This window comes from Vulpes lagopus, chromosome 8 (assembly GCF_018345385.1).
Source record: "Vulpes lagopus strain Blue_001 chromosome 8, ASM1834538v1, whole genome shotgun sequence".
NCBI classification, from domain to species: domain Eukaryota; kingdom Metazoa; phylum Chordata; class Mammalia; order Carnivora; family Canidae; genus Vulpes; species Vulpes lagopus.
In genome coordinates, this window is record NC_054831.1 from 39,066,154 (window position 1) to 39,354,511 (window position 288,358).

General features: G+C 41.1%; 2 protein-coding genes and 2 pseudogenes across 7 annotated transcripts; 2 read left to right on the top strand and 2 right to left on the bottom strand.

Moving 5' to 3' along the window:
- Positions 1-57,641: 57,641 nt before the first annotated feature.
- LOC121497696 lies at positions 57,642-60,710 on the bottom strand (annotated as a pseudogene).
- Positions 60,711-71,453: 10,743 nt separating this feature from the next.
- Positions 71,454-72,989, top strand: LOC121497697 (annotated as a pseudogene).
- Positions 72,990-81,266: 8,277 nt separating this feature from the next.
- Positions 81,267-160,517, bottom strand: LNX2 (ligand of numb-protein X 2). Of its 5 annotated transcripts, XM_041768330.1 has the most exons (12): positions 159,946-160,135; positions 127,528-127,605; positions 125,374-125,582; positions 117,960-118,473; positions 105,672-105,919; positions 103,786-103,985; positions 98,346-98,714; positions 94,675-94,815; positions 92,065-92,242; positions 89,000-89,231; positions 85,407-85,565; positions 81,267-83,591 (listed from the first exon to the last, which is right to left on the bottom strand). In XM_041768330.1, exons 4-12 carry the CDS (start codon positions 118,364-118,366, stop codon positions 83,456-83,458), a joined length of 2,070 nt encoding a protein of 689 aa, XP_041624264.1. In that variant the 5' UTR covers positions 118,367-118,473; positions 125,374-125,582; positions 127,528-127,605; positions 159,946-160,135; the 3' UTR covers positions 81,267-83,455. The 5 variants fall into 5 exon arrangements, with proteins under 5 accessions (XP_041624264.1, XP_041624266.1, XP_041624263.1 ...); XM_041768332.1 differs by lacking the exons at positions 125,374-125,582; positions 159,946-160,135 and adding an exon at positions 160,418-160,517; XM_041768329.1 differs by lacking the exon at positions 125,374-125,582.
- A 930-nt stretch (positions 160,518-161,447) lies between these two features.
- POLR1D (RNA polymerase I and III subunit D) lies at positions 161,448-206,693 on the top strand. 2 transcript variants are annotated; one of them, XM_041768334.1, is made up of 3 exons: positions 161,448-161,610; positions 189,652-189,726; positions 206,146-206,693. In XM_041768334.1, the coding sequence occupies exons 1-3, from the start codon at positions 161,585-161,587 to the stop codon at positions 206,411-206,413; spliced, it is 369 nt and encodes a 122-aa protein (XP_041624268.1). In that variant the 5' UTR covers positions 161,448-161,584; the 3' UTR covers positions 206,414-206,693. The 2 variants fall into 2 exon arrangements, with proteins under 2 accessions (XP_041624268.1, XP_041624269.1); XM_041768335.1 differs by lacking the exon at positions 161,448-161,610 and adding an exon at positions 188,199-188,309.
- Positions 206,694-288,358: the final 81,665 nt, after the last annotated feature.

Consider the following 288,358-nt stretch of genomic DNA (forward strand, 5'->3'; position numbering starts at 1 on the left):
CCTGCCGGGCACCCTTCTAAGTACTTTATTTTTATCAAGTCATTTAATCCTCAGGACAGGCTTCTTACCCTATTTCACAGAGGAGAGAACTGAAGCCTAAAGTTCAGTAATTTGCCCAAGGTCAGGCAACTAACAGCAGAATCCAGAATAAAGAAATGCAGGCAGCATGGAGCCAGAGTGGGTGTTCTTGATGCTAAATCTTCCTTAGGCTGCTAGACTAAATAAAGTAACTAGGGAAGCAGTAGAGTTTCAAGTCTGTGAGGATATTCAGTGAAATGTGTGAAGTTGAAGAGGTTTATTTATTTTTAAAGATTTTATTTATTTATCCATGAAAGAGAGGCAGAGACAGGCAGAGGGAGAAGCAGGCTCCCTGCAGGACTCGATCCCAGGACCCCCGGATCACGACCTGAGCCGAAGGTAGATGTTCAACCACTGAGCCACCCAGGTGTCCCAAAGGGGTTTAATACCCAAACTAAAGACCTGAAATTTGCTAAGATTGTAATTTGAATGAATTAACTTCCAAGTGATTGTTGGTAACTGGAGCTACTGTCAGCACCCCTTTGGTGGCCCCTCCTGGGGCATATGTGTCCTGGCTAGGTGATTTGGGAAGTTTTCTAGATTGCCATCATCAGGTATCTCAGGAAGGAGATGAGCAGAGAAACATGCACGTTGCAGATGTGCCCTCAGAGAGAAGCCTTTTTTTTTGAATCTCTTATCTTGAACTCTGCTCTGACCTCCAGCTGAAATGGGACATGGCAGTTTTTAAAAGAGTCATTGAGAGTCTTAGATTCAGCTCCGTTGTGATGGACTTTGAATACCCTTGAATAAAGATAGTAAAGCAGGCAACTGGCTCTTCCAGGTTCTCTTCCTGTATTTATGGCCAACTTCTTAGTTTTGGGGAAATATTATTACTATGCCACAAATCCTCTGTAAACTGATTGAATATGGGTATAGAGTAGGACTCTTGGAAATTTACACAGCTTTCCCAACTGTTGTTATTTCTATTCATAATTTACAAAAACAAAAACCTAAAATAAAAAAGTGTGATTCAATAAGACTCAAATCCAGGTGACTAAAACCTCTACATTTTCCTCCACAGAGGAAATTCCATGTTAATTTCTGTGGTTGCCCCCCCCCCCGAGTCACGTGGTTCCTCACATAATGCATATACTGGTGTTTTGCTCTGCTGAAGGATTAAAGGAAATATTCTGTCCTCTGCCTTGCCTTTTCGCTTCCAAAGTCCCCTCTCCCCACAGCATGGAGGAAACCTTTGCAACAGGAAGGCCCCTAAGACTGTGTTTCAGCCTGAGGTCAGCAAGGTGCAATGTATCTGTTCCACAAAGTAAGTGTTCCATGGGTGCTTTCTTTATACAGTTATTAGCACTAGGCTGTGTCTTCATGATGCCACAGTCACTACAACAATTACTTTAAGAGGCTAATCTTAAACTCATCAAACCCTGTGTTCATTTTGAGGTTACATAGATGAGTCAAAGCCTGTGTGGCTTCACATATTCAGCATATTCTTCAACAACTGGTTGTTAACAGCTTATAGCTAGTTTATATATGCTCTCCAACATGAGATTGTAAGCTCTTATCAGGACAGTTTTGCTAAAATAGGGGAATTGAAATCTGTTATATGTGAGATCCTGTGTGGTACCAACTAAATCTAGCCCACAGCAGTTGTCTTAAATGACAGCAACTTGCTCATTTCAGTGCCTTAACGGCTGAGAGGGTCCACGTTCTCCTTAGTCTATGTTTACAAGCTTGTCAGGGACAGGAAAGCAAGGTGTGTGAGGGGCTACGGCAGAGTGTGAGATAACTCGTCCAAAACATCCTGAAGATACCCTCAGCCGAATACCGAGTGTCCATTATGACAGGGGAAAGCTGGAAGCCTTGTGGAATCTCTTCTGTTTGCCCTCAGGCAGAAGTGTGATTAATCTATTCCAAACACATAAACATCCACACACTTAAGAAAGAAAAAACTCTCGGCAGGGAGATTTAGCATTTCCTGAATAGTCTATTTCGATGTTTTGAAAGACTGAGGGAATCTCTTTCATTAACCTAAATCCATCATGTGGCTGCTTGCACCAATTCCCAAGAAGAGCTGGAAGACATCTGGTGACCACATCTGTGTTAAAACCCTCCATGTCCTCTCAAACTATTATTAGATTCAGGATAATTTGCCATGTGCAGAATTTCCCATAATATTGGACTCCAGACTAATCATTCCTCTTGGCAAAAAATGATGGCACCAATTTTTAGAACATGACGGTTGTGAATGAGCAAAATAAATTCATCTAAAATTAATGACATATTGTAATACATTTTTTGGAAAGTTTTCATGTGTGCTAAATAAAAGAGTAGTTACATATGGAAGGTCCATTTATCTTCTGTAAAAAGTCTCATGGAACCGAACAAAGCAGAAAATAGGTCCTAAGTCTCCATTGGAAAAACAACAGAGCCATGTGTTTCCATTCTAAAGGGTATTAAATTTGGGGGTGATTCAGTTAACTTTGGTCATTTTGAAACACTTGATGAAAATCATTTCCATCACCGTCGCCGGACACCCTGCAGAAATACAAAGAGCTAGTAAAGGAAACCTTAAAATATGTACAATGTGTACTGTGTAAGTCAGAGCAAAACAGGATTAAGTTATTAGCATTTCACATTGTACATAAAACCCAATGACATTTTTAACCATGTGAGATCTAGTTATAAGACCCTTTGTGGAAGGCAGGACTGAATAAATAGAATGTTAGCCATAAAACAAATGTGTGATCTCAGCATTGAGAAGCTCCTCAAGTGTGGAGTTGTACATGTTTACTGTATCAGGAAGACTTTCCACTGTATGGCTCTGTCATTGTTTGGCTTCTTCCGCCCCCTCCCCGAAAGTTGCTTGGTTCTGCTGCAAAGATTTTCAAGGCTGTTTTGTTGGCAGCTTAGGACACATCCATGACCTTACCAAAGTGTAAGCAAAAGCTCTCAGTTTTACTTCTTTCTCACTTTCTTTTTCTTTTTCTTTCTTTCTTTCTTTTTTTTTTTTTTTTGCAACAGTAAATCTATTAATTTTACAGTCAGTTGAACAGCAATAGATTAATTTGTTTAAAGTCTTGTGTTCACAAAACCTGAACTGCAGTGGCTTGAATGCATGAAACTGCAGTGTGGTGGCTGAAGGGTAGACACTCTTACAACTTGCTTGGGAAGGGTGGCGGGCCGTCCACTGTCACCTGCTTCTCTGCACAGGTGCTGACCCCTCGGTCGATCTGGGGCCTCCTGGCAGGGTAGCAGGAAGGCTGGGCCTTTTGTGTGCTACAGAGAACGCTTTTCCAAGGACCGGGCCCGTTTTCTCCAGCAGCCACAGGAAGCAGAAGAAAGAAGAGGTTAAGGGCCGCCACGAGGGTCAGGATGGGTTAAATTTAGTTAACATCAGAGGTTATAGCTTTTAACAAGAGCTTCAAGAAAACTTATTCGAAGATGCAATTTGTTTCTTCTTTGTCAACTGTTATTTTTCTCTTTTTGGTCCTATTGATAGTGACAGCTTAACAAAGTTTTTACATGCTGGAGGTTTTCATCCTTTAGAGAATAAGGGATTGTGTTCCTAAAAAAGAGATGCAGGTGGAGGACTTTATAAAGCTTCCATGATTTTCAATTTGGGAGCTTTAAAATAGGCTCCCTGCTTGGCTAAGTCAAAAATAATCTGTGAGGGATGTTGAAAAAAAAAAAAATCCCCAATAGAAATGGAGGAATGCTTCAGCCGTCAGATGCAAGAGCTCAAATTTCTAGAAGCTTCTTTGTACTTTACTTTTAACCATCCTAGCATAGCTTTCTCAGTTGTTTTTCAAAATTACCAGAGGCCCCCTCTTAAGTTCCCATACACATGTTTCTTTAAATTTAGAGCCTCATACAGACCATAACTAGTGTAGTGTTTCTCTGTGCAAGCAAAGAAACATGGCTATAGGTTTCTGCCTATGTCCTTCACCCTCTTACCATTCTAGTATCCACATTTTCTGTTCAAGGACCCAACTCTTGGTGTTTGGAAAGAGGGTCATGTGAAGAGGGTCATGTGAACTCTAGCCTTTCAGTTGGAAACTCAAACCTTTCAGTAGGTATGAATTACCTAGAACTGATGTTAAGTGTCTTGCTGATCACATGAAGGCCTCAGGTATTAATGAGCTGCATTTCTATGATGAATAAGAGGCTTGACTTTTTGAATGAGTTTCATACATTCATGTGGTTGAGGCTGTAGAATGCTGAACTTGGGTCTCCAGAGCCATGGTTTCTATCTTCCGGTCGGAAGGGTAAGTGTAATCTACACATCTAAGAGCTGTGCGATAGCGTGCATTTTACAACACGGTTGCCTCAGATACAGTGAGGACTCATTTAATTATTATTTGGGAAATAAAATGTTTTGTATAAGAGTCTCTTCCAGATACCTAAGGATACCTCTCAAATGAACACAAAACTCTTACCATTTTGAATAAAAGTATCTTATATAATGTGTTACAAAGTGTTGCATTCTGAAACATGGTATAATGAATTTTTTTAAGAACAAGGGTATTATTATGACTACACGTTATTATATGGTGCTATATGATACAGTCACACCTGTATCAAATGCCACTCCACGTTCTGAACGGCAGTTGTTTTTGAATTTGCGATTTCTACCTGTCATAGGTTTTCTTACTCTTCTCTTGCCATTATACTGCCAACTCCCCCTTGTTGCTATAATTGCTTACCTGGCTTTACAGTTCTCCCCCACTTTATAACATTCTGCCCAAAGTTCAGTCTCACCTGGCCTAATGCAGGGGTTGCTTAGGGGACTTCTGCTCTCCATCTGTCCTTACTCCAAATCAGCCCTCACAGTGCAGTCCGACTAACCTTGTTTTATTTATTTATTTTTTCTTTAAAGATTCCATTCATTTATGTGTGAGAGAGAGAGAGACAGGCAGAACCAGGCTCCATGTAGGGAGCCCCACATGGGACTCGATCCCGGGACTCCAGGATCATACCCTGGGCCGAAGGCAGGCACCAAACCGCTGAGCCACCCAGGGATCCCCAGACTAACCTTATTTTAGTAAAACTCCACCCACATGATTTCCTTCTGGCGGTTTTCCTTGTCCCACTTGCTGAGTTGGATCCTGAGCTGCTGCTTTAGCACTTAACTTAATCCTCTGCAATGGATCCATAACCTGTTGGTGTTGACAATTAGTTTGCCTGCTCGGCCCAGCCCCTTCCTCAGCCCCCGAGAGGGGAGCCTTACAGAGCAAAAGTCCTGTCATTCCTTCATCCTGCTCACAGCTGTTGGACCAGAGGAGAAGCCTGTCCTACAGGAATCCAGTCCACAGACTGTGACAACCTGCACATTCCAACTGGGAGATTTGCTGGATGTCAGAGGGCACTTGTGGCAGAGCTATTAATTGGATATTTATCCTGCTCTTTTCCAGGTTTTAGATGGGCACGTAGCTGAACAGAGTAAGGATGGTATGTGCAGCCTCTGTGACAGGTCACGGCCTGATAGAGTTCTGGCTGGTGGAATATATGGAGATATAGTAGGTATATGAAATATACCTACTCCCATGTGACTTATCTTCTAGGTCCTGGGGAGTCCTCATTTACACCTATTATCCCAGTGTAATTACTAATAGCATCCTCATTCACTCTTACATGGTATATCACATGGTCACACTAAGTAAGCAGCTGTGGTATGTGCAATTTCCAGAAAGTTCTCTTAGAAGGAGTGTGTACTCTTGTCCCCTTCCTCTTTTCTGCCGGCTAAAAGGTGGACATGATGGCTGGAGCTTGGATGGCATCCTGGAGCATGAGGGGCTCATGGAATGGAAACCGTGCATGGCAGAGTGATGAGATAGGAGGAATCTGGGCCCTGACACACCAGCACAATGTGCTGCTGGATTTATTGTCTCTGCGAGAAAAGTCTTTATATTGCAGCTGAACCTACCCCTGACAACATGTCACTCAGACAAAAAGTCTGATAAAGTTTATTTCATGAGTCGGGCTAACGCCATGTGCCATGTGCGCCATGAGTTCCTCATGCAGATGAGTTGGTCTGCAGAGAGGAGCGGGAGAATAGAACAGACATGAGGAAGGGACCTTGCAGAAAAATAGGAGATCATGAGGGCACCGTGAGAAAGGGGATAGAAGCCTTCATGTCTAACTTTCTAATTCCAGTCTCCACGGAGTCCACTGGTTGACCTTTCCAACCTGTAGATATCTCTCAGGTGGATTTTTCTCACAATAACTTTGTGTTCAGTGCAACCAGACATCATTATATCTTTAACTCTCTCTTCACCCACCACTACCGGGCAGCTAATTGACTACTTGCTGTTCCATAACCATAGTTGGTGCTGTTCTGCCCTTGTACCTCTTCGTTCCCTGCCTTCTGCTTGGAACACAGAGCCATCTTTCCAGCCCTAGCCCAAAAGCCACCTCTTCCATGAAGGTTTCCCTTAACCTAACTGGGTGGATTTTTCCTTCTTTGGACCCCTGTCATTTTATGTATGCTTATTCTGTGGTATTTATTTTTCTCCACCTCTCAATATAGTTGCTTCAATATTTGGCATTTCCTGCCTTCAACATAGCGAGTTCCTTAGAGGCAGGGACTGCACCCTTGCCAAGTTGGCTCGAGCACCAGCCTAACACCTACATACCTTTAATGTATATTAAGTATTTGCTGAAATGTTGTGGGCTGTAAAACACACAACTAAACCTTTTCTAATGGTCTCTGATATAAGAGAAAGCAGACTCTCTTGGATAAAGTGTATAAGCTTTGGTGTAGGACTTTGTGTCTTGTAGAGGCTTCCCTTCCCATTTTTTTTTTCCTGGCTTTGAGTTGAGAGCATATAATAAGAGACCATTAGGTATTTTATTACGGTTTTAGGAGGAATCTTTCTAAATTACTACGGGAGGCTCTGCTGAGGTCAGCATCTTTTATTGAAACAAATGTCCTTGGCTAAGTAGTATGCTTACTACTCTAGAGATTTACATTCTGAATTAGAAGCACAGAAAGTCTAAACAATTTATGAAAACTATCACAGAGAAAGTCTGTCTCATAAAGGAGTAACAATGTGGTCTTTGGGTTTCCTTGTATTAGTTACTACACTATGGACTCTACAATTGTAACCTACATCCCATATTATCATCATCATCATTTTCAAAAAGATTATCAGATGATCACGCATGTGTAACATTGGGTTCAGCTTGCTACCTCTAAGGCAGAAAGTTCACAGCACAGTAAAAAAATCCAGTCTAACCATTTCTTTAATTTTCCATGCATAATTGTTGGATTTTATGACTGATTTGGTCAAAGGTTTTGGTATTAACACTCACAGTAAAAAAAAAAAACCTGACATCATAAAATGGATCCATGGTAGTTATAACTGCAATTTTATATAGTCTGGAAGGATGCATCATAAATATGAGACGTGCAACAGAATAATGTGGGATAATGAAGAAAAACGTATTTGTGCCTCACATTTATGATGCATCACTTATAGACTATAATTGATAGCCTTTGACATTCATAATACCCCTTTCACATTCAACCATCATGTCATGACACACCAGTATACATAAGTTTATATTAATAATAGCATAAGTCAGAGAAGTCGGCACTGATTCCACTCATTTAATATTATTTTTTACCAATTAGAATAGATTTGAAATAATTCTTTTTATAACTGGCCCCTACCTCATTTGCTTTCTTGAATGGGGGAGAGAGCTGATGAGTGATAGTTGGTATACTGGCAGCTTCATCTTAGCCCAAGCCTGGGTAAGCCAGGCCCCCCAGGCTTCCTGGACACCTGAATGTGGCCAGAGGGCTTGTACACGAGCTTTGGGCAAAAGTGATGACAGGATGAAAGGATAAAATGGATTGAGAAATACATTCATGCTGTTCATGCAACAAAGCAACAGAGAATTAATTCTACATGTGTAAGGATTTTTGGAGAGCCACTGGCCAACTGCTGGTTGCCCATAAGGCTCAGCAGCAGGAGCGCAAACTGGAGCCAGTGACTTAGGTCCCGCTGGTTTGGCCACTGTGTGTCTCTGCTCAGGTTATTTACCTTATAAAGCTGTTTTATCATCGGTTACGTGGGGATAGAAAAAGTATTTTCCATGTGGACTCGTTAACATTTTAAAAATACACACAAGTGTGAAAACACGTTCAATTCCTGGCACTTAGAAGTGCCTGATGAATAGTAGCCATTAAAGTAACTTATAGGATACAGACCTATGAAAAATAAATGTGTCATTCACAAAAAAAGACAAGCCTTCTGGGAATAGCAGTAGATTAGATGGCATTGGCTGAATTTTTCCTTCACCACAAACCAATCTTTCTCTATCACCTTTTTATTTTTTTAATCCTATAATATGATTTAAAACTGGGTTATAAAAGTAATCTTCCTCACTTTCTTTCATTTGAATCCATTTTTCTTAATACCTTGAGCCTGTTGTAGCATGGCTTTGCTTTCCTAGGCTTCTCTGATTGACTGAATCTTGATTACAAGTAGCCTCAGGCTTTTTACAGTTTTTAGTTATCACCATTTCAAGGTGACAGAGTCATTGACTTCAAAATGGAAGTGTGATCACAAAAAAGCATTAATAAAAAGTTTTCACTGTTGACAATGGATGAATTTAAAGATTTTAAAAATTGAAAGAGAAATACAAATCAAAACCACAAGGAGATCCCACTTCTCACCCACTGGAATGGCTGGAATTAAAAAGAAAATAATACCAAGTATCGACAAGGATATGGAGAAATTGGTACCCTTATAAATTGCTGGTGGTGCGACTATTTTGGAAAAGAGTTTAGGAGTTTTTTAAAAAGTTAAACATAGACTTACCATTAAATCCCAAAATTTCATTAGTTAGATATCTAAGCAAATTAAAATACATGTCCACACAAAGACTTGTACGTGAATGTTCATAGCAGCATTATTCAAAATAGCCCAAGTGTGGAAACAACCTAAATACCCATCAATTACAGAATGGTTAAACAGAATGTGGCATACCATATGTGGAATACCATTGGACCATTCAAAGGAAGAGAGTACTGATCCATGCTACAACACGGGTGAACCTCAAAAACATTACAGTCAGTGCAAGAAGCCAGACACAACAGTTAACATTTGTCCACTTACATGAATTATCCTAAAAGAGCATATATAGAGACCAAAAGTCGATTAATGGTTGCTTAGGGCAGGGGATGAGAATGGAGAATAATTATCAATAGAAAAGGGTTTTTTTTTTTTTAGGGTAATAGAAATGGTCTAAAATTAAATTGCGGTGGTGGTCGCACAACTCTGTCTTTTTACTAAAACTCATTGAATTATACACTTAAAATAGACTGATTTTGTGGTATGTAAGTATTATGGCATGCATCAATAGTATGTATCAATAAGGTTATTTAAAAAAAAAAAAAGCAAAGAAGGGTGCCTGGGTGGCTCAGTTGATTAAATGTCTGACTCTTTTTTTTTTTTTTAAGATTTTATTTATTTATTCATGAGAGACATACAGAGAGAAGAGAGGCAGAGAGAGAAGCAGGCTCCATGCAGGGAGCCTGATACAGGACTCGATTCTGGGACTCCAGGATCACACCCTGGGCTGAAGGCAGGCGCTAAACGGCTAAGCCATCCAGGCATCCCTAAATGTTTGACTCTTGATCCCAGCTCAGGTCTTGGTTTTAGGGCCAGGAATTTAAGCCCTGCATTGGGCTCTACACTGGGTGTGGAGCTACTTAAAATGAAAAAAAAAAATATATATATATATATATATATACTATTTTAATAATAAAGTAATAAAAACACTTTTAGGAAAATCTTATATAATAAGATTCTCACCTTACCAAATTTCTATTGCATTTATTTTGTCTCAGTGAATACTTATTGGGATATTAAATATGAACAACATTTCTACTTTCTAAAATTATTATTGTGCAAAATGCCATTTGTATTTATCTCAATTATGTGGTAGTAGGTAGAAATGTATTTTTCCCAGTGTGTCAGTATCTCATGGGATTGAGGGCACTCAGATTTCATACTTTGCCTTAGTAATTAAAAAATGCAGGGGCACCTGTATGGCTCAGGTAAATGTCTGCCTTTGGTCAGGGAGTGATCCCAAGGTCCTGGGATCAAGTCCTCCATCGAGATCCCTGCAGGGAGTCTGCTTCTCTCTGCCTATGTCTCTGCCTCTCTCTCTGTGTCTCTCATGAATAAGTAAATAAAATCCTAAAAAAATTTTTTAAAAATACAATTACAACAGGATTTTTATGAAGCTTATGTTTAAAAGTTGTCATAACTTTAAGGTATGATTTTGGTTACTGCTTATAGAATATTATGTAAAAGGAAAACCAAAACACAGCTACATTTTGCATTAGAGTGTATATAAATCACTTTCAGTGACAGATAGGATTTAAATTCAGCCTGTGTACAAATGGAATTTCTTTTATAAATTAACTTATACGAACAGTAAAGCTTATTATCCCAGTAAAACTGATTATTCCATTATTCCAATAAGAATAGAGATTTCTTACTTTTTTTTACCAACTGCCTAAAATATTCTCATGAGAGGAGGCCAAGTTAGAGCTGACTCTTTATAGTCAAAGTGCCTGAGTATCTAAGGTGTTCCGTAGAAGCTGTATCTGGAACACAGTCCTAGAGATTCCAGAATTTCAATCCTGTCATCAGACACTCTCAAGAAAGTCTTGCCTTGTTTACAAAATAATGTTGCTATGGAATAATTTTTCTGCCCTGAAAATACTGGGCATAAATACAGGAGTCGGGCTCCTGAGGAAAGGACCCCAATGGTGCGGTGAATTCTGTCCTTAATTCCATGACCAATGGCCCCTGGGTTTCCTGAGGGGGGCAGCACACACAACTGCTGGAAAAGCTGCAAAGGAGAAATGCATGCGGGAGCTGCGTGGACATGGACGTGGACGAGGACCAGGAAGGATTTGCAGGCGCACCACTAACAGTGAGGGAAAGGCCCTGGGGCTACGTGAGTCCAGGAGGGCTTGAAGGGACCCTGGGAAGCACGTCTCTGAGCCAGGCACCTGGGCTCCTGCTGCACCTGTCTCCCACCTGTCCCGTAGACCAGCGGCAGGCCTACGGTGGCAGCACTGCACACTCAGCTGCGTCCCCGGCTGCCTCATTGTCGGCCTTGCTGCCTTCTTGCAAATGACACCGTAGGAGCCACAAACCCGGATGACCCAGCCCAGGGTACACATTGAGGCAGGGGGTGAGGATGAGGAGATGGGGCACTCAGCCAGCAAGACTGCTGGGCATTTCCCATCCTGCTCCTCTGGCTGTCCCCGACTGCTTCCTCCCCATTGCTGGCACCTTGGGGCTCTTCCTGCCTCCCAGACAGACGCCTGGGTCCCAGGTGCTCTGCAAATTCTTCCTTAACAACGCTTTTCAAGAATGCCTGTCTCTAGTCTTGTGGATGGAGGGATTCTATCTCGTTTTGGAGAAAGAGAATTCTGAGTCAGAAAACTGAGCCTTGTCACTGGGAGTCCTAACCTGAATGATGACTCCGCAGCCCCCACTTGGCCTCCGCCCAAAGGCTAAATGCCCTCAGTGCACGTCAGTGATAATGACATGTGATAACATGCACACACATGTGCACATATATATAACTTACCATGTGCACCAAGCACTCGACATATGTTGACTCATATAGCTCTCATAAAAAGTCCTATGGTTAAGAACTGCTATTGTTCTTCTTATATACCTTTCATATATGGGAGACTGAGGCAAGAGAAGTCAACTAACCTATCCAAGGTCACACAGCAGTGGATGGCAGAGCTGAGATTAGAACATAGGAGGTCTGTCTCCAGAATTCATACTCTTAGCTACTGTTCCATAAACTATGGCTAAAATAATAATATTGCAATGTTTTATGTAATAATAATTTAATAGTAATTTCTTAAAAGATTTTATTTATTTATTCATGAGAGACACACAGAGAGGCAGAGACATAGGCAGGGAGCCTGATGCAGGACTCCATCCCCAGACCCCAGGATCACAACCTGAGCCGAAGGCAGATGGATGCTCAACCGCTGAGCCACCCAGGTGCCCCAGTAATAATAATAATAATAATAATATTATTATTACAATATTATTACAATATTATTATTATTATTATTAAACTGAATATATGACTAGGTCTTTCTTAAAGTGAATAATAATCTCAAAACTTTCTTTCCTTTTCAAAAACAGTGTAGCTAGGAACGCTACACTGGGAATCACTTAAACCATGAGATAATCTTTATATTACTATTTACTTTATGCTAAAAATTCTCTGTGTTCAGTGTGGAGAAGAGAGCTTCATAGCAAGAATCAGGGGACCTGGAGATATTTCCTAACTCACTATTTTACCTGCTGTGGTTCCTAGAGCAATTAATTTTGATTCTCGGGACACTTGCTTCTTCTTCTGTAGAATGGGGTAACAGTGTCACAGACAGCCTTACAAGGATCAAATAAGACACATTAAAATATTTTGAAAGCATCAAGCAATCTACAAATGTATGATATTATTCATCCCCTGATCCAAGTTCCTTTGAAATACTATCTCTGTGTATTTTCTGACTTCTGGGCATAAACTGGAGAGGTCTACTATGTAGACCAGTGCTACTCAGAGTATGACCCATGGACCAGCAGCAGAGCAGTATCTGGAAGGTTGTGAGCAATGGGATTTCAGGGCCCTTTCTCAGATCTACTGATTCAGAAACCGTGGGCCTGGGGACTGACAACCTGGTTTTGAAAAAACAAGTTCTCCAGGTGATTTTGATGTGTAATAAAGTTTGAGAAGCACCAATACAGACAGTTTTATCATTCATCCATCCATTCATTCACTGGCTTATTCGTTTGTTCATTCAATACTTAGGGAATATCTCTAGAAAGAGCCAGTCACTGTGTTGGGAGGATAAGACACAATTACTATTTTTAAAGAATATTTTTCTCAATGAACTCCTTTTCATTCTTCAAGATTCTGTTCAATGCCTCTTCACGGGCCCAATAGGGGCGCCAAATAGGGGCTGTTACCGCCCAGCCCTCCTGTGAAGAGAAACACAAGTAAATGGTGAAGCGCCCCTCGATGGGCATTTCCTGTATACAGTTCTGTTTGAGCAGACCACATGGTAATGGGTAGAACATCTCAATCCGTAGTGCAGACTGAATCATGCTCACCGACACTTTCTGATCCTGGGAAGAGCAAGGTCTAGGGACCCTTGCTGAATGCTGATAAGAGTCTGGACCTAAAACTGATGATCTGACTCTGGTGATTGCTGCCAGAATCTAGGGCACAGAGTCAAAAAAAATGAGGTAAACAGTATTCTTTCTAAAATACTGCTTCAAGAGAGCTCAGTTTTGGGGCACCTGGGTGGCTCAGTGGCTGAGCATCTGCCTTTGGCTCAGGTTGTGATCCTGGGGTCCTGGGATTGAGGCCCACATCAGGCTCCCTGCAGGGAGCCTGCTTCTCCCTCTGCCTACATCTCTGCCACTATCTGTGTCTCATTAATAAATAAATAGAATCTTAAAAAAAAAGAGAGAGAGTTCAGTTTTGACAGTGGGCTCGTGTGACACTTACTTTGCATTGACTACTAATGTCTGCTACTGTCCCCTGGGAACATGGACAAACTCAAATGGTGGGATACGATCAGGGCTTTCTTAGAAGGGGGAACCCCAAGCCATTCTCCTGGATTGGCACGTTTCCCAAACAGAGGCCACTTGGCAAAGTGAAAAAGAGCCTGGGTGTTGCTGGTGGGTTAAACTGGGCTTAGACCCTGGGAGATAGGGCGCTGTTATATCTGGCAGTGCTGAACTTCTGTGTCTTTGCTTAACTCCTCCGCCAAATGGGGATAAATAATTTTAATATGTAGCTAGAATGTCACATATATATTTGATACAACAGTTTTATTGATATTACAGTTTTATGATAGAATACTACATGAAGTGCTGGAGGATGGGCAGGTCCAGGGTGTGTCACATGCTGGTGATGTTGGAACCACTATGACAGAACCCTTCACATTGGGTCCCACCAAGAAGAAAGCCTTCAGCAGGATGGCAGCCAAGGTGACTGAGGCTGGGGTTGGGGGCGGGGCGCAGCCCTGTGTGCTGTGATGGTCCCTGACGTGGCCTTGCCACATGGGCCTTGGATCCTCACCCAATCTTACTGCTGTCTTCTCACCCATAATTTTTTTCCACCTTCTCTCTGCCCTTCTACCCCGTAGGGAGAATTTCAGGTCAGCGTGGGGGTGAGATGATTTTTTTAATTGGTTAATCATGGGAACTCTTCCCATGGCATTCTTAAACCACTGCTGACTTTCTAAATGTAGGGCTAATGTCAGAGCCCTCTGCTAAGTCCCACATTTCTTTCAGAAGTTCTCATCTGAGAGCCATGACATGGCGTGCCGCTGGAGACCTTCTGCAATTATATTTGAGCTTTTCCTAGTACTGCTTCTTTGTTTGGAGGAGGTGGGAAGTGGGAGGACGCTGGTGAAGAGGAGATGTGGAATGTGGAGGGACCAGAGCAGTGGAGGGTGGGGATGGGGCCCAGCCAATAAGACAGAATTGTTTCCAGAAGCACCGAGACTCATTCGAAATATTGATTCCTCCCTGGAGGTCACAGCCCAGCTTTTGTGGTGCTTTCAGAGGGGCTATTTATACATTTTGGTCTCCATGCCTCCTATATTGGTGACACTCCAGCTCTGCCCAAGTAGTGTTTAAAAAAGAAAGTAGTAATTATTAGCTGCACACCCAGAAGTGGGGATCAGAATGACTTCAGAACAAAAGCTTTCACATAGTCTTCTACTCCCACTGCTTCAGGGTGAAGCTGGAATCCTCTTTGCTTCTAGCTGAAGCAAGGTTATTGGAATAGATTCAATACGGACTTCTGTGCCCCTGAAGTTCATCCATATCTTGGGGTTTGGGTCCCCTCTCTGGCTTGCACTGTCATGCTTTATCCCTCATCCCTCACACATGACTGGGGTAGGGGGTGAAGGAGAAGATGCAGGTTGAAATGTTTGATCTTAAAAGCAATCTTTCCTTCTCACACTTAATTCCCAGCCTTCCTCCGCATGCCTAGCTCATCAGGTGATTTGCCAGAAACCTGGAGATTTCACACCAAAATATCAGGACATGCCTGGGTGCTCACCGATTGTGTGACTGAAGGAGAGACCCCAAGTGAGAACAGCAGAAGAACCGTCCAACTGAGCCCTGGTCAACCCTCAAAAGCACAAGAAATATTGAAATGCTGGTCATTTTAAGCCACTAAGTTATTGGGGTTAGAGTCATATCAAGGAAGTGGAAACATTCCTCCTTTGGAAAGCAGAAAGGTAATACTTAACCAAAATCTGGAAAGGCATTTTGAAGCAGAAATCCTATTCTAATAGTATCATTAAAAAATTGTTCCATAAGCAAAAAATGGTATGCCTGAAAAGTATTCATTGTTGAATGATTTGAAAAAATTACAAATAATAAAGTGGAGCATTAATAACAGCAAAAATCAATGATGTCCTAAATTATGATATTAACTTGCTTTTGGAAGTGATACAAGGGGATCCCTTCTGTGCAACTCAGTTGGAACCAGTGATTTTGAAAAAGCATATATTTCAAATACAGTATTTACTTTTACCTTAAAAATACACAGTTACATTTCTTTTCCAGCCTTTTTCTGTGGAGCTAAGTCTTCTGAATGTGAGTCCACTGCCTCGAATGCTGTGTAGTCTTGTGCAAATCACACCCATTCTACACTGTGCTCTCAGGAATTAAAGACATCTGAGGGAGCAATAGGAATACAGAATCATCTAGATCCCCTCCGCCCCAGGTTTTTATAGTAATCTCCTATATTGATTTCAAGAGTCTTTATTTTTAGTGACTCACTCTTACTGAGAATTTCAATTTGGTTTTTTGTTGCCTTTCTTGCAGTCATAGTTCAATGGTTTATGTGATCTCTAATTTGATTGTGTGATTATAATATCAGGTATGACTGGCAAGGACAGGTATGGGGACAAACCAGCTGCCTCTTGCCATGGTCTCTGCAAGACAGTGGAGGTAGCTCCAGGGTCCTTTGCTCTGTCTGGATTATCCAGACTCGCCTGGGATTCTCGAGGAAGAGGTGGTCTCCCCAGATGAGGTCTCTGGGTCCAGAGGCATTGACACGCCCCAGGAGCTTGTTGGAAATGGAGGCCTCAGGCTCTGCCCCAGATCTGCAGAATCAGAATCTGCATCGAAGTGAGAAAGTCTGCTGAGGACTCACCTGGGTGGTCCTGGGAGGTCCTGGGAGGAAGGTCCAGGCCTGCCCCAATTTCCTGGGGAGCAAAGCACAGCCCTTTGGGTGTAGGTGGCAGTAACATCCTTCCATGGTAGTCACCTGACCTTCCAGAGTGGCTGTCTCTGTGGGGCTGGATGACCATATGGGTGTCCCTGTAGGAACCCCAGTCCCTAGGAACAGCCACACCATGGGGTGGGGAGGCCCCAGATGTGAATGAACCCTGCCTTGTTTATTGGAAACAATACACTCCTTCTGAAGTGGCCGCTCTTGGGCTTACATGGGAAGCCTGGCTTTGTGGGCATAGAACCCAGGAAATGAAACAATCTTCTTACAAGAGAAGAGACTAAGATTACCAGGTGGAAGGAGCTATCGATCTTCTGTGAAGAAGGATTATCTATGTAAAATCGCTACTACTGGTGATATCTGCTCCCTTAGATTGTTCCCTGCACCCTATTTTTGCAACTCAGAGCTCTGTAGTGCATTGTGATTTATGACTATAGTCCTCAAAACCCAGTTGAAAACAAGAAGCCCTTCTTAACATGTACCATATTGCTAAAATCCCTCCCCCAACAATTGCCAATAATAATAATAATTCTTATTTAGTCCTTGCTAATGATCTCCAGCCGGAAGTGATGGAAGGGGATTTAAATCCAAGTCTGACTGACCCTGTGGGTTGAGTTCTTAGCCATTATGCTCTGAGGCTACTGTGTGTGTGTGTCTGCACTGCGCTGGGTGCTTTCCATGTTCTTTCTCATCCTTATGAGGGCCTGAGACATATTCCTTTTTTTAGATATTTTATTTATTTATTTATTCATGAGAGACGCACAGAGAGAGAGAGACAGAGACACAGGCAGAAGGAGAAGCAGACTCCACACAGGGAGCCCGATGTGGGACTCGATCTCAGATCTCCAGTATCACACCTTGGGCCAAAGGCGGCGCTAAACCGCTGAGCCACCAGGGCTGCCCAAGACATATTCTTTTATCTCCATTTTCCAGGTGAGGAACTGGGGCTCAGATGTCACAAAGCTGAAAGTGGCTGGCTCAGAATTCTAAGCCCACCTCTGTCCAATTCCCAGCCAGGTCTTTCCCACCACCCCAACACTCTCCTGGCAAAGTCAGCATCCATGTGGAAACACAAATTCGTCTGGCACATGGAAGTGAAGTCCTTTTGGAGATGGACTCAGGATGTCACTGCTGGGAGAAATGATTCAGTTGAGGGTTTTCCAATGTCAGGGTCTATGGACAACTGGCTGGCTTGGAATGGGTGGTACAGGATCCCTGGCCAGAGATGAAAAACCAAGTCCCCCAATGTGACTTGACTTACCCATGGTCACAGAACTAGTTGGTGAGGGACTCAAGCCCTCAGACTCCTGTCTCTCCTCAGCAACATCAATCACTAACCCCCATGGGAGCCCAGGAAACTGCCTCTGATGGCTCACTTTTCAGCAAAATCTGGTGATTAAGCCCTGCATTCTTCATGACCTTGGCCTTTGATACACAAATGCTCTGGTTTCTGAAATGGAGAGGCAGGCACAGACTCAATCTGAGCTTTTCTGCTGGTTCATCCATCTCGGAAACAAAGAGAGCCTTGTGGTTTTATTTGGATGGGGAGGGGCGCAGTTCCGAAGGGAATTAGCAAGACCCAGAAGCGCACTTGTGTGAGTCAGAACATTATTCTTCTATAAGAACGGACCTCCTAGATGTATTCATCCCCCTTACATAACTGCCTCACTGCCAGGGGGCCAGCCTTGGACGCTCCTCAGTGAAAATGTTGCAGGAGAAGGCAAGCCTCAAGACACACCTCATGCCTTCCTCTACTGAACTCAGGGGGAAGGAAAAGACATGTTGCCCTGAGGGCATCTTGATCCTGGAAGGAAACCAAGGAAGACTGGGTGAAGGGGGTGGGTGGCGAGCCAAATCTCCCACATGCCCACTCTGTGCTGGGTCCTGCCCACAAGTAGCATCATTTGGCCATTTTTATATCTACCTAGCCAAAGCTTGAAAACTGTAGAAAGGACCTGCCCCAGGTGATCCACTGGGGATGGTGGCCACAGTCCTGCATTCATCCTCAATAGTCTACAAGTGAAATTCCATGTCTGTGGGCTTCACACCACAGGCAGCCCCCTGGTGGATCTGTATAGGAGCCCACCACTGTCCTCATCAAGACAAACACCGGCCAGACATTCCAGAAAACGAAGAATACTCCCCTGGTGAGTTATTTAGGTGGAGATGTTTCCATCTAGGGGGATTAATGACATAGCACCTCTTGCCTGCACTACTGAAAAGCTTCATATCTCTTCTATGGCCTGTCTTGTCCTTCTGATCTGCTCTCCACTGGGCAGCTGGTATGTTCTTGTGTGTGTGTGTGTGTGTGTGTGTGTGTGTGTGTGTGTGTGTGTGTTAAAATAAACATAACTAAAACCTACCATTTTAACCCCATTAAGTGCAAAGACGCATTCACACTGCTGTGTGACCAAGGCCACCACCCATCTCCAGAGTTTGTTCATCTGAAACCCTGTCCGCATTAAACGAGGGCTCTCTTTTCTCCCCAGTGCCCCCCCCCCCCCAGCCACTACTCTACTTTCTGTCTCTGGATGTTCCTCTCTAGGTACCTCATACCATTATTTCTCCGTCTGTAATGGGTTTATAGCATCATATCCTCAAAATTCACTCACGTGGCATGTGGCAGATTTGCCTTCCTTTGTCAGGCTGAAAAACATTCCATTGGATGGATAGACCACATTTTGCTTATCCATTTATCCATCAGTGGGCATTTGGGTTGTGTTAGAATGTTTTTTTTTAAAAAAATGCTAATCTGCTTATATTTCTGCAGGTGGGATAAGCCGCCAACTCTTTCACAAGCTGGCAAGGCTGTGCTCCCTTTCCAGAACTGTCTTGCTACCCTGTGTCCAGAGACACCACCCCTGGGGTGCACTACTGAACTCATGTCCCTCCAGGTGCTGGCTGGGTCTCAGCCTGGGGGGCTGTTCCCACCCTCATGGCCTGGGTCATTCATCCTGCAGTGCCTGCCTCAGCGCTGCCTTCGGGGTCCCATCCAAACTGGGAGGGCAGCTCTCCTGTCTCTGGGCACCTTCGGGTTCCCTCCTGGCACCGTTCACACCTGTCACCATACGTCTGGCTCTGTGTGTGAGACTGGTTTCCACTGTCTGACTTCGAAGTAGGGATTTGCTCACCTCTGTATTCCTAGCACTTGGGGGAAAGCCTGACAGGTGGGAGGTGCTCAACAGATGTTAACTTCATAAAGGAATGCCGGTGGGAAGGGGCACGGAGGAGCAGGCTGACGCAGACCTGGATTGCAGCTTGACTGACCTTGAGCTTTCCTGACTTTTAGCTCCCATACCTGCAGGTGTGTTGCAAAAATGAAGGAAACTGAGCACCAGCAACCTGCCCAGCACACAGCAGGCACTCAGCAGCGGCACTGCCCTTCCTTTCTCTTACCACGAACCCAGTCTGAGGGTCAGGATGCATTTGCTTTTTAAGCATCCCAAGTTATCCTGGTTCCCATGAAACATGAGGTTTCCCGCAAAGAGAGGGTGGTGGCAAGGTTCTGAGGCTCTGGGCACCTGCTGTGGTCCAGAGATCCTCTTTTTTTGAGTCCCCACCCCCCTGCCTGGTCTCCACCAGCAATTCCATGGCTGGACACTCTTCTTAGCCGGGATGGCAGCTGGGATGGCAGTGCGGACGTAGAGGGTGGGAGGGCGGCTGGAAGGCCTCCCTGGAGTTTGGTAACTTGGCTTTGAACTACTCCCACCACGAAGAAGGCTCCACATGACTGTAGACTAGCCAGCCAGCCAGCCATTGGCGACACCCTTCTCAGTTATGCCCTGCGCTGTCCTCGGCCGGCTGTGCCCCACGGAGAACAGGGCCCTGGAGGGGCTCCCTGGCATCGCTAGAGCAAATATTTGCACAAACACACAGACAATCGCAGCCCACTTGCTCCCACTGCAAACGCTGCTGTGGAGCCTTGTGAGCATTGGCTGGCTGGGAGAAACTGCGAAGTTGTTTTTCTAGATTTAGACACTTTTCCCCCCAATTCAGGGCTGACAAAGGAAGGCCCATTATGTGGGGCATCTCCCCTGGGACATCCTCTTCAAATATCAGCAGGTTGAGTTCCTCCTATGCAAATCATTTTGAGCATTTATCCTGCTTTTCATTAACATAATATCTCCCAGGTCATCACCCTGGCCTCTCTCTGAAACATTTCCCAGGCAAGAAAAGCTCTCAAGGGGGGAGGGGAATCCCTGCATCTTTGTAAAGGAGGTGGAATTTTTATTCGTGTCTCTTCCAGCTGCTGTACATCACTATTTGCAATATCCACATGTAAGAGGCTTTGTTTTTTCAATTAAAAAAACAAAACAAAATAAAGCTGAGATTAACTACTCCTGGATTAAGAAGCCTCAGACTCCCAAAGGAGTTCTGAATTCTATCTGTAGAGCACTCTACACAAAGCTGCGCTTGCTATCCAGGAGATGGGCCAGATGCTAGATAGAACACACAACTAAATTGTGCAGACAGTGTGCTCATTGCAAAAGACACTTAGTGCCGAGGACGTGTCTCCTCCAGATGGAGAACTTATTCTGTGTAGGAGAGGCTGGAGGCATGGTTTCCACCAGTGCCTTCTCTTCTGGGAGAGCATGTTGCACTTCTCTGCCAGCTAAGAATGAGGCAGATGGGGTGGTGGGCACCTTCATAGCCCTATTCTGCTGCTGCCCACTTACTTCCCCAAATGCCATGGTTGCAGCTTGTCACTTGATTTGCATGGACCATTCCTTTGGATTCTCCATGTGGTGCCTGTCAGCCAGGCTCCAAACCCATTCTTTCGTTGTACCCACACAGTCCCAGCACTTAGTAGGGAGATGTAGGAGAGCACTTAATCAGTGTTAAATTGAGTGCATTTCATGCATTGGGGTGGGAAGTAGGGATTCTCTGGCTTTGAAGAGCCTTTGTTTCTCAAGTCATAAAAGCGAGGGCGCAGAACCATATACAAGCTGTAATCACGGCTACAAATACATGCGCACACTTGTGTGCAGATACGATTTAAAAAAAAAGGCTGCATGCTATCACCATAGTAGTAAAAGAAGTTACCTCTGAAGAGTTGAAATTATAATTGGTTTTTAGTTTCCTTTTTACATTCTTTCGAAAGGTCTATAGGAGACTCTGTTACTCATCAGGAAAAAAAAAACCATTTAATTCCTCTATAATAGTCCCTAGAAACTGGCTAATTCTTAAGTAATCATCAGGCAACATTTTCAGAGCAATCAAGGAACAGCCAGCTCAGAGCAAGGACTCAGAGAAACAGAACATGACACCCGTATTTGAGGTTGGGGGAGAGGCAGTGGTGACAGGGAGGACATGTCACATCTTTGCTTCTGATGTTTTTCTGGGTCTGTCAGCCACAGCTGTCTGCCACACCCTGAGGCAGATCAGAGAGTTCTGGGCCCCTGGAATACCTCCCCTCTTGGGCTTTAAGGTGACAATTTAACTTTCTTATCTGTCAAGGTTCCAAACAGGAAAATGGAAACATCTCCTAGTCTTGAAAACAGAAGGAAATAAATATAAGAGATTGGTTTCACCAGCGAGGGACCAACTGGGGACTGTGAAGGCCCTGAGTGATTAGCACTAGCAGGAAGCCATCAGCAGGGACAAAGGAAGTGCAAGGGCGGGTGACCCTGGGGGAGCTGGGCCTTTTTGCTAGGCTCAGAGCTCTGGAGGGGCATGGAGGGCAAGGGAAGAGAGTCCTGGCTTCTGTCTTTCTTTTCCTAGTCTCCTACCTGTACTTCCTGAGCCAACCCCACTGGAAGCAGCCAAACCAGAGGCAGGTGGTTTCAGCCCCAGGGACCCTGGTGGGGGAGCAGGGTGAGCACATTGTCCTTGGACCAGAAGGACTGTGCTGCCATCCGCGCCTCCCCCCCCCCAACTTCCCCGGCTATTAGCAAGATGCATGTGAGCCATGCCAGGTAAATATTTTCTGCTCTTTTTTTCTTTGTTTTTTAAAAGATTTATTTATTTATTCATGAGAGACACACACAGAGAGGCAGAGACATAGGCAGAGGGAGAAGCAGGCTCCATGCAGGGAGTCCAATGTGGAACTCGATCCCAGGCCCCGGGATCATGACAGTTTTATATTCTGCTTTTTAAAGTTAACATATCAAAAATATTTTTAATATTTAAGTATTTTAAAACATTACAGTAATAGGTTTACAGCAGTCCATCTAATAGTTGTTCAGAAATGTAGATATAGATTTTGACTTATTCTCTGCAGAATAGAAATATGGTCATGTCTCTTTCATATTCTTTTTAAAATTAATTGCTAGAGCACCATAGGTCCTTGAAGCAGAAAGTCCGTTGCATCCCTCTCCATATTCCCTGCCTGCCCACCTCCCACCCATGTTCTGCAAGAACACTTGATCCTTCCTCATCCTAAGACAAGGAAGGACTCTCGAGATCCAGCCAACAAAACTGGGGACCCAGCGCGCCCACCCTGCGGTTCCTAGAGACTGCCACCAGGTGTCACTGTTGAAGGGTAGTCCTGTAGACGCCAGCAGGCGGACAGCGCCCTCACCTAGGACATCTTGGTCCAGCCCCTCGGAGTTTACATTCCCATTCCCAAACACCGTTCTCTGAGACACAGGCACTGAGAAAGACCTGTGGGTCTTGAGACGCTCCCAAGGTCAGCCACGTACTGTTCTGAAATCAATTCCTCTACCAGTGCTTTGGCTCCTGCTATGAACTTGGAACATGAGCTATGACTCTCTTCCATCAGGATTACTTTATCTCAGGGTCTTGTTCAGTTCCCTGCCACTAGATTTCAGCCCTCCCTTCTGTACCTGACAGACCTTGCTCATTTCACATTATGGGGACCAGTGGTTGAATTGTTGACTCACCCAGAGAACCCTGGGCTAAGAAGGCAATTAGCTTCTTCCCCAGCCAGTAGTTCTGCAGATCAAGGAATATGCCAGATTTTACGAAGTCATTAGGAAAAACAAAATGTTTTGTATCTTCCTTTCTTTGGGAAAAGAGATACCTTCTTGCTCTATGTTTATAGGACACCATGGCATTGACACAGGTTTTTGCAGTTTAAAGATCTGCTTCAGGACATACCCCTTCTATTCTTTGTAGCAGCATCACACAGCCAACTGATGATGCTTTTGAGCAGGAATTTTACAATGATCACATGTGGAAGCTATCTATTTGAAAAGGGCACACATGGGGCACCTGGGTGGCTCAGTCGGTTAAGTGTCTGCCTTTGGCTCAGGTCATGATCCCAGGGTCTTGGGATTGAGTCCCGCATCGGGCTCCCTACTCAGTTGGGAGCCTGCTTCTCCCTCTCCCTCTGCCTGCTGCTCCCTCTACTTGTGTTTTCTCTCTCTCTGTGTCAAATAACTAAATGAAATCTCTCAAAAGATTAAAAAAAAAAAAGCACACATAAACCTCAGGATATGTTAGTTATTTTTTGTTAGTTTCATCTTTACTGCAAAAGAAAGTTACTATTTTGATGATGAGTAGAGGGATTCCAGGCTTGTAAATAGGAACTTTCCAAGCATATTAAGAATAAAGCTCAGGGCAAAAGCTGCTCTCTGCCACCTGCAGCTGCACATGATATGAGTTGTTGGGGAGTGGGCATCCCAATGGGGAAATCAGACACAGTTGCTGAGGGTCCTCTTGATACCTGCTTATCATGGTATGTGATATCCATATGGTATGGTATCCACAGAAACTAACAAAAAAAAAGTCATTGGTTATTCGTGGACAATCAGTGCCTTGAAGAGAGGGAAGCATTCCAAGCACTCAAAATAAATGCCTGCGTCCATATCTAATGGAGTTAATTCAGGAAGCAAGAGGTAAAAAAAAAATTTTTTTTTAAGATTTTATTTATTTATTCACAAGAGACACAGAGAGAGGCAGAGACACAGGCAGAGGGAGAAACAGGCTCTACGCAGGGAGCCCGACGTGGGACTCAATCCTGGGACTCCAGGATCACGCCCTGGGCCAAAGGCAGGCTCTAAACCACTGAGCCACCCAGGGATCCCAGAGGTAAAAAATTTTAAACTATGATTATATTCTCTGAATATTCAAGTAGATTTCCCTTCAATAAAGCAAGAGCAAGCATCTTGAAAGGGGGCAATTAGATAATAAGACAGATTTTGGAAATTAAAAAACTGAAATGGAAACAATGTGTGGTATATCTACTCAATGGAATACTATTAAGCAATAAAAGGGGAAAAACTATTGTAGGATTGCAGCATGAGTGAGTTGAGCTGAAGAAGCCAGACCCAAAGAGTACATATAGTATGGTTTCATGTACATGAAACTCTAAAAAAGGCACCGCTAAGCTATGGTCTTAGAAATCATTCATGCCTTCTGGCAAGGGGTTGTGAACTGACTGGGAAGAGGTGTGAGGAACTTGCTGGGATGTTAGAAATGCTTTATATTTTGATTGAGCGGTTATATGGTCTACATGTATGCATTTGCTGCAGTTTAAATATAGACTTAAAAAGTGTATAAGGGTGCTTAGGTGGCTCAGTGGGTTATGCTTTGACTCTTGATTTCAGCTCAGGTCATGATCTCAGGGTTGTGAAATCAAGCCCTGGGATAGGCTCTGTATTCAGTGAGCCTAAGATTCAGCTTAAGATTCCCTTCCTCTGCCCCAATTTTGTACACATTCTCTTTCTCTCTCTCTCTCTCTCTCAAAAAAAAGACTATTTTTAAAAAGTGTGTATTTTGTCTATGAATATTACACAGCAATTTTTAAAAGGATGTCAAAAACAACATGGACACTGTCTCAAAAAGAAAAAAACCCTACTGAATGGGCACACTGACTTGTAACTCAACTGAAAATTAAATCAGTGAATTAGAGGAGAAGTGATAGAAATTATAAGAAGAGATAAAAAAAATGAATCCAGAGTAACTAATACCTGAGTAATAGGAATTCTATTAGGAGAGAATAGAATGAATAGGAGAAAAAGCACCAGTGACAATATATAACACATTTTTTTCTGAGTAGAGAGAAAGGGGTCATTGAGCTCCAAGTAGGAAAAAATAAAACAAAACACTGAGACATTTGTCTAATGAAATTTCTCAATTCCAAGGTCAAAGAGAACATTTTTAAAAAAGATTTTATTTACGTATTCATGAGAGACACAGAGACACAGGCAGAGACACAGGCAGAGGGAGAAGTAGGCTCTCTGTGGGGAGCCTGATGTGGGACTTGATCCCAGAATCCTGGGATCATGACCTGAGCCAAAGGCAGACACCCAACCTCTGAGCCATCCAGGCGTCCCCAAAGAGAAAAATTTATAAGCTTCAAGGCAGAAAAATAACACAAAACCCCAGAACAATTAAGAAGAGAACCAAAGAGGGGTACCTGGGTGGCTCAGTCGGTTAGGGGTCTTACTCTTGATTTCAGCCTCATGAAACTCTGCTCTGGGTGTGGAGCCTTCTTAAAAAAAAAAGAGAAGAGATGGGATGAGCCCTAGGCGTTATACTATATGTTGGCAAATTGAACAAATGAAAAGAAAAAGAGAGAGAAGTGAAGCGAACATCTTCCCCATGACATCAAATGCTGGAAGATAGTGGGACAACCTTCCCAGGGCCCCTTGAGGAGAAGAACGAACTGTGAGCTGGTGTTCCACGTCCCTCCAACTCCTCCCTGGTGTGTGAGGGTAAAAGGAGGCGTGCCCACAATGTTACCAGCTCTTGGTTTAAAACCTGGAAACTACTGAGCCTCCAGGCAGTAAGTGAAAATGCACCAAAGTAAATACCACAAAAAAGATGAAGAGAAGAAACAGTGATAAACAATGAAAGTTGTGGTTGAGTTTGAATCATTACTGGTAACAAGATTGTTAAGTCCCATAGATTTTTTAAAAATATTCTTAAAATAGAAGAGGCATAAGTAGTTAATATTGGCATAAACTCCAACCTTTAGATGATTTTGACTACAACTGAAATACTGGGGAAGGGAGGCAGAAAAGTAAGAGTATGCTAAATATTACACTAAATATTGCATCTTTTTTGAAATTGAGGGAGCTACACATATTTTTTAATTCTTGATATTGATGAAAATGTATATTCATTTATGTTTGTTAGAATAGAAATAGGGCATAAAAAAACCCCTTTCAACAATTAGGGGAGGGAAGGAAGGCTGCATTACACATTTTTTCTATATTTAAATAATTATTTACAATGAACCTGCATTATTTCTGCAAAAATTGTTTTGTTTTCTCTTAAAATTCTTTTAAAGACTTTCAATGGTTGTTAATTGTAAAAGTAACACATGCCCACCAGAAAGATACACATTTCTTTTGTCTCAGTGAAGAAGTCTAAAGATATTTTCCACTTTAAAAATTGCAAAAATTTTTGTTTTTAGACGTATTCATCAATTTTTGAATGTATCTCTGATTAGTTCATCAGGAGAGTTTTCTTGAAGTGTTATCAATGAGGCCAAAAGGCAGGAGCAGTTTTAAGGGTCTTGGAAAATATTGCCAAATTATCTTTCAGAGAGGTTGTGCCAATGTATGTTTTCATCAGCACGTGTATAATAGCCATTTCATTGTGACTTCACCAATACTGCGTGTTTTAATTTAAACACATAACCAACTTTCAGAAAAGTATTGAGGGCAGCATTTCATTGATGATAAAGTCAAATGTTTTTCCTATGTGCTTATTTTTTGTTATTGATTCCATTTATTTAAAACAGCAAAACATATATAGAGTGGGGTGGGGGTTTTTTTGCCTATTTACTGATTTTTCTAATAGAGATTTAGTATTTTTCTTTTTGATTTTATGAGCTTTTTGTGTGTTAAAGACAGTAATTCCTTATCCTACTTAATTCAAGTGTTTCCCCAGTTTTCAGCTTACTTTTCAATTGTGATTTTTGATATGTATTCAAAACCATTTTTAAAATATCTTACTTTATGCTGAAAAAAGTTTTTCCCTTAGCTTTATTGGTATACTATTGACATAAAACATATATAAGTTTAAGATGTACAAAGGGATGATTTGACACACATATGTGTTGTGAAATGATAACTACAATAAGGTTAGTTAACGACTGTCCCCTCACATAATTCTCATTTGAAATTTTATGTTGATAACATTTAAGATCTACTCTCTTGGGGTGCCTGGGGAGCTCAGCTGGTTAAGCGTCTGACTCTTTTTTTTTTTTTTTAAGATTTTATTTATTCATGAGAGACAGAGAGAGAGAGAGAGAGAGAGAGAGGTGGGCAGAGACACAGGCAGAGGGAGAAGCAGGCTCCATGCAGGGAGCCTGATGTGGGACTCGATCCCAGGTCTCCAGGATCACAACTTAGGCCGAAGGCAATGCTAACTCCTGAGCCACATGGGCTGCCCCAAGCGTCTGACTCTTGGTTTCAGCTGGAGTCATGATCTTGGGCTCCTGGGATGGAGCCCCATGTGGGGGCTCCATGCTCAGTGGGGAGCCTGCTTAAGGATTCTCTCTCCTTCCCCCTCTGCCCCTCCTTCACTCTCTCCCTCTTTCTGTCCCTCAAAAATTAAAAAAGAAGATCTACACTCTTAACTTCAAGTATATAATACCATATTGTTAATTACAGTCCCCTTTGAATAAATTCTCATCCATTTAGAGATCAGGTATGTATGTTTTCTCATGTTTATTTTACTGTGTGTTCCATGCGGAATTTCAGTCAATGTTATGAGATAAGAATTTAACTTTAACAAGTAATAACTTGTAAAAACACTGAAACAAATAGTCCTGAGCTAAAATCCTGGCCCAGAATAAATTTCTGTGTGACCTTGAACAAGTTACTTAATCTCTCCAAACACTGGCTTTATCACCTGTAAAATGGAGATAATAGCACCCACTTTACTGAATCATAATGATAAAATGATATAACACATGCAAAACTCCATACAAGCGGCCTGTTGTCAAGAACTGTGAAGAGCCTGAGATCTTAACCCTGATTTCCAGCTAACAAGTTACCTACCACGCTTCCAATGATGCTGATAGAAGACATGAGACTCTCATGTCAGCGACAAAGGATTTTGTTACTCAAGGCTCAGCAGCAACAGAAACATCACATATTTGCCTCAATCTCCTGGCCCTAAGTCCAATGGCAATGAATGGGTAGGCACAGAGGGTTGCCTGTATATGCAATGGGTTGCATTCCAGAGAGGCAACCCTGAGCTTAGGGATCCCAAAGCTTCTGTAGTGCTTAGTAAACATAACTGCCCTTTACTCTAAGGGATCCCTCTGTGTTACAAGGCTCTTGGCTATATGACCATCCTTAAAACGATAGTCTGGAACAAAAGACAGTTCCTCTCCTGCAAGACATGCAGAAAAGTGAGAGACCCATGGAGAATTGTCTCCCAGCAGCTGAATATATAGAAAATGTTCAAGAAAGAGAATCAGGTTGTCATCACCTATTAATAGATATCATATTTATTGTATATACTTGGGTCTGTCTCTGGGCTCTTTTGCTCTTTTACTCTTCTATCAGTACCATTTTGATGTAGCTAATCTTATATTCTATGAGAAAAATCAATGTCAATTTGAAAAATTACTTTGATATAAAGGCTGAACAAGTGGCCAACTTAAATAAAGTTGTGTATTGCATAGCTGTTTTAGTACCTGTGAAGGTGGAAAAATCGGTTCACATAGAAGCCACCCTCCACTTCCTTCTGTGCTCCAAACACATGCCAATGATAGACAAAAACATCTTTCAGAAAATTTTGAGGGTATCCCTGGGTGGCTCAGCGGTTTGGCACCTGCCTTCAGCCCAGGGCATGATCCTGGAGGCCTGGGATTGAGTCCCACGTCGGGCTCCCTGCATGGAGCCTGCTTCTCCCTCTGCCTGTATCTCTGCCTCTCTCTCTCTCTCTCTCGAATAAATAAATATTTTTTAAAAAAGAAATTTTTGAGAAATCTTAAAATTTTTTTGAATAATCGTCCCCAAAACAAGATAAAGACATCTTTGAATCAGAACCAGGAGATAAACTTGAAAAGCCATGGGTCTACTTGGCTTGGGGTCCAGAAACAGTACTGCCCTGTGATAGCACTAGGGGGCAGCATTTGCGCTGGTGTGTATGCAAATGTCTTACTGGGGTACAGCTCCCTGGGCCAGAGGGCCTAGAGGGCTCCAGAGGAGGCGGGATCTGGAAGCAGAATTGTTAGTAAAATGAGCTATAAAACAGTGTGAAGAGGTTGACTTTATTTATTCGTGAGAGACACACAGAGACAGGCAGAGACACAGGAAGAGGGAGAAGCAGGCCCCGTGCAGGGACCCTGATGTGAGACTGGATCCCGAGACTCCAGGATCACACCCTGAGCAGAAGGCAGGCACTCAACTGCTGAGCCACCTAGGCGTCCCTGTGAAGAAGAGGTTTAGAACACTACTCGGGACTGGGACTGGTACTGAGCTGCATGTCTGCTGGAGTCAACACTTGTCATGTGCGGCTGCTTGCTATTTTGACCAAGCTCTCCCTACTGAATTCCCGCATATTGAGTCTTGCCTTTCCAAAGTGGAAGCCAGAAAATCTACATTCCAGGAATTCCTTGAAACCAGGCTCCAGGTGTAGGGCCTGGTCTCCACCAATCAGGCAAGTCCCTATGAGGCCTGGACTCTGTAGTAAGCAAGATGCTGTGGACTGGATTGTATGCCCCCAAAATTCATAGATCAAAGATCGAAGCCCTCACCCCCAGTATGACTTGTCTGGAGATAGGGCCTCTGGGAGATAATTAAGGTCAAATAAGGTCATGAGGGTGGGACCCTGATCCAATAGGATAGGTATCCTATTGGAAGAGGAAGAGGAAGAGACACCAGGGCCTGGTGACTGGAGAAGAAGCCAAGTGAGGACACAGCGAGAAGGCAGTCATCTACAATCCAAGGGGAGAGATCTCAGGAGAATCCAATGTTAACACCTCCATCATGGATGTCCAACCTCTGGAACTGTGAGAAATATCTTTCTGTTGTTTAAGCCTCCCAGTCTGGGGATCCCTGGGTGGCGCAGCGGTTTAGCGCCTGCCTTTGGCCCAGGGCGCGATCCTGGAGACCCGGGATCGAATCCCACGTCAGGCTCCCGGTGCATGGAGCCTGCTCCTCCCTCTGCCTCTCTCTTTCTCTGTGACTATCATAAATAAATAAAAATTAAAAAAAAAAAAGCCTCCCAGTCTGTGGTGGGATTTTGTATGACCACCCAAGCTGACTAAGAGGCAAGATGAGGCCACCCTGCATGCTGGCAGAAGCATCTGTTTCTTCGGGAGATGGCTGCGGTGAAGATTCTGATACCTAGCTCCGAATACATCAAGGAACAAATGGCAGGAGAGTTGTTGCTAGAATAGCACCTGTGATGTCACTGGGCTTTGTTCCTAATCGTGTGTTCCTAATCGGATTTTGGAGTTCTAGCCTTACCAGAGACTTTTGAACTATCTTATAATGCTTTAATAAATCCCTTTTCTCTTTATTTATTTATTTTTTCCTTTTCTCTTTAAACGCCAGTTATTTGCATCTTTGAACCCCAGCCAATATAGTGATTTTCCATAGGGAACAGTATCAGAGAAAACCAAACTATAGTGACTTAAACATGAAAAGGTTGTGCCAGGGATGCCTGGGTGGCTCAGTGGCTGAGCATCTGGCTTCGGCTCAAGGCATGACCCTGGGGTCCTGGGATCCAGTTCTGCATCGGGCTCCCTGTGAGGAGCCTTATTTCTCTCTCTGTCTCTGCCTTTCTGTCATGAATAAATAAATAAAATCCTTAAAAAAAAGTTTTTGTCAGGCACCAGGTAGACTTGAGGTGGGGAGTCCAGGATGGGTACGGTGGCTTATGAAGGACTCCCCTACTCTGTTGTCCTTGTGGGTGGTCTTTGTCCTCATAGTTATAAGTGCCCTCTGCATCCTCTACATTGAGGGTCAGGAAATTTCTTGTGAAGGGGCCAGAGAGTGGCTAGCAGGCCACAGGTTTCTGTCCCAGCTACCCAACTCTGCCAGCGTCACACAAAAGCAGCCATGGACACATGCAAACAAACGGGCATAGCTGTGTTGCAATAAAACCCGATTTACAAGAATAGATGCCAGGTGGAATTTGGCTGGCAGGCCGCAGTTTGCCTGAACCCTGTTCTACATCTACGTTCTAGGAGGAAGGAGGAAGAACAAGAGTCAGCACTCAGTGACGTCAACTAGACATCGGCTAGAGCTGTGTCAGGTGATTACCTCTTGCTGCAAAGGCAGTTGGAAGCCTGAGCATCTATTCGCACGTTCAGCCTTCAGAGCAGTGCTTCCCAAGCATCTCCTACTGTGTTATGCATGGAAAGCAACACTTGTGTTGTGTATAGGAATACTTGGTCAATGCTACTTATGGCCAGAGCACACAGACCAGGGTCCACAGGGGACCCAGGTCCCATCTGGCCACCTCAAAGGCTGGCAGGATCAATTTTTCAGTCACATGTGGAGCTCATTTGCAGATATTGGTTGGAATGCTCTGCTCTGGAGAGATACAGAGTAATCTGGGCAAGGAGGAAGGTTGTAAGATTGAGCAGGTTCCCCGATGTGTGCATGGGTTCAGGGGCTGTATGTTTAATAACCTTGCAAAATGGAACCCCTCAGCCATGGTGGGAAACTTGGCTTTAGTGAAATACCTATTTTAATTTTGATCATAAGTATTTTCATAAGCAGAACCATCTGTAAGTGTTTTGTAATATGGTGTGATGCGCTTCCTGTGGTGCCTACCAGAAGGCAGGAGGTGACACTTCAAGCTATAGTTGATTCTCCAGAAACAAGGACATCTTTGTGCACCCTGTGAGTGACAAGACACTCTGGTACTGCTCTCAAACCACAGAGCTCCGTATTTTTGGATGAGTGTGGATACTTTAGAAATAATTCCAAGCCAAACCACAAAGCTCCTTATTTTTGGGTCAGTGTGGATCTTTTAAAAACAATTCTAGGGCAGCCCAGGTGGCGCAGCGGTTTAGCACCGCCTGCAGCCCGAGATGTGATCCTGGAGACACGCATTGGGCCCCCTGCGTGGAGCCTGCTTCTCTCTCTGCCTGTGCCTCACCCTCTCTCTCTCTCTCTCTCTCTCTGAATAAATAAATAAAAATATTTTTAAAAAATTCCAGGGCACCTGGGTGGCTCAGTGGTTAAGCATCTGCCTTTGGCTCAGGTCGTGATCCCGTGGTCCTGGGGTTGAGTCCCACATCGGGCTCCCTGCATAGAACCTGCTTCTCCCTCTGCCTATGTCTCTGCCTCTCTCTCAATGTCTCTCATGAATAAATAAATAAAATCTTAAAAAAATAATAATAATTCCAAACGTTAAAAGTCTTCCCTTTGCCCAGGTCCACCTCCTTGGTAGGTCCTCTTCGCTGTTTGGTACTCAAGTCCCTTGTTCTATTTCCACTTTGGGCTTCCTCCTTGTACTGAGACACAGCACAGTGTGGGAGCAGGTGCTTCCAGAGCCGCCTGTGCCATAGCTCAAAGTCTGTTTCCTGATACACCCGTGAGGCATTCTGCGTGCCTCGCCCGTGTTTGCATTTGGCTGCAAATATTAGAAGTCTTTGTCTGATTGTACTAAAGCCAGAAGAATTTATATTTTGTTTATTTACCAAGAAGCCGGGCAGTGAGCCGCATAAGGACGAGGATGACACCTTCACAATGTCATCAAAGATCATATTCTTTTCTGTCATCCTTGGTACATTGGGGGGGCTTTTTCTCTGTGGACACAAGCATGGACTTTGCATGACAATGTCCAAAGCATGAAGGAAGAGGATGGGGCTCCTCTTTTTTAGAGACGCCCCACAGTATCTCTCCATATGCCTCCTTGCCAGCTTCGGGCCACATGCCTAACCTTAGAGTGGTAGGAGGCCAATCACAAGTCAACCCCCGTGACTGGGCAAAATTGGGTTCTGTGAACAAGAAAAAGGACAAATGGCTCCTAGGGCAGTGACCAGCAGCACCTGTCCTTATCCCTTTGGTCCTGAAGACCAAGCATCCTGCACGCAGCAGGGGTCTTGTGTTTTGGGTCTTTCCTGTCTCCTCTTATAGCCCACTAGAGTGATCTATTCGAAGGGAGACCAAATAGAGGTCTTTTAGAAAACTATGTGTATTCTTGTGGAATACTACTCAGCCATAAAAGAGACAAATTCCTGACCTATGGAATGACATGGCTGGATGTCAGATGCTGTTGAGTCAAAGAAGCCAGACACAAAGACTCATACATCATGATTCCACTTATATGAAGATCTATGATTAGCAAAAATATATTAAGGTCGAGAAAACTCGATCAGTGGTTACCTCTGAGGATATGGGGATTACCCACAAAGGGATAGGAGGGAGCTTTCAGTGAGAAGGGAGATGTTCTATCTTGCGATAAGGTGTGGATTACAAGGTGTCTCATTTGCCCAATTTGTCCCAAAACTGCCCTTCTGAGCTGTGTGCAGTCCAACATGTACAATGAGTAGGGGAGAGAGGGTGGACACATAGAGATGAAACCAGAACAGCAGGATGTTACTCTTTGTTGGGGCTGGTTGACAGGAACATGAGGTTCACTGTTTTCATTCTGTTTATTTTATAATTTGAGTTTTAAAATTTTTTTCTTATCTTGAAATCTCCTATCTCCTTCATTCCAGCTGGGTCTTTAGTTTGCATCTCCTCATTCTGAGGCTTTTCCCCAGAAAGGGCCTAGTTGGCTGCCCTTTGCAGCATTCTGGCATGAGAGGCAGGGCCTGGTGTTCTAACTGGAAGCACCCGGCTCGCTGGACAGAGGCCCAGGTGCAGACCGCCCCCATCACTCCATGAACTCTGTCATAGTAACGTATAATCTTTGGACTCCTTGAAAGTAGAGATGGACACTCTCCCTGTGTGCCCAGCACCTAGCACAGAGCCCTGCTTAGAGTGGGTGCTCCCCCAATGTCTGGCGAATGAACAAATGAAAAAATTCACAGAACAGTTAAACCAACAGATTAAGCCAATCATTGTAATAGCCTGTAACCATTTCTTTTTTTTTTTTTAAGGTTTTATTTATTTATTTATTCTTGAGACACAGAGAGAGGCAGACTTAGGCAGAGGGAGAAGCAGGCTCCCTATGGGAGGCCTGATATGGGACTCAGTCCCAGGATCCCAGGATCACAACCTGAGCCTAAGGCAGATGCTTAATCACTGAGCCACCCAAGTGCCCCTAGGCTGTAACCTTTCCAAAAAAACAAATATATTGTCAACAGAACCCAGTTTATAAATGGACAGTGCCAAAGATTCATTTGTCAACTGCTTGCTTTTCTTGATGAATTTCTCTTGAGTGAAGTTTCCAGATCTGCTACAGAAGATGGTGGCTTCCTTCTAATCAAAGTATGTAATATTGTCTCCATGCACAAGTGAAAAAAATACATCCTGAGACCAACCTGGAAAGTTCGTCTTTAGTGGAAAGCTGCAAATGCGCGAATATTAAATAGTCTGTATTTACTGAGAGGAGCGAGAGAGTGAACGAGGCAGACAAAGAGCTTCCTGGAAGCTTCTCCTCCCCCAGCCTGCGAAGACTTCTGCTGTGCGCTCCCTCCATGCGCTGCACTTCCCATCACTAAGGGTGGCTTCAGAATTTTTATCCAGAAAGATGCTTGGAGGTCTCGTCTAGAAGCAGTATTTGCTTTAACTTAGATTGCAGTATATTTGGAATTTCATGCAGTTGGGGTTGCAAAGGTCTCTCCCCCGCGCCCATGCCTTGGTGCTGTCACTACAGATAGGCAAGCAGTCATTATTGCTTTAACTAATACTTATCTTCCTCAGAAAAATGCTTGCCTGGTGGGAACAAGCATTGTGCCTGGTGTTTTTGTTTGTTTGTTTTGGGTTTTGTTTGTCATTAACCCTCCAGCAGCTGGCCAGGGCTCAGCTATTGCGGGATGTCGGATGAATGCGCTGAAGCCTGAGAACCAGGCCGCCGGTGTGGTTTGCACGAGAAGCCTACAGATGTTTCTAGATTCCCGGAAGAACATCCCTAACCTCTGCTGGCCAGGGCTGGGCCAGACTTCGAGCAGGGGGGCCACAGAGACGTCTCCCTCGAGGATGCCGAAGGAAAGCTCTCTTGGAGATGGTAGGACCCATTCCCTACTGGATGTCTACCCTGTGCTATGCGCTTGAGGTTTGATGTACACGATCTTGTTTTACTCTCATGAATTACATAAATATCCCCGCTGCACCGATGGGGAGACAGAGGCTTGGAGCCGGTTCTGCATGGAAATAATACAGGCACGAATTCACTCAACGCACCTAATACCCACCCAATGCCTCGGGGTCAAAGCCCTCGGCAGCGTCCAGGGAACTGCGTCACTCCGGCCCAGTACAGCCGTGGATGCCCAAAGCCCATCCCGTATCTGCCAGCCTGTGTGACTCGAGGAGGTCTGAGCACATCATCAGGCCCACATACATGCCCACAGGCGAGACATGTACCTCAGGCACCCACCTGAGGACACCCATGTCTTTGTTTCCTGTGGCTGTGGTAACAAATCCCCGCAAACCAAGTGGCTGACAACAACACAGATTTACTCAGTTACAATTCTAGGGGCCAGAATTTTGAAATCAGTGGAGAAATCCTGGAGGTGTTGGCAGGGCTGGTTCCTTCTGGAGGCTCTGGAGGAGAATCTGTTCCTTGCCTTTTCTGGGTCCTGGAGGCTGCCTGCCCTCCTTGGCTCTGCCCATCACGCCAGCCTCTGTTTCGTTGTACCATCCCCTCCCCAACCCCATGACTTTGACCTTCCTCCCTTCCCCTTCCAGGATACTTGTTTGCGATTATATTTCAAATAGACCAGAATAAGCTCCCCATCTCAAGATCTCCAAGGAGGTCACAACTGCAAGGTCCCTTTTGCCGCGGAGGTGACCTTTGCATGTTCCTGGTTTTAGGCCATGAACATCTGGAGGACCATTATTCATCTCCACTAGGATCTCCTGCGAATAGGTCTAACGCTCGTAGGGCCAACATGGCAAGCAAACGGTTCACTCGAAAATGTGAACTTCAAAATATTACTTGTAAAAGCGTAGAAGGGAAAAATCATCCCGCTACCCTTTGAACAAATCGACAACTATTCTTTCTTCTTTTCTCACTCCTGTCTGTCCTTGGCTAAATGCAGACATACCATCACGTCATTGCTGGCATACTTAATATAATTTCTGTTCTGCCCTTTTCACTTAACATGTATTTTAAAGTATGTGTAACTATAACCGAGAACTTATTTTAGCTTATTCTTCCATGCAAAAGAGGGTGTGGTAACAGACTTCTGTAAAATACCAGGGAACTGCTGAGATTAACAGGTGCTCCTGCAGGGGGGGGAGGAGGCTGCATCACACTTCTTCCCCCAACGTCAAGATCAGGGCCCTGGGTCCCTGGTGCCCTGATGCCTCACCGCCAGAACAGTTTAAGATGTTTTCAATTGACCTTAGAAATAGGTCTCCCCTCCCCCAATTTTTTTTTTTTTAGTCATCTACAAGCCCTTTGCTTTCTACTGGATGGGAAGGACCCATGGGAGCCCCATGGATGGTGGGGAAGAGGAAAAGAGAAATTGAATGCCTGAGAGGACCCATTGGACAGACACCGACTTGTGTATCATTCCAAATTTATTCCCTCGCTCACCCCCGCCCAGCAGCTGGGCTCTTAGAAGACGACAGTGTTGGCTAGACAGTCAGGCCTCTCTTATTCTGGAAGGATTTCTTGCTGAAATAGCAGCTGCGGATGCCTCCCACAGAGAAGGGAAAGGCAGCCAGCAGGAAAGTTTATTCAATTCCCTGGGTCCAAAGGTTATTCTGATGCTGCCGTCTTTTCCCTTTAAATCCTACAAAGGTAAGGCAGGAACAAATTTTACTGTAATAGGAAAAATAATTTAAAAACCCAACCCAACCCTTGGGCCCATGGTTTCAGTAATTAGCTCAATGTGCTAATGAGAGTCTTCAGGGAGAACAGCATTAATTAATGGGTGAATTTCACTTTAATAAATGTATAGGCAATTTTCTAAATGCAGATGGCAGAGTGCGCTCTGATGGCTCTACCTAGAGCCACTCAATATGGTAAGTGTCTGAGGAAAGTGGTTAATTTGTAAAATGCTTCATGATCCTGATTAGAAGAGAAATAATGCTTATGTTTGCTTTCCAATGTATTATTCATCTCTCCCAGGCTGAGAACCCATCTTTCCCCACCTCCATGGTGTCCTTTTAGTTGCTCCTATTGTCCTGAGTGAGAAGACAACTCCCTCCCACCCTCCCTCCCAGATGCCCCCCTCCTGAAGGCTTTCTCTCTCAAAACCAGCCCACCGTGTCTTTATCTTTCCTACCTCTAGTACCAGAAAGGGCCAGAATGTGGTCAAGCCAAGATCAACACACTGTCTCAGAGAAATCATCTTCTGGGAAATGTGACGTACCAAAGCCACCATTTCTTTAAGAAATAATTAGCTAATTAGTATCTGGTTAATGACATTGGCAAACACCAGCCCTGATAGGGAGCTAAGAAAAATGAGTTTCTCTTTTCCTGTAACTAACCCTCTGGGTTGGGTTCATCCTCCAACCTCAAGATCATGTGAACCTGGGTTACAATTCAAAAACAAATTTCCAGACTTTCGGAACCAGCTCTCTCCTCAAGATTTCTCAGAAACTTTTGTGTGCACTCCTATGGGGAAGTCAGAGCACGATAAAATGTAACTGTTCTGGATCAATAAACTTGAAAAATTATAAGTAGTCAAAATTCATCACAACCATTATCTTGACGGTAAAATCTCAGTTTAACAAATTCTCTATTAGCTAGAATCAAACTAATTGGAAAGCCCAGTTAAATGGAAACGACTTGGCCTGTGATTCCACGTATTAAGAATCAAAATGAGATGCTGGGTGGTGCAGTCAGTTAAATGTCCAGCTCTTGGTTTCGGGTCAGGTCACGGTCTCAGTGGTAATGAAATCGAGCCCTGTGTCAGGGTCTGCCCTCAGCAGGGAGTGTGCTTGAAGATTCTCTCCCTTTGCCACTTCCCCAACTTGTACATGTATGCTTTGTCTCTCTCTGTCTCTAAAATAAATAATTATTTTTAAAAAATAGAATCAAAGTGGGAAACTGCTCCTGGATCACTGCTACTGCTTAGGAAAAAGAGATATATGACAATATCATTTATCTGCACAGGATCAAACTCCTCCCTCACTGGGCATTTTCCACTGGAGACTCTATCACTGTCACGGACCCCATAAAGCTATGCTGATATTTGAGAGGTGACTCTAAGGGACAGCAGGAGCCTCAGAATAGAGCCTGCCCACCTTTGGATGGCATCCCCCGAGGGTGAAGTAAACCACCACACTCCAGAGACACTAGGTTCATGAGTAGAATTGCTTCCCCACTCAACCCATGATGAGTAATAAACTAAATTAATCGGACATTATGTTCTCATAAATAGATTCTGAATCCAGCATGAAAATCCAATACAATCACAGAATCTGTATGGCCCTGAAATCACAGGAGATTTTTAGGAACTGAGATAGAATTTGGGATTATTGAGTGTTTACAGCCCAGATGAGAAGAGCAAGTCCTGGAAGGGTACGGTACGTGCTCAGAGCCAGCTACATGGAGCAGAATGAAGCACGGACCCAGTTCCCACCCTACAGCTGAAAGCATCGCCTCGAAAGAAGGGGAAGCCAGGATCTGCCTGCTTGCTCTTTTCTTGGCAACCCTTCAGTATGCACACTTTGACCCGGCCATTAATACACTGGCATCGTTGCTCTAGGCTTGGCTGGATTCTAGTCTTTGGAGTAAATAGGCTGCTAAATTTAGACAAGTGGAGCAGATTTAGCTAAGTCAAGAAACCATCATTGCCATGTCCAGATATACAGCAGCCCAACCAGATGTAATTGGTATCTGCAGGAGATGCCCACCTAATTCATGGGCCTAATTTATGGACCCTTGGAAGGAAGGAAAAATCTCCTTTAAAAAAAATTTTTTTTAAAATGTATCTACTTATTTTAGCAGGGACAGTGGGAGAGGAAGAGAAAGTCTCTAGCAGACTCCATGCTGAGCGCAGAGCCTGATACGGGGTTCAATCTTACAACCCTGAAGTCATTACCTGAACCAAAATAAAAAGTTGGACACTTAACCAACTGAGCCACCCAGACATCCTCAACAGTCCGAATTTGTAAGCAAACTGGGAAGAGAAATGCAGAAATGCATGTATGACTCCCTTTCGTGATATTGGCTATTGAGACGTGGACAATTTTTTAAAATGTGCTTAGAAAATTCTTGCTAAGAGTTAGAAGAAAGAGCATGGGGCAGCCTGGGTGGCTCAGCGGTTTAGCGCCTGCCTTCGGCCCAGGGCATGATCCTGGAGAACCGGGATCGAGTCCCACATCGGGCTCCCTGCATGGAGTCTGCTTCTCCCTCTGCCTGTGTCTCTGCCTCTCTCCCCCTCTCTCTGTCTCTCAAGAATAAATAAATAAAATCTTAAAACAAAAAAGAAGAAGAAGAAGAAGAAGAAGAAGAAGAAGAAGAAGAAGAAGAAGGAGAAGAAAGAGTGTGTGAAGGGCTAGAGACTTCCTCACTCCAGCTGGACCCTGTTCAGAGGCTCCAAGTGACACTAGGCATGTCCCTTTGTCTCTGCTATGAGAAAGCAAGGACCACTGACAGTTGGCCTCCATTGCTGGGTCTGTGTCATTGCTTAATGGTCTATTTTTAAAAGCCCACTGGCCCACAGGAGCACTGAGAGGGAGACCATTTACTAATCCACTCTGAGGGCAGAGTTTGAAAATGCCAGAAGAGGGGTTCCCCAGGTGGGTCAGTCGGTTGGGTGTCTGGGTTTCAGCTGTGGTCATGACCTCAGGGTTATGGGATCCAGCCCTGTGTCAAGCTCACACTCAGTGGAGAATCTGTTTGGGATTCTCCCTCTCCCTCTGCCCTTCCCCTCACTTACTCTAAGTAAATTAATTAGTTAAATATTTTTAAAAAGAGGGACACTTGGGTGGCTCAGTGGCTGAGTGTCTACCTTCCGCTCAGGGCGTGATCATCAGGTCCGAGGATGGAGTCCTGCATCAGGCTTCTTGCAGGAGCCTGCTTCTCCCTTTGCCTGTGTCTCTGCCTCTCTCTCTCTCTCTCTCTCTCTCTCTCTCTCTCTGTATCTAATAAATAAATAAATAAATAAATAAATAAATAAATAAATAAATAAAATCTTTAAAAAAATATTTTTAAAAAGAAAAGAAAGGGCTCCTGGGTGGCTCAGTCAGGTAAGTGTCTGCCTTTGGCTCAGGTCATGATCCCAGAGTCCTGGGATCAAGTCCCACATCCGGCTCCCTGTTCAGCGGGGAGCCTGCCTCTCCCTCACTCACTCCCCCTGCTTGTGTTCTTTCCCCCTCTCTCTTTTTATCTCTCTCTCTGTATCAAATAAATAAATAAAATCTTTAAAAAAAGATAAGACAAGAGGAATTGCAGAGACCTTATACGTGACCCTAGTGATGTGCCCAGCTGGTGTGCCCATCTTTTTAAAAGATGTGCCCATCTTTTAAGCAACTCATTCATTCCAGAAACCTTTAACTGACCACCTCTCCCCGCCAGGCACTGCATACACCAGGGCAGTCTAGCGACAGAGAGCAAGTAAAATAATAATCTCCACCGTAGATCAATTACATAACTAATGTCCCCTTTGACTTGTCTAGTCAATACCCCACCACTTTGTTATGGTGGCTCTTGGGTGCTAAAGAGATATGTCAGTCTGACTGAGGCCAGGACCAGGAGTCTGGCTCGTCCGCAGCCTCCAGGGGGCGGAGACACCAAGAGTGTGGCTTCTGATGTCTGACTGCCTGGGCTCCTGTCCTGTCCCTGCCACTTACCAGTTGTGTGACCTTAGGCCAGTAAGCCAAGCATGTCTGAACCTGTTGCCTCAGATGTGAAGCTGGGTTTATTGTCTGCGGGGTAGGGCCACCATAGGCCTCCAGTGGAAGGATGCGCAGACAGGTGTACAGTGCCCACACATAGCACTTGGTTCATGCAAATGTTAGCTGTGGGCTGGCCAAGAGTTCTTGGCCAGAAACTCAGGTTATTGAGAGCAATTTTGTTTATGTGATTAACAATAATACCCATGTAAGCCGTGTAGAGGGTCTGGGAGTCTATCGGAGAAATAGAAATATGGCAGCAAAGTTCAAAAAGTGAGGCTGATCTCAGGCAGAAAGGTCATGCAGGTCACTAGATCTGTGGCCGTTGTGACCCTCAGGCTCACCCTAAGGCTCCGTCTTACATTCCCTATGGAAGGGAAGTAGGGATAGTGGGAGGATAAAGGGTGTGTGGGGGATCCAGGGAGAACTTTTAAGAGTTCTGAAATAAGAAAGTTTTCCTAGATTTTCCATCTCACTCACCTTTATGCAGTACAAGCTCAATCGAGGTCACGTTCACTCCTGCTTGTGAGCCCAGCTATTCAGAGGGAGACAGGACCCATGCTGTTCTCTGCCTGGATTTTCACTGGAAGCATGAGAAGTGAGAGGACACCTGTCCTGTGCATGTCTGCAGGAGAGTTTAAGTTCATAGTTTAGGTTTTAAAACTGCAATTTGAGCCCATTAGAGAGATTGGGCTGTACTGACATATACGGGAAACAGTGCATTAGCCTATTTCCTTCCTGTAAAGACCTGTAAAAGCCAGCGTGATTTTTGCAGAATGAGGTTGTTGCAGCCAGTAATCGGCTCTGACAGCACCAGAAGCCCTGAAATCAGCCAAACACGGGGTCACAGGGGGCTGGGCTGGGCCAGAGTGGCAGCGAGGCTCTGTGCCTGGTATTGAAGGTGAGCGAGCTTATCTTAATATTTGCAGAAATCGGATGGGGTCACAATCAGCCCAATGTCACAGATAAGGGGGCTGAGGCTGTTCAAGGTCAAAGGGGAAGGAAGTTGGGGAGCCAGGATGCTGCTAACTCCCGTGAGTAGCAAAGGAGCCTCAGAGAGGGAAAGCCGCCCAGGGGAGCACAGAGTGTCTCAGGCAGGACAGACGGACCCTGGCTGCAATCCTGCCTCTGTGTCCACTAGCCACACGGTCTTGGGCATGGTTCTTGACTTGTGTGCCCTCGGTTTTTCAAATTTAAGTCCGACTTCCTTCATAGAGCAGTGGGAAAACACACAATGCACAGCATGCTTAACCCAGTGCCCATGTCTTGGCCGGTTGAAGGGAAAAAGATCAAGTGGGGATCCGTGGGTGGCACAAAGGTTTAGCGCCTGCCTTTGGCCCAGGGCGCAATCCTGGAGACCCGGGATCGAATCCCACGTCGGGCTCCCGGTGCATGGAGCCTGCTTCTCCCTCTGCCTATGTCTCTGCCTCTCTCTCTCTCTCTGTGTGACTATCATAAATAAATAAAAATTAAAAAAAAAAGAAAAAGAAAAAGAAAAAGATCAAGTGTAGTGTCTTGGAGCCTTCTCCCTGCCCCCAATGAGTTTGATGAGAAGCTTCAGGCTGCTGGCTCAGCCCAAGTCCAGGCAGCACCAATGCCCAGGGAGGCAGCACTCAAGGCAGAGGTACCACTGCCACGACTCATTGCCAGGCCCTCCAGTGACTCAGCATGGTCCCAAGCACCCTCGCCTCTACAGCCAGACAGCCGAGGGAGCAGAAGCTTCCAGCCTGTTCCCTAGATTTTTGCCTTTTGGATCACACAGCTTCCTCACCTAGAGGTCATAAAGTAGCCCATCCTTTGGGGAAACTTTGAGAAAAAGCAATATGATGATTGAGAGTGCTTTGAGCTCTTGAGGATTAAGTTTTGTCACCATGATGATCATCACTGGGTTAGTGGATGTAATTAATTCACCATATAGTTTCCCTAAGAACCATGTCTTTGAAAAGCAGTATTTGTAATTTTACAAATCGGATGGCTCCATCCTGCTCAGCAGCCAGCCAGGTGACTGGAAGTAAGCCCAGGAGGGTCCTGGATTGGCATCCTGGGCCTCCCAAGGGCAGAATGGGGACAGGGTACCTCCTTGAGGGTCCTTCACTCCTGAGTCAGCAAATGCCACAGCAAACACAGACCTCAGAATGGAAGAAGGATCCTGCAAAAAGTAGCCCTTCCTAAGCTGTCAATGCCAGATGGCACAGCATTCAGAGGCAGCCCACTTGTCTCCTCCTCCCAGGTCCATGGCTTGCCTGCATTTCCCCTCATGTCACTGCAGCCGGAAAACCCTCCTCGATGCTCTTTGAAACAGCATTTATTTTTGGAGTGCTGACCTCTGTTCTAGGTTCTGTAAAAGATAAGGAAATTAGACCTTCTCTCTGCCTCTCATAGCACTGATTATGGCTGTGGATGCAGGGGGCGGGGGGGGGGTGGGGAAGAAAAGACCATTTGACGTGGAAGACGGGACCAGGGGCAAGGAGAGAAGGGAGGGGAACTATGGTGACTGCAATGTAGATCTTGTCTTTCTCTTAGGGTCTCCGTGGCCCCCTAAGGCAAGAGTAACTCCTTTTCTTAAAGGATTCCTGATTTCACAGCCCCAATGCTGAGTAAGTCTACCAATGACTAAGGTTTGCAATTAGTGAATGTAATAGGCCAAGGGTTGCTCACAGGGAGCGGGAACCAGGACCACACACACACACACACACACACACACACACACACGTGCCCACACAGCCCCTGTGCATATCTGCACTGATGTGGAGGAGCAAAGAGGTCCTATATGAAGGATATGGGTGAGAGAATTGAAGTACCAGGGATGGGCCCTCACCTCTGCATCTCAGCTGGCCATTGGAAGAGCTCATGTCTGAGTTCCCTTCTGGCTGATTCTGTATTTTACCCACCTTGGCAGACATCACGTTATGAGGCTGATACAAATCAAAGCTCTTGTGTAAAGAGGTCTCTGAGATGCCTCTATCATTGCTTTCCACACTGCACCTGTTCCCTGCAGGCCCTCCTTTTTGACTTTCCTTAGTAGTTCTTTTGTTGCCTGAACTCCTTATGTGCTCCAGGTTCTTTGGAGATCCAACATATGTTCATGTGTCTCCTATCTCCTGAGAACCTGCAGGCTTCTAGAAGCAGTACTGAATATTAGCACCCTTGTCTCCGCTGGAAGAGGGGAAGGACAGCTGGGACTGGCCAACGGGCCATTTTGGAGTGGTATCCACAGAACAGTCTGCTCGCACTCCCCTAACAGGGAGCAACACGGCCCTGGGAGCCCCGAGCGTTACTCCGAGAAGGCTCATAAATCCCCCCACCTCCTTATTAACCAAGCATCCACAGCTCCCGGCCAGGCTGTGGACAGATGCAGAGTCTACCCCACAATGAGGAGCTCACGAGAGCAGGATTATGTGATTATTTCTTCCTAAGTCACTCACTGCATTGTCAGGAATAATGCTCTCCCACTGGTGTCAGACCTCCACTGTGGACAGTCTCAGAGTATTTGGCCCTAAACCATTAACCATGGGGGCCACCAGTGGTACAACCCCAGCAGGGAACTGGGGCCTTCTGTGGTGTGGCTTTGAACAACTCAGAAATCACGGACCCAAGCCCTGGAAGAACTCCCAGGGTCAGCCCGACAAGGTAGTCCGAACACCTCCAGGTGGTCCAAAGACACAGCCCTGGAAGTCTGCCTGGCAAGGCATATACTTGGGAGGGACCGGGGCCCATGCCAGTGCTGTCCAGTCGGTGACTGTCCAGCTCGTCCGAGGGTGTCCTCTGCAGAGCTTTTCACCTGTGTGCCTGTGTGGCTTATTATCTTGTTTGGAGCGCCTTTAAATTAAGACAATCCATGCCAGCATGGTACTGTCATTGTTGCCTCTGGTCTGTTTACTCCTAGCTCTCTTCAGGGAGGAAAAGGCTGGAAACTGCACCCTAATGGCCCAATTAGTCCTAATGCTGCATAGTGTTGACTGTTTAGTTAACACCATATTGTGTACAGAACTAATTGTGGTGAAAGCAAATGAATGGTCAGGAAACAAACAGGCTACTAGAAAATAATTACTTGGAGTGTTTCTGTTTAGTACCTGCGCAGCGGATTTCATTATAGTCAACAGCCTCTAAGCTGCTCGAAATAGTGGTATTTGTCATTTTCATAGAAACTTGATAATGACATTAATTTATCTTAATGGCCTGTTCTATTGTTATAAATAGTAAAATTAGCTTAAATTGTCTTGCTTTTGCTGGTTTTGGATGGCTGCAGAGGGCCCCGCAGCAGCCGACGAGTAGATAATTTGGTGTGCTTGACAGATTTCCAATAATTTGTTATGTGGAGCATGAGTAATGCTAGTACCATTAATGTTCATTTTCCTCTAAATTCATTACTGCCCTTTTCCCTTTTATCTTTTTTAATGTCTGGGCCATTTTTCTATATTTCAAGTGGAGCCACAGAGCCTATTCATATTCAGCCAGCTATTAACATTCTGCACATAGCGAACATCCTGTAGAAAACAACTCTTTATGAAATGATGAGCCTGGTCGCTATTTATGACAGAAAAACAGACAAAATGGGAGGCTTACTGGTATCAGGGCCTGGGTATAATTAAGTCAAATGTAATTTTAAAGAAATTTAAATGTTTTCATTTTATGGCAAAGGTAAAACATACTCCAGGGAGACTCTAAGAAGGTGTAAATGCATTAATCACGCTCCCAACCTCCCCTTCGTGTCACTCATATTTCAACCTCACGTGGCATTTTATCAAAGGTTTGTGTGCCACATTCCCTATCAATTCGATTCTAATTAATCCCTAAGAATTGTCACGATTAATTTCATCTGTGCGAGTGGGTATATCGCCGTAACACCTGGAACCGACATAAAGGCTACTTTTCATCAGAAAAACTGCTAGAATTTAGTTTATTTACTTTCAGGTCCAGATCCTTGTCCGTATGGCCCAAGGGATTGGGAAAGCCACCAAGTCAGCCGCTTCTGCCTCTCCGCCTTTCCTAAGTACAGCTCCCCTTCTTTCATGTGATAGGAAGCCTACCAAGTAGCGAAGAGACTGATTAGAGCCTTTTATAATTTTAACAATGTACACGCTTTGGTTTACAAGCATGAAAGAGTGTGCAATGTTTACCCTGGATGAGGGAAAGCACACAGAAACTCAAAGCCGCTTGCTTTTGATAATCTTGGGCAGAACCCTGGTGAACGCTCAACGCTCAGAGACGTGCGTTCTGTGCCAGCAACACCAGCCCAGGTTATAAGGCCCATGTGGTGCGTGGTGAAAACGTAAGTAAGTATGGAGAAAAATAGGCTTTTTAGATAAAAATTGGTCTTCAAATTCCAGTTAGTTAACATATATGCTGGAATATTCCTTTTGGGTGTTCAAGATGGTGATGCAACGCTTCCTTACATCACTCAGTGCTCATCAGGACAAGTGCCCTTCCTAATCCCCATCACTTATTTCCCCCAGCCTCCCCGCCCACCTCCCCTCTGGTCACCATCTGTTTGTTCTCTATAGGTAAAGAGTCAGTCTCTTGGTTTGCCGCTCTCCCTCTTTTATCTCCCCTCCCCCTTTGTTTTGTTTCTTAGATTCCACATGCAAAAGAGTCTTTTACATTAAAAACTGGATCTTTTTTTAGAAAAATGAACTTAACCATAAAGAAAAATGGACTTTCTTATGATGTTTCGTTCTCAAGGTAAGGGAGATGCTCCTTTCTGTAGCCGTGCAAGACTTATCCCAGTGCTGATGGTTGTACTGGGAGTGCCAAGGAAAGAAGATGCACTGCATTTTTTTGTGTGTGTGACACCCTGAACACTTCTGTCAAACCCAAAGTCCTCAAATGGTGACTTTCACACTGAAATAGCAAATCAACATTTAAAGAACTTTTCCTGCTCATGAAACAAAAGTATTTCTTTTTTCCACTGATACAAACAGATTTTAAAAGCAGCCTGTTCAATAAAATCACCCAAATGTACTCCTGAGTGTATGCCCAGGCCCTTCAAACCTTGGGGAGGGATGAAGGATAATGTACTAATAATGTGATATAGCAGAGGGGCAATTCATAAAATATTTATCCTAAAGCAGAAAATGTGTCTGTCTGCCTTGTTCATTTATAAAATAATAGTTTAGGGGAATTAGGTACCAGCTAAATCCCTTAGTCAATGTGGTTGGTTTCACCCAGAGTCCATTAGACTAGGTTATGTATCTGCTAAGGAAGACGCAGCCTGTCAGTGGTGCATAATGGATCATGAAAGATAAATGGAATTAGGCAATTGAATAATTAGAGTAGTGCCCACCGGAGAGGCTCTAAGTAAAGGGCTGCAAGGATTTCCATTAGAAACCTCCATTTCAATGGTTAGAAATCCATCTGGGAAAATTTGGCTGGTGCTGAAATTTAGTGCCTGGTGGGGAGCTAAGGGGAAAGAATCTACCCAGGGGCATCCTGGTACCCAAAAGCTAGTGTTGGGTGATTTACAAGGGACTTGAGCCCTGCTCCCTCCCCCAACTAAGTCTCCTAAGCACTAGATTTGATGGAATCAAACATTTCCCTGGACTGGTGGAGGTCTGACCTGCTCCTCTGTCCTCAAGCCTGGAGCACTTAGCAATCCATTAGGGAAAGGCTGTCTATGAATGGTGCATCCTCAGATTGTGCAGTATACAACCTACCCAACTGCTCAAGCCACCTTTCAAGGGCCACATCTCCAACACAGCACAGTACCTGACAATTAGTGGCTGCCTAGAAATACCTGATTAGTGAGCAAACAAATTGCTATGACCTTTATTGAATCCAATGAGCAACAAGAGAAGATAACTTGCAAACAAAGGTGGCCCCCAGCTTGACAGACGAGGTTAGAAGAATAGCTACGGCTTTCTGGAGATGCATTATGAGGAGAGGATAAAGTTTCTGGGCCACCGTTAACAAAAGCAGGATGCATTTCTCCACTCAGCAAGTGTGTATTGAACAGCTACCATGTGCCAGGCTGTGCTAAGTGATAGGAATGCGAGGATGGAACACTGACTCCTATCCCGAGGAACTTTGTGTGTATTGTGGAGACATGATGCTGGACGAGAAGATTGTTCCCAGTGTGGGGAGCATGCTGAAGGAGGACCCAAGGAGTCTAAGCACATCTGTATGTAATAAAACCTGCACAAACATTCGAGATCCTGTTTTAATTCAACAGGATCTAGCTGTGTCCTGAACACTATGGCTGGAAGGAAAAAAGGTTTTTGTTAAAGGTGTCACTACATATAGAGGGAAAAGCTAAGTCACCTGGCCCCTAGCTCGGCATCTTATTAGCCAGGTAATCTTGGGCATGACTAAACATTTAGAAACCCGTGTTATCAGCAATAATGGTGTTAATAACAGCCAACTCCCAGGGCCCTGGGCATGACGTATATTGTGAGGCAATATGCTGAGTGTGCTGTGAACTACAAGTGTGCCCAGCTCAGTTAGGGTCATCACCCCTGCCTGGAAAGTCAGAAAAGTCCTGCAGCTTTCATTCATGAAACACATATGCATCTTGTCATACACCGCACACATTTGAATTTTGTCATGTTGGCCCTGTTTTATTTCTTTTTAATTTGTATATTTTTTAAAGGTAAGATTTCTCTCTTTTTAAAAGTTTTTATTTATTCATGAGAGATACAGAGAGAGGCAGAGACACAGGCAGAGGGAGAAGCAGGCTCCATGCAGGGAGCCTGACATTGGACTTGATCCCGGTACCCCGGGATCACTACCTGAGCCAACGAGCGTCCGTTGGCCCTGTTTTATAGGGAAGGAAAGTGTGACTTCAGAGGGTTGAGGAATTTGCTCTAATTCAATGGCTGGTGACTGAAGACACAGGCAGGACTCAAACTCAGGTCTGCCTGCCCAGAACACAGGCTTGACTCAGCCAGGCCAACAGGAAAGTTCTGGCCGCCTGCATCCAGACAGGCTTTCCCCTGCAAATCCCTGCCCTTTGAGGTATCCCGAGGGACACAGGCTGTGGAGGGACGCAGCTGGGACCGGTGTGCGACAAGGCATGGCTTCAGAGAGCAAGCCCTGCCCGCTGGCTGCTCTCCGGGGGAATGCACGGCCTCTCTGCTGTCCCGGTATTGGCTTTACAGATACCTTTGCCCGAGTCTCCCATGAATGACTCCGGACGTCTGCGGGTCCTGTTCCACGGAGACAGGCTCATGGTCCAAGCTGCCTCCGTCCTCCGTCCTCCTGCCCACCCACCCCTGACCCCGCGGGCTCCCGCCCACCCGTGGGTCCCTGCTCCCGCAGGCTCCTGCGTGGCAGCTGGAACGCGCCCCAGGTCCGGCCAGTCCTAAAAATGTCCCACCTGAAATGTCCCACAGTCCGTCAGCCGTCCTATTCCGTGGGTCCCTCAGCTACTGCCTTAAATGCTTGATCTCCGCAGACTGCTACTTTCCCGAGAGAATCCGGTGTCGTTGCGCCCCCACCCCTTCCCTTTCTGTCCCCTTCCACCCCATGTAAGCCCAGTACTTGCAGGATCCCGTCTTGCTGGGTGGCTGATGACCTGCCCTCCAGATCCCGGGCCCTCAACCCCCCTGCGCCCCGTGGTTCTCCATCTGCAGTGATCCCCCTTCCTCCTCCTCCAGCCCCTGAAAACATGGTCTCCTCAGGACTTTGTCCTGTGACCTCAGTGCCCCGAGCTCCCCACCCGCAACCTTGTCCTCTTCAAGTGCCACCTGCCTGCTGACGACTTCCAGGTCTGTGACCAGACCCCGTTGCCCTGAGGCTCTCCCTTCCAGCCCTTTCTTGCCTCCTCCTCTCTTTCCTCTCCCAACATTTATTCAGCACCTGCCATGTGTCTGGTCCTGCTCTTGGCTCTGGCTACAAAGGACTGAAGGAGGGTCCCCTCTAGTTCCAGGCCTGTGTGTTCCTTCTGTGTGCCGCCACCTGGTCCAGGACACATGGGATGAACGTCTGGAAGCCTCCTCACCTTCCACCTGTCTCGCACGCTCCACATCAAATCCACCGCCAAGGCCTTCAGCCTTACTTGGGAAATGTGCATCCCTCCCTCTGCCACTGCACCCTTGCATCCTTCCCGAATTCCCCAAACCTGGATGGCTGCAAAGTCTACTGAATGGTCTGTGTCCTCCAGCTTCAGCTTTTGTTCTGTTTTCTAAAATGCCAAATACATGATTTGCTCTGTCAAACCTATGTTTGTGCGCCTGCTGTGTGCCAATTATTGTGCTGGAGACATGGTGGTAGAGGAGCAGGTGGAGAGCCTGCCCTTGGGGAGCTTACCATCTGCAGGGGCGGGCGGGGGTGGGGTGGGGAGGGACAGGCGTAGTTAATGGCCGTGGATTTCACAAGGTAGAAGTGCTTTGCGCCACAGTCTCCTCTGGGAGCTCTCGATGGTTCTGATCAGTTCAAGCCCAAACTGCTTACATGATGGTCCAGGCCCTTCATGATCTAGTCTTAACTGCGTTACATGGGATCACCTGCCACCATCCATCACTTGTGTCCTTGGGACACATTCAACATGTCACCGTTCCTTGAAGACACCAGGCTCTTTCAAGTTTTTAAACTTACGTGTGCCCTTTTCTGCCAAGAAATTATCCATTTTTTTTTCAATGTAGTGAAATACACATAATGTAGAGTTTACCATCTTGAAGACTTCTAAATGCACAGTTCAAGAGTGCGAAGTACATTCCCGGGGGCGCCTGGGTGGCTCAGGCAGTTAAGGGTCTGCCTTCCGCTCAGGTCATGATCTCTAGGTCCTGGAATCAAGCCCAGCATCAGGCTTCCTGCTCAGCTGGAGTCTGCATCCCTCTCTCTCTCTCTCTCTGCTCCTCCCCACTGCTCATTCTCTCTCTCAAATAAGTAAAATCTTTTTTTTTTAAAGCGTTAAGTATATTCCTGTTGTTGTGTAGCCAATCTCCAGAACTCTTCATCCTGCGAACCTGAAATTCCATGTCTCTTAAAAACAACTCCTCCTCTCTCCCCCCACAGCCCCTGTTAACCACCCTCCTGCCTTCTGTCTCTGTGCCAGTGACTACTCGAGGCACCTCAGATAGGTACAAATCATACAATATTTGTCATTTCACCAAGTGTGATGTCCTCAAGGCTTATTCACGTTGTAGCTTGTGTCGGAATTTCCTTCCTTTTTACGATCGAATAATTTTGCATTGCATGGATGTACTGCCATTGGTTGGGCTGTTCATCTGTGAACACTTGAGTTGCTTCCACCTCGGTTGTGGTGAATCATGTTGCTATGAATGTCGCTGTACAAATACCTCTTCAAGACCCTGCTTTCAATTCTTTTGGTTATATACCCAAAAGGAGAATTGCTGGATTGTATTGTATTTCTATTTTCAATTTTTTGAGGAACCTCCCCATGGCTTTCCATAGGGCTGCACCATTTTACGTTCCCACCAAGAGTACACAAGGATTCCGGTCTTTTCACATCCTCACCAATACTTTTTATTTTCTAGTGTTTATTTGTTTGCTTTTACAGCAGCCATCCTAATGGGTATAAGGTTATATCCCACTGTGGTTCTAGTCATCTTTTTTTTTTTTTTTTAAGATTTTATTTACTTGTTTGTTGGAGAGAGAATGCATGAGGGGAGGAGGAGATGAGAAGGGAGAAGAAGAGGGAAAGAATCCCAAGCAGACTGCACTGAGTATGGAGCCCAATGCGGGGCTCAATGCCACGACCCTGAGATCATAACCTGACCCGAAACCAAAGAGTCTTTTGCTCAATCCAACTGAGCCACTCATGTACCCAGTGGTTTTACTTGTCTATTAAGACTTAGCATAAACCTCTTCTCTCCTGCCAAAATTCCCCCAATTTCCCCAAACCAGCTTAGCATCCTATGCATACTATGTGCACCATGACACCTGTTCCCAACTCAATCATGCTTTATGAGGTTCTGTATTTATTTGCTTGTCTGTGTCCCCTGCAGGATTCAAGCTCCTAGATGGTGGTCCTATTCAGTCAGTGAGGTGTCTTCAGCAGCCAGTACACAAGAGGTACATTGCAAACGTTTGTTGAATGAATTAAAAAAAAATTCTGTCCCTCACATTCAGCTTAACATTTTTGTTGGTTTACTGGCTTTACTTTATATAGAGCTGTAACTTACATAAATGGCACAGGTCTTAAGTGTGTGGTTCAGCGAACTGTGAGGTAAACTTGTGTAACCATAATCCAGATCAAGACAGAACATTTCCAGTACCCTAAAAAGTTCCTTTGGGTGTCCTACCAAATACCCACTCCTTGGGACACCTGGGTGGCTCAGCTGTTGAGCGTCTGCCTTTGGCTTAGGGCGTGATCCCGGAGTCCCTGGATGGAGTCCCACATCGGGCTCCCTTCAGGGAGCCTGCTTCTCCCTCTGTCTATGTCTCTGCCTCTCTCTCTCTCTCTATGTCTCTCATGAATAAATAAATAAAATCTTTAAAACTACAACAACAAAAAATACTCCCCAGAGTAACTGCTTAGATTATTTTTATTTTTTTTAATCTGTGATTTTTCTGAATATCTGTCAGCTTTTTCATTTTTTTTTTAAGATTTTATTTATTTATTCATGAGAGACACAGAGAGAGAGGCGGAGACATAAGCAGAGAGAGAAGCAGGCTCCATGCAGGGAGCCCAACGCGGGACTTGATCCCAGGTCTCCAGGATCACACCCTGGGTGGAAGGCGGTGCTAAACCGCGGAGCCACCCGGGCTGCCCCTTAGATTTATTTTTAGACTCTGATTTGCTTTGCCTCTTCTTGCATGTCATATAAAGGCAATCACCCTGTACTTACTCTTCAGAGTCTTACTTCTTGTACTCAACTAAATATCTAGAGCGTCATCCATGCTGCTGCATGTTAGTGATTCCTTCCTTTTTCTCCCTGAGTACTACCCTATCCTATGAATATATCATGGTTCACTGAGCACTCCTCTGTTGATGGACATTTGGATCATTCTAGTTTTTTGACTATTGTAACTAAAGCTATTGAAAATATTCTTGGCCACTGCAAATAAAGATGCTGTGTCTTGGACACATTTTAGGAGGGATTTATGTGCTCATTCTGTGCTGGATCATATTCCACATGCATGAATAGATTTACACTCTCCCTGAACAATGTGTGGGGGTTCCAGTTATTCCCTACCCTCATCTACACTTGCTACTGTCAGTCATCTGATTTCAGTTATCCTGGTGATGGAGCATAGCTTTTTCATGATCTCTTATCCAATTTCAATTTTTTTCTTTGTAGCAAAATTTTATTTCTATATTGATATTTAAAAATTCATTCGTCACATTTCTTTTTTTTTTAACTGACAACGTATTTACTTCCTTCTGCTTTTGAGGTAGATATTTAAGTATTTTTTAAAGTTTTCTTTTTTTTTTTTTTTAAGCTGGGCTTTTAAAGCATAAGTATTTGAGCAATTAGGTGAAAGCTCTGGCTTTGTAATCTGAGAGGAGCAACAGCAGGGGATCGGGAGGACTGACCTGAGACTGTTTGACCTGGTTCTGCCATTTAAGCTGCTCTGTGGCTTTGGGCAGGTGTATAGAGGCTCTTTGTTAACTCAGTTTCTTCATCCATGCAATTGGGACAATAATAGAACCTGCTTCATGAAGTTGTTAAGTTCTCCCACTTAGAATAACCCCTAGCACAGAGTTAATACTCATTACATATTAGATACTATTGTCACCAGTTTCTTCAATGATATTTATCAAAGTTACTTTCTTCCTTTCTTCTCCATTTTTTTCTTATTCCAGGTTAATCCTGGGAGTAGCTCTCATGAAGTTAAGGCATATACTTGGAATCTATGCTTTATTTTATTGACTATTTTTTTCCTGTTCTTAAACCAATGTCATATAGCCCTATTGTCATTTGAAAATATATTTTATAATTATCTAGGAAGTGATTTCTCCTGAACTACTTTCTCCTGAGCTATTTTCTTCCCCCAGTGCAATACTCTAGCCTATGTATTTGTCCAGGTGGATTTTTAATATAATTGTCATGAACATTTTAATTCATTTTTCAACTCTGTAATGAACTGCTCAAGCTTTATGATCTTTATCATTCTGAATCTTCCTAACCTGAAACAGAGTTCCAAACCCCAAATTTCAATTCTTTGTTTCTCCCAGAAAATTTTATAATTTTCTTCAATAGATCCTAAAATTGCAACACCAGATTAATTTCCAAGCATGTTTTTCAAAGCTTCTGTGAATGGAATTTCCTCTTTCACTATGTTTTCTATGTCACCCTCATGCATTAGAAAGTGATGGGTTTTGTGGGTTTATGTTTTAGCACATCATTTTGGGGAACCCATTGATTATTCCCAATAATTTTCTGCTTGGGAAGGGAGATGGCACATTACAGTGGAAAGAACATGGGCTTAGAAGGTGTTGGGCCACATTGTAGATACATCTTCTTTCATGACTTGTGTGGAACACAGGCAAGTGGCCAGCTTTCCAGAGCCACAGTCTTTTCTGACAATAATAACATGGGGTAATAATATTAGAGAGGGCTCCTGTTGGAACTCCAGAACTTCTTTCTTTCTTAAAAATCAAATGAGCCATTGGGTATATACTCAAAAGAATTGAGAGTGGAGTCACCAAGAGATATCTATAAACTCACATTTATAGCAGGATTACTCACAATAACCAAGAATGGAAACAACTCAAATGTCCATAGATGAATAGATGAACAAAGTGTGGTCTATCCATACAATGGAACGTTATTTAGCCTTAAAAAGGAGCAAAGTTCTGGCATGTTCTACAACATGGATGAACCTTGAGGACATGACACTAAGTGAAATAAGCCAATCACCCAAAGACAAATACTGTATGATTCTACTTACATGAGGAACCTACAGTAGTCAGTTCATAGAGACAAAGAATAGAATGATGATGCCCAGGGGCTGGTGGTGGGAGGGGCATGGGGGAGGGGAGTGTTTCATGGGGACAAAGTTTCAGTTTGGCAAGATGGAAAGTTCTGGACATGGATGGTGATGATTCACATGGCACAATCATGTGAATATACTTCCTGCTGGTGGAAACGCTGTGCTTAAAAATGGCCAGGATGGTAAATTTGGTGTATATTTTTACCACAATTTAAAAACTAACATTTTTAAAACATATAAGCTGGAATTGGCATTCTGAAAACAAATCCTTAGCAGATGGAAATTGTCAGTGCAAATGAAATCTACACTATGCCCTCAAAACTATAGTGCTCAAAGTCACTGACAAATGTTGAATTGTGCACATTTTATATCTCCTGATATGCAGAATAGGGATCATAATTGCCCTTTCTTAAGTTAGCAAGTTAGAGGGGAAACCAATCCTTCCACAATCTCCACGGGTGGAGGTTGGCGAGAGGGGTCACAGTGGGGAGAGAGGTGGGAAAACCAGGTGAGAGAAAGGAGGAAAATGTGCAAATGTGGAATCATCTTATTTGTGACATTAATAATAACAAAACTGACAGGGAGTATTTAGTGAGTCACTGGGTTAAAAATTTTGTAATTGTTATTTTATTTAATATTTGTAGCAACCCATGAAGTAGGAATTATTCCAATTTTTCCAGCAAGAAAACTGAATTTTCACGAGGTCAAGGAAGAGAGAAGAAGCAATATATTTTGCCATTCCTGCAAATAGGCTTCTTCACTCTGTGGGGGGCCTGAGGTTGTTAGTTCTTGGTGAATTTTTGTATTTTTCCAGTCAAACAGGAGAAAAATAGGCTATTCTGTCCCAGGTTCAGTTGGACAGATCCCGTTGACCTGGCTTGGGTCACAAGTCCTTTCTGGAAGCTATCACTACAGTCAATGGAGGTGGGAGCAATATGATTGGCCCAGGGAGAGATGAAGCACTTAATCAATCATACACTCATGTTCCTGATTTTAAGGGAGATGCATCTGGTCTATCACCATTAAAAAGCACAGGTGACAAAAGAAACAAACAGATAAATTGAACTACATCACAGTTAAAAACGTCTGTGCTTCACTACCAAAAAGTAAAAAGACAACCTATAGAATAGAGGACAGGTATTTGAAAATTGTACATCTGATAAAGAACTTATATCCAGAATATATAAAGAACTTTCACAACTCAACAATAAAAAGACACATAACCCAATTTAAAAATGGGCAAAGGATATGAAAACACATTTCTCTGAAAAAGATATACAAATGACCAATAAACATGTGAAAAGGTGCTCAACAGCATTAGTCATTAGAGTAATGTGTATCAAAACCACAATGATAGCACTTCACACCCACTAGATTGGCTATAATTTAAAAAGACAGACAATAACAAATGGTGACAAGGATGTGAGAAATATACTTCTTGTGGGAATATAAAAACGGTGCCGCTGTTTTGAAAAACAGTTTGATGGTTCCTTTAAAAGTTATACGTGGAGTTACCATATGACCCAGCAATTCAATTCCTCAGAATTTATCCAGAAAAATTGAACACATATGTCACAGAAATTTGTACATGAAGATTCACAGCAGCATTATTCATAATAGCCAAAGCAGAAACCCTTTACAGGCCAATCAGCTGACGAACGGATAAACAAAGTATGGGACATCCATACAATGGAATATTATTTAACTGTAAAAAGAAATGATATATTGATACATCCTAAATGTAGGTGAACCTTGAAAATATAAAGTGCAAAGAGCCAGTCACACGAGACTGCATATTATATGATTCCGTTTATACAAAGTGTCCAGGATAGGCAAATCCATAGAGATAAAAAGTAAATTAGTTGCTATCTGGGGAAGGAGAATTGGGGATTGATTATTCATAGGTACAGGAGTTCTTTTTGAGGAGATGAAAATGTTCTGGAATTAGGTAGTGGTGATGGCTGCACAACTTTGTGAACACACTAGATTGTACACTTTTAAAAGGACAACTTCTACGATTTGTGAATTTTCTCAATTTAAAGAATTAAAAAAAACAGTTGGATTTCTAGGCATTAGCAATAAACTTAGAAAATATAAATATATATTATTTACAGTATCAGCAAAAGCATCAACTATGTAGTAATAAATCTAACAAAAACAAACTTTTTCTTTTAGAGAAAAAAGTAAAAAACATTGAAACATTTATTTTATTTATTCATTTTAGTGTTTTTAAAGATTTATTTATTTTATAGAGAGAGTATATGCCAGTGGAGGAGGGGCAGAAGGAGTGAAAGGGGAAGCAGACTCACCTCTGAGCATGGAGCGGGTCTTGGGGCTTCAGCTCACAACCTTGTAATCATTACCTGAGCTGAAACTGAGAATTAGACACTTAACCAATTGAACCACCTAAGTGACCTTCATTTTAGCAATTTTTTAAAGAGATTTTATTTATGTATTTTTGAAAGAGAGAAAGCATGAGCGGGGAGAGGGGCAGATGGAGAGGGTCAGGAGGATAGAGAGAAGCAGACTCTGCACTGTGCAGGAAGCCTGACACAGGGCTTGATCCCAAGACTGGAAATCACGACCTGAGCGGAGGGCAGCTGCTTAACTGACTGAGCCACCCAGGTGCATCATTTTAGCAATTTTTAATGAAAGTACAGGATTACTTTATTTGTGCATCTTCTCAATTGTTTCTTCCTTATATTTGCTCTTTTCATTTCCTGTTGGCAAGATTTGACTTTATGTTCAAGGATCTTTTGGGGGTTTTTGTCTGGTTTTGGTCTAGTATTAACAACCTTGCTAGGATGAATGCTACATGGACAGCTGTGCCATTACTCTTCTCCTTCTACACTTGTTCAGTGTAGATGACATAGCTCTTTTTTATTTTTTTTTAAGATTTTATTTATTTATTCATGAGACACACACAGAGAGAGGCAGAGACATAGGCAGAGGGAGAAGCAGGCTCCATGCAGGGAGCCTAATGTGGGACTTGATGCTGGGATCAGGATCACGCCTTGAGCCAAAGGCAGATGCTTAACCGCTGAGCCACCCAGATGTTCCAATGACATAGCTCTTATAAACCTAGACTATGTCGCCAATTTGCTGACCTTTATGGTGTCCTGCAACAACCTGAATGCCATCGTCCCTTCGGATAGGTATGGATTCAACACTGTACTTTTGTCTCAGCTCTTTGGAAAGAGGGGAGACAAAATCTTGCTGCCAATGTGGGAAGGGGCATTGAAATGGCCTTTATGGTTCTTACTCTGGTCAGAAGTCACAAAGAAATTGAACTTCTTTTTTGGCCACTGGTGCTTTAGCAGTGGTTGCAAAAGGGAGGACTGGAGATTTATTTTTAAAGACCAGAATCAATGTAGAAAACATGAAGTTCAGGGACGCCTGGACACCATGCTCAGTGGTTGAGCATCTGCCTTTGGCTCAGGGTGTGATCCTGGTTCTGGGATTGAGTCCCATATTGGGCTCCCCACGAGGAGCCTGCTTCTGCCTCTGTGTGTCTCTGCCTTTCTCTGTGTATCTCTTATGAATAAATAAATAAAATCTTTTTTTAAATAAATAAAATCTTAAAGAAAACATGAAGTTCATGGATAGCAGATACTGCCATTGTAATGGAATATTATGAAGATGTCAATGCTCTCTGAATAATCTTAATGCAATTGCAAGCCAAATTGCAGCAGGCTTATCCAAGGAATTTAGCAAGCTGAATCTAAAATTTTATGTAAAGGTAAAGAACTTAGAAGACACAAAGAATTCTTGAAGAAGAAAAAAGCAGAGGGACTTTCATATTAAATATAAGGTCTCTTTATGCAGCTACTATTATAGGTCAAAAATGGAATTGATGTCTATCCTACATCATGCACAAAGATCAGTCCTGATGGAAGAAAGACTGTAATATGAAAGGCAAAACTTAAATATAGAAGAGCATCATAATGATATAGACACAGGAAGATCTTAAACAAGTTCCCCCAAGTACTAATTATAAATGAAAAATGCAACTGCATTAAAATTAAGAATTCTATTCATCAAAATACAACATAAAGGGAATTAAGGCAATACATATGAAATGCACAGTGGTATCCTACATTGGCTCCTGAAATTGCAAAAAGACATTGCTGGAAAAACTGGTGAAATTCAAAGAAAGCCAAGAGTTTAGTTAACAGTAACATATACCAATGTTTGTGGTGTTTCTTTGTTGTGAGAAATCCCCTTGGTGATATAAAATGTGAGCATTAGGGAAAACTGAGTTAAGAGTAGATGGTAATTCTCTGTACTATCTTTGCAACTTTGTAAATCTATATTATTCCAGAGAGAGAGTTTTTTTCACAAGCTGGGAATTGGTTTTTAGAATATATGTAATTAATAAAGGAGTAATTCTAAAGAACAATAAAAAATCAACAAGAAATAGTCATATTGGTCACCTGGGTGGCTCAGTTGGTTAAGTGTCTGCCTTCTGTTCAGGTCATGATCTCAGGATCCTGGGATCCAGCCCCACATCAGGCTCCCTGCTCAGCAGGGAGTCTGCTTCTCCCTCACCCTCTGTCTCTACCCTCTCTCGTGCTCTCTCTCTCAAATAGATAAAACCTTAAAAAAAAATAGTCATACCATCCAATAATAAAATGGGCCAAAGTCACAAACAAATATCTTCAGAGGAGATATAAGTGGCAAATAAGATGACAATCCCATCCTACCAAGCAGATCACTGAATGAGTACCGCAATGCCATTCCATCTCAATCAATCCTCCAGTGAACTCTCCTAGGATGTAAAATGGTATGGCCACTTAGCAAACAATTTGGAGGCTTGGCAAGCTTTTCCTAGGTACATGCTCTAGGATCGCTCTTTCTCTTGTGCCAGGGTGCCAAGAGGCATCTGGAAGAATTTTCACAGCAGCACAGTTCAGAATAGACAAAACTGAGTAACAACTGAAATGTCCATCATGGGAGAACAGATAAATAAATCATGATGAGATCACCCTATGAAATATTATACAGCAGTAAAAATGGATGACTGTTAGCAACATACAAAAGTAAGGATGAATCTTAGAAGAAATGTTGAATCAAAAAAGTCTCAGGAAAGCTAACATAGAGTACGATATTTTATGAAGTTCAAATCATTCAAAAGTAAATTTCATATTATAAAACTGTAAATAAAAAAGCAAGGAGCTGATAAAGAGAAAATTTAGGAAAGTCGTTATCCCAGGGTTAAGGAAGAGGCAGGCAGATGGATTCAGGGAGTGACACTCTTGTTCTTGTGATCTTGGTGACACTGGTGACCTTCTTGATGACCTTGGTGACAGTCTTGTTCTTAGGCCCTGTGGTGGGTTCATGGTGTTCATTTTATTATTATGCCTCAATCTTATATCTATTACTTTGTATCTGTTAAATGTTACAGAATCTTTAAAAAATTGAAAGATAGGTTTAAAAAAAATAAGCAATGGGCAGAGCAAGCATGTTTCCAAAATTTCCGAGAACATTTCTTTTTTTTAACTCTAGTCTTTTTAGAGGAAAATGAAATCTTTTAAGGTTTTCAAGAGACAAGGGAAGCATCCGCATGCCTTCTCAGCTGGAATTTATGCCAAAAATGGAGTGAAGACTGCTGATCTTAATAGGTTGCCTAGAGTCAGTGAGTGGGTGGGTTACGTGTGCAATGCTGCGCAGCCCCCAGCGGGCCTCCGCTAAGGCTGCTGAGCGCTGCCCCGGGTGAGGGGGAGGCTCTGGTGCCATCCCCACAAAGAGCTTACAGGGAGCAGCAGACCTCGTGCATTAAGAACATATCCAAAAGAGCCCAAAATGATCTGTTTGGAACATAAGCAGATCGTGTCATGCCCTTTGCCTACCTGCCTTGGAGGACTTTCCCTTGGCTGTGGGATAAAGCTCAACCTGGTTTCGGGCAAGGGCCTCTCTTCTCTGGTCCCAGCCCTCTGTGGCCCCAGGGCGGGGTGGCCAAGCTCCCTCAGTTCTCCCGGAGACTCTCTTACTGAAGTCCCTTTGTTCCTGGCACATGCCCAAGCTCTCCCTTCCCTGGACTTTTTCACACTCTCGCCAGACTGTATCCTACCAGTTGCTCTCCCTGCACTGAGTCCTACTGAAAGACTATGCAGTCTCCTCCAAGAAGCATGCTGTGAACCCTGGACCCCAATTCCCTGTGGTCATAAGCATCTGTGGGCGCCCCATACCCCCATCAGCTCCGCGGTCAGTCTTGTTCACCATGGGAACCACAGCAGTGCCTGGTCCGTGTTTGGTCGATTAATTAGCATTTATCAGAAGCATTGCATCCAGGTTACAGAGGAGGAAGCCGTGATTGTGCGTGGAGGGCAGAGGCGGAGGGCTTTCAGGAGGAAGTGGGGGTGGGGGTGGAGGGACATGTCCATGACTTGCATCAGCTCCCAGTTGCCAAGCTTTTGTCGTGCTGCAGGCTGTCCTCAGTGGGTGGGCTGTGTCTCCCTGAGGTTACAGCCCTGCTGGGGAGAGATGAGCTTTCTCTCTAGACCTAATTCACTAGCTCTCTCTCTGTCACGCTGTCATCTACTCCGTGCACTCCATCCTTTCCTGGTTTTAGCACAAGGTCACCATTTCCAAGGGGGCCTTCCAGGCTGGGAGAAGCTCTGCATTCTCCTGGAAGGACTCTCGGCCACCTTGCATTCCAACAGCAATGCTCTGACCACCCCAACCCAGAGTCAGAGTTTCCCTTGTTAGTCCCATCTGGCCTAGCGTGTCCACAATGACAAGTCTCAGGGAGCAAAACCCATCTAGTTCAGAAAGCTGTGTGCTCAGGAAGAAAAGGTGCATATGTGCATGGAAAGCATGCAAACTCCTCGTTAGCTGAGCATCAGCAAAAATAAGAGAAAGATCAGTTGTGGCAGGTGCCTTTGGGTGTGGTCTGTGTGAAATCCAACCAGTCATACATTTATGGTCTGTGCATTTTTATTTATCTATGTTATGTTTACATTTTTTAAACATTATAAAAACATCATGTGGGCACCCCGGGGGGCTCAGCGGTTTAGCACCGCCTTCAGCCCAGGGCATGATCCTTGGAGTCCCTGGATGGAGTCCCACTCAGGGCTCCCTGCATGGAGCCTGCTTCTCCCTCTGCCTGTGTCTCTGCCTCTCTCTCTCTCTCTGTGTCTCTCATGAATAAATAAATTAAAGATCTTTAAAAAAATAAAAAATAAGTAAAAACGTCATGCTCCATTGTCAATCCCCTTTCTAACTTAAAATAAGCTTAAGAGGTTGGATCGGGGGGATGGTCTGGCTGCAAGGCCTACCTTCATTGGTGCTGAGGCCTGCTGGGCTCCCCTGGTTGAGCTGGCAGGCAGCTGGCACCTGCCTCACTCACTGCCCTCAGGGACGGGCACACTCCCCAGTCAGTGGCAAAAGCAAAGAGGCTTGGCATTCTGTCACGGAGCCAGTGCAGGATCAAGAAACGACATATGAACAGGGTCCCAGAAGCCCTCGTATCTACTCTCTAAAGTTTGGGTGAACGTCCATTGTAAGGTGAAACGAGTAAGGAGGTTCCTGCACACGGACCCCCTGTCCACTGGCGCACCCAGGTACTACTAAGACACGCATTGTCCCAGAGGTCCCTCTGATCCTTGGGGCCATTTTATTGTGCACAAACTTAGCTGAATCACCACGCTTAAGATGTTTTAAAATCAGAGAATGAGAGAGTGCCAGAGCGCATGTTTCCTGGGAGAACATCTTGCCCAAGAAACGATTGCAGACACTAGTATTAATCTCAGGCAGTGCTGAGCTGGAGCCGGGTCCTACCAGCCAACTGGGGAGCAGCCAGCTCTGCATGCGGGGACTCCCTGGGGACAGCCCGCACCGGCCTGGTGGGAGTAGTTCCCCCAGGGGCGGCAGATGCTACGGGCCAGGGCTTCTCCTCGGGCCACTGGGCCCGGTGGGCCCGGGGCGGTCCTCCAGCACTTTGCTGGCAAGTCGAGCTCAACGTGTGAGTGGGGAGTAAATTGCCCTTGGCGGGGGCCGCTGTCCCACTCGCTGAACATCTTGAACATCTTGGTGTGCTTTTGACTGAGGCGTGGCTCCGGGGGCCCTGGGCTCGGCGGCGGAGGAACAGGAGACTTGCTGGCTCAGAAGCGGAGGGTAATTGGCAGCCTGTCACAAGACTCTTTGTTCACTCGAGCTGGCACAGGCTGCTGGCTACCCCAAGCCCCAGGCCAGGGAGGGGGGCCCTGCTGCGGGGAGCCAGCCAGGAGACTCCCCGAGACGAGCCGGCATCCCCAGAGTGCTTGTGGGTGTCACTTGCTGGCCTTTCTCAGGAGGCCAAGCAGGTGACCCTCTACCGGGAGGAAATCCCATTGTGCCTTTGGCCACAGAGCTCTTCACGATCATTGTTTGGCTCGTGGGATTCTTACACTGGACCTGTCGAGCAGGTGCCAATACCAGGCTAGGAAACTGAGGCCGAGGGCGGGAAACGGCTGCCTTGGGTCACATCTGGCTCCAGATTCCCTTTTTCCAGCTCTACCCCAGGCTGGCCCAGCTGGTGCTCTGCTCCCGTTCCCTCCTGAACAGCAGCAATACTTACACCAAGGGAGCAACCCCAGCGCAGGGAAAAGAGGGCAGGTAACCAGCCCCATGGCAAGGGGACAGTGATGGAAATGACCTGAATGGTGGCTGTCCTCTGAAAGCCCAGCAATGCTTCCCGTCCCACAGGAGCCACAAGCAGAGCTCTGGCTGGAGAAGCCTCCCCACTAAGAAGGAAGTACACTTGGTTTCCCTCCTTCTTCTCCTTTTTTTTTTTTTTAAATTGTCTTAACTAGGATCATCTTTCCCTTAGGCCTCACAATCCTGGCAGGTACAGTGAGGATGTGGGGACAGCACTAGATTTGAGATCGGGAGACAGGGCCCTGGTCCTGACTCTGGAAAGCTACTGACCTCTAAACTGGTGGTTGGTCTTCATCCCCTACTAGGATGTGTCCATGATCCACAACTCCCCACTCCTCCCTATCCTGCCCACCATCCCTCGTTGGGGAGCAGAATTCTCGGCCCAAGACACCCTTTCTATGAGCCAAGTTCCACTAATAAAGGCAACTCCAGCCCAGAAAGTGCGAGGGACCCCATGGTAGAGACTGTCAGTACAATAAATTGCTCTGTAGAATAGAGCTATTCTCTTGTCCCCAAACCATCCCCAGTAATAGTGCTTGGAGCTGACTGTCAGAAGGGCCCTATAACACCTAACTCGGTTCTTTTTTTTTTTTTTTAATTTTTATTTATGATAGTCACAGAGACAGAGAGAGAGAGGCAGAGACACAGGCAGAGGGAGAAACAGGCTCCATGCACCGGGAGCCCGACGTGGGATTCGATCCCGGGTCTCCAGGATCGCGCCCTGGGCCAAAGGCAGGCGCCAAACCGCTGTGCCCACCCAGGGATCCCGACCTAACTCGGTTCTATACATGCTTTTCTCTGTCAGTGCTACCCTCCTTCTAGAAAGAAAGGGAGGTGGGAGGAGAAGACTTTACCCTTGTTGATATGACCTCAAGCACTAACAGCACTCCAACATTTTTTCCTCAAATATTCCCCACCAGAAACCCTTCTGCAAGCCCCAGATGCTACCCAAAGGAGCATGGAGGATGTGGCTGGGTTCCTGACAACTCCCCCTCCATCTCAGTGGCACCAGAGATCTCAGAGTTGGAAGCATCCTCAGAGGCCACCTGGTCCAGCTTCTGCCCCAGGGCAGGACCCCTCCCTACATCCACTTGGTCTCCACACAAAATCTCCCAGAGATCTGGCTACAAGCTGAAATGCCTGGAATTGTAAGGAATTTCCCACACCCTCAGTCCCAATCCGCCTCCCTGTGGACCAACCAGCTCAGCCCTGGGGAGAGGGGTGGAATTTGCTCTCTTCCAGACTGCAGCCTTGCAAATTTATGAAGACAGCACGTGGCTGCTCTTGGTGATCCCAGGGTAGACATCTACTATTTCTTCAAACATACCTCAGATGACCAGGCTTTCAGAGCTCCCTTCTGGACACAGTCAGGATCCCACAAAACCTAGACACCATGTGCCTGGAACAAAGGATGGGGGCTACTCCCTCCCTTTATGGAGTCTCTGCTCTGACTGGGTTAAAATAGCTGAAAACTGCACAGCCACAAGTGACGTGCTAATTCATATGGGATTTGTGGCTGTCTAGAATTTCCAACTTTACCCCCATCTTGTCTTTGCACAGTTAATTATTTGAACTGAAATGAGGCACTTTACCTTTTAAAAGCTTGTCCTTTCCCTATCAGCTTATTGGGGTTTTTTTTTCTTGTCCTGATACTCAGTCATCTAACCTATGAGCTCTCCCATGTATCTCTGTGGCATCCTGAGGTGATAAGTCACACAGGGTGACCCCAAAGACAGAGATCCAACACCTGATGTTACAGTCTCTTCTTAGTTGACTCTGAAGCATTGAAAATTAGTTAATGTCTCTTTTCAACCACATCTTAAGAGCTCTGAGTGTAATAACATTGATTCCACATCTCAGAAATCTTTTGTTTTTTTAAAAATCACTTTTGCCATGGAGATTGTGTGTGCATGCCATTGTATCCCCAGTTCAGACAGATCCAGAGGGTTCTTACGAAAGTGTTTGCACCCAGCCTAATGCTCACTACGGTCAAGCCTGTGGGATGTCCATCACCACCTCTCATTAATTTTTCCAGAATCTTCTACTAGGGTTCTAGGTGCAATGTTTCTATGCCACACACTGTCTTCCTAGTGTTTCATGGGTGAATGAAGTAAGATGTGAGTGTGACGAGATGCATATGCAATGTCACAAGGAGACACAGTTGTGCCTTCCAGTGTGGGATTTCTGAGTGAGGAGAGGCTGAGAAGAGTCTTCTCCTCTTATGTATCTTTCTTAATATGACTTAAACTCTTTTCATCTTTATGCCTTTTAGTTTTCGTTTAACCAACTGTGCCCTGACTAACCTAATTTTGAAATTTCTCCCAGTGTCTACACCTAATGAAGATGAAATTTGTACCCACTCCCCTCCCTTCCCCGCCAGAAGCAAGCAATTTGGACTTGGTGGGGAAGGAGTCTAAATGCCCTGAGCCAAAGTGTCCCTAAAGTCCCTTCCCAACTACAGGACCGGATCGGAAGTAGGAGGAGGGGTGGGAAATGCCAACTGATGGGGAAATGTTGGAGACACCCCTATCCTGAGCCTGTATCTCCCTCCAGGTGTCCCCAGCAGGGAGAGGCTACCTGGCTGGAGGAGTTACACTGGGCAAGTTTCTTTACTTAATAATACTACGTCTATAAAATGGGAATGATAATACTCACTTTGCAGGGTTTGCTTTGCTCTGGGTCAGTAGTCTGGGCTCCACTCTTCTCCCTCTGGTTTCCTATCTGGGTGTCCCCAGAGGGGATGCAACCTGGCTGAACGTGTTCCTTCTGTATCAAATGAGTATGTCCACCTCCATGTCCTGTGAGATCTCTTGTGGGGCTCAAGGCCATGTGCCAGATGATTTACCTGAATTCTGTTTTCACCAGAGTAACCTGCAGACTGAGGTACGGTTAATCATTTGCTAAATGGTTCGGTTTTTATTTCAGAGAAACACCTACCGCACATAGTGCATATGAGAAAGGTTTGCATTGTATGAATTATTTTCCCATTTGAAACCCAGAATCTCGCTCAAATGGCTTTCCAACCCATATTGTACTGAAGTATCCTGTTTGTTCCATTAACTATTCACAGAGTCAACTGGGGAACCGTTGTTATTAATTTCAATGGAAAGCTAAAATGCAGTTCATTTTCTATAATTGCAGGCCCACGGTCTAAAGAGCCAGCAAAAGCTTTTAATCTGAGGCATTTTTAGAAGAGTATGATCAGAATTACATTGAACATCTTTTGAAGGTACATAATTATGAAAACCTCAATAACATTGACATTCAAAGAGCATGGATGCTAAACTCAAACGCAGTGAACGAGCGGGATGGCCGTCTAAGTTGCTCCTGATGGAGGAATGCCCACGGGGAATGTTTGCACACCTCGGTTTTCCAGTTTATTCAAGCTCCGCAAGCTCTTCATGCCACATGGGTGGGGGTGTGCCGGCTCCCCTTCTACATGCGAGGTGTTCAGAGCTTCAGAGAACCTGCACCAGGCCGGGGGCTGCACACCCAGGGGAGCGAGGGAGGGTGGGCGGTCCCTCCAGCCACCAGAGGGCGTGAGAAGGCGACACAGTTCACCGTCTCCCCGGAGCGCATCCCCAATGCACTGAGCCCCCAGCACCCGCACCCGGGGTTCTGGAGCCCGGCGGCTCCAGTTTGCAGAACAAAACTAACCGGTTCCTCCACTTGCTACCTTCTTCCAGACTACCCAGGAGTCACAAGCACTCGATCAAGGCTGTCATCCCGTGGGTCGCAATCCCAGGAGGATGGAGCTCCGCCCCCTCCCCCCCAAGGAGAAGGACAGTAACAGAGGGAAGGGGAGTGACCGGGACCGAGGCCATCGAGAGCCGCCTCGCCCCCCCAGCACCCCCCCCCCCCCCCCCGCGGAAGGCAACTTAAACAACATCGCCACCAGACAGGTGGCTGGAGGCTGTGGGAGATCAGGTGAAGGACAGATGTCGCTTTCATTCAACACGGAAGACCATGCTGCTCAGTAAGGGGGCTGCAGAGAGGAGGGAGGCGCCTGAGCCTGTTTCAGGGCGGCGCCGGCCGACACCCTGCTGGAGCGATGATGAATGTGCTACGAAGCAGGGACAGGGACGAGGGGCGCGGGGAGTCCCAGGAGGCAGTGAGCGCTTGAACCAGCTTTGGCGGAGAAGAGGCCCAGGGTGCAGGGGTGCAGGGCATAACAGGGGCAAATGAAAGACCGAGGAAAAGTCCTGTTGGGCGGGGGTGGGGGGTGGTGGGTGAGGTCTCAGAGGCAGGTTGGGGCTGTGGTCGGTGGGTCCTGTAAGCCTTAAGGCAGACTAGGGAGTCTGGGTTTTATTCAGTTGGCCAGGAGAAGCCAGAAGTGGTTATAGAGAGCGACAGGGTCAGATGTCTGATGGAGGATGCCAACTCTGAGCCTTTGTTGTCATCACAGCTGGGTGGGTAAGAGGGGACAGTTTAACCACTGTAATGCTGGGAGCTAGTGAGGCAAACCCACATGCTCCTCCGGTGCTCCTTGCTTCCCCCACAGTCCCTAGGGGACCATCCATGTCAGTCTCTGAATGGTGGGGAAAAATTGGATTTTCATTCACTTTTTCCTAAAAACTAAAAAAAAAAAAAAAAAAAAACTAACAAATACTTAAAATACAGATAGGTGCTGACACCGTCATCCACTCTGCATATTAAAGTCACATGTCATGTGGGAGATGAGAAAAGTCATTCACAAGAAGTGACCCTCTGCAGAGAAAGGGGCACCTTCTTCCACTGTTGATGGGAATGCAAGCTAATGCAGCCACTCTGGAAAGCAGTATGGAGGTTTCTCAAAAAGTTGAGAATAGAGCTGCCCTACGACGCAGCAATTGCACTACTGGGTATTTTACCTCAAAGCTACAAATGTAGTGATCCGAAGGGGCACCATACATCAATGTTTATAGCAGCAATGTCCACAACAGCCATACTATGGAAGGAGCCAGATGTCCATTAACAGATGAATGGATAAAGAAGATGTGGTATAGATATATACATTGGAATATTACTCAGCCATCAAAAAAAGAAATCTTACCATTTGTAATGACATGGATGGAACTAGAGGGTATTACGCTAAGTGAAATAATCAGAGAAAGAATTATCATATGATCTCACTCATGTGGAATATAAGAAACAAAACAGAGGATCATGGGGGAATGGAGGAAAAAATAAAACAAGATGAAATCAGAGAGAGAAACAAACCATAAGAGACTCTTAATCATAGGAAACAAATTGAGGGTCACTGGAGGGGAGAGAGGTGGGGGGGTACGGGGTAACTGGGTGATGGGCATTAAGGAGGGCACGTGATGGAATAAGCACTGGGTGTTATATAAGACTGATGAATCACTGGCCTCTGCCTCGAAAACTAATAATATATTATGTGTTAGTTAATTGAACTTAAGTAAGAAAATAAAAATAAGCCAGACAGAAAAATAAGTACCGTATGATTTCACTCATATATGGAATCTTAAAAAACCCAAATAAACAAAAAGCAGAATCAGACCTACAAGCACAGAGAACAAAATGATGGTTGCCAAAGGGGAAGGGGGTGAAGAGATTGGGCAAAATGGATGAAGGGAAATGGGAGGTCCTGGCTTCTAGTTGTGAAATGAATAGTCATAAGGATAAAAGGCCTAGCATAGGGAACATAGTCACTGGTATTGTAATTGCATTGTATGGTGAGAGATGGCAGCTATCCTTGTGGGGAGCATAGCATAACATATGGAGTTGTTGAATCACTATGTTGTGTGCCTGAAACCAACGTAACATTGTGTGTCAACTACACTCGAATTTAAAAATTGTATTTTTTAAAAAAAGAGGTGATTCTCAAAGAAGGGTGTCAGGAGGAACCCACACATCTGCATTCATTTTCATTATGTTGTGACTTGTTGCAGTTTGTGTGTGTCTGGTTAAGAGGATTTAAGGGTTTTATAATTTAATGTTAAGTATACTGAGCCTGGAAAAAAACTGACAGGTGGCTTTAGAAAGACCACTGCAAAGAAACTGAGACTAACAATATAACTCTTGAAATCACACGTAGACACCAAGGGTCAGCTGAGACTGCTGCTTCTCCTGGGAAGAGCCCTCATCAACCACCCAGCAAAGAAAGCATCCCATCTGGCAGTCTCAGGCCACCAGTGTTTATTTTAGAAAAGCCAATAAATCTGTCATTTCAAGAAAAAGATGCTGTAACAATAAGTGGAAACATAATTCTTTTTAAAGATAATTTTCCTCTAGAGGAAACGTATGCTATTGGAATAGTGTTTTGAAAATGAGATATTTGGAAATGTCTTACTATTATGGCATTTTTATTGTCGAAAGGTTAGATTTGTAGTTGCAACCTGTAATAACTCTCATGTGCACACTTCAGGTTGAAACAGAATTTTCTAATTACACAAAAATCTACCTTATAGTGTTTTGAAACCATTTGTTCAAAATGTAAAATTGCAAGAGCTTTTAATTAGCATGCAAAATAGACTGACATCAGAGAAAATGGAAATTTGTAGCTAAATTGAAGCAACAAACTGTATAATTGGTGGATGGACACAGAAGTGAGTATGGAGATAAACCGGTCTCAGAGATGTGTGACAGCCAAGTACCAACGCAAATTAAATTCTAGAACCAATTTTTCTAGATACTGTATCATCCAGTTCTTCTGATACTGTATCCTCAAATACTAAATGAAGTTTTTTAAAAAAAGAATGATGTATATCCAAGCAGATTGTTTTCACTAAAACTTAATAATAAATACTTTGGCTCAGGGCAGTCTGGGTGGCTCAGCAGTTTAGCGCCGCCTTCAGCCCACAGGTGTGGTCCTAGAGACCCCAGATCGAGTCCCACATCAGACTCACTGCACGGAATGGAGCCTACTTCTCCCTCCACCTATGTCTGTGCCTCTCTCTCTCTCTCTTTCTCTGTGTGTTTCTCTCATGAATAAATAAATAAAATCTTTAAAAAAATACTTCGGGTCAGTTGGTAGAGCATGTGACTTTTGATCTTGGAGTTGTGAGTTCAAGCCCCACACTGGGTATAGAGAGTATTAAAAAAGATTAAATTAAATTAAAAAATAAATAATTTAGCGAGGGAAAAGATTTTTAAAATATTTTTCATAAACTAAAACCATATACGTGTTATTTCAGGGATCCCTAGGTGGCGCAACGGTTTAGCGCCTGCCTTTGGCCCAGGACGTGATCCTGGAGACCCGGGATCGAATCCCACGTCGGGCTCCCGGTGCATGGAGCCTGCTTCTCCATCTGCCTATGTCTCTGCCTCTCTCTCTCTCTCTGTGACTATCATAAATAAATAAAAATTAAAAAATATATATTAAAAAAGTGTTATTTCATCTTTTTCTTCTATTTTCACATTTTGTGTCTAATGAGTCTCTATACTAGCCAAGTCATATATATATATATATGTCATATATATATATATATATATATATAATTGATAGATTAATGTATGTATATTGAAGGGGTGAGTGATCCTGATTCCTTCCTGAGGGGGTATGCAATCTTAAAAGTCTGAAGAAAACTGCTTTGATGAGCAAGCATGGTTGTCTCATCTGATCTCGCCTCTGGGCAGGCCTGCCACTTCCCAGGGCACAGCCTTCCCGGAGAAGTGCCATGTGGGACACTCCTGCCCCTGGTTGTCTCCTTCACTCTTTGTGTTCTTTTTTTTTTTTTTTTTTTAAGATTTTATTTATTTATTCATGAGAGACACAGAGAGAGAGAGGCAGAGACACAGGCAGAGGGAGCAGCAGGCTCCATGCAGAGAGCCCGACATGGGACTCAATCCCAGGATTCCAGGATCATGTCCTGGGCCGAAGGCAGATGCTGCCTGGAGTCAATGAGGAGCGCTCTCAGCTGGGGAGGACCTTGGAAGTGTTTGAATGGAGAAGGCCGTCCTGGACACAGAGATGATCCGGGAAGAGACAGGAAGGTGAGTGGGACACATGGCAAAGGGGGATGAGTCTGTGGTTACCGTCCCTCCATTCAGCACATCATAGAAAGCCAAGGAGGCCCACGGGAGGAGTTGTGGGAAAGGGAGGGAGGCCTTGGCTGCAGATGGGGACCTGGACCACAAGCCCTGCTCTCAGTTGGCGCATCACCTGCAGAGCCTCTGCACTGGTCTGTACCTTCCCTGGGGCAGGTACCTTGGAGGACTGAGAAACAGCAAAGCCCTGGCACCCATCCTTAGATTGCTCAGAGAACTCGTGCCCAGGTAAGGCTTCCACAAGTGAGAAGGTCGCTCATATTGAATATGTTAAGAGAAATGCTGGAATATTTTGATGTTTCGATAGACCAGATTTTGCAGATTAGAGAAAATAAAGACTATGGATCAGCTTGAAGTATTGTTCGTATCATCGGGAAAATTCTTCCTCTAGAACCTTGTTCCAGGCCTAATTTTGAGAAATATATATGGAAACATGAAGAAGAGAAAACTGAATTTTTCCATTCTTTGCAACCAGTCTGGAATTCACTGTCACCTTCTCTAAGAAAGAATAAATGAATGAAAAATGATGGGCCTGTAGGAGAAGCTGCCTTTATTTTTTATTTTTTTAAAGATTTTATTTATTTGGGACACAGAGACAGAGAGAGGCAGAGACACAGGCAGAGTGAGAAGCAGGCTCCCTGCAGGAAGCCTGACGTGGGACTTGATCCCAGGTCTCCAGGATCATGCCCTGGGCTGAAGGCGGCGCTAAACCGCTGAGCCACCGGGGCTGCCCGAGAAGCTGCCTTTAAAAAGATAGCCGCCCTGGAAGAGGAGCTCACTTTACTCTGCACCCAGATTGCTGCAATCTGTGGGGAGGCAGGGACCCAAAACCAGTGTACATGAGAACTTCTTTGACTTGAATGACGAGCCTAGCAGTTTGGGACAACAGTCATCACCAGAGACTGCTGAACTGGGTGCTCAACTGGATCCATTTTCAAGTTCAATGCTTTTCCCTCCTCCTCTGCCTCCTCCTCCACTGCCCCCTCAGCTTTTTTCTCCACAGCCTCTGTATTCTTCTCTCACACAGCCAGGATTGAAAAATACACGTGACTCAGATAATTCAGCCAATGAAATGAAAAAACAGCACCCAGGTGACAACAGTAAGACCAATTACAGTCGTTTAAAAAACCAGGAAAAAAAAAGATGTTCCAAACATGTTGGATGTTCTAAAGGACATGAATAAGGTTAAGCTTCACGCTATTGAACTGTCACCCTGGAGGTAGACCCATTCATAAAAGGAAAAGACAAGATTTACATTGGGATCCAGTGTCTTTAATATCCCATGCACGTAAGAAGAAGTTTGCTTTCCAAGAAGATGATTCTTTTGAGAAAGAAAATAAGTCTTGGGAATCTTCTCCATTTTCCAGGAACTTCAAGAGTGAGCTATAATAATGTAAAGTTAATGTTTTAATTTTTTTTAAGTGTATTGTTCATGATATATCTTTGCCTTCAAGTTCTCTTAAAGTACCTGCACAGGACGGGCTATATAGTTGTTGCTGGTACCGCTAATGTTTCTGTTGTTTCACACATTCCTTTTCGCTTTTGACTTACTATGAAGCTTTTTGAAATAAAACACTTGATTTGAAAAAAAAAAAAAAACGATTAAAAAATAAAATAGGGACGCCTGGGTGGCTCAGTGTTGAGCCTCTGCCTTCAGCTCTGGGCGTGATCCAGCGGTCCTGGGATCAAGTCCCGCATCAGGTCCCCACAGGGAGCCTCTTTCTCCCTTTGCCTATGTCTCTGCCTCTTTCTATGTGTCTCTCGTGAATCAAAAAATAGAATCTTATAAAACAAATAAATAAAAGAGAATAGAAGAAAAGAACCAAAGCTCAGGCGGAGCATAATGTGGGCCTTCCCTGGGCACTGGAGGTGGTGTAAGAGGAGCATGGGGGGTAAAGTGAGCAGGCCCCCAGGGCTAGGGCGGGGGGGCTGGTGGGATCAGATAGGGAAGAGAAGAGAGAAGCATGGAAATTAAGGAACCAGGGGCTTCCTGTGCGGGGGAAGTACACCGTCAGACCCTTGAAATCCAGCCACAGACACCTTGAAAGCCTGGCCAAAATGCCACAGGAGCGAGCTGTGGGAAAGAGATCCGAGATCCAAAGCAGGCGTGCTTAGATGCGGTGTCGTTTTCAGGCCGGGGAAGCAAAAAAGAAACAGAGCAAAGAAAGCGAGGACCAAAGTGAAGGAAATGAGGGATGGGCACAAAACAGAGGCAGACAGGACAGGCTCAGGGCCAGCAGGCTGGGGTTCCTCTCACGATCTTGGGACTTTTACCCTGAGCAGTGTCAGTCCTCTTGTGTACCCACAAGCCACTCTGTGCAAGGCCTTGCGAGTGTGGCAGTGACCAAGACAGGCTCTGACACTGCCACCTGGAGCCTCCATGCTACGAGGGCTAAGGAGGGTCTTCCTGCTTTTGGAGGAAAAGCCCAGAACCTTGACGGAGAAAGCCTAGCTTCCTAGAGACCTGTGGGTCCAGTGCCTGGTGCAACCTGACCTGGAGGAGGGTGGCCAGGCCAGTCACAGCTTTGGAGAACAGGCATCTTTGTCAACAATATGTGATGTTTCTAAGAAGCCCTTGTTCACATTTACTTCTGGATAATTGGAAATCCCATCTATTCAATTACATGGAAATAATAGTGCAAGTATAGTTTGCATTGTCAAGTAGCTGGGACAGATCATACGTTCTTTCCAGGGGCAGGAACCATCCAGGGATGGGCTGATTCAACTCAGGGTCTGGCTCACCGGCCACCAGTTCAGTCTTCCCCTTGCTGCCCGGCCACGTCAGATGTCAGGTGGCAACAAGGGAAATGTGACAAATAGGGAGGCAGATAGATGTCAGACAAGAAGGCAAAAGCAAAGACAGGGTCAGAATGTAGATTTCTGATCCCCAGTCAGTGCTCACACACAAAATCCAAGGAGGTGTCCCCTGGCCTGGTGTGGGATCTGGCGTGGCCTTCGTATCATCATGGGACAGAACACAGCACTGTGAGCTCATCACTCCACCAACGCTCTGCCCTGGGAGCCCAACTCTCCGTGCCTCAACTTCCCCTGGCTGTGCAGTTGGAATAACTGCAGTGTTTACTTTGAAAGCCTGTGAGGAGTGAGTGCATAAATGTGTGTGAATGATGCTTGGCATAGAGTCGACTTTCAATAAATGTTAGTTACTGTAATTTCACTCAACCACAGAAACCAAAGGAATTTTTTTGGGTTGAGATGCTGTATTTATGGAGGTTTCCAAATTTCTTACTGAATTTCAACATCAAATTGTCAAGCTACCATCTCTGGATTCTGAAGTATACTTGAGATTTTCTGCCAAGATAGGTACTGTGAGAGCCAAGAGAAGGAATTGAGAGGGTGCCTCCGACGAAGTTGCCTGTTTAGAAATTAAAATGGAAATGTGAAAGTACAGAGCTCAGATCAGGAGCATGGGCTGAAGTCAGCTGGTCTAGCATTAAGAACCAAGAATGTCAGTCTTTTTCAAAGTCAAGGATGAGAGAAGTAAATCAGAACATAGACTGAACACAGTGTGCAACCTTGCAAAGCTCCTCCAAGTTAATTCCTGGTCTCTCTAAAGTTCTGGCAGAGGACAGTGACATTATTCACCGTTTTCATCTGACTCATCCCTGTAAACCTCCCAAGGGACAGAGCTGTCCTACTCATTTTCGCTGTTTGTTGAATGGATGCTGACTGTGGCAGAGCACTCCTCTTGGGGAGGGCAGATGTGAAAAGAGGGGGAAAGCAGCTCTATCCCCTATTTTTGGGACATGCCGTGTGATCAGGGCACAAATGGACTATCCTGGGGTACAGTCCGGTCATAGGCAGCCAACAGGGACACTTGGATGCAAGTTCTGGCTTCTGGGGTCTATTTGTCCACTTGTTAGTTACGTGCAAATAAGTAAATTCCTAACCCCAGCTTTCTTCTTTTATCAAATGGGTATGATCTCCACCAAACATGTCTCATTAAGTTATTATGAGAATGAAATGAAACATCTGTAATGAATGCAAAACATGTGCAAGTAAAGCATTGATGTTAGGATGTAGTTAGACAGATGCGTGGTGTTCTTGTGTCACTTGCACTCCTTGAACATGCATAGGGGAATCGGCATTACAAAAGAATAGGTAAGCCAAAAGAAATAAATCACAATCTTGTGTTTCCCATACTGACTCATTTTGCTGATTTCAAACTACAGAGGTCTGGCTAACGACGGGCTTTTTGTTCACTGCCAAGCGCTTTTGTTGTTGTTTTTTTGCTACAATGCCGTTTCTATTATGGAAAAGTCAAAGAGTCCCTTGCCCCCTTCTTTCCCTTTCCCTTACTCCCATTTTTCCTTCTCTGTTTGCTGGAGTGCTTGCAAGCCAGGCCCAGACACCGTGTTATTTCATCCACGAAGACTTGTACATTTACATTTTGCCAGACTTGTTGCTAAAACTCCCCAGTTGCCCCGCATCCATCCGCCTTACCCCTTGGCCTGTGGTCTTCCCCAGCCCCACCCGCTGCGGAATCTGTTCTCTTGAAAGTCATCAGTGGCGCAATCCAGAGATGTGTCTCCATTCTGTGCCTGGGCTTCTCTGCAGCTCTGACACTGCTGAGCATCGCCTGACGCCCAGTGCCAGGTGCTGTTAGGTGTGCAAGTGGCCAAAGAGCCCACCCGAGGCGCCTGCAGCTGCTGAGGGGGGCTGCAGTGGGGGGTGGGGGCAGCGTCAGAGGGACAAGCACAGCGGAGGGGCACGGGGCAGAGGGGTCCCGGGGCGCAGCGGGAGTGAGAATTTGGAGGAGCAGGCTGGACGCTGTGCAGCCAACGGCCTTGGGGCTGGGCCAGGAAGGATCCGCAGGGCCGGCAGGCCCTCCTGGAGGGCGGCACGGCACGAGCAGCAGCCCGGCCACGTCTGGGAGAGTGAGTCACTTGAGTAATCAGGGTGCATGACAGAACCTGCCGAGTGCACAAAACACGCACAATACTGAGGGCAAACAAAAGTTGGGGTTCAGAGGAAACTCGGAAAGCAGGTAACTCCCTTCTAGTGCTTCTCAGTGACTCCTAGAGATGTGTAGCCAGTGTCTCTGTCTACACATTGACTACAGCCTGTTTAGTGCAACGCGTCAGCCACTTTATATGCACGATCTCTGAAACTTGCACCCACCTAGCGGAGTAAGCACATAACTTCTCATTTGCTAGATGAGAACATGGAGGAGCTGAGATTAAAGGACTTGCTCCAGGTCTCTCAGGCTGGTAAGTGCAAGCACAGACCTCTCAGCCTGTTTGGCTCCATGCACTGTGTCGCCCAGCTGGCCTCCCCCTAAATTAGTATCATGTGCACCTCAGCACACATCAGTGCTTTTGTTGCAGAGCAGGGGCAGGAAAAGAGGAGTGATCGCCACCACGTGATCCGGAGGTCTCTAAACAACTGATGGTGCGCAGTCCAATGGCAGCAGTGAGCCCGTATTCCGCCTGACGCCTCCTTAGAGGCTTTCCCTGATTGCCTCTCTCACACAGCTCGTTTCTACCACATGTCCTCTGTTCACCTGGCTTTTTTTCCTTCCTTGCATTTATCACCTCCTAAAAGCATATGATTTCATTTTAGCGTTTATGCTTTACCTCTTTCAACTGTAAGCTAACAGCTGACAACTTTGTCTTGGTAACTGGTGGATTTTGAACACCTAGCACAGTGCCTGGCATGTAAGCAGGTGCTAAGGAAACCTTTGCTGAGCAAAAGGGAGAAAAAGTATCAGTATTTTGTGTATTGTGCACACCTGACATTTATTTAGACATTTAAGATAACAAATGAAAAAGATATCTTCCTTTCCCAAGTGTCTACATTCCAGCCAGGGAGAAAGGCTCTATTACTGAGAGCAATCATTTACAATTACAGATGGAGTAGTGAGGTCCCTGTCATGGAAATATTCAAGCAGGGGCTAGAAGACCATGTTATAGAAGTGATTCTTATATCAGAAAAACACAGATAAGGACTTCCCATCGAAGTTCTATGATTGGGGTCATTGGGAAAAAGAACTATCTAAAGTATGGGGACTTACATGACACAAGGACATCGGATCCTTTGGAATGACTTAAAGGTAAGAGGGGATGAGAACTCATTTTCCATATAAATATTCAGTGATTCTCCACAGGGGTAGCTTTGCTGCTGTGAGCACCCACTTCTCTGCAGAGTAACCACCTCCATCAGCACAGGCTGGGACCCCAGGATCAGGAGGACAGCCCATGCCGTCAAGAGGGCAGGCAAGACCCAGAGGCTCACACCATGGAGAAAGGATATGGCCACAGAAGGGAGGAGGCAAATCGACCCAATTGTTCTGGGGTGTCACTTCCCCAGGATGTCTGGTGGTGGGAGGGTTGCAGTCATGGGTATGTGACTGAACACATCCCATGACCTTAGACATTCTTGCAGAGTTGTGGATGAGAGGAGACTCCCTAATAAAATCTTGGCACAGTAAAGACGTCCTTTATTTTTAACAGTTGCCTCCACCCTCAAAACCTCAACACTGGACAACCGTGTTACTTCTCTACATCAGATGTAGATGTTTCTACAATAGATATTTCTAACATGACCGGTCTTCAACCAGTGGCCAGTTTTTGGGCATTTCAAGGAAGGGTTGTTGTTGGATTCACCCTTAAAACTGAAAACTTTTGAGGAACAAAGGCGGGGTACTGGTAGAAGTTTGCAAAACAGCCCAACTTCAAAGCATGATGTGCAGGTGAGTCACTAGAGCTCAAATGGAAATCTTGGCGCACTGGGCATGCAGTCACCCTTCTCCTGGCTGGAGGCCTGCCTTCTGCTGTGCGCGGGGAGGTGTTAGGTCTTCTACTCCTTTGTGTGATTAAATTTCAGCACCTCTTACCATTGGTGCTTTATAGCTGGTAGGCACTGCGCTTACATGTTCACCTTTACTAAAGAGCTTTTGTGTTGCCATAGAAATTAATAGCTAGCACAGTTCAATGGAGTAGATTTACACTGTAAAATGGCAAGAGCTTTCTAATAAGGACCCTGAGGAGTTGAAACCTTGCCTTCAGCAGGCAAAGAAGAGAGACTTCAGAAAAGGAGCTCGCTTTACAGCTCCCTCGCCTGTGACTGGGCAGCAAGTTCACTCTGCCATGTAACCTACACTGTTTTATCACCGAATATGGACAAATGGAAGAAGGTGTGAATTATGAAAGATGAAATTAGGTGTTCTCAGAGGTGATCCAGAGCCTGAGAGTCATGCATACAGTAGGTGCTAGGTGGATTCTTGTTTAAATGATCACAAAGGATAAAGACCTATCAATCACTGAAATGTGCCTGGGTATTCAAGTGCTTAAGGCAACTTGGAACCTGTAATAGTTCAGCATGAAGCTTAGATACCCACTCTCACCTTTTAAATGTTGATTTATTTCTTATATAAAGTGCCAAAGTAACTGCAACTCCATTTAAGCTTTCAAATTCCAAAGAAGTTAAGTCTGGATTAATGGGACTTTGCTGGACAAAGTCCCATGGGTCCTGTAGGGATGAGGAACAGGTGAAGTACCCTTAGAAGCTGAAATTCAGGTTCGCTAACTTTAAATTTAAACCATCCACTTATACAAGGTTTCAAACATTTGAGGAATCATAAAAACAGCCCACTTCAATATGCAAAAGAATGGAAACCAAGTTTGGAAGTTACAGCAATAGAATCTGCAGACTGCATGGTCTTCTTGTGAGAAAGTACAGTAACTAATTTGGAGTGTGAGTAGTCCACTACACTACTTGAAAACTTGCTCATATTGCACAGTATCTCGAGAAAACTAACCCTCTAAAATCTCTGGATTCCCTTCTTTCCACCCACAAGGCCTCCTTGAGCAGCACCAGAGACCCCCTCATAGCGCTGACAGGCTCAAAAATAAATGGAGCGTAGAATTCCCCACACCTGTGTTGGCTGTGCATAGTGACTTCTAGTCCAAAGACTACAGTATAAAGGGAAGAGCAAGCAACTTTACTGTGGAGAAACCTAACACTCAGGCCAGGTGAACAAGGTCAACACCAAGTTATAGGTCATGCTGAGAGAATGCAGCCTCACTAAAACATGAAGACAATGGCATTTCACCTGCAAACCCACAACCCCAGTCTAATCATGAGGGAAAAAAGCAGACAAATTCCAAGAGAGGGCATCCTACACCAGTGCTCAATATTGTCAAGATCCTCATAAGCAAGTAAGTCTGAGAAAATGGCACAGTCAAGGGGAGTCTGAGGGGGCATAATTAGATGTAATATGGTATCCTGGAAGGGATTTGGGACAGAGAAAGGACACTCGGCCTACATTCTCCCTCTAGAATACCCTGGGCTCTTCAGAAGGTATAGAATCTCTGATATTTTATGTCCAATTTAAAAAACTGCTACAGTGGTAATCAAGCACCAATCTGGCAAGTTTTTCGTCCTAGTACGCATCCATGACCCTACAAGTATAACAATAAAATCTTTCAAAAGAGAAAAAAAAGTGCTTGCCCCAGGAGGTTGGTAAAAATTTGCCCAAAAGAGGTAATGCCATTTGAGCCAGGTCAGCCCCAGTAGGCACAGGCGTGATGGGTTCTAAATGAGGCAAGGAGTGGGGGGGAAGCGAGGTGGGTGATGGAAGCAGGACCTGAGGATGTGGGCAAACTGTTGGGAGCCACAGAGGGCAAATGGTACTGCAGAGCCATCCAGAAGACCTGCTTGGGGGGTCAGGCCACACAGGCCTTGGTCAGAACTGAATTTGCTAGGAAATTGGGAAGAATTTTCTTCAATTAAAATTTTGTTTTATTTAATGCAGAGAATGCTCAAAGCTCTGAGAAAGACAGGGAAGCACAAGGTCAGGACTGCCTGTTTGGTAAATGCTGTGCCAGTGAAGAGGTGAGGCATCCGGCATGAGGTTTGATAGGAATACAAGGTAAGCCACATCATGTAATTTTGGATTTCCTGGTAACCACATCTTTAAAATGGTGAAAAACTGGTGAAATTAATTTTAGTAATGTATTTTAGGGTTGGGGAGGGGGATTTGGAGGAAGGTGGTCAAAATGTATAAACTTCCACTTATGACATAAATAAGTACTGGGGATGTAATGTACACCATGCAGACTATGGGGAACACTGCTGTGTGATATACAGGGAAGTTGTCAAGAAAGTAGATCCTAAAATAGATCCCCCCCTTTTTTTTTTTTCCTTTTTACTGTGTCTATATGAGAAGGTGGATGTTAGCTGAACCTCTTGTGGTGACCATTTCACAATGTGGGTAATTCAGTCCACCATACTCTATGCCTCAGATTTTACACAGTGATGTGTGTCAATTATTTCTCCATAGAACTGGAAAAATAAAATGCGTAGAAAAAGACTAACGGGAAATCCACCAAAAATAAAAATTAAAAAAAAGCACCATATTTTATATCAGCCTATATATCCAAGGTATTATCACTTCAACATGTAGCCTGGTAGTATTTCTGGTATTCAGTGGCCACACATGTTGGACAATACAGGTCCAGAGGTAGTGCATGGGCAAAACTTCCAACAATCACACGTGTTATGCACATAAGAGGAAGGATCAGAAGATGGACTTAGGATTCTGAGGTCCAAAGCTTGGACCACTGAAATGAGGACAGAGGGGTCGTGAACAAACAGAGATCGTATACTGAGTCAACTTCTGCTACTCAAGAAAAGAGACAATGTCACTAGTATGGAAAGGATGACTTTTATTTCCATCCTGATTATCACACCATTATTTAAACACATTTGAAAATCCTGAAATAATTTAAACCAAAGGCACAGAACAAATCAAAATATTTGAACTATTTATGCTTAAGATGAGAAAATTCAAATATTTCAACAGTAATAATAAATTATGAACAAGTTTCCATCACCAAATATCGTTCTGACCAAAAGCTACCATGTTTTGTAATAAAACCAAATTAGCTTAGGCTGAGTCTGAGATTTCCATGATAAAAATAATGTCGAAAAAAGTGTCTTCTTTCAAAATACTCGTTATACCCCGAGGTTCAATGTAAGTATTTTATATATAACTAAGTAGCCATTAGGATATTTGTTGATGGATGGCCACTCCCCAAGAAATGACACATTCTTACAAAATGTTTAAAAAAATAGCAAAGTAGGATAGAAAATTCTATTTGGGGAGCAGGGAAAAAAAAAAAAAAAAAACTTGTTCCATGTCAATTAGAATATCAAAGCATTTCAATACCAAATTGCTTCAAAAGCCAATCATCACATAACAGTAATATACTGTATGGGGCATTCCACTGTATCTTCATTATATGTTGATCATACAGTGTAGCTAAGGGGTTGAACAAATCAGTAGCAATTATTGTTGCCGCTTCTTATTTATTCAAAAGAGATAGGCTTAAAAAAATTACTAAAAAACTAACAGGAATAATCAGTGACATGCTATAGACACGATAAACCCTAGCAATGCAATTGCTAGTTTGAAAATCAAGTGGTCATGCTTCATAATATACTGTCATATTTTCGAAATACATTCTCTGATAATCAATACCATTTATTACAGAGGTCAGTTGTAAATGAGCTCAGATTCTGAACTAGATTTCTAAGTGAAACTTTTTTCAAGTATGGATAATATTAATAAGGTAAAGATATTTTGATCTTACTTCTTTATGTGTTCTTCCAAGGGACAACCAAGTGGAATGAAGGGCTAACAAAAGGGGTTGGTGGTACTTTTCAAAAACAGAAAAATAAGAAGTAGCCTAGTGACCAAGAACTGACTGAAAGATATTAATATCTAAAACCTAGTATTTTAGATAAAAATCCAGGACTTTTCAGTCTTTTTCTTAAAATAATTAAGTTCACAAGAAATAATGGGGAAAAAATTTAGGATTTCTAGAACATTCAAGGCTTTTCTTGGAATGAAATAAAAAAGGTATACCTTCTCCTACACTGAGCTGCGACATATATGAATGTGTACTGAATAGCAACACAGTTTTATCTTTAGTTTAACTGCATAAATCACAAAAAGCATGTCTAGCCAAGACTGCTGATAAGTACAATACAAACTCTAGAAAATGAATTTTAGCAAAAACTGCTTCAAAATTTCCCTGCATAACAAATCATTCCTTTGGAAATGAATCTTTAAATGCTTTTGGACTTGTGCAAGTAAGTGTGGCTTTTACCATCTCCAGCACTAAACTGTAATCACCTCCCAAACACCTTTGTCACTGGAAAACGTGATTTTTTATTATCTAGTATTCTAATTAATGATATATTATTTTCAAAAGCTCTTTAGTAGTGTCAGACTTCTGTCTTCATCACCTACAAGTACTAAGAGAATAAAGGAGAAATAAAATTAACTCCAGAAAAATCACTTTTTACAAACAGTATGAAGTTTTGAAATGTTGGCACCGACAGGAAAAAAATGGGGAAGGGCTACCAGCTAAATTTAAAACATATCCATTTGTGGCCTTGGTTGAGGCAGGGGCAGAGGAAGCTACCGCTACTGGCTTCACAGACACCAGTGCTGGGGCATGGAACTCATTCTAGGACTTGGTGAGGGGAAATAAAGAACTGCCTGAGGTCCTGTCATCCAGCTGGCCAGGTCACAGTTTGCACGATCTTCATTATTTCATTATTTTAGGTCACATTCTGAAAACGGGGAGTCTGGATTTTGAAAATAAGAACTTACAAGGGTTAATGAAAGACTGTTTCCAAGCTAAAAGAAATGTGGCTAACTCGAAGAAAGCCATTTTAACAACAACAAAAGGACAATCTGAGTGGTTCTGGGCCCTGCAAACACCAGCTGAGTCTGGCACTCCTAACCAGAAACACAACACAAGGAAAGAGATTTCTTTCCAAAGTCTAAAAAGGGAAGATGTTTGACTAGAAACCAATTTCAAAACCTACACCAGGCTTCCAGGCCAGCAGATAACTGTCAGAGTGACTTTGTTCCTTTGCTCCTTCAACATGGGAACGAGTGCAGAATGGCTCATGCCCACAGTTGACAGGCCGTTGACGGCTACGATCATATCCCCACATCTGGACAAAGACAGACAAAAGAAATGGGCTGTTAACTATTTTCATGGGATTAGAAAACATTATCCTAACATTGGTTTAGCATGAAATTCACAGTTTCACTTAACCATTAGCTGTCAACGGTGAGGATCTATTTTCTACTTTGTGAAACATCTGGGGCAATTTTTAAGCTTCTATTGGCCTTCCCTTGCCAATCAAGGTTACCCATGGGCCGACCTCTCCTCTAACTGCTGGGTGATTTCGAGGGCAAGCAGAGCAATTTTCATGTAAGCATAAGCAAAATATAATTAGGAGAATAAATGTGCTGTCTCTTGAAGGAATACTAAATAATGCATTTGGAGGGGGGTTGCTTATTATTTTGACTATTCTTTCTCTGTTCATTCTTAGAGCTCATACATTTGAGGGTTTAATTACATTGAGAATAAGACCCATACCTCCTCTTCTTTCAGCTACTGATGCTTGTCTTCTGACAGGATTATCACAAACGGATGATACATCTGAAGGCCTTTCTCTTCTTTATGATTTTTGCTCTTTAGTTTGTAATACTAATATGTTATTTTGCTGTTAGTTCCTTCAATTCTTTTGGAAGTAGGTGGAATGCAAATTATAAACTAACTGAGACCCACACTGGTTGAGTAACTTAGCTAAGAGAATGGTTAACTCATTTTCCCCCTACTCTTTCTGCCTTAAATACTGATTTTTTTTCACCCACCTCGGTCAACATAAGACTCATCAGGAGCTTACTGACCCTGATCCACTTTTTACAAGACGATCTGGATGGTACTTTCTCTTTGTGAACAGTATACATTCTCCATCTGTGCAGCACTCTGTCTAGTGTGTCAACATTTACTTTTTAAGAATTGGCTCTTCCCTTAAAAACTAAACACTAAGAATCTACATAAATCCATATCCTCTCAGTCTGTAGAATCTCTTGATCTAACATCTCGTTCTTCTCCCAGTGCCTGAGCTTTGATAAAGGAACAAGGCTGCACGAAGTTGGCTGAGGACTTCCTGCCCCGCAGAGGAATTAGCAATCCCAGCTCTGTAGAGATAGTCCGGGGTGTGAACCCAATCAACCATATCCAGCTATTTGGCTGTGGGCAAGTTTCTTAATCTTTCTGAGACTTAGTTATCTTGTTTATCAAACAGGAATAGCAACATCACTTACCTCAAAGGGATGTTAAGAAGATTCAATAATATAATCCCCAGCACTTAGCATGGTTTCTGGCAGCTATCACATGTTCATTCATCAACTATTTATTGAGACCTTACTATATACTGTTACAGCGGTCAGGAACATAATAATAAATGCAACACCCCCCCCCCCCAATGGAACTTGCATAAATATAATGCTAAGTAGACATAAGTGCTGTGGAGGAAAAATAAAGCAGAGTCATCTAATGACAGGACTGGACCAAGGGAGGTGAGACTGTGCAGAGCTAGCTGTCATGTATCACAGTGTGTCTAATCAGATGACTCAGGTTTGGTCCCTGTCATTAGATTAACAAAGCAGACCTATCAGTGGCAAGATGGTAAAAGTGATGCTTCAGTCTAGATCTGGGATGGCAAATTGTTTCTGTAAAAGGCCAGTTAGTAAACAAACATTTCAGTCTTTGTGAACCACATGCCCTCTGTCACAATGACTTAGCACCGCCACTGTGGCTCACAGGCAGCCAAGGAGGATGTATTAACAGCCATGTCCCAGTAAAACTTTATTTACAAGAACGGACAACAGGCTGGGTCTGGAGCTGACCCCAGGTCACGATCGTGTTCATCACAATCAACATGAATCATATTATCTGATATCACAAGACTCACTTTAATCTTCCATCATAATAAGCAGGAGTCCCCAAGACGATAGTTTTAATGAAGAAGGGCTGATTGGTGTGGTTCTCTTCATATCCACCAACAATACTAAAGCCCCAACTTCCCAAGTAGCTTCTTCGTAAAACTATATCATGGCAGCTATGAAGGGCACTGTAACAAACACAAAGATTGAGAAAAGTTAACGGGGAGGCTTTTATCGGTGTTCACCTTTGTTCTAACTCCATACCACATTATATTGATCACTGTGGGGAAACGAGAACAGGCTACTTTATTTCCTTCTGAACACATTACCCTGACAACCCATCGTCTAGCACAGACACAGTCCTACGTAGACTGGAATTTCTTCAACATTTTTCAATCTTCTTTTCCCGTGTGAAGATATGTGTGTACACACAGCGCTAACTACACCTGCTTATAAGTTTATACCACAGAAATGCATATAAAATGGTTCTGTGCTTATATTTGCTCTCTGCACTGTCAAAGACATCCTGAATTCGGATATCCATCTGTATGTACAGAGTTTGTATCTACAAAAAGATGGTACAGAAGGGATCTAGTACCACTGATCTTAGCAGTCAAATGAAAGATGTGAGCATTGTGAAGCTTCCAAAGAAAGGTAGAAAACTCTCTTTTTAATCTATATGAGTTGTTCTATTGTTATTAGTTGTTGTTCTGCCTCCCTCTGTGTGTCTTTCATGAATAAATAAATAAAATCTTTAAAAACTGCACTCATTTTAAGGGAGACTGATGAAGAAAATCGGGAACTCAATCTAGAAAACACTAATGAAAATCATCTCCCCCCCCCCTTTTATTTATTTATTTATTTACCAGGGACACTGAGATGCTTCAGTTAAAATACCACTGTCAGTTTGGAGGATGTGAAACATCCGTGCTCTATGAATAAAAATTTAAAAAATAAAAATAGAAAAAAGCCCCATCTAAATGATATAGAAAAAGTATCTTTTTATGAGAATTAAGTATCTTTCATTTTTAGATGAAATTGAATATAAAGTCATCTAAGGCAAGGTTTCTTGTTTTTAATCTATTAAAAATATTTTTTTAATAAAGCCAATTCTGTAGGCAATATATGAAATGCTAGAACTTTTAATCTGGCCCAGTTTTTTAGCTCACCAGTATGAAAGGGCTTTTAAAAAGGCTTCTGGCATAGAGCAGGGTCCAATACATTAGCCTGGTATTTTATAAACGTTATTTTCATTAATCTGCATTTCTCAAAAAACAATCAAAACAACACAATACAAAACAAAACAAATACCTGTTTCATCTGGTATGCTGCTGTCTGGTATACCCCTAGCAAACTGTGGAGGAAGAACCTTTCTTTTCAGAAAGAGCAGAGCTGCTGCCCTATGTGAGATGAAACCTGCTTAAAGAAGCCACCTATACCCACAGAGTAGTGGCCCTCTGACACATGGTTGTGAATACAGGTTTGCACACAACAGAGACCCCCAAGATTCCACAGAACAGAGACCTTTTATTGACAGACACTCTTTTGAAACAGGTAGACCCCCAAATAGATTTTATTATCCTATATATATTTTTCATCTGAAATATTCATTAGTCTTCCTGGTACACCTGAAAATGGTCTAAACACAAGAGGTAAAGTACTGACCCACAAACTAGCCTGAACAACAGATAATGAAAACTAAAAGGAGCATGAGCACAGCACAAGTGTCTCTCCAGCACAGCACCAGTGTCTGCCTGTCCACCAGTGGGTATGGACCCACTCGGCCACTATATGGCAGGGGAGCCATATATATAGCCATATATATATATTACCCACTGATGTGTGAAGGGGCCTTTCTGACATTATAGGTTTCACATGACAGGTCAATGCATTGGGCTGAGTATTTAACAAGATAAATGAGGTTCCCTCTGATGGCTGACACTTCACAATTAGGTAGCATGTCTGTGGTTTAATAGCAACCATTTGAATCTACCCCTACATGTCCCTGAGATGTGAATTGTATTACAGTTTCAGGCCTTTTTAGCTTTTTTTCAATCCTGAGGACAAGTCTGTGTTAGATTATTGACAAATGAATTTCACTCATCCTTGCTTTTTCTGCTATTCTTTATGTGAAAGTATTTTTTTGTGTGTGAAAGTATTTTTTTAAAAAAGATTTTATTTATTTATTCATGAGAGATACAGAGAGAGAGAGGCAGAGACATAGACAGAGGGAGAAGCAGCTCCCCATGGGGAGTCTGATGCGGAACTTGATCCCAGGATCTCAGGGATCACGACTTGAGCCAAAGGCAGACGCTCAACCACTGAGCCACCAGGTGACCCTGAAAGTAACTTTTTAAAAGTAAATCATATAGGGGCACCTGGGTAGCTCAATTGGTTAAGCATCTGCCTTTAGCTTAGGTCATGATCCTGGGGTCCTGGGATTGAGCCCCACGTCAGGCTCCTTGCTCAATAGGGAGCCTGCTTCTTCCTCTCCCTCTGCTGCTCCCCCTGCTTGTGCTCTGTCAAATAAACAAATAAAACCTTTAAACAACAAAAAAGTAAAATCAATCATATAGCATTATACAAAAGCTAGTTATTACAAATTACATCCAAATGAAGCTAGATGGCTCAGAAACTGGCATTCTTATTGCTTATTTTTATTTTAAAAAATCAGTCATTTTCATATTTGCCTCGGAGTCAAAATGTTACATCATAGCTCAGTTTTAGCATTCCTCTACACATTAAGAATCTAAAGTGATCTGGAAACAAAGACAGTAATACACATTCTTCCTATCTCAATACCGAATTTTACAGCCATCATCAGGAGGTTTCAAACACTGTCATGACCAGACAATGACCAACTGCAGAACATCTTGGATGGTGTCAATCATGAAGCAGCAAGCTCTTCACCAAGGTTGTGAGGAGCACCTACTCTTGAACACTAATGATTTGGCTTAAAGACTCTCCTGTGCAATAAAAAACTGGATTTTAATTCTGCCTTTTAAGGGAGAGTTAAAAGGATTAAGAAAGAGGTTTTGGAAAAACTTCTGGAATAGGGAAAGGCCTGACACATTGACCTGGCATTTCTGGTGAAAAATCCACACAAAGTCTAAGCATGTATCAGAATGCACAGTGGTAAATAACAGCTTTTCTAAAGCAAGAGACTGAACATCCAAATCTCCTGGCTGGTCCACTTGGGAGAATTTTAAGAGGAATGGACAGAATGGCTTTATTCGTTTTTACAAACAGATACAATAAGTCTTTTTAGCCTAGTTCTTATTATTAAATTTATATTTTATTTATTTCACTTATTTTTAAAAATGTTTAAAAAATTAAAAAAACATTTATTTTAAAAACTCATGACCCTGATATCAAGACCTGAGCTGAGATCAAGAGTTGGATGCTTAACTGACTGAATGACTCAGGAGCTCCTTATATTTACCTTTTAAAATACAATAACCTAAGAAAAAAATACCATTTTCTTTTGTAACTTGATATGCTGTTGTCTACTTTTATCTAAGACCTTTCCGCCCACTGGATGAGTGAATTTATGGTGTTATACACTGAGAAAGGTTGTCACTATGATTGTTTCACCATAAAACAACCAAAAAGCTGTCAGTACCTTGGAAGCCCAAGCCACATGACCCATGATGGGGACCAACTGGCATCATACTCATTCTCACTGAAGGTGCTCAGCTGCTCTTCCGTGGCCTGGGTTGCCTCTTCGACAATCTGGACCTCAAGTGCTTTCAGGACAACAGCAGGGGATGCAGCACTGGCTTTCAGCATAGCAACAGCCTCACTGTGACTTAAATTGGTCAAATCAATGCCATTGATATTCAGCAATATATCACCTGTTCAAATGAAGAAACAAGAAAAATGAGATGAGCTACCAAGTAATTATCTTCCCTGTACATCCTGCTATTTGTAAATTAATCAACAAAGGTTAGTTCCAATAACGGATGGTAAAAGACCATTTTTTTACTTCTCTGTAATTCTTATGATACCCAGGGAAAATACAATTAGTGGAAAACATTCCAAAACAACTCAAAACTTTAAGACCGTTTCATAATATATGGAAAAGGTATGGCTTTAAAGCACTGCGATTCAACTGGAAGTCCAAATCATTAGACCTAGTTTTGCTATGTACAGGCCCTGGGCACTTCATTTCTGTTCTCTGGGCTTCAGTGATTTCTATTGTTCTTTCCTACTCAAAAATTATTTGATCCTTTGCTCTTGGAAATGAATTTTTAATATATCCTGTTTTACAGTTATATAGTTATATACATAAAGATAGCCCTACATAGTTTGCTCAGTGTGAACATATCAGAATACTTAAAGAGAAGACATCCTTGGGCCTACAAAAAGAAATGAAACTTGTGATTTGAACATCTTTTCTTGCTTGAGATAAAGCAAAATATTCTCACTGTAGGAAACTTAAAAAATATAACAAGATAATCAGAAGGAAATAAAATTGGCAGCCTGGGTGGCTCAGCCATTTAGCGCCATCTTCAGCCCAGGGTCTAATCCTGAAGACCCGGGATCAAGTCCCACGTTGGGCTCCCTGCATGGAGCCTGTTTCTCCCTCTGCCTGTGTCTCTGCCTCTCTCTCTCTGTGTCTCTCATGAATAAATAAATAAAATCTTTAAACAAAATAAAAAAGGAAATAAAATTACCCCAAATTCTACAATTGGGCAAATATATATTTTTTTTAAATAGCAGCCTTATTAAGGTATAATTCACAAACCGCTCATTCCACTCATTTTAAAGTATACAATTTTATGGCTTTTAGTATAATCATATTGTTGAGTAACCATAACGCATTACTTTTTGGTTCTCACCCCCAAGAACCCTGTATTCATTAGCAGTCACTTCCCTCCCCTGCTACCCACCAGCAACCCCTTATCTACTTTATGTCTCAACAGATTTGCCTATTTTCGACATTTCATATACATGCAACCAAACATGGTCTTTTGTGACTGACTGCTTTCACTTAGCATAATGTTTTCAAGGTTGATTCGTATGTTCGCTTGAAGTAATACTTCATTCCTTTTTTTTTTTTAATACTTCACCCTTTGATGGTCAAATAATATCCACGGTATGGACATACCACATTCTGTTGATCCATTCATGATGTAGTGGACATCTGGATTATTTCTACTTTTTGACTACTATGAAAAATTATTGCTATGAACCTACATGTACAAGCTTTTGTGTGGGATGTACATTTTCATCTCTCTAGAAATGGAACTGCTGGGTTGTGTGGTAACCCTGTTTTTAACTTTTTTGAGGAACTACTACACTGTTTTTCAAAACAGTTGTATCATTTTATATTCCCACTGGCAATGTCTGAAAATTTCATTTCTCACATTGTTGCCAGTATTTATTGCCACCTGTCTTTTTTCTTGTATTCATCTTACTGGGTATGAAGTGGTTTTGATATGCATTTTCCTAATATCTAATGACACTGAGCATCTTTTCATATAACTTTTGGCTATTTGTGTATCTTCTTTGGAGAAATGTCTATTCAGATCCTTTGCTTATTTAAAAACTGGGTTGTCTTTTTAATTACTGAACTGTAAGAGTTCTTTATGTACTTAGGAGTCTTTCATCAGATATATGATTTGCAAATATATTCTGTGGGTAATCTATTCACTTTCATTGTATCTTTGTTTTCTTGGTGGTGTCCTTGGCAGCATGAAAATTTGTAATTTTGATGAAGTCCGGTTTATTTTCTTTACTGTGTTGTTTGTATTTTGATGTCATATCTAAGAACACCAGTGACTATACATTACCCAATCCAAAGTCATGAGGATTTATGCTTTGTGTATTCTTCTAAAAGTCTTAGCTCTTATTTTAGGTCTTGGATCCACTATAAGTTAATTTTTTACATATGATGTGAGGTAGGGATCTGACTTTATTCTTGGAAAAACTGCTTTTAAGACTCATTTTTCCATATGAACAAACCAAGTGTATGGATAATGCTCTTTTTACCACTACCACCCCTACAAATTGCATAGTACTGGTGGGGGGTGTGGTAGGGAATGTGAAATTATTAATGAGTTCATCCCTAAAACAACTATGCCTTGTTATTAAGATTGTCTCCCACTCTACCTCTTCCATGAGACCATCCCACATAGGAACTTTATTATATAACCAACATTTGTCATTTTAGTGAGATAGTCCTTCATAATAGCCAGTGTGCCATGATGTGAGAAGTGTTAAATCTTTTAGAGGGTCTTTTCCAACATAAAATAATCCAAAGGTCTGAGTAACTGTTAGAAAATAATGGGAACATTATTAAACTTCAGCAGTTTTCCTTTACATTAGGCATTTTTCTAACCTTATAGAGAGGATTCCTCTTGCATATGGAAGGGACATGTTAGAGGATTACAAAAAGCCATGTTTAATAGAAAGTTTTGTGGATATTTGTTATATTTATTTTTAAAGATTTATTTATTTATTCATGAAAAACACAGAGAGAGGCAGAGACACAGGCAGAGGGAGAGGCAGGCTTTCCATGGGGAGCCCGATGTGGGACTTGATCCCAGGACTCTGGGATCATGCCAAGTAGAAGGCAGATGCTCAACCACTGAGCCACCCAGGTGTCCCATATTTGTTATTTTTTAAAACATGAGTTGAATACAGGGAGAAGATGCAGTAAAACTGTTCATGATCCTATTTTACCTCTCTTGATCCGGCCATCCCGAGCAAGGCAGCCATGAGGTGGCACACTGGTCACAAAGATGGGCAGCTCACCACTCTTACTTCCTCTGCCCCCAGCCACTGTCATCCCAAGAGACTCATGTGGTTCTTTCTTTACAGTAATGTGTTTTTCTTGGCATGTTACACACTGGGTAAGATCCTAAAACATGAGAAGAAAATTTATTAGATAATAAATAATGCATAGTTGAAGTAAAAACAACTTAAACTAAAGGAAAAACACTGTGGCAATAACAGCCATTTTTTAAATCACTTACTACAGAAGTAATACACAGTTCTTCATGGTACAAATACTGCACAATGGGGATCATAATGCCAAACTCTGGACTGCTATATTTTTATATGACTATTAATGGAAGAGAAAAAACTCAGGACTGCTGATATACAGAAGTCAAAATAAAATAAGCCCATCATTTATATAATTATCTTGGGCTCCAAGATATGATCAATTCTATGAAAGTAAACAATGAATTTAAATGCTTTAGATTCTGAAGACAAGCCAATTAATTTTATTTCCATCTCTCTATTCTTTGAAAGACATGTTGACAGAGTAGTATGAAAGAGGAGTGTGGATTTCGATAACTGTCAGAAAAAAAGTTACAGATTTATCTTCTGTTTCTTACTCATGAGGATTATCAGAATGCTCAATCATGAATCAGGTGCAAATTGATCTTCAAAACCTTCATGGAAAGCTAAAAGGGTATGAAACAACTGAATTCTTGAAAAAGTTAATGAAGAGAATAAATTCCCAACAAACTCTGTTCTCAGGAAAAAGCAATGTTTTACTGACATTCATTATTGCTATTTATTATTATTCTCCTAGAAAAGGAGAATTTAAAACATCACCTTCTGTTTTAATTAGAACTCAATAAAAAACCAGGTGTACATATGCAACATTAATATTAAAATAGCAATACTAACTAACATTTATTGAAGATATACTATGTGTTAAGCTAATGGCTTTCCATGCATTATTTCATTTTAATTTTCACAATGGTCCTAAATGTAAATACTATTGTTGGCCCCATTTTACAGATGAGGGAACAACCTTAGAAAGGTCATGTAATTTGCCCTAAATCATACAGCTCTATGTGGCTGCACTGAGATTTAAACTGATGCAAGTAAAGATATATATATATATGTGTGTGTGTGTGTGTGTGTGTACACATATATGCATATATATGTATATACACACATTCATGTTTTGTATATGCTTTTTATAGCATGATGCACTACATATATACTGATCACATGCACCCACACTACAAGAGTACTATTAAGTGTAACAATGGAAGCTAATGTCTTAAAAGGTTCCTACACTTATCAACTATAAAAGAATATGGCACATAATAAGATAACTATTAACATGATTAACAATATCAACAATGGAAATATATGAATTATATTTATAGAACTATAACATTTCCTTTAGTGACCCTACTTCAGAGCTGACAGGTACGTATCTGTTAATCAAGCCCTGGAACTCCAGGTCCATCTGCTCTTCTCTGGTCCTGGAATTCATGCTCTTGAAATTAAGGGAACTACTTACAGTAATAGGCTAATGTTTCTAGAATTTTGACCTCCTAGAAAAGCTTGTAAGGTGGTACCCTATATGAAATCTATGTTAATATCTGTTAACTTCAATGATCAACCGTTGCCTTACATCATAATTCTTTAGGAATATGTATATATATGTAACTTATAAAGAAAGCACAGACCAGCTATATGAAAGACTCTTATTAAAATTCCTTTTTGAAACAGTAACTGCTTTTCATAGCCATCATTGTGGAAGCAAAATTAGAGGTTTCCTTCACACATTTCATTTTTTGTTCAAAAATGAGAACAAGTCTGTGGTTATACTTCCAGTAGGCCTAGAAGTTGAGTTCAGATGAAAGATCAAGTGAAGTAAATACTACTGAAAATACAGTGAAGTATCACGTTTTTTTTTTTTTTATTTCTACAACTAGTGAGACAGCATTGAAATTCCCAGCACAGATAAGTGACCTAGGAATATATTATAAAACCAGTGAAATATTGAAGATGCAGCACAAAGCTCAATATATGGGAATTTAAAATGATTTAGGGTAGTATTCCTATAAGCTATAACATAAAAAAAATGTTATACATATATGTACCTATCAGAATGTATGATTTATGCTTAATATTCACATAGCAAATTCTGTTATTGTAGGCAAGCTGCCCAGTTGTTAAGTATGGACTTGTTGATCATTGTCTTCACTATGCTTTCTCAATCACATAGCCAACATTTCAATCAGCAAACCAAGATAAATCCCACTTTCAAGCAGGACCAAACAAACAGAAGTTTTTCTAGAAGATGAAACATTTCTCATCAATCACTTGGCATAGAGACCTTCTTACCAAGAAACCATCCCTACTGGCTGAGGAACTGAGACTACATAGTGACTCTCAAGGTAGCCAAACACACATTTCATGCCCCAAACACCTGTGTTCACCTTTTCCAACAGACTAAAGGCCCTCATTTAAAACTTACCAGCTTGTAACAATGATCCCTTGAGGGCAGATGAATGAAAGTATGTAAACACAATGCCTCACCTTATGTGAGCTGGGTCTGTTGTGATATAGCGGCTGTGCATGATGCTGGCTGCTACTCTGAGCTCCTGTGTCTCGGAAAGAGTTACCAGGCTGGGATTTCCCTGGTCTAGCAATTGTTAAATCCACCCTCTCTCCACTAGCCTAGAAAAAACACACATACATAACCACCAGTCATTAATATTGCTTCTCACTTAAAAAATTATAGACAGTGTAATTTTCCACACGTTCATCATCACTGTACCAGAGCCTCACCTGCATGGTGACTGCAGGTACCTGCTTGGGGGGAAATGGGCGGGGAGGGGTTCATTTTAGGAGCTAATGTTTTAAAACTTCTGCAGTTAAAACATCCACACACAGACCTTGGGTAGGCCTTTCTTCAGCCCTGGAAATACCAAGGACATAACCAAGGCAAAGCAGTCGAACTGCCTGGGTTCTTATCTTCCCAAGATTTCTTAAAGGGTAACTTTCTTTACATACTCTCCCCTGCAAGACTGGCCTCAGCACTGAGAGGAAGAGAGCAAAGGAAAGAAGGTAAAAGGAAGAACTGATTCAAAATTGGATTAGAATCCTTTGTGACTTCTGAAATAAATTCCAGGGTGACTATTTTGAGAGTGATAATCAATGAAACTACATACAGCTTTGTTTCTGCTTGTTACAAGTTTGAGTCAAAGTACGGTATCAGCTTACATAGTCCTGAGAAGAATAATAACAAAGATCCTATAAAACAAGATTAGTATTTATATACATTGTACACTGCATGTGTATATATGTCACACATGTGCACAAACATAAATGTTAGGTAAATTTTTTTTAGAGATTTTACTTATTATTCATTAAAGAAACACAGAGAGAGGCAGAGACATAGGCAGAGGGAAAAGCAGGCTCCCTATGGGGAGCCCAATGCAGGATTTGATACCCAGACCCAGGATCACACCCTGAGCTGAAGGCAGACACTCAAACGCTGAGCCACCCAGGTGTCCCATTAGGTTAATTTTTGTAGAGGTTCCAACTCTCACCTTGAATTTAGAGGTCCATTATCTTTATTTATAGATCTAGATTTTGAACAGAGATTCACATCTATTATATGTTTTAAAGCTGTTTTATCTTTGCCTTTAATGTACAGGCCTGATCTATTTGATGCTGATTCTTGGTTGTGACCATAAGTTCCCAAGTTTACTATCATTCCTACGGGAAAATCTGACAGCCTACCTTTTTTTTTTTTTTTTTTTTTTTTAAAGATTTTATTTATTCATGAGACACAGAGAGAGAGGTGGCGACATAGGCAGAGGGAGAAGCAGGCTCCCTCCGGGGAGCCCGATTTGGAACTCGATCCCTGGACTCCGGGATCACACCCTGAGCCAAAGGCAGACGCTCAACCACCGAGCCACCATGCATTCCCTGATAGCCTGCTTTTAAGAAGCTGCAGTGGAAAGTAGGACCCTCCCCCATAATTAGTCAACAATGTTAAGAATTCACTTCACCTTCAGTTCTCAGGTTGGGAAATGAACGATAACCAAGTTGAGCCCTATTAAAAATCACCTGCTTATTCAAGCATTGCATTAAACTAGTTGCAGACAATTCTTCAAAATAAATGAAGAGTGACACTTCCCAGGTGGCCAGAGTCTGGGACTTGATCTAAAGGGTAACTGTCAAAGTAGAATGTGTAGAATTCTGATATTTGAGATTCTGACACTTCAGATTATTAGATCACACAGTGATGGGTGAGAAGCCCCTTTGTAATTTCATGTCAGTATATGGAATGGTTTGCTTTACTACATAATACCCACCACCACCACCACTACGAAATACCCTATACAATCATTCAGCTTTACTGAAAGACCTGTGTTTATGCAAACCCATTAACAGAAACAAATCCCTGATCTTTCCTGACATCTTGAAAAGCCCAAATTCTTGGTGTGTGATGGAAGTGGGCATGTGGGTTTAAACGATGGACCAACATTTGGGTTTAGGCTAGTTTTAAATAGACGGCACATCTAACATTTCAGGGTTTCAAACACAACAAAAGAATTCTGTTAAAGTCAAGATTTTTAAAAATGCAGGATGCCAAAATGACAATACCTATTTCATTAAAAAGTGGCATGCCCTACTGTTGGGAGTATATATTGGTTTATATACTATATATATGTGTGTGTGTGTGTGTGTGTGTACATATATATATATATATATATATACACACACACACTTTCTAGAGGAAGTTTAGCAAAATGTCTTAAACTGGAAAACAAAACATTCAAGTCTGTCAACAGGGGAATGATAAAATAAGTTTTAGTACAACATGCCTACTACACAGCTATGTCATGATGAGTCTATTTTCAGGGTAAGAAGTCCACAACATACTGCTGACATGAAGAAAGGGCTGCAAACTCAGAATTTGCAAGATGAGTGTACATGTAAGTATCTATGTAAATATGTACCTATTTATCTGCAGGCATGTACAGAAAAATGTTTGTAATGATGTTCTCCAAAACATCTTAGGGGTTTAGACTGAATGTGACTTTAGTTTCCTTATTTTCTGTATTTTGTCTCCTTTTATTGACAGAGTACATTATTTTTATAATCCAAAACAGTAAGATTTAATTTTTTTTCACAAAAAACTTGAACAATATATTATATTTGGTATTATATATATTAGAAGGTATCCATATCCAATTTTTTTAAACCTCAAGTCTGTGACGCAGGATCAATGCCTGAACCTCCTTCCTAATGCAATATGGCTACCTGGTGTGTGCGTGTGTTCTTATGGTTGTAATGAGCCAAAAATTTGTGAAAAGTTAAATGGGATTGAAACTTGGGTTTTCTTACATAGTAGTTTAAAACTTGTTATTTGATTCTGTCTGCTATACATATTTTTCAGTGACTATTAACCTACTTTTTAATCCCTAATGCTTGATTATGTTAATGTTTGGTTTCCTTTATATAAGAGTGTTTCCTTGTGCTTACCTAAAAAAAAAAAAAAAAAGAAAGAAAAAGCCACACATCTTTGTTTCACCCTTATCAATGTAGGAAATACCCTCATCATTAAATGCTGTGGTGGGTTAGAGAACCATAAATTCTGCTCTGGATCATTTTCTACTTTATTTTAATGCTTTTACTGAAAAAGTGTTTTTTTTTTCTCTAATTATAACTTTACTTACTTTATAGGGATACTGTAAGAATACGAGTTATGATGTGTTTGAAATGCTTTGAACTGCTTTAAAACAAAGGCACTATGGAGATTAAGAGCTATTCTTAATAAAAAATTATTTTCCCCACTTGTATGGAGCTGAAGCAGAGAGGGGGAGTTACAAGAGCCAGTAAGTCACAACCTTGGAATGGCAGCTCCTTCCAGCTATGCCTTTCTCACCGTTAAATGTGGACGCCCCCGTGTTTATGTCTGGGACTAGGTGGAGCCCAGGGAGCAAATGAGAAACCCATGTGAGAATACAGGGCCTTCACTCTATAAAGAGCAAGGCTAAACACTCACAGGGATACAGTTTTCCAGAAAGGATCCTATCTGTAATGAAGTTATACTACTGTGCATTTTGAAGGATTTGAGGAGCCATGTTTGATTTCCCCATGAAATAGCAAATATCCCCCAGATTCTCATGTTGTGAAAACAAACATCAACTGTAATAAAGGCTGAGCATTGGAAACGAACACCTGGTGCGTACCTGAATGATCTGGGCGGCAAGCTCTGGGGTCCCATGCTTCAGGTCATGCCCATTGATGGCAAGTACTCGGTCATTGCTGCTGAGCCTTCCATCCTGTGCAGCCAGTCCCCCTTCCAATAAGTCAAGAATAAAAACACCTGGCTCATCAGTCCTTCGTACAAGTTTAATGCCGAGCTGTTCACCAGAGTCCCGCTTATGAAGGACCACGTGGAAGATGTCTTCCCGTGGAGAGCTACTGTCAGAGTGGCTGTTTGTCCGGTTCCCAAAGCGCCTCTCTCGCAGCACAGTGAGGTGCAGTGTGCTGCAGGGTTGGGAGAGAACGGCTCTGGCATAGTTGTGGGATACATTGCTGATGTTACAGTTGTTGACCTGGAAGAAAAGAATTAGGATCAAAGGGTGATAATCTTCTATCTTTTCAACTTGCAGAAATGTTTATGTACCATTTCTAAAAGAAACTAACTTTGTGAAAAGGATTTACAGTCATTATTTACAGAGAAAGTTTACAAATTACAATTGCATTACAAAGATGTCTTAAAATACACAGCTTCTAAGCTTCACTCACAATGACTAGCATTAAGTAGAGAACAGCAGTTAGGATCACAAGCTTTAGTGACAGTTGAATCAGAGTCCTTGGTTCTGCCTTGTGCTATCAGCAGTGAGATGGGTTCACTCTGCTTCACGGGACCAGGAAGAGAATGCAGACAACAGCAGCATATGGCAAGTACCAATGAAATACTAGTTCTAGTAGAACAGAAACTGAACTACTGGATTGAAGTGGCTTTCGCCAATGAAATACACTTAAGCTAGAAAAGATACACTGAGTTTTATTTTAAGGAAAGGGACACATTCCAGGTATACAACCTGATCTCAGATCAGTGATTTTTTACTTCAAAGAAAAGCAGGCAATTACAGTTTCACTCTAATTGTTTAGCATTAAATGTAATAGCTTATCTAACACAATATGCGTAACTCAGTGCACTCAGAACATTTCTCTTTATGATCCGAAACGAGTATATGATCCGAAATGAGTATAGTGACTGAGCAATCCTTGGACAGTAACATCACTAAGAAAATATGCCCAGCTTCAATTATTCACCTAGCCAGAGGAAGGGGTTGGCACAATTCTTCATATTTATCACAATTAGAATTCCTTTCTTCACCTGTGTGAAATAGCAGCCAGTGGGGAATCAACATTCTCTGAGCATCAGCTATGTGGCAGGCTCTGGGCAAGGTGTTTTTTTGATCATCCAAATCTGTCAATCTTACTCATGTGAATCTAGGCCCTCCCCCTTCCTATTCATCTAGGGTTGACAATTTTGAGCACTACTAACTTGAATTTTGTTGATTTGGGCCTGTTGACATCTTTTAAAATTCAGGCATCAAATATAGACACCACACACAAACTTGCTATTCTCCCAAGTTTGCAACATCTGTACATTTGGTTACCATCCAAATCCTTGACTAAAAAGTTGAATAACATAGGGTCAAGAACAGAACTTCAAACTTCAAGGCAGAATCTAAAAAACCAGCCTGACGTGGATTTGTTAGTCAAAAATCATCATTTCTGGTTATTCAGCTACTTTTCTCTAGGTTCACGTTTTTTCCATCTTAAATTCAGATGTTTCACAAATGAACTGACAAATATCTGGCTGGAATCCAGTGATAGCCACGTGCAAGCTTGTAGCCTCATTCCATCTTTCTGATGGGGGTTATGGAATATCCTACAATTAGAAGATTTTTCTTTCACGGACGCGTGGTTGCCAGTGAAATCCAGAGACGGCAGAGACCAAATAAAATACGTTTTCTAGATTTTGTAAAAATAGCACCAGCGTAGTAAACTCTACCACATCTTTAGCTAAATGAATTTTCTATCAACACAGTCAACACATGACTGCAATCATTTTCCTTCAAAACCAAATATGAATAAATTGCTGATGACTCAAATGATGCTGAAAATACCTACTCTTAATAATGTTCTAAATTTGTTATTTTTAATAGTGATACTGATGTAACTTTTAACAGTATTTTTTTCTTCAAACTGCTCAAAATGCTGCACAGCAAAAGGCCCTGAGGGTATATGGTTTTCTTTTTCAAAGAAGTTATTTAATAGAGTAACATGTATGTATGTATATGTGTGTGTATATATGTGCATGTATGTGTGTAGTGTGGGAAAACCAAAGACACTGCTATTGCACCTGGTTTGCTAAACTAAAAGCACAGGCAAGCTAGCTCTTTGGCTTGTAAATAAACCATCTTAATGACTCTAAGGTATTTTCAAATTGACTTGCGGTATTATTTATGCAGCTTATACAAAGTGGAAGATAACCAGGTAGTAAAAAAAATATCAAGTAGCCTTCTTTCCAAGTGATTCCTTTTGAAAGATCATAAATACTTCTCCATATTTGGGCAAGTGGTGTGGCTTTATTTATTGGCTCCAGTATATCGGCTAAAGGCCAATGAGAAGTCAGGCTCACAACAGAAGCCCATTTGTGAATTTACTCATTAGGTTATGTGCTCACAGTTTTCTTATCAACTTGAAATCAATAAACTGGATTAAGATTGCCATTATTACAGTTATTAATATGTATGCCTCCATAAATAATAATAATGCACTAGAATTTCTACAATACAGATTTATAGCTTTGAGTTAATGCCCCAAATTATAGCCAATAATTTCAGATAATCATTTTTATTTGAGGTATACAGATTCAGTTATGTTATTAAACAGTCCTTCAAAGCAGAGTGGTTAAGAAAAAAAGCCTATAAATGAAATACATTATTAGCAAATAAAACCTGAAAGCTATTTAACCTCAACTATATTCAAAGAAATGCAAATAAGAACAAAGCATTTGTTTTTACCTTTAAAATTTAGATAAAGAATGAAAAATGTGTAAAAATGTTAATATTCAATGCTGGCACACAGCTGGTAGCAAAGAACAAAAATAAACGTAAACTTAATTATAGCCAGAAAGGCCAGAAGTGGGGGGGAAAAAAAGAACACTATGTAAGCTGTAGAAAAGGACAATCTGGCTCTTTTGGTCTTGACCACCTAGGTGTCAAAATGTCAGGAGTGATACACCTGGGCAACCAGCTACAAGATTTCTTCCACAGAGAATCAGATTAGGAGCTGGGATGTAAGGAATACAAGGTAACGTGTCCAGAGAGCTGTGCCAACCTCATTCAACCAGGGTACTAATATCATAAAATGACATCAAATACAGTAATGCAGTAAATAGCTAGCTATGATAGGATCAGAAACTGGATTTTATATAAGCTGGATTAGTTATGCTTCCTGTACTCTCCTACTTCCTCTTAGGATTTGGTAAAAAACAAAACACTGGAAGTTCAGTCTGTGTCAGCCAGGCTAAGTGCAATGAAGGAGGGGCTTTGGGCCTGAGTGTTAAAGTGGAAATAATATACTGCAAGAGGCAGCATACAGATGGGAGTGGAAACCAAAGCCAGGAACCCCCAATGGAAAGGTCAGTCCTTGTTGCTCTGGGAGCCTAGTTTATCTTTTTTCCCCAAGTAGACTTGACGTTTCATGTTTATTTTTTTTTTAAGATTTTATTTGACACACACACACACACACACACACACACACACACACACATAAGCAGGCAGCGGGAGAAGCAGGCTCCCTGGTAAACAGAGAGCTTGCTGTGAGGCACGATCCCAGGACCCTGGGATCATGACCTGAGCTGAAGGCAGGTGTTAAACCAACTGAGCCCCCAGGTGGCCCAGGACACTTCTTTTCAAGAACTAAAAATCCTAGAGGTTCTAAGTTTTATTTTAATGAAGGAGACAGCTATTCCCAATAGGAATATTAATCCAAATCCAACCTTTTGTTGATTCAGCAAGTACTTCCTGGGCACTTACCAAAGGCATGGCATTGTGAGAGATGTGTACTGTAATTGTGTACAGTTAAGGTGGCTACAATCACCATAGAAAGATAGTGCATTTGAATAATTCTGACTGATTATGTGTGAAGTGGTGAAGAGCAAAGCAAGGAATGCTTTCAGCACTTAAAGTAAGGAGAGGCCTGAACTGGTAATAATGGCAGGGCAGGGCTTTCAGGATGAAGGTGGATAAGCTGTTGGTGGATAATGGGGTCAGGCTGGAATGTGAGAATAAGCTGTCTGGAGGGAAGCAAGGAGACTGCTAGGTCTGGCTTTTCTGCTAGATTACCAATTCCAGTTATGTTATTAAATACAAATTTCAGTAATACACAAGGCTATGCCTGAAAGAAAAAGCAAGGGTTAAGGTTGAGGTGACAGGTTGTATAATAGGCCACAGAATCTGCCTCTCTCTCTCTCTCTCTCTCTCTGTGACTATCATAAATAAAAATTAAAAAAAAAAAAATAGGCCACAGAAGACCCTGATTATTAGATTAGTCAGTCTGGACTTGATCCTCAGGCCAAATCTTCCCAAGGAAAGCAGAGTCACAGATGTATTAACCTGGCAACAGTGGCACCGAGTTTCAGAGCAGAGAGTGGGGAGGCAAGGGTCTTGATTCTACTGGGTTAGATGTGAAACAGTGAATACACAAACTAGAGAGGAAGTAAGGAGTGGACACCACCAGACGATGGTCAAGGACTGAACAGTGATATCAAGGAGGCAAGAATCCTTGGGCTTGAGTCCTTAAAGACATCTTTTCATTAATGACTATTCCTTCTCCCCTAAATATCCGTTTTTTTAGCTTCAAGTATCATTTACACTTGTATGGGTTGCATATCCAGGCCAATATTCACATAAACTCCAGTCCTGTACAGAATTCTGACCATCCTCCCCCCAACCCCTCACTGTCAACATGCCCTCTAATGTAACAGCATCTTGTCCCAAGCTAGTTCTTCTATTGGAGTAGCTATTTCTCCTTAAAGAGAGGAGAGGGTAGCATCAAGGGTTAGTACAGTCAAGTTGTTTGTGGAGGAAAGCACATTTGAGAGCGAACAAGAGATGGCCATGATTTCTGTATTCCATCTTAAGCTCCATGGTATAAATTTTAAGTAACTTGTGCTGCATGATCTGTCTTTTCTAGACTACAGCAATGAGTGTAGAGACGGATAAATCAGACAATGAAGGTAACTGATGGATAGTACACTGGACTAGGGATAAAGCCAATGGGACAAGAGAATTTCAGCAGTGAAGGTAGTCCTGAAATAGCCAACCATGGGTCCAGCCAGGAAGAATCCAGTTAGCCCAAAGAGCCAAGCACGGAGTCACAAGTGGGATCCAACTTAAGATAGGGAGGGACAAAAAAATATTCCAAGTGTACTGAGAAATAGGAGAAATTGCAGATAAATTCTGATCTGTTTTGCATCTAAAAAGCAGTAAAACTTACCTTTAAATAATTCAGGTTCCACAGTACCACAATTTTCTAAGTTTTAAATTTATGAACAAAACCAAAAAGATCCAAGTCAACGAGATAATTTAAAAATGATACCTGAAGAATCTGGTCTCCAGCAAGGAGTCTTCCGTCTTTGGCGATTATCCCATCCCGATAGACTTCCTGGATAACAATGTTAATCAGTGGCGTTTCATTGCCACCCACAATGCTAATTCCTAACTGAATATAAGGATTAGACCGGTGAATTTCAATCGTGGTAATTTCGCCTTCTGGTAAACTAAGTGGCTGTTGTGTAGCTGCCAAGTTAAAAAATGAGAGAGAGAAAAATAGATGGAAAGAGAAACATTTTATATTTTGATTATCTTCTGGTAAGTTATTATCTATCATTAGCGATCACCTTATGTTAATAGATGATTAATAACAAAGCAATACCACTGGATAAGAAAAAGAGAATGACAAAAAAACATCTATAGGTTAAGATTACCAGAACACTTTCTGGTAAGAGATTACCAGAACACTTCTCTGGTAAGATTACCAGAACACTTTCTCTTCTAAAGGTAATCAGTAAATAACCAACAAATAACTATTATGTATCAGATCACTAGGGATGACACAGTGATCTGATAAAAAAATATACAAACAATGTCATCTTGTCCTAATTGATCAGAGAAAGTTTGAACCATGAAACAACTGTAAACAAGGTAGTAAAAAAAAAAAAAAAAAGACAAACTGTGGTATAATCACCATAGTAGTGAGAAAGCAACCACGTTAACCATGTCAAGCTCTAAGAGGAGGGTCTTGACCTGAGCATTAGGAGAAGAAAATAGTATTCTAGCCATGGCTGGGAAAATTTGGATTTGTAGCAAAATTTGGAATTTTCACAAGAGAAAATCACATTTAAAAGTAACATAGGGACACGTGGGTGGCTCAATGGTTGAGCATCTGTCTTTAGCTCAGGTCATGATCCCATCGTCCTGAGATGGAGTCCCACATCGGGCTCCCTGTGGGGAGCCTGCTTCTCCTTCTACCTATGTCTCTGACTCTCTCTGTGTGTCTCTCATGAATAAATACATAAAATCTTAAAAAAAAAAAAGTAAAACATAACTATCAAGATATGCCCAAGATCTATGACTATAGGCTTTCTGCCTATTTCCTGGTGGGTTGTATAGACTGATCAGTGGTTGCTACTGGAGGACAGCAATAGTCAGAAGCATGGCCTTGGGGTCAGATACATATCCAGCCACTTCCTGGCTCTCAGACTTTGACCAATTAATCTCTCAAGACCCAGGTTCCTCACCATTAAAACAATCTAATATTGGTACAAGCATTTAATTAGTTAATAAATGTAAAGTGCTTGGCACAATGCCTCACAAAGAATAAGCATTTAAGCCAAGGTATTATTTTTATTTTTCTCAAGAGATGTTGTGGATTTCTTAGTTAAGAAGCAACAAGCTTGGGATCCCTGGGTGGCGCAGCGGTTTGGCGCCTGCCTTTGGCCCAGGGCGCGATCCTGGAGACTCGGGATCGAATCCCACATCGGGTTCCCGGTGCATGGAGCCTGCTTCTCCCTCTGCCTGTGTCTCTGCCTCTCTCTCTCTCTGTGACTATAATACATAAATAAAAATTTTAAAAAAAAATTTTAAAAAAAAATAAAAAAAATAAAAAAAAAGAAGCAAACAAGCTTCAAAACAAACAAGAAGCCTATTAATGACCAGTGAATTCGTGAACTCCAACAGAAGAGGGGTGGGGAAGGATTACCAGCCTTAGGGTAAGATTCGTGTTCTGTTTCTAAACTGCAAACTGTTAGTTACATACCTAAAGGGTAAATTTATGTCGTATGTGAAGTGTATCTCAATAAAATTAGTTTTTGAAGAGGAAAAAAAAAATGCATGTCAGGAAAGTAACAGGGAGTAGTGGGAAGAAAGGAAATGTCTGATTAGAAACCAGAGATGAAAAGCAAGAGCAAGGTGAAGAGTACATACTGTCAGTGGCTGTGTTCTCCTCAAAGGCAGGATTGTCCAGGCCAGGCTCCTCAGTCCACGCAGGAAGAGATGCTGATGGCAAGTTCCGCTCAGCAGGTGCTGTGCCTGTCCCTGAACAGTCCGTTTCGGGTGATAAAGTACCTGGAAGATCTATTATAGTGGTTCCATTTTCATTCTCAATCTCTGTCTGAGCTTTACCAGTTTTCCTCCTCTCTAGGGCAAGTCTCCGATGAGAAGCTCCAGGACATCTGGAAAGAAAGCATCAGGTGGTTCCCAGATGATTCGAAAGGAAAATGATTAATAGCTTGTGCCATAAGAGAATAGCCATGCTTCTGTGCAAAACTCACCTAGAGGTAATCCACAAGTAGCACGTAATTCTGATTTTAACCTCCGTTCAAACTAAGTCCTTACCACACCGCATAGCAAACTTAAAACAAGGCACTGGCTTTGTGTGTATCTCATCTCAAAGAAAATTTCGATATAAAACTGTATTCAGATATATACTAGTGCCACAAATATAGCAGTACAGTTGATGCCACATTGCAAGTATTATTTTGAAATTCTAATTATGTAACCCTTTTATCACAGGTGAAATGGCTTAACCATAGGAATGGAAACAGAAGTCTTCTCCTACAACGTGCTCTTGCATCCCGCCTTGAATCTTCCCTGGGTGACATTCTGCCTTTCCACTCCAATGGTCAAGGATACACATTCATTTATTAGTGAGCAACAATACATATGAAGCTCTGCCACTTGTAGGAAAGCACAGCAAAGGCCTAAGAGGTTGTATATGGTGGTGGGTGGTGATCTTACGTCCAGGGCTTCAGACTTCATTCAATGACAATATTTTTAAGACCCTAAAATTTCATTAAAAATTAAGTATAGAATTAAATTCAATGAAAACTGAAAGCCATCCTTTAACTATAAAAGTAATAAATTTCCCCTCACAAATTAAAGATACGTTGTGGATTTCAAGTTCTTGAAAAAGATCATTATAGAGTTTCTTTATTCAACATTCACTCATTACTTGTTTTCTCATCACCTTGTTTAAAAAGAGGACAACTGATTTTCTTTTCTGCATTGTTGTGCAGCACTCTAGGAAATGTTCAAATGTTCCTGTAAGGGCCTCATGAGTACTTTGGAAAATTACATTACTGAGAAAAATTATTTTTGTCAAGTAAGCAGATTTAATAAGAAATGCATTTTAAAAATAATTATTCAATAAAAAAAAAAAACAGAAACAAAAATTGGATAATAAAAAACATGTGAAGGGTGCCTGGGTGGTTCAGTGGTTGAGTGTCTGCCTTTGGCTTGGGTCATGATCCCAGTCCTGGGATCGAGTCCCATATTGGGCTCCCTGCAGGGAGCCTGCTTCTCCCTCTGCTTATGTCTCTGCCTCTCTCTTTCTGTGTCTCTCATAAAAAAATAAAATCTTTAAAAAAAAAAACCGAGACTAGAAATATAGGTAAAGATTCAGTTCTCCAAATGTATATCACACACTGGTATCTACATGTTTAACAGGTAGTCTTTGATGGGGAAAGGGCCTCGGAACAGGAAGTGGGGAGAAAATACAAGGAGAATGTGCACAGCTAGGAAAGAGCCTAGCTAACAACTTCAAAATCCTACAAACTAACTATAAAGCCCCTCTTATCTTATGCAAGAATAAATTTAAAAAGAGAAACCTGAAGTTGTTAGAGAGGTAAAGAAACAGGTATACTTACATCCCAATGGGACAGCAAATTGTTAAGAGGGATTAAATAAAGGTATTTAACGTGCTATTATGCAACACTCAAGGAAGGTTACAGAGGACCTACGCAATACCTACATTTAAACAGATGGGCCAGTTGTGCAGACAGAGACAGAATGACTAGCCAGGAGGAGGCCATAAGAGAAAGACTTCACGGGAGGCAGGACTGTCAACAGAGAAAAAAATGCCACGAAAGAGGTCAATAAGGACCAAAAAGCATTACTTTCATTTGGTGGTTAAAAGGTCATAGCAACTAACTTACAACACTTTTGGTGTTGAAGGCAGAAGCCCTCATAATACCGCCACTATAGTACCACCATTTCTGTTCACAGTATATGCCTTCTATAAAAACTGCACACTAGGAAAAAAAAAAAACACCAAACAACAACAACAAAACAAAAACAAAAACTGCACACTAAAATTCACCAGGCTTGAGGGAAAACAAGGATTGAGATAGACCATTCAAAACCTGGGTGTCAGGCAGCCCCAGTGGCACAGCGGTTTAGTGCTGCCTGCAGCCTTGGGGTGTGATCCTGGAGACCCTGGATCGAGTCCCACGTCAGGCTTCCTGGATGGAGTCCACTTCTCCCTCTGTGTCTCTGCCCCTCTCTCTCTCTGTCTCTATGAATAAATAAAATCTTAAAAAAAAACAAAAACAAAAACAAAGCCTGGGTATCTGGGGAATGGCTGCTAATGGGTACAGGCTTTCTCTTTGAAAATGTTCTAAAAATTCAATCATGATGATGGCTACACACTTCTGTGAATATACTAAAGACCACTAACTTGCACATCTTAAAAATGGGTGAATTTTATGGTTGGTGAAAAACACCTCAAAAGAACTATTTTTTTTAAAGACTGTTAGGGGATGAGCAAATCAGAGCAGCTTGGATAAAAAGCTCATGACCACAGACAGCTCGAAGCTGTCGTTCCTCAAATCTGTAAACACTTGGAACTGAAAGAGTGTTGTTGAGTGTCTAATCTGTGCCAGTCACTGCAGAAAGACCTCTATATACCACATTTCACTGAATCCTCACAACCACTCTGTTATCCCTATTTTACAGACGGGAGACTTGACACTTAACTAAGGTAACATCACACAGCTATTAGGTTGCAGAGTCAAAATCCAAACAAAGATCTGATGCCAAAGACATCTGCTCTTTCCACTACATCATACTAAATTCATGCCTCTTTTTTTTTTTTTAAAGATTTATTTATCTGAGAGAGAGAATGCACACATGCACAAGAGAGCAGAGGAGGGGCAGAGAGGGAGGGACTGTGGAATTCCAGCAGACTTCTGCACTGAATGAGGAGTCTGATGTGGGGCTCAATCCCAGGACCCTGAGCTTAGGACCTGAGCCAAAACCAAGAGTTGGAAATTTAACCAACTGTGCCACCCAGGTTCCCCTTTGCTAAATTCATTCTTATGATGTTCTTTTTCTAGGCCAAAGTGAATTTGTTCCACAAAGTGGTATCCAGAAACACAGAGAATATTAGAATGAGAGAGACCTTAGTGAAAAATTAAAAAGCAAACAAAAATCACAAACAACAAAAACCAATATATCTTTCTAAATGGAGCATTTAACAATAACATCACAAACCGCAACTGGCATCGGGGTATATCTTGGAGTATTCAAGTAGGTAGGTCAATGTAGCAGGAGGTTGGTATAGGAAATATTAAAAATGAATAGAACCAGAATGGCTGCTAATCAATGGATGGCTGGTGGCAGGAAGCGGAGAGCTCCGGTGTCTGGTTTTAGGTGGGAATTGAAACCATGCTACTGCCAACAAGACCTTGAAAGCTGTGCATTTCCAGCTTGAAGGAGGCCATGCCTCGGCCCTCATGGCCTAACAAACCAGTCTCTTACTCATAGTCTGAAAACTCTGACAGCAGTGATGATTTTGTTTCTGCAACTGCACTCTGAAATAAGAAGCCCAGAATGCCACCAGAAGAGTAAAACTAGAAATGCCAAAACCTAAATGGAAGAGTTTCCAGAAAAGAAGACATTCCCCTTACAAGAGAAAACCCCTAGAAAAAGATGGCTTTTGATGACAAGCTCTGTCAGCGAGACTTAAGAGTCACACTGGCTTTATGAGTGAAGTAACTCTAATAGCCATCATTGATGTGGAGGAAGCTCAAGATAAAAACAAAGGAAAAAAAAAAAAGAAAAAAAAAAAACAAAGGAAAATGTGGCAACAGTGAACAGAATAATGACTAAGTCTCCCCATATCTCCAACTGCTGTGTAGCCACTGATTATTTAGATCTGGGTAAGATTACTGAGGAAGAGAATTTTCATGGTGTTCCAGGGAAAAGAAAAACAATCAGGGAAGGCCGTGGTACAACAGAGGAAGATCCAGAGTGGCAGTGCTGATGACTCTGAACTAGACTCTGCAACTAGTGAAGAGTCTGAAGGTGATTCTGATTTTAGTGAGAGTGAATATATGATAAAGATTTCCCCACGAGAAAGAGTAAAGTTAAGGAAACTTAAAAAAGGAAGTGAAGATGAAATCCCCAGTTGAAAAAAAAAGAAAAAGAAAAGGAACCTAAATCCATGTGTAATACTTTGAAAGGCCAATAAGAAACCATCGCAAATACTCAGCCTGTCAGCAGAAAGCAGAAAAACCTAGACGAGTCCCACCAGCAGTGTGTAGAAGCGGTAGCAAAGGCAGAAGCCCAGAGGCAGGTGTGTCTGCTAAGACTCCAGATCAGTCCACACCTTGGTTTGTCTAGGTCAGCATGAGTTAATCCCTTGCATCCAAATGCAGCTAGGAGCTGAGTGTGGTAGTAGAGAGAAATGTTTCATTAGGAGAATCAGTTTTACAAGTGTTCATACTAAATGTGTGTTTCTGTTTTAGAGGGTATCTAATAGAAAAGAATCTTTTAATGTCATATAAATTATCTCTGCCTGTTCTGTGATAATGTTCTCTGAAGCTATTCAAGACTTCAGTAAGAGATTTGTAAGTATTACTTTGTAATGTCATTTCCTTCTGAAGATCATACTGTTTTTCTTATGAGAAGTCATATCATTAAGTGGTTGTCAGTTTGACATGGAAAAAGTCCACATTGCATGCTGTTCTATTCTAGTAACATGAAGTTCCTTCTAGTCTTGCCTAATTTATGGCTCCTTAACTTGAACTGCTCAGTTTATTTGGCAAAAGGAAACATGCTCATTTTTTCCCACCAGGGGACACTTCTGAAATCTTACTTAAGTTACATTGCCATTTTTTAAAAATTTTATTTATTTATTCATAAGGGACACAGAGAGAGGCAGAGACACAGGCAGAGGAAGAAGCAGTCTCCCTCTGGGGAGCCTGATGTGGGACCTGATACCAGGACCCCAGGATCACATCCTGAGCTGAAGGCAGACACTCAACCACTGAGCCATCCAGGCATCCCTACATTGTCAATTTTGATGCAAAGGTGTTTGTTTCATAGTTTAGCCAAACATTTTTATAGAAAGAATTCAGCATTATTTTACATATTAAAATGGCTGCTATATAACGGCATACATCTCCCACTTAGAAGTAGAGGTTTATTATGTAACAAATAGAATGCAATGACATTTTATAAAACTCTCACTGTCAAAATCTTTAATAAAAGCAAAAAGGTTTTGATACACTCTTTTCCTTGACGCCATTGTATCCATCTCTGTTTTATGATTAAATGAATGCTTTGGGGGGGGGGAAAGAATACAAATAGAAAAGAAATGCATGCAACATTTAATTATATCAGAGTAGGAATGTGCTGACACAACGCAGGTGGAAGGGGAGCTCTGAGACAGTGAGCTGCCCCTTAAAAAGGACACTGAATTGCCATAAGCTGAGGGCTTTACCTCCCTATGGAGGTATCTCTATATTTGGATGTGTCTTTTAACTTTCTTAAAGAAAACCAAAAGGCTCCTACAGCAAGCAGAGCCTTCCTTTCCCTTCCCTTCCCCTCTTTCTCCTCTCCTCTCCTGATGGTTATACTTCCATTCCCACTATTCTGGCTCTCCTTATGGAAGAAAATTACATTGAACTAACTGATTTAAGATATAGTAGCATTAAATTGAAAAAAAAAAAAAGAAAGAAAAAAAGATATAGAAGCATTATTTCCTGATATAACAACGATTCACATTAGGAAATGTGGTGTAACAGTACATACTATATATATCATTAGTGGTATTGTTGGTGGTGGTAGTGGTGGTGATGGTGGCAGCAGCAGCAGCAGAATGAAAATAAAGTGATTTAAGGGAAGTGCCAGCACAATTTCTGGGTACTTAATGAAATTCAAAGAACACGATCATCTTAAAAACAAGAAAAATGATAAAAATTGTTATGAATTGAAATATTCAAAAAGTAATTCAAGTACTATCAATGAAAATAAAATGGTAGATTAAAAATGTCTGGAGTGAGTGTATTTATGCTAAGTGAAATAAGTCATTCAAATACCATCTGGTTTCACCCATATGTGGAATTTAAGAAACAAAATAGGTAAGTATAGGGGAAGGGGAAAAGAGAGAGAAGGAGGCAAACCACAGGAGACTTAACCATAAAGAACAAACTGAGGGTTGATAGAGGGAGATATGTGGGGGATGGGCTAGACAGGTGAAGAAGATTAAGGAGGGCACTTATTGTGTTGAGCACCGGGTGTAATATGTAAGTGATGAATCACTAAATTGTACTCCTGATACCATTATTACACTGCATGTTAACTAACTAGAATTTCAATAAAAACACACACACACACACAAAAAAAAAGGAAAAAAAAAGGATGTCTGAAAAGCCTCTCCTCCATAAAGCAATGAGGATCCTTGTAAATCATCAGAACCAACTATTTCTGAGCTCTGGAAATCAAAGTTCTGTAGCAATCTGGAGTGCATTTATCCAAGGAAAATGGTGGAATCTCAGTAGGAACAGTATACTCAGAGAGCTTATTAAAAATGTTTAGTGTTCAATACAAAATTAAGACACATGCAAAGAAACAAGGAAGTATGGCCTGTACATAGAAAAAAAAACCCAGCAAAACTGTCCCTGTGGAAGCCTAGACGTTGGCCTTAGCAGACAACTTAAATCATGTATTACAAATATGTTCAAAGAACAAACAAAATCATTCCTAAAGAAGTAAAGGATAATGTCTCACCAAATAAAAATGTCAATAAAGAAATATAAGTTATGGTAAAAAAACAAATAGAATTTCTGGAGTTTAAAAGTATAATAAATTAGATGAAGAATTCACAGCAGATCTGAATAGGCAGAAGAAAAAAAAAATCCATGAGCTTGAAGAGAATGTCAACTGAAATTATCCAGCCTGAGGAATAGAAAGAAAAATAATGAAAAAAAAAAAAAAGAAAAAAAGAAAAAGAATAGAACCTCAAGGACCGTGGAGCTATCTATGAGCGGAGTTTTCGTACTCTAGTGAAATTAAGTTTGTATTAATCTAAACTAGACTGTTATAAATTAAGATTTAATTGTAATCCCTGGGGCAACCACTAAGAAAATAATTTAAAAATATATATGAACAGAAATGACAAAGGAATTAAAAGGAAATACCAGAAAATACACATTAACAAAAAGGAATAGAGCAAACAAACAAAAAAAATGACAAAAACAGCAAAATGGTAGACATAAATCCTGCCTGCTCAGTAATTACAACAAATATAGACAAATTAAATACTCCAATTAAAAGTTAGTGATCGGCAGAACGGATTTTAAAAAAAAAGATCCAACTATATGCTGTCTACAAGAGACACATTTCAGATTCAAAGAAACAGAATTCTGAATTTAATTCAAAATTAAAAAAAGAGAAAGAGATACACCATGCAAATAGTAACCTAAAGAGAGCTGTTTGAGTATACTAATTTTAGACAAAATAAACTTTGAGACAAAAATTGTTTCTAGTGACAAAGAACAATTTGTAGTGATGAAAGGTTCAATCAATCAAGGAGTTATAACAATTATAAGCATAACTAACAACAGATCCTCAAAGTCCATGAAGCAAAAAAAATGACAGAATTAAATGAAAAATAAACAATTCAACAATAACAGTGTAGGACCTCAATACCACACTTGCAATAATGGATTGAACAACCTGTCATAAGAACAGGGAAAGAGAGACTTTAATAATACTATAAATCAACCAGACTTGACAGCTTAGAACACTCCACATATCAATAGCAGAAGCACATTCTTCTCTAGTATACATGCAGCATTTTCCAGGGCAGAGCATGTGCTAGGTCATAAAAAGAGCCTCAATTAAATTTAAAGGACTGAATTATACAGAGCATGTTCTCCAATCACAATTAATTAAAAATGGATCAAAGATTATAAAGGTCTTAGAAGAAAACAGGTGTAAATCTTTGTGACCTTGGATTAAGCAGTGATTTCTTGGCTATGACACCAAAAGCATAAGCAAACAAAGAAAACACAGCAACTGGACTTCATAAATATCAAACATTTCTGTCCTTCAAAGGGCGCAGGAAAGTGAAACAACAGACCAAAAGAAAACATTTACAAATCATAGATTTAATAAGGGTCTGGTATCCAGAATATATACAGGACGCTTACAACTTTACAAAAGATAAACAATCCGTTATAAAAATGGACTACTGATGCTGAGCATTTATTCACATGTTTATCGGACATTTAAATAATCTTCCTTGAAGAAATACCCATTCAAATTCTTTGTCTATTTAAAACTGTGGATTACTTTCCTTTTTGTTGAGTTGTAACAATTCTTTATATATTCTGGATATTCTCATCAGGTATATGATTTGCAAATATATATCTGCTTTTTACATTATACATAAGAATGCTAGTAAGAATGTTCCAAACATGAACTTCTCTCCAAGCTAAACTGTGAACTTAACAGAGCAATCTTGCTTCAGCCTACCAATACCCCTAAAGCCTTTGAAACTGTTTGATGAACTAGAAAAGTTCTCAGCCTGGAAAAAAAAAAGACTTCTTTAAAGGTTTTCTCTATATTGTAGTAGCTTTTTATAATACTGTTGAACTATAAGTTTTAAGAGGAAAACAAAAAGCATTCGGAACTTTGCCACAAACAAGGACACGAACGCTCAATTTAACAACAAAAAAAATTAATATGTACAATTACCATCAGGTTTAAATGCTAAATTGTTGGGGGTGAGGTGGCAGGGATGAGGAGTAGAGAAGGAGAGGAGGAAAGTTTTATAGTTAAAATTGCTGGGTGGAATTGCACAAAGTAATTCCAGATGTTATCTGCTTAATAGAGAACATTTCCTAAAAGCTTTATTTCTCTATTCAAAGATGAGCACTTTCCTATGTCTTTAAAAATTTATTGTTTTAAAAAAAAATTTATTGTTTTACTAATATATAATCAGTTAATAACTAGTAATTTTAGTTAAGAACAAATTCAACTTTTGTAAATATTTACTATTAGTGGTAATTAGCTATTCTCAAACTGAAGCAGATTTTTTTTTTTAAGATTTATTTGTTTATTTTAGAGAGAGGAGAGAGCCGGTGAGCATTAGTGGGAAGGGCAGAGGGAGAGAGAGAGAATCTCAAGCAGACTCCACACTAAGTGCAGAGCCCAATGTAGGACTCGATCTCATGATGGTGAGATCACGGCCTGAGCCAAAATCAGAACTCAGATGCTTAACTAACTGAGCCACCCAGGCACCTATAAAGCAGATTTCTTAAGAGCAGGATTTCATTCAAACAGGACAGGTAATCTTAAACTAAAAATTACACAATCTTAATGTCATATTTCTACTAATAATTAAGACATTTCCAAATCCTAAAAAGCTTACAATGGCACGTGATAGTCATGTAGCTTTTATACAAAGAATCATTGTTGCTGATGCTGAACTCCTATAAATTTTAATGAAACTTGTCAATTCCTATCAAGTGAGTGAGACTGTGTGCAAAGATGCCACAGTCAGAATAATCATATTCTGTGACTCATGGTATCACTCGGTTGCCTGTGTTGGTTTTAAAACGTGCAAATGTCTGTCCTCCGCCTATCACAAAGTGAAGACCCACGTCTCCTCCTGTTGAATCTGAGTGGACTGCTTCAAACAGAGTAATAGCAGAAGGAATACTATGTGACTTCAATGCTAGTTCATACAAAGTCAGTTTCTGCCTTATTCACTGGGACACTGAGTGCCAAGGAAAGGTTTTTTTTTTGTTTTGTTTTGTTTTTCCAAGGAAAGTTTTAAATATCCTGAGGCTGCCATGCTGGAGAGGCCACCTGTAGGCTCTCTGAGCTGAGCTGATGCCTCTGGTTATCTCCATCAGGGTGCTGAGCATGTGAATGAAGAAGCCATCTTGGAAGTTCCAAACGCTGCAGTCCCTAGCTTTCAGTTCTTCCCAGCTGTGGCCCAGATAACACATAACACAGACAAGTCATCCCTGCTGTGCCCTTTCTGAACTGACTCACAGTATCCATGAGCAGAATCAAATGCTTGTTTCATGTCACTATATTTGAGATGGTTAGTTTCTCAGCAACCGATAACCAAAACACAGATTAACAATTTAATTGAACAAATATCAGCTGAGTGTCAGTTTTGGGCAACGGAATTTGAAGACTAAGAAAGACATGGTGCTAGGCTTAAAGCAATTTTACAACTCAGCATTAGATTCTAATTTGCTCTCAGCTTGCAGAGACTACTTAACATTGACATTTTTAACTGAGAAACTAGAAAAAGGTCAGGCTGTTCCACACATTAACTGTTCCAATAGGATATAAAATTTTTATTTTATAATTTGTCTATTTTCCATAATTAATAATCACAGCTGTTTATATCAAGCAAGTCACTTACCTTTTCAAATCATTCACCTTTTTCAATTATCGTTCACTATACAGGCCTAAGACGCTTTGGAAATGATTAAATGAGTAGTTCAAATATTAACAAGCTTATGTGGAAAATGGAACTTACAACTGGATGATTGCTTAGCCTTTATCAACCTACAAATGAAAGGACAGTCTGCCATTCCCAAGTTTTTACATCAGCGACATAAACTGCTTGATCCAAAAATACTGATACTTTAACTACATATTGAAGTCTTGTTGGCATTTTAGGTAAGTGAATTTTTTTTTTTTTTTTTTTTTTTTAGGTAAGTGAATATTCCTAAAAATGTATGCAATGTTTACCTCACTGCTCTCAAAATAACTGGTAACTGAACTGAGACTTTGTTCAGTTCTTCTAACATCCTATAACTGATGTTCATAAGAGAGTCACAGAAGAAACCTATCCCCTAAAAAGAATAGCCCAATAGAGATAAATTAAATGAGCCTAAAATATTCCTTAACTGCAGCCATAAGTAGACCCCACCCAGAATATCATATTCAAAAGTTTGGCGTCAATTGCACAAGGTCTCTGCTGTCAGGTTCAGATCCTACACCTGCCGGTGACTGAGGACACACGGAAATCTAAGGCTACATGCTCTTTCAAAAGTTTCTGTATCTACCCTCCACTTCTTAGCTTTTATTAGACAATATAGCTTAGATTTAAAACAATTTTTCCATAAATCTTCATGGTCCTGATACTGTAATAACATCTTGTTCTTTCTCATATATCTTAATGATTTCTAATGAGTATCCTCATTTCATAACACTGATATTTAGGAACAGAAGGAGCACATATCCTTATGTTTATAGGAAACTTACTACCACATAATGGTAGGAAACAAACAGGATTTCACCTGTGATAAAGTCAGCATGGTATATCAGAATGGTAAATAAGAACACTAGAGGTTTAGGCCTAACTATACCATTAACTAGCTCTAAATCTAGTTCTGGTTCAGTCTAACACAGATTCTTCAAAAGATCCTAACAAATAAAATCATCTACCCTCATTTCCATGTTGCAACAAAATTACTGTTTTGTACCGTCTGCATACCCCAGAGAGTTGATGTACTACAGTAATTTTAACCCTTCTCTACTGTTAATTAGAACTATGTACAATGCTGCAGTGAACACAACTTTAAACATAATTTTTCCTTCTTTTAGATTATTTCCTTAGGATAGTAAGCTACATAAAGCAGTATTTACATTCACAGTTTTTGAAACAAATTTCCAAACAGCCTTGGACAAAGTCTGTCACTATACACCCTGCTACCCATGTGAATGTAACAGCTCCATAGTATACCAGCAAAGATATTAATAGGTACTTCTTCATTTTAGTTTTTGTATCCATGTTTTTGATAAATTATAATTTAAATACCGTTCCACACAATTTATTTATTCTCTCTTATATTTGATTTGTTATTTACTTATTGATGCCTTGGTACTGTTTTTGTAAGCTTTTGTTTATTCATGAGAGATACAGAGAGAGAGAGAGAGAGAGAGAGAGGCAGAAACACAGGTAGAGGGAGAAGCAGGCTCCCTATAAGGAACCCGATGTGGGACTCGATCCTGGACCCTGGGATCACACCCTGAGCCTAAGGCGGACATCCAACCGCTGAGCCACCCAGGTGTCCCATGTCTTGGCACTGTTTATGAAGTTTTTGTTTGTTTGATCAACCTTTTTATAAAACCTAGACTTCACTTATCACTTCTCTTCCCTTAATATTTTTTGCTTACCTGTTTTTAAGATGTGCCTCCAGATCACAGCGTTGCATTACATCTTGGCACACTGAAGAAAACGGACATAACACTAATAACTTGTCCAGAAGCTTATGAACTAGAATACTAGACTTCTTACACAACTTAAAGTGGAGTCTTTTCCGGTCCAATGGACAAAAATCCTTCTCCTGTAAGAAGTTTCTGAGGCACTTGCAGCAGAACGTGTGTCCACAGGGAGTATCTAGTGGCTGCAACAGAGGCTGAAGGCAAATATGGCAGACCAGGTCATCATCTACCTCATTCTGGTAATTGTACAAGTGGTTCTCTCTTGTCCAGTGTTGCTGGCCACATTCGAAACACAGAGGATTGAAGGAGGAGGAGGAGGTCTGCTCCACAGACACCATCTCATCACTTGTTGTTCCCATTTTTAATGAACCAAAGCAGTTTCTAGTATCTTCATATGTTACGCTTACACTTCAGGTGTAGTTTCCTTTAATGGACAGTGATGTATTTGACTAAAACCAATGTTTTTCTAGATAAACAAAACAAACCAAAAATGCAATTAATATCAATCAAGAGAGGCTAAAAGTTATTAATACAGTATTACTAGTTAACTTCTTCTTTAGTAAAAAATAAAATAAAATTTAGATCAGGTGATAAATTAGTCATAAAAACTGTATAAATTAATTAATTAATTTGCTAGCTGGCTAAGCTACTTGGCTACTTTGCCAAGTTCTCTATAAAAAAAGAACTTTTGATTAAAAGCAAAGATGTCACATATGGTGTTACATAAGAAAGAATCAATCTGTTTTACTGCCTGAAATCCTCCAATACTTCACTGCTCAATGGTGGTTTTCAAAGCCAATTAATCTACATAATATGCTAATAATGCAAATTGAGGTATATTATGCAATACATTTGCATCTGTCATCCCACTCCGGGTTCTCTGCTTCTGATTTAATGCATTACAGTGCTATACCAGAGACTCTGTCTTTGAAATGCTGTCTCAAGGATAATTCAATGTCTATTTAAAAAATGACCTCTCCCCTGCACAATGTTTGGAAAAAATGGATTTTAAAATATGTATGATTTAGATATTCTCTATATAGTATAGATTATAGGAAGATAAAACTATATAGCATATATAAATAACACCTGTGCAAATTCCATAAAGTGCAATATTATTTTATACCATTAAAGGAAAAAGCCCACTGTAATTTAATTAAATTGACGTGTTATAAATCACAATTCCACCTCATATTATTCCACACTTTGATCTGTTCTTGCTTACTTGAAGCAGCAATTGTGTGCAATTTGTGTGTGTGTTTGTCTGTCAGCTCTCCAACCATAAGACCCTCAAAACAGCCTCTCCAGTTTAGCACAAGGCTAGTAAGGAATGCTCCCCTGGGCCCCCCAGGGGTACCAGGGGGTTAAAAATCAACTCCAAAGGCAGCAGCTGTCTATATTCACTCTCCTGTAAATATTAACAGTCTCTAGTATGTGCTAAACATTGAACAAGGAGACAGGAGAGGTAGTAAATGGACAGTAAAGAAAACCCATTAAAATTCAATGTACTCTAAGAAAGCAATACGCAGGATGCTATTATGTGAATACAGAAAAAGATGAGGACTGGCATCTAACTTGAATTTGGCTTTATAGTGGCAAAGGCTTTCAAAAGGGGAAAAACATTGACTGCTGAGTTGTGACATGACATGTCAGCCAGAGGGGACCAGACAAGGGCCCCTCTGCCCAGTCTCAGCGGCTTCACATGGCACACTCAGGGAGTATGCAGCAGGTCAAAATATCCAAGGCACAATGTCCTCAGGGTGAGGCAATCATCAAACTTGGGTCTCCCTGCCACAAGAATGGAGAGGGTAGGACACCATGTTAATGCTACCAACATTTGTTTCTTTTTTAAAAAATATTTTATTTAAATTCAATTTGCCAAAATATAACACCCAGTGTTCATCCCATCAAGTGCCCTCCTTAGTGCAAGTCATCCAGTTACCCCATCCCTCCACTCTCCTCCCCTTCTGCAACCCTTTGTTTGTTTCCCAGATTAGCAGTCTCTCATGGTTTGTCTTCCTCTATATTTTCCCCCACTCAGTTTCCTTCCTTTCCCTTATCCAATGAGAATATTCTCCTCTCATCACACAGATGTATTTATTCTTTTATTTATTTGGGAGTATTTGTTAGAAAAACAATATTAACATTTTAACAAAGTTAACAAGAACTGCCATAAATTATGAGCAGGATGGGGCAGGATTCAGATGGGATGGCTGACCTTTGGATAAACGGTTTTTAAAAACTACTTAATAAAATAACAACAGCAGTGGCCCACAGTCTAAACTCCTATCAGTACCAAAATTAAGAGAGCAAATGCTTCTTGTATTTTGTAAGTCATGATGCTTGTTCTTTACCCCTGGGCATCATAACTTTTTAAACGTCAGTGCACAGTATGAGATTAAGGAGAGAAACATCATTTATCCCAGAGAGACAGACTAAGGTATTTTAATACAGAATGTCAATAGACTCTTATTCCCTACTCAATTAGCAAGAAAACTCACATATCCTTTGCTCTTCTTTCTGTTTATTCTAATTTTTCTTTTCTTCAAGAAAATATGCTGCAATTCTAGCCTCCCACATAATGACTAAGAAAGCATTTCTCTTAAGACTATTATGTTTTTAGCTATTTTTTAAATCTCTAAATAACTTTTAGTTATTTTCATTTTATCACAAAGTCTTTTCATGAGGAAAAATAACATGTTCCCATTTAAAATACCAAATAACAACTGCATTATCTTCCACCCCCAAAATACCTCTCTTACCATGAAACAAACATTAAGTGAAGAATTATCATGTGCAGATCACTAGCATGTGCATTTAAATACTGATTAAAGTATAGCATAAGTAGTTAAAAGCACATACCCTGCAGCCAGTCTGTGAGGGTTCAAATACTTGCTGCATCACTTACTAGCTTTGTGACCTTACTAAATGTCTCTGTGTCTGTTTCCTTCTCATATGTAAAATGGGGTAATAATAGTGTCTGTTTCAAAGGGTTGATATAAAGAATAAATGAATGTGTGTATAAAATAGTGCTTGGCACATAATAGGTGCTATTATAAGTATTAGCTATTATTATTATTATTAAAGATAAAGAAACAAAAGTTCAGACAGATGTTATGATTTGCACAAAGTCAAACAACTTATAATTACTTGGTAAGAGATAAGGAAGATAAATCTAGTTCTTTCTTGCTTCAAAATAACCCAGTAGTAAATTAAGTAATCATAAGAAAGAGGAGAGGTATTTCATGAAAGCCTTAGTTGTATGAATTTTGTAAGGACAAAGGCAACCCGATCCTGTCTCTCCAACCCCTAATCCAGTCCTCTCTATTCCCAACCCAGGCAAATTATTTCATTCCTTCTTGGTGTGCAAGTCTACTGCAACACCTTACTATTTCTCATATTAAACTGTGAGCTTCTTAAGAGCTGGACCTCCCACAGAGAAGCTCAGTAAGTGCTGAATGACTGCATGGGTGACGATTTACTTGGGCACTCTTACTACTACATACAGGTGGTCAGAAGTACATTTATGCTTGTAGGATATGTCCATGTTTATATATAATTTTGATTTCAGATATTTTTATGACCACAATCTGAAATATTAAAATACAAGTTAAATAATATTTTTAAATATTTTTCATAATATAAAGATAAAAGGTAGTATATAATGTGTATCTTCACAAGCTACATTATCTGTTTAGCTAATATTCCAGGAATAGTAAAGAGATGGAAGCTATTAAATTGGCTAAGAACATTGTAACATATTTTATTGTTTTTTATTTATTTTTAGATTTTATTTATTCACTTGAGAGGGAGATAAAGCAAGTAAGCAAGCAAGCACAAATTGGGCGGGGGGGGGGGGGTTGGGGGAGGAGAGAGGCAGAGGGAGAGACGCAGACTCCCTGCTGAGTAGGAAGCCTGTCACAGGGCTGGATCCCAAGGACCCAGAAATCATGACCTGATGCTTAACCATCTGAGCCACCCAGGTGCCCCTTACAACACATTTTATGTAATATCTTGAAAAACAGCCCATTCAATGGAAAAGGAGTAAGAAGACACTGTTTTCTACCTACCTGTAGTTATGAGTAACAGGCTTGCTCTTCCTGGTTTATGAGACAAGAATATCCTGGTGTTCATAGAGACTCTCAGGAAGAGCTATGTTTTTTCATAGTTAACTTGCAAACTCCAAAACTACATATTATTTAGATCATTTCTCTTGAGGTTTTTTTTTTTTTTTAAGATTTATTTATTTTATAGAGAGAGACAGAGCGCACATGCAAGCAAACAGAGGGAGGAGCAGAGAGACAAGGTGAGAGACTCTGAATCTCAAGCAGACTTCCCTGCTGAATGTAGAGCCTGACTAGGGGTTCAATCTCACCACCCTAAGACCATAACCTGAGCCCAAACCAAGTTGACTGCTTAACCAACTGTGCCACCCAAGCACCCCTCTTCAGGCTGCTTTTAATTCAGACTGAAAGAGTCCTCATGGTTCCTAACACTGAAGATCCAGCCCAGGAAAAAAAGACCATGAGCTAAGGATTCCCACAAAAGTATGGTTAGATGGGAAACCCCTAAGATTCCTTTGATTCATCAATACCAGGTCTCAGGCTACTTTCTCCTCACATGTCCTCCTAGCAAATTCCTACTCAAACTCTACTTGCTCTGTAGAACTCATCAGCCTCCCTCCTGCTCTTGGATGCATCTCTCTTCCTTATGCTCTTGCTGCTCTTTACACATACCTTCCTCTCAGCAATTACTACATGTGCCTTCTTGCTTATCTGTCTTCTCAGCTCTTTGAGGTTAAAGATAGCATCTTCTTTATTTTTTAGTATTCCTTGTTCTTGGCAGATATTATGCACTAAAAAAATTTTGTTCTCAGGCTCATATTTGAGCCTGAAATGTTTTAAGTGTCCTGAAATGTATAACATCACTATATAAACATATAGGAGAAAACCTTACAATTTATGGCACTGTAAAGCAGTTGATATATTGGAACCTGCTCTATGATTACGAAAAGTAAGACATAACTTCCTCTAGTCTTCAAAAGTCTGAGAATTTAAAAAGTTATTTTTTTACTTGTTGATATCAATACAAGAAAACTCTCTTATTGCATATGTCACACATCAGCTTTGGATAGTGCCTTCGTATACAGAAGTAGATGTCAAACTTTTACACTTAAGGATCCTTTTATCCACTGTGGACAAGTCCGGCAGTTTCTTAAAAAATTAACAAGCAACTACCATAAAATTCAGCTACTGCACTCCTGGATATATATTCCAGAGAAGTGAAAACTTATGTCACACTAAATGTGTACAGCTTTATTTGCAATGATCCCAAACTAGAAACAACCCAGATGATTTTCAACAAGTGAATGGATAAACAAACCATGGTATATCTGTACTAGAGTAGAACTTAGCAATAAAGAATGAATGATTGGGTGCCTGGGTGGCTCAAGTCATGATCCCTGGGTCCTGGGATTGCACCCCACATCAGGCTCCCTGTTCAGTGGGGAGCCTGCTCCTCCCTCCTGCCTGTGCTCTCTTTTTCTCTCTCAAATAAAAAAGAAAGTCTTAAAAAAAAAAAATGAATGATCATTATTGCACACAACAACCTGGATGAATCTCCAGAGAATTATGCTCAGTAAAAAAAAGCCAATCCTAAAAGGCTACATACTACACTATTCCATTTAGATAACATTCTTGAAATGACAATGTAATTGATTAAAATGTTTACATATTCATTTGTTAGTAAAACAATAAACCCATCACATGCTAAGGGTTTTATGAAAAATTACATTTCTATTTCCAAAATAAAAAATACAGTGAGATGAGGCCATTGTTTTAAATCTTTGCAAAACTGGAGTTTCAAATCTTTCTGTTTTCAATCTTGTGAGATCACATGTATTCTCTGGAAACTCCACTGGGCACTCATGAGAGAGTGGCAATGAGAAGGCAGATAATGTCTTAGGATTACTGGGGAAACAGTTTTGACTGTGTGGTCCCAATAGAAGAGAATAAAGGAAGCTGGGTCACACTTTAGAACAACTGATAGAGGGCACTGAAGGGTTCTCATATCCCTTTTTCACAAGAAGTACCAGTCAATAACCAGCACTACTTTTAAAAAAGACAAAAACTGAAAAAAGGTAAAATGTTGAGATGAGCTATACTGGAGGAGTCTGTCTTTCCTGGAATAAAGTTCTTTCCTCAGAGTCTTTTCCTACTGGAAGAATCATGTCCGGGTATTTATGAGCTGTATAGAAATACTTAGCATGCTAGATGACAGTCTTATATAAATTCTATTCTTTTTTAAAGGCTTTTTTAAATTAATTTTTATTTATTTATGATAGTCACACACACACACAGAGAGAGAGAGAGAGAGAGAGAGAGAGAGAGGCAGAGACACAGGCAGAGGGAGAAGCAGGCTCCATGCACCCGGAGCCCGACGTGGGACCCGATCCCGGGTCTCCAGGATCACGCCCTGGGCCAAACGCAGGCGCTAAACCACTGCGCCACCCAGGGATCCCCTATAAATTCTATTCTTAATCAAAACTTATTTCCTATTGCATGTCACTAAGAAAACTACCAAAGAGCAGTTTCCAACAATTCCACATACATAATTCTCTCATTTTTCTACATAAAACTGTAATTTAGCACACTTAGCTATTTGTCTATTCCTTCTTATGGTGTTTGAAAAACCATTTTAAAATTCTTAAGCTGCTACTTGTAGTAACATGTACCATATTTCATAATCTAGAAAATTAGTAAGCTAAGCAAAAAATGCTAGAAGCTATGAAACTTAGGCTCTAAGCTCTAGCCAGCTGGGTAACTAGGTCACTATACAATTAATCCTTTCATTCATCAAATGCTTATCCAATGTCTACTATATGCTAGTATATCATATATATTCTCTTTGGCTTCCTGTGTATAAACTATCAGTTTGCCTAAATACTATTTGATCTCTCTCTCTTACATACAGAGTTAAGTGTAGCTCTAAAATTCTTATGATTCTGTCTTTTTATAGATAATACTCAGTGTGATATATCATATTTACCTGTTGGTCTCAACATTTGTTATTGTTTTTTATTAACTTCGAGATATTAAATATTCTATAAAATGGAAGTTAAATTTTGGTGAGCAGAGAAATAACCAATCTGAAATGTCCTCCTAATTTTGAACCACTAAACTACGATTAAAAACTTTTTTAAATGCAAAAGGATAAAGGCCAAAAACCAAACTGCATTACCTTCCCATGTCTTATAGATTCAGATAGTGATACAAAGTTGTATTTTTAGAAGTCATACTAAATTATATTACCTTAGAGTAATTTAAAAATAGAATTGATAAAAAACTATTTCAAAAAAGAAACATACCATATGGAATGCTAAACATGTCTAGACAGCTAAGTATCCAGACAAGCCTCTGCCAATAATTAAAGACCTCTGTGCAAGAACTTTATTCCAGGAAAGACAGGCTCCAGCAGCACATGGGCTCTTCCCAACAGCACTCCTCATCAGCCAGCTGAGTTGGGGCAATTTTTAATGTCTCAAAGAGTGTCGCAAATTCTAAGTGTTACATACACCTAAAGGATGCAGGGTGGGTGGTGAGAGGGAAATACAGTTTTCACTGGTTCGGTTTTATTGCAGATGTTTACCTGCTGGATAGTATTTAAATGCTTTTATTACATTCAAAGGCAAGGGTTCTGATTTTAATAAATTAAATCATCTGTTTTCTCCTAAAGGATGAAAACTTCCAAACATTTAACTTCTTGCACAGTGCAAACAGAAAACATTTGTTCTCAAGTGATTGATAAATTCTTAATTTTAAGGCCTTTTCAGAAATCTCTAGTTTCAATGATTGTGAGTCACAATTCCTCCACTAACTCTCAATTAGCCAAGGGAGTGAAAAGCATCGAAAGAGCCCCTGGAGTTAGTGGTTGTAGAGTTTGAGACCTGGGTTCAAAATTTGGCCCTGCTACTTACTAACAATGGTGACACCGTGATGTGCACGGCACCTAAACACCTATAAGTCTCAACTTTCTTGCGTGTAAAATAGCAATGGTTTCTTTCTTACAAAGGATTACTGTGAAGCTAAAATCATTACACAGCTGGAAGGAAAAAGAGAGTACAACAGGGAAGTCAGTACTGGCAGAAAGGCAGCTTTTTAAGTGGGGTGAACGGGAAAACGCTCACTGTGAAAGGGCACTTCAGTGAAAACCAAAAGTAAGTAACTAGGAAGCCACACAGGTATCTGGCATAAAAATGTTTGTTACAAACAAGGACAATAAGTATAAAGGCCCAGGGGAGAGAAGGTACCTGGTGCGTTCACTAAACAGAGAAGAGGCCAGTGTGGAAGAAATGAAAAAGCAGAGAAAAAAGAACAGGTCACTGTGGCTAACTAAATCTTGCAGGGCTTTAGAACTTTGGCTTTTACTCTGAAGGTACTTCACAGGATCACTGTGGCTGCTGAGCTGAGAACACGGTGAAGGGGCCAAAGGCAGAAGCAATTAGGAGCCTACTATAATAGGCTAAGCAAGAGAAGACAGTTGAAAAGAACCAGGTGGATATGGCTGAGATCACAAGAGGAGATTCAATTCTGGATGTATTTTGAAGACAAACCAATATGATCCGCTGCTGAGGAAAATGTGTGCATGGGCTGATGGGAGCAGGGGGTAGGTGGAAGTCGTGGATGACACATGGTTTCTGGTTTAAACTGGAAAAATAGAATTAACATAACTGAGATGTAAAAATCTATCAGAGAGTAGGTTTAATGGCTCTGCTCAAGTTTGGACATCTTATGGTCAAAATGGTTTATCAGATTTCCAAGTGAGACTCTGAGCAGACAGCTACATATCCCATCCCAGTTTAAGGGACAGGACTGAACTAGTGGTATACATTTAAGAAGCATCAGTGTGTCGAAAGGAAAAAATCACCAAAGGAAGTGGATAAGTGTAAGCAGAAGAGTGGTCAGGGGACCAAGCCTTGGGACAGTCCAACATTACAAAGTCTGTGTGAGATAAGGAGGAAGCAAGCTGAGGTGGAATAGACACTGTGGTAGGAAGAAAATTAGGAGTACGGTGTGCAGAAACCAAATAAAGTGCTTCAAGAAGGAGGGACAAACTGACTGTCAAATCCTGCAGGCAAGTAAAATAAGATTAGGACTGAGAAATAAGCCTTGGATTCGGCAACATGGAATTCACCAGTGACCTTGATACAGAGTTTTGGTGAAATGAGAGCAAAGCTTCCTGGAAAGAGTTCAAGAGAGAACTGGAAAAGAGGCATTAGAGCACAGACAATTCTTCTGAGAAATTATGCTATATGGAAAAGGTCTTGAATTCTGGGAGAAGTGAGACTATCAGAGGTGATAGCACCCCACCCCTTTAACAAAACACTTTTTACCTCCGTGTGTATGTATAAGTTTATTATTGTATTTATATGCATCCTTAATTCTTTTCTTCTTCCAACAAATATCCCCCTTCCCCATATGAAGGTGAGTCCCCTCCCCGACCTGGGCTCAGTGTCCCATACCTTTTGGCAACCTCTGTCATGTTCCTCATATTTCTTCAACCTCTCTTTCCGCTCCACATGAAGTTCATGTCTTGACAGCTTTAAAAATGAAAACAAAAGATTTGTCTGCAATTATTACCCTTTCCCCCTTATTTCTGAAATATAATATCATAGGTGTAGTCTCCAATTCCTTACCCAAAGGGCTTCCATGTTCATCAGCCCCAGGTTGGTTCTGTCATGGCCAGAAGTATCTAACTGCTAAATCTCATGGCCACTTCTCAGTTCCAGCTGGTTTTACTTCCCTGCCCTTAACTAATTTCTCTCCTTAAAACTCCTTGCTCCCTGGACTTAAATTATACCCACTCTGGTTCTCATCCTACTTACCATCAAAATGCCCTCCAAAATGATGAACAAAATTCTAACTCCTATAAGCAATGGGTATACATGCTAACTTCTCCCAGGTTCTAATCCTGGTTAATTTTATTCTTTTTAACATTTATAAACCTGACCACTGAAAACACAAGTGTAATACTAAATTTTTCCTTTAATTTGCATCTGACTCTAACTTTATATGATTACTATCCTTATGTCTTTTATGAGTGCCTCTATATCCTTGGCTCATTTTTTTTTCCTTTGAATTACAGCATTTTTCTTGACATGAGCTTAATATATTAAGTATGAAAGATCTTTATCAGATTGTATTTTTCCCCAGGCATCCTGTGTACCTGTGTGTCCACCAACATAAAGAAGTTGTCCATTTTCATGTAATTGAATACATTCATTTGTCCCTTCAAAAATTCTTCCACTACTCTGCTCTTCTATAACAGGATGATAAAGATGTGCGCCTCCATTTTCTTTATTTGTATAGTTTTTAATACAATAATTATCACATTGTTCTGGTCAGTATGTAATATGAGAAAACATCTACCTTTTTCTCCCAATAGTTATTAGATAATTGTCCCAGTTCCCATATATCTGACTCATACTTACATTCAAAAACCATGTCATTATTTCCCTCTAAATGATCCTATTACAGCACTTCCTAATGGCACTTCTAGACTCCCAGCACCCTGTAACTAGAACCAGAGAATCCTGTTTCTTTCTCACTCTCTGCCTTATATTCAACACCCAGTCACCAAGTTCCCACTGACTCCCCCTCCAGAACATGTTGCTTGTGTGTCCTCTAACCTCCATCTCACCACTGCTCCCAAATTAGGCTGCAGTTATTTGTAGCACCTATTCTTGTAGCCATCACTCAAAAGGGTTTCCCATTATGCTCTTCCTTTCCTAGCTACCCTGTACAACACCAGCATCTTCAGAACAGTGGTATTATTTTCTTCACATTTTTCTGCAGTCCCCAATTGCTTTTACGAAAGGAAAGCCAAATTCTTCAGCCTGGCACTTAAACCTTCCAGATCTGGCTCCTTTAGTTTCATTTCCTGACACAATTCTACACATTCCACCCTTTGGCTATGCCAACCTACTTACAACTTCCTGACCTCAGCATGCTATTCCCTTTGCTTGGAATGTCATCTCCAACCTTGATCTGCAGATCCCCTGTCCATATAAAGGCCAGCTCAAGTGAACTCTCTGCTACAAAGCTGTTTCTCATCTGCCCCCCAAAAATCACTCGTTCTGTCCCTTGAGCCACCATTTTATTATTATTTCATTATGCCCTTCACTGCTGTAGTTGAGAAATCACTCGCTTGGATGTCTTCCCTACTGGGCATCCCTTAAAAGCCAGGTAGCATGTCTTACATTCAGAGGCCCAGCATCTTGTAGCATGCCTGAGACAGCACGTGGTTAATAACAATCTCTAGACTGAGAGAGAAAATGAATGAACAAATGAGTCCTCTGCTTTCACCTGCCTCACCAAATCTGGATTCTAGCTCTCTGGATTCTTTTTATTCCTGCTGCCTCTGTTCTAAATCAGGTTCCTGTTACTCCTTGATTACCTGTCTCTCGTTTCACCTCACCATCACAAAAGATGATGCCATGATAAACAACTATGATTCTACCATTTCCCTCCAGAAAAAAAAAAATCTGTTTATAGAAGAAAAACCTGATATCTTTACAGGTTATGTCTGATTCTTATTCCTACCCCAAGCCTCCAGACCCTGTGTTCTAGCCAGATGCTGCTTCAAACCACTCACTGAAGACAGACCTCATTCCACTAGGTTTCCAGGGACTGGTTTATCACTCTCCTCTGACAGTATCTTCCTGGGTCTCTCCTCCCTTTTTCTCCCTTACTTCCCCCTCTTCTCACCTACTCTGTCTCTCTGTACCCTCAACATCACACTCCCATCACTCTTCCCAGCAATTTCCTACATCTCTTCCCTGTTACATACTTCCTTATCTTCTTAAATAGAAAACACTAACCATAAATTTTTATCCAAGGATTATTATTCTATATTCATGATTCTTCCACATAAAAGTATTACAATTGAGTCAACTTATTAGTTTTTCTGCCATCTCCCTTAATGCTTGTCATCTGTTTCTCTCTTTCTCTCTCTCTCTCTCACACACACACACACACACACACACACACTCATAGTTTGTTGTTGCTAATCTGCTCTAGCCTGGGCATTTACATACCCAAATTTATTAGGAACTTGGAACCAGGAGCCAGGCTTAGTGAGGCTTGGAAAAACTCAAGTGAAGCAAACTGGACACAAATAGTTATGGTGCTCATTAGTCTTTTTCACGTCTGGTATTTCACCATTCAAGGTGGCTTTCTAAATTCTAAATGAGCGTACTTGATGGGAGTAAAAGGTGCTCAGATTGGTCAGGGATTCTAGCCAATCTCAAGAGTGACCCAGCACAGTTACCAGAGCTGCATTATAATTCTGCCAATGTAAAAACTCAACTGGATTTATTTACTCAAGAATGGTTGGTTCCAGTGAACTAAATCACTCTATCCAAACATGTAAGTGGGTCATTCAGAAACCAAAATGCCATTTTAAGGTATCATATAAAATATAACTGCCAAACCGATCAGGTGTAAGGGAGCAGATTTTCATTTGTTTAGGGAGTCTCTCACTCTGAATTTTATATACATGTACATATATCTTCTCTGGACTACATATACACACACACACACATATATATACATACATATATATATATATACACATACATATATATATACATACATATATATATATACGTATGTATAGCCTTTGATGGTGTTTGCCACGATGCCATCACAATGCATCTCCACAACTTATCTTTATAACATTTTACACTTTACAAATTTACAGGTTTTACCTATAAATTTTACCTAAGAGGGGTGCCTGGGTGGCACAGTTGGTTAAGTGTTGGGTTCTCGGTTTCGGCTCAGGTTGTGATCTTAGGGTTCTGAGTTCAAGCTTTCTGTGGGGCTCCATGCTCAGCAGGGAGTCTGCTTGAGACTCTCCCTCTCTCTCCCTCTGCCCTTCCCCATACTTGCACGCCTTCTCTCTCAAATAAATAAATTATTTAAAAATGTTTTTTACCTATGAGATTTGCCATTTTCAGATACAATTTATGGAGAGGAATTATGGGGAAATGAAAAAAAATCAAATCATAAATCATACTATAGAATAGGGTTATTTACTTCTGGAACATTTTTTGTAGAACACCTATTCTTAAATATGGGATGTAGATACTTGCTCAATTTCTCAAAGACTGACAGTTCTTGAACTTGTTCTTAAATATTGTGATTTTTTTGTCCTGTAGGATAAAATCTATAATGAATGGTTCCTATATCCAAGTCCTAAGTAACACACCCACAGACACCTAATGGTCTTGTAGAAAAAAAACCTCTAGAAAATTTAGAATTATGTATGTACACACACACACACTCCTATCTGACACAGTCATTTTCTACTTCAATGTTTTATATTGTTGCTTCTTTCTTCAAATTTATTTGACAGTGGAGTTAGAATTTTTTACTTTAAAATATCTGTTGTTTAGTAGTCCAATACGAGAACTTACTCTGTTTCTATTTTTTTTTAAAGATTTTATTTATTTATTCATAGAGACATAGAGAGAGAGAGGCAGAGACACAGGCAGAGGGAGAAGCAGGCTCCACGCAGAGAGCCCGACGTGGGATCGATCCAGGGTCTCCAGGATCACGCTCTGGGCTGCAGGCGGCACTAAACCGCTGCGCCACTGGGGCTGCCCACTTATTCTGTTTCTAGAAGCTATCTAATTAAATCTGAAGAAATCTATGAACAATTCCATATACATATACATATACATAAATCTTAACACTTTCAGAAAAGAAAACCATAAATCAGGATAGATGTCGACAAGCTAATACAAAACAGGCAGAACAACAACTTTTCCACAATTATGGAGGCTTATATCATTTCCCTTGATGTACTAAATATATTCAGAGTTCATCATAACACCTTAGGAATGCTTCTTCACTTTTAAGCATGCTTATAGTGTTCTGACCAATAGGAAAAGTAGTTTAGGGAATATGAAAAATATCCCTATTTCCTAGTTATTTTACTTAAGAAATAGAGAAACCTGAAATCATACTTTCCTTTTAATTTAAATGAATTCACATGAATAATTAGGCAATTATAAGGTAGTTACCAATATCTTATACTTACAATTCTTATTAAGTACATCTTAACATATGGTATAAACAGTTCAGTACCATATGGTTATTACTCTTCTGGATGATGACTGTGTCCTTCTTTTTTTTTTTTTTTTTTAAAGATTTTACTTATTCATGAGAGACACACAGAGAGAGGTAGAGACACAGGTAGAGGGAGAAGCAGGCTCCATGCAGGAAGCCTGATGTGGGACTCGATCCCAGGACCGCAGGATCACGCCCTGAGCCGAAGGCAGATGCTCAACCACTGAGCCACCCAGGTGTCCCATGACCGTGTCCTTTTATCTATATTTTTGCAGTGGTTGGAGAAGTACAGTAATATACATGAAAAGTGTTGTGTTGTGATATATGTATTATATATATGTGGGAGTGAAATGCACGATATATAAAATATTATTTAATCATATAACAACTTGTAGTCAGGCTTAATAAAATTATATTAAGGATAGGTATACTATTTTTAAAGTAGATGAAATGTTATTAACTACTCAAATGTAAACAGCAAATATTAGCTTTAGTGTGCTTAATAATTGAAAAGGGCAGTTAGATGAGTCAGTCTTTATACCATATAATTTACAAATGCCCCAGACTTCTAATACCAAATTTCAAAGTTAAATGAGGAATGAAAAAGATATTACTGAGTCTATTAACTTCTGATAGAAAAGGAGTTAATATAAGTTAATTATTGATTTTAAAAATATTTTCTCTCAAACACTATCATTTTCTAACTACCATCTGCCTAGGCAATTGCCTTTCTTTTTTTGGCAGGGGTGGGGGGTGTTGAGACTAAATATGTTTATCATTTAAAGATATTCACTTAAAACATTTTAAGCTATCTATTATACTAATTTACATCAGTGAATTATAAATCATTGGCCAACTAGTCTAATAAAAAATAGCTACTTTAGACTTAATATATTTGTTCTTTAACTTAAAACATACAGAACATTAAAAGCAGTACTAACTGGGATGGGGATCCCAGGTGACAACTTTCTTCTTATGCTTACCTATATTTTCAAAGTTTTCTAAAATGGCCATGTACTACTTGTATGATAAAAATCAAGCTCATTTGTTTATTTAAGAAGTAACACATCCTCTTTAAATGAACAAAACAGTGTGTGAAACTGATAAACGAAGAAGGGAAAGAAAGAAAATAAAAGAGGACCTACATAGGCTTGGGGCATAGGATAGGTCCCTAGCTTCTTACCAAGTTCGTAGGTTTCCTACAATTCAATGGTGGGAACATTACAAGAGTGGAGTATAAAGATCTTAAGCATCTCTTTAGCATTACTATTTCTTTCCATATGCTAAATATAAATGCCTATATTAAAATTTCTTAAAAGTGGAAGATTTCAGTACATATCCCAATGAGGTGTTAAAAGGGGACTGGTTAGACCAAGAGGATTCCAGAGGAAGGAGATCAAATAAAACAGCAACTTCTATTATAGGGAACTCCCTACCTCCGAAAATGCACTCACTCAGAGACTACCACCCCAATGAAGCCAGGCATGTGAATCTGAACAGGACCTATCCTTCCATGCCCCCCAAGATAAATAATTGTGGAGGCCCAGACAGTCAAACACCTGTAGAAATTAGGAAAACTCACTAAACAGAGGGGGAGACTACAAGTAGGAGCCATACCACTCAATGGTCAATTACAGGAAGAACCGTCAATTACAGACTACAACAGAAGAATCCTTAACAGGAAAGACTCCTCAGTTACAGGCCACAACAGGAAAAGATGGATATTGCATCTCCTACAAGGAATCAGCTACTCCTGCTACTCAACCAATGAGAAACTGTCATCACCCTGAACTCTTACTTCTCTCCAACGGACTTTTGTTCAAAACAACCCCTCCCAACTTCCGCCTTCTTCTCCATAAAATAACATTCCTCTCCTTTGTGGGGCTTGCCTATTGTTTTGCCAAACCTTGTGTCCTAAATTAAAATTCTCTGTTCTTCCTGAATAAGCCCATTTTGGCTGTTAAAGTAACTGCTTTATTTTTAAGATTAACACACATAAGAGTACAAAAGAGTTCATTCAGTTGTATGTGATCTTTTTGCATGAAAGGGGCTTATTAGCCCATGTAATTCTATCTGTGAAGAAGTCCTGAGGACCAAAGGGTCCTATTTTGACCCTCTCCATACCAATGAAGAGATTAATAAATCAAAAAGTCTTTGATCAACTCAAAACAAGTAAGCCCTGTTATTCTCTGCCCCTATAATCCTATACACCAACTAACTTTCAGCCTCTTTACATCTTGGGTATAACTGCAAACACCTACTGTTAATATTCTTGGACCAGACTAGTCCATTTAGTGCCCATCCCAATCTGCTCACCACCAGAGATCTAATGACCCATAATTTGATCCCTCCTCCCAAATCCTCCTCAAATACAGGTTTCCCCTACCATCTGAGAGCAGAGCATTCCAATAAAATCTTTTGTAGGTTGAAATGGCATAAAGCAAAGAAGCAATCATCATTAATTGATATGGAAAAATTTTTGAGCATTCCCAGACCACAAAAAATAACCCCTCTTAAGCTTTTCTGATACCTTAGGACACATCTTTCCAACAGATACACAAAATAAATCAAGATAAAGCACAGGTGCTCACAGCCACAGTTCAAAGCTGTGGCGGCCTGATGGCGAGATGCTGAGCGCAGCTCTCCAGAAAGGGCTGTTGGGCTGCTCCAGCCAATCCGGATGTGTGCTACGATGTCTCTCATTGCTGACTGCAAAACAAACACTGAATGCTATTTTTGCTTTTTGGTTTTCTTATAAAGGCCTTTATAAGAAAAAAGCTTTTATAAGAAAACCAAAAATCCTCTCTGGATTTCTTTCAGTTAGTAAAAACAGGTACTATTGTAGGTCTTTTGAAAAAGCAAAGTGGTGGAACACAAACTTTTGAAAAGCAGGGGTGCCTCTAATTTTGTCTCTGTAACTACGCTTATTAATAAAATATACACACATATATACAAAGTTACTGAGAGCTTCAGTTAAGCATGAGAGCCAGATTTTCAGAGGTGTTAAAATGGTGGCTGCCTGTTTTATTGTTAAATAATTCTACCAACATACAGAAAACAAGGAAATTTATGGCTTTTGAGAAATTTATTCATCTTTTCAAAATATTATCTCAGGATATTGCTCCTGAATGGATTTAGAATTTCATGGTCATAGATATTATACTGTAGCCTTTAGTGTAACTTTTAATTACATTAATTACTTTAATCTTTAACATATTAAATTGCATCCCACAAATATTTACTGAGGGCCCAGGATGTGCTAGTCTGGGAACTGGGAAAAGAAAATGGAGTACCTAATCCACAATTCTATTAATTGAACACATTTATGTCTCCATTTTCAACTTGTATATTTCACAATAGTTTTTAAGAGAACAAAATTGGAAATAACAAGAAAAATTCAGTTTAATTTGTGGCTCTTGGCAGATAAAATGTTTTCAACGTACATTCTCTTCATTTTAATTCATTTCACTGGAATGTGAGAATAAAGGCATATGTTAAATGCCTATAAAAGGAAATCCTTTGGCCTAGAGAACAATCTTAAAACAGGTCAGAAATCCATTACACAAAAATAAATATTTTCAACTAAATATGATTTACATACTTATTTGTACTTATAAATTGTGAGGATGCCTTTTAATCTACATGAATAGTGAAGTATCTAGCTCAGAGAGTTTACAGATTCATTATTTAGCTAGATGAACTTTATTTTTAAAGACAAATTCTCATAGAAAAGATGGTGAAAGGAAAGGACCCACTGGAGGGATGTTAAACTTCAATGTGGGACTAGCCCTTAGATCAATGCTATTTCATAAATTTTATTTTCTTAATTTCTTCTCTCATCTAAGTTCTTCCCTTTTCTCTACTTCAATATTACATTCTCTACCCTTACCTGCCTTTTCTTTTTTAAACAAAATTTCTCTAAGGAAATCAATCTTGGTAAAGTGATTTATATACGATTTATGAAATTTAATATACTACCTGTTCTAAGGACATCTGTATATAACAGAAGACAAAATGAAACATTAAAGGAACAAATCTTTAAGATACTGCCAAAGAAAGATATGAGTGGAACTAACTTCTAAGAAGGAAATTTTCCCATACTCCCAGTATCATAATATATGGATAGATGCCTCTTTATAAAGTTTAACCTGATGGCAGGAGAGTTTCTAACAGACTGATTCAGACCTTCCTCCCCTAACTAAATACACATTTTTCCCTTAAAAATGATCAGGCTTCCTGTCAGCCTTCCTGTTTTTTTTTTTTTTTCCATTATCAATAGTAAAATTCCCTATCATTAGAAAGATTATTGCTAGAGGGAAATGATGTGAACAGATCTGCATGTTGGGGGAGTAATGCAGGAAGGTAAAACTGGGAAGTTCCTGTGATGGTCAACAAAATGGTAATGAGAACTTGAACTAATATAATGAGTAGGAATAGTTAAAAGAGGGGTGGATTTGAGCAACACTGTAGGATGTTTGAATAAAAAAGAAGAGAGATGCAAGAGCGTAAGGGGTCATTATATCAAAACCAGGAGATATATCAAAGGAAAAAGAGCTATAAGTGAACTTTCCTCATATTTCCCACCAAAATACAACTACTTTTCCCTATAATTCAAGATTAGTTTCTCAATCATAAATAGAAGAATTTCTAGATATTTCCTAAAGCCCAAATTTAATAACCCATTTAATATTTTATTCTGTAATTTATCTTCTGTTAAGAAATAAATGTCTTGGGGCCCCTGGGTGGCTCAGTTGGTTAAGAAGCATCTGCCTCTGGCTCAGGTCACCATCTCCCAGTCCTGGGATCAAGTCCTGCATCCCTTTCCCTGCTCAGCAGTGAGTCTGCTTCTCCCTCTCCCTCTGCCCCTCCCCACTGCTCATTTTCTCTCTAATAAATAAAATCTTAAAAGAAAAAGAAAAAGAAGGAAAATGTCCTGTCATATTTACAAAAATTGCCCATCCTCTGAAGGAGTTGTAGTCTCAGGCTCTAACCTTCTGCTTTGAACAACAAAGGCACTGAGTTAGACAATCAACAAAGCTTCTTCCAGCTCAAACATTCTAGCACAGCATTGGGAAGGGAGTGGGGGAAGTCTGGAGGAAGGAAGTCTCGCCATTGTTTAAAAGTAAAACATGAAACCTCTATGGCCAACACCTATGGCCTATCCTGTCTGAAGTATCAATGCCCAATAAACTAAAAACACAGTATAGCCAGAAAAAGATTGGGAGGCAGGCAACTAAAATAAGAACAAGAAGAACACAGGGAGAGTACAAAATATTAGGATTTTTGTTGTTAGACAACAGCCACAGGGTTGATGTCATGAAGAGAGTGTAAATTAAACAGGGTTTAACTCATGACAGCAATTTTGACATATAAAAGGAATGACTGAGGAGATAATTATAATAGCTGATATTTTTACAGACTGTTTACTATGTGTCAGTCAGGCATGGCATTAACTGAGATGAGGCATTAACAGATTTAATCCTCATGAGTTTGATATCATTAGCAGCAGCAACTTCATGTTTCAGATGAGGAAGCTGAAAGAAAGAAACATTAAGTAACTTGCCCAAAATGGCAAAGCCAATTGCTGATTGAACATAATTCAAATCAGGCAGTCTGATTCCAGAGCTTTAATTTTGTAAGTACATACACTTAAAATAAATATGTAGAGGTTGCACAAGCCAAAACATGCACACATTCATATACAGGCATGTATACACACACACACACTCTATCTATCTATCTATCTATCTATCTATCTATCTATCTATCATCTATCTATCTATCTCCATATAAATAAGTGGATGCTAGACCTGCAGGGAAATTATTTATCTTCTGTTGTTAGTTAGCATTGTGGAAGCTAACTTCCAGAAGAAAACAGATATTGCTATTTGCATAAGAACCAAAATACTTAAAAAAAAAAAAAAAAGAACCAAAACACTACAGAGACCTCATTTTTTTAGTCTCAAGGTTATTTCCCCAAATTTCGCATTTTTTTTAACTGTGATAAAATGGGGCCTTCAAAATCAACATTCCTTTTTACATTCACAAAATCCAAGTAACTTTCTACTTCTGCATTCAGATATCAAAATCAGTTTGAATGAGGGATGCCTGGGTGGCTCAGCGGTTGAGCATCTGCCTTCATCTCAGAACATATCCCAGGGTCCCCAGGTTGAGTTCCACATGGGTTCCCCTCAGGGAGCCTGCTTCTCCTTCTGCCTGTGTCTCTGCCTCTCTCTGTGTCTCTCATGAATAAATAAAATCTTTAAAAAATCAATTTGAAATGAACATAAAACTGTATAGCATCTCAATTTTTGAACTGTCCATCAATCTCTAAAAGCTTCTTGGAAAACATTCACTCATATATGCCAAAGGGCACAAAATTTTTTCAAAGTTCTGAATTTAACCTTCATACATAAAAGGGTATATAAAGAAATGTTTCAACCATGCTTACAGCTTTCTTCCTGGGCCTTTAAGGTATAAAAGGAAACTTTATTTTCTTCATTACAACAATGCTGTCCACCCAAGGCCATCAACTACTACCTCATAAATTAATGTCTCAAGATCTGGAATCCCACCTGTTTTTTCTTGTCAGTGGCTCTGAGTTATAGAAGTAATGTTAGATATAAATGCCACTATCTCTACTAGCATCCTCAATGGAATCTGAACTTATTTTTGTTTTGATTTTATTTATTTCAAAGACAATAGGGGAGAGAGGGAGAGACAGAGATCGCATAAGTGGGTGGAGGGACAGAGGAAGAGGGAGACAGAAAAAACAGACTCTGCTGAGCAGGGAACCTGACACAGGGCTCAATCCCAGAACCCTAGGATCAGGACCTGAGCTGAAGGCAAATGCTTAACTGACTGAGCCACCCAAGCACCCCAACAGTCTTAACTTATGATTCCTAATAAGAGAGGTTCACTTATGTTACAGACTATATAATTATGTCCTAACTATGTAAAGGTTTATTAGTAATATTTATTAACAAAGCATTCATTAGGAAAGAAAATCAGTAAGTGATAGACAGCAAAACGAAAACAAAGTTATCCAGCAGAAACAGAACAGCACTCATCATTTACCAACTCTTGGAGCTCTGTAGCAAACTATTTTATGGAAAGGAAGATCTTCAAAAGAGTACCGGAAAAAAAATATTTAACAACTCTCCCTTCAATGAAATTTCTATACTTGGTTCTCAGATTCAAGAAATCTTCACCTAAAAATTTAAATTTCTGCATCTTGGTTAACAATGGCAGCAGCAAATATCACCTATAGAGTATTATAGTATCTCCAACAATCTTGGTTGCTGTTCCCATGGAAATAGTCCAAATAAAGAAAACCTAACAGTAAAACATATGTATTAAAAAGAAAAAAAAACACTTTATTTTGTTTTCCCCTATCAGCTAACTAACATGGTACATAACAGGTACATAAATTAAGCACTAGAAAGCTCATGATTTCATTCAACAAACATTTGATGGTCATATGCTACATGCCAAGGAAAGGATTACTATGGAAAGCTAAACAGATAGTCCCTTGCCCTCACAGATCTTAATCTAGTACACAGGTCTTAATTAGACAGTGACACAAATACATATGAAACAACACGAGTACATGATATATCATTAGAAGAGCCTAACAAGGAAGTTCAAAGTAAGGCTTCCCTGAGAATGTGACGTTTTAGCTGATATCTGAGGAAGGTCAGCTTTTGAAAAGCCATCAGTGAGCCTGAAGAAAAGTTGGGAAGTATGCAGGGGTGAGAGTAATTCACAAGGTACTAGGGACAATGTCAAGGATTTGGATGTTTGTTCTATTAAAAAAAAGAAGAAGAAGAAGAAGAAATGGAAGGGTTCTAAGAAGGACAATGACAAGATGAGATCTATAATTTCAAAAACTTATTCTGGATACATTGTGAAACAAGAATTAAGGGGAAGTTTGAAGAATGGAGGGAGTCCAGTTAAAAAGCCTGAGAGTAGTCTAAGAAAAAAAGAGAACTTGAATTAAGACACTAGCATTATAGAGGGAGAATGATTATCAGGTAGTTAAAGACTGAAGAGACTCCCACGTTATATTATATCTACAAGATAAGAAGCCACAAAATGAAAACTGTCTGGGGGCAGGTGTCATCCTTCATAGCATGATAAAACAAAATACATACCTGGTTGTTTTAAAGACACCATAACAGGTCCAAAATCAAACCCAAGATCATTTCCACCAAAACTTGGTCTTCCCCTAGAGAATGGGCTCAAACGAAACAAACGAAAAAGCACGCACATCTTACAGATACAGAGATTATGACTTTGGTAGATGAGACTAACATGTATGAAGGTGTAGGAAGAATGTTTATTCTTCAGTCCAAGGAGGTAATTCACAGTCAGCTGTTAGAGAAACAGAAAATAGCAGAAGAAAAAATTAAAGAACTAGAACAGAAAAAATCCTACCTGGAGCGGAGTGTGAAGGAAGCTGAGGACAACATCCGGGAGATGCTGATGGCACGAAGGGCACAATAGGAAATCTCCAGCCGAAGCTTCCTGCCCCCTCCCATTCCTGGCAAGGGCAGTTGGGGGGCCCACGTGGAGAAACTTCTCTTCTGCCCGGGTGGACTTTTTATTTGGATGATCTCATAACCCTGTGTTTTCTACTTCACCATGATACCCTTTCAGACCCCAGTTCTGTATTTTTTATCCTGGCTCTGTCTGCCACCCCTGTCCAGAACACTTTTCTCCCTGGGGGTGAGTCACAAACTCCCAGGAGAGGGAGATGGGAGCCATACAGATAGGGGAGCTCTGCCCAAGCCTATGAACTAGTTATGCTCCTTAGACCAATAAAAGGCATGTGTTCCCCCCCCCCCCCCCCCCGCCGCAAAAAAAAAGTGCACTCACCATACAGGCACAAAAGCCAGAAACTCAGAAGTAACCTTTGATATTCCTCTCCCTTACTTTCTACACCTAACCCTGTATAAAGTCTTACCAATTTTACTCTGCATAAATCTGGCCTGAGTTCATTCTCCAACTTTTATTTCTTCCCACAGTCCTCATCGTTTTCATTTCTCTACTCCACAAATTTTCTATTCATTCCTTTAAAATGTCATGCCCTGTTTTGACTGAAGACCTTTGCAAATGTTCCATCTGCCTGTAATACTCTGTCTCACTATCCTCTTCTAGATAACTCCTTGTTTTATAAAGTGTGATGTCTTAAAAAAGAAAAAAAGTTCCAGAAGGCACCCAAGACTAGGACAGATCTCCCATTACTTGGTCTTATAACACCCTATGTGTTTCCCTGTTAGTACTGATCACAGTAATTATTATTCTGTATCATTATTTAATATATCTCCCCCACCAGAATGGAAGCTCTGAGAGTGCTGGACCTGTGTTCTGTTCAGTATTACAACCTTTGCACCCAACCATACCACCTAGCACACAGAAGATCAATATTTTTTAAGTCAATCATTAATTCAAAGTTACTGATAAATTACCCAGGATATATAAAAGAGAGAAAGAATTTAGGTGAGGTTTACATATCTATATGAGTATGGAAATTGTATTTAACAGGAGTATGATAGTCTCTTCTCTCAAGGAACTTCCAATCTAACCAGCAGTCAGCCGTTATACAAGCAAAATACACATACATAGAGACATAAAAGCCTGACTACAGGATCATTCACTACGTAAAAAAACCCCTAAGCAACAGTACTGATAGATACAAACTCAATGAGCAGCTCTGTGTAGGATTCTTCCAGTTGCAAATGATAGAAAATCTGACTGAAACTGGCTTAAGTGAAAAAACAAGTCTGGTGATGGGACTCAGGACTCTCTCCCACTCTGCTTCCTCTGGACTGGGCTCACACACAGGCTGTATGTGGCAGCTGGTTCCCAGCAGTTCTAGGGTCGCAAAATCATAGCCCTTGTTCAGTTCTATGATATTGCCAATGAGAGCCCCCGAATTACATGTTCCTATCTCTGACTATTTGTCTTTGGTCCTACCCATTCTGAACCAACTGAGGTTGCCAGGGATGTGTGGTCCTTTAACAGGCCAGATCTGCTATATTCCTGAAACAAGGCGCTAAGTCAACTTCTCAGAAGCACATAGACGGAAGTGAAGAAAAAGCAGATCCCAACAAGGGAAATTAGAGGTTGTGGCTAGAAGTAAGGAGAATGGACACTGAGCACCAATAGAAAAAAAAGAGTATGTGCTACTTGAACTTCTCATTCTCAAGCACCACTCTGAATGCTGAAGCCTTATCATACTGGTCATTTGGGAGCAGCCTACCAATTTAACGTCTTTAGGCAGGAATCTATCCATAGATGTCCCTGGTATTGTTCCTGGGTCACGAGTGTTCATTCAGAGTCAATCAAACATGTAATGATATTCATCTAAGCATACCACCTTACAGCTTTACTTCCTCCTCAAACAACCCAGAAGTCTTAAAGTCCATTTCCAAGGATTTCACTATTGCTTCATAACTCTATTACTATTACTACATGCTAGACACTATATACTAATTGCTTCACAAATGTAATTTCATTTACTTTTCCTAACAAACCTTCTGAAGCAGATGAAGTGCTTACCACTATCATTTTATGGATAAGAAAAATGAGGATCTGATAGGTTATAATAGCAGGCTGTAAGTGCCCACAATGGGATTCAAACCCTGGTGCAACCAGTTTCAAAGTCCACGATCCATGGTACCTGAAGTTGGGAAACTTTACCACTCCTTCCCTCTTCTCCAGCAATTAAAGAAAAAACAAAAAAGCATTATATAAGCAAAATGCAGTAGAATCCCAGAGAAACCACACAATTTATAATTATCTAAAGACATTGCCTCGTTTTTTTTTGAGGGAGGAGGGGCAAAGGGAGAAAGAGAATTCCAAGAAGGCTCCATGCCCAGCATGGCAGATCTCAATCCCACAATCCTGAGATCATGACCAAGCCAAAACCAAGAGTCAGACTCTTAACCAACTCAACCACCCAGGCATAATCATCCCCTACTTTTTGTATTAAAAAAAAAAAAAAAAGGAAAATGTGAAAACAATCCCAAAGAAAGACAAGTGTATTAATGAGCTGGAATGTACTTCTCTGTACCCTGACTCCTAAAATAAGAACATGATTTAATATAATTAACTATATAGATAAATATCACCAAAGCAAAGAGAAAAAAATAGTTTATATAACAAATCATGCATCGTAAAATTTCCATTATCAATATTTTTCCAACAATTTAATATGAAAATTTTCTAAGTTTAACATTTTTTTTTACAGTGAATATGTATATCTTACAAGTCTACTGTTAACATTTTCTAAATTTGCTTTATCACATATCTACCCATCCCTCCCTCCATCTTAGCTTTTCAGGCACTTCAGAGTATAATGCAGAAGTCAGCACATTTCTCTCTAAATATTACAGCACGCATATCATTAACTGAAGTTTGATATTTGTTTATGTTTTCCTTTTGAGGTAAAATTAGTATTTGTGCATTGGTTAAATTAAAATATATATTCATTGAATTCCTGAGAAATGCATACATCTATGTAATAAAGATATAGAACATAATCAACACCCCAGAAAGTTCCCTTGTGTCCCTTTCCAACCACTGGTCCAATTTTTTTTTTTTTTTTTTACAACAGATTAGTTTCGCTTATTCTAGAACATCATATAAATGGGAACATAGATTATGTACTCTATTGTGTAAGGCTTCTTTTACTCAGCATCCAAGTTGTAGTATATATTAGCAATCTGTTTCTTTTCATTGCCAGTATTACCCTGATACCAAAACCAGACAAGGATACCACAAGAAAAGAAAATTAGAGGACAATATCCCCAATAAACACAGATACAAAAATCCTCAGCAAAATATTAGCAAACCAAATTAAATAATATGTTAAAAGAATCATACATCATGATCAAATGGGATTTATTCCAGGTATGTGAGGATGGTTCCACTCAACAAATCAATGTGATAGACCATGTAAACAAAATGAATGGTAAAAATCACCCGATCATCTCAACAGATACAGAAAAAGCATGTGACAAAATTTAATATCCATTTACAATAAAAACTCTCAACAAAGGGGATAATAGAGTGAATGTACAACACAATAAAGGCCATATATGACGAGTCCACAGCTAATATCACACTCAACCATGAAAAGTTAAAAGCATATTCCTCTAAAATCAGAAACAAAAAAAGGATGCCCATTCTTGCCACTTTTATCTAACATAGTATTGAACTCCTAGCCAGAGCACTTAATTAGGCAAGGAAAAAAAAGGGCACCCATATTGGAAGTGAAGAAGTAAAACTGTCACTGAATGCAGATGACATAGTTTTTATATAAAACCTCAAAGATTCTACCAGCAAATTGTTAGAATAAGCAAAATCAATAATGTGACAAGATAAAAAAATCAATACACAAAAATGTTTTGTTTCCATACATTAATACACATTAAGAAAACAATCTCATTTATGATTGTAACAGAAAAAATAAAATACCTAGGAATAAATTTAACCCAGGAAATGAAAGACCCATACACAACTAAAACTATAAGACATTGATGAAACCGTTACTGGGCAAATAAATGAAAAAATATTCAATGCTCTTAGGTTGGAAGAACATTGTTAAAATGACCATACCACTCAAAGCAACATACGGATTCATTCAACATAATCTCTATCAAAATTCCAATGCCATTTTTCACAGGAATAGAACAAACAATCCTAAAATGTGTAACCACAAAGAACCCTGAATAGCCACACCAATCTTGAGAAAGAAGGAAAAAGCTGGAGGTACCACACTTTCTGATTTCAAACTATACTAGAAGGTTACAGTAATCAAAATGGTATGGTACTGGCATAAAACAGACACGTGAATGAATGGAACAAAGAGGGCTCTGAAATAAACCATGCATATATGTTCAATCACTTTATGACAAAGGAGCCAAGTGTAACGTTAAAAATGACCCCATCTCTGGATATTTATCTGAAGAAAACAAAAACACTAACTCGAAAATACACATGTACCCCATGTTTATGCAGTATTATTTATGATAGACAAGATGTGGAAATATTCTAAGTATCTACTTAAGGATGAATGGAAAAATGCACCTGTACGTGCATGCACGTGTACACACACACACACACACACACACAGGAATACTATAAAAAAGAATGAAATCTTGCCATTTGCAACAACATGGATGGACCCTGAGGGTATTACAATAAGTGAAATAAGCCAGTCAGAGAAACACAAATACCGTATGATCTCACTTATAAGCCAGCAATTAGCTGTTCTTTCAGGTTTTAGAATTAAAACCACAATTTCTGTAAAATCATTCAACTGCATTCTAACAAAACAATCCTACTGAGTTCCTTTTGAAAAATTATCTCATTATGAGTCCTAGAATATGACTATGACCTTTTTTACACTTGAAACCTATTCTTTGGTCAATTATATGGTTTAAACAAAAATCTATGTAACCAGCTGAGTAAATCCCTACATGGTAATACAGGTCTTCAAGAGATAAACACTTTTTCTAAGGTAATACAATTCAGGTGAGATCAGCAAACACATTAAAAACTGAATTTCAAAAGGAAGAACAAATTAAAACAAATTTTTAGCTAATTTAAATCAAGTACAGAACAGTATGTATGTGTGTATATACTTATTATTTTTAATCAGACGGCCTTGAACTCATGACCCTAAGATTGAGACCTGAACTGAAATCAAGAGTCAGACACCTAACCAACTAAGCCACTCAGGCACCCCAAGAACAGTATGTGTTTAAAAATATTAGTTCATATAGATACACATAAGTTTATATGCGCAAAATAGAGGGATATACAAAAAACTAACAGTAGTCAACTCTGAAGAAACTGAATGGCTGGGGTACAGGATTGGGAGGCTTGTTTTTCATAAAATATCTATTTGTGCAAACTGACTTTAAGTTCATTTATTTATTTTTAAGTAATCTCTACACCCAATGTAGAGCTAAAACTCATGACCCGAGATCAAGAGTTGCGTGCTCTTCCAATTGAGTCAGCCAGGTACCCCTGTGCAGATTGACTTTTATGTGTATGGAAGCAGACCATGGCAGGAGCATGTACTAAAGGAAATAAAGTAGAAGCAGAATACAGCCAAGCTTCGCTATGATTATACACGATTAAAATTAAAAAGCAAAGTAAGCAAACAAGACATCATCATCAAAAATAACATTATGAAAAAAAATAACAGTATTATGGAGCACTAAAAATGAAGTGTTATGCCCAAGATGCTTTTTCTTCATTGCCTCATCTGTTTCAAAAATAAGCCTAAATATTAAGTATTGTATCTATCTGCAAAGCGAGTACATACCATAATAATGGGAGAAATGCAGTTACCACATAATAAAAATAGTAAGAATTTTGTTGCAAGACACATACAGTTTATATGTATTCTATTCATTGAAATGTCCAGTGTTGTAACACACTTTGAAGAATCAATTTAACATATAACACCCACAAAGATAGGCATATTTGTGTTTTCTTGCATTCACTTCCACTCCTGCTGCTTAAGGGAAATCTGCTGTTGCATTCTTTGTTTCTAAAAATGCACCACAACGTCAACTGATGAGTCATGAGTCACACTCCAAATTCTTATGTACCAAAGAAAGCAGGGCACAAAAGTCTTACACACCAATTGTAAAAATGGTGAATCAGCTAAGTTACAAATCAAGAGTTCTTTATAAACTGACAGAGATGATAGTTTTTTGAAGAGATATGAAAGACGTTTAAAATAAAACTGAAAATTCCATAAGGATTGATAAAAGCATTTACCCTTGTTTCCTCCTAATAACTGGCAGGGTTTGTTTTTGTTAACAAAACATACGAATAGTAAGTTCTGCTGGGATACTGCCAGGTACAAACTCAACAAACTCTCAGCTTCATGCGAAGACAAAAATTTGCCAGATAAATGCCTTGCTTCTCTTCTAAATTCCTTTTTACTTTTGCTGTTTAGCAATTTCACTGAGACACCTCCAGGAAAGGATAAGGCAAAGGGCAATAACCAGAGATGCCACTATTTGTTTCTCTTTGGCAGTTATTAGTTAAAGGTTTTCCTGGTGAAGACAAACTAATGGCCAAATGGAAATGTGAGGATCAGTTGCAGATTTTAGTCACCAGTACAACAGACTATTAAGATCTGACCATATCATCTTATTTTCTTTCTTGAGTGTCATCATCCTTTTCATAAATCTGCTTACCTGTTTATTGTTTCTCTCTCCTCACTGCCCCCACAGCATGTAAACTCCTTAAGAACAGGGCTCCCACTTGTTTTGTTCACTGCTATATTGTGGCCATCTAGAACAGCACCTAGCACCTAACAGGCATTCAATAAATAGTCGGGGGGAGGGATGCATAATCATTACTTAACTCTCTTAGACACTCACAAAACCCCTGAAATTACTTTTCAGAATATGCTTTACAATTATAATAATAATTACACTATTGCCTTGCCACAAGACTCTCCCTCTATGCCTAAGTTTTACTATTTAAATATCATATTTGTATCAAAATACAGTAATTGTGATAACACTCTTACCTGACCAGTCTCAATTTCTGAGAACAAGAACTTTCATAATTCACTTTCATAACCCAAATATCTATAATGGTACACAAGCACAGAGCAGATATTCAAATATTTGAATAAATGATTTTAAAAGAATGGTAACTGGTGGCATTATTTGCCACTTTCTATTTTCTTTGCATAGATTAGGATTTCCTAAATTTTCTACACCTAGCATTTCTATAATTAAAAAAAAAAATACAGTGTTAAAAGAAAAAAGGAAAACCACTATTTAATTATGCCCTCATGTCTTGATGTTTAACAAGGCAAATTAAACAGATGTACTGCTTGCCTCCTAGGAGTTATCAGAAAAATATTCTTTTTAAAAAAATATTACTATTTTAAAAGTGAATTAGAAATATTACTTTTAAGAATATTAACTTTATCTTCCAGAAAGACAGCCTTTCATAAACCCTACTATACTTTGAGAACTTGTTTTTTATTAACAACTTTTTTCTTTTCAAAAGGTTCAAGTACCAAAAGTAATTTTTAATGGAGAAATAAAGAATGCTGCACTATGAATAAACATTTTAAGAACTACTTAATAATCTGCTTTCTCCAGCACCAAGTTTGATTTATTGCCTTTGGTGCACCCAAACTATGCATAATGAAAATTCAGTCACACTGTCACATTTAGAAAGACATAAATCATACTGAACAACTTCATAACATGTAAACTCTTTATAATAAAAAAATGAACACAATATACATTAGTTGAAAGTTAATTTTGGCGTTTAATAGATTTTATCATCCTTCTGTATCCTCCAAAATGGATTCAATGAAATTTTTTTAGTACTTTCTGTAAATAGCTACCATACTATTAAAAATATCCAGACTCACAGAATAAATCTTGAAAGCTTTCTTAATGTTATAATATGCCTTTCAAAGGTAGAAAAATCATTCAAATGTGTTGACAAATGTACTCAATATACCAGGAAAAAGAAAAGGCTAGAAACTTAGAAAAATTATTTTTAATTTTTAACAAACTGAAATTAGTCTATTGAAGTCTCAATTAATGTACCAAAGCACAAAGCCTAAAATTAGAGAAATTAATGAGGTTAATAAATATTTCATATGAGATCTAATTGCTATGGATGCTTTTGAAATCTTACTAAATGCCCTGACAGAATGGCCTTAAAAAATATGCTCAGCAACTAACCACATGCATTATATATTTATAAAAAAGAGGCACAGAAAGCAATTACCTGCACTCTGATACTTGGCTTCTTCCCAATCATTTTATGTTTTAGCTTCAGCTAGCCCTAAACTACTGATTGTTTCCTTATTGGTGTCTCACAACTATAAGAAACAAAAAGGACAGAAAAATTCATGCTAGAATATATTACTAAGTACCATTTGAGAACTGTGTCCTAACTTCATTACTGTCATCAGTCCCCCCAAATTAAAACTATTCCATATATTTCAGACCTTTTACTTTTGTTTCCATAAGCAAAGTCTTAGAAATATGTTCAAAATATTTTGTTTGGACCTTTATCTTATGCCATATCCAAAAACTGACTTAGGTGGATTAAAGAATTGAAATTATAAAACTCCTAGAAGAAAACAGGGGATAAGCTTTATGATATTGGATTTGGCAAGGATTTCTTTCTTCTTCTTTTCTTTTTTTTCTGGCAAGGATTTCTTGAATACAACACCCAAATTATAAGAAACAAAAACAAAAACAGACAATAGGACAGACAATCACATATTATCACATCAAAGGGCACGATTAACAAAGTGAAAAAGCAACCCAAGGAACAGGGGAAATATCTGCAAATAATATACCTGATAAATGGTTAATAACCAGAACATATAAAGAATTTCTACTACTCAACAACAAAAATCAAACAGTCCAATTAAAAAGCGGGCTAAAGGGGATCCCTGGGTGGCGCAGCGGTTTGGCGCCTGCCTTTGGCCCAGGGTGTGATCCTGGAGACCCGGGATCGAATCCCACGTCAGGCTCCTGGTGCATGGAGCCTGCTTCTCCCTCTACCTATGTCTCTGCCTCTCTCTCTCTCTCTCTCTGTATGACTATCATAAATAAACAATAAAAAATTAAAAAAAAAAAAAAAAGCGGGCTAAGGACTTGTACAGACATTTCTCCAAAGATGATCTACAAGTGGCCAACAAACCTAATGAGAAATACTCAACATTACTAATCATCAGAGAAATGCAAATCAAAAGCACAATAAAGGGGATCCCTGGGTGGCTCAGAGGTTTGGCGCCTGCCTTTGGCCCAGGGCTTTGGCCCAGGGCACGATCCTGGAGTCCCAGGATCGAGTCCCACGTCGAACTCCTGGCATGGAGCCTGCTTCTCCCTCCTCCTGTGTCTCTGCCTCTCTCTCTCTCTTTCTCTGTGTCTATCATGAATAAATAAATAAAGAAATAAATCTTTTTTTAAAAAAAGCACAATGAATTAATACTTCATACCTCTTAGGATGGCTATAATCAAAAGCTACAATGAAAAAAAAAACAGTAACAAATGTTGGTAAACATGTGGAGAAATTGGAACCCCTGTATACCAACCACTGGTGAGACTGTAAAATGGTATAGCTTCAATGGAAAACAGTATAAGGTTCTAAAGAAATTAAGAATAGAGAGATACCTAGGTGGCTCAGCGGTTGAACACCTGCCCCTGGCTCAGGGTGTGATCCTTGGTCTCGGGATCGAGTCCCACATCAGGCTCCCTGCCTGGAGCCTGCTTCTCCCTCTGCCTATGTCTCTGCCTTTATCTCTCTGTGTCTTTCATGAATAAATAAAATCTTAAAAAAAAAAAAAGAAATTAAAAATAGAATAACCATATGATCCAGCAATACCACTTTTGGTATTTTAAAGAACTAGAATCCAAAAGAATTGAAAGAGTCTCAAAAAGATATTTGTACCTCCAATGCTCACTATAGCACTATCCGTAACAGCCAAAAGGTAGGTGCAATCCAAATGCCCAACAGCAGATGAATGAATAAGTAAAATGTGGTATATATACGTACAATGGAATATTATTAAGCCTTAAAAAGGAAGAAATCCTGTCACATACTAGAACATGGGTGAACCTTTAGGTCATTATACTAAGTGAAATAAATCAGTTACAAAAAGACAAATACTGTATGATTCTACTTATGCGAGGTATCTAACGTAATCAAATCCATAGAAACCAGGCCCTAAGGGGAAGAGGAAACAGGAACTGTTGTTTAGCTGGTAAAGTTTTAGTTTTGCAAGATGAAAAAGTTCTGGACATCTGCTGTACAACAATGTGCATATACTTAACACTACTGAACTGTACACTTAAAAATGGTTAAGATGGTAAATTTTATGTTATATTTTTTTTACCACAATAAAAATGAAGCAGTATAAAATGCTTTTGTTAAATTATTATTATTTAAAAAATTATTATTATTTTGATAAGATTTCTTGTACTTTACCCATTGAAAATTTAGGGTCTGCAATGAGATATATAGTAAATGTAAAAATATAACCAGATTTCAAACACTTAATAAGAAAAAAGTCAAATGTCTTACTTTTAATACACTTTTAACATGTTAAATAAAATTTAATATTAAACCAAAAAACTATTGTTTTATTATTTAAGAATAACTACAGGGGAATGTAGGGTTAGTGAAGCTTTGTTTTAAAGATTTAAGACTGGAGCATATTTAGGCTGGTACAGATAAGCCAGCAGGGAGAAAGAGATTAAACACAGATGGGAGTTAACTCTCCTGAGAGAGACTTTGAAGGATGGGATCTAGAGCACTGTGTGGAAAAGCTTGCCTTCCAAGGATCTGAAACTTACATACATAAGCAGGGAAAGGCAGGGACAGAAATCTGAGAAATCAAATCAGATCACCAAGTGGCCGATTACTTGCAGACTGTAGAAGTGGGGCTTGGACAAAAGGGTTTATCAATGCTAAGGGTCTGGAATAACCCAAAAGAGATGAAGAACAAAGTCCTTACGTAGGGCCAACAAGGCGTATGTGATCTGGCCCTGCCTTCCTCCCAGGCCTCATCCCAGGCCTCTCTCTCACGCAGCTCTCTCATCTGTCTCACTCTCCTTCAAAGGGCCATCCACCTGACTGCTTCTTCTGAGGGGAGTTTATCTGTGTAATACCTACTCAGCCGGGTACCTGTTCAAAGACAACCTCCTCAGGGAAGGTCTCAGGGACACCGAGCTCCCCAAAGACTAGTTCCCCTCATCTTACCTCCAGACAATATTCTATACCAATGCTACCCAATAGAAATATGGTATGAGCCACACAGGTCATTTTTTGTTTTAAGATCTTATTTATTCATGAGAGATACATGGAGAGAGGCAGAGACACAGACAGAGAGAGAAGCAGGCTCCCTCTGGGGAGCCTGATGCAGGATTCGATCCCAGGACCCAAGCCAAAGGCAGACGCTCAACACTGAACCACTCAGGCATCCCCCTCCCCCCCACACAGGTCATTTTATTTATTTATTTTTTAATTTTTATTTATTTATGATAGTCACAGAGAGAGAGAGAGAGAGGCAGAGACATAGGCAGAGGGAGAAGCAGGCTCCATGCACTGGGAGCCCGATGTGGGATTCGATCCCGGGTCTCCAGGATCGTGCCCTGGGCCAAAGGCAGGTGCTAAACCGCTGCGCCACCCAGGGATCCCCCACACAGGTCATTTTAAATGTTCTTGTAGGCACAATTTTAAAAAAAGAGAGAAAGAAGAAACAAATGAATATTTTTAATATTCTATTTAACCCAATATACCCAGAATTTATCATCTTATTTCAACATGTAAACAAATAGAAAAATTAATTGAGATATTTCACCTTATGCTCATACTAAATCTTTAGAATCTGGTGTGTACTTCACACTTAAAGCACATCTCAATTCAGACTAGCCTCATTTCAGAGTGCCTAGGTGGCTCAGTCAGTTAAGCATCTGACTCCTGATTTCTACTCAGGTCATGGTCTCATGGGTCTCTGGGATTGAGCCCCAAGTTAAGGCCCTGTCCAGCCCCAAGCAGGGCTCCAGGCTCAGCAAGGTGGCTGCTTGAGATGCTTTCCCTCTCCCTCTGCTTCTGTCCCTCCCTCCACTTGGAGTGAACACATTCTCTCTCTAAAATAAATAAATCGGAATCCCTGGGTGGCTCAGAGGTTTACCGCCTGCCTTTGGCCCAGGGCGTGATCCTGGAGTCCCAGGATCAAGACCCACATCGGGCTCCCCACATGGAGCCTGCTTCTCCCTCTGCCTGTGTCTCTGCCTCTCTCTCTCTGTGTCTCTCATGAATAAATAAAATCTTTAAAATAAACAAATAAACTAATTTAAAAAAATAAAATAAATAAATCAGGGGCACCTGGGTGGCTCAGATCATATTCTTAGCATCCTGAGATGGAGTCCCATGATGAGCTCCCCACTCAGCAGGGAGTCTGCTTCTCTCTCTCCCTCTGCCCCTCCCCACCATTGTGCTCTCTTATCCTCTCACATAAATAAATAAAATCTTTAAAAAATAAATCAATAAAATCTTTTTTAAAAACCCGAAAAACAAAAGACTAGCCTCATTTCAATAGCCACATGTGTGACTACAGTATTGGACAACATGGCCCTATTCTATTTCTCTAAAGCACTTTGTCACTACAGTGTCACTACAGTGTGCACTATTCCTTGATGAATGTCTATCTCCCCTGAAATATATAAGCTCTATGAGGATACCCCAGTATTCTTAGCTCAGTGCCAGAGCACACTCCATAGGTGCTAAATAAACATAACTGACTGGAAGGGATGGTAAGGAGGGGTTGTCTGAGACATAATTACCTGCACTGAGGGCCTGGTCTTTCACTGGTGTTACCAGAGCACCTCAGGGAGAGACAGTAGAGTTAATCAGAACAGGGACATTATCCGGCAGACACAGCACAAAAATAAGTTCAAGAGGCAGAGGTGCCAGTGAAAGCATATTCCAGGTGCCTAACAATGGCTTCCAAACTGGATGGGGAAGAAGACCTCCAGGCCAACAGATGTTAATGTAACAGGGAACAGGAGAGGGGGCACAATAAAGAGATTGGCAAGCTGTCTCTGTCAAGAGGAAGGGCACGGTAATATAAAGTGTTGGTGTGAGCGAGCTGGAAGGACAGGATAGGAAGTGTGGTCAGAGAACTGGATATATAAATTTAGGATTTCTGATGTGGAAAATTTGGAGGAACATTAAAATACAATAGAAGTGATGATCACTGGAGGTGAGCAAAGATACTAGCAGTGGAAGGCATCAGTCACCCTCCTACTCCTTGACTGAACGTCTTTTAAGATTTTAAGCTGTACAAAGGCAGGGACAATCTTTCATGGTCCATACAGCCCAATGTTGATCACATCAAGTATGCTTACATAAATACAACTGAAAGTAAAAGTTCAAAAATTAAAATCATGTGGGAGAAAAGTGGCAATGGTCACAATAATGAAGTAAGAGATGAGGGAAGGACTCCCATTTATTTGTTCAATGTTTATGTAGTTTGATTGAAGAGTATTAAGAATTCTGAATGATGCATTAATTTTTCAGATTGGTAGCTGAATTCTCACTTTGGGGGAGAGGGATGGGAGGGTAGAGGAAAGGGTATAAATATTTCCCAGACTTACTTTACTTTTATTTATAAAACAAAGGAATAGCCAACAGAGTCTTTAGCTTTTTTATAGCCAGGTACATCTTATTTTTGTGTGAGAAACAAGTCCTCATAACTTGGTTATAAACATTTTTTATAAAAATTTAGGGCAATTCGTTATTTAAAAGAACTCTAAGATTACAATAAAGAGAAAAAATTAAAACCTCATTTGTTTTACTTACAGAAATGGTATACTCTTTAAGTAGATACATAATTTACAGTATATTTTATATAAAAAAACACATATATACTTGTGTGTATATTGTATATAGTTTTACCTCCTTATTGCCTATTTCCTGCAATTTTTCTATTTCTCATTTCTCTTACCCAGTCCAATTTTGAGAAAAAAAATAATTTTTCCCCCAAATAATTCTGGGATTCCACTGAGGGATTCTGATTGTCAGAAGTAATAGTCCTAATCCCTCAAGGCTGGAAAGATAAAGGTGTAAGCTATGCTTAAACTCTCTCTGCCCACAAGACTTTTTTTATCTTTTCAGCTTTCCTAATCAAGCAAGACTTCCAAAGTTTTGCTAATAATCAAGAAAAGACAAAGTTATGACATAGCTATTGTCTGTTCAACTCTGAACAAAGCAACAACCCTACTTAAGTCTGTTCCTACCACCCCTCACAACTGTCAGCGGAAAATGTGAAAAAGGAGGGAATCATGTAAATAATTACAGCAGTAGGTACTACGATGACTGAGTTGGAAGAACCATTAAGTTCTATTATAGTTGCTCTATCTTCCTGTCGGTTCAAAAAGCGCTTGAAGCTTCCTTGCTGGCTCAATTCTCTCTTTTGTTTTCCCTGACCAACAATTGTTTCAAAGAGTTAGAAAAATCTGTGAGCCAAGAGATCCAAACCAACGGACCCATTTCATTCATTCAAATATTAGTAATATTTCAATAAATATTACTATTTATGATTCTAAGCACTTGGGAACTATCCAGTGAGCAAAACTGATATGAACCCCCCCCTGCTCATCTGAAGCATACATTCTAAAGAACAGATCCTATGACACCTGCCTCTTTAAAAGCATACTAATCAGATGACAATTTATTATTAAAATGTGTATGAGCACTTGCTTTAAAAGATTTCCCTCAAATTTTCATTAGACTAACATACAAAATAGCCATTTCTTTTAACTCTAACCAACCAAAAAATTTACATAATCACAGATTTTTCTACTGTTTTGTACTCACTGAGGAAGAGACATTGGAGAGGAAAACTGAAAATCTCCCAGGCCCCATAACAGGGTCAAGGGAGGCCTGGCCAAGCCTTCTGCAACCATAATTCAATATGCAAGATGTGTATATACACATGTATATATGTACATAAACCCTGCATGTCAAAATATATGTGTATGTATATATACATAAATATCACACATACATACATACATACATCTTTGATTCAACCAACATTGCTTCCTGGGTGGAACCTTTGAAACAAGACCTTTGACTATTCTACCTTCAAAAGGTCTTCTAAAGACCTTGTTAGATTCTGATATTGGAAGGTGGGTCTGGAGTGAACTTTAACCCCATAAGCTTGGAAAAGTTAAACGACACTGGATATTAAAAAATAATTTTGGGAGCAGTCAGAGAGGAAAGAAAGAGGGGGAGATGGGCACAGAGCCAATCAGATTATATGAGCCTAGAGTTCCCCTGTCATGGTGGCCAAAATGCATTTTAGGGATAGAGGTGCTTCATATTCAACATCAACATTCCTGGCACTGCTATAATATAAATCTCTCTTTTTCCTCCCCATTTCTCAAATCTTCCAAAAAGCTAACCACACTCACAAAGGCGTTATGTGAACTCCTAGCTCCTGCCCAGCACATCTATCCATGTCTTCATCAAAGACATCTTAACCATTCATTGGCAGTTCATCAGACTGGTCCAAAACTAATTACCTGGGCAGCCTAGGTGGCTCAGTGGTTTAGCACCACCTTCAGTCCAGGGCCTGATCCTGGAGATCCGGGATCAAGTCCCACGTCGGGCTCCCTGCATGGAGCCTGCTTCTCCCTCTGCCTGTCTCTGCCTCTCTCTCTCTCTCTCTCTCTCTCTGTCTCTCATGAATAAATAAGTAAAATCTTTAAAAACAAAAACAAAACTAATTATCTTCTCTTCCTCTTCTAACTTTAGTTGCTTTTAATGGCTCCTTTTCGTATCTTCCAACATTCTACTAGCTCATTAATATCATCATTACTAAGGGAACAACTAATATTTACTGAGCACTTGTAACATGCTAGGTACTCTACCAAAGGGCATTTTATACGTAATTTCATTTGATCTTCAAACCCTACTAGACAGGTACTATGATCATTCCCAAATATTAGGAAACCAAAGCTCAGGATGGTAATTCTACGGGTAAGCAATGGACCTCAACTTTTGTGCTAACTCTACAGCCAATTTAATCAGTACTGTCCAATGCTTCACGTCAAAAAACCTAGGAATCGGGATCCCTGGGTGGCGCAGCGGTTTGGCGCCTGCCCTTGGCCCAGGGCGCGATCCTGGAGACCCGGGATCGAATCCCATGTCGGGCTCCCAGTGCATGGAGCCTGCTTCTCCCTCTGCCTGTGTCTCTGTCTCTCTCTCTCTCTCTCTCTCTCTCTTTCTCTCTCTCTCTGTGACTATCATAAATAAATTAAAAAAAAAAAAAAAAAACCTAGGAATCATCCTGCTCTCATTAATCATATCTAGTCACTTACCTAGTCCAACCAAATATACCTCCTCAATGCCACAACAACTCTACCTCCACTGCCTTCACTCAGAATAACAACTAGCAACTATCAAGTCCTCACTATATGCCACACACTATTGTTTTATTTTTATTTTTTTTTTAAGATTTATTTATTTGAGAAAGAAAGAGTAGACAAGCTAGTTGGGAGAGGCGCAGAAGAAGAGAATCCTCAAGCATACTCCCCACTGAGCACAGAACCTGACTCAGGGCTCCATCCCAGGGCTCCAGAATTAGGACCTGAGTGGAAACCGAGAGTCCCATGCTTAACCAACTGAGCCAGCCAGGCGCCCCATGACATTCTATCTAAAATTAGCAGATTTGGGGGCTTAATACACATATTTTTCTTACTTTTATCCCCCAAACCCTATAAAATGAAAAACACAAGAAAGAAAAAGATTACATAGCTGAGTGAAAGAACCAGATTCAAACCCAGACAATGTGAATTGAGAATCCCTAAGCACTTAACCTCTACAACATAACAGCTTACACTCTGTCTCTCATCTGGACCCCCACCATTCTCCACTGCAGATTATCTTTCTGGAAAGCAAATGTTATCATGATGTTCTCTTTTTTAACTTAAATTTAAAAAAAAAAAATATTTATTTGAGACAGAACGCAAGCTCGCACAGAGGGGAAGGGCAGAGGGAGAGAAAAAAAAATCTTAAGCAGACTCAGTGGGCGGGGTACAGGCAGGATCCCACAACTCTGAGATCAATAACCTGAGCTGAAACCAAGAATCTAACTCTTAACCGACTGAGCCACTCAAGTCCCCCATGACATTCTATTTAAAACTAGCAGTTGAGGGCACCTGAGTGGCTAAGTCAGTTAAGCATCCAGCTCTTGATTTTGGCTCAAGTCATGATCTGGGGGGGGGGGGGGGGGGGGGGTCGTCGTCATGGTTTCTAACCTGGTGCAGGCCTCCCTGCTCTGCTCCTCCGAGTTGGCTTGGGATTCTCTCTCCCTCTCCTGCCCCCCACTCACTCTCTCTCTCTAAAATAAATAAATAAAATCTTCTAAAAATGTAAAAATAGAATTAATAGCTTTGTATCACTAAGTAGATAAAGTCCAATTTTCTTAATTTGGCACACAAAATCCTTCATTTTTCTGTTCGCGTCAGTTCAACAAGTGTTTGAGTGCCTAATGTAACCAAAGCAAAGTGCTAAGTACTCTGAAATACATAATACAACAACCCCTGACTACTACTCCAACTACTCCAACCCCAAACAACTGTGCCCCTCAGCAGTAGTAATTCCATGTAGATCTCATAATGCAACACTTTACATGTCGATGTTAGTCCCTTTGCCTAGAATATACAGGGCAAAATTCCATAGCAGTTTGGAGATTAGGTCTTCCTTAGCAAACCCCAGGCAGAAATGCTCCCTTTTAAGTCCCCACAGCACTTTGCTCAAATTAACTTTCAGGTAGCTAAGGGAACAGGTATGGATCAGCTTCTAAGTAAGACTATGATCATCATCACCTTTGGGGAAAGAACTAACCCTTGCCATCAATGTCTGGCATGCAGCAGGGAGTAGGCACTCTATTGCATGCTGAATAAATAAATAATGAAAATTTTCTAACTTGATGAGAAGAGAGAAACAAGATGCAGGATTAGGAACGTTAGCACACAAGTGGGCCAAATTAAAAGTAGTGTTCTTGTACTTTGGTTCTGATTTGGCCTACATTTTACACCTCTGGGAAAACTCCCATGTGGGCCTTGGACAAGCTAAAAAGGCAAAACTTTGTTTTTCACGGCTCAACAAAGCTTCGACAGGCCGAAAAGGATACTAGATTAAACAAAATCCATTTGCTAGAAGGTTGTGGAGATGGGAATCAAATCTATCAACGAAAATAAAATTTATCTAAGAGATCGCACTTCATCAGCGATGCGTCACACTACATGCAAAAAGAAAAAAAAAATCTGTCCTGGGAGGAAGGCCAATTGACAATAAATATTACTACTGCTGCAAGAACGCGAAATTCTGAAAGTGAAGGCAGTTCCTATAAACCTGAGCTCACAACTGGTTCCTCCTGCCGCGGCTGTACACTCAACTTCGTTTCTGGTTTCTGCGATTTAAACAGAAACATCTACACAGTTAAGCTCATGCCTGAGCGTGCTGTAGCTCCTGGCAGATAAGAACGTCTTGATTCCTGACCTTCACTGCAAACTGAAATTTCAGGAGAAACCCCCACCTGTGCCAGAAGTCCGTCGTCTGAAACATACGGCATAGAGCTTTGACAGCGAGGGAGGTCTTTCCCGAATGGTGCTTTGTGTGCAACTGCTTCCACCTGGAGATCCGTATTTTGAAACTAGCCCCTTGCAGAGGTGAGATCTCCCCCCTCTCCAGCCTCGAGGGAAAGGGGAGAATTCGTGGGCAACAGGCTGGGGCCGTGGGTCTCTGCCTATTCCTTCCCTGGAGCACAAGACCCGACGTGAGGCAGCTAGTGCCACTCATTTACAACACACACACACACACACACACACACACACACACAGAAAATAAACTCACCCCACCTCTCCCCTCCTGGAAGAAGCAAACGACGCGCAGAGCGGCAGCCCCGTGGCCGGAACCACCAAATGGGAACAGCCGGGGGTGGGGGCCTCGCGCCTCCCCGGGCGCCGGGCGGGCGGCGGGCACCGGCGCAGGACGGCGCGTCCCTCCCTCGCTCCCCCGACCGGCGCGCCCAGCCCCACCGCGGGCGCAGGTCCACGTCCCCCACAGCCGCGGCGAGCGGGGCGCAGAGCCGCGGGGTCGCCGCCTCCCCGGGCGCGGCTCTGCCCCCACAGCCCGCCGACGCCCGCACCTGAGGCGGCTGCCCGGCACCCGGGCAGGGCGCGGGGCCAGGCGGCCGGGGCAAAGTTACTCACTGGGAAAGCGCGGCCGCCCGGGGCGCGCACCGGCTCCCGGCGCCGCAGCCAAGCGCCAGCTCCGCTCTCCGCGGCCCGCTGAGAGAGCGGGGAGCCCGCCGGCCTCCGCTCCGCCGGGAACCGCCGCCGCCGCCGCCACCGCGGATTTCCTGGCAAGAAGCAAACTCTGGCCAAGACTTCACTTCTCAACCGCCCCTGCTGCCTTCCCGGGGGCGAGCGCCAGGGCCCAGCAGCCCAACCCGACAAGCAGCTGGGCCAACCGGCTGCGGCGCAGGGCGGGCAGGGGGCGGGCCAGAGCGCGGCTCCGCCTATCGAAGCGCGCGGGGGGCGGGCCAGGCCGGGGCCGTCACTCCCGGGTTAGAGTGAGCCCACTCCGCCCCTGGCCGCCTGCCCTCCCCCACTCGGTCTCGGCTGCCCCCGCCCGCCCGATCCCCCCGCTGGAGACGCGCTAGGAAAGTGGATCTGCGCTCACCGCCGACCGCCGCGAGCAGAGTGGAACAGCTGGGGAGGCAGTGACCATCTGGGGGAACCGGGGTGTGGGTACGAGCACAGGTGGCGCAGGAAAGCAGGAATATAGGTGTGCTGGGGTGAGAGGACTCTGGGGCAAGGTGCGAGGGACCGGGACTGACCGGGCTGAGAAGGGCGACGGGGGCAGGAGGTGGAGGAAGGGAGGAGCGGGGACGAAGAGAGGAGGGGTACGGAGGGAAAAGGGCGGGGAGCGGGTGCGGGTGGCGAAAGGTTGCCGAGGCGGGGGCAGGGGCACCTGGGAACAAAGGTGAGAGGGAGGTTCCGCAGGTGAGGTTTGAACCAAAAGGGGAAAAGGAAAAGGAAATCCGGAGCAAGAGAGGGTGTACGTATTCCAGGTGCAGAAAAGATCCTGACGGAAAGGACGGGGGAGCAAGGGGGAGAAGAGCAGTTTCCTTGCAAACTCTCGCTCCTCCCCCTAAAGATAGGAACGAAGGCTTTTTTTGACCCGTTTGAGGTGTGCGGCTGCAAGATCCCGGATGACACACACACAACCTTAAACTCATCCTCGTCTGTCGTGAAATTCATCAAGGTGTACTGAGCACCTGTAGTTTGCACCTGTCATCCCCCCGAACACCATCACCCCACCCCCGTCAGGCTTGGGGTCCCGCCGGGGAGTGACACCCAGCCCCACGGGTCAAGGAGCAAGTCTGAAAGAGGCCCCATTCCGCCCTAAGAAGGACGGTGGCTTGGGGCGGCAGGTAAGGCCCCGCCCCCTTCGCCAACACCTGGCCGAAGGTGCCGAGGGCTGAACCGGAGCGCCCACAGGCGGGTCTCGCCCTCGAGGTGGGACGGGAGAGCGCCCCGCCTGTCCCCGCGAGGGCAGCGGGCGGACTGGCGCCTGGAGCTCCAGGTGAGCGGGCCGGGCCTCGCAGCCGCCCTCCCCGCGCGGGGAGCTGGGCCTGTGGGCGGGGCCTGCGGGCGGAACGTACACGCCCCGCCCAGCGGCTGGGCCTCTCCGCGCCGCGCCGCTGCGGCTCCTCCTCCCTCCTTCCGTCCCCGGCTCCTTCCGTCCGTCGTTCCTTCCTTCCTGCTCCGCCCGCGTGCCTCGCGCTATGGCTTAGCGCCTCCGCTCTGCCCGCACCACCTGAGGATCCCGGAAGCCGTCCCCGCGATGGAAGAGGACCAGGAGCTGGAGAGGTAACGGCCGAGGAGGCGGGTGGGCGGAGCGGGCCGCGCCCTGCGCCGGGAGCGGGGAGCCGAGGGGCGTCCGCCTGCGGGGCCCGGGCCGGCAGCGGGGGCAGCGGGGGCAGCGGGGGCCGGGCCGGGAGGACGCGGGAGGAGAGGGCGGTGGAGAGGGAGGTGGGCGCCTGAGCGGGGAGAGGGCCCCTGCTGGGAAGGGAGGGGAGGACACACGGACGTGTCTGATAGAGGCGCCCCGTACAATTAGACGGCCCGGAGGGAGCGCAAGTTACGAGGCCGGAGCTAAGTCCCCACAACGCCCGTCCCAGGGAGAACAGCAGGACTAAGTAAAACTAACGGAAGGCCGCGCCCGGGCCAGTGTTCGCCGAGTGCTCGTGTTGGTGCGTGCAGCCAGGCCTAAGCCCCTGTGACTGCGGCCCAACTTACAGCTCTGTGTAGACAGCTAATGAAGCCGCTCCTTGGTGCGCTCAGTCCTCGGTCCCCTCCTGCTTGATTGACACTTCTCAGAATTTCCTCTCTAGTTTATCTCCTGCAAATGGAAACCATAGTGGGGCCTGCACGATGATAATCTGCAGTCTCTATTTTTGAAAAGATGTGTTTTTGTGTGCCTTTAAATACCCTTTCATTCTCCAGCAGAGCCCACCCTACTCTAATCCTGTTCCTTTCTTGTGATTCTACCAAGAGAAAATTTTAGCTTTAAATATTTAACATTTACGTTTGTGCCCTCGTGGCCATGTGGACGGTGTCAAATGGGGTAGGGAGAAACTGGAGGCAATAATTAAGTATTTATTGATAGAGTATGTGGAGGCAGGAAAATGAGGGGTTAATACAAAATAGTTGAGTGTAATTGGAGTGCAGTAATGTGTTGCGATTGTGATATAGTAAATGAAAAAAAAGCTAGTTGCAAAACCATATTCAGTATGATCTCATTTTTATAAAAAATATGTGTGTAGAAAAATATCTGGATTGAAGACCTCAATGGCTGAAGGCGAGAGGAAGACAGCCCTGGAAATGGTCCAGGCAGCTGGAACAGATAGACACTGTGTGACATTTGTATTGCACGAAGAGGACCATACCCTAGGAAATTCTCTTCGTTACATGATCATGAAGAACCCGGAAGTGGAATTTTGTGGTTACACTACAACCCATCCTTCAGAGAGCAAAATTAATTTACGCATTCAGACTCGAGGTGCTCTTCCAGCTGTTGAGCCATTTCAGAGAGGCTTGAATGAGCTCATGAATGTCTGCCAACATGTGCTTGACAAGTTTGAGGCCAGCATAAAGGAATATAAGGATCAAAAAGCAAGCAGAAATGAATCCACATTCTAGTCCCTTATGCACTATACGGGGAGGACTATCCTCTAGGATATTCTCTTCGTGATCTTGCAAAACCAGAAGTAGAAGTTTGTGATTACAACTCCATCTGCCCTTCACAAAGGCGTGCTTCTAGCTATTACCCATTACAGCTGCTGGAATCCCTGCAAGAACCTTTGTACTCATCTAATAAATTCCCTCTTTTATTTAAACTAATTTGAGTGGTTTCTGTTGCTTCATCTGGTAGATTGACTGTTTTAGGGGTTTTTTTTTTGTTTGTTTGTTTGTTTTTCTTTTAATTGAGCCAACAGTGAATGTAAGAAAGCTAGGAGAATATTAGAGACCTAGACAAAGACTTTGATCAAGAGAATTCAAAAGAATGTGCACTTGTGGCTGTGATTGGGGAAGAGGGAGAGATGCAATAGAGCGTGAGCACAGACTGGTGGGTTTAAAAAAGAAAGGTGGAAGTGGGAGGAGGATTTAGCTTCTTGCTAGATATTTTTTAGTAATTCATGAGAGAATTTGCATCTTTTACTATGACTGCTGGGTTCAAGCGTGGGGAATAATTTGAAAGAATTGTGAGAATTTTGGATTCACAGGAGAGTTAGGATCTAGTTCTACCTTTGTGGTTGCATATATAGGATGGATGCCAGTTTACTGCTTTAATTTCAGGACACTAATTTTGTCAGAAACGACCTGAGTAGGTCGAGAGTTTATACTGTAAAAGAAGAAAACTGGGATGATCAGGGAACATCTTCAGTCCTTAGGTGTGTATCTAAGTATATAGCCCAGGGTTACAATAAGGATGAAGAGAAAAATTTCCAAGTTGGGAAAGTGATTTTTTTTTTTTTTACTTTAAAATACTAGTGAACCTCTTCAAGGTGTCCTGTTAGTCTCATCAGCCTTGTCTGCTAGCTGTGCTACACCAACTTGTCTCTTAATTCACCCTAAATCTCGTTAACTTTTGACCTGAGCACCTCACTCCCAGCACTCTGTGCTTTGGGGTCTTTGTTTTTGCTGTTCCATATTCTTGGAACACCCTTACTCTTCTACACTCTAGGGTAGGTGAGAACTTAGAGGTCAAGACTCCCACCCTGGTTTGGGGACTTGCATGTACTTTCATTTTACTCCTGTATTTCATGGTCTTGGATTTACTATGCTGTTGTTAGTGCTTATGTTGTCTACCCACTATACTGACTTGCAACCCGATGCCTGATGGGTAGTAGGCAATTAGAAAATACTGGCTAAATCCATGTTGGTAGTTATGGCACGTAGCCTTTTATTCACTCCAATCAGACCTCTTTCTACTACTCTGCCACAGAACCTACATTTCCTATACTCCGTCAGCGTGTTTGGATAAATATATTTCTGTATTTATGGAGCACCTGGTACATACCAGGCCCTGGATAGAACACTATTGGATGAGACATGGGTCTTGTTCTCATAGAACATACATTATAATAGGATTGAAGTTATTTTTTTAAAGTTGTAATTCTTTGAAAACATAGGAAGGATCAAGAAAGAAAACATGAGAGGGGAATTGCTTTTGGTATGAAAGTCAGGGAGGTTCATCCAGAGATTATAGGAAGAGAAGGAGCTAACTGCCCAAAGGAGAGGAAGTATTCTGGCAGGATAGCTTTGTGAAGGTCTTGAAGCTGAAAACCTGTGGTCTGAGAAATTAAAGATATTGAAAAATTGCTTATATGCAGCATGGTAAGCAAGGAAGAGAAGGGCCTAGGCTATGGATATGGTGGGAAGAAGGGTTGGGGTGGTAAGGTTTGGATTTTAAGTACAATGGGAATGACATCTGAATACTCTGATGACAGTGTGGAGGGATGAATTATCGAGAGGAACTGTGTCATTGGCCTAGAAGGGCAGCAAGCTAGTGATGGACAAAGGGTTGATTTGAAATATATTTTAGAACTGAATTGGTACAGGGGCAGCCCGGGTGGCTCAGCGGTTTAGTGCCGCCTTCGGCCCGGGGCGTCTTCCTGGAGACCCGGGATCGAGTCCCACGTCGGGCTCCCTGCATGGAGCCTGCTTCTTCCTCTGCCTGTGTCTCTGCCTCTCTCCTTTCTGTGTATTCTCATAAATAAATAAATAAAATCTTAAAAAAAAAACTGAATTGGTACAGAATTGGTAGTCCTCAGGTACTGGTGGAAGGTGAGGAAACAGGACTTCAACTTCGGTTTGGGGCCAAATGGGAGGCTTACGGGGAAAAATAGGTTGGAAAGTGGAAAAGGTAACGAATCAAAAGTTCCATTTTGACTGTGGTAGATGGTGAATATGTGAGTTGGAGGCCATGAAAAACATCTGAGCTGGAGAGAAACTTTGTGAGTTCTTGTCATAAAGATGATGTAAATCCATTAAAAGGAGTATGGTCAAAGAAGTAGGCCCAAAACCAAGCCCTGAAGAAGCTTGGCATTAAAGATTGGGTACAAAAGTAGCAACCCATGAGGTGTAGAAAGTGGTGTTTTGGAAGCCAGTGCTTTCAGAGAGGGGAAAAATGTTGAAAGGGACACACGAGGACAGAAAAGTATTGATTGGCATTAACAAGGAGGTTGTTGAGCTCCGGGCATGTTAGTTTAGTGCCCAAGAAGGCTAAACATCAGCACTCATTGTATAGAAAAAGGGCTTAGTTTGGGTTTTCTAATCAAAAAAATATACTGTCCAGCACTGGAGGGCTAAATGTCAGTGGGAGCAGGGATGAGGGAGGTCAAAGTCCTAGTACTAGGCTAGGAAGTGTTCTAGAATGATTTTAAAGAGATTCTGGAAAGCTGGAAAGCCAGTGTCATTGGAAGGAAATTAGCACTTGAAGATATAAGGAAAGCCTAAAGGGATAGGTGGGAAAGGATCAAAAATGGCTTTGCCTCATCTATAATTTTGCCTCTGAGTATTCCTGTGAGGAGGGTAAACAGGATTATTTAAATGATGTTGAATACCTCTGAACCAAGACCTTCAGGAGATGAAAGAGAAGCTTAATTAGTGGACATAGAGGCGTAGGATAATGATAGTAAACCAAAGTAATTAATAATAGCAGTACATGTGGGAAATGCACCCATTGGTGACCACCACCACAGCTCATTGCTTCATTGCTCTTAAGAGAATTTATCATCACTGGTAATTGACTTGCTGCCTTGAATCTCTTAGGGTGGCTATAAACTCACAGGTTCATACAAAACACCTTCAGAAGGCAGATGAGAAGGAAAAAACTGAGCAGGACAGTCAGGATAACCAAGAGTCATGTATAAGTGGGAGGAAAACGTACATGAAGTCTGTGGAACCTGAAGAGTTTGAACTGGTCTGTAAAAGGATGAGGGAGATAAATAGGAGTCAAATGCATTTATATAAACTGTGAAGAAATAACTTGATCAGTACCTCTGATTTGCTCTCTAATAGCTTTTCACTCTAAATAAACTAATATTAATTATTTAAAATTAGACATCTTGTTCAGCTATAAAGTACTAGACCTTTTAAAGAGCCAATCATTAAATAAAATGATTACATACCAAAGGCTTGTAATATATAATAATTTGAGTACTTGTGCAGCACTTTCTATTTTCAAAGCACTTTACAAACTAATTATTTATAAATTGCATATAGCTGTAACATGTAAGTGCTCTAATTGGTATAACACACAAGTGCCTACAAAATCTCTGTAGTGATAAAAAAAAAAAAGTCTACACAAAAGATGGACCATCTAGTACCATTCTGACCAGGGTGTCTTGCATTACAAGAAATATGAAAGCATATCAAGTTCTATGGCACACCATTCCCCACCCTTTTTTTGTTTCCTTGAGACATTAAGATTGCACATAGTCCCCAGATCACTAGACAAAAGTCATCTTTTTGGTTAGCATAATTTAAAGTCAGAGACGATCTTTGTAACATCCCTCAGACTGGGCCTCTAGGAAGTGTACCCAAATCCACTAGTCTGCTTTCAAATACTTACAAAGAACCCAAATCTAGCCCTTTTATCCTGAGATTCTTAGTTTTTGTTTTTGTTTTTCTCCTCTATTTGAAACTTTATAAACTGTCCTAATACAATTACCATGTGATCTGTGATTTCTTTTTTAAGATTTTTAAAAATTTATTTATTCATGAGAGACAGAGAGAGAGAGGCAGGCTCCCTGAAATGGGACCTAGATTATTAGATCTCTGTACAGCAAATATGAACCTAGTACCGGCACAACCCTAAGAAATGGAGATTAGCAATATAATATGGGTCTGTTGTAAAAAGCCTTCTGTGGTTTTGGAGAGGGCAGGCAACAATCATACACTTGAAAAAGAAAAAAATAGTATTTACAATGAGGTGCCCTAACATGCAGTGTTGAGTATTATGTGCTAAACACAGACCAGGATGGGTGAGAGATGCTCGTGAAATGAGGATTATTCCATGAGCACCTACTCTGGCAGCTACTGTCCTAGGCACTAGAGAGAGCAACTAATATGGGCATAGTCTGCCTTCTAGTAAGTCATGGAGCACTGAAGTTGGCCGACTTGTAAAATAAATACAGTATTCCAGAATAAATCGTTTTTTCTTTCCCAGTGTTAAGGAGCCAATAAAGATTCCTGAGATAGTTAATGCCCCAAAGTTTTTATTTTTTTCATCCCTTACCTGCACAGAGTGAGTGGAAGGAAACATTGCAAGAGAACAGCACGTTAGGTGGGATTTTAACAGTCCAGGTGTAATGTGAGGAGGCCATAAGTGTAGGAATGGAAGTAGGAGGATGGACACTCGAAAACTGCTAAATAAGAATTAAAATACTTGGAGACAGATTCTGTGTAGGAGTAAAGGTAAAAGAAGAATTGAAAATGGCCCATATACCTGTCCTTTACCCCTTTGTTTTTCTACCACTCCCTCACAACCAAAACCAGTATGGCAGGATTGACCATCTCCTCTCCTTCCCAACCTGTCCTTACTTCTAGGTGTCCCAGCATGCAGTACCCTCCTTCCCTCACCTGTGTCAGAATTCCCATCTTTAACAAAGATTGGGAATCCAGGGCTACAGGTGGGAAGATTGAGGTCCGGACCCTGAGCAGGATCTTGATCTTGCTGCTGTCTGCCCTCAACCACATTGCTCTCCTCAAAGGGAACATTTCATTCATTCATATTTGTTCCATAAATATTACTGAGCACATACACATGCCTGTATATAACAGGCACAGTTTAGGTAGTAAGGATATAGCAGGGAACAAATTGTCCCACAAGCGGTTAATTTTCTAACAGCAGATACATAAAATACATAAATACGTGATGTGATGTAAGGTGGTGGTATAAATGAGAAGTAAAAGAAGGATGGGGATAAGAAGGGCGAGAGATTGAGTAGTTAGGAAAGTCCTTTCAGAGAAGGTAACATTTGAGGAGAGAGATATAAGAGACCAAGGATAAATGAGACTATACCCAGAGTTTTGTAAAAATATTCAGCAATGAAAAAGCAAGATTCTGAACCTTTTTAAAGGAATGAACTTTCAGCACTGTGTGTGTCTAGTTTTTAATCTGTGCCTAAAATCACATTACTTATCTTTAATCTGTATATGTGTTTATAATATACAGTAAAGAATAATCCTAGTAAAAAATACTGAGTTACTGGAACAGTAGGTTATTGTAAAAGTTTTAGATTGGCTAATATATTTATGTATGTTAGAGGAGTTGATTTTAATGGGCCTTTGTTTCTTTTCCCTTTGTTTTTCTTTTTTTTTTTTAATATTCTTAAGAAAAGTGTATCTTTGGAGCAGAAATTGATGTATTTGGGATCCTGAATATCTTAGTGTGTATGAGTTAAGAGGTTACAGTGTTGGAATCATATTGCCTGGCTCTTGGTATTGACTGTAAAGTTTTTTAGCTCTGTGACCGTGGACAAGCTATTTGACCTCTGTGCCTGAGCTTCCTCATCTGTAAAATTGGGGTAACAATAATACTTGTCATAGGGAGATATTATGACTATCGGATAATATTTTCAAAGTGCTTAGGACAGTATCTGGTCCATAGACTATGGTCCTAATCAATAGGACCATAGTTAGTTATTAGTCTTACTGTAGTATCATGAACTGTATCGAAGAAGCTGGTTTCATTCATATTTCTTCCAGGTGAAAACTTGAAAGCAAAGAACCTCTGTTATTTTTGTTTCCTCTAGCCCAGGGCAGGAGTATAATATAAATTTGTGGGCCCCGTGTATGAAAGGTTATCAGTCTGCTAGAGCCATTACTTTCAAGATCGATCTATCTATCTATATATATATATATATTTTTTTTTTTTAAGACTTATTTATTCATGAGAGATACAGAGAGAGAGAGGCAGAGACACAGGCAGAGAGAGAGAAGCAACCTCCATGCTAGGAGCCTGATGCGGGACTCAATCTCAGGTCTCCAGGATCACGCCCCGGGCCAAAGGCAGGTGCCAAACCGCCAAGCCATTCAGGCATCCCAAGAGGGATATTTTTAAATAGCATTCCTATTTACAAAATGTAGATAAAATTCAAAGGGAAATAGTGTTTCTCCTCTTAGCAAGATAGAACCTTCATAATCTTTCCTAAGTTTCAAGACAAAGGTTAAGCAGGAAGGAAAGTAAGTTTTGTAGGAGATGGTCACTTGGTTTGGTGCTAGGTATATGAATATTGACAGGAAGTCAGGCTAAGCATAAAATTGTGTGAAATAGAATATATTGATACTGTACTAATCCTCAGATTCCATATTTGTTAGGCAAGACAATTTGCTACATGTCAAAAAGAAAAGCTACCCATGTGTTTTTTTAAGTTGACCATGCTGACTTGGGTCAAACCTCAAAAAAAAAAAAAAAATTATAGATAATGCCTCAATTCTATTAAAAGGGTTCCATAAGAAAATCAAACTTCTAGAACATGTATCAGTTGGAGACTGCACCATTGGCGTGACAGTTTGGAGTTTGGGCATTATTTTTTCTTTTTTTTTTTTTTTTCAAGGGTCAAAGAGGCTTTCTTTCTAGAGGCCTCTTTCAAGATAGTAGTATGTAGAAGTGAAGGATGAGGACTCTCAAGTCAGAGGCCTGGTTAAATATCGGCTCTGTCATTTTCTAACTTGTGAATACAGGAGCGTCTTAACTTTATTGGGTTATTGTGAAGAGTGAATGAAAAAAAGCACTTAGCACAATTCCTAGTATACTTAAATATTAACTATTACTATTGTTGTTATATTGGTCATTGTTTAAGCCAATTAGTGGTGATAGAATAGTGACCTTCATAGTATTGGTTCTATCTCATCCGTGGGAGACCTCAAAGCTGGCATGCACCAACTGATCCCTGTCTTCCCACATCATCTGTGACTGTGCCCCACTAGCCTTACTTTTTTCAAATCCGCCTAGCTGGTTCCTCTTTCAGAGCCTTGGCACTTGCCCTTTACTTACCTAGACTTTCTTCCCTGAAATCTTCACATAGCCTGGTTCTTTTCAAGGTCGTTTACTCAGGAGGAACATCATTGACCACTGTATTATTGCTGTATAACAAATTGTCCTAAAACTGAGTGTTGAAAACAAAAGTACGTTTCTTAGAGTTTACATGGGTCAGGAATCTGGTTGGAGCCTAGCTGGATGAATCTGACTCACAGGCTGCAATCAGTGTGTCATCTGGGCTTGCAGTTCTCGAGGCTGGAATGGGGGATGATTTGCTGCCAAACTCACTCACCTGGGACTGCCTCCTAACTTGGCACTTGGATTCCCCCAGAGCAAGTTATCCAAATAGAGAACTCAAGATGGAAGCCACAGTCTTTTTATACCTTAATCTCAGAAGTGACATCTGTCACATATCTGCCCAAATTCTGTTTGTTAGAAGTCCAGCCAACACTGAAGGTGGGATTATACAAGGGAGTGACTATCAGAAGGTGGAGATCCTTAGGAGCATTCTAGAGGCTGTCTTCTCTAAAATAGCCTGTGCACCTGTATACAAATCTCCATCATTTTCTGTCCTGACTTGCATCATTCTTCATAGTACTCATTGCTAACAGACATTGTATGATGTATTTATCTGCTTATTGTCTAACCCCGCTTGAATGTAGGCTCCCTGAAGGAAATAGCTTTGTCCTTGTTTGCCTTTGTATTGCTAGCACTTGAAATCATTCAGGCACATATAGACATCCATTAATATTTATTTAATAAGTGAATGACCATGTATGATTGTATGTCAGTGTCGATGTGCCTGCCACAACAGGGAGGAAAAACTGCAGAGAAAAACTAAGGGTTTGCAATGACATTATTTTGTACTCTCATCAGTGGACACTTGCATACTCAGAGAGCCACTGCAGTAACAAGCCTTGAGAAAAAAAAAATTCTTGGGGCACCTGGCTGGCTCAATCAATAGAACATGCAACTCTTGATCCCAGGTTCAAGCCCCACATTAGGCGGACAGATTGTGAAAGAAAGGAAGGAAGGAGGGAAGGAAGGAAGAAAAGTTAGATAGATTGTTGAGTGAGGCGATGAAGCATGCCTGTCCTTGGTTTCAATGGGAGGAAGAGCTGAGGTGATTAACATCTTAGGCTAAATAATGGTGGTTGTGCTTTATAATCTGTTTCATTTACGTCTTCTCCTTATCCCCAAGAGCTTTGATACCACCATCCCTTACCACCTCTATCCCATGCTACATTTATCTTTTCTCCTATTGATCTAAAAGAAAAGATAGCATATCTCCCACTTGTAAGTGGTGAGAGAACATTTTTATTTTGCAGCAGCAACAATATTGGAAGAATGGTCCTGATTATCCTTGGGATCTTGTGTCCACAGAACTCTAGTGGGGCCAAAAGTTGTAGGATTATTGTTTTGGATACTGTGAGATAGAACTCAAAGGGTTTGCTTCCATGCTACGCTGTTTTGTAGATACCAGATATTATATCCATTTTCTGATTGGCTGCCTGATAAATCTATGCCATTATTACAAATAGTATTGCTTTGGCAAAATACAGAATAACAAATTTTTTTCCAGCAATTATTTTAAGTCCAACTATATACCAGGATGCAAAGACATACCTCATTTGGTTCCTGAGCTATGTATTACTGAACTCCTGAAAGAAAGGTAATCATTTCTTCTAATTCTTCCACCTTGTTTAAAATTGTGGCCCCTCCTCCAACACTCTTACCCTCAGCATTTTCCTTATATAGCACTTAATGCCTTTAGCATATACAGAATTTACCTATTTATTGTATCTATTCTATGTTGTCTATTCCTCCACCACCACCACTATATTGTATATATTCTATGTTGTCTATTCCTCCAACCACCACCACTATAACATAAGCTCCATGAGAGCAGATGTTTTGTCTGAACATTCATTGCTGTATCTATAGACACTGGCCCATAGTGGATGCTCAAAAAAATACTTATCAAATGAATAAACAGAAGATTGACTCTGTATTTTTTTCATTGACTATTCTAAAAGCTTAATTTTAATTTGAATGGCTAAAATAACTATCCCGTAAGCTTTGGGATTGTCACAGAGGAGATAGACAGAAACCTAGGAATTCATTTAGGCAAAAGATGTTCATGAGTAGAGCAGGCAAAGATAGAGTGCCAAAGGGGGTAACCTGCACAGTGGGAATCAAGCCGATCTTATCGAGGATATACCAGGTGGTTGATAGATCCATAAAGGTCACCTAAGCTAAAAAGAACCAGTCGTGTTATTTATATACATCTAAGAAGGTAAGGCTTTGGATATGGAAGGTCAAATTGACAAATGAATGCATCTTATATTAGTGAGAATTGGCCCCCAATGCAGCCACTGTCCATTTTGCAAGCACATGCACTACCTTATATACCTACTGCATGGTTTCAGATTTAGAGAGTTCACAGACTGATAATATTCCTGACAATAAAATCTAATAGAGTGAAATAATATAAGGTTGCTAAGGTTTCATTTTGCCACTGAAAATGGACTTTCCCTTGCTATGGTGGAAAAGTGTCAGAGATCTCAGTCTCTTTATGGCCTGATAGCATATGAAGGCTTCCAGTGTATGTTTCCCAATACCACCAAGCAATGAACTCAATTCCGTTTTGACAGTCTTTACCTGAAAATACGTCTTATTTCACTGGTTGGGACTTAGTCCCACAGACTGTGCATCCTTGCCTCACCCCATTTGCAATGCCAACCATGAGTACAAGTTATTACCAGTGCTTCTGACCTACTGGTTATAAATTGGAGGTCCCTACAACCCCTGACTCAATTTACTAAAGCAGCTCACAGAACTCAGAGAAACATTTATTTAGGTTTATCAGTTTATTATAAAGGACACAGAAGAACAGCTAGATGAAGAAGTACGTAGTGTATGGCGTGTTGGGTGGGCGTGGAGTCTCCATATCCTCTGTCTCCCTTGATCTCCACATGTTCAATCCAGAAGCTGTCTGAAACCTGTCCTTTGGGTATTCGAGGAGACTTCATTAGTCATAATTGATTAAATCCTTGGCCTTTGGTGACAGCTTAATCTCCAGCTCCCCTCCCTGCTCCAGAGGTCTGGGGGTGGGACAACGAGCCCCCATCTTTGGTGACCAAGGGGCTTTCTAAAAGTTAGCTCATCAACATTAACAAAAGACACCTTTATTGCTCTCTTTATTTAGGAAACTAAGGGTTTTAGGAGTTCTGTGCCCGGAAGGATAAAGACTAAATATTTCTTATAAATCAGGATATCACAAGGCCAAAACAAAGAATAAATGGAGCATTCTCCAATATGACATCTGACGTGTCGTTTTTATCATATTAGCTCCACAATAAGATGAGTGGGCTCTGCAGTTTTCCCTTCCATCCTCATGAGTAGTTGTTAATTTCTCACCACCATACTGGCTAAGTTACATATGGGATCTCAGAATCAGTTTTTACTGGAACTCAGATTTCAAGTTAAACATCACACATCACTGAGATTCCATAGCTAAAGTTATTTCAGATCCTGATTTGCTTGCTTATTCTGTTCTGCATACTTATGCATAAATCCTGGGACTTGGAATACTTAACAGGATTTTTATTCAAAAGCGATTAATATAAAATGTAAGAAAAATAATAAAAAAAGAAAAAATATATAAAATGTAAGTATCAATTATCATTTCATTTCCTGAAAATGGAGAATAAAGAGTATAATCATCATGTTCTTTGTGTGTCAGAGTAAATGCGATGGACTTATGTTCTGCGTCAGATCTGATCATCTAAGCCTTCTGAAGTTGGTTCTACAAATGTATCCTGTTTGTTTCTTTATTTACATGGCAAAGATGGTACTTTGTCCTTAAATGGATGGAGAAAGTTGGAGATTCTAGGGCCTTCTGATTAGATGCTATTCTGAAAATGTCTGTCTTTTGAAGTGTCAGCCTACAGGTGTGTCACTGCCTGCTGCCCAGACTTGCAGCAAGCAAGCCAAGGGTTCCCTTGCCTTTTCCTGTTGTAATAAATTGGTCCCCATTTGAGAGCAATGTGTTTCAGAACAAGCCAGGACAGGAGGAAGCCAACTGGGCTTATCCCTAGCCAAAAGCAGATGGCCAAGCAGCCACGTAACTGTGACTGTAAAGTAGGATCACTGATTTGCCTAGCCATATAGGAAAACCAGTTTACTCCTCCTTCGAGGTAGAGAATGTTTTTCCCATTTACAGAAAAGGAAACTGAGGCCCAGAGAAATAACCAGACTAAGGGTATAAGGCTAGTATGTGGGTATGACCCAAGACAGCCTACTCCTTAGGCTCAGCCTCTAATGTCCATGATGTTGCCTCTGTTACCTCCCTCGGGTGTATTGGAAGATAAAGCTTTATCAGAGCATATGCTCTGAAGAGTTCAATTTCACAGACAAAACTGTGGACCAGTAATTCTTGTTTATTTCCAAGAGTTCAGGCTGAAACATGATGGAAATGAGGCTACTCTGTATATCTCAACCATGAAAAGAGTCAATGAGTTAGAGCGTATCTGGTTAGGAAACCAGTTATGGATTTACTAATACTTGGTTCATGAGAAATATCATTTTCCATATTGCTAGACTTCATCGGCATTATCTGTACATTCAATTTAACTGTTTAATCTCTGCTGTACCAAAGCAGCACTTTATCATCCTGAAAATGTAGAAAACATCTTAAAAGATTGAGTAAATGTGTATGTTAGTTGAAAGGGCTCTGGATGTGAAGTCAGAAAGATCTGGGGGAAATTCAGGTGTACCCCTTACCAGTTGACCTTGGACAAGTCAGCCCTAGTTGCCTAAAGAAGGGAACAATAACTTAAAGGGCTCTCCTCAGGGTCAATGAGATAATGTATTATGCTGTTAATCATTATGCACATGATGAATATTATATATAATATTTGCGTGTTTTAGTAAATATACAATTATCCATACTATATAACCATTTTTTAAATTTCTTAACACCTTATATTTAGTACTTTATAGTTACAAAGTAATTCTATGTATGATTGTATTTGATCCCCATAAGAATTCTGAAAGAACAATGGAAGTATCTTATTTTACAGATAAGGTAACCAAGATCACAAGATCACTGAGCTAGTAAGTGGCAGGATTGCTTCTTCTCTATTGTAGCTGCTTTGTCATTTTCTTAAGGAGACTTGAACATGTCCTTGATCCAGATCTAGAAAGTAAGAACTGCATAATCCCTCTCTGAAAAGTATCAAGAGATGGATGGAGTAGGGAAGGTATAAAGATAGAACAATTACCTGGAAATACTACTCAATCTGGATTTTTCAGGCAAGAAATCCTGCTTTGAAGCTTGAACTATCCAGAATTTGTGTTCTTGTGTTGCACACAGTCACTGGGAAGTTACCTACCTGCCCATATTGTCTAGAGCAGGCCTAGTTCAAGAATGAAACCAATGAACTGTTTGAAAAGTTAAAGAACTGGGACCATTGGCTTTCTTTTTATACTTAGGATAGGATAGGGGGCTTTCATATGATTTGTTTCTGATCATGTATTTCATGGGTCCTGGCCATTTGAGGTAGTTCTCTTCCAACTGGTTCTCTGCCCGTCTCCATGTCAGCCTTTAAAATCTCATTTGGTGTCACCAGAGGACTCGATTAGCTCTGTCAAGCAGGCTGATTATTATAATATCAAGTACATTGTACACAGGAAATTTCCTCTGGCTATATATAGCAAGAAAGAATTTCCTTCGTGTTATTTGGACCAATATAATCCTTCCATTTTTCATCAAAACAGGATAATACAAGGGATAAAAATGAACATTCTGGAAGCTTTTTTTTTTTTTTTTACAGAATATAAATAAAAGAAGGAGATATTGAGATGAAAAAATGTTTTGCTTTGCCAAATTCAGATCCGCAAGTGAACTACATTGTCCCTCCCAAGAAACATCAATGCAAAGAAAGCCCTTTATACCTCTCATCTTTTTCATTCCTCACAATGCATCTGTGAGCTAGGGCTTAATCTCATTTTACAGAGAGAAAACACACTCAGAGAAGGTACATAACTTGCCCAGGAACACCCAGTTGGCTGGTGGAGCTGGCTCCCTCTGTACCACAGTGTTTTTCAGCATAAAACATAGGTTTGCATTTTAAAAAAGATTTTGATCTATCATGCTTTGAAGTTAACTTAGGTAATTTTATGTAGGTTTTTGTTTTTATATGATTAAGCAATCATAGTAAATTACTTTAAGAAACATTTGCCAGGCCAAGTGAGTTCCAGTTGTACCACTCCTGAATTTAGCCAGAACCCATAAGCCATTGCTGGGTAGGGTTTGCTTCTTGCATGTGTTTCAGAAAACGATTGTGGACACACTGTAGCACTGGGATGGTATTGGTACTGCTCTTTGCAGTGCTGGTCTCTAAAGGCAATGATCTTGGGCTAAAATATTGTAATTATAGTCTATCCCCTTAAAGTTCCTACCAAGATGGGGAAATGTCATCTTAGGTTGGGGTCAGAGGGATAGAAACACTGATGATTTTGAGTTAAATTTTCCCAAGAAAAGGATCTTTACCTGAGCATTTTAATTCATTTTGGTTTCATTCTCCCATATTACAGTAAAAAGAGTTCTGTAAATACTTGGCCTCTCTGGAAAAACTGTTTAGAAAGTAATGTAGAAATTTAGTATGTGGCCCAATTATTATCAAGCAAATACTAAGGAAAAACTGTGAATTTGGAGGTTTGATTCTTCAAGTGAGATGTGGATTTAGGTTCTGAGCCTTTGTATTGAAAACACACGGTGCTCTTTTTTGTAAGCATAAGAGGACATCAGACCTTGGGAGTGGGCCAAATTATGCTGTTTGGTTAATCAGCATGATCTCTCTCTCCTAGAATTTTCCCCTGCAGTCTCAATTGGATACCTATTCCATTTTTAACACAGTTCTAAACTCTTCATTAGCATTGCTCCATCCTGTGAAATTGCAGCTGCTGCTCCATCCCTAAGGATGGATTATATGTCAGTAAGAGACACCAGGACTCTAGTAGGTGCAGCTACTTAGAAGCACAGTAGTAATAAAGGGCCAAGACTAGTTGTGTTTTAAGGTTTTTGACATTTATTTGTAAAATGCGTACTGAAACATCCACTCCAGAGCGAATGTATAAGTACTTTGTAGGCCTGAATAATGACATACTACTTCAGAGTCCACTCGTTCTTGAGTATCTTGTAGCTCCTACCCAAATCATGGGTTGTATCACCCTGTATGGATTCTTTCTTTTGGCTGTTGATCTAATTGTATGATACAATATGAACCCAAAGGTTGGATTCGTCGGTGATAGAATTTTCCCTGCTTTGGGTGTTTCTCCTGCAGCATTCAGCCTTCCTGCGCTGGTTGGGTCCATCCCTGAAGCCTCTCTGATGCCCCGTCCCTGGCCATTTATCTCAGCAGCTGTAGTGTTTGCATTGCCATTGCTGGGGACTTCTGCACCTTCTGCCAGCTGCGAGGGAAGTCTGGGGGAGAGGGGACTTTAGAAGGAAATGTAAAACCTCATTTGCTCAGGTGTGCATTTCAGGCTGACTTGTTTGGTAAGCCATCTAAGTTGAGTACTTTGAACAACTTAAAAAGTTTTCCTCAGAGGCACATGACTCCCAAACTTAGACTCATATGTGTGCCTACCTGCTTAATTCCAGTAACCACTCTATTATGAAAGTATGGAGTATTTTCCCCAATGCACTTGTATGTACATTAGCTGAGAATTTTTTTAAATTGGAAAATGGGATTGAAGGAACACCCGGGTGGCTCAGCAGTTGAGCACCTGCCTTTGGCTCAGGGCGTGATCCTGGAGTCCTGGGATCGAGTCCCACCCACATCAGGCTCCCTGCATGGAACCTGCTTCTCCCTCTGCCTATGTCTCTGCCTCTCTCTCTCTCTCTCTCTCTCTCATGAATAAATAAAATCTTAAAAAAAAAAAAAAAAGAAAGAAAGAAAGAAAATGGGATTGAAAATCGCCTCGTTCTACTTAAATTCATTGTTATATAAATTAGCCCCTGAAAGACAGCTTGAAACCTGAAACCCTGGAGGGTTTATAAAGAGTCTAGAACACACTGATTGGTTTCAGTAAATTATATTTGTATGGTAGATTCTTGTACTTAATTACTGATGTAGAAAATATCACCTGTGTGTACATGTACTTTTTTCCCCCCAGAAACTCTCTCTGCCAGTTTTATAGGGGAAACTACTACATCTCTTAAATACACTTTGATACCTACTGTGAAAGATAAGGGAATAGGGGCTGTCAAGATGAGGCTGTGTTGGTGCCCTGAAGTACACACTTTCTCTTCTCAATTCACTGTGCATTGCTGGATTTCTGAGAATTCGATGTATCAGTATGTTTTTTTCCTGTTCAGCTCCTAAAAATTGCTTACATCAGTTGATGACAGGAAAATTTTTATCTTAAAATGCTACTTCAAGAGAATAGTTTCTAAAGTGTGTTTTAAAGTGGAAATACTGGGGGATCCCTGGGAGGCTCAGCAGTTTGGTGCCTACCTTTGGCCCAGGGTGTGATCTTGGAGTCCCTGAATCAAGTCCCACATCAGGCTCCCTGCATGGAGCCTGCTTCTCCCTCTGCCTGTGTCTCTGCCTCTTGCTCTCCCTGTGTTTCTCATGAATAAATAAATAAAATGTTAAAAAAAAAAAAAAAGTAGAAATACTTTTTAAAGATCGTGAAATGACTGGAAATCCTACGCATTCTGGAACTTCTGTCTTCATTTTTTTGCATCCCTTGGCTCTTGGCTCTAAGTAGGTTCATAATCACGTGGTGAATCACACACCGAGATCTACAAGGAGGGGGCAACTGATTCTCCAGCAGATTTCTGCGGCCCTGACTTAACTGAAGGAAAAAGCTTCAACAGGCTGACCATACTTCCTGCTGAGGAAGCATTATCCAGGACAGCTTGCAGAGAACTGCAGATCACTTGCGCGAACTGAAGCTCCTTTAGGATAAGACAGTGATTTACAGACCACGCTTGTGATGAGGTGGTTTTCCTGGTATGCAGTGTATTATCAAAGGGCAGCATGCCAAACTTCAGCCCTCACTGAAAAAAGCTGTGCAGGCACACTTCAGAGGCTTTATACTGTAATTTCTTCTTTTGTACAGCTGTTGCAGTTTTTTTTCTTTTTTGCATTTTGAGTGACTATTTGGTGAGAGTTTGAATTTTATTTTACATTTTGGCATTTTGAAGCTTTCAGCCAGGTTTCCCTATTTACCAAATTCCAGCAGCTGCCATGTTACAGCTTTTCTTTGCTCTCATATTGACTCCCTTCCATGGCCATCTTTCTAGGCATTAAACACTTTTTTTCTTGCAATTTTCTTTTCATCAGTTTTATTTCTCAAAGCATCTGCTTTCTTAAGGAGATAACAAAATTCTTTCATTGATTAAAAGAGCTCAATAATCATTTTTTTTTAATATTTATTCATTCATGAGAGACAGAGAGAGAGAGAGAGAGAGAGGCAGAGACACAGGCAGAGGTAGAAGCAGGCTCCCTGCAGGGAGCCTGATGTGGGGCTTGATCCCAGGACTCCAGGATCACACCCTGGGCCAAAGGCAGGCAGTGAACCGCTGAGCCACCCAGGGATCCCTCAATAATCATCTTGACCTTAGATTCTTTGTCTGGGTTTATTTCTCCCCACTGATATTTCAGGAGAGCATGCATGTATGTTTTAACTTAACATTTGCCCTACCAACAAGATTTGCAGCTGTACTGGAATGGTAGAATTCATGGGCTTTTCTGTTTAGAGTTTTCTGTTTTCTAAGTTCATCTTCCACTATCCCCACCCCACCTCTTCAAAATTTTTTTAGGAAGAGATACTTGGGCGCCTGGGTGGCTCCGTCAGCTGAGTATCTGCCTTCAGCTCAGTTCATGATCCCAGGATTGGGATTGGGATGGGGATCTGGATCGAGCTCAGAGTCAAGTTCCCTGCTTAGCAGGAAGTCTGTTTCTCTCTCTGCCTCTCCCCCTCCCCCCTGCTGATGTTCATGTTCATGCTCTCTCTCTCAAATAATTAGTTAATTAATTTTTTTAAAAGGTAGAGATGCTTTTCTTGTAATATATACAATTTACCATGGCACAGGTAATTAGGTCTTATGATATAAACTGAAAATGGATCCCTGTGTTTTCTGTATGTGGCTCCTTAATCAGGATTTAAGAATAAATATTTGTAAAAAGATACTTAATTACTTTTTTTTTTTTTTAATGATAGTCACAGAGAGAGAGAGAGACAGGCAGAGACATAGGCAGAGGGAGAAGTAGGCTCCATGCACCGGGAGCCCGATGTGGGATTCGATCCCGGGTCTCCAGGATCGTGCCCTGGGCCAAAGGCAGGCGCCAAACCGCTGCGCCACCCAGGGATCCAGGTACTTAATTACTTTGAAAATGAGGTCATTTCATTTTGAGGCCATTCCTACAGCAAAGCATCTTATGAACTGGGCAATAAGTCTTCCCTCTAAGAGCTAAACTAGTAAGAGTCAGCCCACATATTAACTACTAACTGAAGCGATCATCTCTCTATAATAATAACCCACACTCAGAAGTCACCTGTCATGGAAGCTGTGGAGATTTGAGAATGTCAGAATCTAGGGAGAGGGTCTGGAGTATTGCCTTCACTAGAACTGTTCTTGTCATGGATACAAATCACTATTGTAAAAAATTGCTACCTTCCCTTAAATGCCTCTCTCTCACTAGAATGAGCTTCTTGAGGGTTGGGAGCATACCTTATAATACAGTAGTGTTAGCTAATAAGATCCCAGGCCCCAGAGTTCACATCCTAGCCCCATCACTTACTAGCTCTTGTGGCTCTTCTCCTTACCTCTTTCTCAGTAAACTAGCGTTACGTAGAGGAGTTGTAAGGATCAGGTATAAGATACATGGTATATAGGTACTGTTGCCATTATTACATTTCATCATAGCCCCAAAGGTGCACATTAAGTGCTCATTATATCAGTATTCAAAGGAGATTTTCTGTGACCTGCGGCAGGACAGCAGCCCCACATAACACACACATAGGTCCCTCTGTCGCTAGGTGTCTGGCGCTCCACCCCCTCATGTTTTGACCTGCATCCTCAAATAGATATCGCTGGGTTGTACCACTGTTGACTTTGAGGCATATACTACTTGAGCATACAGGAAGGATTTGAGCTGCAGAGGGGTCAGAAAAGATAGATTAACTTGTTGAGCCATCTCAGTGTGAATGCAGTGGATTGTACCATAAGAAGATATTTCCCAAGAGGGCTGAGCTTCCATTTCTCTGCTTGTCTTAGAGTTTCACTTCGTGGCTCTGGAGGTTCTCGTGGCTTAGCACACTATTAGGAATGGTTCTACGTGGAGGCAGAATGACATTTGTAGTGTTAAATCCTATTACTGTATATATGTAAATATGTAGGCTTATAGAGAGCATACAAGAAGTTCAATGCTTATTCAATAATCATTTTATTATTTTATAGGGAAATTTTAAAACATTTGAAACTTAGGTTTTCAATTTTTTATGTTTAAGGTAATTAACCTTTTGGCAAATATATTAAAATTTTATCCATACTAAATGCAATCACATATTGTTTTTTAATACTTTAGATTATTAGAACATAATTTATGAGGGTGCCTGGGTGGCTCAGTTGGTTGAGCATCTGCCTTCAGCTCAGGGCCCTAGGATATGATCTCGGGGTCCTAGGAGAGAGCCCCATGTCAGGCTCCCCACTCAACGGGGATTCTACTTCTCCCTATGCCCCTCTCCTCGGCTCCTCCTCTCATGCTCTCTCTCCCTCTCAAACAAATAAATTCTTTTAAAAATACATAACTTAATGTAAAAATCTTTATTTTAAAAGTATAATGATTTTGCTGAAATCAAGGCAAGAAAATAAATTTTATGGAATAAATACACATGAATGTTTGTCTTTCTGTATCTTTCTGTATTCATCAATATTACCAACTCATAAACAGTTCTCAGTGTGTGCAATAAGTTAATACCGTCACCTCTGGTATTTTGCTGACTTCCAGTCATTTTAAAAAACAGCTTTACACATGTTTTTTATTTTTATTGTAATGAAGGTATATTTATCATGGTAGGAGGAATGAATTTTTTATTTAATAGTTTTTAGCTTATTTTAATACTTGTAAATATTAAGAAATATGGTCTGTGGGACTTTATTTGTCCTTTGGTGGGCCTAAGAGAAAAGAGTGGTAGTAACATCTACTGATATGGAGCAAACAGGAAATCAGGAAAGTCCTGCAGAGAAGGTAACACGTGATCTGGATGTCTGGTGACAAGTATGTGGCTGGACTGCAGAGCAGTTTAGACAGAGAATGTGGCCTGACCAGAGCTCCACTGTGCATGTAATGGCAGATAGAATGCGGGGGACACCTAGCCCAACTGGGCTCCTGGACTTGCAAAAAGCTAAGACCCAAGAATGTGGTAATCCCATGGGGCACATATTGTCTGGTGAGGTCTTGCAGACATAGGCCAGTAAGCCACCGCCGCAGTCTCCATTAGTATTCTCAGACTCCTAACGCTGAGTACTTTTATTTCAGAGTGCACTTAGCATCTCTACTAAGAGATGGAGTTTAGAGAATGTGAAAGGAGCAGAGTGAAGTGGGCTTTACTCATTCGCATAATGACTCAAAAGAATGATACCAGAAGCCGAACAAAGGTCATTTATCTCTGGTAATCCACAAAGAGAAAAGTGTTTTCTAGATATGAAAGCTTGCTGAGATTTTCAAGCAGCCCTAGAGGATGAAAGACCTCCATCCAGACTGGCCAGATTCCAGCTGTCCCTCATTCTTAGCACTGACTTGGCGTCTTCAGTTCGCATCTAGGCTTTCCCCTTATGGCCTGATACTTGATGCTACCGGGGCTGCGGTGCCAGGGCACTGCTGTTCCTGTCTGGCCACCACAGAAGATGGCCCAAGTTGCCCAGGGCCATTGGCTTATTTCATCGCATTTCTTTGCCCTGTGACACATGATCTCACTGTTGTGTCTTCACCATCCTTGTCTTGTATCTTCCATCTCTCCCAGCATCTCCTCCTCCAGCTACAGATACAGCAATTTTACTTATAAATCTGTGCATCGTTGTCCTGTCCTACTCACACCCAGAATCCATTCATTGACCAGATCTCAACTGAGGACCTACCATGCGCCAGACATAGGGAAAACTAGGGTGAAGAGGACCAGTCTACTGAGCTCTAGGTCAGATATATTGAGGCTCCCTCTCTACATTCCCCTAAGTAATCCAATATTTCTTTTCCTTTCTTTCTTCTTCTTCTTCTTTTTTTTTTTTTAGATTTATTTTTTTAGTGGAGAGTTGGAGCCAGAGAGCACAAGCAAGGGGAATGAATGGCAGAGGGAGAGGGAGAAGTGGGGCCCCTGACCTGAGCCTAAGGCAGACGCTTAACTGACTGAGCCACCCAGGCACCCTCAATATTTATTTCTAATATATACATACAGGTCTTTATTTGATATACAGGGTCTACTATAAGCCTCTCCAGGGAAAGGCCTTGCTCACCATATAAATCATCATACAGAGCATGTAAGAGAGATTGGCCAAATTTAACATCATCTTGAGAATTAACTTCTTGTGCTTTCATCTTTTATCTATAAATAATTATTTTCATATCCCAAATGATCTCAATGTCACTCTTGAGTTTTACCTTTAAAAACCTTTCCCACAATTTGAATTTTCTTACCTTTCTGTATAGCTGATAGGTGAACCCAGACAACTTGATGTTTTCTGAAATACAGATGCCCTGAATTTCTTCATCTGTGTCTATGATCAAATTACTGAATAATACAGAACCCATACTTTGTCATATGGTTTCTCCCAATCCACATGGTCACTCCACTGCTAATTACTGCTGAGTGGTTATGAGCCTGTAGGCAGATGTCCAGCAGTGATCTGAATCATCTGTCCCTGTTTTTTTTTTTTTTTAATCAGAATGTTCTGTGGTCTGACATCAAATCCTTACTTAAGATCAAGTAAATTGTTCCATTTTTTTTTCTTCAAAACATCACTCCATGGGAAGACATTGAGTTTCTTTTAAATTTTGCCCAGTGCCCTGATGTATGTGGATGGCTCGGGGATGAACTGGTGGCCTGCAGCATGGATGATGATACGCTGGGTCTGGCAGGGGCCTCCTGGTCAGCAGCAGCCTGTCATTGCACTCCTTTGTGCCCAATTTCCAAGTCCATGCTTGTCACCAAGTTATACTTGTTTGAACACAAGACCCTCAGCCTGTCTTCCATGACTTAATTGCCATATTTGAACCGCTTTTCCCATCCATGATATGACAGATACTGTACATTTAGTTGGTCACAGGTAACTTTTTTTTAGTAATTTTTTTAAAGATTTTATTTATTTATTCATGACAGACACAGAGAGAAGGCAGAGACATAGGCAGAGGGAGAAGCAGGCTCCTCACAGGGAGCCCAGTGTGGGAACTGATCCCAAAACTGCGGGATCATGCCCTGAGCCAAAGGCTGATGCTCAACCGCTGAGCCACCCAGGTGTCCCATCTTTTCTTTTCTTTTTTTTTTTTTGAACTATAATTATACATATAGAAAAGTACACAAATCCTAAACATGCAGCCTGATAAGTAGTCAAGTGAATGTACCTATGAAACCAGCACCTCAATCACAAAATGGAACATTAGCACCACAGCAGCTGCCTTGTACTAATTCATCAGACTCTGTCTTTTTTCCCCTCTTTTTTGTACAACTACTGGATGTGTAGCTTTTCTGATTTGATTCCTTGAAAGCTCTCATTTTCTCATGTTCTCCGTTATTTAATTTGCCAACTCTCAATCTGTGGTTTGATTTCAGGTACCTTGGTTTTCATGCTACCCTTTCTGTATACTGATGGAGCCAGTTAGCTCTCGGTTGATTTCTGTGAGTAAAAAGAAGCATAAGACCCAGATGACTCCAAACTAATTTGCTTGACCCTGGAATTTAAGATGATTTTGACCAGATTTGCATTCCCACTTGGGTTCTATTTCAGCTGGTATTATCATCCGTTAACATTCCTTCAGCATGTACCAGCTGGCTTATGGAATGAACAGGCAGGCCTCAGGGAGCCCGGAAAGGATGGAAAAATGGGTGGAGACGATCCTACACACGTGAATCCTTGAAAACTGATGTTAGTGGGTTCCTGTGCCCAGAAAACAGTCTGCATAGTGAGCTGGCTTTCTTGGACTTCTTGTTTGCACTCAACTGTATATTCTAATATGATAAATTGATTTTACAAAGACACCTAGGAGATGTTTAGGAATCCAAGTTTAAAAACTACTCAGAACCAAATTTGTGTCTGGAATAATTATTTACTTGCCTATGTTCTCCCTGTACTTGGAGCTTCCATGGATGTTCTCCTGCTGTTTGCTTTTCCTGTGTTTGAATGTAGCTTACGCTTGCTTCGTTTCAGCAGCTCCATAAATAAGGAGGTTTTGAAACATCCTGAGGTTGATGTTTCATAATCTTTGATCATTTACACCTCTGGGACAATGTGCAGTAGAAGCTGGCTTTGCTCTTTCCTTACCCAGGAGTCAGTAGCCAGACTTACAGGAAAAACGATAGAGGCCACAGTAAAGATCCCTAAAGACTACCTGGTTTTCTAGTCTTCTCCCCTGAATTTTGAGGGTGGTGGTGTTATTTCAAGGCAGGATGTGCAATTGCTAGGAATTGTTCTTTTCCTACTTGGAAGTAATGACCTGCAGCCCGAGCTACCTCGTGCAGGAGAATTTGGGGTAGGAGGCAGCAAATGCTCTACATTCTCAGGATGAAATAGTACGCGGTCCTGCCTTTCTCCGTGGGTGCTGCGGCTGCTGAGCATGTGGGTGCTCCATTAGGCCTCCCTCCTCCCCTCTATCTTATATTTTGCCTTTTATGATAAAGGGAAAACGATTCCTCTGGACTTGTTGTGCAAATGTTTGTGGAAAAGATAGGTGGTAGAACCGGAAGACCAGAGGATATGTAGCCTTAAACATGCGCAGGGGTCCTTTTGTTTGTCTGTCTCTTCCCTCCTCCCTGTCTCCTCTCCTCCTCCCCTGCCCCCTCCCCCTCCCCTGTTGCTGTCCCCCTTCCCTGCCCCTTCTCTCCTTCCCCTGTTCCCTCTCCCCCTCCTCTGTTCCTGTCCCCCTCCCTGCTCCCCTCCCCTGCCCCCTTACCCCCCCTGCCCCCTCACCTCCTGTCCCACTCCCCTACTTCCTGCCCCCCTCCCCTACTTCCTGTCCTCCTCCCCTGCCCCCTCTCTCCCTCCCTGGACCCCTGTCCCCTACTCTTCTTCCAGGATCACTAGCAGTGCTGTCTTGGGCGAAGCTAGGCAGTGTACCACTTCACTTTCCTCATCTGTGAACTATGTTGTCGTGTTCCTGTACCACCACGCTTTGCCAATGGTAAAGCTCCACAACAGCGTTCGCTGGTGTTAAACCAATTACAGATACCAATCGTGGTCACACCCCAGCCCCTGGCAGTGGGGTCCTGCCTCCCACACTTAACTGGGGACTGAGTGTATCCCCCATCTGAAGCCACAAATGAATTCCTTCTACCTCAGCAGCCTTTCTCATACCTGTACCTTCTTTTCTCTTTGATTGTGGCTGTAAGTCAGATCTCTGAAATCATGGCAGATGAAGTTAATGACAGCACTGGAGACGGTTTTACATGAAACCAGAACTATATAAAAATCAATGTCAGACTCTTGAAGGTGCCTAGAATATGGGCTTGGAATCTCTGCAAGGTTCTTTGGACTGAGTATTGTACGTCTGCAGATGTACAGCATTTCAACAATATTATGACACAAATAGGGTTTTGTGGGCTGGTCCAGGAGAGCTAGGTAAACATTTTAATATGGGTCTAATGGGAAAATGCATTCTAGTTTATTTTGACTTGATATACAGTTGTTCATAATTGGAGAACTGCCCAAACAAGCTTTTTCCCTGAAGATTTTTAACTTTCTGTTGTCAAGAGGAAAGATCTAATTATGGGTGGGTCTAAGTATGATGGATAACCTGTTTGTATTTAGATACTACCGCACTTAACTAATGGGAAAGAGGGGGAGGTGTATTTGGAATATTTTTACCCTTTGATTTTTTTTACTTACATCTGTGAGAGTGAAAAAGATCTTTGGAGCTAGATAGGATACATTTTTCATGAAATACTAGATGAGACAAAGCCCTCAGATCACATCCAAACGGATGTATTACTATTATTATTGTAAAGAGATGGGAGAAAGAATGTGTAGGAGTGAAGGGCAGGCTGCCCCAAGATGGGCCACTTTGCATAAAGATTGAGTTAATCAAACTGGTGCAGGAAAAGCTCTCTGCCTTCCCCTCAACTGCCTTAATTTACTTTGGAAAAGAGAGCCAGTACCAGGAAGAGAGTCATTCAGAGACTCTCCTTTACTTAGGTAACTGGTTTGCATCATAGGGAAACTGTTTTTCCAGACATCACCTCTCACCTATCTACTAATGGTCTCCTTCCCCTCTATATCCTCAGGCCCTCCTCAGCTCTTAGAAGCTTCACGTGGCCTCACTGTCTTTGAAATTTCTTCTCTGCCTGGATTCCCCTTATGAACGCTACTGGATTTGATTTTCTCCTGTTAATTGGTCTTAAGTCAGTGTGGTTCCCAGGCCAGCGAGAGGGAACATAGGGTAAAGGAGGGTCTTCTTCCCTCCCTGACAGATGATAAGTAGTAAGTAGATGCACTCACCTATTCCTGATGCCAGAAGGCTGGACTGCGAAATACAGTCTGCCTGAACAAGTTCAGAGGGTAAGAGGGCACATAAGTTTGTCACTGGTTCTTTGCTGACCTGGTCAAGTGTGCTCTCCGGGATGGAGCACAAAGGGTCAAGCTGCTGAGTCAGCTGAAAAGACCTTTTTTTTTTTTTTTTTGAAAAAGAGTTTATTAAAAAATATGTAAATGATACAAAAATAGCCAGATACATTTGTTGAAGATCAAGAGGATGGTGAAATAGTTTGACAGCATACTAATAGAAATATGGAGGTGAGTACCAAGAGAAACAGATTTTTTTTATAAGTCTTTAAATAATATTTGCTATTTTAAGCTATGTGCTTTGATAAAATAAGAATCATTATAAAATAGTCATAGAATGTTAACATCATTTGAGGATTATGTAAATTGTATCTAGAGTAGTGCTATAATAACATGATTAAATGTTTTTATATAGAATCAATGTATAATTACCAGTTTCAAAATTTTGTGATTAGATATATAATTGTGTCTTTGGACTATATTTGTTTCCAACTGTATACCTCTCTTTTCTTTACTACTTATATGTCATAAATAATATTAAAATCAGGACAGGAATGGTCATCTTCCTATTTTACTACCCATAGCACCTTGCACAGTATCTTAGACATAGTAAAATCTCAGAATATGATTGATAAGTACATTTTCTGGGTTTTTTTCAATCTTAAAGTTGCACAAATAATACAGATTCACTCTAGAAACAATAGAAAATGCAGAAAAGCAAAAGAAACGAAAAAAAAAAAAACCTTTTTAATTACCCAGAAACTCATCTTACTATCTTGATACTACCTCTCCAAATGTTTTCCTATGTAATACATACATGCAAATAAATTTGAAATAAAAATTATCCAGGGGCACCTGTGTGGCTCAGTTGGTTAGCATCCGCCTTCAGCTCGGGTCATAATCCCAGGGTCCTGGAATTGAGCCCCACATTGGGGCTCTGCTTCACCTTCTCCTTCTGCCCTCCCTTGCCTTGTGCTCTCTGTCTCAAATAAGTAAAATCTTTTTTTAAAAAAATTATCCAATTCACACTGTACCCAGGTCCTTAAGACAAGGTGGAATTCTTAGGTCAGCAGGTATGTATTATTTTGAAGGCTCTTTATCATGTTGCCAGATTGCCCTCCAGAAATGTTATATCAGCTTCAGTCCCTATTAGTAGAGCAAAGAGTATTCATTTCTCTCTCACTAAGTAATGGGCAGAAACATATTTATCCTTGTTGGGTTCATTATTATTTCTTAGAATAATAATGTATTTGACCATCTATAATTTTCAGTGTTTTTCCCCTTCATGTAAAAAGTTTCTTTTTAATGTTATTTAAATAACATTTAAATGCTTTTTAAAAACTGTTTTAAAAACATTTTCAAATGTTTTTTAACATTCAAAATGTTAAATTTTAACATTTTAACATGTTTTTAACAATTTAACGTGTTTTTTAAATTTTAAAAATTTCTCCCCAATTTTGAAATTTTATGCTTCAAAAGCTCTTCATTCTGCAAGATCATATATGCAGAATGAACTGATTTTTCAGAATTTAAAGGAGTGACTCCCTCTCAAATCTCTTTTTCTCCCCATCAGGAAGGCAATTGAAGAACTGCTTAAGGAGGCAAAACGTGGGAAAACAAGAGCAGAAACAATGGGACCGATGGGTTGGTAAGTGCTTCCTTAAGTAGAGCACTCTTCCTTCAAAAAACAGTATAGAGGAATTCTTGGCTGGAGAAGTGGATATGGAAATCTTTAGCAGACTAGGGAAGGTAAAGGAAAGGGAAAACTGTGGCTGTGGAGGAAATCACCCAGAGGCCGAGAGTGTGAGAGTGGGAGCCCTGCTGAGTGCTGCTCTAGGGAGCTCTGAGCCTTCGAAGAAGGCAGAGGGTGTGGATGGAGAGGAGCCATTAAGGCGTCATCATCCCTTAAGTTCACAGATCCCAGGAGATAATGTAGACGTGACTCCCGAAGGTACCACCTGAGAGGAATATTATAGCAGTGTCCATTGTTTCAGCATCTGTTTTAATTATAGTCTTAGTAAATTGAAATTTCTTTTTAAAATTCTACCTGGAAGTATTTTGATTCTGTGACAGCTGTGTAGAACTAAAGTTTGCCTTAGCAGTTTCTACATATGAAGCAGTGCTTTAAAACTTAAAGTTTCGAAACAAAGGAAGAATTTAACCTTAAGAATTTAATCTTAAGCATTATTAAGCTTTACTTTAGCAATAACACACATATTCAATAAATATGCTGACTTTAGATCTTTAATCTAGAATTTAGAATCCACTACAGTGGAGGGTTGTGGATGATTAAGAGCAAAATGTAAAAGTGAGATAGGAGTGGAAACTAGGTTTCAGAGTATACCTCATTCTATAGCTTTGATTCTTAGAACCATGTAAACCATCGTTTACATAAAACACAAAACAAAATTAAATAAATAGAAGGAATAGGCAATCCTTAAAAATCAAGCAAAATAAAACAAATAGATCTAAAAAGCCTTTTAGTGGACAGTTTAGCAGCACATAAAGGAACTCCTTCATGTGATCTGAAATTTGACACTCTTTCCAAAAAAACTCCCAGAAGTATTAAATTGTTTGCAGTCATCATCTTAAATTGTTTGCAGTCATCATAACTGTCAATAATACTAATGTTGCTTTTCTGAAAATATTATATAACAGGATAAAGCAAAGTAAATATTTATTTGCTATAAACACCCAGATTTCCAGTGTCCAAGAGATACAGATATAAAATCAAAGTAAAAACCTATAATCCTAAATTGGAATTGGAAATAACAATACAAAGCCATGCTAGATTTTCTCTTTAAGAAAGAAGAAAGAAAGAAAGAAAGAAAAGAAAGAAAGAAAGAAAGAAAGAAAGAAGAAAGAAAGAAAGAAAGAAAGAAAGAAAGAAAGAAAGAAAGAAAAGGAAGGAAGGAAGGAAAGGAAGGAAGGAAGGAAGGAAGGAAGGAAGGAAGGAAGGAAGGAAGGAAGGAAGGAAGGAAGGAAGGAAGGAAGGAAAGGAAGGAAGGAAGGAAGGAAGGAAAGGAAAGGAAAGGAAAGGAAAGGAAAGGAAAGGAAAGGAAAGGAAGGAAGGAAGGAAGGAAGGAAGGAAAGCTTTTTCCAGCTCTGTTCATAGAAAAGTGCCAGAAATGATGACCACCCACTCAGTAGCAGTGAGTGCCCCTGGCATCCATATTGTGGTGTATAAATACCATTTCTCACTGAAAAAAGACCAAAAACCTTAGAGAAATAACTGACTGCACATCCGAGATAGTGCCTGGAGATCACCAGACAGCAAATTAGAGGTCACAGTCCCCAAGACTGCCCTCACTCTTACACCAACTGCAAATTCAGGGAGTTCTCAAAAGTACCCTCAGCTTCCTTAAGTCACTGACAAATTCCTACAATTCACAGAAAACTATGATATGAACAGTTACACTTTATTATAGGAAAGGATACAGATTAAAATCAGCCACAATAAGAGGCGTAAAGGGCATTGTCTGAGAGGGCTGTCTCTCTGAGACATGAAGTTTCTGCTGTCCTCTCCCCATGGAGTCAGGACCCATCACCTACCCAGCATCAGTATGTGATAATATGCGTGGCATATTGTCAACCAGGGAAGCTCATCCAGGCCTCCATATTCAAAGTTTTTTTTAAAATATTTTATTTATTTATTCATGAGAGACACAGAGCGAGAGAGAGGCAGAGACACAGGCAGAGAGAGAAGCAGGCTTCATGCAGGAAGCCTGACATGGGACTTGGTCCCAGGTCTCCAGGATCACAACGGACTGAAGGTGGTGCTAAACCGCTGAGCCACCCGGGCTGCCAGTATTCAAAGTTTTTATTGGGATTCCAGTACTTAAGGATGATTGATCGACTGGTCACATGGTTGATCTCAGTCTCCAGGTTGACCAAGACCACATGACCCAAAGCTTCCACCCTAAATCACATGTTTGGGGTTTTTGGTTTTGTTTGTTTTTAGCATGGGCAGCTCCCACTTTAAGACCATCAAGTGGGACCTGCCCCATCCTAAGATCTACCCTAAACAAAGACATTTCTGTCAGATATGGCATTACCTCCCAGAATTGAGATTACCTCCCAGAAGCCAGACCTCTCTATGGGTTAGGCCATACTCTTACTACACAGACAGGAAATGTGTAAGAGGAGGAAGAAAGTGATGTCAGGAAGACTCAGGAAACTACTTGAAAGATCTCCCACCGGATGGGATAATTTGATCCCCAAGAAGAATAAAGCTGTAATGATTGAGATACCTGAAACATGTTAAAATCCATAAAGTCATAAGGATACCACAAGAAGCTTAGTGGTCCCTTTTGGAGAATACTATAGAACCAAATCATTATTCATAAAATTGGCAAATAGTGAGGAACATTTATCTTGCTCCCTGTGCAAATTATACCTAAAGATTACCAAATAATTGATAAAGAAAACTTCCTTGTAGAACTGCATCTGGTAAATGTACAAGGACTATAGAATAAGATCATCATTTGAATTCTTAACAATTCAATACGAAAACAAACAATCCAATTTAAAAATGGACAAAAGATTTGAACAAACACTTCACTGAAAATGATGTAGGATTTGTCAATCAGCATATGAAGAGATGCTGAAATCATTAGTTATCAGGGAAATACAAAATAAAACCAGAGTTAGTGGTGGCTCAACAGTTGAGCGTCTGCCTTTGGCTCAGAGCATGATCCTGGGATCCTGGATCGAGTCCTGCATCGGGCTCCCTGTGGGAAGCCTGCTTCTCCCTCTGCCTATGTGTCTGCCTCTTCTCTCTCTGTCTCATGAATAAATAAATCTTAAAAAAAAAAAAACCAAAAACATAGTTACCACTATATATACACTAAAATATCTAATACTTAAAAAGACTGAGAGTAGGGATCCCTGGGTGGCGCAGCGGTTTGGCGCCTGCCTTTGGCCCAGGGCACGATCCTGGAGACTCGGGATCGAATCCCACGTCGGGCTCCCGGTGCATGGAGCCTGCTTCTCCCTCTGGCTGTGTCTCTGCCTCTCTCTCTCTCTCACTGTGTGCCTATCATAAATAAATAAAATAAAATTAAAAAAAAAAAAAAAAGACTGAGAGTACCAAATAACGATGAGGATATAGAACAATTTCAATGTTCACACATTGTTGGCAGAAATGTAAAATTGTATAGTCATTTTAAAAAATAGTTGGCTGTTTCTTATAAATATACATTCACCAGAGAGAATTCTTCCAACCAATTACCAGAGAATTGAAAAGTAAGCCCACACAAAAATCTGTACAGTTATATGCATAGCACTTTTATACATTATAGCTCAAAACTGGAAACATCCCAAATGTCCGCTACCTGATGAATGGATAAACAAATGGTGGTTCTAGCCATACATGCAGGGCTCCTCAATAGTAGAGAGGAAAGAAGTACAGACACACTGCACGGAAGAATCTCAGGGGTGCCCTGCTAAGTGAAAAGAAGCCAAACACAAAACCTTACACTCTCTAAGATTCCACTTATGTGGCATTTTAGAAAACACAGAACCATAGGGAGAGAAAGCAGATTATTGATTGCCAGGAAATGGGGACAGAAGGAATGGATTTACTGCAGATGTTTGTGGATGACAGAAGGAGTCTACATCATGATGAGTGTGGTGATTACATGACTTGGTACATTTATTTTACTTAAAAAGGATAAGTTTTACTCTATATGAATTATACCTCATAAAACCAATTTTAAAATAAAAAGAATGTCCTTATTTGCAATCCCTAAGGACACACGGGACCCAGGCAAAGGTCAATGGCCACTAAACTGAGATAAGGAGTTGGTGGGGACCATTCTGGGACAGGTCAGGCTGACCACACCTGAACTCACTGACCCATCTTCAATGCCGTGAAAAGTTGCAGTAGGTAGAGCAGACCACCATTTCTGAGACATCCTTGTCAAAAGATTGAACCCAGATCTGATCAGATCTCCAGTTAGAACTACAGGTTTGCAGGTAATACAGAGAGCAGAGGAACACCTTAACTGACACCATAGGGATAAAACCACAAAAATCCAGTATGTGGGGAATTCAACAGGACAAACAACCCAGTTTCTTTAACAAATGAATTGAAAAGAAGGAGGGGGTATCCTATGAATTAATAGATTTGAGACACATCAAATAAAATATATACTTTATTTGGATCTTTTCCAAACTGTAGAAAGATGTTTATGAAACATTTGGGGTATTTGGTGATATTAAGGAATTAATGTTGCTTTTTTAGGTGTGATCATGGTTTTGCTGTTATTTCATTTTTTAAAGCTATTATCTTCCAGAAATTCATTCTGATGTATTTATGGATAGAGTGATACAAAATGAAATAATCCGGTGTGAGTCAATCTGTATGTAACATATGCAATCATCTTAGATTCAATAAAATACCCACCTCCTGGAAGGATACTTAAACAAATTAGGTGAGATAAGATGTATGCAAAACATTCGATGTGGTTCCTGGAATGGAGCAGTGGGTCAGAGTTAATTAGATCTGCTCTTATCTCCTTTCAGCCCTTCCCTGTCCTTTACCGAGATGAAGGTGCCTCTACCCATTTGAATCAAATTAGTACAAACTTGCTTAGGGGCAGGCCGCTTTGGTGTTCAGGGATCAGGTTGACCATAGCCACTGGTCAGCTACTACCAAATGTGAGAGAATCAGCATAGAGCTAAATCATGAATGCAGATGGCTTGACAAGTGAATAAGAAAATGTCAGGGTCCTGCTATGTTAGGAGTGCTCAAGGAGATCAGTTGCATCTAGGCAGCTCTCCAGAGGGAAGTCATTTATCCTGATGATCTTTCTGCCGCTAACTGGCTTGGTCGAACTTTCTGATAGTGGAAGAACTAGTTTATCAGTGTCAGCTCTGTTTCCCCTGCAGAGAGTTACCACATGCCCAGGTCATCCTGACATTCATGGGAGTGCTGATGTCCTCACTGGGCATCATCTAAGTAGTGTCAGCAGTTCCACCAAGTTGCCGACGACCCAGGTCCCTTCCAATGTGCTGCATCTTGTGGCCATAGGGTGTGATTCTTTTCCACAAGGTCCAGTAGGGTGACAGCCATTCAATCCTGATTTCAGTTAACAGAAGGGAAGAAAAGGAGAAGGAAGGCATGCACCCTCCTTTAAGTACACTGCTCAGAAGTTGCATACACCATTTCCATGCATATTTCCATATATACTCCATTGGCCAGAATTTCCTTCCATGTCTTCACCTGGCTACAAGGTCAGGAATTTCAGTCTTTTTTCTCCCCAGGAAGCCACGTGCCAGACAAATATCTGGGGTTCTTTTACTGTTAAAGAAAGGAAGAATGGATATCCGGGGACACCTGGCAGCCTCTTCCCGTGAAGGAGGGAATCATGTCGAAAGGGAATAAAATAAAAGATGGCAGGCAAAGTCAAGCATTCCAGACTTGTAAGGGCAGATCCTAGGAGAATAGGATATGAAACTTCCAAGTTCCCATTAGCCTACAAGACAAGAATTCCTGCTGCCATTGCTCCTTCTCTCAATTGTCTTGTAATAGTGGTCCTCCAACATTTGGGTTATTGGGTCCTTTACCCGCTTAAAAACTATTGATGACCCCAAAGAGCTTTTCTTATGTGGATTATGTCTATCAGTATTTATTGTATTTGAAATTAAAATTAAGCAATTTTAAAGGATTCTTAAATTCATTTAAAAATAATAATAATAAGCCTATTACCTGTTAAAGGAAATTATATACCCTTTATAAAAATAACTATATTTGTGGGGCAAAATACTTAGTTAAAGCAATATTGCTTAGTATTTTTGCAAACCTCCTTCATGTCTGGCTTATAAAAGACACCTGAAATTTCATATATGCTCCTACAGTCTGTTGTTTTGGTTGAATTATATGAAGAAAATCCAATCTCACAAATATATATTTGGAAAAGGAAGAAGTACTTCAATAGCCTTTACAGAAAATTGTGGTATTCTATAACCCTTCATCAAAATTTTGCAGATAACCTCAGCAAGTGGTAGTTTCTTTAACATCCTCTTTAATAACATAGACTTTTCATAAGCTGTTAGGATAAAAATCCCTTCATCTACCTTGCACCCTGATTGGGTCTTCTCATATGTAATTTTGTAACATCACGCAATGGTCATCTCAGAAATGTTGGCTCACAGAGTCATCCTCTAAATGTTGACACATTTCATTATATAATATTAAAAGAATCCATTTGTAAATACCACCACTAATCCCATCAGAAAAGTCTTCTAAATGTTGGGATGGGAACTTGTCAAGCGCACAGTTTTCCAAGTCTCATTTTCTTTCACTTGAAAACCCCAGTTTTATCATTGCCAGTGAGGACTGTGAGCTCTTTTCCTTGAAGTGACAGGCTCACTCACATCTGAAGAACCAGCTGGTTCACTTGCAATTCCAACATTCATACACGTCTTTTCCTGTGGGTCAGCACACTCTGACACATTTGGGCTGTGCAAACAGGTCTGACTAAAGGACAGCCATGACTTTCTTCTGCTCCCGAGGCTGGGACAAGAACATCTTCACCATCATGCTCCTTCTGGGGGAATAACTGGTTTTCCATCTGTTTGTGTGCATGCGTGTATATAAATAAAAAATTCTGACCACTAATCCAGTGGTTCTCACATTTGAAATCATGTGGGAAGCTTCCCAAAATACTAATGTCTGTGTCCCACCATCAAAGATTATTAGTTTGGATAGCCTGAGCTTTGGGGTTTTAAAAAGATACCCAGGTGATTCTAAAGCGCACACAAATTTGAAAACCAATATCACAATACCTACATATTATAAAGAATAAAACCAACCTGCTCTGCAGAATTCAGAGCATTCCCACACCTCTCCCAGGGGCAGACGGCTCCATAGCACTTGGGTAGCCAGAGGCCCAGCCACGGCAGGCCCAAGATCCATCCCTGTCAAGCAGACCTTCTTGGACAGATCTTAAAGGAGTAGACAGTCTGTGGCTTACTAGTGGGCCATGATCTGTTTTTCTAAACATCTAGAAGACCTTTATATTTGCTTTAAAGTTTAAACTAGAACCAGAGTGCCATTTTTTTTCCTCTTGGGTATTCCATGAAAAGATCTTAATGAGGTAGTTGAGCCATTGCCAGAAAGAGATTGCTGAACTAAGAAAATGCCATGGAATGGCATTTTTTATTTTATAAAGAAAGAGACCATTTGGTGCTCTGTATTTCCGTGGATGTGTTTCAGCAAAAGAATCTCTTCAGAGGCTGTTCTTTATAGAGGCCTCAAGGAAGCTGAATGTGGGCCCATATGACTTCCTTTTAGTCAACGTAAAGGAATTTATAAGCACAAATTTCAGAAATTTGCCCAGCTACGTTGTCCACAAAGCTGTTTTTATTCTAGTCACATTTACATCAGCTGATCTATAGCCCAATGTAATTTTTTGAGTCTAGTGCCTTCAGAACTGCAGTCTTATACTTGGAAAGGCTTATATTCTGGTAGGAAAAGTTAACAAAGATTGAGTTTGACAGAAAACGATTCTTCAGTTTTTTGTGGTTTTTTAAAAGATTTTGTTTATTCATGAGAGACACAGAGAGGCAGAGGGAGAAGCAGGCTCCTCCCAGAGAGCCTGATGTGGGACTCGATCCCAGGACCCCGGGATCACGTCCTGAGCCGAAGGCAGACACTCAACCACTGAGCTACCCAGGCATCCCCGATTCTTCAGTTTTGTTTTTTTTTTTAATTTTTTTTTTAATTTTTATTTATTTATGATAGTCACAGAGAGATAGAGAGAGAGGCAGAGACACAGGTAGAGGGAGAAGCAGGCTCCATGCACCGGGAGCCCGACGTGGGATTCGATCCCGGGTCTCCAGGATCACGCCCTGGGCCAAAGGCAGGCGCCAAACCACTGCACCACCCAGGGATCCCCTCTTCAGTTTTTTTTTAACCCAGTTTTAAGGAGAATGGCATTTTGGGGTGCTTTTCTATTTGGCGTGGCAGTTGTTCTGGTGATAAGGGGAAAAATCATCCACATTGTTCTTCCATTGTATATAATTATATATTTGGTTATTTCTCAAACCTTTATGCAGATATTTTATTTTTTATTCATTTGAGCACCAGCAGGTGTATTAAGAGGCCAGGCTTAGGCAGCAGTAAAGAAGACTCTTTCTGTCCTGGCCTTAAAGTTGTTAATCCACTGGTGGATATGGACAAGTGAGCAGGTGAACACAAAGCAGCATGCTGGAACCAACCATCAGGGAAGGAAGGGCTCCCATTTCAGAGTGACTCTTGGACGAGGCTCTTGGCAGTGTTTCAGGGCCACAGAGATCCAAAGGCTTTACTCTATAGCTAAAGAACATGGGGCCTAAATGGGTTCCCGAAGGCCCCAGCTAGCAAATTGAATGGATCATTTGCTTTCTTGTCCCTAGTCTAACACTCCTTGCTACACCAGCTCTCTTCTGGTTGTTATTGTCCGATAGCATGCGGGCATGTCAGTGCTTCCTGCCCCCGGCTTCCCACATGCCTTCCAGATCAAGTTATGAAAGTAAATTGGAGAGCCTTGCACATGTTAGCACCGGATCATATGGCTATGGAAAATAATGTGTGCAGCTAACAGAGCAGGAGGCCAAGGATGACAGCCCTGTCGTCTGTCCCAGGATACCACCATTCACATATTTGCTTATGAGCTTTATCTTCACACATCCTCTGTTCCTCTCAGTAGTCTCCTAAAGAGCACAAATGCATAGACAGGTAGCTTGGGATTTATCTTTGCTGCAGGATCCAGCCTAATGCCTTACATATGAAATATTCTCAGACTTTAAGAATCAGTTAATAATATAAGTATATACGTACATATGTGTCAACTGTTGCACATTACCTTTAGGTACCTTTAGTGTCGGGGCCACAGTACACCAAAAACCTACCTGGGGCCTCAGGACTGTTGTCCACAGAGTAATTAAGGATTAACAATTCAGCAATGGCAATTGTAACACCATAAAAGAATCTCTCAGGTGGCCACATGCTGAGGCATTTGATTGTCAAATTATAAACTGTAAGCACTGTGGATGGTTGTGGTGGTTGTAACAGCATCAAACAACAAAATGAGCTGTAATCAACCACAGTGTCAAGATGAAAAATCTTACCCATGTTTCATGGAGTGTTTGGGGTGTAGTTGTGCTTCTTTCTATGGGTGATATTTTTTTACTCACATCCACAGTAAGGCAAAGGAATATACAGAATGGAAGATAAAGTGCTGCTTGCTGGTGTGGGAGTGAGTGTGGCCATAGAACAAAGGAGTGAATTGGAGAGCATCACATGGAAACTTGCTCCCATGATTCCAGGGAGTCTATTTCCCTAACCATAAAAATAAGAAATGTAATTTCCCATTGCCTGTTATACTTCACAAATCTCAAAGTTAAGTGCATTTGGGGAATTCCGTGACTTTGTCCCAGCCTTGTCCATGTTAGTGATTCACCACTTGACACCACATACACATCTGCTTCTTGGTGCCTGTGCAGGACGAAGCAGCCTTGCCAGCAAGAATGCCAACAGGCTCTTCACCTGTGGTTTCTTTCCCCAGCTGCTCTGGCAGTTGGCCACCTGGTCACACCACAGTGTGTCTTTGTCTCTCTCTCTACTCCTTCCTGATCTGGGATGATGTTGGGAGGGTAGACCTTGGCATCATAGCCCTGATTCCAGTCTTTCCAACTTGGGATCTCAAATAAGTTGCTTTCCTTCTCTTGTCCACCCATAAAGTGTTCAGTGGTTGGAGAAATGGAATGATGCGATGGCATGGGGTGATTACTTCATGGAAGTCAGTGTCAGCACTATTACTATTCCCAATTGGCTAGTGATTGCGTGCCACTGTCCAGTGGGTCATATTCATGGAACTATTTTAGAATCCAGAAGTGGCAGGTGTGGGGGATCTGGGTGGCTTAGTGAAGCATCTGACTCTTGGTTTCAACTCAGGTCGTGATCTCAGGGTCATGAGATCAAGCCCCTCATTGGGCTCAGAGCTCAGCATAGAATCTACTTTAGATTCTCTCTCTCCCTTCTTCACCTCTGTCTCTAAAATAAATAACATCTGTGCTCACTTCAGCAGCTATACTAAATAAATAACATATACTAACGTATATAATAATAACGTATACTAAAATAAATAACATCTTTTTTTTTTTTTTAAAGTGGCAGGTCTGAATCTGTAGCATGATAGATATAACTATTTCTATCCTTCAAGCAGTGAAGACAAAAAGTATTCAAATCAGAAAAAAAATTACATATCTTTTCCCCTTTCTATTTTCTGTTGGTTTTACAGTCTACTATTTTTCTGAAGTCCAGCATGATAACTGCAAGGAGGAAGTCCTTATTTTTACAAATTATGTTATACGTTATGCCCACTCAAAATAATAGATGAAAAGCTTACAATCCCCCTAATCAGTTCATAGGTCCCTTGAATGGCAGATTCTTCAGAAATCCACCTCTCCTGGGGCATACAGAAGCCCTCACAGCTTCTGGGCTGACAGTTTTGGAAATGAAGTAAAGCGCTTTGCTTTTAAAGTGTACCAGGGTGAGGATGCCAGATCTTAAGTCTGACAGTGCTGTCGTGGGTACTCTCCCAATGCAGTCATAACCAGTTGCATTGTATATAGAGTTTTATATCCATTTATATTGTTAGCACCTTAAATCATTTCTCCCCACATGAGCTAGTATACCTTTCTAAAAGCAAAAATAGAAGCTGGCCAGGCTGAAAAAGCTGACATGGTGTGGCTCAGAGCAACAGAGAGGGAAGCAGCCACTCCAACCCCAGTAGCATGTCTTGGGATGTAACCAAGGACGTAGGTGGTGCAGACACCTGGAGCAAGCAGACTGCCCTCACTCGAGGGCTCAGGTTTTACCTCAGTGCAGATATGAAAAGCTCTGAAATCGTTGGTTCCTAATGCTAGCTTATCACATCATCTCAAATACTGGGGGAAATGGCACTAATAAAGAGCTGAGAAACAAGACAAATCAATGAAATGAGTTTTCTTTTTTTTTTTTTTTTTAAGATTTTATTTATTTATTTGAGCAGGGGGACAGGGACAGGGAAAAAGAATCTCAAGCAGACTCAGCACCAAGCATGGAGCCCATGCAGGTCTCTTTCTCAACCCCGAGACCATGATCCCAGCCCAAAACAAGAGCCCCTGGCTCAACCAACTGAGCCACCCAGATGCCCCAGAAATGAATTTTCTGATGGGATGAATGAGAGGAGAGTAATTTTTGAAAGGGGTTAACATACAGAACACGGGCAGAGAATTTTAAGACTGGAACTTCAGAAACCACTTATATACCTCAGCCTTCAGTGATCTATCTGAAGAGTTATCTCCAGAGCTTTCACAGTATTAGGAAATGCAAAGTATAAGCTCAGAGGTAATACTTTGGGGCAGCTTGAAATGTCCTGGGAAGTGAAACTTACAAGTTTAACCATTTGAAATACCAGAACTATTTGTTTCAGATAGATAGATAGATTGATTGATTGATTGATTTGAGAGAGCATGTGCGTGCGTGCGCATGAGTAGAAGAAGGGGCAGAGGGAGAGAATATCCAAGCAGGCTCCATCCCACCAGCCATGAGATCGGAACCTGAGCTGAGACAAAAAATGGGACACTTAATCATCTCAGCTACCCAGGTGCCCTGAAGTACCAACACTTTTAAATGTTAACCATTTTTATGAAAATTTCTATGAAATCTCATTAACTTTTTCTTGATGACTCTGGGGTTTTTTTTTCTTTATATATATATATATATTTTTTTTTTTTTTTCTTGGCTCAACTCAGGTTTTTTTTTTTCTTTAAAAAAATTTTTTTTCTTGATGGCTCAGGATTTTTTCTTTTTAATTGCTTTTTGTTGTTGTTGTTTGTTTTTTGTTTTTTCATTGAGCAACATCAGATAGCCTGCTCTGTTCTTGATTAGCTTCTTATCCCAGGTGATTTGGGACTTTAGGATGTTATCACAAGTTGCCACCAAGGAGAAATCCCTACTATATTAACTGATGTGAGTACTGTATGTGCTTACATATATGTATATATTTATTTTTTTTCTTCTGTGAAGAGAGTGAATACTAATATAGGTCCACAGTCCCTTGTTTAAACCCTTGAATCCTGCTAAGTGTCTAAATTGAGATATTTTTACATTTTAGCAAGGTACATAAGCATGTCCAGTATACACCATGAATGCCCCCAGGGGTACTTGTTCAACACATGATTATTTCTGCCCCCACACATATGAATGCTTACACTAAATGGGATAAAGACTAGACATAAATAGCCCAGTGTCAGGTTAGGCCAGGTTTTGCTGCCAAACAAGTTTCAACATCATATAAAGACCTTGATTTTCAAAGGTTTTAACATTTTAGAATTGTAGAGAAGAAATTATAAACCCATAGGTAACACTGAAGATTTACCATGTGCCAAGTACTGTGCTAAATTCTTTATGTATTATCTCAATAAATCCTCCCAGTAGGTAGATACTTCTGTTACTCCTGTTTACCAATGGGGAAAACCAATGCACAGGGGAGTTAAGTAACTTACCCATGGTCGCACAGCTAATTAGTAGAGCTAGGATATAAAGCAGAGTTAACATTCACCAAACACTTGTTACATATTCGCATTACTCTAAGCACTCCCTCATTTGATCTGCAACCATTCCATTAAGATAGTCACTGCTATTATTCTCCATTTAACAGGTAAGAGGCAACAGGGAGATTATATAACATGTTCAGTCTGATGGTGTGGTTTCAGAGCATGTGTGCTCAGCCAGTACCACATTCTATGAGTTTATAGCAATGAAACAACTGGCTTCTAGGTTCAACAAGAGGAGTTACCACACCGAAGGCTAGTGGGTTTCCTCACAGGTCAGCAGCATCATTATACTCCTTAAACCATGATATTTTCACTGCAGGTTTTGTCATTTCTTTATATGGAATCAGTTACTACATTTGCCTCCACATCTGCTGGCAACTACCCCTCTATCTCATTGCCCTGCCTTACTTATTACAGGTATAAATGAGCACTTACTGTCATGACCTAAAGCATATCCTATCACGTTCAGGAGAAGTCACTCGCAAAGCCTCCCCCTTCCTTCTCCCTTTCCCTCCCCCTCCCTCCCCTCCCCCCTCCCCCCACCCCAGGTAGGCAAATGCTGCCCTTGACTCTGTACCCAGAGTAGACTCTTAGGCACAGCCAACATTAAAAATCACATCTCTGGGGATCCCTGGGTGGCGCAGCGGTTTGGCGCCTGCCTTTGGCCCAGGGCACGATCCTGGAGACCCAGGATCGAATCCCACATCGGGCTCCCGGTGCATGGAGCCTGCTTCTCCCTCTGCCTGTGTCTCTGCCTCTCTCTCTCTCTCTCTCTGTGACTATCATAAATAAATAAAAATTAAAAAAAAAAATCACATCTCTGGGGATCCCCGGGTGGTTCAGCAGTTTGGCGCCTGCCTTTGGCCCAGGGCGTAATTCTGGAGTCCCAGGATCGAGTCATGCGTCAGGCTCTGGGCATGGAGCCTGCTTTTCCCTCCTCCTGTGTCTCTGCCTCTCTCTCTCTGTCTATCATGAATAAATAAATAAATAAATCTTTTTAAAAAATCACATCTCTGATGTTAAAAAGAGATGTAAAGGACAGTTTCCTTGTGGCTTGATTCTAGAAACTCCTCTCACTCTCTGAACATCTCTTTTGGTGGCCTGTGGAGTCGGTGGCTCACACCCACCGCTAGAAGCTAGCAACCATCCCCTCCAGCAGGGTCCCCACTCTCAGCAGGAACCCCTGTGTCTCTAGCAGAAGAGCTTCATTCATCTCTGACGAGCATATGGGGGTAAAGATGATCTTACGTGGAAGATAGCAAAATAGAGCAGAATTCATCAGGAGTTACCAAAGGGTTTGTTTTGACTATTGTCCCATCGGGCCATCCTCGCCTTTCCTCATTTGTCTGATCCAGAGAAGAACTGACCAGGTTTACCAGCACTGAGCTGGCCCCCTCCAAGGAAAGTAGCTAGCCCAGGGTTCTTCTGGAGCCAGGACACACGTGTGTTCCATTTCCTCGTACTCTGTACTCTGGTGCTGCTCGTGCACTAAGCACTGGGCCACAGGTGGCAGAGGGGGGGCACTCTCAGCTTCTTACACTCTGCACTGAGGGGCATTCTTCTCCTGCAGACCAGCTGAATGGTGCTCTTTGGTGACTTCGGTGTGAGGTACTCCTGAATCTTTGCTGAGTTTGCAGGGGTTCGAGTTTCTTCACCAAAGTGGTGCCTGAAGTCCTGAGAGCCTCTAACACCACTGATGTCCCCGCAGGTGGCCCTGCCTTAGGACTGACTGCTGACATAGCAGAATGCTGGTTGCTGTGCCTTTTCCAGGAGCTCAGTGAAGCCCCACAGGGCTCCAGGCAGCTACGTGGTGTTGTACCCCCGGTCCCCTGGTACTTCAGGTCTGGATTTTCTGTACTCTTTGTCACTGCCTTTTTTCTTCGCTCCTCATCTCATTCACTGTGGCTTCAAAACTCTAGCCGCAAAGAAAAATAAAACAAAATATCTGGTGTTGCTTCCACCTCTGAGTATGACCTAAAAGAAGTACTGGCCCTACTACACTCCACTCACCTTTCTCTCTACATTCCTTTTTCTCCTTGTTCTAGTTCTTTCCCTTGTCAACTCTCCTGGCCTGAGCATTAAGCATACACTGCATATGGAGTGCCTACACCACCTTCGATTCTCAGATATTTTCTCCATCCGTGTAGGCTCAAGAGCTGCTTATTGGCTGCAGGAGACATTTTCTTTTATTTTTTCTCCACCTTTATCTTCTAGATTCAATGCCATTCTAGTTGCTTGATCTTCTCTGATCTCCCTATAATAAGTGGCACTAGGCTTATATCTGCTCATGTTTCACTTATCGAGTACTAGACTATAAAATCAATCCAGTGGGGTGCTGGTGGGTTGATTTGGAAGTATTGTGTGGGATTCTCTTTTTTATCAAAGTTTGATCTGAAGATAGAGATTATAGAATCCTACATTCATTTTTGCTTAATACCAGCCACTCTGAGTAACATGATTTTGGGGACCAGCATCCTCCTAAAATAGCCCATCATGGGACAGACAGCTGAAAGCCAAGAAAAACATGCAGGTTCTCACCTGCATGGGGTTTTCTTACCCAAAACGAAAACTTTAGTGAAAACTTTAGTGTAATTAAAAAAGAAAACAAATGTATGCTTAGGTGTATACCTAAGCGTTAGTTACATCCTGTCTCTTGGGTGAACTTGAATACCCAGCTGATTTAATATACAGTGCACAGAAACTGACCCAGAGGGTGCACCTGGGTGGAGTGCTCCCCAACCGAACATAGACTAGAGTCCTGAGACGGAAGTGTAAGAGAGTCTTTTAAAGGAAAAATGTGTTGGGATGCCTGGGTGTGACTGCGGTTAAAGCATCTGCCTTCAGCTTGGGGCATGATCCTGGAGTCCCACATCGGGCTCCCTGCATGGAGCCTGCTTCTCCCTCTGCCTATGTCTCTGTCTCTCTCTCTCTCTCTTTAAAAAAAAATAAAGGGAAAATGTGATTATTGCATTTTTATGGATTCTTTGGATAATGTTTATTTCTAGAGGAGAGCATTTAGCTCCAGTAGTCAAGATATAGCAAAATAATTTTTTTTTCCTTAGAGAGGGACTCAACTTTTTACTCTCTGGTAAGTAAAACAAGCCATGATCAGTTTGGCTCAAAGTGCAGATGATAGCCAAACCAGGCATTTATTATTCAAGCAGAAAACATAAGCAATTCCCATCTTCCAGGTTCTAGCCAATACCTGCACATGTACAGCAAGCAGTAGAAGAGTTAGTCCAAAAAGGAAGGGGGTGAAGTATTCAGAGAGGCCCAGTCTGCAGTCTGCAATTCCAAGTGTTTTGCTTTTTTCCCCCCTTGTACTCAGAGTTTACACTAGGTGGCATGCAAGGAAAGCCGAACACATTTGGAAACTTGATTCTGTGCACACCCAATTCTTCTGGCACAAACCCTGACCAGTGGGTGCAGCTTCAGAGCCAGTGATCTCGTTTGAGATTGTTCTTTTTCTCCTCCCCAGGATGAAGTGTCCTCTCGCTGGCACAAATAAAAGATTCCTAATTAACACAATTAAGAACACGCTGCCCTCCCATAAAGAGCAAGACCCTGAGCAAAAGGAGGGCAGCAAGGAAGCCACGAAAAGCCAGGGCCAGAAAGAAGAAAAGCGGAAGAAGCACAGAGGTCACCCCTACAAGCACAGCTTCCAGGCCCGGGCCCCCGAGGGCCACTCTCCGCACCGGAAGCCCAGCGGCCGGGACAAGTCGGGGAAGCGCTCCAACAGGCGATGAAGAGGACGGGCAGGAGCCACCTGCACTGATCCGTCTGGGACAGGGGGTGTGCCCACGAGGATTTGAGGACAGGCCTGCAGCCAGAGAGCAGACACCTAGGAGTGACTTTTACAGTCAGTCCTTAGTTGCTATGACAGGGAAATGAGTGCAAAGGGACTTGCTCTGCAGGTGTCCAGGCAAGTTCCAGCTTTTCTGGCGGTGGCCTCCCATAGTGTGTCATGTTTTCATTCTCTGTTGTTTGGAAGTTGGTTTCAAAATAAATCTAAAACTTAAGTTTTCAGAGGTTGTAACGACTAATTCCAGTTTTTTCGACGTGTTAACGATTGTGGTCCTCAGATTTTCTCAGAAAATGAAACACTTGTAAATCCTCTATGTTATCTTTTTGGAAGATGAATTTAAAATTCAAAAGTCATCTGGCCAGTAACCACAGTCAGGAAAAGATGTAGCCCTTCAAGGGCTAGAAATTTACCATGAAACTCTTTGATAGGTTTGTTTTCCTCTAAGGGAGCCATGTAGAAAATTCTCAAGATGGCTTTGAATTCAGTGTTCCATATCAATAACCAGAGGCTAAATAATTGGCTCTGTTGTTTCCTTGTGCATTCTCAAACTCATTCCTGACGTAGAACAGCTTTCTATATTTAATTTTTTGGGAATATATAAGTTTTAAGTGGTGCTTTTAAAAGAACCCTCAAAAGTTAAAACTAACATAATTACTTTAGTACTATGTCTTATTTAGCTGCAGACCTATAATACCACTCTTAGTATAGTTGTTTCAGAAATCTTAATTTTAAATTAAAGTGTGTTTACAAGACCGTTTTCTGTTGTTTTTTTTTTTTTCAATATTGATGTATCTCCATTTTAATGGAGATTTTAATGTATAATTACAAACCTTTCAAACCAGTATTCTTCCTTTCATACTCAGGAAAATGTCACCAAGTACCCTCTTCCCTGGTCCACAAAAGGAAGAAGAATCTCTCTCTGTCCCCCCACCACCACCACCCCCAGTTTTCCAAAGCATCTAAGCTTATGCCTGGCTGCTCCCAAATAATCACTCGCCACAGCCTGCTCCCTGCTTCCTGGCAGCCAAGAAAAGCCCTTTCTTAATGTTTAGAAAGGAGCACATCCGAAAAGTTAGCTTCGGGGTGTTTATAGAGAAACCGTAATAGACCAAGCACTGGCTTTGACCATCAAGCCACTGGCCACACCCTTGGTCTGCTCTGAGCTAAAAGCTCAGGAGTGAAGCCCAGGCATTCTCACTAGACCCACCCGTCTCCCGAAGACCCCAGGGCCCCTGTGACTTCATAACGACATAGCAAGACACTTCGCTTTCAGACGTACAAAAGGAATAGTTTGGCTCATATGACTTTATCCAAATCCATTTATGCATTAGCTTACACTGTTTGTGCTAAATTGGGAACATTTTGTATTTAAATACTAGAAATAGAGTCCTGAGTTTTTGAAAATTCTTGTTATAATTAAGTAAAATAAAGTTGGATTGTATCAATTGTCTATGTTCTTTGTGTTTAGAGCAAACTGCCAAATTCGTTATTCTTTAAAAGAAAATTACTTTTTTTTTAAAAGATTTTTATTTATTTATTCATGAGAGACACAGAGAGAAGCAGAGACACAGGTAGAGGGAGAAACAGGCTCCATGCAGGGAGCCCAACGTGGGACTCCAGGACCACGACCTGGGCCGAAGGCAGATGCCCAACTGCTGTGACACCCAAGTGTCCCAAAAGAAAATTATTATAATGAGCACATTCTAATACTTACAGGAAGTCTCTGTACCTCCTTACACTTAACCTTTCTTATTTAATTGTGTTAAAGGACGAAGGAGTGTTCTACAGAATCACTCTCTCCTTAAAAAGGAATTGTTCCTGGGAAGCCTGGGGTGGCTCAGCGGTTGAGCTCAAGTCTGCCTTCGGCTCAGGACATGATCCCAGGATCCAGGATCAAGTCCCACATCGGGCTCCCTGCATGGAGCCTGCTTCTCTCTCTGCCTGTGTCTCTCCCTTTCTCCCTGTGGTGTGTCTCTCATGAATAAATAAATATTTTAAAACTAAAAAAAAAGAAAAGAATTTTTCCATTCCTAAAAACTTGATTTAGAATCTTTAAAATTTTGATCAAGAGCAGCCGTGTTTTCCTGTATATAAATGTCAAGAGCAGATTATCCATTTTGTAAGTCAGTCAGAGAAGGACAAACATTATATGGTCTCATTCATTTGGAGAATATAAAAAATAGTGAAAGGGAATAAAGGGGAAAGGAGAAAAAATGAGTGGGAAATATCAGAAAGGGAGACCGAACATGAGAGACTCCTAACTCGGGGAAACGAACAAGGGGTGGTGGAAAGGGAAGGTGGGTGGGGGGTGGGAGTGACTGGGTGACGGGCACTGAGGGGGGCACTTGATGGGATGAGCACTGGGTATTATGCTATGTGTTGGCAAATTGAACTCCAATTAAAAAAAATATATGTAAAAACAAAACAACAAAAAAAAGATTATCCATTTTGATTCTCCATCTATACAGTACATGTTGGAGGAGGTGATTAGTCCTGAGATCTCACATGCACCTGCCACCTGCTTCTGCACTTAGAGAGCAGGCCCCTCCAAGAGCTTCCTCAGTCTCCTCCTCCTGGCTGCTCTCCAATATAAATGTCTTGGAGCTCCCATAGCCCAGCAAGGTGTTGGAGAAGTTGAATGGGAGCCCACCTCTGCCGTTGGCGGGCTCCGGGGCTCCCTGCCTGGTGGCTTCTCTGGACGCATCTTCCCCATCCAGGAACCAAACTCTTTGGACTGAGTCTCTAATTTAGCCAGTAGAGATAGAGTTACCAATGCTCAGCCCTCAGTTTTAGGAACTGCTCTTCAGGCTTCCTTTAGAAAGCTCTAAGACTTGAGCACAAGTGTGACTCAGCAGAACTCATTTTCCTGGAGCAGCCCAGGGGGCTCAGTGGTTTAGCGCCATCTTTGGCCCAGGGTATGATCCTGGAGACCGGGGATCAAGTCCCACGTCCAGCTCCCTGCATGGAGCCTGCTTCTCCCTCTGCCTGTGTCTCTGCCTCTCTCTCTCTCTCCCCCTCTCTCTCTGTCTCTCATGAATAAATAAATAAAATCTTTAAAAGAAAAAACTCATTTTCCATTTTACCTCTTTTCAGAAAGCATAGTCTCTGAGAAATGTAAGCCAAAAGCAATGGCCTCCACCCTCAGCCAGTGACCTTTTAGTGTTATGTTAGTCTTTGCAAATGGCCCACAGGTCATGGGGAAGGGACCGAGCAGCTGGTTTTACTTAGAGTAGGCTGAGCACTGAAGGACACTTCCTCAAATCTAATTCTGGAAGGTGGCTGTGGAGCTTTGAATTTGCCTGTTTTTTCTTCCCACCCCCCACCTCCCAGGGCAGGGTTGGGGTGGGGGGATAGGGGTGGAAGAGGTGGTACAGGTCTGCCTCAAATTTACTGGTACTATTAATCATTCCTTCATGGATTATCGATGTGACTCAGCATGGCACTCACATTTTTTCTATTTACATAATCCCTATCCCTCTTAGAGGTCATGCCATTGTCTTTGAATCATGAAGAGTATCTGGCCCACAATCAGTGCTTGCTTAATAAACATTATGTGAGGTGAATTCCTGATGAAGTGAAGCCTCACACTCCCTTAAGGAGTGTTAAACGTGTAAGTATTCTCACCGGGAGGGATGAGTTGGCTATACTAAAACTGTGTGGACAATAACACTTAAGATGTATCATCAATGGGCCAAACACGTTAGGCCTTTTTTCCTCAGCTTTATTGAGATACAGTTAACATATAACACTGTGTTAGTTTAAGATGTAAAATGTGGTGATTTGATGTAAGTATATATTGTGAAATGATTATGGTAAGGTTAACACATTATCTCAGTTACCATTTTTGTGAGTAGTGAGAATATTTAAGATAGGCCTTCACCTATGTCCATATAGTCATCTCAACCCTATGAAGAAGGTAGTATTATGCCCATTATATAAATAAGGAAACAGGACTGGGTAAACAGTTTGCCCAAGGTCACAGCGATGGGAAGTGGCAGGAATGCTGTCTGAAGCTGTCTGAATCTACAAACCTATATTCTTTCCAGAACTTTGTGCCAACCTGGATCCAAACTCAACTCCCTCAAAACACAGGACCGGAGGGCACCTGGGTTGGCTCAGGGGTTGAGCGTCTGCCTTTGGCTCAGGTCATGATTATCTTTCCAACAACGAATTTCTCCTAATTATTTTCAGAAACTATGAAGTCTTGGTCACAAAATCTCCATGGTAGAAGAGTATATCCATTGAAAGAGGCCTTAATTCTCATGTATCGTAAGGTTGACTCAATAATTCATGAGCTGCTCTTATCCAGAGGAAAAAAAAATACAACGTGGATACCTTTAAATTCACAGAGAGAGAGAGAGGCAGAGACACGGCCAGGGGGAGAAGCAGGCTCCATGCACCGGGAGCCCGACGTGGGATTCAATCCCGGGTCTCCAGGATCGCGCCCTGGGCCAGAGGCAGGCGCCAAACCGCTGCGCCACCCAGGGATCCCGGGACTTTATAATTTATTGCAGACATTTCTGATCTTAATAAAGTAGCAAGTCTCCTATTTCAGACACAGAATTGTGATCCCTCTTTTTGAAAAAAAAAAAATATAAATAACAAAGCTAGTGATTGGATTGTTTTATCTTTTGGATGTGCTGTGCTATATTAATCTTGAATTGTATTGCTGAAATCCCATTTCACTTTTATGTTTTCCTGGGTTATGTCATTGTTTTAGAGAGCTGAATAAATCTATATGTCTGGAGTTCATTCAGAAAAAAAAAAAAAAAAGAGATCAAGTCCTGGGATCAAGTCCTGCATCAGGCCCCCCGCAGGGAGCCTGCTTCTCCCTCTGCCTTATGTTGCTGCCTGTCTCTCTGTCTCTCATGAATAAATAAATAAAATCTTAAAAAAAAAAAAGAGAAAGAAGAAGAAAGGAGAAGAAGAGGAGGAGGGGGATGAAGAGGAAGAAGAAGGAGGAGGAGGAGGAGAAGGAGGAGAAGGAAGAAGAAGAAGAAGAAGAAGGAGGAGGAGGAGGAGAAAGAAGAAAGAAGAAGAAAGAAGAAGAAAACACACAGGACCAGGATATCTTAGTGTATAATAAGCCAAGGATTTCCAAGTTAAGAGGCTAAAGAACTTGTGTAACTAATGCATTTTATTGGTTACCGTGTACTTCTGGAGACCTGACTAGGCAAGCCCCACCCAAGGAACAGGGCCAGGAGCAGTGTTTCCCCTGGGCCAGCTTAGCCATCCAAATCCAGGAGGAAAGCTCTTAACAGTTCTCTGGTTAAATGGCAGCTGCTGGAATATCTAAGGGAATTTAAACTCCCACGTGAAGCAAAGATTTTCATATTCAGCCTCTGCTTTTTTCCATCCACAAGAATAGAAGGTTTTGGAGTTAAGAAATCCTAGCATTAGCATTAGGACCTCTCTGGTACATTAAATAACATCATCCTGTGACCCACAGAGAGCATGCTGCCCCCACCTCGACCCCCTTCGAAAGGTGGGTCAACAGGTGCTGGGATAAGCCCTTCCCTCATCCGATGCACAATAGTGAGAAGCCAGGCGACGAACATCCTCAGGTTTGAAAAGACTGCTAAGAAGTGTGCGCTCATACCCACGCGAACACATAAAGAAGTAAGTAAATTAGTTAATCCGCATTAAACTGCCAATACAACCTAGTAAGCAGAATTCAGAGGAATTTTATAAATAAATAATTTCGACCTGCATTACCATGCTATAAATCTCAGTAGAAGGCCCTGGGCATTATCATGAAATGACCAACAATAAACAGATTTGGGAGCATCATTAATAGTTGAGCTATTCTCCCATCTATCTAGCCCTGTAACTTGCACCTTTACTCTTCCCGACTTATGAAAACTCCCTATGTGCAACATGAACTCCAAATATAACATCCTGATGAAATACCTGAGAGACATTTATCTCCACCAGGTAGGTATATAGCACGCCCTCCATGGTTGTCCACCATCCTTCCTAAACGGTTCTTTCTCATTAATTCCTCAGGTTTAGTTCCTTCAAGACAAGCTAGTATATACTGCCCAGTTACAAGCCTCCATTTACTCCAAGTTACAGACCTGTCAGTCTGATGAATAGTCTTTCAAAGCTCAGTGCCGATTTACAAACAAAAAAACTGCAAAACTGTTTTTTAATCCCATCTCCTACGTGAAGAACAAGCCATCCACTCACTCACTCACTTGTTCCATAAGAGAGCTAAGCAAATGTGACAGGTACCATGCTGGGCCCAGATTGGAACAATCGAACTCCTGGCCTCAGAATCTTTTAAGCCATGTTCATGTCTGCCAAATTTAAAGGTAGAGAGTATCTGGCCAGCAGGATGTTTACTTCTCAAATATTTTTTTGGCCCTGCCTGCAATATTGCAGTTTTCCATATTTGGGAAGCAGTTGGTGGGTGGTCATCAGCACAAAAACAGCACAGGTGCTTTCATTTTCAATTAAAAAAAAACAGTCAAAATTTTCATTTTGATGAGTTCTAGAAATATGTATATATGTACCTATGTATGTATGTACATATGTATCTATGTATCACACATTCTTAAAAAAGTTGTGTGAATCCCAAAAATAAACACAAGGCAATATATAATATATAACTAGATCATGTAAAACTATTAGAAACACACTAAGAACAAGATAAAAAATTTACAAATAGATGATATGTTCACAGAAAATACAAACATGAAAAATGTTCAATTTACTAGCAAAGAAAAAATGCAAATTAAAATGATTTTTTTAAATTGCTGGATTTGGGGGTGTTTTTTGGAAGGGAATTCTGCTAACCAGAGTATGGTGATACACATACTCTTGGAAAACAATTAGCAAGTGGGTAAAATGGCTCAGTATTTCCAGGAATCGTTGAAATGTTCTCTGTTAAAAACAAAGAAATCGTGCTTTTAAAAGTTACATAGTGAGGTTTTGCATTCAATTTAGTATATATTCTTATCTAGTTATTGCTTGGCTTTTTGTTCTTTCCCTGGTTTGAATAATGCTGCTTTAGAACCATATGAACAAGCAGAGCAATAATATCAATGTAAAAATGTAATTAAATCACAATCTTCTTTTCTTGCTTGTTAATTATGTTCATTTTCCCATTCATTATAAGGTTGGGATGTTCTTTTGCAGGATGTTATATCTGCTCTGAATTAGCAAACAATAAATTACTCTTTCTCTCCTAAAGCCAGAACACAACAGGTCTGGAAACGAGGAGGAAGGAGTGACGAACCTCAAAATCAAGATTAATAATTCACTCTTAGAGACATGTGTTCCCTATCCCTAAATCTCTGAGTCTGTTTCAGATCCAGTGGAGAAAGAGTACTACCAGGGTCATGATAGTGATTGCACTGAATTGGAAGTTAAGACTGTCCCATCCAATTTCCGCCTCTTCTTAGATGGAACTGCTGAACTGGGAGTTTGATTATCAATATTAAAAGCAAATTGGGGGATCCCTGGGTGGCGCAGCGGTTTGGCGCCTGCCTCTGGCCCAGGGCACGATCCTGGAGACCCAGGATCGAATCCCACATCAGGCTCCCGGTGCATGGAGCCTGCTTCTTCCTCTGCCTATGTCTCTGCCTCTCTCTCTCTCTCTCTCTCTGTGACTATCATAAAAAAATTTAAAAAAAAAATAAATAAATAAAAGCAAATTGGCACCATATCTTGGGAACTCGAGGAAGTTTAAGAGGGATCCTGGTACATCTGTGAGTGATCATGCTTAGCCATAAAGGTTAGTGGAAGACTACTAAAGCTTTAAATAGCCATGGGCACATGGGCTAGGGTCATGCCTAGTACGTACAGTGCCTCTGCATAAATAAGAGCAAAGTATCTTGGATGTCTGTGATGGTGTATTGGCGAGCTGAGGGCCAGCTGGATTTTGCCTCCATTCACAAACCCTCCCCTGTGTGTGTTATGTCACTTAGAGTTGTAAGCAGCAGTCCTGCCAAGGACTCTGACACCCCATGAACAAAGTTTTAGGTTATCCCACTAGACAAAGAGCCCTGACCAGCTACAGTGCTGGCTAAAAGCAACCCGATCATGGAAGGAGCAGTAGGAAGGACCAGAGGAAGAAACAAAGACTATTCCTTTTTATGATTTCAATGAGTTTTGTCTCTTTCTTCTTCCTTTCCCTTCCTATTGTATATAGTGTCTTGGTTGGGGGTTGGATTTATCCCTGAGTCTGCAGAAGTATGGAACACTAAGACAGAGCTGGAGGTAAAGTGAAAAGGCCTGGAGATCCTGGGGCCCGCTGGCCCCATGACATCGCTTCCAGAAGCAATGAATGGTGTGACACTGCTGGTACTTCTACCGGTAAAGAAGTGAGTGGGTCGCTTTGTAGGGCAGTTACGCTGGGAGAGATTGGGATATTTCTGGAACTGTGTGTGTGTGTGTGTCCTCCCAACCCAGGGGAGGACTGAAATGATTTCCTCTGCTCAGTACTTTTTTGCAGTCTTGGCTTTGTGACAGATTCTGCCCCAGCCACGGGGGTGAGTACATGAGCAAGGCTGGGTAGGTCAGACAAACTGCTTCAACAATGAAGCCAAAAGTATTGCTACAAGGGTGCAGTGGGGCAGCAGGAATCCCTATGACCAGCAGAGAGAGCTTGTCATGGGGCCAGAAAGTTGGGGGGAGGAGTGAGGCATGTAATTGAAGGAGAGTGGCAGGAGGCAGGAGTAGGCACATGGGAAGTCTAAGCCACTAACAATCTTACCTAAGCCTTCAGGATCTGCTTGAGCCTGACCTCATATTAATACTGCAGTTGAGGGGCACCTGGATGGCTCAGTGGTTGAGCGTCTGCCTTTGGCTCAGATCATGATCCCAGGATTCTGGGATAGAGCCCTGCATCGGGCTCCTTGCTCAGCAGGGAGCCTGCTTCTCCCTCTTTCTCCCCACTCTGGAAACTGAAGGGCTGCTTCACAGGTCCAAATGTGTGATTTTTGGATGACATCCAGTTCATAAGGGGCAGTTCAGGTCATATGGTCACTTAGTGTTCTAGGTATTTAGTGTCTACCCAGACCCAGTTGCAATCTGGAAGCCTTTTCCCAATAGAAGATTAGCTATTTGCCTGGGACAGTGTGGCTTCTCTCTTAAACACTATGATCTGAACTATAATTCTTCCAAACGGATTTCCCCCAGGCTTCACAGAGCATCTCCATCTGCTGCAGACACATTGAGTATCTATCAATGGATCTGCTAGATCACAGGGCCCAAGGATAACAGCCGCCTTGCAGCCTAAACTAGCTAGAAAGCATCTCTTGCCCTTGGCACCACAAAGACTTTCTAGCTTTACAGATTTCTCAGTGAATGAATAGAGAAGCACATTCACATATAGTCGAGTAGGACACTACATAATATATTGTCCAAGCCTAGGCACTTTTAAATGAAAGGAGTCCTATTTAAAATTGTATCAGGACAGCAGGCATAAACTTGGATTGTACCAGACAAATAAGTTACTCTAGATATGTATATTGCCTCCATGATTCAAAGAAGCCCACCAAGCATTTTGACTTTTCTTTAGTGGTAGGGGGTGCAAACTATTATGTCAATGGCCTGTGTCCCCATTTTAGTCATAATCTGCCTATTCTCTCCTTGGCTCCAGCCTTTCCCCTGCAGGAAGATAAATGCAGTGTTCGTGTACGAAGGGTAAAGGGGGTTACCTAGCGGCATCTATGAGTGAGTGAAGACTAACATTAAATCTTGAAGAACTGCATGGGGATGCAGGACAAATAACCTCATCTTGTAACTACTTGTATGAACTTGAAAATCACTTGGCTAATATTAATTGCAAGATATATATGTCTTTCTCTTGCCTACAGTTGAAGTTCATTGCTGCCTGGTAAGAAGATCCTGCTTTTTCCACTTGCCTCATCTAATTCCCAGAGATTTCTCTCACACTGAGGATGGGCAATTACAGTGTGGGAAATGTATTATTATAGCCAATAATGTAGATGTATAAGGGTATGGACTGATATATCTGCAGGGAGAAAAATGATGAAGGAAAAAATTATGTCAGATATTCTAAAAGCTAAAGACTTTGAAAGAATATTGTCATTCCCTTTTTTTGCAAGAACACATTTCATCTGATTTGTTATCATTCTCTCTGTTTTCAAAAACACACAATCAAATACTTTCCAAACTTATACTGTAAGTTTATATAAGTGTGAGTTGGTTTGCCTTTAGAAAGGTGGGATAGGGATCTTGAGTCTTACTCATGTGTAAAAAAGGGCTGTGAAATGAGTATATTAAGAATTAATTAATATATTAAGAACTGAAGTGAACTTCTGCTCTGGGCAAGATGGAATAATAGGGAATTTACCATACACATGAAACAATTTTTTAAAAGCCCCAAATACATGAAAGAATGAGAACAGTTTTTAATACATTGGACAGCAGGCATCAAAGGACAGTGATCTCTGAGTGAGAGAAAGCAAATGAGGTGAGACCTATGATTGCCTCTGCGTGGAAAAAGTTACTATGCTGCAGAGCAGGGAGTTGGGGATGAGGCAGAACCTAAAGATTCCCCTGAGTTGAGGTGACAGATAGGGAAGCTGGGGAAAACAAGGCAGCTATAGTGAACTGTAGTTCACAGTGGAAAGCACTGAAGCAGAAGGAGCTAGACAAAAAAATAAGTCTGGAGATCAGCAAAGGGCCACTCTCAAATACTCAACTGAATACTGATCAGTTCATGTGTCTAAGGAAACTTCCTGAGGCCAGGAAAAGAACCTCATGAAACGGTTAAAGGGAACAATCCTCAGAGCTCACAGAGTCAGAAATAGTACCTGTTTTGACTAGCCATAGTGGAAAGCCCAACAATTCACAGGATATCAGATAGAGAGTATTCAAAAGGATTTTGCCTCATTGCTGGAGCAAAATTAGCCCTAGACCAAATAGTGCTCTGAATCCACCAAAGCTTAAAGGCAAGACTCAAAAGGATCAAATTGTTTCCAAGCAAATTAATAGCATTCCAGGACAAAGTTCAAGAACAATTATAGGAATACAAAGATAAATAGTACCACCAGGCAAAATTCCCAATGTCTGTCACCTAATAAAAAACTAAGACAGGCAAAGAAGCAGAAAAACACAAGCCATCATAAGGAGAAAAATAAATCAATGGAAGATGACCTAGAGATGTCAAAGATGATAGAATTAGTAGTTAAGGACAATAAATATGTTCAGGACACTATAAGAAAGGTTGAATATGTTAAGTAGAGACACAGAAGATACAGAAAAGACCCAACTCAAATAGAAATAGAACTAGTATCTTTTTTTTAAGATTTTATTTATTTATTCATGAGGGACACAGAGAGAGAGAGAGAAAGAGAGAGAGAGAGGCAGAGACACGGGCAGAGGGAGAAGCAGGCTCCATGCTGGGAGCCTGACATGGGACTCCATCCCGGGTCTCCAGGAACTCACCCTGGGCTGAAGGCGGCGCTAAACCACTGAGCCATCCGGGCTGCCCTAGAACTGGTTTCTAAGATGAAAAATGCATTGGATGAGATTAATGGCAGATTAGACATAAAAGAAAAGATTAATGAACTTTAAGATGTAACAATAGAAACTATTTGAAATAAACTACAAAGAGGGGTACCTAGGTGGTGCAGTGGGTTAAGTGTTGGACTCTTTTTAAAAAAAAAAAAGATGTATTTATTTTTATTTTAGAGAGAGAAGGTGGAGAGGAGAAGCAGAGTGAAATAGAGAAACTGAAGCAGACTCCACACAGAGCATGGGGGGACTCAATCGCAGGACCCTGAGATAATGACCTGAGCAGAAACAAGAATTAAGCCCAGGCACCCCAGGCATCTGACTCTTGATTCTGGTTCAGGGCATGATCTCACGGTTGTGGGATCAAGCCCCAAATCAGGCTCCACACTCAGCAGGAGTCTGCTTGTCCCCCTGCTTGTGTGTGCACATGCTCTCTTTCTGTCTCATAAATAAATAAATAAATAAATACATACATACATACATACATACATAAAATCTTTTTTTAAAAAAGGAAAGAAATTACAAAGAGAAAAATGACTGAAAAGTGAACACAGCTCTGAGACAAACTCAAGTGACCAAGTACACTTGTAATTAGAATCCTAAAAGATGGTGAGGGGTAGAGAAACATACATGAAGAAATACTGTCCACAAAGTGTCCAAATATAATGAAAACTGCAAACACATGGACACAAAAAACTCAACATATTCCAAGCATTTTTTTTAAAGGAAGAAAACCGGGCAGCCCGGGTGGCTCAGCAGTTTAGTGCCACCATCAGCCCAGGGCCTGATCCTAGAGACCCGGGATCGAGTCCCACGTCTGGCTCCCTGCGTGGAGCCTGCTTCTCCCTCTGTCCGTGTCTCTGCCTCTCTCTCTCTCTCTCTCTCTCTCTCTGTCTCTCACGAATAAATAAATAAAATCTTTAAAAATAATAAATAAATAAATAAATGGAAGAAAACCACACCAAAGCACATTAAAATGAAATTGCTTTAAACCAGTGATGAACACATGATGTCAGAAGCAGCCTTCCCACCCACACCAAAAGACACAGCACATTCAGAAAAATAATTATAATGTCCAAAGCAGATCTCAGGGAGAAACGAAGCTAGAAGGCAGTGAAGCATCTTTAACATACAGAAAGAAAAAAACAAATTGTCAACCTAGAATTCTTTACCCAGTTAAAGTATCTTTCAAAACTGAAAAATCCTTGTCAATCCCCTCATCCTCACTCTGTCAGGGAACCACCAGTCGTGCCCTTCTTTGCACACTGGGTCTTCCAGGAGAGAGTTTCAGGACCATGGAATCAGAGGCCCCTGCTGCAGCTGACACCTCGAGTCCCTTGTGAGCACATGTAAGAGAAAAAAATGAAGCAGGGTCAGGATGAGGCACTATGGTTTTGATTTTTTTACACATTTTTGGCACTTTTTTATTACAAAAGTTATACACTGCTTATTTTTTAGGAGAGTGCACAAAAAGAAAAGAAAGTTATACTCTCCCCTTACTCTTACTTTTTTAAAAAAAGATTTTATTTATTCATTCATGAGAGACAGAGAGAGAGAGAGAGAGAGAGGCAGAGACAAAGGCAGAGGGAGAGGGAGAAGCAAGCTCTCTGCAGGAGCCCAATGTGGGACTCCATCCCAGACCCCAAGATCATGCCCTGAGTCAAAGGCAGATGCTCTACCACTGAGCCACCCAGGCATCCCTCCCCTTACTTAATGTGAAAATCTGTAGTGTAGGATCAGGGATGCTCACTTTCATCAGTTCTACTTAACAGTACCCTAGAGGGCCTAGCCATGGGCAATAACTGAAGAAAAAATATATGGTATTCAGATTGGAATGGAAGAATTAAATCTTTCTTGATATTCAAATGACGTGCTTTTCTACATAGATAATCCTATAGTGTCTAAAAATAGCTACCAGAACTATTAAGTAGGTTGAGCAAGGAGGCAGGCAACAAAATGAGCATACAAAAATTAATTATATTCCTAATATTAGCAACAAATTATCAGAAAATAAAATTTCAAAAAATATAAATTACATCAAAAAAGAGACATACATGGGGATAAATCTCACAAAATATGTGCAAGACATGTACACTGAAAAGTTTAAGCCATGGCTGAGAGAAAGAAGATCTAAATAAATGGAGATATATACTATGTTCATGGATTGGAAGATTCAAAATTTTTAGGATATCAGTCTCTCAAAATGTGTATGTAAGTCCAATGCAATCCCAATTAAAAAAAAAAAAAACTAGCACATTTTTCCCAGTGAAAATTACTTAATAAATAACTATTTAAAGTCTCCAGAAATAGGGACATCTGGGTGGCTCAGTTGGTTGGGTGTCTGCCTTCAGCTCAGGTTGTGATCCCAGGGTCCTAGGATAGAATCCTGCATTGGACTCCCCATAGGGATCCTGCTTCTCCCTCTGCCTGTGTCTCTGCCTCACTCTCAGTGTCTCTCATGGTTAAATTTTTAAAATCTTTTTTTAAAAAGTCCCCAGAAATAGTTTAAGGGCATAATAGCAAATAAACATTTTTTTTTAATCAACAAAATTTGTAAAGACCAGTGAGACCCTGTAGTTTCTGAACCAAGACCACACTCTCCTTCCTCCCTTGGAGCTCAGAAAAACAGAAACTCCACTTCAGACTGATGCAGAAGACAAAAACACAGGGCTGACTTTGACTCCAGCTCCCAGTAAGTGAGTTGTTTTCTCAGGAGGAATAGGATATCAGCATTTTTCAGCCTGTCCCAGCTACCTTTTGCTAAGACTAAGTACTGAGCCAATTGTCTGAGAGGTTGCACTTCCTTCTCCCATCTAGTTCCTACTGGTGAGACAGAAACTCTACCTTGGGCACAGTGCCACTGAGAATTCTGGGTTCCTCATTGCCCTCGTGCTGGTTCGTAAGGTCATGGTTCTATGCCAGGAGAGGCAAGCCAAGAAGATCTGAGGCTACTCTTCCCCCTTCTACCTCATGCTGAGCTCCTAAAGTGGAAGTGTCACTCAGAGAGAAGAACACTATTGTCCCCATCCTAACACCAAAGTCCTGACTCAGAGATTTTGCCTACAGGAAGTAGCAGACCATAAAATAGATAGCCCCTAATCTTTTCCCAAAGTGAAACATGGAGAAATTTAAGGGTAAAGTTGCACTCAAAAACAGTGGAAATTTTGTTGAAAGGAAATTGGGAAAACACTGGTAGATTTGTTAAACATAGGCTAAACTTAAGACTGCTAGTTTGCAGCAGAGATCCCCCGGAAACGATAGCTGGCAGTAGCCCTCCTATTTTATCAAATACCTCAGGAACCAGTCCTTCGAAGAAGCTGGAATTTGATTGGTTTAGTCTGTGGAACAATTCATGCCCCAGAACATTGTTCAAAACAATAGAGCAATCATCCCACAATTTGTGGCACTTAACAGCTGAGTGTGGTCAGGGGAAGAGATAGCTAAAGAGACTCCTGGCAGTCTCTTTAAACTTTAAACTGTTATCCCCTGCACACCAACATCAGAGGCTTAACACTGTGTGTGTGTGTGTGTGTGTGTGTGTGTGTGTGTGTGTGTGTGTGTGTTGGCTAATATACATCACTAAAATAAAAGCTAGTCACTAAACAAATAAGCAAACAAATAACAATAATCAGAGCTGAGGGGCAAGGGTAGGGATAGCCAGAACCCAGAGTTACTATTATGAATTATCTAAAATGTCCCATTTCCAACAAGAGTGTGAGGCATAGAAAAAAATAGGAAAATATAACTTATACACTGATAGAAACAGGCAACAGAAACTGCCTTTGAGAATGACCAGATAAATATTGGATTTAACAGACAAAGATTTCGATGTAGCTATTATACATATGTTCAAAGAACTAAATAAACCATAATTTACAAAATAAAGTATGCTGATAATGTCTCATCAAATAGTCTTGACAAAGAGATGAATTAGAGATAAATTATTTTAAAAGAATCAAATACAAATTCTGAAGTTGAAAAATATAATGATTGAAATGAAAAATTTACTAGAGGAGGGATGCCTGGGTGGCTCAATGGTTGAACATCTGCCTTTGGGTCAGTTCCTGATCCCTGGGTTCTAAGATTGACTCCTGCATCATGCTCCCTGCAGGGAGCCTGCTTCTGTCTCTACCTATGCCTCTGCCTCTCTCTCCATATATCTTATGAATAAATAAATAAAATATTTTTTTAAAAAAGAAAAATTTACTAGAGGATCTCAACTTATGGAAGAAAAAAATATTAACAAACTTAAAGATAGAGTGATGGAGGTTATACAATCCAAAGAACAGAAAAAAAAGAATGAAGAAAAATGAGTGGAGCCTTGGAGAAATGTGGGATAACATTAAGCAAACCAACAAACATGTAATAAAAATACCAGAAGGAAAGAAGAGAGAAAAAGGAAAAGAAAAAATATTTAAAGAAGTAATGGCTAAAAACTTTTCTAGTTTATTGACAAACACTAACCCACATATCTAAGAAGCTCAATAAATTCCAATAGGATAAACACAAAGAAATCCATAACCAGACATCATAGTTAAAAGGTTGAAAGGAGAAAATCTTGAAAGTTGCGAGAGAAAAACAACTCATCACTTATAAGAAACCCCAGTAAGATGAACTTACTTCTCATCAGAAGCAATGGAAGCTAGAAAACAGTAGAGTAACATATTCAAAGTGCAAAGAAAAAAATAACTGTTAATCAAGAATCTTATATGTAACAAAGCTATCTTTCAGAAATGAAGGGCAAATGAAGACATTACCAGATAAACAAAAATCAAGAGAATTTTTTGCCTCCAGATCCAGCTTACAAGAAATAGTAAAGGAAGTTTTTCAGGCTGAAAGCAAGTGACCCCAGATGATAATTCAAATTCCATGAAAAAATCAAGAGCACTGGTAAAGACAATTTAGGTAAGTATGAAATCAACAGTGTATATTTCTTCTCCTTTCTCCTCTTATTTGAAAAGTAATTGTTTAAGACAATATGTATGTAATATATTGTTGGGCCCATAACACATAGAAATGTAATAATTTTCCCAATAACAGCACAGAGAAGATAGATAGAAACTAAGCTATATTGTGACTCCAAAAAACTGACTATAGATGATAACTTGAATCCATAAGAACATATGAAAAGAGACAGAAATAGTAAATGAGAATATTAATATAACAAAAGCATCAATATACACTTGTTCTCCTTTCTTCTCTCAGCTCTTTAAAAGTCATAATTACATAAAGTAGTAAGTTTAACAATGGGATTATAACATTCATGGATGTAATATTTATATTAAAATACCACAAAAGGTGAGGGGAAAGAGACAGACCCAAAAAAGTAATGATGTTTCTATATCTCATTAGAATTAAGTTAGTAAAAATCTAAATTGATTCTGTTATGATATATATGGTAAGCCCTAGAGCAACTACAAAGAAAAGTCTTTAAAAATACAGTGAATGAAACTCACTAAGGAATTTAAAAACAAATTCAGTGGAGAGTCTTTTCAACAAATAGGTCAGATATGAAATAATTAGATATCAATACATTAAAAATCTAAAATTAAAAATATTGACCATATCAAATATTAGTGAGGATGTGGAGCAATTGCATCACCCACACACTGATCATAGGAATATAAAATTGTATAGCTACTCTGTAAAACTGTTTGACATGTTGTTAAAAAGTTAAACATAGACTTACCATATGATCAAATCATTGCACTCCTAGGTATTTTACCCAAGAGAAATGAAGTAATATGTCTATTCAAGGCTTATTCATGAATGTTCCTAGCAGCTCTGTTTGCAATAGTCAAAAGCTGGAAACAATACAAATGTGTATCAAAAGGTGAACAGAGCTCCCAAAAAAAAAAAAAAAAAAAAGGTGAACTGATAATCAAATTATGATATATCTACACAATGGACTAATAATAATTAAAATAAGTCAATATTGATTCATATAATAATATGAATCACATGGATGAATGAATTTCAAAATATTATGCTAAGTCAAAGAAGTGAAACCAAAAAAGAAGAAGTACATAATTCTTCCTTCCATGTATATAAAATTATAAAAACTGTAAACACCTGTAGAAACAGAAAGCAGATCAGTGGTTTCCTGGGGGTGGTGATAGTAAAATAAGAAACAGATGTACATAGACAAGACAGAATAAAGAAATATTAGAAGCAAGCAATATATCCATCACCTTGATTGTCATGCAAAATTTTCTAACAAGCAGTAAAAGTCATATTTAAGAAAAATCTTGGCATCTCAGTCCTTAGAATTCCTTGTTAGAAAAATTTGTATACAGGAAATGTCAAAAGCAATAGTTTGGTATCTACTTTACTTTAGTTTTTTTCCTGATAACATTTTTAAATAGCTATATTGAGGTATACAACAAGCTTCACATATTTAAGTGTAAAACTTTGTAAGTTTTAATTGTGTATACATCTATAAAATCGTCACTACAGTTAAATTAATGAACATATCTATCACTCCCTAGCATTTCCTCCTTCTCCCTTGTCCGTGTACATCTGTCCCTCACTTTTTTTTTTTTCTGTCCCTCACTTTAACGTCACCACCTCCAGGAAACCACCAATCTGGGCTGAAATATGAGATTCAAATAAGTTCCAGAGTCTCATAATACCACAAATTTCTAGTTTAAAAAAAAATGCTCATTATACCAAGAACCAGTAAGATCTCAACTGAGTGAAAAAGGCAATCCATAGATGCCAACTCCAAGATAACATAGGTATTAGAATCGTCTTAAAGATTTTAAAGCAATCATAAAAATATTTCAAGAAACTATTTTAAACCCTTTCAAAAAAATAATAAAAAAAGAACATCTCAGCAAAAAAAAAAAAAAAAAAAAAGGTATAAATAACAACCAAATGGAAAAATACAGGGGATCCCTGGGTGGCTCAGCAGTTTAGCACCTGCCTTCAGCCCAGGGTGTGATCCTGGAGTCCAGGATTGAGTCCCACATCAGCCTCCCTGCATGGAGCCTGCTTCTCCCTCTGCCTGTGCCACTATCTCTCTCTCTTTCTGTGTCTCTCATGAATAAATAAATAAAATCTTTTTAAAAAATACCTTAAAATTTAAAAAATTAAAAACTCAACAGATAGACTTTACAGTGGAATGAAGGAGACAGATGAAAGAGTCAACTAACCAGAAGCTAAAACAATATAAATCACCCAATCTGAACAACAAAGAGAAAACACTGAAGAAAATGAACAGTCTCAGGGAATTAATTAATGAATCCATGGAATTTCACAAGGAGAAGAGAAAGATGATGGGGTGAAAGGGTACTTGAAGAAATAATGGCTGAAAACACTCCAAATTGGGCAAAAGATATAAGCTTATAGATTCAAAAAGCTGAATGAATTCAAAACAGGAAAACAAAAAAATCCCCCCCCAGACACATGATAGTCAAACTTCTGAAATCTAAAGACTAGTAAAAAAACCTTGAAACAGCTATAGAGAAACAACACCTCACCTATAAAGGTAAAAAAAATTAATGATAGTGGATTTCTCATCAGAAACTGTGGAGACCAGAAGCAAGTATTATCACATATTTCAGATACTGGGGGGGGGGGGGGGGGCAGGGGATAACAGTCAACCCAGAATCTTATACCTAGCAAAAATATCCTTCAGGAATGAAGGGAAAATCAGATATTCTCAGAGGGGGGAGAAAACTAAGAGGATTTGTTGTTAGCAGATCTACCCTAAAACAACTTGTCAAAATAGAAAGGAAATTATGAAAGAAGAAATATTTGAATATAAGAACAAAGAACAATGGACAGAGTAAAATTATGGATAAATACATTACATTTTCTTTCTCCTCTTGAGTTTTCTAAATTATACTTGATGGCTGAAGCAAAAATTTAAACACAGCTTGATTGGTTCTAAAGGTAAGTAGTATAAATATTTAAAACAGTTATATTATAGACAGGTTCTATCCCTGCACCATAGCATTTGTGCATTGAGGGGAAACCATCCCCCCCCCCCCCGCCCCGTATCATTGCTTTGGGGAAAACTCCGAAGACAATATATTCCACATGTATCCTAAGCAAATGTCACTGGATCCAGTACACTCAGAAGAGTGAAAGAGAATGCAATATCTGAAAAAATATATATGTTATAAATGGGGGGAAATGAAGGGATGTAAAGGAGGTAAGGTTATGACACTTCACTGGAACTAGTAAAATAATGTTATCAGCAGACTGTGGTAAGTTATGTGTATATATATATATACACAATACAACACCCAGAGCAACTACTAAAAAGGTTATGTAAGGAGATACAATATATAAAGCAAAATGTTACTTTAAAAAAAATGCTCAAACATGGGACACTGGGTGGCTCAGTGTTAAGCATCTGCCTTTGGCTCAGGGCATGATTCCAGAGTCCTAAGTTCAAGTCTCACATCAGGCTTCCTGCATGGAGCCTGTTTCTCCCTGTCTCTGCCTCTCTCTCTGTGTGTCTCTCATGAATAAATAAAATCTTTTTAAAAAAATTAAAATTAAAAAATGCTCAAACAACCTGCAAGGAGGTAGTAAAAAGCAAAGAGAAATGAAAACCAGAACAAATGGAAAAAAATAATCATGAGACTTAAGCCCTAACATATAAATATACTTCAGCACAATCCATTAAATGAAAAATTGAAAAGTAAGCTTCATCAAAATTGAAAACTTTTACTCTGCAAAAGACCATGTTAAAAGGTTGAACAGACAAACTAAAAAGTATGAAAAAATATTTGCAAACCACATATCCAAAAAAATTAGTATCAGAATTACACAGAGAACTCTCAAAACTTAAAGGTGAAAAAACCCCAAAAAGTGCATGCTCACATGTGGTCCCATAGTGCTTTGAAGGCCCTGCCTAGACTGGGGCATACCATCCCTCAGTGGTCTCAACATGGACACCATGTGCGCCATGCCTTGCATTTGCAGTGGTACCCCAACTCCCTCTGCTAGCCTACCAGCTGGAGACAACTCATCTGTGCCCCCAAAGCCTCCCAATGTAAATACTGCACAATTCCGGCCTTGTGCACCTACTGGTATCCTGACTCCCTCTGTATGCCCACCTGCCAGTCCCAGCTCACTTTCACCCAAGAAGCTTACTTTCTGCTTGCCCAGGAACTTTGTTTTTGTTTTTTAAATATTTTATTTACTTATTCATAAGAGACCCACAGAGAAAGGCAGAGACATAGGCAGAGGGAGAAGCAGGCTCCCCATGGAGAGCCCGATGGGGAACTCGATCCCATGATCCTGGGATCATGCCCTGAGCCAAAGGCAGATGCTCAATCACTGAGCCACCCAGGTGCCCTTGCATATTTCCCCCTCACTCCTGGGATATCCTTGAAATTTTTCTTTACATAATATAGTTACTTTCCTATTTTACCTTAATAATTTCTTATATATTAACTTCCCTGTTCACATATGTAATTTCTGTCTCCTGATTTGACTTAGATGATTTTGTATATATTGTTGGATGTGGCCAAATTCTTTTGTTTAAGAATTTATATCTTTGCTCATGAGGAAATTAGTCTGCAATTTTTAATTTACCTAATGCCTTAGGTTTTGGTCTTAGTTATAATATCAGCTTCACAGAAAGTGTTGGAAAGTGTTCCTTCCTCCACAATTTTCTGAAGTTTTTTGTACAAAATTGGATTTTTAATACACTTTTTATTAACTTCACCAATAAGTCTATCTAGTCTTCATATTTTCTACACAGATGGTATATATATATATATATATATATATATATATATATATATCAAAATTGATAACTTTGGGATATATATATTGGATATATATATATATATATATCCAAGTTGTTGGATTTATAGGAATAATTGTTCACAATGTCCTCTCATTATCCTTTTGATGTCTGTTGGATTTGTAATAACAATCCATTTTTCCTCTCATATTAGTGATATGTGTTCTCTTTATTTCTTCATCAGTCCAATTCGAAGTTTATCAATTTTATTATTCTTTTCAAAGAACAAGCTTTCAGTTTTATTAGTTTTCTCTATTGATCTCTTGATTTTAATTTCATTGATTTCTGTTCCAATTTTCATTTTTTCTTCCCTTCTACTTACTTTGAAATTGATTTACTCTTCTTTTTCTAGTTTCCTTACACAGAAGCTTATGTTAGTGATTTTTTACTTTTGTCTTCCCCCGCCATTCTTTTTTTTTTTTTTACATTTTTATGTGTTTGTCCTAGAATTTGCAAAACACATATAAATTAATCTAAATCCACTTTCAGATAACATTGTATCACTTCAAATATATTATAACAAAGTATTTTCAATTTCTCTTCATCCCTTATAACTTTGTTGTCTTTTATTTCTTGTATCCATAAACTGCAATTACTGAATAAATTGTTGCTTTAGTATTTTGAATATACTGTTAGATCAATTAAGAGTAAAAAAATATATTTTACTGCATTTATTCCTTCTCTAACATTCTTCCTTTCTTTATGTAGATCCAAGTTTCTGAGCTACATCATTTTCCTTCTCTCTGAGGAACTTCCTTTAACATCCTGTAAGGCAAGTCTATTGATGACAAATTACCTCAGGTTTTGTTTGTCTGAGAAGGTTTTTATCTTTCACTTTTGAAGGAGAATTTTATTAGATACAGAGTTCTAGGTTGGTGGGTTTTTTTTTTTTCTTTTAACACTTTGAGTATTTCACTCTACTCTCTCCTTGCTTGCATGGTTTCTGAAGAGAAGTCTGATATAATTCTTATCCTTGCTCCTGTATAGCTAAGGTTTTGTTTTTCTCTGGTTTCTTTCAAGGTTTTCTTTTTGCCTTTGATTTTTTCAGTTTAAAAATGATATGCCTAGATGTAGGGTTTTTGATGTTCATCCTCCTTGGTGTCTCTAAAGTTTCCGGGATCTGCACTTTGGTGCTATTAGTAATTTCAGAATATTTTCAGTCATTGCTGCTTCAAATATTTCTTGTATTCCTTTCTCTCTTTCTTCTTCTTCTAGTACTCCCATCACATGTATGTAATACCTTTTGGAATTGTCCCACGGTTCCTCTATATTCTGATTGATTGATTGATTGATTGATTTTAGCTCTTTGAATTTCAGTTTTGAAAGTTCCTTACTGACATTTCTTCAAGTTCACTGATTCTTTCCTTGGTTGTGTCCAATCTACTGATGAGAGCCCTTCAAAGGCATTCTTCATTTCTCTTTGGTGTTCTTTTTATTTCTAGCATTTCTTTCTTAGTGTTTCCATCTCTATGTTTAAATAACCATCCATTCTTGAATACTGTTTACCGTTTGCATTGGCATCCTAAGCATATTAATCAGAGTTGTTTTAAATTTCTAGTCTGATTATTCCAACATCTCTGCCATAACTGAGTCTTGTTCTGATGCTCACTCTGTCTCTCCAAATCATGTTTTTAAGCTTTTAATATGCCTTGTAATCTTTTGTTGAAAGCAAGACATGATGTACTGGGTAAAAGGAACTGAGGCTTTTAGTGTGAGGTTTTATGTTTATCTGTCCAGGGGTGAGATTGTGTTTCATATTAGTTGTACTTGTAGGTGTCTGGAGCTAAAATTTCCTCTGGTGCTTTTTTTGTCTCCTCTGTTATCTTGGAATTTCTCTAGAGAATCTTGGAATTTCTCTAGAGACTCCTTAAATAAAGTTTGAAGTGTGCAGTTCTTTCTGTTGTATTCTTGTTGTTATACAGGAACCCTATTGATGTGGTAGTAAGCTAAAGAGGGAGGGGAAGTTTCTATAGTTGTATGATTAAGTTTCACTCTTTCAGTGATCCTGTGCCCTGAGCTGTGACATTCACAAGAGCCACTCAGTTATGTTTTGCTTGCTTCTTTGGTTGGTTGGCTCATTGGTTTTCAAAAGTTACATTGAATGACTGGGGAGTCTAGAGTTGAGTATTTCCCCTTCCCTAGGTTGGTTGGGCTTTGGCAAAACTTCCATTGGGTTAGGCTCTGGTGAAATAGTTCCCCTTGTGGCAGGTCTTCCTAAGAACAAAATGCTCTGGGCATTTTTCAGGTCTACTTTTCGTCTCCTTCTAGCAGAAGTAGAAAGAGATTTTTCTCCAGTCTTCACTGTGAGAACCTGATGGTAAACACTCAAAAATGTGAGCATTCCCCTACGACTGGGCTCCTTGAGTTTTAAATCTCACATAAGTGTCCATATAGAGTCTTCAGCAATTTTCAAAAAAACACATTGTTTTTCTTTTCTTTTTTAAAGTGTATTTTATTTATCTATCTATTTTTTTATTTTATTTATTTATTCATGAGAGACACAGAAAGAGAGGCAGAGACAGACAGAGGGAGAAGCAGGCTCTTCGCAGGAAGCCCAATGATGGACTTGATCCCAGGACACTGGGATCACGACCTAAGCCAAAGGCAGACACTCAATCTCTGAGCCACGCAGGTACCCCCACATTTAGTCTTTCTACTCTGCTACTGGTCCTAAGGAAAGTTTATGCTCCTGGCCTTTTGCTGTGGTAAGTTGAGACTCTCTGTATCTGCCTGTTTTCTCTCTAACTTTGGGGGCATGGTTTGCTCCATGACCTCAGTTCTCTAATGGATTTAAGAATTGCTGATTTTTAGTTTGTTCAGCTTTTCCTCTTTTTATAAAGGTAGGAGTAACAAGTCCCAAGCTCTTTATATGCCAGAACAGAAACTCATACATTATATTTTTGTTATTATTTAGTTCAAAATAATTTCTAATTTTTCTTTTGGTTTCTTCCTTGATTCTGGACTACTCAGAAGATTACTGTTTAATTTCCAAATATTTGGGCCTTTTAATCAATTTCCAATTAATCATAATATGGTTGTAAAACATAGTCTATTATTTTCTATTATTTCAGTAAAAAGAGAGAAAATATACTAATTCTGTGGACATTTTGTTTAGTCATAAGAGATATATGTCTATTGTTCAGTATTTTATTTTATTTTTTATTTTTTCAAAGATTTATATATTTATTTCAGAGAGAGCTAATGTGTTAGTGGGGAGAAGGACAGAGGGAGAGGGAGACAAGCAGACTATCTGCTGAGCTGGGAGCCCAACATGAGGTTCAATCCCAGGACCCTGAGATCATGACCTGAGCGAAAATCTAGAGCCAGGCACTCAACCAACTGAGCCACCCAGGCAGCCCTATCACTTAGGATTTCAAATGAGTCAAGTGTTAATCATTGTTTGGCAAGAGATAAATAACACATTTCAATAAACATTCAATAAAAATATAGTACACACTCTTTTAGAAATGACATAGACCATTCCGCATGGAATGATGGATGTTAGATGGTTTGCAGAGAACTCAGTTGCTATAGCCAGAGAAAGCTACTGTTGTTTTGTTAATTCTTTGCCCAGAACTGGTGTTTTCAGATCTATATGTGGCAGAGCAGTATTATAGTAAGTTCTTGTTAGTACTTCAGGTAAATGTATTGAGACTTTCAAAAAAGCCAGTCTATGGTTATCTTGGTAAATATACCATGCAACTTTGGGGATATAATACTCTACAAATATGTAGTAGAGATACATTATTAGGTAAAACAGTAATAGATCAGATTGTGTCTTGACTTTTTGCCTACTTGGTCTATCAATTTCTCATACAAGAGTATTTAATTCCTCTACTATGATTTTGAAACTGTCTCTATCTTCTTTTCATTCTGTAAATTTTTGCTTCATATATTTTGTATCTCTTTCCCAGAGTTATCTTTTGGTATCATTTTCTCTGAGACTGAAGAAATTCCTTTGGCATTTCTTATAGTGTAGATCCAATCTAATGAATTTTCTTAGTTCTCCTATATCTGAAAATATCTTTACTTCAACTTTATTCTTAAAGAATATTTTTAGTAGATACATATTTTAGAGTTGGAAGTCTGTTTCCATTGATTTAAAAGCTTTATTGAGATATAATTGGTATACAATAAATTACATATATTTTAATGTAGAATTTGATATGCTTTGGCATATGTTTACACCTATGAAACTCACTCCACAATCAGGATAATGAACACATCCATTACAAATAAAACTATTCTCATGTCCCTTTTAATCCACCATTCTATCCTTCCTTATACTCTATCCACTGGCAACCACTAATGCCCTTTCTATAACTATAGAATAACTTTTCATAACTATAACTATAAATCACATTTTTAGAATTTCATATGAATGTCCTATAATCTGTTCCTTTTCCTGGTCTGGATTTTTTCACTCAGCATAATTATTTTGAGATTCATCTATATTGTTGTGTGCAATAATAGTTCATTAATTTTATTTCTAAGTAGTATCTGATCCTATGCATATGCCATAAACTATTTATAGCCACCTATTGATGGCAATATGGACTATTTCCAGATTTTGGCTATTATAAATAAAACTGTTATGAGAAATTATATGTGTGTCTTTGTAAGAAGATATGCCTACATTTCCCTTAGGTAAATATATCTCTAACATACAGTAGATGTATGCTAACATTTTTAAGAAATAGCCAAGCTGATCTTCAAAATCATTGTGCCATTTTACAGTCTCACCATCAATGTATGAGAACTACATTACTCCACGTTTTCACCAACACTTGATATATGTCTTTTTTAATGTTAGCTATGAGATTTAGCCATGAAATTCTATATTTTTAGAATATAAAAATACAACTGGATTTGTATATTGGTCTTATATACAACCTTGTTAAAATAAAATCACTTACTAGTTCTAGTAGGGGATTTTTTATTTTGTTTTGTATTTCAGTAGGATTTTCTACATAGGTGATCATGTCATCTGCAAATAAAGACAGTTATAACTCTTTATTTCCTATATAAATGCTTTTTATTCACTTTTCTTGCCCTATTGCACTGGTCAGAACCTCCAGTATAATGTTGAATAGAAGGGGGAACACACACACTTTTCTTGTTTCTAAACCTAGGAAAGCATTCGGCATTTCACCAGAAGTATTACATTAGCTATGTTTTTTGTAGATGCCTTCAGTTTGAGGAAGTTTTTTTCTACTTATAGTTTGCCGAGAGTTTTAAAAATCTGAAATAGATGTTAGATTTTTTTCAAATGCTTTTTCCACATTTATTGAGATAATTATATGGTTTTCTTTTTTTGGCTTATTAATATGATGGATTAAAGAAATTGACTGTTGCATGCTAAACCAACCAAGCATACCTGGGATAAGCTTCACTCAGTCTTGATATTTTTATCCTTGTTATATATTGTTGGATTTGATTTGCTAAAAATTTTTTATATTATTTTGCATTCATGTTCATGGAGGATATTGGTCTGTAGTTTTCTTTACTTGTAATGTCTTTATCTGGCTTGGGTAATAAGATAATGCTAGAATCATAGAATGGGTGGGAAGGCTGTCCCTTTTTAAAAAATTTTCTGAAAGAATTTGTACAGAACTTGTTATTATCTCCTCTTCAAATGATCAATGAAGCCATTTTGACCTGGAGTTTTCCTTGTGAGAAGTTTTTATTTAATTATTTTTTTTTTTTTTAAGATTTTACTTATTCATGAGAGACACAGAGAGAGGCAGAGACATAGGCAGAGGGAGAAGCAGGACCCTGGGATCACAACCTGAGCCAAAGGCAGATACTCAACTACTGAGCCACCCAGGCACCCCAGGAGGTTTTAAACTAAGGGTTCAACCTAATAGATACAGGGACATTCAGGTTAAATATTTCTTCTTGAGTGAGCTTTGTTAACCTGTTGAATTTATTGGCATGAAGTTGTTTATAATATTCCTAAATGATATTTTAATATCTGTACAAGCTGTAATGTGTCACTTCTCTCATTCTTGATTTTGGCAATTTATGTCTCCTCTCTTTTTTATCTGATCAATCTGGGCTAGAACTTTGTCTATTTTCTTGATCTTCTAAAAGAAGCACATCACTCCATTTCTGGCTTCCACCATCATATTGCCTTCTCCTTTTCTATGGTCTTCTCTCTTCCTGCCTCTGTTATAAGGATTCTTGTGATTATATTTAGGGGCCATCTGGATAATCCAGGATAACTTAACCCACTCAAGTTCTTAATATAGTCACAACCACAAATTCTGTCCTACAGTATAAAATAAAGCTCACAGGTTCCAAGGATTAAGAAAAGATTTATTCTTTTTATTTTTTAAAATATTTTATTTATTTATTCATGATAGAGAGAGAGAGGCAGAGACACAGGCAGAGGGAGAAGAAGGCTCCATGCAGGGAGCCCGATGTGGGACTCAATCCCGGAACACCAGGGTCACGCCCTGGGCCAAAGGCAGGCACTTAAATTGCTGAGCCACCGAGGCTGCCCAGGTTTATTCTTTTTAAAAGGTGAATCTGAGATTCCTGGATGGCTCATTCGGTCCAATTCTTGATTTTGGCTCAGGTCATGATCTCAGGGTCATGAGATCTAGCCCCAATGTCAGGCTCTTCACTGGGCATAGAGCCTGCTTAAGATTCTCTCTCTCCAACTCCCTTTGCCTACCCACCTCAGAAAATTTTTTGATTAATTAAATTTAATTTAAAAAATGAATTCCTAGTACCAGGTAAAGATGGGAATCCTTGGGATGATTTGTGAAAATATAGGAATCCTATAAAAGGAAGCCATACACTCATGCTAGAGATAATCTTCATCTGGTTTAGTAGGATCCAACATGAAAGTAAAGTATGCTACCTCTGAAACTAATAATACACTATATTTATTTATTGATTTTAAATAAAATAAGATAAAAAATAAAGTAAAATATGAAACAAGAAAGGTAAGTTACAGCAGTGAATTAATTAGTGGCTAAGCAAACATTTGTTGAGCATCTACTATGGAAAGGCATGATATCAGGTGTGCAGGTAGGAGTGAGTAGAGGGAAACCAAGATGATTAAGACAAGGCCCCAGCTCCCAATGTCCTACATTTCAGAAATGATGCACAGAAAGCAAAATAAGCTAAGTGCTAGAAAAGTCTATATATAGAAGAGGGAGGGATCATGGAGAGCAGGAAAAGTTTAATGAAAGGAATCAATATTTAGTCTGGGGTTTGAATTTAAGCCTTTTCAAATGTTTACAATGGAAGCATAAACAGGAGGTTGACCACGTATCCTTTCAAATGCAGAAGTCCCTAAAACTTGGGGCCCATCATAATAATTTTACTACAAGAAAAATGTCAAGATGATTTCCTCAGTTGTATCAACGTTAAGCTGCTTCTTGACAGCCCAACACAGAAGCAACGTCAGGAACTTCTGGGGGTGAGGGGCGCGGAAAGGAGAAGAAAGGTATTAGGCAACTGGCAAGATTGGAGAAAAATGGCAGGACTGGTTTCCCAGGAATCACCTTAGCTGAGCCGGAGCTGTGTTTCCCAGAATTCCCTTTGAATCCAGGTTAGGGTTGGCCACAGGGAACATTTGTGACTTGAAAGGTGAAAGTAAAGCAGTATTTGTTAAACTCTAGATTATTGCAAGTTACAGGTACCACTGCAGATTATGCACATGGTTGATGTGCCAACCCCTTATAGGCCCTCCAGCTCCTGCCAGGTCTCCACAGCAATTCTGAGTGCCAGGGCAGGCACAGGTGCACCTCAGTAAGAATACTGGCTTCTTCTATCGGCCACCTATGCGAGACAAGCAGGAAGCGGTGGAGACAGATGTGGGTTCTAATTTGTCCTTGTGGATTCTGATTTATCCTTACAGGTTCTGGTTTGTCTTGCTCTGTCTGGGTTTTTTTTCCCTGACTTCCAGCCCTGCTGATTTACAGCAACTTTATGCTCACCATCAGACAACAGAGGTGAGAGCTTTCTCCATGGACATCTTCACCAGCTCTCACAAGTGTGAAAAGGCAAATGCCTACAAAAGTCCCTTGTTCCATATCACTTGTAATGTTTCTGCTTCCCCAACTGAACCCTGAGCAATGCAGCAGTCTGCTGCAATGACCATGTCTGATTAAAAGAAAAAAGATGCCTTTTTTCATTACTTTGGGGAAAAAAATCCAAGAGATTGCTTACGTTATAAATATACAGAGCTATCAGCAAGTAAATGGTTCTTTCTTATTACTGGTATTCTCTTCCACAAAATAACTCTTCAGGACCTCGAACTATGAAATTTAATGTCTTGATAAACATAGCTACTGGCTTTTCTTTTAGTATTTTGCAAAAAATCTTGGTTTTTTAATAAAATAATTCAACCCACAATCAAAGTAGAACATTGGTTTCAATCTCATATTATTTGTATCTAGCTAAATCTCCCCCTTTTATCCCCCTCTTTAGAAAGCCACTTGAGAAATCCTATTTGACAAGGGACATTATTACAGTTTGTAATGCCCAACATCAGGGCAAGACTTTTTTTTCTCTTTTGTAAAATCAATTTGAGTTATTTACAATGAACTTAAAAACCATGAACTTTTATGAAAAAGCTTGACAGGTTTGATGTATGATAGACTAACATTTCAAAAAAAAAAAAACAGAAAAAGATTTTTTCTTTTTGGCCATGGAATAAAAACATGGGTCTGGCCACTCAGACTCACTTCTGAGTAGAGAAATAGAGTTGCCCAGTGATTATAAACTTTCTACAGAAAACTAGTTAACAAAGGAGATGTAAATGTTTTTCCATCAATGGAATAATGTAGCAGGAGGGGGTTGTGTTTTTCTCAACAAATAGAATCGTTGTTTTGTGTGTGTTTGTCTGCAAGCTAGTTACTGATTAGAGCACTTATTTTATTCCATCAGAGTAGCTCCTAATAATTATTTTTCAGGAGAACCACAAAACAGGTAGGGTGTGGGACATCCTGCAGAAGAGTCTGGATTCAGCCATTGATGGCGCAACGAGCAGGACATTTGTCAACACACTCCTTCATGCCTTCCCTTTGCATCTGCAGCCCTGATCCTTGCTTTGTGAATGCTTCCCAGTTCTTGTAAGCAGTTTCTCAAACATAATCTTCAACAGGGTGTTTACTTTGACCACTGACTGTTGATTTAGAAGGAGCTCGTTTTTCAAAGGAAATCCATCCACTTTTCCTGTGTCTAAAGGCAAGAGAGAATAATTGTGTCATGGCACCCAGCCCTGTGTGTTTAGAACTTTGGAATGATCACAAAATTACTTTTCCCCTTTCATTTATTTTCCTCTTAAATCCTGTTTTACAGTAATCATTCAAATGACTTCGCTACATGGTCAGCTAAATAATAGCTTTAGGAGGCTGGCTATTTTAAAGAGGAAAGACTAAATAGCCACTTCTCAGTGCAAACCTCTTAAAAAGTATTTGTTTAATGAACGAGAAATGTCCGGAATAGGAATGAAAATGTGTCAAAAATACAATTGCATTATCTGAAACCCTTTTATGCAAGAAAATGTAGATTTGATTCCTCGCTTGTAACTTTTTTCAAGATTGTATTTGTAATTGTCTCTTTGCGTGCAATGAAGAGAAAAAGAATAGGGCAAGATCAGAAAGGAAAACATCTTTTTAAAATTTTAATGACATCTACCTACTGACTTACTAATTAATATGAAATGACTGACTTTAAAGTATAAATACTCCAACTTTTTTTTTCCTTAGGAGAAACTCTAGACCTTTCATTCTGTCCCTTTCATAAATTTATTGACTCTGTTAAGTTTATTCTTTGTGATGACTTCATTCTTTGGCTGAGTTTTATATTTGGACTACAGAAAGAAAACTTGGCCCAGTCTAAACGAGGTTGGAGTCTTCCTTTAACTTGGTAGTTCCTGTTCAGCAACAACCCTTCCCCAAATGATGACAACAATATCAAACAATTGGGAGACTAGGTGAGAAGGTCCTTCTTAGTTGGGCTTGGGAAGAGGTGGGCTCAGGCAGCCCTTCAGTGGCTGAACTGACTCACAAGTACAATGGTGTCTAAGACGCTGGTAGAGCTGGATGTACTCAGAAATATTCAGAAGGAATTAAAATAATCCACTAACTCAGTCATTTAAATATTGAGTTAAAAAAAACTTATAGACTCTGGAAAATTTCAGGAATTAGAAAATCTGTAAGAAGAATACTGGAATTAGAAAATCATTACTTAGCAATAATTGTCTTGGTGAAGAATCATCAATGGATTCTGAAATCTGTGGGCAAAAGTCACATGAGAAAAAAAGACACAAACTGTCCCTGACTTATAATGGTTCAAATTATGATTTTTTTTTTGTACTTTAATGGTGGAAAAGTGATATGCATTCAGTGGAAACCATACTTTGAATTTTGAATTTGGATGCTTTCCCAGGCTAGTGATTTGTAAACCATCCTCTCTGTAATGCTGGGCAGCAGCAGCAACCCATGAAGCCCCCAGTCAACCACAGGATCACCAGGATCAACAACCCACACACTGACAACCACTCTGTACCTAGACAATTGTTCTGTTTTTCACTTGCAGTACAGTATTCCATCAATTACACAAGATAGTCAATACCAAATTATAAAATAGCTTTGTGTTTGATGATTTTGTCCAAAGTAAGTGTTCTGAACACATTTAAGGTGAGCTAGGCTTAGGTATGATATACAGTAGGTCAGGTGTATTAAATGAATTTTCCACTTAGATATTTTCAACTTATGATGAGTTTATCAGGATGTAGTCCCACTGTAAGTCGAGGATGATCTGTATTTGCACCTTACAAATATATCCCCATGAGATACTTAATTACAAAAGGGAACACAGTTAAATTTCTAGTGGATAAACCTGGCCTCACCACCTTCACTAAAGGTTAAAGTTAACATTACCAATCAGGGAACAAAATAGTGTGCCCCCAAGGACCCACACTGAGGACACAGAATTTCTGCAATAGTCATATCAGAAGTGTGCAACCTGAATCTGATCATGAAGAAACATCAGAAAAATCCAAATAGGGGAGATCCCTGGGTGGCTCAGTTGGTTAAGCACTACCTTTGGCTCAGGTCATGATCTCAGGGTCCTGATATCGAGTCCATGTTGGGCTTCCTCCTGCTCAGCAGGGAGTCTGCTTCCTCTCTCTCTCTCTCTCTCTCTCTCTGCCCCTCCCCCTGCTCATGCACATGCTCTATCTCTAAAATAAATAAATAAATAAATATTTTTTTAAAGATTAAAAAATAGTTGGCCTCTAATCTTCAAAAGTGTCATGAAAGAAAAAGATCAGCTGAAATGGTTACCAATTAGAGAAGATGAAACACATGACAACTAAACGCAATTCATTCTGGAAATTATCATCTGCATTTCATACAGGGACTCGAACTCAGAGAATTTCAGAGTCTGGTCTACTGCATCAGCTTATGATGTTACAGTGAGCCCAATCAATGCTGTTCCAACACATGCACTCAGATCAAAAAGAACAGAACAAAAACTGTTTTTGTCAGAGGCAATTTCATGTAGTGAAAAACCTGTGAGTTTCACAGAAAAGGCATGGAGTACTGAACAAGAGATCCTCCAAAACACAGGCTGAGCAGGGAAGTGACAAGAAAAGATACACACAGGTCGGGACACCAGAGGAGTTTTCCAGAGAGCTATCCCATCACCCCTTCCACCAGCTCATGGATGCTGACAGTCTAGACTGGAGTGAAGCTACCACACCACGTGGCGATCAACAAACATTCTCCCATAAGTACGACATAATTTTCATGTGTTTTATTTTCTTACAGCATTAAACTCTTTTAGCGGGCAATGTAGAGGAAATGAATGTGACTTGCAAACTGGAATTTTTTAAAAAGACTTTTACATTTATTTTAGAGATAGAGTGCAGAGGGGAGGGGCAGAGGGAGAATCCCAAGCTGACTCCGAGCTGAGCGTGGAGCCCAACCAGGGGCTCCATCCCACGACCTGGAGACCATGACCTGAGCCAAAACCAAGGAGTTCGGTGCTAAACAAACTGAGCCACCCAGTCGCCCCTAAATTGGGATTTCTGGTGTAAACTGTACTGTTGAGTTTTATGGTATTGAAAATATGAAGTTTGCATAAGTTTTTTATCATTTCCAGAAATCCCCAAATGATTTTGATTGATGCAAAATAGCCAATACTTCTTCAAATAATTATTTATAATACGAAAGTTTCCTAAAATGTATGTACTTTTAAAACATTAATTTCCTACATATTAGGTGCTGTATTACATTCACACCTTATAAAAGTATACTTTTAAAAATCTTCCTAAATTTTTGGAGTTAAGATAACTAAATCCCAGCAAGGCTTTGATATAGAACTGATTGAGTCCCAGACATGCCAGGTCAACCATCCTCTGTGTTTTGCTGCCAAACAGTGTGCCAACAGAGAAAGAGCCTACACTTTGAAGCTGGAAAAACCTAGTTCTGAATTCCAGTACTTTCTGTGATAACCTGGACAAATGATCTTGCTGAGCCACTTTTCTAATCTGGAAAATAAGGATAATGCTTAGTTACCCTCAGAGTTACTGCAAAGATTAAGTAATAGATGGTTTCCCAGTATAGAGTGTGATAGAAAGTATAAGGCAAGTACCAGGGCAATATTAGTTCCCTTCATTTTTCTTATCCTCTTATAATCCATGACTGGAACATTTTATATGTCAAATTAGCATGCAATAACCTTCACATTGGGTGGCAGGTTCATGAATGATTGCTACATTATTAAAATTTGATTAATTAATTAAAGTAGGCCATAGGTGGATAATGACAACTGTATCTTGAACTCTGGATGATGATTAGTACAAGTCTGTGTACCTGATGTCCAACATAAAATTACCCGTGGATATGTGTTCAATCAGAATTCCTTCACCCTAAAAATTGAGCATTTTTGTTAAAAAGTTAAAAAGAAAAAAGCTTTTTGAAATTTTGCAAGACTGAGAAATCATAGCTCCAGAAATTTACATGTAAAAAGCTGACATGGATTAAGCATCTACAAGACATTATAAGAAGTGAATAAGTACACAGAAGCTCCGTTGCCTGGTATAAAAGTTACATTTCACCTATTTTTGTAATGTACAACCATGAAGCCAGTAATTACCAGGATGGGAGTATATTCAGTCATTCCGTCATTTATTCAGTTAGTCTGTCAACAAAAATCATTGAGTACCTATTATGTGACAAGCCTGTTCTCCAGGGGATGGAGACTAGACCATGGACTTGGGCATGATGGAGGTCACTGGTAAGCTTGATGAGAGCAGTGTCAGTGGACAGGTGAAGATGAAAGCCTGGTTGGGGCAGCTTATGAGAAAATACAAGCTGAGAAAGTAAGGACAGTGAATATTTGAAAACTTGAGGACTGCCATAAAGGAAAGCCAAAATATTGGGTTATAGTTGGAAGAAACATGGAGTCAAATAATTTCTTTTAAGATTGGTGATATCACAGCATATTTGTAGGTTAAAGGGACTTGCCCAGGAGAGAAGGAGAAATTGATGATGCACAAGAGAAAAGAGGGAAGCTCTGGAGCCAAGACCTTAATAGGCGAGAGGGGGAGGAGTTCTGGTACAAGTGGAAGCGAAGGCTGAGGGTGTGCAAGTCAAAGCTGCGGGGAAGTTGGAGGGAAAACGGAGGAAAGAGCCTGGCAAGGTCAAGAAGGAGTGTGGGAAGAAAAAGTTTCCATTCAAGAGGCAGAGTGAAAGCAGTGTCCTTAGGAGAAAGCCAGGCTTCAGTTACAGCTAGAAGATGACTTCATCAGTTATGAATCAATTTAGTGAGGCATGATTAAACTTTAAAAAAATTGAAAAAGAAGATATATAATAGAATAGAAAATATAAGAGCTTATCTCATAAACTTTAGATAAGCACTGTTCTGTAAATTCTTTTGTTTAATAAAATTGTGTATGTGAGTAGTGTATGTGTGTGTATGTACTAGATATAGACATAGAATATAATCTTTATTGCAGGTTGAAGTGAAAAAAGCTTGAAAGCCATGGCATGAAGTGACTGTAGAACACTATGGAGATAAGATTCTTCATGGTGATGGATGACCTCGATTGGTTTGGAAATAGGAAGGGAAGTGAGGCACGATGGGATTAATGCCATTATCTATGGCATTATGGGGGAAACTGAGTCCTAAAGCCCCAGGCTCTGGTTACTTGTTCAGGGTTTGTCCCTCACCTGGGCCCAAGTTCATGCAACAGCTTCAGCATCTGATTGAGTAACACCATACAGAGGTGACATAAAGGCTCCTGGCATCTGGTCAGTCATGCAGGGTAGAGAATGCCTCTTTTCAGCTCAGACAGCTGTATTGGCAGCATGAGGCACACCCATGTCCTGGAGGGTTTGTTTAGGTGGAATGAGGCTGAGATTTACTTCATCCAAGAAATCTTCATGGAGAAAAGGTGATCTCAGGAACACAGTGAAATAATCTGTGGCTTTGGCAACACAGAAACCTCAAGAAATGCTTGGCACTATGTCATCATGATTAATTAAAGAGAGAAGTTATCCAGGAATAGCAGCAACATAAATGCACTGATTCATTTTTCCAACCTATTAAATGCAAGGTTGAGGTTATGCTAATCTTGTACGGACAAGTTGGGTATTTTAGTTCTAGTAGTCAGAATTTAGTGGAAAGAGATCATGACCATGAATTCGATCTCCATAAATACAAGGTTTTAAAAAGTGACACAATTGTGTGGCTTGGCCCAAAGCTCTTATTTTTTTTATTTTTTTTTTATTTTTATTTATTTATGATAGTCACAGAGAGAGAGAGAGAGGCAGAGACACAGGCAGAGGGAGAAGCAGGCTCCATGCACCGGGAGCCCGATGTGGGATTCGATCCCGGGTCTCCAGGATCGCGCCCTGGGCCAAAGGCAGGCGCCAAACCGCTGCGCCACCCAGGGATCCCATTTTTTTTTATTTTTAAAAAAGTTTTTATTTATGTATTTGAAAGAGAGAGCACGCACGAGCAGGGGGAGAGCGGGGGACATAGGGAGAAGCAGGCTCTCTGATCAGCAGGGACCCAGTGCCGGGCTTGATCCCAGGAGTCCAGGACCACGACCTAAACCGAAGACAGACACCCAACCGACTGGGGATCTCAGATTAAAATCCTCACCTTGCAAAGTTTACAAGTCCTTTTTGCTACGGCTGGGAAATAAGACAATGGGACTCCAATGCTTTCTTGCTTTACTGTTTTCATCAATTACATTTTTACCAAATTTGTCGACACTGTGATATTTGTATGCACTTAGAGCACTTAACTGTCCCTCTGTTTTAACATGGACTCAGTCCCAGACACAAAACTGTGGACAGGTGACAGACTTGCACACAGACATCCCAGTCTTTGCAGTGGCCTCTGAGGGCAGCTAGAGACAGCTGAAGATAGAGCACCCAACTCGTGGTCATGTTTTGCAATCATATCCCAGGGCAAAAATGCTTCACACGACAACATAAAATAGTGGCTGTTAAAAACACGTATTCCAGAGCCAAGATGTCCACCAACAGCACCCTTATGGTTTCGCATCTAAGCTGGGCAGGGACTGGGAAGATGGTGAGGTATGTGCTAATCTGGATCCATTTGAGCCATTTTCTTCATTTGTGCCTAATTAGTACAAACTTCCCCAAAGGAGCTAAGGTTCACTAAGGCTTTTCATTGGCAGGGGAGGGAGTACGAAGAGAGAACTGGTGGAGGGAAGCCTAACAGTGAATTGTTCAAACTATATCTCTGTTCAGCGTGTCGAATACATTCTTGAGGCAGGTGCTCGAATTCACAGGCTCTTTAGAGAGAATTTAGCAGCCCCAGGAATATATTGGTTAAGAAGAAGAAAGGAGGGGCGGGGGTGGGGTACATGGGGGGGGGGTGGAAACACACAGCATCAGCTGCTTGGAGGGAAAAAGCTAATCGTAGAAACTTCTCTGCCGAGAGGTGCAGCTGTCAAAGCAATAAGGTAAATGAGTCTCAGACTAAAATGGATTTTGCAGTAGAACTGTGTTCTCTGATAAATAGGGGAGATTGAACTCCAGCACCATCCTGCTATTCCTTGGTAATGCCCCATTTGGGCGCTGACTGGGTGGTCTTAAGCCCACTGCCACCCTGGCTATACCGGCCACACCAATCAAGGCCCCGCAGCTGAGACCCTGGCTGACCTGCCTCAGGAGCCTTTTTCAAACTCCAATTCACTCATTTGTGTGGGATGCTTTTTTTGCTACTTTATTTATGGGATTACATAAATGAGCCATTAAAAATGTAAATCTTCAGAACAGTGGAATAATACAGATTTAAACAATAAGCTCGGGGCGGTACAGTACAGAAACGGCCTTGCACCCGCGCTATCACCCCATCGTGACTATGGCAACAATAGGGGGTGAAGGCAAGGACAGAGGGGAGAGAAATAAAACATCCCGGCATTGTGGCAGTCATTGGCACCAGAGAAAGATTAGGGTGGTTTTTTTTAAACGAGTATTAGAACAATAATGAAGATGTGCCATTATAATCAACAAAGGAGCCGGGGCATCCCTCACACAGTGCAGGCACACCACAGATTTGAGAAGTTTCTCCCACCTCGTGGCAAAGTATTTAACCCTTTTGTGGCTTTTTGCAGAAGCAAAGGAGAAAAAGCGAGAGAGGAAAAAAAAAAGAATTCTCATCCTTATCTAGTTATGATCATTTTAGGGTTAGAGTTTTTTTTTAAACTCTGCTTGTACATGTGAATTCTATGGGATCCTCCCGCCCGGGGAGTCGGTCAGGCCACAGCAAATGCTGCTGTCTTTCTGCACGGAGCAGGTGCAGAGTGGAGCTTCAAACATAGGTGCACCCAGGTCCATAGCAACACTATTAGCCAAAAGCTGGAAGCAACCCAAGTGTCCACGGAGGAAGGAAGAAATAAAATGTGGTCTATCCATACAATCAAATACTATTCAGCCTTAAAAAGGGAAGAAACTCTGAGATGTGCTACAACATGGATGAACCCTGTGGACATCGTGCCAAGTGAGATAGCCAGGGACAAAAGGACAAACACTTTATGATTCTACTTAGATGAGGTGCCTAGAGTAGTAAAATTCACAGAGATGGAAAATAGAATCTGGGAAGTTTTGGGGGGCAGGGGGCTTCCCTGGAAGCTAAAATAAAGGTCAGTGTCCTGACCTTGCTCCAGTTATGTGGAAAGGGTGCTGCAGGATTACAAACCTGTGCTTGGCAGAGGAAGCTTCTGTAAATGTGAAATCAGCAGATGCTGAACACAGAGCTGAGGTTCTCCTCAGTTAGCCCTCCCCCAGCAATCGCTCCCCCAAACTACAGTGGACCCTCAGGCCCCCTGCAAAGTTGAAAATCACCACCCTCAACCTAGATCCCCACACCTGCCTTTGCCGTAAGCATCCTGCACTTCTGACACATAAAGGGTCAGCATATGGACGAAGGTGCCGTGGACAGCATGCAGCCTGGGGGATGGTGGACGGGGTAGCTGACAGAGCAGGTGCCCCAGAAAGGATAGACTTGCCTGTAAGCCCACGTGAGACTCTCCCACCCTTGTGCCCAAACGTCCCTGAAAGCAAGTAGAGGCAAGGAGCCATTTCCTCTTCTAGTGACCTCATTAGTACCCACAGCCTGCAAAGTCCAGGTATGCTGGGTTACAATTATAGCTGCCTCTGGTCAACCAAGGTCAGGCAGGTCCAAGCTGTGTCTTGGTCTCCTACAAAGCCTTTCTCTTGTGGCTGCTTATCTTGTTGCCTCTCTGGCTTTATCCCCCACGCCCTCTAAATTTACCCTTTGGATCTACCTTCCTCATTTGCTTCTTCCCCTACTATGGTTTTGGAAACCTCCAGTTACTATCCCAAAGAAGTGGTTTCACTCTTTACAAGGCATGATCATTTGCTTCCCAAAGTCAATCCAAATCAGAGAGACAAGGCCCAATTCACAGCTCCTCTGGGAGGTGGTGGGGAGGAAAGGTACAAAACCAATGACCCCTCCCATCCCAATCCACTGAGGGCTTTGATCACAGAATTCTTAGAATTTCAAACCTAGTAAGGAGAGTTTATGACAACCCTCCAGAGAAGAGGTTCTCAAACTTTGCTACATATTGGAATCATCTAGAGGACATTAAAAATATTTAGTACTGGGTCTAGCCTCAGAAATTCTGATTTGATTGGCCTGGGGTGCAACTGGGGTATTATGAGTTTATTAAATTTCCCCTAGTTGATTTTAATGTGCTGCCAGGACTGAGAACCCCTGGTAAGAGCTAATGCAGATGCATCAAAATTGTCAAAATTTATAAAGCATTTTGACCTCATATGTCATAGCCACCGGCCTATCACCATTTAGGACAGTTGGGAACAGTGTCACAGAGGGGTCTAGCAATTATGCAGAGTGGGGAAAACCATATTGTTTTCTCCTTCAAATAGGAAATGGATATGGATGTTGCCTTTCTCTTACAGCAGGCATTTTGGGGAGTGCAAGAAAGGCCTGGGCAAGCATCTGTCATGTCTAGAGACAATCTCAATGGGAGTAAGAGGTGCCCCTATTGCTGCTGGGAGGATCCCAGAGAATCTGAAGCAGTCATGTTGCTGGATGCCTTTACCTGGCCATTTAACAAACATTTGCTGAGCGATTACTGTCTTATTGGCATTTTGCTCAGCCCTGGAGATAGAGCAGAGAACAGTCCTCCAACACGGAATGTAAGAACAAACCTTATATTCTAGCAAGGGACACAGAGATTATACAAGCAATGACCCAAATCATCATTTAAATGATAATTTCTAGGCAGCCTGGTTTAGCGCCACCTTCGGCCCAGGGTGTGATCCTGGAGACCCGGGATTGACTCCCATGTCGGGCTCCTTGCAGGGACCCTGCTTCTCCCTCTGCCTGTGTCTCTGCCTCTCTGTCTCTCTATGTCTTCCATGACTAAATAAATAAAATCTTAAAAAAAAAAAAAAAAAGATAATTTCTGGCAGTCCTGGGTAGCTCAGTTGGTTGAGCATCTGACCCTTGAAATCAACTCAGGTCATGATCTCCAGGTGGTAAGACCAAGTCCCACAGTGAGTATGGAGCCTGCTTAAGATTCTCCCTCTCTGTCTCCCTCTGACCCTCCCCACCCCACGCATGTGCACAGGCACTCTCTGTCTCTCAAAAATAAATAATAAAATAAAAATAAATAAATAAATGATAATTTCCATAAGAGCCACACAGGCTGTTGTGCTAGTGTGTCACAGAGTGACACATAGATAGGACAGTTCACAGGGACACAACACATTTTCAAACTGCAGATAGCAAAAGAGAGGCAGTGTTCAGGAGTGACCATAATTCATCCTCTATCATTTAAATGAGTGCAGGGAAGCCAGGCTACCAAAATTCCATGGACATTTTCTATCTAGTTTTGGGATGCATTTGTTTTTCCCTACTGGACTTACAAGGACAGATTGGGAGCGTTTTGAGGGCAGATACTTTGACTGATATTTTTATTCCAATAACAAAGTAACTTGCTTATAACAGGCATCTAATAAATCTTTGCTACACAAATTAAATAAAGGATTTACTTACTCAGAAACCTTTGGGGGAAAACTAAGGAATATTCCAACTATCCAAATTCTTTATTTCTACAAAGCCTCCCACCTAGATCTCCATGTTTTTCTGTTTGATTTCATTGACCTAGAATAATTTCCTTCATCATTGCTCCTCCTCCTCTCTTCCTCTGAGATGATCAAAATCCTACACTGCACTTACCCTCTAGTTGTAGATGACTGATGTTCTTCCTGTCTTCACGGTCAGACACTCCCTCTACCCTTGAACACACTCCACTTGTTGGTGCCAGATTGATGTGAAGTATCTTCTTGTGCAGCTGTCTTCTCACTGAAGGGTAGGCTTCGGGAGTCTCTGGGCTATTTTTATCTTTGGCCTCAATGCCTAGCACTGGGCTACAATTAGTCTATAAAGTTTCTGCATACATGAATGAGTGAATGAAGAAATATCCATTAATCAGGGTGTGTGTGCAATTAAAAATTAATTTCAGAATCCCATTGGTTCTTCCATAAGGAAATTATTGGAGAGTTTACTTTTTGTAAGTGTTGCCCATCCATTTTGGTTTCAAGTGAATTTTGAATACATGAATGGATACAATTACCAGGATAATTAAAGTGACTAGCAGATGATGGTGCTTATCATGTGCCAAACTCATCTCTAAGCACTTTAGATATAGAACATTTTCTCTTTTTTTTTAAGATTTTATTTATTTATTCACGAGACACACACAGAGAGACAGAGAGAGAGGCAGAGACGCAGGCAGAGGGAGAAGCAGGCTCCCTGCAGGGAGCGCGACACAGGACTCAATCCCGGGACTCTGGGATCGCACCCTGGGCCAAAGGCAGGCGCCAAACCGCTGAGCCACCCAGGCGTCCCAGATACAGAACATTTTCTACTCCAGACATTCTACCTGACTAACTATAGGCTGGATATGTTGTGTGCATGCGGGCACACGCGCATGTGCACACACACACACACCCCTTCTGATGAGTGGAATCTTGATTATTCATCATTGCTAAAATATATTAATATACAATTAACTGATATATGCAATTGACTATATCAATATATATTAATATACAACAGAAAAATCAAACCCATCATGTTTAGGAAGAGAAGTTTTCCTGCCTGAACCTACAGCTTACACTCATATAACGACTTTTCGGTGGAATAGGAAACTTTGAAAGGGCTGGAATACAAGCGGGGTAGAGCTACAGGAGGATGGTTTCCACTGAAATTGGACCTGCTATTGCCTTTCAATGTTACTTCTACAAACTGGGGTAAGGAGGGGGAGGCTAGAATAACTTGTCCGAGCTCCATGAGCAACAGAGACAAGTGTTTTAATTTTCTAAATGTTTGTACGTGTCAAGAGCAATGGAAACTCCCCGACTGGGAAAGTCATCCTCTCAGGTTCTTGCCCTTTTCAGGTTCGGGAGCACTGCTGGGTGCTGCTGAATTCACAGGGTCAAGTTGCCCGTGGACAACTGAGAGAGGGAAGGGAGGGGAAGGGAAGGGAAGAGGGAAGAGAAGGGAAGAGGGAAGGGAAGAGGGAAGGGAAGAGGGAAGGGAAGACGGGAAGGGAAGAGGGAAGGGAAGAGGGAAGGGAAGAGGGAAGGGAAGAGGGAAGGGAAGAGGGAAGGGAAGAGGGAAGGGAAGGGAAGGGAAGGGAAGGGAAGGGAAGGGAAGGGAAGGGAAGGGAAGGGAAGCCTTTGGTGCCAAGATACGAAGCGCGGTGTGTTCTGTCAGACTTAGTAAATCTGCTGCTGCCACAGCTGCTGGTGAATCAAAACGAAGAGGGAGAGGGCGGGGGAGGAGAGGACCTACTGGCAGTGCTGTTGGTCACGGGTCAGCCTCGCACTGCATTTTCTGGTTAACGCGGTGACAGCACTGATTATTTTTCTTCATACCAGTGATACCGTGGAACTGTAGAGCATTCTGAAAGAGGACAGCCATTTGGCCTTTTGTGCCAAACCGGGCATTTTCACCTGGGTAACGCCTTGTGCAGTTTTATTCATGTTTCTGGACTCTGAGCACTTGGCAAGCAAAACAAGAATTCGGAATGGTCTTTTTTTTTTTTTTTTTTTTTTAATGACTTCAGCAGGAGGGCCCTGCCCAGGATTTCTCTGCCCCTTTCCCACTGAGAAACTCAGACTGATGTTTTAAGCTGTTTACCCAAAAACAAATAAACAAAACCCGGTGACAACATTACCTTTCTTTCATTATCATTCCCTGTTTCGAGGCTATCAACATCTTTTAAAGTTGGCATTAATTCATCTTCTATATTTTGCCTTAAAAAAAAAAAAAGGACTAAAGCCCACTAACTAGTTTAAAAGGGATGATACAAACAAAGCAGGCTTTTTCCTCCTCGTGAACTGTGTATATAATTACTTGAATCATGTTGAATTTCACCCATATGCTGGGCAAGGAAAAAAACCCAGCAAAAATAACTACTGTGAATTCAGACTGCAAGTGAATGGAACCGGCCTCATTCATAAATGTCATATGAAGCTTTGGTTAAAAAGGCAAGTCTGTCATTCCAGGGACAGCAGCTGTTGTTATGTTGAACAAAATGGATACAAATGGGTATTATTTTAAAGTGAAATGCTTAATTTCAGGCCTAACAAGCACACTGTCCTCTGCATAGCCCCATGTCACACGAGCCATGATCTCCAGTAGAGGGCTTGATTGCACAGGAAATCAAGTTCGCAGACTGCGGCCGCCGGACCAGCAGACACACTGGCAATGTTTGAGTTACTATGGCAATCACAAAATAGGAAGGCCTTTTCTTCTTTTCCCCATCTCTGCATGCAGCCTCGGCCTGCTCCTGAATAGGCCACATCTGCAAAAAGTTTTAACACGGTACTCAGATAAAGAAAAGGATCCCAAAAATGGGCACTGACCCGTCTCAAAAAATGTTGCAAATTTTACATACAAGAATTGGGGAGCCGGGCCACTTTGCACAGGTTATGTCATAATGCAGACACAAAGGGATAAAAGCACATGAAGGCTTTGGCTGTCAGATATTGAGAGGAGGGAACAGCAGAAGTAAATGACAGCTTAAATGCAGATGTAAGGAGAAAAGTCAAAGATGGGTGACAGAAAGTTACTGGTCAATGAATAAGGGAGAAATTTCAAACACAAAAAAACAGACAAAAGGGTAAAATACAATAAAATCTATCTATAGAGATTTACTGAGAAAACCCCCCAAAGCATATTTAGCCAATCTTAGAACCATGAAACCCTGTGAAACCAACACATGGCCCTTTAGACGGGGTCTTTGTAGACTTTTCGCATCCTACCACTATCTCCATGCAACTTCCCAACGGGCCCAGGAGGCTTTCACACAATGGTGGAGCCCCCCTGGGGACTGATATTTCAGACACAGCTTGGAAAAACGGATGTTTTCTGATTTTAATATATATATACATATACATATATATAAATATAGAGAGAGAGATATAAAGACGGGTTTAGAGGATCCTTGGAAAGGAGCCTTTCTTGGCATAGAGGGACTGGGCCCCACAGTGTCCTAGGGCACTTTTGCTGAAAAGACCTCCCCCACCACTTCCCTACATATTTCTTGAAAATTTAACACTCAGTCAGATTTTGCGTCTCCTCATCTCTCCCAGTTTTAAGGTGACGGGCAGTTTTCCGAAATGGAGCTTCCTGCCCATGCCCTTGGTGTGAGGGAATCAATCATCTTTAAGCTGCAGAAGAACATAGCTTGTTCCTCCCACCCCACCCCCACCCCCACCCCCCCTTCCACTGAGCCAGAGGGTGAGCGATGATGCGTCCTCTCTCGAAAAATCCAAGTGTCAAGAAGAGGCAAAAATACCGAAATTAATCTTCACTTTTCTTTTAACTCAGAGAGCTATTCACGGTGTGAAAACAGTTGGAAAAGACTTGGGTGGGTAGCTGACTGAAACGTCGCCATTTGCAAGAGTTGAAAATGTGAGGGAAGAATACTTTTAAGTAGCATGAACTCACCACAAAAAGTCCACGGCGCTGAAAGGCGTCCAGAGTCCAGTAAAACTGACACTACATTTCACATTCATTGACTCTTGTTCTTTTGGGGGAGTTTTCTTATGAAGAGAAAGAGGCGGCGGAAGACAATAGTGCTACCTTATCAAAGTTCATTCATGCAGCTATTTCAAATACTTTTAACTGCTTGTCAATAGGCCTTGCAAGTCCCTGAGATTCTAAACGTTCTGTCACATTTGTGTACTAACCACTTAAAGTTCTGCTAAAGCTTTGTGACCTGGACTGCCTCCCCTTTATGTGGGTCAAAATGCAAGGCGAAGCCATTGTGTTAAACGGCCTTCATTAAATTCATTGATTTGACCTGTATTTTAAAGACCAAAAGTCAAATGGAATGGGAAGTTAACGTTCCCATACAAAATCTTCTCCTGGGCACTTTTCGGCTTCCTTGAACTATCTGGTGTGTAGGCAAAGGACATTTTTAGGGCTGTTGAAGTCTGGCTTGTAGCTCTACAAGCTTTCTGGAGAAAAACTGGGGCTTGTTTCTAATTTTATGCAAGGATGAAATAAATGCCGGGGTTGAAGGAAGTTAACTCCCTTGAACCCGGGTTTCTTCCCAAGAGGTGGTTTTGTCCACCTTACAGAGCAGCCTTGCACACTGAGGCTGGCCCCATCGCTCTGGGCTGCGGATTTGCTCTTGCTCAGAAATGTTGTGCTTTTAGCAAATATGCACTCTTGGACTTGAAACAAGCTTGGATTTTCTTATTGACATATTTAGGAATATCTGCTTTGAAAAGTCTGTGAGTGTTTCTCTTGTGAGTGTTTATATGGCAAAAATGGTCACAAACAGTGCTCATTTAACAGGGTAGGGAGGCAAGGGAGAAAGAAGAATCGTCAACAAGAAGCCAGAGAAGTGCCTTCCAGCTACATCCACCTTAGCCTGCTCTTTCTCGATCTCATTTTTTAGTCTTATTTTTCTCCCATATTTCCCGATGAAAAAGAGTTACTTAGAGGCTCTATGTAAAACTCAGAAAGATGCAAAAAGACCAGTGAGTGAACATACTTGTAGAAATCTCAAAACTTCCAGAACAGAGTCCTCCAAAGTCATAGAAAAATATATCTGTGCCCAGAAAGCTCACTTCTAACTGTTGCTAGGTACGATGACAGTATAATAATACAGCATCGTTGTTAAAGTAGCCCCTGTATCCTCAATTTATAAGTGAAGGAGTTGAAACTCAAAGGTCAAGTAGCTTTCTAAGGCCACATAGCAAAGAATGGCATGGAACCAGATCCGTGTGATTCCAAAGCCCACATTCTGAGGGGAATTTTGTGTAAGCTCCTCCCAATCACCAGGTCTGTGAATCTGCAGATGCGGCTGAGCATGTGGTACAAAAGCACAAGCACTCATTAGGGGTTATTGTTGTAGGATAAGAGATATTTTCCTGAGGCTAGCTTTTAAAATAGAATAAAAATACATCTCTGGGGGAAAGAGGTAAATAGTAGAAGTCATGAAGGTAGCCCAAGAAAGTGAACTGTTAACCCCATGCTCGCCCTCACAGAAATCACACCCGTGCCTCATGCCCCTTCTTCATGCTATCCCCAGAGAATGTTCCCTACGACTGGACAAAAGGGACTGGATGAGCCAAGAGGGGCATGATCATGGCCTCCATCCTGTTCCCTCACTCTGCCTGTTTAGCTCTGCTTACCTGAGAACTGTAGTCTCTTAATCCCCTCTTAGAACAAAAACCATATTGATATTTAACATCTCTGGAAAGTTACTGCCTGCCTTTATATTTTTCCCACAGATCCTATTTTTTCTTGAACAGTTTTGAGTTTTTCGTAGAATGAAGCTTAAAGAACACTGAGTCTTAGTTTATTGTTCTCCAGGGCAGTCTTAGGACCTTGTGTTTAAAAAGGCAGTTTCTTCTCTTCCTGCAGCTGAAGGAAAACACAGAGAATCTCTGGATTTGTTGGCATCCTTTCTTGTTAATTGTTAATTCAAAAAACTCAGGGCTAGGACTATCTAGGACTATCTAGGACTATCTCCTCAGGTTCAGAGGGGCCAGGCTACTGCCCTTGTCTGCCCCAAAGCAAGACCAGCCCAGTAGGCCTGGAGGATGCAGGATGGAGCCATACAGGATAGTTCTTGAGCCTTAAAATCTAATGGAGTTCACCCTGCTAGGTTTTGGGCTTACTTGGGAATGATGGCCTCTTTCTTTTTTCTGATGTTTCTCATTTGGAAGAGAAATATCCATCTCATGCCTATCCCCCACTGCATTGTGGAAGCAGGGAGCTTATTGTCTGGTTTCACAGGTTCACAGATAGAAGGAATTTTACCTCGGGATGAATCGTATCTCTCCGGGCTCACTCACACCTGATTTAGATGATACTGAGGTGAGATTTTGGACTTAGAGTTAATGCTGGAATGGGCTGACTTTTGAGATTGTCGGGACAGAGTGGACATATCTTGCATATGAGAAAGACGGGAGTTTGGAGGGACTAGAGGGCAGAGTGTTCTAGACTAAATTGTGTCCCTCCCCCCAAACTCATATGTCAAAGTCTTAACCCCTAGTACTACAGAATATCACTGTATTTCAGATACAGGATCTTTTAAAAGATGATTTAGCTAAAATGAGGTCATTAGGATGGGCCCTAATCCTATATTATGGGTTTCCTTATAAGAAGGGGAAATTTGGACACAAACACAGAAAAAATCATGTGAAGACACAGAGAGAAGATGGCCATCTACAAGTCAGGGAGAGGCGCCAGAAGAGAACAACTCTGCCAAAACCTTGATCTCAGGCTTCCAGCCTCCATGACTGTGAGAAAATAAGTGTCGTTGTTTAAGCCACCCTGTCTGTGGCACTTTGTTATGGCTGCCCCAACAAACTAACACACTATGGTTCCAACGTTGCAGGCCAATGTTAGCTTGTTTTGGTTTTATTGTTTTTGGCTGTCATAAAACACTGCAGACTCCCACTGAGAACCTGAAAACCCTAAGAACTTTTTACATAATGCATTTATACTGTAGTATAGAGAATTTGGTCTTTAACCCTGGTTCCTAGGAGATAGCCTCTAAATCTTAGAATTTTTTCAGTGACAGAAGTATCTTGTTCACGGTGGGCCCTCAACCGCAATTGAGTTGATGCTGATGAGGTGAGTCAGGATGGGACTGCTGCTGCCAGAAAGATCAGTCATATGACTAGAGGGTTCCGATCTTGAGCCACCTGCGCCTCCTGGGGGAAGGAGCCTAGAGACTGAATTCATTTTGTAGTCAATGAGTCCATCAATCATGCCTCACATAATGAAATCCCAATGAAAACTGTGAACATTATAAAATCACTGTGCACTGCAACCTGGGTGAGTTTTGTGGTTGGTGAACATCAGTGTGCTAGGAGGGTGATGTATGGCAATTCCACAGGGAAAGTACATGGAAGCTCTGTGTTCAGAACCCTCTAAGACTTCACTGTATTTAACCCTTCCTTTAACTGGACCTGACTTGTGTCTTTTATAAGAAAACTATAATTGTAGGGCACTTGAGTGGCTCAGTGGTTGAGTGTCTGCTTTTGGCTTAGGTCGTGATCCTGAGATCCAGCCCTGCATTGGGCTTCCTGCAGGGAATCCTCTTCTTCCTCTGCCTATGTCGCTGCCTCTTTCTGTGTCTCTCATGAATAAATAAATAAAATCTTAAAAAAAAAAAAAACAACTGTAATTGTAAGCATAGGACTTTCCTAAGTTCTGGGAGTTATTCTAGAGAATTTTCAAACCTGAGGAAATTGTGAGAAGCCTCAAATTGAGAGCCAGTTGTGGTCAGAAGTGTGGGTGGCCTGGGGACCTCCAAACTTGCAACTGGTATCTGAAACAAGGGTAGTCTTGTTGATGAACCCTTGAGTCTGCACTAACTCTCGGTGGTTAATGTTAGAATTACATTGTAGTACTATAGCCTAAAAGGCAGGATATCCCCAACCAGTATTTATGCAGTTAATTTTTTTTAAATGTTGATAATTTATGGAATGCCTGGGTAGCTCAGCAATTGAGCGTCTGCATTTGGCTCAGGGCATGATCCCACAGTTCCAGGATCAGGTCCTACATCAGGCTCCCTGCATGGAGCCTGCTTCTCCCTCTGCCTATGGGTCTGCCTTTCTTTCTCTGCGTGTCTCTCATGAATAAATAAATAAATTAAAAATCTTAAAGAAAATATTAATAATTTACTCTGATCATGAAGTTATACATACTTTTTGCAGAAAATATTTTTAATATAGGAAAATATTTCAGAGAAAATAAAAATTAGCTATAATCAGGACGCCTGGGTGGCTCAGTGGTTGAGTGTCTGCCTTCGGCCCAGGGCCTGATCCTGGGGACCTGGAATCGAGTCCCGCATCGGGCTCCCTGCGGGGAGCCTGATCCTCCCTCTGCCTGTGTCTCTGTCCCTCTCCCTCCCCATCTCTCATGAATAAATAAATAACATTTTCAAAAAAATTAGCTATAATCCCAGAAGACTGAGCCACTTTTAAACTTCACTCTGAGTCCTCTCATCTATTTACCTACCTAACAAATAGGAATCATACCATAACTTGGATTTGTAAAGTGTCACTTTTCACTCAGCATTTTATTATAATGTTTTTCCACTTTGTTAAAAATTCAATAGAAGCATCTTTCACGTAATCTCAAATCATTCTACAAAAAGGCAGATATTATTAATCTGGATGGACAAAGGAGCAGCCACTTGCTTATTTCCCTATAGTTTGTTAATGAGATATCATACGCAGGTTCCACTTCTGTGATCCGTTCCTCACTATGCTTATGTAGATTTACTGGATAAGTCACTGGGAGCTTTCAGATAGTTAGGAACAAGTTAACCCATTGTCAAGAGGAGAAAGGGAGAGGAAAAAGCCAGGGTTGGTCTCAGGGTGGTGGGCTGGGGGTTGAGGTGTCCTTAATGTCAGAGCCAGCTAGAACAAGCTTTCTATTCTTTTTTTTTTTTTTTTTTTTTATGATAGTCACAGAGAGAGAGAGAGAGAGAGAGAGAGAGGCAGAGACATAGGCAGAGGGAGAAGCAGGCTTCATGCACCGGGAGCCCGACGTGGGATTCGATCCCGGGTCTCCAGGATCGCACCCTGGGCCAAAGGCAGGCACCAAACCGCTGCACCACCCAGAGATCCCCAGCTTTTTATTCTTTATGGCCACAAGTACCCTAGCTAATAGCAAAACCTCATTCTGGAAGCTGCAGAGCCCCTATCAGCTTGATCCTCAGCTATGAACCCTTCTTAAAGTCTGGGAGGGGCACCCAGCTGGCTCACTCAGTAGAGCATGCAACTCTTAATCTTGGGGTTGTAAATTCGAGCCCCACGTTGGGTATAGAGATTACTTTTAAAAATCTTAACATCTTCTGGGAGACTCCAGAGGTGATGTAAATGTGCTTGGGGCCACTTTTCTCCTTTTTTATCTTCCTGAAGGATGACTGTTTACTCATAAATCGTCAGAGGGAGTCATCAGCATGACCAACGTTGCTGGTGTCTTAAGTGACAAGGGGACCCCTGCCAAAGCCACTAGTTCTCAATGTATCCATTGCAAGACATGGCAATGGTCCCCTTCACTGTGAGCGATGCCAGGGCACGCATTTCATGCAGAAAGGGAAAGCATGTCTTCTTCCATATTCCCTGTTGTCAGCCTCTGGCCCAGACACCAAAGCACTCAATCTCTCAAGAATTACTACCCCTCCCCACCACATCAACTTGTGCAAACTATATATGGGGAAAGATCAGGACACCAACTATAGCTAGATGTTCAGCAGAATGCCAGAATCTAAGCCACAATTTAGGATTATTTGGAACAGCCTTCTACATAAGTGAAAATTTTGTTTGCATCTCTGATTACCAGTTTTGCTGAAGACAGACTCCTAGAAATTAAATTAATAATACTCTTGAGGGGATCTCTGGGTAACTCAGCTGTTTAGCACTTGCGTTTGGCCCAGGGCGTGATCCTGGAGTCCCAGGATCGAGTCCTACGTCGGGATCCCTGCATGGAGCCTGCTTCTCCCTCTGCCTGTGTCTCTGCCTCTTTCTCTCTGTGTCTCTCATGAATAAATAAATAAAATTTTTATGAATAAATAAATAAATAATAATTAAAACTAAAAATTCCAGTGTAACTAACCTATAGTGCTACCTTGGCCTCAAGTGTACAATATAGTGATCCAACAATTCTATACATTACTTAGCACTCATCACAGTAAGTGTACTTTTAATCCTCTTTATCTATTTCACCCATCCCCCTACTCACTTTCTTTTTTATGTATAACATATCATGCCTGCCACCTTAGGTGCATTATTTTATTAACTTTGATAGTTTTCAGTTCCTGCATTTGCTAAGTAGAAATTATACTATCTACATATAATAATTTTCCTTCTCCTTTCCAACAGTAGTTTTGTTTCCAAGGCTGCCATGAATAGGCACAATTACACAATTCCAAGAGTGCCATTCACATAGACCAATACGAATAATTTTCCTTGGAGTTGTGTAATGTAGCATATTGGCAGTTTCCAATTTTCTAACGTTGTTGGCCAGAAATTTCAAAACAGAGTTAAATAATAATAATATGCCTTTGCTTGTTATTCTTGGTTTTGATGGGAATGTCTCCAGTGTTTCACCAGTAAGGATACTGTTGATGGGGAGTTTGAGAGAACATGGAATAACTGACATTAATCTAGGACTTTTCCATATGTCATGGCTTATATATCTTCCACTACTCAACCCAGTCATTCATGTCATTAGCTCTCCCTTCAGCTTTGGGTCATGTCCTATTTTCATTTTTTTTTTTAAGATTGTATTTATTTATTCATGAGAGACACACAGAGAGAGGCAAAGACATAGGCAGAGGGAGAAGCAGGCTCTCTGTGGGGAGCCTGATGCAGGACCTGATCCCAGGACCCCAGAATCATGACCTGAGCCAAAGGCAGATGCTCAACCACTGAGCCACCCAGGTGCCCCCATGTTCTATTTTCTAGGTCTACCACTAGTGTCTCCATCCAAGGCCCTGATTTAAAATGTTGAACAGGTCATTGTCAAAGACAGAGACTTAATGGTCTGTCAGAGAAAAAAAATCCTTCGAAGTGGACTTTGTTTTTACCTACCTAGCCTTTTTTATATCCTCTATTCTTTTGGTAACAGCATCACATTTTCTTTGGAGAACTATCGTTCCTCATTCCCTGTAGCCCTCTATATTAATCACCCTGCCCCTGCCCCCTTCCTATTCTAAGCTTGGCAACTGAGACTTTATTCCTGGGGAATTTGAATCTTGAACAGGAATACAGAAAATGGTTAAAGCAGAGTCATTTCCTGGACAGATCCTGAAGATAATGCCCTTTAGTTCCTGCTACAAAATCTTTGGCACTTTCCTGTTCCTTTCTTACCTGAGGTCTAACTTTTCTATTCTTTCATTAATTCACTAGTCATCCAATAAACTCTTCTTTTGCTAAATTAGCCATAGTAAGTTTCTCTAACTTGCAAGCAAAGAATCCTAACTAATACAATATTCATCCACAAATAATTACGAATAAATGGATCCATTAATTAATGCTCTTTAGATACAGTTGTTCATGCAGCTGTGAATTTGCCTAACAGTACAATTATTATTCAGTTTTATCCAGGCATCTTGCCTTTAAGAACAGCATGAGCACCTTTGCTGAATCCTACATATTTTGCATCAGAGGCATCCTCTTACGGTCAGCTCAAGAGTAGTATCTAAGAGGAAATGATACTAGTCCCACAAAATGTTGGTTGTCAGCAGGTGAGAATGCAGTGCTCCTTTCCTGTTGACAATGTTCACTACCCACCGTGGAATATACAAGGGCAGTACCTTGAACCTTGTGTATAAAAAGGGGTCTGAGTGGCTCAGTTGGTTAAGTGGCTGACTCCTGATTTCAGCTCAGGGTCCTGGGATGGAGCCCTTCATTGGGCTCCATGCTCAGGTGGAGTCTGCTTGGGGATTCTCTCTACTCTCTTTCTGTCTCCCTCTGCACCCTCCAGCTCACGTACATACACTCTCTCTCTTTAAAATAAATAAATCTTACCCAAAAAAAGGGAGCCACTTTAGGTACACACCCCAGGAAGGGTGATCTGATGAGACTGGTTAAGAAACAAGAAGAGGTCTGATCACCACATCAATGAGACATTGAAGAGGCATTGGGAAAGCCCAAGTATTTATTTACATCCCCCTTAATTTCAAAATGGTCATGTCCAGTGTGATTCTTGGGTTTCTTCTAAAGAATAAGCACATTTGAGGAGGAGTGACTTCTTTTTTTTCAGGTGAGAAGTGACCATTTTAGGCACAAAAATTCCTGTTGTCTCCTGTCTTTCTCGTAGTCTGCCACCAGTCAGTAAAAAGCAGAAAGTTCTACAGATAATAAGGTCCTACCAATTGGCATGGGCTCAGTATTCTTTGTCCAGGGTGGGTCCTGGAATATTAGAGCCATTATGTTTTATGTTGGGAACTTCAAAGGTTTCTGGCTACAAGACAGAATAAAACAAGTTGAGGGAGAAAGAGTAGAAACCAGCAGTGATTTGAAGAGGAAGGAAATACAATTAATTAATATTATGAAGCTCAATAAATATTTATAGAAGGAAGAGTGAAAAAGAAAGAGGGAATAAGGCAAGAAATATGGCTATATGGCAGATAGGCAGACAAAAAGAACTGAATGAAGAAAACATATATATTGAGGTTCAGGTCTGACGTTGAAACCAGTGCTTTCTGCTACACCATTCTGCTTCTTTTTTTCCTATCTTTTTTGTTAAAGCTTCAAAACAATATACCCATAAGGTCATGCAACCTTATTTTATACATGAGAAAATGAAGGCCTGGACCAAAGAGTTAAGAAATATATTTAGGATGGGTTCCAATGGGTTCTAAGCCTTCAGCTTATCAGTATAAATTAAGAGGACCAATGGCCCCCACTACAGACCCCTATGAGAGGCCTGTCTTAGTCCCTTCAAGCTTCTGTAGCAAAAATATCATAGACAAGGTGGCTCATAAACCACAGAGATTTATTTCTCATAGCTCTGGAGGCTTGAAGTCTAAGATCAGGGTGCCAACAAGGTAGGAATCTGGTGAAAGCTCTCTTCCCAGTTGCAGACCATCAATGTCTCATTATACCCTCACATGGCAGTGAACAGAAAGGAAGCAAGCTCTCTCATAATTCCCATTCATGAGATCTCCACCCTGATGACCCCACCTAACACTAATTATGTCCCAAAGGCTTTACCTCCTAATACCATCCCACTTAGGGGGGTAGGGCTTCAACATATGAGTTTGGAGGAGGACACAAGCATTCAGTCCACAGGAAGGCCCCAACTTAACAGATTATTTTTATTTGTTAAATAGTATGGGAAAAATTCAACAATGATTGGTAACAGGAAAAAAATGCCTTGTTTTGGGAGGGATGATAGATATAACACAAATTGAATGCTAACAGAAAATTTGAGCAATTAAAAATATATCTCTTATTATCTTTTCTAGATATGATTATTCCCTCCTGAGATCCTTCATGATTTATGTTCTTCGTGGAGCAGAGTGACAGAGACCCATCAGCATTACCAGCTGTCTGGAAGAGACTTGACACCAGCTCCATCCAGTTGGCCTAGGACTTAAAGCATATCTGCTGCTCATCTAGTATCTTGGCAAAGGTACACAAGAACCCCTAGTGCACTCTGGGCTCTAAATACCACCTCCACGACACTGAAATGCACCCACCACCTGGTATACATGGGATAGCCTTCCTAGCTGATAAAACAAGCAAGCAAAACTTGACTTTTTCCTTTTATCCCTACCAAATATTCCTACCAATACTCAGTGTTATAACTGGAGAAGCATAAGGATAAAGAAACTCGAGGATGATGCCATCAACAAATAGGACATCCCACTCATGTGAAGAAAACAATTTGCCTTAGTCAATGAGCTCTCCTTCAAACTTTATTCTGCTTCTCAGATACTGAGGATCCTATAAATAAAATTAGGGCTCAGGCAGTGGAGTTCCCTGGAGTAAAGCCCTGGAAGAGAGAAGTGGGCTGGAGTGTGTTTGCTTCTCTGTCTCTAGACCCATCAAATGGGGATCCCAGTGAACTACCTGGTTCTAGACAGCCTCCTAACAGCCATAAAGGGACAGAACCTGCAAGAGACAAGGTCAGTTCTTGCAAAGGCCACCACCTCCATTGTTTCTGCTAGATCAGGATACTTCTCATCTATCACTTACATGGTCTTCTTAAGGAATTCTATCAGCAACAGCACCTAACTTGCTTACTGTAGAACCACGTAAAACATCTGTGCTCCAGGGAGCGGGCCTTTCCAGGTCTTAAATTGACTAGTAGAACAAATGATAACAACAAAAAAACTTGATTGCACTTTAGTGACCCAGTTCTCATATATTTTATGACCACAAAGCATGTCATCCTTCTACATCAATCACCACGTTGGTCTGGTGCCCTTACTGCTCCTGGGGAAGAGAATCAGTTTGCCCATCTAAGTGGAGTTGATTTCTACAAGGATAAAGTGGCACATGTTAAAGCTCTAGGGTCAAAAAATTAAAAAAAAAAAAAAAAGCCGATTTAAAGGGACACCTGGGTGGCTCAGTGGTTGAGCATCTGCCTTCTGCCCAAGGCATGATCCTAGAGTCCTGGGATCGGGTCCCACATCAGGGTCCCTGCATGGATCCTGCTTCTCCCTCTGCCTATGTCTCTGCCTCTCTCTGTGTGTCTCTCATGAGTGAATGAATGAATGAATGAATGAATTAATAATTTAATAAAAAATAAAAAAATAAAGCCCTAGGGTCATTTCCCATCTTTTCTTCTGCAAACTCTTGGCTTTTTGGGATTTGTGCTTCCTTGGAGACCAGCCCATCTTCTGGCACACAGCAAAACACTGGACAAGCATGCTCTGCTGGCCCCTGCAGCTTTGGCAGAGAGGCACTGTTTGGCAGTTGGGACCCAGGGAATTCCCAATCTCTTAAGGGCAGCAGATGTTGCCTCAGTGCAGTAGCATCTGCCACCAAAGCCAGATGTGGGGATCTAATTGCTAAGTCATCAGCCTTGGATTTTTCTACAAGCTTGTAGAAATCTGTCTCCTTCTTTTTCTTTACCTCCTTTTTCTCCTCCTCCTAGTCCTTCTCCAAAATTGGCATTAGTAACAGAAAGAGTTCAAGAGGTCTCCCTGTTTCTCATGTGGTCTGAGCCCCCCAACAGCTTTTCAATATAAATGATGTGCTGTTATTTGCTGCACCTGAGCCTATTTTGCCAGACTCACTGCTTTAAGCATCTTCTTCCCTTGACCTCAGCAGCTTCTTAACCCCAACATTTCTGTGGGTGTTTGGGTGCATTTTCATAACTATAATATGAAAGTCTCTGCTTCTCTCTGCATTGCCAAGGACCTTTTTGGAGTTGCTGGTCACTGGTGACTTTGAAAGCACAGATGACTTGGAACTTTGTAAAGTTCACCGATGCAGAGACATGTTTTAGCCACAATTCAAATCCTCCTCTCTGGAGTTGTCCTCGCACTGGTTTCCACAAGAGCTGGGGACCTCTGCTGAGTAGTTGGACCTTTGCTCCCTTGTTCCAAAGGCCTCTGCCAGAGATGTGGGAGCTGGCTGCGTCTGTCAGCAAACATTGTCAGTCTGAATAGACCTTCTCTTCTTATTTGAAGAAAAATCCCACTTTCTTTAGAAATGTGTTATGTGAAGATGCATACAAAGTTGTATGGAGTACCTTTTAAAACTTCTAACATCTTCTTTGGGATGTTTCCACAATCTACCACTTGAAAAACATGCACCACTCTTGTTCATACATGCTGGACTTTGTGTCTGATGCAACCAGAAATGAAAAATGGCTTCTGTCAGTGGTTCTAAAAGTAATTCCAACATTCTTTTCTACTTCAGGGTTGTGCTCCAGCCACATCACCTGCAGCCTGCCTGGGAAGTATCTTTTTAAAAAGATTTATTTATTCATTCATTCATTCATTCATTCATTCATGAGCGACACAGAGAAAGAGGCAGAGACATAGGCAGAGGGAGAAGCAGACTCCCTGTGGAGAGCCCAATGCAGAACTCGATCCCAGGACCCCAGGATCACAACCTGAGCCAAAGGCAGAGACACTCAACCACTGAGCCACCCAGATGCTCCTCACTAGGAAGTATCTAGACCCCACTTAAGATACCATCTAGGTGGCTCACTAGGTAAGTGCAGGGCCAATGCAAGGTGAAGCACAGTGGAGCTCTAGGAAGGTACCTCAAATTTCCTTGGAACAAGAGAGATACAGAGGAGATTGTAAAGTGCTACCAATGGTCCCTTCTTACTGTTATCTGGATATCTGGATGAGTCCCTATCTCACAAAGATGCCTTCACTGATCAGCCTTGATGTCGAACCCAACTGGGACAATTTGATCCTTTGGAGGACAGTGACTAAGTCCTCTTACCACTCTCCCATTTCTTGTTTTGTAGGCCAACAAGGAAAAGAATGTATCTCCAGCATCTCTTTCTCAAACTCTAGTTAGTTCCATCTTCTATACTCAGTCTCAGCACCCAATTCCAGCTGCTCCACCACCTGCCATTGCTTCCCGAAGGAAACCCCACTGCAGATTCGAGCAGAGGTAGAGGTTCCCTGTGGTGAACACACTGCCGTGCATTATGTCATTTACTCTTCACAAGAGCCCTGTGTGATAGTATTACTATCACTTTCATTTTATAGAAAACTGATGCTCACACAGGTTAAATAATTTTCCCAAGGTCACTAACTATTTAATGAAAGTGGGATATAAAATCCAAATGACTGCCTACAAGTTCTGTATGCTTTTAACAACATGGCCACCACGTTGGCCAACCCCTCAGCCAATTCTAACTTCACCATCTTTGTCAGCATCCTTTGTCAACACTACCACCAGGCACCTCTACGACTGAAAGCTGACAATCTTTCAAGTATAAGAAAGACTTTCCCTACTCCAGGGTTCCTCAACCTTAGGATTACTCACATTTGGCCCAGATAATTTTTTGTTGTGGGAGCATGTCCTGGGCACTGCAGGATGTTTGGTAGCATCCCTGGACTCCACACACTAGATCAGTAGCATTCCCCATCCCAGTGTGACATACAAAAAATATCGCCAGACATTGCCAAAGGCTCCTGCAGGCCTGTGAGGATGGGGAGGCAGGCAAAATCATTCCTGGTAGAGAGCAAATGCCTTAGGGTTCCCATTCTGTCAGCTTCCTCCTTGCTTTTGAGCTACAGTTCCTGAGGCATTAAAGTCTCTAATGCAAAGCCTGTCTTCACCAAGACACTTTGAAATATTACTCTCTTTGAAACAAGTGCCTGCCCAGGCTCCCGCCAACCTACACTGTCCTCTGTGCTCTGTGTTATAAAGCTCATTCTTGGGGAACGCAGATGGCCCAAGGGAATTAGCTCAATCATTGGCCAGTCACCCTTTCAAGAGAGTAAGCACCTAAATTCCCCACCAACCTCACCCTTCCTCCCCCAACCCAAGCTTTCCAGGAGGGAAATTCCTCCATCCCTTAGGACAGCTCACTCTGCCTTTCTGATCTAGAATGCTAGGTTACTTATAGAACACACCCTCAGGAGGCAGGGAAGAGTAATTTTGGGGTATTTTTTCTTTTCTCCATTGACTTTCAGTGGAGAGCAATTCCTGGTACCACTGCCCCACTAACTGTCTAAAGGAAGCTGGTTCCCAGTCTCTAAGGTCTGCCTGGACCCTTTCTCTGCGCCATTCTTGATGAATGAGAGTGAGGAGCAACACTTTCTCTTCTAGGTTCTTTACAATCAATTGAGCCTCTATTTTCAACTAGTTATGATGCTCATTGTCTGCTAAGTAAAGGCTACCTTACAAATATTAACTCATTAACTCTGACAGCCATTTGACCTCATCCCTTCCCTAGATGGGGAGGTGAGTACTTGCCCCAAAAGAGCTGTTCAAGGTTCCCTTCCCTTGAATTTGGAATTAGAATCAAGAGATTGGGGTTCTTTCTGGGTACCTGGATCTGTAACATATCAACTTGGCATCCCTGTAGGCCATGTTCCACCCTGGACTCAAAACAACAGAAGAAGCCAGTGTGCAGAGTGCAAGAGAAGAATGAAGAAATACCTAGGGAAGAGCAGTTGTGAGTGACAGAGAGAGGCCTCAAGTTCAAGTTCCAACTCCCAGCACATCCCCAAGAGCAGGATGCATCCTAGTCTCTGGGATGCCTGGCCCACTCTGGGATCTTCACAAGAAACTCTCATAATTTGCGTAAGATGGTTTAAGTTGGTTTATGTTTGAAAGACAATGGGATAATGTTTGTTACTTAAAGCCAGTCTACAGACATTCTTTTTAGTGAAGAGAGTGCCATTTATTGGCACTCAGGTAGAATAAATGTTTCTCATTGCCACTATACAGAAACCCTTATATTTACACCTAAGATAAAGATTTATACATAAATCAGGATGCATTCCATGAGAGCTGAGGCCTGGTATTCTTTCTTGTCCTTTTAGGTAAGAGCAGAAGCAAAAATCTCTGGAGTAAAGGTGACAAGCAAATAAGGCTCTGCGGGAGACCAGGACTGGGGTCTTGCTATAAGCCTGGGAGTAGAGGTAGGGTGGAGGTGAAAAAGCAGGTGACCATGGAGGTCAGAGAAAGGTGAGAATCAGAGGGAAGGTGGTGAATCTAAAAGCCACCGAGCATAGGGCTCTCAGTTCCCAGGAATGAGCACCCAGGGCAGACAGTCCAAAATATAGAGTCAGTGAAGCAAATGCCAGCACTGGCCATCAGACACTCTATTTCAGTTCATGCATTCAATATCCTCAAAGACACGACTTGTTAATTTATGTAGCCTTTCTCTACTTGCTTTCAGGTCAGAAGACCAGATCAGAACATGGGTAAGCCTGAGTTGATTCATTTGAGCTAAGGACTGGTAGCCATTCTTTGGAGAGAATTCCTGTGATTTGAGGGGAGTTTTGATACAGACTGAATCAAGGCGGGGCCAGAACTGGTAGGTGGATTCTGAAGGCATGGCTCCACGAAACAAATCCTTGGTTCCTTCCCTCTTCCCTGTTGTGTAATCCAGAGCATGTGCTTATTCTTTGACACTTGATGTTTCATACATTTATTCAAGCAACATTTACTGGTTATCTGCTATGTGCCAGGTGTCTATAGCCACCAAAATAAAATGGGGAGGGTATCATCTTTTATATCAAGCCGTTTTGCATCTATCCAGGAGATATTTTTACTTAAAGACCTGAAGACAATGTCCATGTAACATAGACACTGAGAGCTGCCACTTATTCGGCTATATTTACGTTTGTGGCCCTGGGCTAAGCACGTTCCATGCCTTACATTCATTTTAGTGCACGAGGACCCTATAGGGAGCTATTATTATCTCCATCTGACGTCTGACAAAGCCCAGCCTTGGACACAGACAGCCTGATCCAACAGCCTGTACTCCCAAATCCCACATTTTCACAGAGCCATGAGGTATGGGTCTCACCTGATGGGAAGGAGCCCCCACCCCCACCCCTTGGGAAGGGACTTGGTGGAGACAAGTCCCTGCCAGAGGTCCCAACCTTCAAGACTCAGGCAAATACCCACGGAAATGCCAAGCAGGGCACCTCTATGGTCAATTGTTTGGGCTCTTTGCAGAAGATGAACTGCGTGGGCAATCCATCACAGGGAGACTGTGGCGCCAGCCGCTGGCTCCCTGGGCCTATGCTTGTCTCCATTAACATCATTTAGATTTTAGACTTTCCCTAATTAAGAAAGGTTCCCACCAGCAACAGCAAAAATCCTCACCACCTCTTTCATTATCTTGGCTTTTCTTCCTCTTAATTACTATTGAGCTCCTGGCTGATTAAATTAGTTATTGAGGTCCTTTCTGAAATCTTGGGGAAATTATCTAAAAATCATGAAATCAATTCCCTTACGCTGTTTTAATCTTTTATGCCCTAGGCTCAAAAAAGGATGGGCAGACAAGTGCAGGCCCTCTGAGAAGTGTGCAGCCCCACACTGCTTGCCAGCCTTCTAGAGTCTTTGTGGACCATCTGGGTCAATTTCCTTCCAAGTAAATGAAATGCAAATAAAAATTCCAGCAGTTTTTCAGCTGCCGGCTGCCCAGCTGATTAGCATGACAGAAGCTGGGAGATGAGGCCTGACCCGGTGCACTTCCCCTCATCTCATTAAGTTGTAACTCCACCACGGCTGCATTCATGGTGTTTATTGACGCTGAAAGGCGTCTTTATCCAAAACTAGCTAAATTCACATTCAGAGTTTTTACTTGGAAGTCTTGCCTGCTCCAGCATCCACATGAAAGTGAACCTATTGTGGCTGGCTCATGTGTCCCGCTGATTTTGAAACAATTTGGAGGTTGCCCAAAAATGTTTATTTCACAAGTGTGTATCCCTCCATCCTCCTCCCCCAGCCTCCAAATGCACAGGGGCACCCAGTGCAGGAAGAGGTAGGGGTGAGCGTGGGAGGAATTCCTAAAGTCAAGTTCTGCGGATGCTGGGAAGTAGGGTCTATGAGAAGGCTACTGGTCTGGAAGATTCCCAGATCTGGAGGTACCATGTACCCTGCCACAGCTCACAAGGTCGGTGCAAGGCTTGCTCATCTGGGCACAGGCTTTGCAGAGACCGCTGGCCTGGCGCACGGTTTCCCGATCTCACCTCCTCCTTTTTCAAAGCATTTGAAGTTCAGTGTCCCTCCTCTATCTGTATCCGTTAATCACATGTGAAAACATATGACAGTAGCCTTCATGTAACTGTGGGGTCTTCATGGGGCCGAATGATCTGCTCACTGTCAAGCTGGGAGGACTCAAGACTGTGACCCTCCTCCTTTATCATTTGAGAAAATGTCTGCAGAAGATATACCCTGCTTCACTGCAGATAAGGGGCATGGATCTTTGGAAATTGAGAATGAGGGAAGAGGAGATGAAATTCAAGAGGAGGGAAGAAGTCATTTTTTATTTGTGATTCTCTGGTTGCCCCCCCCCGCCCCCCCCCCCCCCCCCCCCGGCCCCATGAAAAATCATGGTCAAAACCCTACCTCTTTGACCCTGTTGGGATTATAGCCAGGGAGAGGGCTTTGAAATCAAGCATAATAAATAATCAGGGTGATGAGTGATGTTTTTATATGAATGAAAAGGCTGAAGCTCTTTTTTTTTTTTTTTTTTTTTTTAAGATTCTGGTTGACATTTAGCCAGTGTACCAGTGTGCAAGGATTTCTATGTGGTAAATGGGTTGGTGTCCTTCAGTGCATGCTGGAGACCACTAGCACTCCAGAAAACATCTTCTAAACCAGTAAACAACGTTGGACCTGTTGCAGTGCTTTACCAGTCTACGAAACTATCTTAATCTTTTGCTCACAGTCTCTATGCTAAGTGTTCTAATATTCAATAATTTTCATTAAAATCTTTTCATACATTCTGTTTTCTTTTAGGGCTAGTTTAATAACCCAGCAGGTTGGTTACTTTGTAGGTTGGCTTAGATTTCCCTGGTTGTTAATGAAAACGTTTTGTTTCCTCTTCTGCTGGCCAACAGGAGGGTATGGAACAGGGTTGAGTGACCATCCTTAAGGACTGTGCACAATGGCTGTCAGATCTGCTCAGCTTGCTTAGCTATAGATGTTCCTGACTCCCGTAAGGCTTGTAACTGTACAGGAGCAAGGAGACTTCAACAAGCCAGAAAGGGCTAGCCGGGCCCAAGCCACCTTCCTGTGGCCACAGTATAGGACTGTTAGGTGTGAGAGTCAAGACAGTGTCTGATGGGTGACTGCAGATTATGATGGGATGGAAAACCCAAGTGAGCTTGCCTATCTCTCTGAGTGCATGCTGCCTTCCAGAAACTAGCCAGAACCCGTAACATTAAAGGTGCTATCTTAGAGGCACCTGGGTGGTAGGGTCAGTTAAGCATCACACTCTTGGTCTCGGCTCAGGTTGTGGTTTCAGGGTCATGAGATCAAGACCCCTGTAGGGCTCTGTGCTCAATGGAGAGTCTGCTTACGGCTCTCTCTCCCTCTCCCCCCACCTCAGCATTCTCTCTCTCTGTCTCTCTCTCTCTCTAAAATAAATAAATAAATCTTTTAAAAAAATAGTTTACGGCAGCCTGGGTGGCTCAGTGGTTTAGTGCCGCGTTCCACCCAGGCATGATCCTGGAGTCCCAGGATCGAGTCCCACCTCAGGCTCCCAGCATGGAGCCTGCTTCTCCCTCTGCCTGTGTCTCTGCCTCTCTCTCTCTCTCTCTCTCTCTCTCTCTGTCTCTCATGAATAAATAAATAAAATATTTAAAAATAAAAAATAAATTAAAAAATAGTTTAAAGGTGCCATTTTATTAAGGTGCCATGTAACAACACACCATCTCCTTGATTCCTCACAACAACCCTGATAGTTATGTGTGGGCAGCCCCATTTCACAGATCAGAAAACTGAGGCTCAGATAATCACTGTGAGGTCTGTAGCCATGCAGGTATTCACTACCACAACACTGAGCCTGGAAGCAGCTTCTCACTGACCCTAGAGTCCATATTCCTTCCGATGCACTTTCCTATCTTCTCCATAACACATAGGTCACACCTTTCCTCTTTCTGGTTCAAATGTGGGGCAATGATGTCCCTCAAAGAAGTAAAACCCGTGGGAGCTACACACAAGACATTTAGCAACCTTGTGGGCTTATCTCTTTGATGCCACCTGCCACAGCCTGTGCTGCCTCACATAATGTCCACCCCAGAAAAAGGAGAAGGTAAGTTGGCTAGAAGAAAGAATAAAGGCCTGTTAATGTTTTCTCCATTTCCACTGAGTATTGCTGTGCCCTCAGTGGGGACATGGTCTCCCATGGTCTCATGGTATGAGACTTCAGAATTACATATCAGCTTCTCTGAGCTTCTCTGCAACCCAGGCCATCCCAGGGACCCACCCAGCAGGCCAGGCCATAGCTCTGTTACTGTCATATACCTGACTGCCTCTCACCAGCAAGCCTGTGGAGGATGACCACGGCTGACTCTGAAGTGACCTGTCTACCCACAGTAGCTCTGTGAGTGCCATCAATGATCACATCCTCAATGGTGAGAATCGACTGTTGTCCCAGTTTGCATCATAGGAAATAAAACTATACTATATCAAGGATATATTTTCCCATTTATCCAAAAATGATAGACTGACCAAATGCCAGGCACTATATTAAATACTGTACAACTGTCCTATGGACTGAACAAGTAGAGGATACATGTACTGGGTCTAGCACCAGTTGGTCCGATTACCTAGAAGCTTGTTAGAAAAGTAGAATCTTGGGCCCACCCCAATCCTACTAAATCTAAATCTGCATTTTAACAAGATTTAAATGTGCACTGTAGGATTTATCTCAAGCCATCCCCACAGCCATCCTGTGAAGTGGGGTTTTTTTTTTTTTTTTTTTTTTTGCTTTCTCTATTACAAGTTAAAAAAAAACAAAAAACAAACTAGGACTGAAGAAAACAAGACTCAGAGGCACTCAGTAGTAGTAGCAGATCTGAGATTCAAACCCATGCATCCAAGGAAATGACAATTTATTCTTTCATAAAACACTTAAAGACCCTGATTTCACCATTTTGCTTAAATTCCAAGTTAGAAAGGTTCCCTTCCCCATCTCTCTATTCCCTTTTTCCTAGTCACCCCATGAGCATGTCCTCTCCAGGTCCCAATACTTAGCTGGTGCTTCCAGGGAACTAAATATGCTCTTCCTCTTTCTCCTCATCCCATCTAAACTCCTGTTCAGCAGCAATGCGAATCTCAGTTAAATGTTGAAGAAAAATCAGGCTCACTAAAATAATTCAGTCTAAGATGTGAATGATTGATAGCCCCTAAGCTTCCCATAGTTATTTGCATTTTAAAGGATCTTAAGCATGCAACTAAATCTCTGTTTACATGCATTTGGAGCTAGGGAAGCAGAGATTTTTTTTATATTTTGTTTTTCTTTACCACAGGATCGACTTGGAACCTGTCTTATAAAAGGTCAGGTCTTGTCATTTATAATCACTTCATTGGATTAGTTAAAACCACTGGACCCGCATTATTATTCTTATGGTCATATGCTTAATACTATGCTGGGCCCTGCTTTGGGCAAAGCAAACTGTTGAGACGAACAAGCCCTCATGCTTGACCCTGGCAAATCTAGAACTAGACTGAGGGAGATCTAGATCCATTCTGCCTTGCTCCATCCTTGCCTGAACCAGAAGAGAAAATCTCCAAATAACAGTTGGGCTACATGAGGCCACTTTTTTGGTGGCATTTAGCAAGATGGGGAAGGAGATGAATTCTTGACTTTTATGACAGTCTTCCTGCTCCCTGCCCTCCCACTCCTTATAGATTCTGGAATGGCCCCATAACCCTCTGAACTGTGGATTCAGATCCGCTTCCACTCTTTAGGGAATAGAAGGAATCCCTGATGAGTTGCACTTTGAAGAACAATGCTCATTTGGAGTGTTTTATCATTGCTCTCATCCATTTACCCAGCATTTCCCAGTTGATGAGCACTATGTTAAGTATTTAATCTTTAAATCAAAACTACTGAGAAAGTGTCATTTCCTCCCTTTTAATATGGTGAAAAATGAGACTCAGAGAAGTTAGGCAACATACCTGAGGCTCTACAGCCACTATAGTATGGAGCCACAGTACAAATCTACATCTAAATCCCCAAGTCCCAGCCCTTAGGTGTGACCTCCAGTATGTGTAGTAAAAGGAATCTCATGTCTTAGAGTCCCTTCGTGGGCAGGGCCAACTTCTCCACTGGGCACAGCAGGTATAGTGTCTGGGAACACAGTACTTTTAGGGACCCATGAAAATATTTTAATTGCTTTTAACATCAGAAGAAAAAATTAACTTCACAGTTGAAAAAAATATTTTACTATGTGTTAATATATTCACCTTTATAATAATACAGTCATAAAATATAATTAGAAAAATTTTTTTTTCATGAAGGAAGAGGCCCACAAAAGTAAAAGTATCAAAGGCTGGTGAAAATCATAGTCTTGCTCAGAGGTGACCTCGCCAGCAGTTTCTGCTGCTCTGCTGCCCGTATCATTGGCCACAAGGCCTCAGAAAGGATGACATTATTATCTCTAGTGTCAGAGAGGAACAGATGACCAGAGAAGATAAGTAATTCTCTTCAAGTCCTGGGGTTGGAGGAGATAGGCTGGCCTATGTGGCAGACCATGATCCGTGACCTTGCAGGTGGCTGGAGCAAGTAAGTCTTAGGGCTATTGGATTGATCTGCACATTATTCCTCTTGGGTGGAAGTTAGAAGAAGATCAGGGCTTTTCACTCCTTCCTCATCCACCCACCCCAGACCAATAAGTTTTGCATTGTTCCATGATTACCCAGGCTGGTGGGGAAGGGGTCTCATTGTCCTGTGCCATCAAATTATAAACAATGGGACATGTAGATGGCTCTTTGCCAGCACATCTGACCCAGTTGCAAGTCAGAAATGTTTCTGGCCCCTTCAAGATGCTGGTACAGGCAATGGTTTGTCATCCAAGCCAGATTCTCATCTGCTTGTCCCCTGGTGCCCAACCAGAGAGGCATCCCTTTAGGAATTCCACATGCTTTGGCCTTCTTCAGGGAATAGGTCCTTTGATGGTGCCAGCAGCCTGGCAGTTGCCTTTGAGAACTCTTGGCCAACATGAAGGGATTTTCATGTAAACAATAAACTTTGGCCTGGAAAAAGCCAACTTGAGCCCAAACCATTCATCTTGTATTCCTTTCTCTCTTCCTTTAGCCTACAGAATGCTACTCAAAGTTAAAATGGCAATTTTCAGTGTTGTATAAGAAGAGAAGCTGAAATCAGGGTTATGTGGCCACACTGGTTCACTAACACTAACAGTGGCATAAAATATTTATGTGAGTACATCCCACTTCCTATGAACTTCACTTTAGATATCCTCAGGTGATTATGTCAAGATTTTATAAATTGAATGATATGTTAAGTGTATCAGTGGGTTGTTTTTTTACCAGAATTCATAGATGATTCCTTTTGCAAGTTCAGAACCTTTCAAGGTGCTCCTGTCTATATTTATAGGGTTTTTATAAACTTGTATTTTAGAATATCGAATTGATTGAACACAAGCTCTAAATTGAATACGAACTATTTGTTAGTTTCTTGAGTTCAAAGCTGGACTGTAACCCAAGACATCAATATAAAGTACTAGGATGAGGTTCATGAAAATTAAAAAAAAAAAAAAAAAAAAAGACAAAACTGTTTCAGGGAGAGAAACTGAAGCCTTTGAGGAGAAGATAATAGAATTCTGTGAAGTAACAAAGCCAGACAAAACAAAAGCAAAAGCCAAAGCTAGCATCCTGTACTTGGGAAGGATAACAATGTTCTGGAATGTTCCCTGGAAGCTATCTTGTCCTTAAGTTGTTTGTCCATATGTGGCACAGATTCTTTTTTTTTTTTTTTTTAAGATTTTATTTATTTATTTATGACAGACACACAGAGAGAGAGAGATAGAGACAGAGACACAGGCAGAAGGAGAAGCAGGCTCCTTGCAGGGAGCCCAACATGGGACTTGATCTGGGGTTTCCAGGATCACACCCTGGGCCAAAAGCAGCGCTAAACCGCTGAGTCACCCCAGCTGCCCTGTGGCACAGATTCAATGGAGAGCAGCCTGTGCTGTGGTAATGAAAACACTATTAATTGAAGAATAGAATCCCCTGTCAGATTGCCTGATTCATTGATTCATTCAACAAATTTTATTGGTTATCCATGGACTGTCAGGCACTCTGGAGGAAGACAGACTAGTTCCTGCCCTTCTGGAGATTACATTCTAGTGGGGGGCAGAAGCAGATATAGCCAGGCTGGTCACTGAGACAGTACCTCACACGCTTGGCCTACGTTAGCCATTAACTAGACAGATACAAAAATCCATTCACACAGGCTCTGGGCTGGCAAGAAGGGTGATGGACATATGGCCCTACCTGCAGACAGGAAAACAAAGTCTGTTCTCTACTTTGTAATATTTTCTGCCTGGCTCATAGTATGTGCTAGTGTTATAACTCTTTGAAACAACCATCATCCACGTGTTTTCATCAAGACAAAATGGAGGCTTGATGGTATCAAGTTTGTGAAAAAGTCACACAGCTAGCATTGTGGAGCCAAATTCAAGTTCAGGTATGACTGACCTTAAAGGCTTGTGTTTATTTTTTTTCCTGTTAGCTTTAAATTTTTTCCACTTTTTATCAAAGTTATATATAGACACCATTTATTGAATCAATATACTTCTTCAAGGCTGAAGGCATATCCTATGCCCCTCTGCCCCTTTCCCCTTCCATGTAACTATTTTAAATTATTTTAACTGATTTCTCTTATACGTATATTTGTATCACTAAAAAAAACATGTTCATGGTACTACTTTAAAATTTTTCAGCTTTAGGCAAGCCTGGGTGGCTCAGTGGTTTAGTGCCGCGTTCCACCCAGGCATGATCCTGGAGTCCCAGGATCGAGTCCCACCTCAGGCCTCCCAGCATGGAGCCTGCTTCTCCCTCTGCCTGTGTCTCTGCCTCTCTCTCTCTCTCTCTCTCTCTCTCTCTGTCTCTCATGAATAAATAAATAAAATATTTAAAAATAAAAATAAATTAAAAAATAGTTTAAAGGTGCCATTTTATTAAGGTGCCATGTAACAACACACCATCTCCTTGATTCCTCACAACAACCCTGATAGTTATGTGTGGGCAGCCCCATTTCACAGATCAGAAAACTGAGGCTCAGATAATCACTGTGAGGTCTGTAGCCATGCAGGTATTCACTACCACAACACTGAGCCTGGAAGCAGCTTCTCACTGACCCTAGAGTCCATATTCCTTCCGATGCACTTTCCTATCTTCTCCATAACACATAGGTCACACCTTTCCTCTTTCTGGTTCAAATGTGGGGCAATGATGTCCCTCAAAGAAGTAAAACCCGTGGGAGCTACACACAAGACATTTAGCAACCTTGTGGGCTTATCTCTTTGATGCCACCTGCCACAGCCTGTGCTGCCTCACATAATGTCCACCCCAGAAAAAGGAGAAGGTAAGTTGGCTAGAAGAAAGAATAAAGGCCTGTTAATGTTTTCTCCATTTCCACTGAGTATTGCTGTGCCCTCAGTGGGGACATGGTCTCCCATGGTCTCATGGTATGAGACTTCAGAATTACATATCAGCTTCTCTGAGCTTCTCTGCAACCCAGGCCATCCCAGGGACCCACCCAGCAGGCCAGGCCATAGCTCTGTTACTGTCATATACCTGACTGCCTCTCACCAGCAAGCCTGTGGAGGATGACCACGGCTGACTCTGAAGTGACCTGTCTACCCACAGTAGCTCTGTGAGTGCCATCAATGATCACATCCTCAATGGTGAGAATCGACTGTTGTCCCAGTTTGCATCATAGGAAATAAAACTATACTATATCAAGGATATATTTTCCCATTTATCCAAAAATGATAGACTGACCAAATGCCAGGCACTATATTAAATACTGTACAACTGTCCTATGGACTGAACAAGTAGAGGATACATGTACTGGGTCTAGCACCAGTTGGTCCGATTACCTAGAAGCTTGTTAGAAAAGTAGAATCTTGGGCCCACCCCAATCCTACTAAATCTAAATCTGCATTTTAACAAGATTTAAATGTGCACTGTAGGATTTATCTCAAGCCATCCCCACAGCCATCCTGTGAAGTGGGGTTTTTTTTTTTTTTTTTTTTTTTTTTGCTTTCTCTATTACAAGTTAAAAACAAACAAAAAACAAACTAGGACTGAAGAAAACAAGACTCAGAGGCACTCAGTAGTAGTAGCAGATCTGAGATTCAAACCCATGCATCCAAGGAAATGACAATTTATTCTTTCATAAAACACTTAAAGACCCTGATTTCACCATTTTGCTTAAATTCCAAGTTAGAAAGGTTCCCTTCCCCATCTCTCTATTCCCTTTTTCCTAGTCACCCCATGAGCATGTCCTCTCCAGGTCCCAATACTTAGCTGGTGCTTCCAGGGAACTAAATATGCTCTTCCTCTTTCTCCTCATCCCATCTAAACTCCTGTTCAGCAGCAATGCGAATCTCAGTTAAATGTTGAAGAAAAATCAGGCTCACTAAAATAATTCAGTCTAAGATGTGAATGATTGATAGCCCCTAAGCTTCCCATAGTTATTTGCATTTTAAAGGATCTTAAGCATGCAACTAAATCTCTGTTTACATGCATTTGGAGCTAGGGAAGCAGAGATTTTTTTTATATTTTGTTTTTCTTTACCACAGGATCGACTTGGAACCTGTCTTATAAAAGGTCAGGTCTTGTCATTTATAATCACTTCATTGGATTAGTTAAAACCACTGGACCCGCATTATTATTCTTATGGTCATATGCTTAATACTATGCTGGGCCCTGCTTTGGGCAAAGCAAACTGTTGAGACGAACAAGCCCTCATGCTTGACCCTGGCAAATCTAGAACTAGACTGAGGGAGATCTAGATCCATTCTGCCTTGCTCCATCCTTGCCTGAACCAGAAGAGAAAATCTCCAAATAACAGTTGGGCTACATGAGGCCACTTTTTTGGTGGCATTTAGCAAGATGGGGAAGGAGATGAATTCTTGACTTTTATGACAGTCTTCCTGCTCCCTGCCCTCCCACTCCTTATAGATTCTGGAATGGCCCCATAACCCTCTGAACTGTGGATTCAGATCCGCTTCCACTCTTTAGGGAATAGAAGGAATCCCTGATGAGTTGCACTTTGAAGAACAATGCTCATTTGGAGTGTTTTATCATTGCTCTCATCCATTTACCCAGCATTTCCCAGTTGATGAGCACTATGTTAAGTATTTAATCTTTAAATCAAAACTACTGAGAAAGTGTCATTTCCTCCCTTTTAATATGGTGAAAAATGAGACTCAGAGAAGTTAGGCAACATACCTGAGGCTCTACAGCCACTATAGTATGGAGCCACAGTACAAATCTACATCTAAATCCCCAAGTCCCAGCCCTTAGGTGTGACCTCCAGTATGTGTAGTAAAAGGAATCTCATGTCTTAGAGTCCCTTCGTGGGCAGGGCCAACTTCTCCACTGGGCACAGCAGGTATAGTGTCTGGGAACACAGTACTTTTAGGGACCCATGAAAATATTTTAATTGCTTTTAACATCAGAAGAAAAAATTAACTTCACAGTTGAAAAAAATATTTTACTATGTGTTAATATATTCACCTTTATAATAATACAGTCATAAAATATAATTAGAAAAATTTTTTTTTCATGAAGGAAGAGGCCCACAAAAGTAAAAGTATCAAAGGCTGGTGAAAATCATAGTCTTGCTCAGAGGTGACCTCGCCAGCAGTTTCTGCTGCTCTGCTGCCCGTATCATTGGCCACAAGGCCTCAGAAAGGATGACATTATTATCTCTAGTGTCAGAGAGGAACAGATGACCAGAGAAGATAAGTAATTCTCTTCAAGTCCTGGGGTTGGAGGAGATAGGCTGGCCTATGTGGCAGACCATGATCCGTGACCTTGCAGGTGGCTGGAGCAAGTAAGTCTTAGGGCTATTGGATTGATCTGCACATTATTCCTCTTGGGTGGAAGTTAGAAGAAGATCAGGGCTTTTCACTCCTTCCTCATCCACCCACCCCAGACCAATAAGTTTTGCATTGTTCCATGATTACCCAGGCTGGTGGGGAAGGGGTCTCATTGTCCTGTGCCATCAAATTATAAACAATGGGACATGTAGATGGCTCTTTGCCAGCACATCTGACCCAGTTGCAAGTCAGAAATGTTTCTGGCCCCTTCAAGATGCTGGTACAGGCAATGGTTTGTCATCCAAGCCAGATTCTCATCTGCTTGTCCCCTGGTGCCCAACCAGAGAGGCATCCCTTTAGGAATTCCACATGCTTTGGCCTTCTTCAGGGAATAGGTCCTTTGATGGTGCCAGCAGCCTGGCAGTTGCCTTTGAGAACTCTTGGCCAACATGAAGGGATTTTCATGTAAACAATAAACTTTGGCCTGGAAAAAGCCAACTTGAGCCCAAACCATTCATCTTGTATTCCTTTCTCTCTTCCTTTAGCCTACAGAATGCTACTCAAAGTTAAAATGGCAATTTTCAGTGTTGTATAAGAAGAGAAGCTGAAATCAGGGTTATGTGGCCACACTGGTTCACTAACACTAACAGTGGCATAAAATATTTATGTGAGTACATCCCACTTCCTATGAACTTCACTTTAGATATCCTCAGGTGATTATGTCAAGATTTTATAAATTGAATGATATGTTAAGTGTATCAGTGGGTTGTTTTTTTACCAGAATTCATAGATGATTCCTTTTGCAAGTTCAGAACCTTTCAAGGTGCTCCTGTCTATATTTATAGGGTTTTTATAAACTTGTATTTTAGAATATCGAATTGATTGAACACAAGCTCTAAATTGAATACGAACTATTTGTTAGTTTCTTGAGTTCAAAGCTGGACTGTAACCCAAGACATCAATATAAAGTACTAGGATGAGGTTCATGAAAATTAAAAAAAAAAAAAAAAAAAAAGACAAAACTGTTTCAGGGAGAGAAACTGAAGCCTTTGAGGAGAAGATAATAGAATTCTGTGAAGTAACAAAGCCAGACAAAACAAAAGCAAAAGCCAAAGCTAGCATCCTGTACTTGGGAAGGATAACAATGTTCTGGAATGTTCCCTGGAAGCTATCTTGTCCTTAAGTTGTTTGTCCATATGTGGCACAGATTCTTTTTTTTTTTTTTTTTAAGATTTTATTTATTTATTTATGACAGACACACAGAGAGAGAGAGATAGAGACAGAGACACAGGCAGAAGGAGAAGCAGGCTCCTTGCAGGGAGCCCAACATGGGACTTGATCTGGGGTTTCCAGGATCACACCCTGGGCCAAAAGCAGCGCTAAACCGCTGAGTCACCCCAGCTGCCCTGTGGCACAGATTCAATGGAGAGCAGCCTGTGCTGTGGTAATGAAAACACTATTAATTGAAGAATAGAATCCCCTGTCAGATTGCCTGATTCATTGATTCATTCAACAAATTTTATTGGTTATCCATGGACTGTCAGGCACTCTGGAGGAAGACAGACTAGTTCCTGCCCTTCTGGAGATTACATTCTAGTGGGGGGCAGAAGCAGATATAGCCAGGCTGGTCACTGAGACAGTACCTCACACGCTTGGCCTACGTTAGCCATTAACTAGACAGATACAAAAATCCATTCACACAGGCTCTGGGCTGGCAAGAAGGGTGATGGACATATGGCCCTACCTGCAGACAGGAAAACAAAGTCTGTTCTCTACTTTGTAATATTTTCTGCCTGGCTCATAGTATGTGCTAGTGTTATAACTCTTTGAAACAACCATCATCCACGTGTTTTCATCAAGACAAAATGGAGGCTTGATGGTATCAAGTTTGTGAAAAAGTCACACAGCTAGCATTGTGGAGCCAAATTCAAGTTCAGGTATGACTGACCTTAAAGGCTTGTGTTTATTTTTTTTCCTGTTAGCTTTAAATTTTTTCCACTTTTTATCAAAGTTATATATAGACACCATTTATTGAATCAATATACTTCTTCAAGGCTGAAGGCATATCCTATGCCCCTCTGCCCCTTTCCCCTTCCATGTAACTATTTTAAATTATTTTAACTGATTTCTCTTATACGTATATTTGTATCACTAAAAAAAACATGTTCATGGTACTACTTTAAAATTTTTCAGCTTTAGGCATTATCATTTGAACCTTAATTTGAAAATATAAAGGTTTCAATCTCTTTTCTTCTACCCTCTCAATATCATGTCTTAGACGCTTTGGCTACAGAACTCAGTGTTTGTATTGTTATGACAAGGCCGAATGGTAGAGTAGGGAGTTTGGCAAGCCCTCTTCTCAACCAGCAGTGACAAAACTCAGCAAAAGAGCCAAAAGCATTTTCAGGATGCTGGAAATCAACCCAAGGCATATAAAACTTGAGAAATATTTCTTCAAGAAAGACTACCGAACCTCAGGTAAGAACCATGGACTGCTGTCATTTTATTTATTTATTTTTTTTCTGCTGTCATTTTAGCCTGGGATTGATCCCCATTACCATCTGCCTGTTCTCTGTCCCCTGGCTCCAGTCTGGTAGTTCCACCAGGGCAGAGCAGGCCACAAAAACCCAGCAGCTTCACCAGACAAGGCTGACTTGATGAGGAGAAGAAGCAGAAAAACCTCTCATACCCTGGGCATTGTCAGAAATGGCAGCAATTGGGCAGCCCAGGTGGCTCAGTGGTTTAGCGCTGCCTTCAGCCCAGGGCGTGATCCTAGAGTCCCGGGATTGAGTCCCACGTTAGACTCCCTGCATGGAGCCTATTTCTCCCTCTGCCTGTGTCTCTGCCTCTCTCTCTCTGCGTGAGTGCGTCATAAATAAATAAAATCTTAAAAAAAAAAAAAAAAAGAAAGAAAGAAAAAAAGAGAAATGGGGGATCCCTGGGTGGCGCAGCGGTTTGGCACCGGCTTTTGGCCCAGGGCGCGATCCTGGAGACCCCGGATCGAATCCCACATCAGGTTCCCGGTGCATGGAGCCTGCCTTCTCCCTCTGCCTGTGTCTCTGCCTCTCTCTCTCTCTCTCTCTCTCTCTCTCTCTGTGACTATCATAAATAAATAAAAATTAAAAAAAAAAAGAGAAATGGTAGCAATTTTGTAGTTATAAACAAGTAGGAAAGACCAACATTGCAGCTAACCTCATATTGGGCCAAATAACAGAAATGTAGCAGGAAGACCCATGGAAGGAGATAGCCATAATGGTCTCAGTCATTTCTTACATGTCCCTGGCAGTCTGGAAAGCTACACACATTTCCAAGGCTATGTGCATGTACAGGAGAGATTAGAGTGTGGTCTAGCTATCCATCTGTCCCTGGCTGAATACAGGCCTTGCATGCACACAGAGAGACACACAGGGAGCTGGTGAAAAGCAAAATCCAAGGAAGACTTGTAAATGACCTGAACTTTGAGTGTGTTCCCCAACCCCATAGAGATCTATCAGCCAAGGTTGGAAATTCTTACTATCTTAAGTGTTTGAGCACAATCTTTGATCACTAAATCACACTGAGATAGAGATGATCTCTAGGAAACCAGTATTAAAAAATCAAAATGACACTTTAAATAAAATGGACAGGGGACATCAGGAGCTGTACACTGTAAGAGAAACAGAGCTCTTGAAATTAGTCTAGGCAAGTCACCAAAGAAACAGTCAGCAACAGCAATAACTTCTAAAAGGCCTACGTAGGGAGTGGAATCTCAGGCTAGAGTTGCTGTAATATAGTATCCAGTTTCTAACAAAAATTTTATTTTATTTTTTTAAATATTTTATTTATTTATTCATGAGAGACACAGAGAGAGAGAGAGGCAGAGACACAGGCAGAGGGAGACTCAGGCTCCATGCAAGGAGCCCGATGTGGGACTTGATCCCGGGTCCCCAGGATCACACCCTGGGCTGCAGGCGGCACTAAACCGCTGCGCCACTGGGGCTGCCCTCTAACAAAAATTTTAAAGATTTGGGTCAGTGGAAGCAAAGCAGTCAATAGACACTGTCTCTGAGGGGGTTCAGATGCTGAACTTTTCACAAAGATCTCAAAGCATTTATTATAAATATGTTCAAACAACTAAAGAAAATCAGGTTTAAAGAATTGAAGAAAAGTATAATGACAATGACTCATCAAAGATAGAATATCAACCTGGAGCTAGAACTCATTAAAAAAAAAAGAGAGAGAAAGAGAGAAAGAAACAAGTGGTAAATCTGGGCATGAAAAGTAAGATAACTGAAACTGGAAAATGAAGGCCTCAACAGAAAATATAAGGGAGCAGAAGAAGGAATCAGTGAATTTGAAAATAAGATGACAGAAATTATCCTATCTGGAAAACAGAAAGAATAAAGAAAATTGAACAGAGCCTTGGAGACCTGTGGGAAACCATCAAGCATAACTTGCACAGAATTCCAGAAGGAATTCTGCACCTGAGTGGTTCAGTTGGTTAAGCGTTCAAATATTGATTTCAGCTCAGGTCACGATCTTGGGGGTCATGAGATCAAGCCCCATGTGGGTCTCCATGCTCATCGGAGAGTCTGCTTGAGATTCTCTCTCCCTCTCCCATTGACCCTCCCCCGCTTGTTCTCGCTCTCATAAACAAACAAACAAAAAGAGTTCCAGAAGGAAAGAAAGGGGGAAAATGCTTTTGAAGAAAGGATGGCTAAAAGTTTCCTAACTGAGGAAAACCACGAATCTACCCATCCAAGAAGCTTAAAAAACATTTTTATATCACGGAAGATCTACTCACATATATTTAAATATATATGCTTAACATTTAAAGAAGCTGAAAAGCCCATTAGAACCTTTCAACATAAGATTGAGGGTTGTACAGTCTAAGTCTTCTTTGCTAGACTGTTTTGTTTGCAGGGCCACTAACATCAGTGTCTTTATGTCTATGTGTGTGTTGGAGTCCCTAGAAAAAATTTTTTCAAATATCCTGCTAGAGGACCAAATCTTGGCTGCAAGTGCTCTGGGATCTCATCTCATGACTATCAGTCAAATTGCTGCCTCCAGTCCATACATGCTTCAGATAATAAGACTCCTATCTCCTCCAGGACTAGGGAGGAGAAGTCCTCTGGCTCATCAAGTGACAAGAGGTCCCTCAAGTGCTCTCCAAACATCAGCAAATCCTTATTTGTTTGTTTCCCTCATCATTTATTTAGACTTTTAAAAATTGTGTAGAATTGGTAATATATTTTCCTTAACTGCTTGCTAGAATTTGCCAGTGAAGCCATCTGGGCCTAGAGTTTTCTCTGAGGGAGAATTTTAACTACAAACTTAATTGCTTTCATAGATATATTCAGGTAATCTGTTTCTTGTTGAGTGAGTTTTAGCAATTTGTACTTTCCAGAAACTGAACAATACTTAATCTGTCAAATTTATGGTAATACTGTTGTTCATAATATTCTCTTATTATCTTTTCTAATATTTGTAGACTCTGTAGTGGTGTCACCTATCTCATTTTTTAGAGTGGTAATTTGTGTATTTTCTTTTTTCTCTACCAATATGGTAGAAGTTTATCAATTTTATTGATTTCCCCCCACACACAGCAAATTAAATAAACCAATAGAAAATTGATTTTCCTCTACCAAATAAAATAAAAACCAACTTCCGGTTTAATGAGTTTTCTCTATTGTTATTTTGTTTTCTGTTTCATTAATTTCCATTCTGATCCTTATTATTTCCTTTCTTCTGCTTACTTTAAGTTTAATTGGCTCATCCTTTTTTCATTTCCTAAGGTGAAAACTGAAGTTATTGATTTGAGACTTTTCTTTTTTCTAATATAGGTGTTTCATGTTACAAATTTCCCCAAGTACTGCTTTAACAATTATCTCACAAATTCTTTCATGTTGCATTTTCATTTTTTTTTGCATTTCCATTTTTATTCATCTCAAAAATACATTCAAATTTATCTGACTCATGTTTTTTAGAAGTGTAGTTTTTAGTTTCCAAGTATTTGGAAATTCTCTTGATATCTTCCTATTATTGATTTCTCATTTAATTCTATTGCAGTTCAAGAACATACTTTGTTTTACTTGAATGCTTTAAATTTTTTGACACTTATCGCTTCATAATATGATCTGTCTTGGTCATTATTTTACATGTACTTTAAAAGAATGTTTAATCTACCTTTGTTTTATGAGTGTCCTATAAGCGTCAGTGAGATCAATCTGGGTGATAGTGGTGGTTAAGTCTTCTATAGTCTTTTTTTTTTTTTTTTTAAATAAGTTTATTTAAGTAATCTCTTCAGCCAACATAGGCCTAAACTCACAACTCCAAGATCAAGAGCTGCATACTCTACTGATTGAGCCTGCCAGGTGCCCCAAGGCTTCAATATTCTTACTGATTTTCTGTGTATTTGTTTCTATCTACAAACATAATTATAGATTTTTCTATTTCCCCTTGCACTCTATAATTTTTTGCACCATGTGTTTTCAAGGTCTGCTATCAGATGCATTCATTTAGATTTGTTACATCCTATGGATGAATCAGTTCCTATATGATTAGGTAGTTACTGTGTTTATCCTAGTACTATTCTTTGTTCTAAAATATACTGGGCATTCCCTAGGTGGCTCAGCGATTTGGTGCCTGCCTATCCCAGGGTGTGGTCCTGAGGTCTTGGGATTGAGTCCCACATTGGGCTCCCTGCATGGAGTCTGCTTCTCCTTCTGCCTGTCACTGCCTCTCTCTCTCTCTCTCTCTCTCATTCTTTCTCTCTCTGTGTGTGTTTGTCTCTCATGAATAAATAAATAAAATCTTAAAAAAATAAAGAAACAATAGTATACTTCCATTTCTCCCCTCTCAGTCTTTTTTTTTTTTTTTTTTGAGATTTTATTTATTTATTTGGGAGAGAGAGCATGCACATGGGCACAAGTAGGGGTGGAGGAGAGGTGAGAAGCAGAGGGAGAGGGAGAAGCAGACTCTCCACTGAACAAGGAGCCTAACATGGGGCCCCATAACCTGGACCTGAGACCCATGACCTGAGCTGAAAGCAGACACCTAACTAACTGAGCCACCCAGGTGCCCTACACATTTTATTTCTACCTATGTTATAAACCCCACAGCATGTTATTATTATTTGTTGAAAATGGTGGACTATTTTAAAAAGAGATTTAAATAAGAAGAAAGAGTTTTTATTTTATTTATGTAGTTATCTTTTCCGGTTTTTTTTTTTTAAGATTTTATTTATTCATCATAGACATAAAGAGAGAGAGAGAGAGGCAGAGACACAGGCAGAGGGAGAAGCAGGCTCCATGCAGGGAGCCCGAAGTGGGACTCGATTCCGGGTCTCCAGGATCTCGCCCTAGGCCAAAGGCAGGCACTAATCCACTGAGCTAGCCAGGGATCCCCCCCTGCTATTTTTTTTTTTTTTAAGATTTATTTATTTATGAGAGACACAGGCAAAGACACAGGCAGAGGGAGAAGCAGGCTCCGTGCAGGGAGCCCGATGTGGGACTCCATCCTCGGTCTCCAGGATCAGGCCCTGGGCTGAAGGTGGTGCTAAACCGCTGAACCACCTGGGCAGCCCACCAAAGAACTTTTCTGAACATTGTTCAAACATTGATAATGAATTCTTTGTCAGCTTTTGTATCTCTGAAAAGTCTTTATTTCACTTTTATTCCTGAAAGGTCTTTTCACTGTGAATAGAATTGTAAATTAAAAGGTTTTTCTTAAAAAAATAAATAAATAAAATAAAATGTTTTTCTTGAGGTGTCTGGCTGGCTCAGTTGGTAGAGAATGTAACTCTTGATCTTGGAGTTGTGAGTTTGAGTCTCACATTGGGGACAGAGATTACTTAAAAAAATAAAATCTTTAGAGCACCTTGGTGGCTCAGTCAATTAATAATCTGCCTTCAGCTGGGTCCTGATCTCAGGGTCCTGGGATCAAATTCTGTATCAGTCTCCCTGCTCAGTTGGGAATCTGCTTCTCCCTCTGCCTCTGCCTTTCCCCTCTCCTTGTGCTCTCTGGCTCGTTCACTCGCTCTCAAATAAATAATTAAAATCTTAAAAAAATAAAATAAAATAAGGGACACTTGGGTGGCTCTGTGGTTGAGCATCTACCTTTGGCCCAGGTTGTGATCCCAGGATGCTGGATCAAGTTCTGCATCAGGCTCCCTACATGGAGCCTGCTTCTCCTTCTGCCTGTGTCTCTGCCTCTCTCTGTGTATCTCATGAATTAATAAATAAAATCTTTTTCAAAAATTAAAAATAGAAAATAAAAATAAAATCTTTAAAATGTTTTTCTTTGAATATTTTAAATACATTGCTTCATCATCTCATTTTCATTATTTTCTATGAGAAAATTTGTTATACTTGTTTTAGCTGTATGTAATATGACTTCTTTCTCTGGTTACTTTTAAGATTTTCTCATTATCATTGGTTTTGACCAATTTGAATATGAAGTGCTATGGCACAGTTTGTTTCATGTTTCTTTTCCTTGTATTTCATCAAACTTTATGATGATCATTATATCTAGCAAATTTGGAGAATTTTTAGCCTTTGTCTCTTCAAATATTTCTTCTGTATCTCTCCTTCAGGAACTCCAACTACATGTATATCAGGCCACTTAAATTTGTCCTTCAGTTCACTGATAATCTGTTCATATTTTCCAAATTTTTATTTTTCTTAGTTCCCTTTTAGATGATTTCTATTGCTGTGTCCTTGAATTCACTAACCTTTTCTTCCGAGCTAACTCTTCTGCCATTTAACCTTTCAGCATATTTTTCATTTCAGGCATTGAAGTTTTCATATCTAGAATTTTGAATTGGATATTTTTTATATCTTACATGTCCCTACTTAACTTTTCAAATTATGGAATACAATTATAATAATTGTTTTTAATATTCTTTTCTGCTAATTTTACTATTTATGCCCATTCTGGGTGAGTTTTGCTTCAGTTGACTTTCCTCCTCATTATTAGTCATATTTTTCTGTTTCTCTGTATGCCTGGTAATCTCTGATCAGATGCCAGACATTGTAAATTTTTCCTTGTTCTGTGCTGGGTATGTTTTCATTAATGTACATATTTTCAAGCATTGTTTTGGGGTGCAGTTAAGTTACTTATTTACAAGTAGGTTCTTTTAGTCTTGCTTTAAGATCTGTTAGGCAGGACCATAGTCATCCTTAATCAAAAGGCAATTATTTTCAACTACTGAACAAGACCCTTCATAATAGTGCACCCATCACCCAGAGAATTGTGGAGTCTTCCAGTACTGCTGGTGGGAGTGAGTACTATTCCTGGCCTTTTGTAGGTACTGAAAAATGTAGTACAATGAGATCAATGCTGTTCCCTCTCATCCTTTTGGATAGTTCTTTCCCCAACTTCATGTTGTTTCCTTACATGCATATGTTGATCAATAGTCTCCTGAATACTCAAGGGAATCCTCTGCAGATCTCTGGGTCTTTCCTCTATGCAATTTTCTTCTATGTGAACCACTGCAACCTTGGTTTCCCCAGACTTTCAGGTCTATCTGCTCAACTCAGGGGTCCCTAGGGCTCTGCCTGAGTTCCCTCTCCCTGGGCCATGGTCTCAATATCTTCTCATGGTAGTAATCTGTGGCAGATTACTCTGCCATAGAGCTCACCTTGTTGCTTATTTTTTTCCTGACTCTTGAGGATTACTGTCCTTTATTGCCCAATGTCCAGTATCTTGAAAAACCACTGTTTCAAATATCTTATCTTTTAATTTTGGGCAATGGAGGCAGAAGAATTTAGTTGAGAGTGTAGGTCTGGTTCTATTCTTCTATCTTGGCTGGAAGTGGAAGTCTCCAGGTCTATGATAAAATAAGTCCAACAAATAGAGATGAACAATAATGCAAGGTGTTTTTTAAATAGCCATTGTAGTAGTCCTTTACCAAGGAAAACCTTATTTTTATTTTATACTTCTCATAGAGTCAAAACTTGAGTTTATTTTTGTGCTATCTATTGAAAAAAGATTAACTAGAATACGGTAATTCACACAAGAATTTATAAATATCAGTTATATCAGTCTTGGTTCATTTACTTTTTTCATTCACCTATTTAACAGATATTTAAACACCTATTGGGTAACTATTGTGTGCCAAGTGCTGTGTAAGTCAAAAGAGATAAGGAGGTAAAATGGCTCACCTTTTGTCACTGCTATTGAGGGAGACAGCCCTGATAGAAAAATATAATACAGTGAGACTGGTGCTGTGGTGGGTAGGTGAAGAGTGCTTCGGAAGCACATAGAAGGGGGTACATAATCCAGACTGGATGTTTTGCGGGGGGGGGGGGGGGGGCGGGAGGAAAGAAGCTAGTCCTAAAGGTTACTTGGAGCAAGTGATGCTTGCACTGAGACCAGAACTAATGTTTTTTTTTTTAAAACATTTTATTTATTTATTCATGACAGACACACAGAGGGAGAGAGAGAGAGGCAGAGACACAGGCAGAGGGAGAAGCAGGCTCCATGCAGGGAGCCCGATGTGGGACATGATCCCGGGTTTCCAGGATCAGGCCCTGGGATGAAGGCGGCGCTAAACCACTGAGCCACCCGGGCTGCCCAAATAATAGTTTATAATCAGGAGAATAATGACACCCAAACCAGAGTTA

Coding starts and splice junctions, on each gene's coding strand:
- POLR1D (XM_041768334.1), top strand. CDS start 161,585: ATGGAAGAGGACCAGGAGCTGGAGAG. Junction 161,611..189,651: donor GAGGACCAGGAGCTGGAGAG/GTAACGGCCGAG, acceptor TCTCCCCATCAG/GAAGGCAATTGAAGAACTGC. Junction 189,727..206,145: donor ACAATGGGACCGATGGGTTG/GTAAGTGCTTCC, acceptor TCTCCTCCCCAG/GATGAAGTGTCCTCTCGCTG.
- LNX2 (XM_041768332.1), bottom strand. CDS start 118,366: ATGGGAACAACAAGTGATGAGATGGTGTCTGTGGAGCAGACCTCCTCC. Junction 103,986..105,671: donor GGAGAACACAGCCACTGACA/GTATGTACTCTT, acceptor TTAACTTGGCAG/CTACACAACAGCCACTTAGT. Junction 85,566..88,999: donor ATGTGGCTTGGGCTTCCAAG/GTACTGACAGCT, acceptor TGTTTGTTACAG/TGCCCTTCATAGCTGCCATG.